This window comes from Drosophila teissieri, chromosome 3R (genome assembly GCF_016746235.2).
Source record: "Drosophila teissieri strain GT53w chromosome 3R, Prin_Dtei_1.1, whole genome shotgun sequence".
NCBI classification, from domain to species: domain Eukaryota; kingdom Metazoa; phylum Arthropoda; class Insecta; order Diptera; family Drosophilidae; genus Drosophila; species Drosophila teissieri.
The window spans coordinates 11589665-11841220 of NC_053032.1; the positions used below are offsets into that span (position 1 = coordinate 11589665).

Genomic DNA, 251556 nt, shown 5'->3' on the forward strand with positions numbered 1-251556 from the left:
CGCTGCAGGAGGAGGAGGAGGAGGAGGAGGAGGAGGAGGTGGTGCCACTGGCGGCACCCACTGTCAATCCCTGCTGGCCCTTCCCTCCGGCGGAGGAGGCGCCTCCATGGGTTGCGCCAAGAATGGGTGCTACGAACTCACACGACCCTCCTCGCTGAAGCGCGCTTCCACCGCCTCCACGACCATTACCACAATGACGAGTGGCATGGGGCCGGGCAGCAGTCTCCTGGACGCGCAGTGGCAGTCCCAGCCGCCGGCTCACACGGGACAGTCGCAGGCCCACTCCCTCTCGCAGCCACCGCGAACACACAGCTTTAGGCATTCGCATGGGGAGCGGGAGCGGGAGAGGGAGAGGGAGAGACTGAGGAGCCATCACCACCATCCGCATTATCATCACCAGGCGGGCGTGACCACCACATCGAGCAGCGGGAACACCAGCGGAAACACCAACAGTAAATCGCTGTCCAATCGCATTACGTCGCTGAAGAAGGAGAACAAGACCACCCAAACCCTGAGCATTGTGGTGGGCGGCTTCATCGCCTGCTGGCTGCCCTTCTTCATCAACTATCTGATCACCCCCTTCCTGGCCGAGCACCAGGCCAGCCAAATGCTGGCCAAGGCCCTCACCTGGCTGGGATGGTTCAACAGCGCCATCAATCCCTTCATCTACGCCTTCTACAGCGTCGACTTCCGGGCGGCCTTCTGGCGCCTCACCTGCAAACGCTTCTTCAGCGCCGGCCAGAAGCCGCAGTTCCCCACGAACACCATGTCCATCAGGCGATAGAGTTGGACTGGACTCGCCCGGAAGGACAGGACGGCAACCCTTCGAGCCCTGAACAAATTGCCCCGCATAACATATTATTAACATATTCATTAACTTTAGACGCGTCGGCGGCGAAGAAGGTGTGGTCCCTAATTGCACCCACAGTCCATGTGTAATTGTTCTCCAGTTTCTCGTATAGTTTATTTCATCGTCAGGGTTTGCTTCCGATTCTGGATCATTTTGCACTTAGGAGACGAGCCTCGCCCACCAGGAATTCCACTGGTTTCAGTTGACCTTTCAGAAATGCCAGGCCATTACAGCATTTTCAAGCAGTCTATAGGGAAACGTCTTACCGCAGACACTCAACTGATTTAACATAACAATCGGCATCTTTCTTGACTCAGAACACAAATAATATCTCTAATTTGTTTGTACGCATAAAAGGTTTTTATCATATTTACTTCCAAATTTTCCTAAGCTTCGAGATAAACACTTCCACTGTTGCGAAAATTTATGGAAATAATATAGATAAAAAGCTGAGCCACACTATCTACCTATCTCATAAACGAGTGCTATGAAAATCTTTTTATGATCGAAATCTGTTTCCTAGTCAGGGAAAATATAATTTTTATCGTCATAGTTAGGCACATTTTCCTGAAAACCTTTTAGAGAGTAACATAAAATGTCGAGTTCTAGAGACCTCAATTCCCTTAGCACAAAATTGACTTGACGATGTTCGACTTAATGAAGCTTGACTGTACAAGGATGGCAATACGCGACTGCAGGCGAAGATTCAAGGTATTTTTGCATGCGGAACCCAAGGAAAATCGGATGCGTATCGATTTAGTAATTTCCGCGCGACTTTTCCGCTCAGCGGGCGGCGCCTCGAAAATGGCAACATTTTCCTTGGATGTTGCTTTTGCCGGGCCGTCAAGACAACTTGGACTTGGCCAGTGGCACAGACAGTCTAGATGGATGGGAAAACTTGTTTATACGGCCCACCGAAATTACGGCCATTGCCTGTGCTCCGAAATTCAGCCGCGTGCTTGTGGGGAGGTAACCAGTTTGGTGGTGACCCAGAACCACTTCCGCATTCCCTTTGGCGATTTACGATGCAGCTAGCTAGTCCCTGTCGCACTTGCGTTAAGTGCAGGCATATATATCTGTAAATATCACAGTATATCATATCATCTGATATCAGGACATCATAAAGCATATAGCCCAGAGATACGGGTTGATTGATTTACATGGGGAGGGATTGAAATCAGTGGAAATCAGTGGCTAGTGGCTGGGATCGAGTTGAGAATTAGCTTTAATCAGCATTATCGGAATACCAGTTAAAAACAGTTACTGTGATTTAGTTTATAGTTGAAGTCGGCTGCGACCTCAAGAGTTTTCCTTTAGTCTTAACAGTACTCGTATAGAGTGAGTGCGTGCGTGATTTAATGAGTGAAAGTGAGTGTGTGAATGGGATGTAATCAATTGTACGAGTATAATCTAAGGCATAATTTATTCAGGCCATCAGCAGCTTAGCTAACCCTTAAGTAGGACTACATTTCGTGTTGTACCAAGCAATCTACTTTCCTAACTCCATCCATTGCCGGCGGCGGTGTGAAGTCATAAACGCAATCAAGCAATGCTACGCCTACGCCTACGACATAGAGATTAAGTCAGACGAAACTCTCATCAGCAACAGCATGCCATCCCTTTTCCTGGATCCCCCAGTATATCTGAATATCTGATTTCCGGAATATCAGCTCACATGTCAGGCCTAACAAGTCAAACAGATGCTCCGGGTGAGGAGATGGCTTCCGTCCCGTCGAAGGACGAGCAAACTCGGCGGATGGAGCTCATCGTCGCACGCCCACGTATCGCATCGTAGCGTATAGCATATATCTCATTTCGTCTCATTCCGGCTGATATCACAGACGTAATCCGCATAATCTGCATGCAAATATATGTAAATTTATTAATAGTTGTGTGTGTACGAACAGCAAGTTTTTGGAAACGAACAAATAAATAGACAATTCGAAAAGACAAAGCTCCAAAACAGCTACAGATTGGTTTTTCTGACATTTAAACTCTGTTTAAGCGCTGGCTCTCCGCTTAAAGGAGAGCTCTCCGGAATGGGAAGGACCCTCTAGTCCTGCGAACAATGGTTAGTGCGGGTAACGTGAATTATTGATCAGTCTCAAAATTGAATTCGCAACTGCAGATACACTGTACTACACACCCCCGCCCTTCATATGTGTGTGTACTGCTTGTCTGTATTTATATTTAACCAGGACGAATTCAAGGGAAAACCCCGGAAAAGGAAGCAGAGGGAACCGAGAGCAGAGTTGTGTTTGGTGCGCAAAATAACCATAAATACGAGCCCCGCCATCCCGTCATGAATATTTCATGGTAGCTACAGCCAGCCAGCAAATCCCCATTCCCATCCCACAAATCCGCATCCATTCCGCGGGGAGCAGCCCCAGTTGAGGAGCCTCCAAATGGAGTTTAAGACTCTAATCGAGCCCGAGCCCGAGCCCAAGTCTGAACTGTGCCAACATTAATTGATCGGCTGAGTCGAGGAGCCAAGTTGGCCCCCCAAAAAATCCAATTGGGTTGCAGAGTGGGCGGCACTTGAGGAGACTCATTGGAGCAGTCGGCCCAACTTGGCCAGAAAACAACTTGACGGCGCAAACAAAGGAAGCCGAAATAAAACGAAAGTTCATTCGAAAAACATTTGCGGGGCATTTGTCATGAGAGTTTCGCCAACTTTTCCTGTCCCAAGCACTTGTTAAATGCTCGAAAGTATCGATGTATTGTTTTTGTCCTCCGTTGTTCATAACCCACAAATGCTGCTGTGACATAACCGAAAATCTCGTGGAAGCAAAACAACATCAGCCCAAGGACCAAGGACCTGTCAACAGACGGCTGAAAATAGGATGTCGGCATGGCAGTCAACTCCATCCCAACCTCCACCTCCGCCTCCACCTCCGCTCTCTGCTCCACCTGAAGCAACGGCCATTTAATTTAACACATTACGCGATATCAGCCAACAAAGAGGTGCAAAATGGTGCGGGCTCCCTCCAAAAAAAGGTATAAAAACATATACTGGGAAACGGTGTTTTGCCCGAGGTATACCCTTTAATCAGCGGTACAAATGCGAGTTGTGTCTAGGAGGTTCATCAAGCAGGCAACTTGCTGTTGAGTCAAATTTAATTTATTTATCTCACTCATTTTTGCATTTAAAAGGCTTTCTTGTTAATAAAGCGGGGAAATTTCATTAGACTGCAGCCTCTAAAAAGCTATGATATTTTTTACAGTTAATTTCTATACAGAATAAAAGTACCCCGTCATTATGGCATTTGCAATTTGGAACAAGAGCCATTAAGATGTACACAGATCAAAATTTAAAAAATACGTAAGCATTATAAAGTGAAATTTTAAAATAAGAGCACCTATAACAAATCTCATTATTACGATAATTATGAATTATAATTGTATCAATGGTATAGTATTCCACATAAGTTTCGCATACCTCAGGAGTACCACATACCCCGTATTTGCGACAAGTACCGGCTATAAAAAGCCAAATTTACGGAACGGCGTACTGAGCACGGCGTTTCCAGGTTTCCAGGTTTTCAGGCCGTTGACAGGGGGCATTAAGGACGAGCGTTTCCGCTGAGCTCGACTCGAAAGTGAAATGTGACAGCGAAATGTGTTGCAATTCATTAGAGAGCGAGTGGGTGGGTGGGTGTCCCCTTGAATCCCTTCCCTGCTCCATCCCTTTCCCATTCCTGCCCCATCTCTGTCCCGTCTAGCCCGTCACGCTTTTATATTAGGCACATGTGTGGGCGGTCCTCCATTGTGAGTCCTGGGGGCCTGGGCATATGTAATTATGATGACCGCATATTTTTTCACGCCTTATTTCCAGCTAAATTAATGTACGCCACCGCACAGAAACAGCTGGAACCGGAGTCGCACAGCCGTATTCCGGAATACCGAAGCCATTTTCCGGGTCTCGCTGAATCAGCGTTTTTATTTTATATTTTTTTAGCTTCCGTCCTCTTTGCCGTAAACAACTTAGTGGCGGCCACCGGGTTACCATTTGCAATGATAAATCACAAAAAATGAAGTCAAGGCTGCGTTGGGAAGTGCGCTATGCAATGGAGTCTACTCCCCCAGCGTTTACCCCCGCATTTCCAATAAATTAAAACTTCTCTGCGGTTCAGCTAAGCTTTTCTCAACCGAAACTGGGGACTGCGAGGCGGACATTGAAATGTTTAAAGATACTTATCAGCGGAGTGAAATAAATGGAAATGGCAGTCTTACTCTTTTAATTTTCGAGATTATGTATGGTACATAAGTGTATGGTAAGAAAGTCAACCCAGTCAGTGCCCGTAATATACGAGTTACCCTATGTGGTTTAACTTGGCAAATCTTTCCTCGTGCTGCAGATAGCACGTACTACCGTCATTTTGAACGAGGAGACGTGTTCAGAAAATTGCACATAAAACTTTTGCGTGACAATTTATAGCCGAATGGCGAAAACCACCGCTGTGAGTTGTGCGTTGTGAGTTGTGAGCATATTTTATATGTTTGGCATATTACCATCGTTTACCTTACCCCACCCTCCACCACTCCCACTTTTCGGGTGTAATAAAACTGCCTCTGGGTTGAACTTAAAGTTTATTAGCTAGGAACTCTTTCGGCTGGCCGATAGGTTCCTTACAGAGATCCATTCCAGGTGAACATTTATCAAGTACACATAGTTACACAGAGTCACACACGGTTACAAGTACTATATAGTGGGTATGGCATATGTATAATACAACTATACAAATTAGTTGGGCTAAAATGCTTAACGAGTCTAGTGTGCGCACAAAGGGGTTTCCAGAGGCCATCTAAAGTCCCGGCAGGCTCAAGTGCAGCTTGAAATCCGGCCTAGTTTTAGTTACAGTTTCACTTTCGCCCGTCGAGGAGCACGGAGCACGGAGTGCCGTGTGCCGTGTGCGATTGCTTAAACATTAAATGGGTTGGCCGGATTGGACTGGACACTGGACTGTGGACAGTGGACAGTGAACAGTGGACACCAGAAACTGGACAGTGGACGCTGGACACACAGTGTACCGTGCCTGCGGGGTTAGGCCGGGCTTGACCGGACTTGGCCAACAAAGGATTCGCCAGACATGTCGTTGGCAGCTCACCACTACACAGACAAACTAGACGCACACAACAAAGGCATAAGGATGAGGACATCAACAGCATCACCATCATCATCCTACTCATCCCGATGGTCAACAGTTGCCGACGGGCAACAGAGACTCGCAAATACTATAATTTGTCTTTTGTTTCGATTCGCTTCGTTCCGCTCGTTCCGCTCGCCTCGCACAATCAACGCTCACTCTGGAAAATACTATATACTCGCATAGGATTCGGATCTGGTCTAGGCAAGAATCTCAACTTCCGGCCAAGTCCAGTGAGTCTTGCAACAAATGGCGCCCGTTAAGTGACCTTTAAGATACTGCTCGGAGTGCGGCTTTCACAGCTTGAAACGGCAGTCGATTTTTGGGTTTAACAAGGCAATCTTTGTTAAAATCAATATTGACCGTAAGTATCTAAGTTTTACTAGCTGCGTTTGGCATAAAGGATGGATAGAGTGCGGCAAACAGCTTAGTGCCTTGCAAATGAATACTCAGTTGGTGAGGTAGTTGCCAAGAGTTGGCCAAAAGGTCGCTGCATTGGCTTCGTTTCCTAAGATATTAGTTTCAATTTCTGGAGGGACATGCGTGGTAACTTTTGGTAATGTGCCTTAAACTATTTTCTAAATTTTCTGTTTTTATGGATATAAAACGTGAATTAAATTCAGCAGTTTCGTCACACTAATATTTCATTATCATCTTCAATTGATTTAATTATAAGTAACAATGAGTTCCTTTAACACGAAAAGTAATAATAAGGGATATAAATAGTTGTACTTCTAAAATTCAATTTTATGTACTATCTGCACTCTAGTCTAGAGTCAACTTGATGTCCTTGCATTGGCACTACTTGTTCTGCTTTTCAAAAAGATTAAAATGTGCGTAAATAGTTCCCCCACTAATAAGCACAAATCTGCTTTTGTAAGGTGAATACAATGAAGTCGGTGAGCCAGCACGGCGAAAAGCTAAGGATATGCCTGAGATATTTCCCCCACCACCCCAAGTGAGCGTCGATTGTGCGACTGGGGACTGCGACTGTGACACACACTCAAGTGTTCAGTGATTCGGAAAGCGTTCCGGATCCGTATCGGCATCTGAATATGCATCTGCATCTTCATCCGCATCCGGAAACTAGCCACGGAACATGGCCAGGTGGTTGGGAGGACGCTTCTGCTTGCAAATGGGGCGACAAGTGAGCCGCCAGAAGGCAGTGCGAAAGTCCGGATTGTAGAAGGCGTAGATGAACGGGTTGATGGCGCAGTTGACCCAGCCAATCCAGGTGAAGCCGAACATGAGGTCCTCGAGGACGGCGGGTCGCGGCAGGAAGGGAATCAGCAGATAATAGACGAAGAAGGGCAGCCAGCAAGCAATTAGGCCGCCCATCACAATAGTCAGGGTCTTGGCGGTCTTGCTATCACGTTTCGTGGTCGAAACTCGCATCGGCATGCGGTGGTGGTGGTTGTGATGGGTGTGATGGCTCTGGGAGCCATGGTGCTGTGGATGTGGGTGCGGGTGTGGGTGATGGTGGTCGAAGGAGGATCGCTTCCGCTTTTGCTGGGCCTCCGCCTCCAGTTTCTCGTTGGTGTCCAGTGCGGCGGTGTTGGAGGTGCTGGTGTTACTCGCATTGCCACCCAGGCAGGTGTCCGAGAAGGAGGCGTCCGTGCCCACGTAGTGCATGCCCGAGGGCGTGGAGTGCATGCAGGGTCCTCCATACTTGCAGCTAATTGCCGAGCAGTGAATGAGCGACGAGAGGCGCGACACCTCGACCAGCTCGTAGAAGGTGGGCTGGTGCTTGAACGTCAGCGTTTTGTCCGCCACTCCAGCTGCAGGTCCAGTTCCAGCTCCAGCTCCAGTTCCAGCTGCAGTTCCAGTGACAGAGGAGCACTTGGAGCACTTGACGGACGACTGGTGTCCCTTGGCTGCATTCGTGGTGGCGCCGGGTGGGTCGTGCAGGGAGTTGAACCTCCAGCGAGACCTCCTGCTCGGTAGCCACTTGGTTGGCGTACAATGATAGTGCTCCGACTCCGAGATGAAGTTGTCCCCATCCACATCGTAGTCCGCCGTGCGCTCCGAGTGCTGGTGGAGAGACATAATGGAGGGGAATATGTAAGCACAGCACTGGCACAAGCGTAAGGAATAATTTAGATTGCATGTCCGGGCATAGAGATTCCGGATTTGGGTTGCTGTAATTACTTAGTGCCACTTTACGTCGCCTAATTTCTGCAATTACTTCAGGGTCTTGGCAGCAAACTTGCTTCACTGTTTTGTTTTCATTAACTTGACATTAAACTGGAGAGGGTATTTACAATTTGTATTTTTAAACAAGTATGCACTTTTTCAATAATTCAGAAAGTGTGCTTATTGCATTTTCTTGTCATTATTGGCCATGGGAAACACAATTGTCTTGAAGTTCAGTGTGCATTGCAACAAACAAGAGATAAGTAATTCATTTTACAGCCAAGAATTCATAGCAAACACAATTTGTGATTACAAAATTAGTTAGGCTCTGTTATCAAAGCTCAGCACTTAAAATATCACCCACAGTACTGGGCGATAAGTGCCGGGTACTCAAGTGGAATGCCCAGTGGGTATCCCAACTTAATGAAGATCTGCATTTGAAGTGTTGAGCACTCCCGGATCTTTTTCCCCAGTGCCTAGCAACTTAGTCCATGGCTAGCTGGTTAGCTGGTGAGTTGGTGAGCTGGTGAGCTAGTTAGATGTGTTAGGTGTGACATGATAAATTTCCGGACACATTTCAGGGGACGCAGAGGGGTGGACACGTACTATACCCGTATATGCTTGGGAGATGGTGATGGAGATGGTGATGGTGCTTACCGCATCGCGCACAATGCGCTGTCGCCGCGACGTGAGGACATAACCAATCTTAACGTAGACGTACAGCATCACGGTGAGCGGGATGAAGAACGATCCCATTGCCGAGAAGACCACGTAGCCCTTGTTTTGGTTGTAGCGGCAGTCCACGAACTCCGCCTGGTGCCGCCCAGCCTCGTACCTGCGAATGTAGATGTGGATGTGAATGGCAAATTGAATTCCAGTTCGAATTGCATGTGGTTTGCGCGCTGGAAGGATGTGAGATGTGGGATGTGCGATGTGGGATGTGGGATGTAGGGCCCTGGTTTGGTGGCTCTTGCGGTTGTGATTGCGGCTGGGGAACTGGGACTTGGGGAATGACAACTGGCTGAGTTAAGCCGGTCGCAATTCGAATTCAAATCCTAAACCCACGCCAGTCGGAGTAGTCCCTTCTGGAATCCTTTTGCTTATGCACATCTCAGGTGATGGTCATTCAGCCAACACAAACCGGAGCTGACTTTAAATCAATATGCGGAAGAAACCGATTCCAAGACAACAGAGTAGTGCCTTGGCGTACTCCAAATGTGCCAACTGAAGGTACAATCGTGCACTATGGGGAATAGAGTAACAAATGGGTACAATTTCGCACACAACCACTGTTGCTGGCAAGCTTCGCGTCACTTCTGGCCTTTTATACACATTACTCGTGGAATTAAGCCCTTTAAAAGCGCTTGAAATTTTATTTCGGCCCACCAAAACCAGTTTCGTTTATTGTTGTTCCCTAAAATAATTCATTGCTGCATTGTCGTTACTGCGAATGGAATTTTCCGGTGTAGTAATACAACTGAATTATCTCCTTGTTACCCTAAATAAGAATTACTCACGCTAATTACAGGACCCGATACCAAAATATCCCAACAGTATAATTGTGCACATGCCACTTTGTTGGTATATGGGCATTTACAAGACCTAATTGGAAATAGGCCATTTTCCCAGAAAAACCCTATTTTATATTCATTTATATAGTGCGATAATCAGTCAGAAATCTAAGGGAAATTAATACAGTAGCTATTCATTTGTTTAAATACAAATAAAGTAAACAAACAATGCTTAAATCAACTAGCCGAAAGTCAATTCTAAATTATTCATTGGGCAATAACAAATAATAGATTGCAACTAAAACAAACAGTTGCACCGCTGCATTTGCAAACTTTTTTCATAAAACTATTCCGCTTAAGGAATGAAAATGTGCAAGTGGCGCCATCTGCTGCCGCGTATAATTGCGATTTTCCCCCAGCACAAATTTTCGAAATTTTCCAATGTCCTGCAGCTGTGGCTGTAATTCGGCCTCAGCCCGTTTTAATGTGCCCTTTAAGCCGTGCTCTTCGGTTTCTGCCAAGGGGGGCCAAACTAAGCCATGGCCAATGGCATTAAGGACATGCTGGCTTTGTGGTGTGTGTGAGTGAGTGTGAGTGAGTGCTGGTTAATTTGGGCGCCTGGAAGTATGCAACACACAAGTGTGCGGCTTGCGGCTGAGAGTGTGTGCGTAGGTGAGAACAAAGCAAATGCGCCGCGGCAAACAAAGTCATTAACAACTCATTAAAACTTCAATGTAATGGCTGCACGACCAACAGCAAGAACGCGGCGCAATTACGTAATGTTTTTTAGGCGCAGCCGAAGGCACAAATATAATATAAATAAGCGTATGTATTTCGAGACCCTTTTGTAACACATTATCTATGCTGGGCCACCACACAGCCATTAGCCCGGAATAGAAGAAAAGGAAACAGGACTCCCAGCCGCAAAAAGCCACGAAATACGGTCACGCCTCCGGAAGGACAAATTTGGTAAAAAAAAGAAAAAAACGGGAACCCAATAAAAATATTTCACATTTCAATTTACACGGGAAAGAGTCAAAATGATATTACAGCAATTATTTTAAAAACATGGCAAAATAAAAACACATGTATCTAGAAACTTGGAAAAGTATTTAAAATATTTCCCGTTCCCTCGCTCATATTTATAATAAAAAAATATTATAATATTTTTATAATATTGATCAGAATCATGTGTTGCCTGTACTTGCAACCATATTCAATGCGTTTAATTAAATGATTATAACATGAACGCTCTTCTTAACAGATGAATGGCCCATCCATCACGGGCTACGGATAATTTTGCCCTCCGCGCAGCTGGCGCTTACTTACCAGCCCAAATAGGGTGGACATGTGATTGACAGGGCCGTTATCCACACGACGAGAATCATGAGGAGGGCCAGTCGCTTGGAGCGGCGCTTCTTGGAGTACGTCAGTGGCTGTGTGACGGCGAGATACCTGCGGAATAAAGAGCAGAAAAGGGCGAAATATAAAAGCCGGGCCAATAAACGCAACGGAAATGGCCGGAGAAATGCTGAAAAAACAAAAGCCAAGCGGACATATTGTTCGCAAAGCCGCAGACGGCTTTCTGGCCAGGCCAAAAGGCACACAACGCCAGTGGGCGTCGGTTATGTCCTGGTCAGGTTCAGATCCATGGCTCCGGCTCCGGCTCCAGCTCAGCTGGATCAGCTCAACTCGGGAGCCACAACACAAAACTTGGAAATGCCATTAAAATGTAATTGAAACTTCCAACAAAAGCAAACGAAGGGATGGGAACACGGGGAATGGGAATGGCAACGGGAATGGGAATGGGAATCCAAGCCCAACCCAATCCTTGGTATTGTGGCGTCGCACACTCAAAGGATATGCACTGGGAATGGCCAGGACAACGGTCATGCGGCAATAAAAACGTCAACAAATAAATTATTTTGCACTGTTTTTGCACCTTGCCATGACTTTATCTAAGGACTAAGGACCAACGACCAAGCACCAAGGACCGTGGACTGCGAACGTGGACTGTGGCCATTGCTATGACATCAACGGCAAATTACGAAATTAGTTGGCCAACTCACCTATCCAGACTGATGGCGCACAGGCTGAGGATGGAGCCGGTGCAGAGCAGGATGTCCAGCGAGATCCAAATGTCGCACAGTATCCAGCCAAAGCGCCAGGTGCCTGCAAAGAATAAATATTTGCGCCATGCTTCAATCGGTTTGTGCACCTGGCCGGGATTGAGGAGGCATTACACTGGCCGATCCTTCCATCTAAACCACTTTAAATTCTTTCTGGTATTGTTATATAAAGAAACAATGGCGAGTGTTTATCTTTTTGTTTTCATTTGGCTTTGGAAACCTAAAACAGGTTTCCTTTCACAGAGATTTCTGGCTTGATTGCATTTTCATACTTTTAATAAGTCCTAAGTAATTAAAGACCACTACAATATACATATTCTTCCAAGCTTGCCTGTGGTTAAATTAACATAATTGGTACCACTTAAAAGGTTTAAAATAACTTCTGCTTCATTTCAAATTCTGATTTAAATTCAGAATTTCAGAATCAGAACTATCAAAGGTTTTCCATCGAAACCCATAAAACACTCGTACCACTCACAAGATGTTTTGCCATAAAAAATATGTATATTTGGGCAAAGTAGAAATTTTATAATTTTCGCTCTGGGACTATTTTGAATCGGAATCGACCAAATGTGCCCCCCCATCGATTTGGGTAAATGTTTACTACCCGAACTTCCACCGGTGAGCGCCAAATAGTAAACACTGGCCCCGATTCCTTCTTCCCGGGAAGTGTAATGCCCCACAGAGCCATAAATCTTCAGCCATCGATGGGCAGGGACAGGCCCTCCACTGCCACCACTCACCTGTTATGTAGAGAACCACCGATGGAGGCATCACGCAGGTCCCGACCAGCCAGTCGGTGATGGCCAAGTTCATCACGAAACAGTTGGTGACCGTGCGCAGGCGGCGAGTGGTCAGGACGGCGAGAATGACGAGTGTGTTGCCCACCACGGTGACCAGGATGATGACCAGGAAGACGGCCACCGCCAGCGACTTGGGCCACGCCATGCTCACCAGGTAGGAGTTCATCGAGGGCACACCCACCTTCTCGGCTCCGGTGGCCATCACTTCGCCAGCTGGTGCCGCCGTGGCCTGGATGGGCAGCAAAGTGCCATCCGAGGAGTTCGGGTTTCCACTGGCCACAGTCAGCGCTGTTGACAGCAGCTTGGAGTACGGCAGCATGGCATCCGGATGTTCCAGCGCCGTCATGCCGGCGGGTAACTCAGGCTCTTGGGGTGGACCTTATTCGCACCGAAGGCGACAGGAACAAATTGATTCTGTGTGGGCGAAACGTAGGTCACTTAATCAAGCGGCTGCAAAGGGAAAACTGGGCTAGGTACCGTCCGTACGGCAAACGCGCTGGCGTCATTAGAAAAATGCTAGAAAAATGCTTGAAAATGCCGGAGAAAGACCGGAGACCAGAGCGTCCAGAAGTGCATACAAATAATGGAATTGCCTGCGACCTTACACAATTTCCAATTACGGCCGGACTGTGGCCACATAAATTGCAATAAGTAAGCGTAATTGGCCTTGGACAGCACGCGAAATACACAAAATGGGGCGAAAGTAATTAGCGCCCATAAATTATGCCACCGAACATGCATAGACCGAACAAAACACAGAAAAAGGCATCGGAAAATTTAAATGATTTCCAATTAATATTGCCATTTACAATTCAATTTCAGCTCCGTACGACCACCGTACGACCAGCCGGCAAATAGTCTCGCCCGAAAATCATATATTCGCCTGTTCTCGCACTGCTCTGTTTATATCGCTCGAAAGACTGGAAATAAATAAATCAGGCACATGCTCCCCCAGAGGAATTCCTATGGTTAAGAATCGGAATCCAAATCGGAATCCAAATCGGAATCGGAATCTCTGTGCTGCCGGGGCGACCTTCGATCGGATGACACTACAGCCGGTCTCCGCCGGTGCCCCCGCTCCCGAAGTCTGCTCATCCACGTCCACACCCGAAAGGCAAACAACTTGAGCACACACTTTGCAAGTGAGAGTACAATACGGGTGAATCAAAATACGGGTACTCAAAACTGCATCTCTCCGAACGAGTATCTCGCACTCTATGCACGGTGCAAAACGGTGATGTCTATCTATTCGTACAAGATCAATAGGAACTGAAAAGTATTTGCTTTGGTTACCTACCCAACATCGGTGAGATATGCGCCTTCATGTGATTGAACTGATTTTATAAATAGATTGAACCGATAAGCCAGCGGGATTAGCACTTAATGGGAAATCGTTTATTAGGTGTGTTCATTCCATAAAACACATCATTTTGCGGTCAAAAATAACACTTTTATAGTTCACTGTGGATAGGAGGATTACTAATAGAACATCGCACACAAATAAATATATTTCACTCTTCACAAAAACCTTATCATACAAGAGTTCTCTTTGGTAGCAGCTAGCATTTCAACAGTTTGTGGTTTGGAACGCATGGTTTAAACGCATGAAGTTCAACTGAATTGGGCTTAGTATTGTCACTGAAATATTGGCCTTTCTGACCCAGTTGCTACACTTATCACTGATTCCATTTCCGAATGGCCAAATTCGAATCGATCTGTAGTGGAAGTTGCATGTGCGTTGTTTATAAATAGTTAAGTGATTAGTCTCCGGCTCTGCACAATGGGCTTTCGTGGGCAATGTAATGCCGCCATTTGTCAGCCAGCGATGGGTCATAGGTCACGACATCGAGCAGGATCACTGGGTGGGTATGGGTGTGGGTGGTTGGGTGACTAGGTCAAAGGGTGGGTGGGCGAAGAGGTCGATGGGTGGGCGGCCCGAAAGTTTCTTATCCACACGCACAGCTGCCGCTGCTGCTGCCGCTGCCGTTGGCACGCGTTGATTACAAACTGACAGTTGGCTGTCGGTTGTCGGTTGTCGGAGCGTCCAACCTGAGATGCCGACGATGCTTCTGCACCCAACCCCCTCTCCCTCTCCCTGCCCCTCCCCGACCAGCTGCTCCAGCATTCTCGTAGACCGGGCCCAGCCCCATTCCCCTCCCGCTCCACACGGAGCAGTCAACGTAGCGTATGCGCGATATTTTTTCTCATCTTTTGTTGTTGCGCTTCTTTTGTGTTGTCGACTAAAGTACACAAATGTCGGCAGGTCGAAAATTCTTCCAATGCTTTACATTTTTTATATCTTTCGGCTCATACTGTTCGGATTTATTATTTGCTGTACTCTGCCATTGTGAGCGTAGTGCAAATAGATGCGAAAAGGTGGGAGACATTTTTGGGTTTGAGGGTATAGTTCAACACCAGCTGAGTGTATATGCTAGCTATCTTAGTCCTACCAACTAGCTAACTTGTTTTATTAACTTGCTTTAAGTTTAAACTGTCAATATTGACATGATTACCAGATGTGAATCGATCTTTAAGATAAATCTGTACTATGACCCTTTTTATCGTATCTACGAGGGCATTCCCACTTCGGTCTACAAAACTCGCCGCTCTATCATAATTTTCGGTATTTATTTTGTTGCTGTTGTTTTATCACGCCGCACACACATTTGCTCGCATTTGTTTGGAAAATATTTAGAAAATCTGATACAAAATTAAAAATCCGTGTAGATGGGAGGGGACGGGGGCCCAAACTGACTAATCGAAGTGCTTAGCCCGCGGATTAAGTGCAAACGCAAACCCAATTGGCTACATTAGACTTTCGCACGACCAGAGTCATAGAGATGAATCACCAAGCCTTGGCAGTACCATGCAGACAACGGGCCCCAGAAGTAATGTGTCCATAAAAATTAACGCAGAAGGAAAGGTGTATTACGCAGAGGTAACAGCTGCCAGTGAACCCGGCGCTTGATGATGGCAGTTGGTTGGGTGGTGCGGTGGTGCGGTGGTTCAGTGGTTCAGTGGGTGGTGCTATGCTGTTGGGCAGGGAGCGTGGGCGCAGTTACTGCCAGAGTCTCATTAATATGCATTCCGCAATTAACCGGCGTATTCATTTGATTAGTTCGCGGCGGGTGAATCCGAGCAGACCAATCCGAGTGTCAGATCGCAGACTTGTTGCGCACAAACACAGTCACTGGTGCATAAACACAGAGTCACACGAAACGCGACAACCTCATTAGCTTGGCTTTTGGCCGCAGATAGCGGGCAGTTAATTGATAAATTTATCAGTTGATTGCGGCCAGATGTTTGGCCAAGATCAGCAAAGATACATATCCATATCCATATCCATATGTGTATGCACACATTAAAACACACTTTTCGCACATTTGGCGTTTCGAGCTCCTACATCACGTTTGCCACGGATTTCCCCGACCTTTTGGCTTTTGGCTTTTGGATTTCGACTTCTGGCCCTGGGCTCTTGGCTTTTTGGACTTTTTTCACTTTGGATTCTGCCTGGGTTTTTGCGGCCAAACGCCAGGACGTTCCGTGAGCGACTGAAACTGAAATGCTTGTGGGCCAAATAACGCATTTGGCTAATTTGCCAAACGCGCTGGCTTTCGTGCTCGCTTGTGTGGGTGTGCGTGCCGCGCTGCTGGCTGTTGCGTTGTGTACTCAGAGGGCTCACTGTACAAGTCGTTCGCGTTAATTTCGCTCCTCCCCACTTGTATTTCATTTTTTGTGTACTTCTCGTTGGAAAACGTATTAATTATGCATTTTCTTTGAGCTTGTCAGCAGGATTCGTTCTAAGGACCGTGCGACACTCGGGCGAATGAGCAGCCAGGAATTAGATGAGATGAACTGGGCTCAGTGCGGAATTAGGAGTGTTTCGCGGGGACATTGGTTCCACAAGCAGATGGTATACAAATGGGGCCTATTGAATTGATAACAGGAAAATAAGTTAACACCATCGCGGAGAACAAGTATCGGCTATTGAATAAACCTTTGTACATTATAAGTTATGAAAAAGATGGCAATGGTCATCTGCACCCAAATACTTCGAATATTTGTTTTATATTGGGTAAGGAATGTTTCCAATTAGTAGCTAAAACAATAAAAACAAAGAGATCCAGCAATCCGAATTTAAGCCTGTAAGGTCAGGCTTACTTTAATAATGTAGAAGAAGAGTGTTTTTCTGTGTTCTACCATAAGTATACTTGTAACCTATGAAATTTAGTTGCATGAACTCCTTGCAACTTTCTATCATAGTTTATAGATATTTAAAGTCATTAGAAAGTAGCAGAAACCCTTTTTAATAAACCATATAACTCAACTCATACAGTTTGGCAATCTATTCACAATTATGGCCCAATGGAGTCATTTCCGTGTGCGTGTGTGTTCCAGTGTGTGTGTTTCGGTGGACAATGACATTCAGTTGAAAGAGGGCGTAGCAGGAGGTGTTGACGCGCAGAAATCGATCGTGCCCATTTTGGAGCTGTCACTCAAATTAAGCACATTAAAAATCCATAGGGATTTCAACACCCACATGTCACAGTCGCCGTTTATGCCACTCCCCCCGCCCAACGCCCCCATTTGCCCCACAGCCCCCCCTGCCACGCCCCTTCCATGTGCAACTGTATTACACACGCACAGTGTCGAGTGACACGGCTGTGTGTGCTCGACAAACACACACTCGCTTAGACAATGCTAATAAATTTTCGTTTTATGAGCATTTGGCTTTTAATTACCGAACTAAACTTAAACGCGGCACTAGCACCAATATGCCTGCTTGTGTGCGTATCACAGTGTGTGTGTGTGTGTGGTGTGTGTGTGAGTAGTTTATTTGTACAACACGCTTGATTTGGCTTGATTGATCTACGCACACTGGCAGTTGATAGATATGGGTGACTTTGGAGGGACCTAATGCCAATTGTTGTCATAGGCGCACAAGTCGTAAAGTTCAATTGTATTTTCCTTCGAAATTGCGGCCATAACTGGTTGAACAGCACCATTTTCCTGCTCCACTTACTCCGCCGCGCACTTTGTGCAATGCAATGGAACCCATAGGCTTCCATTGAAACGCCCAGTTGGCCAAGGCTGCCTTGGCTGATATGACAGGAGCACTTATTGGTGGCGGAAAGACGGATGTAACCATTTGGTATTGTATTGCTTCTTTGTTGGTACCACAAATGATTATGATGATGTATACAAAAATAATTTAATACGCGGTGGAAACAGTTTTGGTAGTTCTTAGCAGGGTTTGTGCGGGGTCTGTGCTGCGGGGTGCGGGGTCCTGGTTGCGGGGTGCGGGACGCGAGTTGCGGAATGCGGTACAAGACGAACGAATATGTGAACAAATTTTTTCAAAAGTATAGGCGTGGCAGTTTAGTAGCCCCACTGATGTACAGCAAGATTATTTTTTATGATTAAGAACTGAAACCAAACTAGATCACTTCATGAACCAAAATAACTGCACTTTGATTTATTTTCTATTCATTTCAAATAATGTTCCAAATGTTCCTATGACAGCTATGTGATATAGTCGTCCAATTTAGATCAACTTAAAATCGAAATGATATATTAAAAAAAAACTGGTGTATGTACTTATATATATAGCTGTTGGTACTGATAAATGAAATATATATACTTTTTAACACTTCCAACTAGATCAGCATACCTGAGGTTATTATGACCTGAATACTAGATCTGGATAGCTTTGCAAAATCAAAATCTTCCCTGACTGAAGAGAAAGCAACAAAGTTCTTCATATCAAAGAGGAAGATTAACAGTCATAATAATAATAGTCTTTGCCACAACAACGTATTAGTCTTAGTCTTTTATATCAGTGAAAAAGTTTATTTCTAAATTTGGCCTTAAATCAAGGGGCAGTCGTCCCATTGCACAAGCGATGCAAAAGTTCAATTCATTCCACACGGGATGCCACAGAAGCCGCTTACATCCAAAACTCAAGCGGATCTCCTCTCGATCCGATGGGTATTCAATAGCAAGAGGCTGCTAGTGCTATCCTCGCAGTCAGGCACACAGCTCCACCAGCTGCAACGCGAGTCCTTGGAACAGATTGGCATTGGCTCCATTTAATAGGCGATGCCAGTGAGCTCCAGCCACCTGAAGATGAAGCACTCCTTGAACAACTGCGGTCGCTGCTACATGCGCTGGATGACGCATCCCTTGAAGGAGTTGAGCCTGGCGTCGATTTCGCCCTCCTCCAGCTCGTTGAAGGCGTAGATGTCCTGGTAGCAGGATGGCGAGATGCACTGCCGGATGCAGTTGATCTTGGCCACGCCCACGGGACTGAGGCTGATGCACTGGGCGTGCTGGTCGCAGGTCACCTCCAGCTCGTGGTAAGTTATTTCCTGTTCCATTTGGGCATTTATGGTTTGAAAATGGGTCAGTGGACAAGAAAAATCAATAGGCTCGGGAACTCACGTTCTTGCTGGTCTCCTTGTACGCGTACTCCGGGAAATTGAACGTCGCCGCCTTCGGAAACAGCTTTCCATTCAGCCCGTGCATCTCCTTGTAGCCATTGGCGAAATTAAACAGCGTTATTGAGCAGACAACGAGCAATATCGCAGGACGCGTCATTTTCCCTTCACTTGTTTGGTCCTTTTGGCAGCCAGCTGTTTGCCAGGGCTGAACAGCTGCAGTCTGTGCAAGACATAGATGGCGCCCCTGCTGGCGGTGTAGAATCGCGTGTAAGATATATGTAAGATGGTGTAGAGATACACGAAGCCTACATTTGTGATCTGCTAGTTGTACCCGTTACTTGTGGAGTCAGAGGGTAGGCTAGACTTGTGGAAAGTATGTAACAAGTAGAAGAAAGCGTTTCCCACCCTATAAAGTACGTACATTCGAACGTCGAAGCCTCGGAAGCTTTTCAGCTTTGAAAAGATTAGATATGCAGAATCTAGAGACGCCTTTTCATTTTAAATGTTTTTTTCTCATTTCTATCGATTTGTAAAAAAGTGTTAAAAATACTCATTCTGATAGTCAGGGCACTTGACTATGCGTTCTCCCTGGTTATACCCGTTACTCGTAGAGTAAAAGGGTATACTAGATTCGTTGAAAAGTATGTAACAGGCAGAAGGAAGCGTTTCCGACCATATAAAGTATATATATTCTTGATCAGGATCAGTAGCCGAGTCGATCTGGCCATGTCCGTCTGTCCGTCCGTCTGTCCGTCCGTCTGTCCGTCCGTCTGTCCTTCCGTATGAACGTCGAGATCTCAGGAACTACAAAAGGTAGAAAGTTGAGATTAAGAATACAGACTCCAGGGACATAGACGCAGCGCAAGTTTGTCGATTCATGTTGCCACGCCCACTCTAACGTCCACAAACCGCCAAAAACTGCCACGCCCACACTTTTGAAAAAGGTTTTGATATTTTTTCAGTTTTGTATTAGTCTTGTAAATTTCTATCGATTTGCCAAAAAACTTTTTGCCACGCCCACTCTAACGCCCACAGACCGCCAAAAACTGCCACGCCCACACTTTTGAAAAAAGTTTTAATATTTTTTCTTTTTTGTATTAGTCTTGTACATTTCTATCGATTTGCCAAACAACTTTTTGCCACGCCCACTCTAACGCCCACAAACCGCCCAAAACTGCCACGCCCACACTTTTGAAAAATGTTTTGATATTTTTTCATTTTTGTATTAGTCTTGTAAATTTCTAACGATTTGCCAAAAAACTTTTTGCCACGCCCACTCTTGCGCCCACAAACCGCCAAAAACTGTCAGTGCTGAAGACTCTCCTTCGCACTTCCACTAGCTGAGTAACGGGTATCAGATAGTCGGGGAACTCGACTATAGCATTCTCCCTGGTTTTAAATTGGGTTCTAGCGATAATAATGAAAACGAAACTACAAAGACACACCTTCAGTACTCTTCAACATCAATATACAGAATTTTAATCCATTTAAAACGGTTTTTACAATTATTTTCATACAACAAAACAGTATTCTTGAACATTTAGAGTTTTAAGTCCGTACATGCAAACATTTAATAACATGTAATGGGAAACCACTTAGGTGTTATCCGGGGACAAGCTCGATTCTGTAGGCAATACTTTTCTTAGCTAAAACTGCGTACCCTAGGAACAAGAACTTAACTATGACAAGATAACGTAAGCAAACTTATGGCTGTGAAATATCGAAATATCATTAATCGTGGGATGCTAACAATACTGCAACAGATAGCAAATCAAGGAGAGAGCATAAACTAATAGTACACGTATATATCATATATCACAACGGGGTGGGAAGAGGTGTGTTCACAATACCCAGGTTCGGTTCAAACATAATCCTCGCTGTTCTTCAGCATCTTCTGCGTCTCGGCGCCCATTACTGTCTGCATTTTGCAGGTGAGTGAATTATGCCTCTGGATGGAGCCGTGGATTGTGAATCTGGTGGTGGCTTGTCCGGAGAGGCTGTCCTTGTACTTCAAGGCGCTCTGCCGGCACAGGCCCAGTCTGCAAGGAACACAGCTTGTATGAAGTAAATTGCATCTACAGGATAAGCATTTTTCTCTTACTTTGACAGCAAGGTGAACAGATCCTGGCGATACTGGGACGTCAATATGGCATACAGGTAGGGATCCGCACAGGAGTTCAAGGGGTAGAAGAATACTAGCAGTATTTTCGACTTGGTAACGTTGATCAGTGGGTATCCGGCCAGCGCGGTGAGTCCGAAGAAAGCAATGGGCGACCAGCACGCAAAGTTGGTAAAGACCTAGCAGGAGTAATGCATCATTGTACCAGTTCATGCAGTTCACTTGATAGGCCACTTAAGCCCACTCACCAAAAGGGCCATCTTCTTGGCAACGCTCAACTCGCCCGGGTTGTTCTGGTGGGCCTGCCGAGTCTCGCGACCCAGGGAAAGATAGATCTGGGCATAGCACACGGCTATGATGGAGAAGGCCACTCCGTTGCAGCCCAGAATGGCAATCAGGTACACGGTGTCGTATACATCGCGGTTCTCCATCGGAAGGCAGATGCTGCAATGAGCAAGGCGCGCATTTGAGCCACAAATTTCGGGGGGGAGTGACATGTTTACTGGCTCACCTCGTCGACGAATAATTACTTATGCCAAACAGGGGCAGCGAGGACATCAGCATGGAGTAAATCCAGCCGCCCAGCATGATGAGCGCAGCAGGACGCAACTTGATGCGGTGGTTCAGGTACATGGCCTGCGTGATGGCCAGCCAGCGCTCGATGGTAATCACGGTCAGCGTGAACACCGACAAATGACTGGCGAACACGGTGAGAAAGCCGGCTACTTTGCAGCCAAGCCCTGCAGTGGGGGAAAACGGAGGAGACAGTGAAAACTAAATCCGCTAAACGCGCTGCAACCGCAAATCAGGGGCACCCACCGTACTGCCAGTCGTAGGCGAAATTGAAGTACTCCCCCATGGAATGCGCATCGATGCAGGCCACCAGCAGCAGATAGAGGCCCAGGCAGAGGTCGGCGAAGGCCAGGTGGCACATGAGGAACCGCGGCACAGGGGTCGACTCCGGCCTGGAAAAGTAGGAGATTATAACCACTTCAGCAAAAGAGGGAAATTTTAAGTATTTATAATACTGAAGCATTCTTAGGGTAAGCCTCAACTGGGAAGTATGCTTGAAATTGTGACTCAGCCTCAGTTTTTCCGAGTGCCTTTTGCCAATGGGAATTTAACGACTTACCTAATCGATAGTATTACTGTCAGCACAGCCACATTGCCCACCACGGCTAGGGCGACCACTATCCAGACGGAAATGCGAAGCCATTGATAGCCCATCACATCCTCGCAAGGGTTAAGATCATTGGGCATGGGATAGCATTCAATATTGGGTTTACTGCGGTGGATGCAATCTGGTTTTAGTACCGGGTAATGGTTATTTAAGAGGTGAGGTGACACTCACCGGAAAGTAAAATTGCCGCAGAGCTCGGCCGACGAGTCATCCTCTGGGTTCAGGACGATCTTCTCGTGAAAAGTGCCCTTGTTCATGGTGTCATCGGCCATGTAATCGAAGGAGGCGAACGTGATGGGGGCTATGTCTGTTGATGAGTCGTCGGAGCCGCCGAAAGTACCGAAATCCTCTGGCACATCGAAGGAACTATCCAAAGTTGACCTCTCCTTCCGGGATCCGGAGTCACTCTTGCACTGCTTCCGCCACTTCTCAATCTCCAGCATTCGCTGGGCATGTCGCTGCGGATCGTGCCGGGATGGGAACTGAAAGGCGCAGCAGTGGAAGGAGTGGGTGAGATAGGCCCTCTGCAGGTTCTATAAGAAAGCAGAACTTTGAGGATGTATTATTTGGGAGGAGGTGACTGTTACTCACCCGGAAATTGTAGATGGAGGGTATGGTCTTCAGGGTGTGGGTGTTCTGAATGTACAGTGCCTCGATGTTCTGGAGTCCAGTTGAAGGAAGGCCAACTAGCGAAGTGCTGGAGAGATCGCTGTGGAGATACAGATGCAAAAGGTTGGCTTATAGGTGCAATTAAAATAAAGTTCCTGGCTTACAGTTCAGCTATGTCTATGATGCCATCGAAAGCGTTGGGGTGCATCACTTGGAGCTTTTGGTTTTCCTTCAGCGACCTAAGAAGACACACATTTAATAACTATTGCCTATCATAAACCGACTTAAACTTGCAGTTTGGCTATCTTGGAGCCGAAGAATGCGGAGTCATCAACGTAGCTTATTTCATTGTTTGCCAAAATTCTGCAACGATTAGAGCTCTTCAGAGATTACTCGAATATGGAGGAATAAACCATTTATACGTACAATTGGGCAGTCTTTACTTTTATGGATTTACTGTCAATCCGAGTGATTTGATTGTTATCGAGATCTCTGCGGAAAGATAAGCACACAATTAGTAATGCCGAGGGAAAGGTGGGTGTTGCTGTTGCTACTCCAATGCGCTACTAACTACTCACATCATTTGCAGGATATTATGAGGTGGCAGGTGGCCCAAGTCGGGAACTCTGGTGAGCCCACTGTTTATGATGCGTCTGTGGGAGGAAAGTGCCAAACTATATTTGCTATACTTTACTATGCTATAGTTAGACTGCGTGAACAGCAGGAGCTCACCCACATCCTGGCTGAGCTCTTGCCCGCAGGATTATTAGGTTTGTGTGTCATACAAGCTGAGTGTAAATACTTCTGTGGCGTGAAAATGCTTTTGTATTCTGCAGTTCGCGTAGGGCAATTAGGGCGAATATTTATGTCCCACTGCATGATGGACAAGGGAATTCTCCGACCATGTTTATGCAATTCAGATGTATCTATGTATCTATTTTTTTGCCAAAATGTGTCGAGGAATGCTCGGCATTCGAGGCAATTAAAACATATTGCGAGGAAAGCGCACAATCCGGTTGGGTGGGTATTAAGTGCTATTTTTACCGATGACACAACATATTCCCCATCTTCCGGCCGAAATAAAACCACACAGCTGTGCGTGCTTATTGACTTGCGCGCCACCATGAGTCCCCAAGCCCTCGAATCCTCGAATCCCCAGATTCGCACAGATGGGGCATCTAATGCTGGATTTGGACTCACATTATTTCCACGGTGTCCGAAATGCCAAGGAACACGTCCTTCGAGAGGAAGGTCAGCTTGGGAGCGTTGGTGATGTAGCTGAAAGGACAGATACGCGCACATGTGGTAATAAGGTAATAAGGGAGTCCGGAGGCAGAATCAAGGCAGGCCGCCACTTAAAATCAAGCCTTACATTGTTCGCAATAGAGTTAAATTAGCAAAAGCGCCGTCCTGTATCAGTTCCAGCTGCAGGCAGTCGGTGAAGGCCCTGGCAAGCCAAAGGACAGTTAGTATACGTACGCATAGGACGAGGACAGAGGATCCCCATATCCCCATATAACTCACACGTCCAGCAATGTGGGCCCGTACACCTTCAGCCCCGTGTGGCGTAGGCGTGGCAGCCCCGCAGATGCAATAGTTAGGCGCTGGATGGGCAGCTTCAGGGTTTGCGGCACGCGGTTAAGTCCGTCGCCCTCGCAACGGCACTCCACCTCCTCCACCTGTGGAAATGGTGAAAATTGTGGAAATAGTGGTTTTAGTGCAGGTGCGTGGGAGTCTGTGCAGTTGCGAAAGTAATAAATACTGTGACATGCAGTGTTAACCTCTTTTTACCAGGTACTTCTAAAAATAAAAGCTCAGGCTTTTCACTTGCAACGAGCTCCCATCGATGGCGACCCCTTGCCATGCTGCGATCTTGAACTTTGGCTGTTAGCAGCTATTAATAAAGTTAGTGGGTAACCTAATTTCAGGGAAGTCAAAATCACTTCAATCAATCTAAAACTTAATGAACGCCGGCAAAATGATGGCTTTGACTCTTTCAATTAACGGCTACCCCCATATGCGATTCAGGACTTAATTGCCTTAAAGTTGCCACGGACACTCAACTAAAGCATCGGCCATCGATCCGCCCTCTACTTTCGCTGTTTGCCTAACCTTCAAGTGCTGCAGTTGACTTTGGAGGCCAGCACGCTGGTGGCCAGCTGGTAAACAAATAGAGTTAAGTAGAAAGTGCGCGTCTATCAGTCACTTACTTGATTACTTGCATTCCAGCAACAACACTTCCAGGCGGACGGGGGCACCGCCTCGGCCGGGGGCGTGTCCGTCGGCTGACCCAGCGACAGGGTCGTGGGATTGGGGTAGACATCGAATCCGTGGTGGATGTCGTGGCAGTTGCTGGCACTCAGCACCCCGCCGCCGCCGAGGGCACTCGTGGCGTATACGCAATGCCGGCCACTCAGCGACGTTAGCAGCAGATGATGGAGGAGCAGGCGGCACTGGAACTCGAATGACAGACACTTCAGGCCCCTCTTTGTGCGGCAAGTGGGCTCCCTCCGCTGGGACAGACTCGGGTGCTTTTCCATGGCTCTCTCTCTGGTTTCCGCCCAGCGATCCTAGGTACATAGTGTGCGGCTCATTTCCTCTGCAAATATCCGTAGCCGTTTTTCTGCAGTCTCACTTCTAATTAGTTTTCGATGCGCCTCTGCATCTTGGAGCCGTAGTCTGTAGGAAACGAAATGGAGCAGGAGCGGCAGCAGGTTTAATGGGTGAATAATGAAGCCATCAAGCTGCGCGTTCGCTGGGCAAATGATAAAGTTAAATAGCATCGAGCAAATAATCCACTGCTATCCCTGCTGATCGGCAGATATTTGGCGGGTCGCGAATTGGACGGTCACGTTGTGAGGCGCGGACGCGTGTTTGATTGATTTTCAAAACCGTACAAAAGCCAGAGACCAATCGAATAAACCGAAATCAGATGAGAGCACTGCTATCCCCCAGCAAATTTCTTGGGCAATCAGTGCGCGGCTAAAAGACCGCGCAGCTACAGTGAAGCCCATGGCAAGGAGACCAGTCGAGAGGACACTGACTTGCCTAAAAAAGGCAGGCGGTCAGGCAAACAGAAGTAAAGTAAAGCAAATATCGAGCGGAGTTTGTTAATTAACATATGCTACTGCAGGCATAAAGCTCATTTTTAACCCATGGCATTATTTTTAGACGCAGTGTCTGTAAACATTTCGTGTCACGTTTTCAGGGTCTATAAAATTTCATTTCGATCACCCCCACGAGCCATGGGGTCTGTGTATGGCTCTGTTTGCGCTTAATTTTAGTTCTCGCCAGCTAATTGAAACATTCAGTTTCGCTTAATTAGTGATACCATAAACCCAGATTGGCTGGCAGCTCAGTTTTCGGGACATATATCCCCCCATACGAGCCCAGACCCTCAACTATTGCTGTTTGAATTCCGCCCACTTATCAGAGACCTCAAAGAATGCCGACAGGTGTGCGCCATGTTTCAACCTCTTAATTAGCAAATATTTGTTCTGGCATGTGCCCCAGCTAGCTTTACGGCGGCGATCTTTCGCCGGAGTGCACAATCTGGCTTTATCTCCGGCCCTTTGAGGAGGGAGAACTCCGAGAGGTAATTAGCACCTACGGCTGGCAACTGGGCGACCTCCGCCGGAATGCGAAAGTTACCGTGAACCTCTGCCGGAATTCAGAATTCAATGGCAACTCGTTCAATTCGTTGGCCGTGAACCGGGCAACAGATTTTCCAATGAAATGAAAGTTATCGCTAAATTCCAAATATGTGACGCAAATGGTTTACAAAACATAATAAAAATCTTTTGAGTACACAAAATCCATCGTTGGGCTGCGTTAAATCAATTATTTACACAATATTCTGCTTGATTGGCAGCTCTGGCTGATTATTTGCATTCGAATCCACACCGAATAGTTAGCAGCACTCAATTGGATTAAATCTAGTTTGGCGACGCGTCGCACCAGCAATTTTGCATTCCATTTAACTAATTCCCCCTTCAATGGCGAACATCAAGTTGGAGTAATTAGGAAAGGCGGTCACGATTAAGTGGGAGGAAGGCAGAGGATTCTGGTCTCTGGTCCAGTGAGTGCGAACGGAGCCCTCATGTCCGCTCCCCAAAAAATAGTTATGGTGTCGTTTTTAACGAATTAATGTTAATTGCCGCATTAACAACTTGGTGGAACAAGTCGCCTCGAATTTATCAAGCGCAAAGCGCTATATTGTTCATATAGATCGAATTAGAATGTTCTAGCTCAGTGGCCACCAAAACATTCTGTCAGCAAATTGTATTTTTTTATGCCATTACCTTGATGTTCCCAGAAGTGGTTATGAATTTTTCAAGAGTAAGAGGAACATAGCGCCGCATTCGTTTTATAAATTAAGTTAGCTTTGGCTGGCCGCAAACACTCGTGTGTTTCTAAGCCAACAGAGTGCATTTTAATTGGTTTTAAATTGTATTTTGTGCGTTTAGAAAGCGCATTGTCTTGTTCATCGAGTCAAAGACACAATGACACTTCTCTGAATTTTGAGGTTTATTAGCACCGACTTACAAGCTGGTATGCGACGGCGAGTCACCACATCACAAAATCAGTCCGATTCAATAAAATCTCAGATCTCACATCTCACATCGCCTCACCAGCGAATAGGCAAGACTGCACATTCGCAGGTGAACTCTAGCAGCACCATTAGGGCGATTACTTTTCGGATTACGGAACACAATTGGTGATTTGTTTCGCACCCGTGAGTTTAATTAGCAATTGCCGTACACAATCAGCACACAGACACATAGATTAGCTGTCCATGTTTACGGCTAATCGTCGATTTTGGGCGGAATAAAAATGGGCGGAATAAAAATTGATAATTTTACGGCCAGGTTTTTCATCACTCACACACACACTCATTCCAGTTCGCTATCAAAGGATAGATCGTGGGATACATTTTTTCGACCATCACATGAGCGTATAAACTCTGAATTATAATGGGTTGTCCGAGAGTTGTTTGGCCAGGCAATTATTTCATTCAGCACATGCACACGCACACCCGCTTTCCCGACTTCCCGCTTTTCCTTTCCGTAAACAAATCGAGACGAAAGGGTCCGTTCTTGGCCAAGTTGCTCACCGGAACAGTCGATATCCAGGTTTTTTCCAGTTTTGTCTTCGGCCGAACTGGAGTGCACCTGTGCACCTGTTGCAAGGGATTACGCCCAGGCCACAACCGGAAACCAGCGGGGCACGAACTGCTCCAAAAATCGGAAGTGGGACGACGAACAGCCGAACAGCCGAGCAACCGAACAGTCGAGGCACCGAGCGCGAACAACCGAGCAGCTCCAGCAGCTATGGCGGAATGAGAGCTCCAGCGCTGTCCGAGCGACGAGCAGCCAGCTCGAACCATACACATCTGCTCCAGCTTTGCGTGTGTTGTTGCCGTTGCGCTGCGTAGCGTTGCGTTGCGGTCGGTTCAGGTGAAAGCTTTCGCATTTGGACGCCCAGCACACACACTTGTTGAGCTGCCTTGTGGTCAGCGCCTTTGGAGCCGCGGGGGCACGTCTTTGGGCCAATTGTCGCCTTGGGGCGCCCTGCACACAATCTTCACAGTGCGGGCCAACTGCAGTGATTTGTATAGTTTTCACGGTAATAGCTTAAAATATGTATATAAATAAATGAAAATATATGAGATAAATGCGCCCACGAAGCCGTGAATGGAAGTTTCAATGGCCCAAGAGTCCTGTACAGCACATTAGGGGCATCATTACAATTAGCAGTATTGCAGTAATGGAAGACACTTCAAATTAATTAGGTAGATAAATGAAAAGATACAAGTGAAAAGATACATGCATCATGGAAGCCCTGAGCGAAAATGGGCACTCATATGATTATACCAGCAGTAATTATTTAATTAAGAGGTTTTCTACTTCACACTGCATTTGTTCTTGATGTGCTGCAGGGATCCAATGACATTTCCATTTCCGACTCCATTCAGAGACGAGAAGGCACTGCCCTATCTGCCAAAGCCAGCTGTGCAGTAAAGGGGAGAAATCATAGTTCATAGTTCCCAGCAACTCAAGCCGACAAAAGCTAAAGCTACAGCAGATCTACCAAATCCAAAACGAAAACCCTTTTTTCGCTCCGCTCCGTTTCGACTCGCACTCCAGTCCGCCCAGATGGATATGCACTATCAGTACAAGAAGGACCACTCGTTCGACAAGCGCCGCAACGAAGGCGACAAGATCCGGCGCAAGTATCCGGACCGCGTGCCCGTGATCGTGGAGAAGGCGCCGAAGACCCGCTACGCGGAGCTGGACAAGAAGAAGTACCTGGTGCCGGCCGACCTGACGGTGGGCCAGTTCTACTTCCTCATCCGGAAGCGCATCAACCTGCGTCCCGACGACGCCCTCTTCTTCTTCGTGAACAATGTGATTCCTCCGACTTCGGCCACCATGGGAGCACTGTACCAGGAGCACTTCGACAAGGACTACTTCCTCTACATTTCCTATACCGATGAGAACGTCTACGGACGTCAGTAGACTCGGGCTTGCCCCGCGTAATTGCTTTGGCGGTCGGTTGAGTTTCAATTGTCACTTTTTGCCAATGGCACTCACTCACCCAATAAAGAATGACTGCTCCTAGCCAGCTAACCAGCAGTCAACCAGCAGCCAACGTCGTCATCATGGCTCACGCTGGGTTAACTAATAATTACCGCAGTATGTGCTTCCCCTGCCTCGGAAGTGGGTGCATAGCATTCGCTAATCCCTTGCCCCTGGTCTCGCCGCTGCCTGGAAAGAACCACCATTAATTGAAGCGCTCAAAAAGCATTTAGTGAATTCACTGCTTCGGCTTAATTATAATTCACAAATCGATAGCCGAGAAGGTTTGCCTAAGCTCACTAATTGGTGAAAATATGAGACATGAAACCAGTTTGAATCGGGCAAAAGTGTGCTCCAAAGGCATGCAATACAATAAAATTCGAAAGCACTTGGATCAACAAGTGGGTTTGCGTAGTGCTGAAAGGAAAAGCCATGTGGTTGCACAAACATGTGGACACCGTGTCCATGGATTAGCGTAGGAAATTTTTATATCATAATTAAAAATTGATTTCATTTCTGTTTTATTCCATCAGACTCCCACAACTTGCAAACCCTTTGATATACAGCTTTTGTTTAGCATACTAATCTACAGGTGCCGTGTGCTCCGAAAATCTTCCAGATGTTATATGGGACAAGTAAATATGAGTTAAATTCAAAATTGGAAAGTTCAATAATCAAATTGGCAGTATTCTGATAATGGTTCGAATGAAAAAGTTATTGAGTTATTGAGAGATTACGAACTGCGTATATTTTCCGCAACTGATTACTTCACATGACTTACGTAAAGATTGTAAAAATAGAAGCTCAAATAACGAATATCTAAGGTTAAACAAGACTTCACAGATACCTGTCGACACACAACTCACTGTGAAATGGAGCGGAATTGATATAGACATTTAATAATATTCTGTTATACATTTTAATTTGGCTTGAGATTTGCATATCATGTTATTTACAAATGCGAACAGCTACTAATTGACTAGATAATCCAAAGCGATTCTACGCCAGAAACAAACGTATCACTGTGCCCGGCAGTCCACGTAGTGACGAAACGTGTGAGTGTGCGAGGCGCACTAAGGATACGATCACAACGAAGGATACACCAATCGAAAGGAAACTCAATATCAAAGACGTTGCATTCAAAAATTATATGGTTTAGAAGACAAAGCGGTGAAAGTGTCAAAGTGAAAATGTGGCGAATTTTTATATTTTCATTTTAAATATGCATACCCCTTGAAATTCCCCAAATTTTAATATGCAACACATTTCCATAAAAATTAAAAAAAAAACGTTTAACAGTTATTAAGCAACAAAAAAAGCTTTATTTTAAATTCTGAACAACCCTTTTTGAAATGCTTTATTTACTTTTCAAGCGTAAAAAATCCTTGTGTCAAACCATGTGCATTTTATTTTTATTTGGGGATAAATTCTGTTCGAGATTGAGGTACACTTATATGAAATCTAAAAATCCGAACTAAACTAATAAATTAAATTGTATTTTCTCACAAAATCATGTTTCGCCACAAAAGTTAATACTGTTTTGTTGTATGTTAGAATGCGACCGTCACTAGCTTATAACTCGTTGATACGTGTATTTGCTTTACAAATATTCACATACATACATCATAACAGTAACAGAGGCGCAAAACAAATTAGTCTATTGAACTAACAAATTAGTGAGATGCCGAAAATAAATGAGAAAACCCAGAAGATTTTCTGGTATTTATATTTGTCACCCAATCTACAATATAACACAACAAAAGGACAAAAAGCCTTAAGGGCTGCGGGGAGAGAGCTGAAACATTCTTTGGAACAAAGAAATTTGCGCTTAATTAGCAATGAAAATGAGCTTAATCGATTGCAGTTTTATTTTGGTTTCTGTGTTAAGCCGCAGTTACATAAAACGGGGATATACAATTCGGCGAGACATTCGCATATATAAATACAGTTTAAAAAATCGATAAATAAATTAAAAGTGGATTAAAAAGTGGCTCAAGCACGCCATGCCTCCAAGTTAACAGAAGGCAGATTGGAATCATCACAGCCAATCATTTGGTTGCTATAAAGAAATAAGCAAGTCACTAAGGGAATCGCACAGCTCATTTCACACTGCACTTACCCCGGATGATCAGCACGTACGAATGCGGCCAATGGCACTGCTTGAAGCGTCAGGCGGTCGGAGTTGTCGCACAACAGGCGGGCCAACGTTACCTTGCGAATTTCCTGCAGCTGCAGAGGATTGAATGCACCAGGATTAATCCCATTGTCGTACTCATAGTAGTAGCGATCGCCCTGCTTGAAGCGTGCAAACTGATCGGCTATGATCTCAGCAAAGGTCACTCCCACTACACCACCCTCGACTGCCTTCTCCAGCAGGCCACCCACCCACAGGTCAATGTCGTCGGGAGTGCGGTAAACGCGCGACAACTTCTGGGCAATCTATAATATAAAAATAAGTTGACTTCTGTCGAGCTATTGTTTAATTACTCACTTCAATGGGAAACTGCTCGAAGCTATGCAGTTTGGGTGCTCCCATCAATTCCAAGTAATCGTTGTAGCTACGCAGACCCTGGTCGCGGCCTCGCTGAATGTTAATGGCGGCTAGATCCAGGCCAAACGGATTGTCCCCGCGGAACAGAAAGCGACTGAGCTGCTCAAGGTAGAAGCGATTAGCAAACCACGTGAATTTAGTTAATGAAGGTTAATCCCTACTCCCTGGCTGATTGAGCTGTCCACCTGCTGCATGGGTTGGCTGTATAAAGTGCGCAGCATGTCGTCGTAAAACTCGCGCTTGCGCATCCGCGACGGATTGAACATCACATCAGGAATATTGACCACTTCATCGATGCGACCATGCTCCTGGCGGATGTGGAACTTGCCATCGACACTAGGAGCAAAAATATTATTAAAACCGAATTTTTGTGTGCAATAATCAAAAATGTGTTACCTGGAGTGGCCCATGCGATAGGCAGCACCCGAGAATTCGTTTGTGATAGCTGGATTCACGTTAATGTTGTAGTCATGTGCATAGCCCTGGTGAAGAGGCACCAAACGGAAGCGCTTCATCTGCTGTGGTCCAATTATAATGGGCAAGAACTCGTTGTAGGTGACATGCTGCATCTCGGCAATGACGATGCGTCGTGCTTCCTGGAAGAGCGTTTCATCACTTGCTGAAGGATTTAGTTCGTGTAGTGCGCCTGCTACACGATTGTGCTCCCGGGCCAGCAGTATTTGAAGGGTGATCAAGGATATGATCTGATTAGTTCGGCCATCTCCTAAATGTGGAAGTATGTAGCATCAGCAATAATGGAGATAAAAGAGTCTAAATTGTATTAAAACTAAGCTATGTGATTAGAAAGTGATTAATGAAATTATTGGTTACTAATTTCCTAATTTGACTATTTATAAATGCATTGTTTTACTGTGATTTACCCGAATGAAAACAGGACTTTCCGGCTTCCTCACTGGGACATGCGTTCTTGTCATTTGTCAAGGGCAGCAGATCACGCCCAAAATCATTCATCATTCGCAGACGACCCCCTCGGAATGCTCTCAAACTACGAGATGCTTCATCACTCGACCCATAGACCGGCGAGGCATCCACAAAGTGTGTCACCTTGGTCAGCTGCTTGCCGTAACTGAGTTGGCAGTCGGGACTAGGCACCAGGGACAATCTAACAAAGTTCAAACAACGCACTCCAAATGCTGCAAAGAACTCATCATCCGGCTCCACGTGGATCGGCATGCAGGCAAAGTGGCTTTGCTGAGGAGTGAGAGCTACTTTTCCCTCGGGAGAGCAGCATTGAACCAGGCTGCCATCCTCGAGACGGATTGAAGAAGTTTGTGAAATATCATGTGCCTGAAAAATTAATGTTAAATTTCTTAGTTCACTGGTTTATTGTGTTTTCCGTATAAAATGTATAGATCCGTCTGATTTCTATAGTAAGCTTCGTCTACTGAAGGGACTTGTGTACTTGATTACTTACCAGGACCTGTCCGAACTGCATCACCATGAGATTGTACATAGGATGAGGACGATCAACGTCCGAGAGCAGAGTTCGTGAGATTTTACGAGCGCCCAAGAGCGGAGTACCGTCAGAAGAGTGAGCACGCGGTGTCCAGATACCATCTTCATAGGCGGGTGGCAGCATGCGCTCCATCGGTTGACCAGCAGCACCCCACAGCGATCTCTGTGGTTCCGGATTATTGCATGTGCCATCCATGCTGCGATAAACAGAACGAATATTGCCGCACACTGGAGGCGGCTGGCAATGGTGTGCCAACGGAGTCTCCGTGAACTTGATGGGTACATTGTTGGTAATGAAATCTTCTACGGGCACTTGCTCCTTCTTGCCAAACAATTGGGTGGTCATCACTTGTTCGATGGCACTGTTCGAAATGGCGAAATTGTGAAGGTCATCCTTGGCCGTCGAATGGAAAACCAGGCCATGGGCAAAGTCGGGAAAGCCACGGCGTACCGGAATCTGCGCAATTCCATGCATCAAATGCTCGAAATTGCGACGAGCTTCGTCCAAAACTGCGGGTGACAGAATGGTGGGAAATCCGGATCGGCGCTCCTTGGAAGAGATCTCCGGCTTGGGAGCTGTGTGATTCTGTCCAGTTTCGCAGCAATAACCGAATTTTCCCGCAGGCAGATCGCAAATCTGAGGCTTTTCATGGATTTCCATGCGAACGTGGGCGGGACACTGGATTTGGGGCACGCATTTTATACCATCGCTGCAGGGAAGACATTTTTTCAGCAGGCCACTGCTCGCTACACAGAAAAATAAAATGTGTACGATAGACGATGTAAAAGCAATTTGTTCGGTTAATATACATATCAAAATTGTTCTAAAAAAAATTTTAAATACTTTATAAAAACAAAAATGTTTATTTTATATTATATTTAAATATATATTTTATTTATTATTTAACTCAATAAATATGAACTGGTTTTAAGCAGTTTTTTTTTCAGTGTAGATCAATTAACCGTAACTTTTATTCACTGAGAGCGGACAAGTACCGTTTTACCCTTAACGCCATTTTTAAAATTGCCGAGATAGTCAAATTATATTACTAAACGTACATACATATTTACATATGTAAATAATATTCACCTTTTTCGGGTTTCTTAGAAGATTCAGTGGAAGTGGACTCTGGAGCAGGAGTCTGTAAATCAGGAACTTCATCAAAACGATTTTGGCGGATAGAAAATGCTGCCGCCTGCAACTCGCCGAGTTGTGTTACAAGTAGCAGCAACGAAATAAATAAAATGCGACTCATTATGCCTTTAATGAAACATTTGTTGCCTTATAATAAAAATAAAACTGGCAAGCTCAACCTAATCGTGTTAAATTGAACTTAAAATGCCGCCATTTTCAACTCGATACCAGGAATACTCGATATCAAAGCAAGCAGTGTACTGTAATTACCAGTACATTGTGCTGTAGATGTTACTAACATTTTACTGTTAAGCGCAACTTCTGCGCAAGTGCACTAAAAATATGTTTAAAATATATTATTTTCTTTATTATTTGTATCATTGTGGAAAAGAAGCAGAGCGAACAAACAGAAGAATAAAAACATTATATTACTCAAATTATAGAATTTGGCTTTTACTATTTGATCAGAATAGGCGGCTTTTCGAAATTTCCATCGATGTATCTTGTGGACTGCAAATAAAACTTACCTAGATCTAACTTCTTTTAACTACACAGTCTGGATACTTTGAATGAGATTCTGGGATTTCCTTTTTTGGTTGACATACTTGACCTATTAATTAAAGTATTTTAAAAACTTAAAAGTAGAAATCAGCGTGCATGTATAAGTAACAAGGGTAACTATTTCTGGATTAATTACGCTGATGTGTAAATGTAATATTTAATTTAAATTTGCAAATGTTTTGGTATCGATAACTTGGCAAAAAAAACTATCAATCTGAAATCTAGTGGTGGAAAAAACTATGGTATCAACTTTGAAAATTGTATTTTATTTTGAGAACATTATAATTTTTAATCTTAATAAACTATTGTCGTCGCCATTGAACAACACAGAAGTTTTAATCTTCTTTAACAACTTTTCATTGATGTATTTATAAGCCGGAAGAGCTGGCACCAAAAAAAACCTTCTAGTTTATATATTTTAATTCTTCACTTGCTTTTATTTGCAAAATTGACAAATATAGCATTTAAAGTTTCGTTTCCGTTAAAAGTGCCGCAAAAAAGATGGCGTCTCAGGGAACAAAAAATCGATACAAACTCATTTTTGCGTGGCACTCAACTATCGCTGATTTTGAAGCCATTGATTCCTAAAAAATTTAAGACTGAACCGGCGCCTTTGGTCAATGCTCAGAAAAATGATGTCCAATGCAATGAGGATAGTTAATAAAGAAAAATATTATAGAATATAGCTAAGGCGATTAAATTTCGCGCAAGAGCTATCGGGAGCTATCGAAACGAGTGTATCGCAGTGCCAATTACTCTACGTATCGATACTATCGTGCGTGCTACCCGCTCTAATCTTGTACAGGCTCGCTTCTTCGTCATGCTGCGAATTTGTTCGAAAAATAAGTGAAATACAGCGCATTAATAGTGAAAAGTATGTGCAGCCTGTGCAGGGCCCAACTGGCGATCAGCCGCGTGTGATAGTGGCCGCCGCAGCAGCGTTTTGGCAGCGCCCCAGCCTGGCGAAAAACCATCGAAAAAAAGAAGAGAAAAAGAACGCCAGGCGCAGACAGACAAGACTTGCATACACTACTACTTGAATCGTTTCATTTCGTTCCGTTCGTATACCGAGTTTGCTGCCCTGTCCCTGTCTTCTCACGCGAGTTCGTTTTTAGTATATATAGCCAGTCTGTGGACGGTCGTCAATGCGTGAATATTCTTCTATGTGTAAGTGGTGTGCGTGTATGTAGATTTCTGGTTAAGAAAAGTCCCAAAAAACCAAAGCGCCCCGCAAAATATATATTGAGTCTTCTTGGCCCAACAACAAATCTGCCGCCGGACTTTCGCCCGAGGGCGAGTGAAAAATTCAGTTTCTCTCCTCTCGACGATGCACTTTGGGGGCTGTGTGAGTGTGTGTGCGAGTGAGTGCGTGTGTGTATACATATGCAAATGATTGGATGTCGAATCCTTGCATCATCATCATCATCTTCATAAACACTTGGCGAAAAACCGCAGGAAAACGCAAGCAACCGAAAAAAAGAGAGCCTCTCAAGACAACGGCAGCGGCCAAAAGTGAACGCGCAACAAACGCGGCCAAACAGGCGCGGCAATTATTTATAAATCTTAAGCGCTGGTCCCCCTCTCTCCCACCCACAAAAAAATAAGTTAAACAATTGTGAGATGATGCCCCCTTGGCCATTCCATTCCAGTGCTGTGTAAACGCGAAAAATCGGCATAGAAAATAATTACGAAAAAATCATTACTGTGCTGCCCGTTTCATTCGTTTCACACAGAAACTAATAAAGCGAGAGAGATAGAGAGAGTGAGCGAGCGAGCGAGAGCGCCGTATGCCTTTAGCCTGACTGGCGAGCAAGTGCAAGTGAGACGGAAAGGGATACGGCGTGTGCGTGTATAGCCGCCAAATGTGAAAAGAGAGAGCGAGAGCGCCAACGAGAGTGGCTGCGCTCAAACTGCGAGAGCGGTTGCGGCAGGGTTGTCAACGCACTACGATTTGCCCACCGTACGCGGCGGAAAATAAATTGTTGTGGTATTGGTGCTGCCTGTTCGAGTGAGCATGTGTGTGCGTGTGTTAGTAGCGGACTTTTCAATACACAACAGCCCACGAACGAGTACAAATTATTTATGTTTAACCCGCTCGATTTAGGCCCAGTGATATAGGACTGCCCCCTTTAATAAGCCAGACCCCCTTTGCCAAATGCTAATTCCCCGTTTTCGATAACTTGCAGCTAACATAACCTCAAACTCGCCGCTGCAGTCGTCGTCATCATCAGCGTCAGCGTTGTTGTTGTTGGTGGTTACCGGTGCTCCATCAGTAGCCGCCACACATCTGGGAAAATCCGATCCGGAAAATCTGGGAGATCGGGAGCAGCGCAGCCAGAAGCCGATGAGCAGCCATGAATGAAAAAATAAAGTCGCCGCAAACACAGCAGCAGCAGCAAGGTGGCGCTCCTGCCCCTGCTGCCACGCCCCCATCGGCAGCTCCTGGTGGCGCTACACCGCCCACCTCGGGCCCGCCTACGCCCAACAACAACAGCAACAACGGAAGTGATCCCAGCATCCAACAGCAACAACAAAATGTTGCCCCACATCCATATGGCGCACCACCGCCCCCAGGATCTGGTCCCGGAGGACCACCAGGACCGGATCCAGCTGCAGTCATGCACTATCATCATCTGCACCAGCAGCAACAGCAGCATCCGCCACCACCCCATATGCAGCAACAACAGCAGCACCACGGCGGACCTGCACCACCACCGCCCGGAGGAGCACCTGAGCATGCGCCCGGTGTCAAGGAGGAGTACGCTCACTTGCCGCCGCCCCATCCTCATCCGGCGTACGGTCGCTACCACGCCGATCCCAACATGGATCCCTACCGCTATGGCCAGCCGCTGCCAGGCGGAAAGCCTCCACAGCAACAGCAGCAACAGCCACATCCTCAACAGCAACCGCCGCAGCAACCGGGGCCGGGTGGCTCACCCAATCGTCCGCCGCAGCAGCGCTACATACCCGGCCAGCCGCCGCAGGGACCCACGCCAACGTTGAACTCTCTGCTTCAGTCCTCGAATCCGCCGCCCCCGCCGCAGCACCGCTACGCCAACACCTACGATCCCCAGCAAGCGGCCGCTTCGGCGGCAGCGGCTGCGGCGGCCCAGCAACAGCAGGCCGGTGGACCCCCACCACCAGGACACGGACCGCCGCCACCACAGCACCAGCCATCGCCGTACGGAGGGCAACAGGGCGGCTGGGCACCGCCACCAAGGCCCTACAGTCCGCAACTAGGACCGTCGCAGCAGTACAGGACACCACCACCGGTAAGTGAAAGTCAAAAAGGGGATACATGGGGATAACAAGGATATGGAATAATTGGTTTCATGGGATAGAAAAGTCGTAAATTGCAAGGTATATATAAAGGCAATAATATCATTGGAAATCTTAAAAATAATGTAAACTTAGAAAATACATTACATACTGGAAGATACTTTTTAAAGTCATCAGGAAAAAAGCAGTTGATGCTATCTCCTAACCAAACATGTTAAAAAAAAAAACTTTGTTTCAAATTATTACTTTGTATATAAATGAGATTTTTTTGAATTAGTTCGGTATTTCAATCCCAAAAAAAGGAATTAACCTATAATGCAGTGTTTATAGAGGGACTTGTGGTCGTAAATGTTTTTAGTTAACAGCTTCTGAAAAATAAGAAGTACGCTAAAGTCTCAGAGGCTCTAAAGGAGCTTCAATGCCTTTCAGGATAGAAACATTATGTGAAGGACTCAAAAAATGAAGTTTCTTTAACACAAGAACCATTTCGCTAAAATAATAATATTGAATGCTGTGATCTAGTTGTTGCAATATGTTTACCAGAAACCAAAGACAACCTTTTAAAGACTGAATACCGGGAATCTTATCGCCAGGGGTTTCCTTATGAATCTTTTTATTTTAGAGCTGTCTTGACATTGACACTGATTTTATTCCATCGACCCCAAACCCACACACACACATACACTTACTTACTGGAGTATTTCCATGTGCAGGCCTCCACGGCATGTGTTTCATGATGTTGTTGTTGTTGCGGTTGTCGCTGGTGGCTTTGTGCTAGCTATCTCCCTTCCCCAACCTCCTACTCCACCCACCCACTGCCCACTCATTCCACGGAGAGGGGCTCGTCACGTTTTGTGCACATGTATTCGTTCGGGAGTGTGACTGTGTGTGCGTGGGAGGGAGGCTGCAATATTTACTGTTACTTTTTAGGGTTTCGTCTTGGTCGCACTTCATTCAGTTCACTGAAGATTTGCCAAGTCCCACTCGAAGGAAAGAATATAAAAAGGGGCAGAAGCGGCAGACACACTGACACACATAACGTAAAAACATTGTACTCAGATTCCGCGCCTTTTTCGCCCGCCCCTCCCACTTGGTTCCGTGCTCCTCCTTTTCCTGCAGATAGCCCCATCCCCTTGAAAATTCGCTGTTTAAGTGCCGGGTGTTGTTGCTTTAGTTGTTCTTGCTGGGTGAAGCCGGGTGAGAGTGAGGGAGACGGACAGCAAAGAACCGGCACTTGCCGCCGCAAAACAATAATAACAAAAGGCCGCACCGCAACGGTAAAATAAGAAGACAGCGAAGAAGAAGCAGCGGAATAACAAAAAAGAGTTTCGTACACAAAAATGTTGAGGCATTCATTCACATTCTTTAGGGTTTTTAGGGTTTCCTCTTCCCTTCATGTCAACATTGCCAACGGGCTGTTGGCCTCGTGTCTGATTGGAATAATTTAATAGCTTATCACTGCATTGTTAGTGTTAAATGTTTAGAGACAGAATAAGTGGGAACCACTATCCAAAACTGCAAAAAATAGAAGGAATAGTAAACATAGTAATGAGTCTGATAAATATCAGTTGATATAACTACATAGTATCAAAAGCGAATGTACACATGTTTTCGTTAAAAACATTGAGTATATCATATTGAATAACTGCTTTACGGAACTTAAATAATACATTTATTTCGCTCGTGTAAAAATTATAATCCTGAACCATTGAACTAAAGGAAACATCACTCTGCAGATTAATAGTTTTATTAGATAAAAATTAATCTACTCTCATTTAACCGGTTGGTAATGTTTATAACTAGTAGTTCCTCTAGTTTTTTTTTACTTGTACTTTTCATACTTCGTTTCTGGTTTTGGGTTAAAAAACTGAAAGAATTGTCAAAGAGAGTCTCATTCATTGTAATCCCTGATATCAAGAACTTGTTATCAGTTGTGTCAAGCGATAAGTTGAAGTTGGTTTTTGGTTTGGTTTTTTTTCGCCTGGTTTATTGGCCCCAATGGAGAAGCACGTGATGTGATTTCACGTTTTGAATTAAACGGAAACCGGTTAATTGTTTCATTAGTGGGGTAGTGTGGTAGTTAGGGGGCTTACCCACAACCCAACCTACTCATATTTGTGGCCCGATTCCGTGTCTATGTAGTCATCGGTCTGCTTTTGGCATATTTGATGTCACTGCAGTAGGATCGATTGTTTTTGTACTTCATGAATGGTTTGGTTTGATGTGGTGCGGATGTAGATGCGATGTCTCGAATGCGAGTCAACGAACTTTGATGTCGACGATTAGGCAGAGAAATATAAACAAATCTATGTGTGAGCACACAAATCAAAGCGATCCGCTAGGGTTAGACATGTGCGATGCGATGTGATGCGACCTTCGAGAGCTTTTGTTTGTGGCTCAGTGTTGGTGTGTTTGCATGTGTAGGTAGTGCGAAATAAAAAAAAAGAGTGAAAAAAGAGTCTAGAAGCGCTGCTATCCAATGTCATGTGTTTGTTTGATTGTTTGCCTCGCTCGGCGGGCTTGTGTGCATAAACAAAGAAATCAAATTGCCGGCAGAGTGTGACTTACGCGTGCATGCAATAAATACATACATATACTCGCTTACATATACATACTTACGTACCAAGCATAGGTACAACCGAAACGGCAGCGGCAGCAGCAGCAGCAGCAGCAACAACAACAATGGCAAAGTAGGCACCGTAATCAAAGGCAATAACAGAGAAACTTGTTGTTGTCACAGCTGATTCTCCCTCCCTCTCTCTGTTTTGGGGTAGGAGAATCAGACGAAGGGGGCGGAGAAGGAGGAGGGGTTAGCCGGCAAGCTGTGGAGGAAGCAGAAACCAAAACAAAATAAAAATGAAAATCAAGTGAAACCGCGCACAGTCAAAAGAGAGGAGGAGGTGTAGAAGAAGAAGGGGAAGGGGGAGGAGGGCTCGACTATGATGACATGCCTGGGCTCACTCACTCTACCCCTCTCTTTCTTCAAGTGCAAGTGTGCTAGATGCATCCCGTTATGCTCCCCATATATCCTTGACGTTCCGTTTGATTCTCCTTTGAGGTCAACAGGTGCAAGGCGAGCAACAACACTTTTGGGCATATATTAAAGAGCTTAAAGGCCTCTTTTCCGCCTTTTTTTTTTTTGGTGGTATTTCCCCTTCATGTTCGTTATTTTTGGGGAAAGGCAAAAGGCATTGCATTAACCGCTCTTCGTTTGTGTCTTTGTTGTTCCTGTTTGGCCTTCTTCCGACTCTACCTCCTCCTCCTTCGGCGCTTTGTGTTTATTTTTTTTTATTTCGAGAGAGTTGATGTCTGTGTGCCGGCTTGTTTATGCCGTTTCTTCGCATGTATGGGTTGGCCTGCTGGTATTGGAGAAGTGCCTTTAAAGTTTGACCTACAAAAAGTGGAGCACACGAAACCGTTGCCTTTGCCTTAACGGTTATTGTCCCTTCTTGTTGTGTATCCTTCTCTTCCTCATTCCTTTCTTTGCCTTTTCCTTAGCTCTCTTTTTTGGCCACCCCATTTCCCTTTTGTAAGATGCAACCTGATGAAAAATCTTCTAAATACAATGTACATTTTTCTAATGACTGAAAATGTACAAATTCCAAATCTAATAATTTAAGACTAGGTAAACCTCTATCAGAGGTTTGTTCATTCAAACTTAAGATACTTGTGCGGGTTAGATTTTAAATCAACGTTACGACAGTTAATCACTTAACATAAATACTATCAATAAAAAGGAACTGTTGAAACAAATTAAAAGTTGCAAACATCCCAAAAAACCATCATTATAATAGCCAGAGGACCACAAAATTTAATTAAACACACAGGGGCTGAGAGGTAATCGCTCAACATTTTTGAGTAATATTTTGCGACAGTTGTCGGGGGGATTGCATAGGTTTATTTCAGTTGCCCTGTTTATCTTTCTGCAACTGCTGCCACTGTGAATGGGCGCGTGGAGAGTGCGACATTGTATTAAAAATTACGCCTGTTCGAGAGCTGTGCACATAATTCCTTCCATTTGCCGGCAGCAACAGCGGGCGTAGCCTGCAGGGACGTCCTTCCTCCGGCCACCCCAATCCCCTTGGTTCTTACTTGCCATCCCCTTGCCACCCCCTCACAAATACATACAACCCTTGCAACTGCCATTGCCGGCTTTACCTTTTCTGCCACGAAATCGCATTTACCACGTTTTTCCCTTCGCACAATTTATATGCAATCGCCCTCCGCCCGTGGGTGTGTATGTATCTGTGTGTCTGTTGGTTATGAAATTATAAACCCAGGATCACGGAGACGAGGAGCGGAGCGAGGAGGACGGACAGAGGCAAACAGGACCACTCCCTTGGCTGCTGCGCTTTGTTTTTGTTCCCGCGATATTTTAATACATGTAGCCGGCTTTTAGCTGGAAAACCTACCACCATCCGAACGAGAACTCAGAGCCCTGAATTCAGAATTTCAGTTGTTCTCGTCCCATCCCCCCGATGCTATCCCGATTTCCCCGAACTTAATTCCGAGCGACGTTCGTTCCAACCGTCATTCGTTCGTTACAGTCATTGTATGAGTGTGTGTTCGTGTTTGTGTGTGGCTGTGTGTATCTCTGTGTGTTTGTGCCACCGTACGACCCTTGCTGCATTAATTCAAATTCCACTTCAGCTTCTACCCGCCGTTGCCGTTTCTGCTTTTGATTTTCATCCATGATGAGTTTTCCCTTTTTTCCTTTTTAACTTTATTTCTCGTTGCCTTGTTCGCTCGCTCCGCACACACAGATACACACGCACACAGCGGAGCACGAAAACCATCCATTCATGTTTCCTGTCACCCTGCAGTGGACCGACCCAACCGAACGAGGAACGACCAACCATCCTCGTCGACGTCGTAGCCGTTGTCGATTGTTGTTGGAGTTGCTGTTGATGTTCTCGTTGCCCGAACGACGGGATCTGACTTTGGCCCTTAGTTCTGGCTCTGGCTGAGAGGCTATGTGCCTGTTTCTGTTTCTGATTCTGGCTATATAACTCTGGCTTCCTTGCCTTGCTTTGCCTTTCCTTAGCATTGCTTACCTTTGGTCGGGCCAACAATGTTGAGAGCAGTGTTGACTTATTTGCAGAGGGAATTATAGCCAATGCCTGAAGAAGGGTTTATACACAATGTAGTGCGATGTCTCTAAAGTAATCATATTTGATTTATGATATATATTTGTTTAGAAAAGATTTAAGGTAATAAAAGTATACATTTTTCTTTAGATATCTTGTTCTGAGTGCCTGTAACCCAACCAAAATTATTAAGAACATTCACGTTATTTAAAAACCATTTCTCCAATCTCTTTAAACTAATCTAATTGCAAAAGTATAATGATGATAGGGTGTTTTGCGTTATAGATACATAGTTCGTACTCAAGGGCTATTCTCAATTAAATTGTAATTTGTAAATATATTTTAAATGTTTTAAGCCAGGGAGCAGGTGTAATTCTACAGCAAGACACTTGCACCCTAACATGCATATCATTTTTAATTTCCCGTCAAATGATACCATAAATTCAAGCAATGTGTGTAAAAGTTACCTAAGAATCTAGCCAGTTTTGGTACAAAAGTAGCTAAGACGCCAGCACTTTCCTGTCTTGCTTGGTTCCCTCGTTCGTTCCCTCATTGCTGTGAGTTTCCATTAGATTTATTGCCACATTTTACTCCGGGCTGTGGCATTCGGAGCGATGTTGTTGCCCGGCTACATTTGTGTGTACGCCGCTGTGGGGTTTTCTGTTTGCGAGGGCGAACCGTAAGTCTGTGCGAGCTTGGCAAGCGTCTCTCCACTTGCCATGTCAGACGGTCGCTGTGCTGTGCTGTGCTGCGACTTGGTCCGCCTTGTCGCACCACGTCAAGTTGAAAATCCTTTCATTAATGGCATCCAAAGCTCTTTCCCACACACACAGACAGACTTTGGCACATACAACGCCACATGGCACATGGCATGCCTGGTTTTTGCTCGTCCTGCTCCAGTTGTCTGCCGCACAGGCCAGGTTCCGCAGCGAGGTGTCCTCTCCGTCTCGGAGCTCCTTTTCCATGGCTTTGTTGCAACTTTGTCGTTGGCCTGGCCTGGCCTGGTCTGTTCGCCTTTGCACATGCACAACCTAATGTATGTGCGTCCGTAAGGTTCACTTTATATTCCACTCAAGTGGATTTCTTCTTCTGGCGCTGTGACGGGTCACGGAGTGGCAGAGGGAGCCAGGAGGAGAAGCAAGAGCCACGAGTGGCAGGCAATCGACTGCCCCCGTCCCAGCTAGAAGTTATGCGTCCTCCTTCAGGACGGTGCTCCGTAATTTGAACTGATTGGGAAGGACATGGACAACGCAGGTCGGCTTTCTAGCACTGTGGAATGTTGCCAAGATAATAAGACGGTTACTAAAATTTATTGAATATCTCTAGAATCTGAATTGCTAATTTTGCCCCGAAACACTTAACTAATTTGCTGTACTTTATCTAAAAATGAATGATGTTTTATTTTTATAATTTTGGTTTCTATAAATTTCTTCAGTTTATGATATTAATGTGAGTACTGAAAAGAGCTTTCTTTAGTTATCCTGCGTAACTACCATTCCGCCCTGCATTGTAAAAACAAATGTGTAGGTGCTCTGCCGTTATATTGGTGTATTTTAACTTTTTATTGCCAACATTTAGGATCCTTTGGCAGCATATTTTCTGAACTGTCTCCTTTTAATCTGCGCATTTGTGACTGTCAAGTGACAGCACACCCGAGGGTGCGTCGATGTCGCTCCCTTGCACCCCAACCCCCGCATGCGATGGATGTGCAGTGTACACACACGCTACAGTGGGCGCCAAATAATTAGGGGCACTTGTGCAGTCGGGGTCAATTCCAATTACTGTCTAGTTTTCCCTTGCAGCTGCACAATCGAATATTAATTGCTGGAAACTTCCAATGCAGAGAGTCCTAATCCGAGGACATCCACTGTAGAGCTGCCCGACACACATGACCAAGAGGGTGTGTATTTGGGCGCGAATTTACGGGAATCGGTTGTGGAATATCGATTAAAATGATATATACAATAAAATGGAATGTGCAGCTCTCGCACACAGACGAAGCATCGACGAAGCCAAACGCAAATAATTGATGAATTGCCGGGGAAAACAGAGTGTGGGAGGATATAAATAGAGTCGAGGAGAGACAGAGCGAGATGTCTGTAATTAAAAACCCATGTGCCGTCTCTATCGCTTCTCCAATTTAACCCTCTAAGGACCCACGTGACATATCCGTAGCTCGATAGAAAACTCGCCATTAACATTTCCTGTTAAGAGACTAAGAACTGAAGTGTTGTAGGTGTGGAGTGCTAATTGAATTTTCAATGAATTCAACGATTCAACAGCTTTATTCTTAGTATATTTCTACATATATGACCACTTAGAGGTAGTGGGTTAAACTTCGACATTCATTAGATATTTATTAGTCTGGTTTTGGCTTTTATTGATCCAAATGATTTTCCATCCACAGACAAACACTTCCAGGGGTCAGTCACCCTATCCGCCAGCTCACGGTCAAAATTCAGGTTCCTATCCTAGTTCGCCGCAGCAGCAACAGCAACAACAGCAGCAGCAGCAACAGCAGGCGGGTCAGCAGCCCGGCGGTCCTGTGCCGGGCGGACCACCTCCAGGTGCCGGACAGCAGCCGCCGCAGCAGAACACACCGCCAACATCTCAATATTCGCCGTACCCGCAACGCTATCCAACTCCGCCGGGTCTGCCGGCGGGTGGATCCAACCATCGAACTGCCTACTCGACGCACCAGGTGAGGACCACTAAGATTTCGGCGTCGCTTTCAGAATTAATCAATCAACCATTTTCATGCGCAGTATCCCGAACCGAATCGACCTTGGCCAGGTGGGTCCTCGCCCAGCCCCGGTTCCGGACATCCCTTGCCGCCCGCCTCACCGCACCACGTGCCGCCACTGCAGCAGCAGCCGCCACCACCGCCACACGTCAGCGCCGGCGGTCCACCTCCCAGCAGCAGTCCGGGCCATGCGCCCAGTCCATCGCCACAACCATCGCAGGCGTCGCCCTCGCCGCACCAGGTAAGCGATTGAATGTGATTTGATTGTTTTACTTCCTAGAGACAGATTGTTGGTAGAAAGATTATCTAGAAAGTTGAAGCATTATGATTTCTCCAACTCCTAGCAAACATTCAGATATAAAAAATGAGGTGTCTAACGTACCGTGTATATAAAAAGCACTGCCAAAACAGAAAATATCCCGTAATTTGGGTTCCTACTTGTATAACATATTCGAGGTTTGAACGGAACGGAATCCGGAGCTATTCAGCTCTTGACTGAGTTGCTCTTTAGTTACCAAAGAAAGACATCTTAGCAAACACAATAGGTATTACCATTGATAATCATATGGTTTATTATCTTTTCTGTAAAAGTTGTGAGGAAAGTAATCCACTAATGAGGAAACCACAATGAGTAAGCTGCAATCGAATGCGGTAATGCATTCAGCCGTAGTATGTTATGATACCATAACAGCTTTATATGGGCAAGCACATTTCCTATTTGCACATTCATTGGATGTTTGGCCGTGGGACCACCCAGTAGTCCCCCATTCACTACACTACTCGTGTTGGCAGCTTTTCTAGATAATACACATCGAAAGTGGGTCAATAAACTGTGCTGCGTGAACAGCACGTGAACTTGACTCGTGACGTCACACATACGTCTACATTGGCGTCGCACTCTTTACCTGCGATTCCCATTCCCCCACCCAGAAAACGTACCCCAATGCCTCCATCCCGCCGTCTCCCCAACCCCTCGTGCACCACCTAGCCCAACAAGAGGCAGGCAGCCAGTCTACAAAAGTTGTTCAGGTCAAATGTTTATGCCTGGCCATGGCACTCGTAGTTCGTACTCATGCCGACACTCATACCCCCACACGAGGGCACTAGTACTCATTTTTGGGCTGAGATTACTCTGCTCCGGCTGCTTTTCCTGCCCTCCACCCTACGCTCTTCAGATCTTAATATTTCTGTGGGCTTATGATGTTATTTTCTCTGTTTATACGCATATATATATATATATGTATATGCTTTTACCTAAACACCTCCCTCTGTCCCCTTGAACTTGAACCGCTATCGTATCCCATCCATGTGCCGCCTCCCTCCACCTTAACTTTAAAATTGCTTTTAACCTTATCGTTGTGTTTTCTTCTTGTTGTCGTCGACGACTGACTTGATTTGTTTTTATGAATTTTAATGATTTTTATTTTGTTTTGATTACTATTTCTTATGGCGGCGGCGATTTCCCCTTTGTCTTTTGGTTTATTTTTCGCAACGCTGGCAGTCTGGTTACCCCACCCTCCCGTCTTTTTTTGTTTGTTTAAATCGCATGTGCACGTGTTATCAGCATTTTTGGATTCATTTAATTGAAAAAGTTTAAAAGGGATATCGACACGATGCTTTTCCCTGGGACTCTCAAAAATTGTTGGCTGACTAGCGTCCATATACATTTTTCGTTTTATTTATCTATATCTTCGATATGCAAAGACTTATTTTGCGAATCATTTTCCATAGTATTCATAGTATTATTATAGTGGCCGCAGCTGTGGATGTGATGTGCCTGCGGATGTGTGCGTTTGCTTTGAACCCCATTTATTCATTCAGCATGTCCGCGGCCGTCGTGGCTGCCCCTGCTTCCCCTCCGCCACCTCCTCCTGGGATTGCCCTGTCCCTGCTCCACCCCCAAGCCCCATACCCCCGCACTTTGCTCTGCACGGTCGACAATCCTCCTGTGCCTCATACCATTTCTTTATTTCGTATTTTGGTTTTTTCCCCCTCATTCCCTTTATATTTGGTATGTGGCATGTATATGCAACCAACACACTCGCATGTCTACACTCAAGATCACACACAAAGCGTCTGTTACCATATATTTGGGTCAATGCCAAGGTCATTGTTGTTCTTGTTCTTGCTTTACCTCCATCTCCTTCGCGTCGTCGACGTTGTTCTTGTTGCTGTTGTTGTTTAGCGGGTTGTTTACATTTTATGTGTACTCTCATCAACTTAGGTCCTCTTCAGCCGTCATCGATCCATATCATTAGCGATTATTGAGGTGGTCATAAACTTCTTCATTTCACGACAATAACTATCCTATCATCCTTCCACCCTGAGACCCAAATTTCTGTATCTTAATATTTGGTTAGGAAATATTTCTGCGTCATACTCAAATGCATTCCATTTGCATATGTATATCCAAACCAATGAATGCTTCAATTTACAAAATCACTTTCATAACCAAAAGTTCCGCCCAAAAGTTGGCACCCAAAATGAAAAGCGAACGAATAGCAATTGTAAAATAGTTTTCTCAACCCAGTGCACTCAAATCACTTTACAAAATCAAACCAATCTCTGTTCCTTTGCGTTTTAATTGGCTGTTGCAAGGTTAAATCCGCGTTTCTGGCCAATTCAACACTGAAACCAGCTGAAAACGAGCCAAAACCGAACGAAAACTGTAATCAGCCGCAGCCAACGCTCGTTTTAAGCCGCTCCAAAGTTCCAAAGTCGGGGGAAGTCCCTTCCCGTCCACTGTTATTTAAGCTGGTCGATTTCGAATTGCATTTTGTAAGCCGCTTTAAATTCGCCGTGTGTTGCCGAACAAAAGCCAATTGCCAGCAATAATATTTAACTACTGATGGCTTTTGGCCGCTGCTTCCGTTTTCTGCTTCTGCGGCAGTTGAGACACCTTTTCCATATAGCGTGTTATTTAAGCTCCCAGTGTCTGGTGGCATTTCCATTGATTTTCAAGAGCACATAGCCAGCCTAGCCAGCCAGCCCCATCGACGTGTCCTAGTTTAGAAACTTATTTCAAGTCGACGGTTCTGCGTCATATTCTCTCTGCTCCGTGGGCAATTGGCATGACTATCTGTATGCCTATCAGCATCTGAAATTTGCGGGCCAGCCAGCACACAACTGCTGCATTCATTTAATGCCAGCCGAAATTGTCTGTGGTGCAGTGCACACGGTTGGGGCTTTGGGCCCGAACTCGAACCACCGGCATGCGAATGCCATTGCTATTGCGATTGCGATTGCGAACCCAAAAGCCCCAGAGCCACATGGCCCGGCCTTTCCGCAACCGGGTCCCCCATCGTCCCCTTCATTATAGTGCCTTCCAACTGCCAATGAACAATTTTGCCGGTTTTCCTCCGTCCGTTGTTACTGGGATTTTAGTGCTCCACTCATTGCTGTGCCTGCGACTCTGCTGCGTCGTTGTCGTTGTTGTTATTGTTGGCAGCAGCGGCGGCGGCATCATCATCGTTTTTCATTTTAACAGGCGGCGCAGCCAGTAAAAAAGCAAAAATAAAGTCTAAATAAAAAGAACGTTCATTTCAGTTGGCGCTGATGCACAGAAAAAAATTCGTTGAAAAGAATACACAAAAAATACTTTGTATTATGACTTCTCTGGGATTGGGATGCAATCTTTCATAAATGACTGGTCCAGAAACAATAATTTAAAGATATTCAAATATGAAAAGGTTATTGTTCTTCTTAACAATTTATCCAAAGGCCTCCTAACTTATGTTTCAGTGTACTGCCTCGTTTTGAACGCATACAAAATTTATATATATACAGAGAGTCGTGTGATTGTGCGCTTGTTTTTCAGTTCACTCGTTTGGATACACACCACGAACGAAACGAAACGTTGCGAACGAGTCGAGTCGGTTCGATTCGAGTCGGGTAGGGTCGGTCGGATTGGATCGCTCTGGTCTGGTCCGTGGCTCTGGCTTTTGCTATAGCTATTGCCCTGGCTCTGGCTCTGGCTCTGGCTCTGCCTGTGGCTCTGGCTCTGGCTGTTGCCGGTTCTGGCAGCTCTGGCGGCGCTGACTGCGACTCTGGGCCGTGTGTTTTCGTTTGGAGCCCAGTGTGCGATTCATGGGACATTTGTCTGAGCTCTCAAAGTGGTTGACTGCCAGCGTCGTTGGCTGTTGTTCGTTTTTTCGCTTTTACTGCTGCCAGTGGCTGTTGGTCTGCTGCTCTGTTGCTGCGTCAGATTGCCAGTCAGTCTGACAGTCTGTTAGTTTGCCATATTGTAAGTGGTCAGGGGGAGATGCGGGGCAAGGATTGGGCCACCGACTGACTGCTGCTCCGCTGGCAAGAGCAGCCAACGAGCAAACGAAACGGTACGAAACAAAACGAAGCGAACCAAACCAAACCCAAGCGAACCGAGCAGATCCAAAGCGACTTCTGCTGCTGGTATACGAATGTGCGAGTATCTGTTCTCTATATACAGTCGAGCTTCTATAACTCGAACCATTTATCATAAACGAAAAACCCCAACAATTCCCCGAGGACTTCAGACTTTATTTCTATAACTCTGTACATGTGTGATTTCCATAACATTCTGGCTAAAAATAGAATTGCTGATAAATGTATTTTTTGGTTTTAATACGCATAATGAGTAAAATTGAAAGGAACTTTATACTTTTCTATACTACTAGTATTGAAATCTTAAGCTTAATTCCAGGAATCTGTAATCATTCAGTTTGATTTGATTTGTAGATCAACACAGGCAAGTTGGACTGTATGTTCATCTGCGTTTTGCGGGACTGTCTGGGTTCCCTTGTGCAGTGTGCGCCATGCACACTCAACACAATTGCACAAACTTTCGATTCGCTCATAAAATTTCCAGCTAGCGCACACACAAATTGCATGAGCATGGATCCGAACGGGCTCGGACCCAGAATCGGATTCAGAATCAGAAACAGATCCAGATTCAGACCCACAACCAGACGCAGATGGAAACGGAGACCCTCTCCCACACTGGGAGGATGAGGATGGGGTTGAGGATGTCTAATGAGCGACAGTCCGACTGGCTGGCTGGCTGTCGCTCAGCTGTGCTGTGCTGTGCTGTGCTGTGTTCTTTATATATAGTATCTCGTTCCCTGGCTCTGAGGTTAAACCCCTCCGATCCGGCGTAGAAGCTGTGCAAAATGAAAACCATTGCACTTGAGGGGGTGGAGATTGCGGGAATGGAGACGTGGACTGGGACTGAGCTGAGACTGAGACTATGCGGGATGTGGTGAACTATTTGTTGTTTGTTTCGCATTCTCACTGCTTCAGTTTTTGAGGTTTTTACCCTTTGCAGTGGGGCATTATAATTTGTGCTACTTGAGTGGTATTCTTAGCTAAGGGTTTAGTTGGTTAAAATTACATGTTTTAACGCATCATTTGAATCCAGGAAGATAGAGTATAATCTTGCCAACGAATCATCCTCCTAACTTGAAACTTACTAATTGGCTTGGCAAAACCTTCCAGCTAGGGTATTTCAAAATACGTTGTGCATGCGTCGGCCCTTCCCTCTTGTTTTCATTTTTATGATATGCCCGAGTTTATTACTTTTTCTCTCCGACTGGCTGTGTTTATAAATTCCCGGCTGCCCCTTTCCTTTCCGCCGGTTTCGTGTGTGCCGCTCCTTTGTGCATTTAATTCTCTTATTTTTTATCTCTTCGCTGGCCGCAGAACAAGCACATGTATGCCAGTCCTTGTTTTTAGTTTTTTTTTTCGGTTCCTTCTTTTGCAACGCTCGCTTGCCACATTCGCTGCAAAAGGTTTTAAGGTGATAAGCCACAAAGGTCCCACCAGAGCCACCAGAGGCACCAGTACCGCCGGTACCAGCGGTTCCATCGGCAGCAGCTGACAGCCAGACATAAACATACCTACCCATGCAGCCAGCCAACATGTAGGCATGCATATTCTTTATTTAAATGAACGTCCACAGATGACACGGCATAAAATGCGGTGAAGTGCGCTTTCGAGGGCCAAAAGTCGAACTTGTGGCCAATGCTGCTACATCATCATCGCATCTTGAGAACGAAAGATGAAAGATGATGGGGTCTCTTCTTTTTGCTCTTTCGGTTTTCAAGTGGGGTCCAAGGGCGATTCCCCTTCTCTGAAATCGTGCCCAAAAATCGAACTCTCCACACTTTTGGCGCGCAAATCTTGGCTGAACTTTATTTGGCTGCTGAATTGCGATTGATGGCCAAGGGGCCAGAGGTGTGGGAGGTGTGTGTTCCCCCATATTTTTATCTATTTTTTATTTGTGTTTGCCTCGCTTTATTTTCGTTATAAATGATTTCATTGTTGTTGTATCCGCAACGCGCTTGTTTTTCTTTCCAAGTAATTTTTCTACGCGACCACAGGCTCACACAGACACGGATTCAGACTACAAACGTGGGCCGCTTGTTGTTTGTGCCCGTCCGTCGGTCCCCCTAAAATCTAACCCCACTACGCCCCCTTGGACAAAGCCCTCTATCCGGCCTGGCCTATAGCTTTGCTTTTGCCAGCTTGCTTACTTGCTGCTTGCTTGCTTGCTATTCTCGTCGTCGTCTCGCAACTCAAGTGGTGTAGCGTACCCGTACCCGTACCCGTGGTCTACCCCCCTCGAGAAAACCCCTCGCTAAAATGCGAATTCGAATTCGTACGAATGGCCTGGTCTTGCCTGGCAGTGCCGCCGTTGCCGTCGTTGCTTATTTCATTTTATTATATTCCAACATTTAGAGTGTACGTGCCTCGGTATGGGTGTGTATCTGTGTGTGCATGTTTCTGTTCCTTATCTACGTCTTTGTCATCGTTGCCGTTGCCGTTGCCTTTCGTTCGCTTCGAGCGCGCCATAACTACCACAGCCACTTGCCCGATCCCCGGGTAGTCGTAGCCTCCATCCGTCGCCAGAACCCCCGCCATCCCAACCTCTCAATCGCCCCTTGGAACGCTTCAAGTTGCAGCCGTCCGTCGCCTTTGCCTTTGCCTTTGCCGTTGTCGCTCGCCCGCTTGCTCGTTGGCTCGTTGGCTGGTTGGTTGCTCGGTTGCTCGGTTCGTTCCACATAGCTTTTATGCCCCGCTCAGCTACGTCTCCGCACCCCATCGTCATCGACATCGCCATCCCATACTATACCATACCATACCATCCCATCCCATCCCATGCCGCCGCCTTGTGCCGTCAGTTCGTCGTCGTACATTTCATTTCACTTCACTTAATTTCTCAGATACCAAAACGAACAACGTTCGCTCGTTCGTTCGTTCGTTCGTTGTATTTTTCTTTCTACTGCCGCTGTGGATTGTCAGGGGCTTAGTCTGATTATATTTTAGGGGAGAGCCTTATGGATGGAAATTCGAATACCTTGGAAACTAATTTACGTAAAGGGGCTTTTATATTATGGGCTTAGATGTACAGAATAAGCTAATATTTTTCTTATAAACAGATAAAAAAGATATCATAATATTGAATATGTATAGTTTATATTTAGTATGTGGATAGAGAGATATCAAAACTTCTTGCTCTTCGTGGTATCTTAACTCCCCTTTTTGAGGGCGCCCCTGCTCCGAATGAGCTCTCTCCGCTGGGGTTTTGCCATGGCCCCGTGTGTGAGTGTTTCGAATTGCTGTCGACTTAAGCTTTATGTGCACGTCTGCTGCTGCCTGTTGTTGTAGCTGCCATGTGTGCTAGTATGCGAGTGTGCGAGTGGGGCTGTTAGTGTGGAGCTTTTGCTTGATTTTCTTATAAGTTATAGGCGGCAAAAAGTTAAAGTCGTGTCGCATCGCACCGAGTTTCTGGTGCCTGCAGACTGTTTTAAGAGTTGTTATTGTTCGAGCAGCTTGGCGTTTATGAATTCGGATTCCTCCCCCCTGACCGGGTTATAATAATTGTGAGCACGGGTGAGTGGGTGTGGGAGCGGTGAAGGAGTCGCGAATTCCTGAGGCAATGTCAGGAAAGGTCGCGGGACGGGCGGGGAGGAGATGTCCCCCAACCCCCGGGATCGTTTGGCATCAACATTTGGCATCGGAATGGGTCGAAACACCCACCCAAAACATCTGATTGCCATGAATATGTTTACGCTGGCCTGCGACTGCCAACCCAAGCCGAAACTCAGTCATATGCTCGTGTTCCATATCTGTGTGCGTTGGCAGTTGCTTAATTGCGGTTGCCGCTTGGCTAATTCATAGTTGCTATCACTTTCGTTTAAATGAATAAATACTACAAAAAATGCCACCTGCCGGCCGGCATTTGATGCCATTGCACCTGATTGAATACACTCTAATAGCGGAACTGGTTCCGGTTGTCTTTTACCTTTCTAGGAGCTAATTGGACAGAACAGCAACGACAGCTCTAGCGGCGGGGCGCACAGTGGTATGGGCTCCGGTCCGCCAGGCACCCCCAATCCCCAACAGGTGATGCGACCCACACCCTCGCCCACAGGCTCCTCCGGTTCGCGTTCCATGTCCCCGGCTGTCGGTGAGTATTCAGCATTGATTCGATCTCGATCCGAATGAGGCCTAATTACCCGTTTCTATTGCAGCTCAAAACCATCCAATCTCGCGACCGGCGAGCAACCAATCCAGCAGCGGGGGCCCCATGCAACAGCCTCCGGTTGGTGCTGGAGGTCCGCCGTCGATGCCACCGCATCCGGGAATGCCAGGAGGTCCGCCCCAACAGCAATCTCAGCAGCAACAAGCATCGAATTCGGCCTCGTCGGCGAGCAATTCGCCGCAGCAAACGCCACCACCGGCTCCGCCGCCCAACCAGGGCATGAACAACATGGCTACGCCCCCACCACCCCCGCAGGGAGCGGCTGGTGGAGGTTACCCGATGCCACCGCACATGCACGGCGGCTACAAGATGGGCGGACCGGGCCAGAGTCCCGGGGCTCAAGGATATCCACCGCAGCAGCCACAGCAATATCCACCAGGTAAGATCGCTGTTATTTTAAATAGCGAGCTTATCCATTTTCCCTGGATTTTAAGTTTAGTTCCACATTGACATGATATGTTGACCCAGAAAAGATTCAGCTTTCTCTAACACAACTATTCTTTGGCTTGTTTTCAGGGAATTATGCGCCACGCCCGCAGTATCCGCCTGGCGCCTACGCCACCGGACCACCTCCGCCACCCACAAGCCAAGCAGGAGTTGGTGGTGCCAACAGCATGCCCTCTGGTGCCCAAGCTGGTGGGTATCCGGGCCGAGGAATGCCCAACCACACCGGCCAATATCCACCGTACCAGTGGGTACCGCCCTCGCCGCAGCAAACCGGGCCCGGTGGAGCTCCCGGTGGTGCGATGGTAGGCAATCACGTGCAGGGGAAGGGCACACCCCCGCCTCCAGTTGTGGGCGGGCCACCACCACCGCAGGGCAGTGGATCGCCTCGTCCACTTAACTATCTAAAGCAGCATTTACAGCACAAGGGCGGCTATGGTGGAAGTCCTACTCCGCCTCAGGGGCCTCAAGGCTACGGCAACGGGCCGACCGGAATGCATCCTGGTATGCCAATGGGGCCACCCCACCACATGGGACCCCCGCACGGACCCACCAACATGGGTCCACCTACTAGCACGCCGCCGCAATCGCAAATGCTCCAGGGCGGCCAGCCCCAGGGTCAGGGACAGGGCGCCAGTGGCGGACCGGAAAGCGGTGGACCGGAGCATATATCGCAGGACAACGGAATAAGCTCCTCGGGTCCTACCGGTGCTGCGGGAATGCATGCGGTCACAGCGGTGGTCACCACCGGTCCGGATGGAACGCCCATGGACGAAGTCAGTCAGCAGAGCACGCTTTCGAATGCATCAGCAGGTGAGTTGGGCTGGAATACACGTCTTTAAAAGAGTCCCGACTAACGTTTTTGATATTTTCTTGCAGCATCCGGCGAAGATCCACAATGCACCACACCAAAGTCGCGGAAAAATGATCCCTATAGCCAAAGTCACTTAGCCCCGCCGAGCACGTCGCCCCATCCAGTCGTGATGCACCCAGGTGGTGGCCCCGGTGAAGAGTACGACATGAGTTCGCCACCCAACTGGCCACGCCCGGCTGGTAGCCCTGTAAGTACAGATTGCCCTTAAATCCAAAGCACATTAGTGATGGTCCATACTTTTGGTTATACAGCAGGTGTTCAACCACGTTCCGGTGCCGCAGGAGCCGTTCCGCAGCACTATTACCACGACCAAGAAGTCGGACTCGTTGTGCAAACTGTACGAAATGGACGACAACCCGGACCGGCGGGGTTGGCTGGACAAGCTGCGTGCTTTCATGGAAGAGCGGCGCACTCCGATCACCGCCTGCCCCACCATCTCAAAACAGCCACTCGATTTATATAGGTTATATATTTATGTAAAAGAACGTGGCGGATTCGTCGAGGTATGCAAGGTGCCGTAGTAACTCCTTTTACTAACTTCTTTTTAGATTTACTACTAGCAAAACCAAATCAACCAAACCAAAACACCACCAACGTAGTTAACACGAACCAAAACCAAATCCAAATCAAAGAAATATCCACATATATAGAACAAAATCAATATTGTGATTCGGCTACAGTAAAAAGCAAACTAAAGTCAAGTCACCCAGCTAATTATGTACCTTTTGACCCAGCATCAGCCTCCGATCCATGTGTCCAAATTCTAGCTGCATCCTGAGTATAGCTTAGCTTGCCGTGGGCTAGCTTCCCTTGGGAAATGCCAAAGCACTTGAACAGTCTTGGTTTTTTCCCCTAGATTGCATGATCAAAGCCGAGTCTAAGCTGAACTTGGTCTTACCTTAACAATTTCGATCTCAAATACTTTTATATTTAAAAGGCATGTCCTCTCTTAGATTTGATTTTTAAACTTCAAAAAGGTTCTGACCATTATTTTTCCAATATCAATTAAAATTAAACTATTTACAATCAGTTTTTTCGTTTTTATGTTTTGATAACGTTTGTTAGTATCCCAAGCCTGAAATCCTTAGTCATCAAAAGCATCCACCTATGAGTCACTCGAATTATTGAGATTTTAAATTTTGGAATGTTCTTACATTATCAGCTTGTTCTTTTTCGATTATCTTTTCATTTGCAATCTTATACTTTTTTAAAGTTCGCTTAGTAAAACTGGATCTGAATTATGACACACACTTCATAATTTTATTATTTTTATTGATTGGTTTTATTTGGAAACTCAGTAACGAGCGTGTGCTACTCCCAAAATCTTTTGTAGTTCCCTTACCCTAATCCCATTTGACCAAATTGTATACGTAGTTTATCGTTTACCTTAGAATGTTGGCTCCTATCACTTGCTAAATGCATCCACACAAAATCTGTTTGTGCTCGCAATCTTTTGATACTCTTTTTTCGATCGACACTTGCGTCATGAACTTTTGAATCCCAAAATGGGCTCATAATTCAAATCGACTCGACTCTCTCGTTCCGTTAGGTGACCAAGAGCAAGACCTGGAAGGATATTGCCGGACTCCTGGGCATCGGGGCGAGTAGCAGTGCGGCATACACATTGCGAAAGCACTACACCAAGAACCTCTTGACCTTCGAGTGCCACTTTGATCGCGGTGACATCGATCCTCTGCCGATCATTCAGCAGGTGGAGGCGGGAAGCAAGAAGAAGACGGCCAAGGCTGCTTCGGTTCCTTCGCCAGGTAAGTGTTTATGCACAGTGCAAAGAATGCTTGCAGTCCTGCACCGTTTTCCCTTAACACCCGATGCTTAATTTAAATTTTCTTTTCGTTTTTTTCGTTTTGCTTTTGCGTTCCACCCGACACCTCGTTCACAACTATTTCACACTTTCTGCTCGCCCAATCTCCAAAACGTCAACGAAAAAACCTATGTACAAACAATTTGCAACCAATCGGTGGTGGACATTTGGATGCTGGAACTACGAACTCCACAGGCTCGTCGAACTCACAGGACTCGTTCCCGGCTCCGCCAGGTTCCGCTCCAAACGCAGCTATCGACGGCTATCCCGGCTACCCGGGCGGCAGTCCATATCCGGGAGCAAGTGGACCGCAGCCGGATTATGCGGCAGCGGGTCAGATGCAGCGTCCGCCCTCCCAAAACAACCCGCAGACTCCTCACCCCGGTAAGAATCAGTTTAGCAGTATCTTTGATTAGTTTAAGGTTTATGCAGTGGCTTCACATCATTGACATTTGTTTGAAAGAGTGTAAAAATCAATTAGCTTCCCAGTATTCGTTACTTAAAGTTATGCCCGTGGAAGTCAAAAGGTATTGACTTCACAATTTAAAATAATTTAGTATGTTAACCAACTAAAATTGGAGCTGTGTCCATTTGTACTTTTGTTACAAAATACTACCGATCTTGCCACTCGATACATACTATTAATTTAATTTTGTTGTAACCAATTTGTGTTCTGGTATTTTTGTTTTGGATACTTACTAAATTGTTTTCTGATAGATGATATGCTTATTCTTATACCTATTTCGCCTAATACCCTACTTTCTGTACATATATACGTGTAATTAGGTATACGATTTGAAATGTTTATGTTGATCAATCATTATTAATTTGATATGTGTATTTTGTTTATTCATTTTTATGTTTTTGTAACGTTTGTGTGGGCGCACTACTAAAATATATAACTCCACACCCACCACCAACCACCATCACAACAACGATGTTTCCATGTATCTCCACCACCAAAACAACAACTACCAAACAATTCATTTGTGTGATTCATTGACTCATTCATTTCGATTCATCCAAACTAAACCATCCAAATCGCCGCTTGCCGCCCCTCAGGCGCCGCCGCCGCTGTTGCCGCCGGCGATAATATAAGCGTAAGCAATCCCTTCGAGGATCCCATTGCTGCCGGTGGCCCGGGTTCGGGAACCGGTCCTGGCCCAGGTCAAGGTCCAGGTGCTGCATCCGGTGGTGCTGGAGCTGGAGCTGTTGGTGCTGTAGGCGGTGGCCCACAACCACATCCACCGCCCCCACACTCACCGCACACCGCAGCCCAACAGGCGGCCGGCCAACACCAACAGCAGCATCCACAGCACCAGCATCCTGGCCTGCCGGGGCCACCGCCGCCACAGCAGCAACAGCAGCAGGGGCAGCAGCCACCACCATCAGTGGGCGGTGGGCCACCACCAGCACCACAGCAACATGGGCCTGGTCAGGTGCCGCCGTCGCCTCAGCAGCATGTGCGCCCAGCCGCCGGAGCACCTTATCCGCCGGGTGGCTCCGGCTACCCAACGCCTGTGTCTAGAACGCCAGGTATACTCATGTTTTATTTTGCTCCCTCATCTCTTTCTTTATCCTATTTTCACATTCTTCCCTTCATCTGCCATCGATTTTGTTCGTCTTTTGTTGCTTTCTGTTTATACTGATTTGGCTAATGACTAACTTTAACTAGTTTATAATGATTGCATGGCCTGTGTACCCAACACTTCTAATCTAAGCTACTACATTTTAACATTTAAAGAATTTCCAGCCACTTTTTGTATCTTGTTTATTGTGTATTGTTTCTTGATTTTATGTGCAATAGAACGAGTCCAAATATGACCAACCTTTACTATTGTTTTCCTTTGATTGATTTACTATTGTTTTCCTTTGATTGATTATTTGACGTATATTTTATTTTACGTTATGTTACTGTTTCCAAATTTGTATGCCATTTTGATTAACTATTCCTCGGTTTCAGACGGATGTTTCACATGTTAATGGCCGTCTTTTCGTAATTGTTTTAATATTTCTCTTACACAAGCAATACTCAGTTTTCGAGGAACTCTTCTTATCATTATACCTTGTTTATGTATAATATTTGCAGGCTCACCTTATCCATCGCAGCCTGGGGCTTACGGCCAGTACGGCTCGAGCGATCAGTACAACGCCACTGGGCCACCCGGCCAGCCATTTGGACAGGGTCCAGGACAATATCCGCCGCAGAACCGAAACATGTACCCTCCCTACGGGCCGGAGGGGGAAGCGTGAGTGCACCCCAATTAACCCACTTCATACCCCACACACACACTCACACACCACGACATCACATCAACTTCACATCCAGACCCCACGTACACTCAACAGCCTCTGTACTGTAGCTGGCCGATATAATCTCACTGGACAGAGCTTGAAAGCTGTGATTTATCACTAAGAGAGGCATTACTAATTTCTGTTTTATGTTTTCTCCAACTCTCTCACAGTCCTCCAACTGGTGCCAATCAGTACGGCCCCTACGGCAGCCGACCCTACAGCCAGCCTCCACCGGGAGGACCTCAGCCGCCAGCGCAGACGGTTGCGGGTGGACCGCCGGCCGGCGGAGCTCCAGGAGCACCCCCGAGCAGCGCCTATCCTACGGGCAGGCCCTCCCAGCAGGACTACTATCAACCACCACCAGATCAAGTAAGTCGATAATCGAGGACTGGAGTTCTTAAGAAATAACCAAACGAATATATATACTAGTTCATCCGTATTTTGAATATGACTTTAATGAAGGCGTTTCTTTATTTACAGAGTCCACAACCACGAAGGCATCCCGATTTCATCAAAGACTCACAGCCCTATCCAGGCTACAATGCTAGGCCTCAAATTTATGGTAAGTCCTAAACATCATTGTGAGTGTAGCAATGACCAATAATTATTTTTTGTTAAACAGGTGCTTGGCAAGGTGGTACCCAGCAGTACCGGCCACAATACCCATCATCGCCTGCTCCGCAAAGCTGGGGAGGGGCACCGCCACGCGGTGCAGCGCCTCCGCCAGGCGCACCGCATGGACCGCCCATCCAGCAGCCTGCAGGAGTGGCTCAATGGGATCAGCACCGCTATCCGCCTCAGCAGGGTCCACCGCCGCCACCTCAGCAGCAACAGCAGCCTCAACAGCAACAGCAGCAACCGCCGTATCAGCAGGTGGCTGGACCTCCTGGGCAGCAGCCGCCTCAGGCGCCGCCGCAGTGGGCACAGATGAACCCTGGACAAACTGCGCAATCAGGAATAGCACCACCCGGCTCACCCCTTCGCCCGCCCTCGGGACCAGGCCAGCAGAATAGGATGCCTGGCATGCCGGCACAGCAGCAGCCATCGCAACAACAAGGAGGAGTTCAGCAACCACCGCCGCCACAGGCATCCCACGGCGTCGTTCCATCGCCAGGACTGCCACAAGTAGGACCCGGTGGAATGGTTAAACCACCTTACGCCATGCCACCGCCAACATCACAGGGTGTGGGTCAACAAGTGGGCCAGGGGCCTCCGGGCGGCATGATGTCCCAAAAGCCACCGCCGATGCCGGGACAGGCAATGCAGCAACAGCCCTTGCAGCAGCAGCCTCCCCAGCATCAACACCCACATCCCCATCAGCATCCGCAGCACCCGCATCCGCACCAGATGCCGCCTAACCAGACTGCCCCCGGTGGATACGGTCCCCCAGGAATGCCCGGAGGTGGAGCGCAACTGGTGAAGAAGGAGCTGATCTTTCCACATGACAGCGTGGAATCCACCACGCCTGTGTTGTACCGAAGAAAGCGGCTTACGAAAGCGGACGTATGCCCGGTGGATCCATGGCGTATATTCATGGCCATGCGATCTGGTCTGCTGACCGAGTGCACCTGGGCACTAGATGTGCTTAATGTGCTATTGTTCGATGATTCTACGGTCCAGTTCTTTGGCATTTCAAACCTGCCCGGCCTGTTGACTCTGCTGCTGGAACACTTTCAAAAGAATCTCGCCGAGATGTTCGACGAACGGGAAAACGAGGAGCAGTCCGCTCTGCTGGCGGAAGATGCGGATGACGACGCGGACAGCGGCACTGTGATGTGCGAAAAGCTGCAGACCAGCGGACGGCAACCTCGATGTGTGCGCAGCATCAGCAGTTACAACCGCAGGCGGCATTATGAGAATATGGATCGCAGTGGCAAGGACGGAGCCGGTAACGGCAGCGACTCTGAAGACGCCGACGAGGGAATTGATTTGGGTCAGGTGCGAGTGCAGCCCAATCCTGAGGAGCGCTCACTGCTGCTCTCCTTTACGCCCAACTATACGATGGTCACGCGGAAGGGTGTGCCAGTGCGCATCCAGCCCGCCGAGAACGACATATTTGTGGACGAGCGCCAGAAGGCGTGGGACATAGACACCAACCGCCTGTATGAACAGCTAGAACCCGTAGGCAGCGATGCCTGGACGTACGGATTCACAGAGCCAGATCCCTTGGACGGCATTATTGACGTCTTCAAGTCGGAGATAGTTAACATTCCATTTGCACGCTACATCCGCTCTGACAAGAAGGGAAAAAAGCGAACAGAGTTGGCTTCCTCGTCCAGAAAGCCAGAAATAAAGCAAGAGGTGAATAGTACCGAGGAGCAGACTTTTAACAAGAAGCGGCGATTGGTTAGCGGAGGAAGCAGCAGCAGCGGACCCCACGCTGAAGGCAAGAAGTCCAAGCTAACTAGTGAGGAATTTGCGCAACCAAATGCCGAAGTCAAAAAGGAGCCAGGTACGGCGGACAGCGACTGTCGCCCCATTGATATGGATATCGAAGCACCCCAGCAACGTCTGACCAATGGTGTGGCACCCTGCTCCTCCACTCCCGCCAGCTTCGATCCCAGGACGACTGCCAAAGATGTAGCGCAGGTGCTTCAGCGAAGGCGAGACTCCAGCTTTGAGGATGAGTGCTACACACGAGATGAGGCGTCGCTGCACCTGGTCAACGAGAGCCAAGACTCGTTAGCGCGACGCTGCATCGCTCTCTCCAACATCTTCCGCAACCTGACATTTGTGCCCGGCAACGAGACGGTGCTGGCCAAGTCTACCAGATTTCTGGCGGTACTCGGCCGACTGCTGCTCCTGAACCACGAGCACTTGCGGCGTACGCCGAAGACGCGAAACTACGATCGCGAGGAGGACACGGACTTCAGTGACTCGTGCAGTTCGCTGCAGGGCGAACGTGAATGGTGGTGGGACTACCTGATTACCATTCGGGAGAATATGCTGGTTGCCATGGCTAACATTGCTGGACACTTGGAGCTGTCGCGCTACGATGAGCTGATTGCCCGCCCCTTGATCGACGGCCTACTGCACTGGGCCGTATGTCCGAGTGCTCATGGACAGGATCCGTTTCCGTCGTGTGGACCCAACACTGCGCTCTCCCCACAACGACTGGCTCTCGAGGCGCTTTGCAAGCTGTGCGTGACGGATGCCAATGTAGACCTCGTCATTGCCACTCCACCATTCTCGCGACTGGAAAAGCTATGCGCCGTGCTCACCCGGCATCTGTGCCGCAACGAGGATCAGGTGCTGCGAGAGTTCTCTGTAAATCTGCTGCACTACCTTGCCGCTGCTGACAGTGCCATGGCTCGCACCGTGGCGCTTCAGTCTCCGTGCATCTCATACCTTGTGGCCTTCATCGAACAGGCCGAACAGACGGCGCTGGGCGTGGCGAACCAGCACGGAATCAACTACCTGCGCGAGAATCCCGACTCAATGGGAACCAGCCTGGACATGCTGCGGAGAGCAGCCGGCACCCTTCTCCATCTGGCCAAGCATCCGGACAACCGGTCACTGTTTATGCAACAAGAACAGCGGCTGCTTGGTCTGGTCATGTCGCACATCCTTGATCAACAGGTGGCTCTGATTATTTCGCGAGTTCTTTACCAAGTGTCGCGAGGAACAGGACCAATACACTCCGTGGAGTTCCGTTTGCTGCAGCAGCGGCAGCAACAACAGCTGCGTCCTGCTCCTGCAGAGAAGCAAGCTGCCAGTGCAGGAGGAAATGCGTCAGTGAAGACGGAGGCTGCATCGACGGAAACGAGTTCCACTGAGACGAAGCCTGCACCAGCAGCCACTACAGCAGTGGTAAACGATGAGAACAGCAACAGCAGCCAGCAGTTGCCGCCGGCAGCGACGTTCAACGACGTTAGCAACAGCAGCACCAACAGCAACAGCTGCGGCACGGTCAGCAGCAACCAGACGAACAACAGCACCACCAACAGCAGCCACAGTAGCAGTGCAATTAGCAGCCAATCGGCAATCACTGTAGCAGCCCCATCAACACCAGCAACAGGAGCCACATCAGCGACAGCAGCAGCAATAACCAGCGATCAGCAGCAGGTGAGCAAGGTGGCTGCAGCTGCGGCCGCTGCTGCGGCTTTGAGCAATGCTAGTGCAGCGGCAGCAGCAGCTGCGGCGGCGGCAGCTGCTTCCGTTGGTCCGCCCACATCGTCGAGCGTGTCCGCCGGAGCAGCGGTCACTCAACCAGCGGCACCTCCACCAACCAATGCAGGCACAACGACAGCAGTTGCGTAGTATACGACAATGATGCCAGCGTCCTACTACTGGCCACGAACCCCCCGAGGGGCAGTCGACTAAGCTGGAGTTCGATGGAAGAACAGCGGGCCCAGGAGCGACTCCGAAGTGCATGAGCAGAAGGGCATGTAAATTTACTTAAGTATGGCGCCAAGGAGAGAGTCACGATGTGCGAGAACACGTGTCCTGACTCCAAGGATACGTAAACGGGAACTCAGCAGGTGCAGCGTCTGCAATGTATCTGCGATGGAATGGCTCGCCTATCCATCACTGTAACAGTCAATACAATAACAACTGTATATTTTTTCACTCAAATCTAAAAATAGTAAATATGATAACTAAACCCTAAGCATTAAGAAATTGCAGCAGCAAAGTTATGATCATACGAAAAGGAAACTGTCGGGGCGAAAGCTGGAGCAGAACTACTGATACTAACTGATCGAGATATAAGATCGGGGATTATTATTGAGTCAAACGTGAAGATAACAAACGGAAGATAACAAAGTTAAGAGCGAAATTCAAGCACACAGCATACTTATTGTACTAAATTTAATAAAAATGAAGGGACGAGAGCGGAGGAATAACTAACACATACATATGCATACGCACGCTATGGTTTATCGTATATTAAATATATATATAAATAAATGCATAAATTAACATTAAATTACATGAGAATGAATTGTGTATGTAAAAGGGATGAATGCATACATACGTACATATAGACATTGATATATAAATACATAGAGGATAGTTTTTAAATTCTACCACTTACTTATACCTACATATTACCACAATGTGCAGCATAGGAACTCATAAACTGAACAAACTGAACAGCAAAAAACGCAAAAATATTTAAAAGCATCCAACCCACACTGTGTGCAAGACCCACATAAGGCAGTTTATTGGATTCAATGTGGACTAGGGTGATGCAGAAGGACTAATCCTTAGAGATGACTAAAAACCATTGTACATACTTAACTATTATGTAAATTTCACTGTATTTTTGTTTTTACGCAATGTTACAAGGCACATGTAAGTGGCAGCACTGCATTTCGTATTATGTTTATGTGTATGATGTTGTATGGATGGTCTGCGAAAATTCCAACTTCTTAGTTTTAATCGCATAACTCGGAGGCGAAACGAAACGAAATTAAGCGAAAGATACAAGCAAGCAAGCAAAAACCGACAAATGAAGGCAAGCAAACAATTTAAATTAAAATCAAATTAGGTGATATAATATATAAAAATACATAACATATACATACATACTTAATATAAACAAAACATGAAAAATCGAAAAAATGAAACCCTAATGCTGTAATTTTATGTTAACTGTATTATTTGCTGGAAGTGCTGCTGCTTCGTTTAATTTTATATCGAACTTACTTAAGGCGTAAATGACAAGATAAATAATTAGGTTTTTATCTTAATCTTAAATTAAAGTATAAAATAAATAAAACCAAGAAAACAACACAAAACAAAACGCAACCATAAAATGCTATAAAACACAAAGCGAAGCAAATCGAACTAAAGCTGTAGAGAAGCACGCAAAAACGACTAATAACACACATCCACACCCACGCCCATACCCAAATGCTTGGCGTTAGGAAACCAATAAACAATTAATGCAAATCCGTATATGGGTGGGTGCACCAATTTGTATACTAAACTTTCTCACACATAATTAACGTGCTGCATAAGAGAGAACGAACATGAACTGTCTCCATATTCTAGCTTCTTGCTCCAGAGATCCTTCCGGTTTCCGGTGGCGATCCTCTAGATCCAGAGGAACTGCAAGACACTGGGAGAAAATAGAAAAGTGCTGCTGTTGATACGTGTATTCGTGTAGTTGTTTGCAAACAAATATTATAACTCAGCATCTCGATATATAACGTGTAGTTATTAGTCTATAATTTGCTAGGATGTAAATGTATGTCCCTCAAACTTAATTTAATTATTTAATTAATATACATACATATATGATATACAACACAGCCTTTGTATTTGTCGTTTCTTATCGCGAATGGGTAAAGCAAAAACATTTTCAGGTATGGAAATACTTTCAGAGCAGAAAAATCGGTCGATGAAAACTATAGTATAACTAAAGATAACTATAACTATATTGCTTCTGTGGGACATTCACTGTTAAGCAGAGAATTATGATATATATTCGAGACAAATTGACTTGAAATATGAACTTCATCGCTTTAATACTAACCATGTCAGGGTTAAAAAAATGTAGGTACCAAAAATTCGTTTGCCTGTTTTTGCGGCAATGAAGTCCTATATCTCCGATTCCTTCATTTAGGGAATATGCTGTGACAAGATTAAAAATTCGTGCATCGTAATTACATTGTCAATTTGCTTAAATTCGCAACTTTCAAATAAGCGTTTTGGGATAAATTTGATCGGATTTTAAGAAAAAGCGTTTTCCATTTGTTTGTGCCAAACTTTTTACTGATTTCTTTAACTGATTTCAATTACCCTGGAATAATGAACAATAGGATTTTAATTTACATTTTGAGTAGGTCACTTTGAAATAAATTGCATTAAATATAACCAATTCGGCAATATAAGCTGGTGGATTAAAGCAATTTATGAAATATTTAAAGTTATTACAGCGGCATTAAATAACTAATTCAAAATAAGTTGTTAAGTACTGATAAAATCAAAGTAAATTAACACTTTAGGCAGTTCGTTTTCCACCAGCAAAGTTTTTGCTACAAAAATTATATATTGCTACATTTTTGAGATAAAAGCATTTCGGAATTTCAAGAGCTATACCACAGCAAGTTGGCAGTCCAAAATCTTCAACCGATAGTTCCTCTCTGAATGTTCCATCCCTTAAATCTGGGCGAGAAGAAGAAGCACAGCCGGCTGTGCAATTCCTTGTAAGTTTGCGGAGCGAATCGATTTTGTATTGCAATCCATTGGAAGGACAGCATGCTCAAGCTGAAACTCGAGGCCCTGGGTCATCCCACTCCCAGCGATGTGGCGTTGAGTGGTAAGTGCCATAGTTTGCTGCTTGAAGGGGCTGTCAGTCATCCCTTCCCTTCCCGTTCTACAGACCGCAAGGAATTCGCCAGCACAGTCCTCTGGGTGGAGGACCAGAAAATCAGGCTGTACACCGTGGAGGATCGCGAAAAGCTGCGCAATATCGACAACTCCGCGATCTGGGAGGAGGGCTACTTGAAGTACTGTGCGGATCTGAACATGCCGCCTCTGGAGTCCCAGCAGGAGCAGCTGGCCTGGATTCTCAGCCATGCCGTGCGCCTGGAGTTCCTTGATGATCCTGCCCAGTACGCCTCGATTAGCAGCAAACAGGGGCCACCCCAATGCAACGGCAAGCAGGGCCAACAGAGGGTCCAGTCCATTTTCGACGGAAAAATTAATAGTATGCTTTGATTTTAACTCCATTCACCATTTAACGAAATTTAACTTTAAATGTCAATGATTTATTAAGAGGTTCCCTTTATATTGTATCGTTTCTTATTGTAGTTTTTATACTATTTAAAATTGTTGTAAGGATTATCACATTCAATTAACATATGAATTTACAATGTAATTTTCAATATTAAGGAATAATTCAGACCCATATTAGTGAAAAGTATTGCTTTTTGTGATTTCAATGGACCGGATTTATGTCTTTATCTTACATTTAGAGTTAAAATGCATAATTAGTAGATAAGCATGTCAAGTACTCAAACTATTAATTCTATCTTCTCCCCCCCAGCTCAGGAAAAGGCGTTTGTCGATGCTGTGCGGCTGCTGGCCAGCAAACTTGATGTGCCGCACCACCCAAATCACCTGTTGCAGCTGGAGGCAGTTGCTCGCGTTGTGCACCATCGACTGTCGCCCGCCGCCCAGGGTCGCAAGCCGGTAGTGGGCAAACCCTTCCCTTTCGACAAGGGAAACGACGTGGTCTCGTCCAACGATCCTGCCCTGGACTTGCCCATGCGCATCCTGCGCCTTCTCCAGATCCAGAGCCTGCGCGAGCTGCAGACACACATCAATGAGACAATTGTGGCGGTGCAAAACATCACGGCCAATCCAAAGACTGATACCAAGCTGGGGAAAGTGGGACGCTAGGGTTATAAATAGTAAAGAAACAAATCGACACAATTACAGAGGCCTATATATACATTTGTAAATTTCTAGCTTCTTATGAAAAAGAAACGTTCTGAAATTGCATCTATAAAATATTCTTTTAAGCCAAACAACAACATTTAGTAAAAAGCAATAGATATACAAGAGCCAAGCTATGAACAAGCAAATACCTGTTTTTCATGTCATAGAATAATAATTCTTTAGATATTTTATACAAATATATATTTATTTATGATCCTATGTTTTAAAAAGATGCAATGTTATGTAGGCCTATGTAATTTATCGTTTTTAAATAAACCTAGATGTTTTTATTTCTCATTAATTATTTGTGAACATTTACCCAAGCCAATAGTTACAAATCAGTAGGTTTAATAAATTCAACAAAATAAACAAGCCTTTGTTGAAGTATATGCTTTTGAACAAAAGCAGAGACACATAACAGCGATTCTACAATAAGAACTATATTATTTAATTGCCATATGTGCACGTACAAACGAAAACAGAAATCTTTATACAGTTAGAAATTCTATATATAATTAAAATCTATTTGAATTAACGTCTAGAAAAAAACTGATGATCAGTGCCAGTCTTTAAAGCCTTTGTTTCCTGTTCCGTCGGCTCCTCGACGGTTGCCTTCAGGAAATTCGCGTCTGCCAGGCGGGCCACGCCCAGAACTCCAACGGCTGGGGGCGGTGGAGGAGAAAGGAGTTACCATAAAACCGGATTTAGGTTGCCAAGTGGCTCACCTGCCGCCAAGCCCTTCATAGTGTAATTCTCCAGGGGTTTCGAACGCCTCTTTTTCGACTGCGCCAAGAGGAAGGCACCGATGCCCAGGAGTCCAAAGCCACTAACCAGACGGCAGGCCAAGCAGTCCACCTCGTTGGAAACGTTGTCCTTGTACCAAAAAGAAAGTCTGCCGATCATTTTCTAAGTTATTTCAAGATTATTAATTTGGGTATAAAGCTGAAAAGCAATGCGACACTATCGATATATAAGTTTTGACGCAGGGATGCCAACTTGGTTTATTTACTAAACTATATTTGTTTAGTTTGTTAAGACAAGACCAGCAATTGGCTTATTTTAATAGAACTAGATTCCTTTTAATATTATTTATGTTGACCATACATTTAAAGTTAAAAAATATATCTAGCTTTTTTATAGCTAATACATTTTTAAATGTGTTGTTATCGATAGACGTACGCAACAGATGTTAAGTTGAAGCCGGTCTAAAGTTGTTTAGATTCATAAAAAATGGAATTTCAGCGAAACGATGCTATGCTAATGGAAATTCTCCAGGATCGGAAAACTATTACCGGATTTCTGGACTCAATTTTTGGCTTTCTGCGACGCAAGTAAACGATTTTATACCAAGATTCTTTACAAAAATGTAGTCCAACTTTTCCTTTTCAGTACCGACTTTTATCACACAAAACTTGATGAAACGGATAAAGTAGGCTTTCCCAAAGGCGTCAGGGATCAGATTCTATATGGCGCCATGCAGCGCTACGATCCGGATTGCTTGCTCCAAGCCCTGACCGCGCAAGGCGGAGCAGATGATGGGGAAACGGCTCCGCCTGCCGCCAAAGAAGTGGTCCTGGAAAGCGAAAATGTTTCTCAGGACGAGGAAATGAATCCCATAAGTAGCCTTCCGCCACCAAAAGGGAAAGAGCAGTCAAAGTTCTCCCCCAGCGACTACAAAAACGGAGATGTGTTTGACACTCACTGCTGGTCACAATCCCTCAAGGACGTGGAGGTGCAGGTTCTGCTTCCCAAGGATCATCAAGCGGCAAAGAAGCTAAGCATTTTAATTCAGGCCCAGCACATCAAAGTGAGCAGCAAGCCTAACCCAGAGACGGTAATCCTCGAGGGAAACCTGAGCCAGCGTATTAAACACAACGAGGCGGTGTGGACAATTGACCAGAACCGATTAATCATCAGTTGCGGTGGGCATTTGCCTAAAACATCTCCATAAACCATCAATAATATATTTTCCAACTCTAGATAAAGCAAAGGAGCTCTGGTGGGAGAGGCTCTTCGACGACGATCGAGAAATCGATGCCAAGAAGATAGAGTGCGAGCGCTATATCGACGATTTGCCGGAGGAAACCCAAGCCACCATAGAAAAGCTTAGGGTCCAGCAGTTGGCAGCAGACAAGCAACAAAAGGAAAATCACACCTCAAACCACGAACAAGCTAAAACCTTGGATCGCTTAAAAGCTGCCTGGGATGCCGAAGGTTCGCCGTTTAAAGGACAGCCCTTTGATCCTTCTGTTGTAAGAATGAGTTAGATTTTATAATAAGTGGCTAAGCTAGCAATAATAGTAGTAATAGCAAAACAACTGAACCATTAAAAGGTTACTTAATGTAAAATGATATGTCTATGTTTCGTTTCCATTGGGAAACGGAATCAAATTGATAGAAAAGTATCGTTTAATACAAGCTCATGTCAACTTACAACTAAATCTTAGTGAGAACCTTTCGCAGTTTAAGTTCACTTGGCCTTCAGTTCGAGTTTCTTGCGCTGCAGTTGAATCTTCTGGTAGGCCACATCTTTTTGATCAGTAGACCAGGCCACGTACATGTAGGTGGTCAGGAGCACGGCCATGACTAGTCGATCCATGCTCATCACGTTCGTGGCAAATAGGATGATCGACAGACCCACAAACGAAGGATGTCTTACATGGGCGTACAGATTGCGCAATTCCCCGGATTTGTAGTTGATAGGTGGACCATAGGCCTTTAGATCATAGTAGGCTTGCTTGACGCCCAGCAGCTCAGGCAGATCCATCACCAAACTGCCGCCAAAGATGACCATCCAGCAGATGCCATGGGTGATAACGAAGGTCCACCAAAGAGGAGCACTCTGCTCCACGTCGATTTGCCATAAAACAATCGACTGTGCGGGCAGCCAGTTGAGGATCAAATACTGAAATGTCAAAAGATGCAGTTGGGAGCTATTTCTGTCCAAATTGTGGGTATACAAACATGTAAACAAAGCGATGACGTCAGGCTATAAATAGTGCGCTCCGCTCCCGACAAGCTCAATTTGGCCAGCAGTTTCTTGACCAAGCCTGACTTAAGGAAGCTGTGCTGGAAGATAAATCCGGTCAGGTAGAGCGTATCGAACACCACGGGTCCATAGGCGGTCTGCAATCGCGACTTGTTGTCCAGTAAGTTGAAAATCCAGGTGTGTGCCTTGGAAACCGAACGGGGCGTCGAGAGGAACATCATCAGGCTGCCCACCACGTACAGGGAGTACGCGAATGTGGCCAAGGATGCCAAAAGCACTATGGACTTGGCAATCGATGCCATTTTTGTCAGGAATATTGAGAATATAGCTATTTATTACGAGAAAAACAAAACAAATTCCTTTAACGTTTGGATGAGCTAATCAGTGTGACCATGGCGCAGTCGCGGTATAATCTCGGGTCTCTAGTTTACATTTGGTTTGTTTCTACGCTATAAACTTTTCTCTACCAATGAATTGTATCTCGGCTACATAAACATCGCACGGCTTGCAGGCTGTTTAAGTCATCGCTAAGCTTCCATATTTAGGATATTTTATGACAGCCGAGATTATTTGAGTGTGTGACAACGGTCACTCTGTTTGTAAATGTTTCAATTTTCCCACTAACGAAAAAGTGTAAGTTCGCAGCCGAAAGGTATAAGAAAGTTGAGAATAAGTTTAAAAGTTGCAAGTAAGAATTAGTTTGATAGAGCGTATCTAAGTCCAAGCAAAGTGATGAAAAAAACTGTCGACGCGACAACCCCACACACACATTCACAAACAGGCGCAGCGCTCCGGCACACACATACACAAGTGGCTTGCAAATGGCGGATGCGTTTCCAACCAAAGAAAAGAAGAAGGAAAAAGAAAGACTGCATTGTAAATGTGAAATGTTGTGAAAATTGTTGACGTTGCAAGTTGCTTAAAATCGGCAAAAAAAACCCCGTTAGAAATAGGTAGGGAGGTGAAAAGAAAGGGAGAGCGGTGTACGTGTGTGTGTAAGTGCAGTGCGACGCCCTTTTGTCTTGAGAGGAAAAAGGAAGCCACTTTTATTTATCGGTGTGCAATTATTCAAGCTGCCAATTAGCAGGCGACACACTTTCACTGCTCCCCATTGCTTAATTATGAGCAAAAGGGACAGCTGACTGCTTCGATTTGCCAAAAATCTCGGGCGCCGCCGTCTGGCCGGGCCCTAACCCCCCACCCTCCCCTATTTGTTGTTCGCCGATTTTATCAAAGAAAAATACAAGAAATGAGCATAATTGATGCGCTGACCTCACCACACACACATATATAAACATATGCGGGCTTATCAAAGGAGCGAGAGCGGAGCAGAGCTTAAAAGAGAGAGCGGGGAGAGCAAAGGAGAGCGGCTGCAGTCGTCCAATAAATCATGGACTCTAAAATCGTTCGTCATCGGGGAAAACCAATTGACAATCAACAAATGCTATCGACGTCTACGTCAGCAATCAATAACCATTAACCGTCAGCTTTAGACAATATCAATTTGCCTATTTTTAGTCTTTATGAGTCACTCCAAATTTTAGACCAACCTTCCATCTGTGGACCAAAAGAAAAAATTAGGGAAACGAACTTGGAACCTGACGCTCCCACGCAGGAATAACAAGAACACAAGACACACCGCAAAAAAACATGCCACGCTCTCTTTCCCACAGAGAAAAATAAAACAGCATTGCATGTTGCATAAATATTACAGGAGAAAGAGAAGAAAAGTAGGGAGCAGTGCTTTCTAAAATTAAAACTCTTGAGCCGCTGAAAATAGCAGGGGCAAAAATGCATTTATGAATAAATAGATGAAAAATAATGAATGACTGCGAGTACGCTCTCGCTGTCAGCGGCGACAAAGAGAGCGAGAAAAGCACTTGCACCGCTATCAGTGATGCTGCTGCGAAAACACGCCATTAAAAGTGTAATTTCAAGTTTCCCTGTGAAAGTTATAGCAAATATCATACGTATTGGGAGTCCAGTCAAAGTTCCAATAGATCGAAAGATTTTAGCTTCAAAATGTGGTACTTAGAATATGTTGATCATGAATATGCTATGTTATATTATTTTTTTCTAAGAATCGAAACTAAATGGTTATAACTTTTAAAAATAGATAATAAATAGACAATAATTTCACTTACCTTGGGGGAATAATTAACTTACATGTATTTTTGTTTTCCACTTCAAGAGATGTAGTCATATGTAACGAATACTTGACCCACTTTAAACACGCTGCCTCCAAAAGGCCAAAAAATGGTCAACTTGGCATTTCTGTCCGGTGCTCACCGACAGGGGAGAAATTCCATGTGCCAGCAAGTGCGAGTGTGTGTGTGAGCAGGCAGCTAATTGAACACTGGGGCGCCGCAAAAGAAAAGGGGGAGGGAGGCAGGGAAACAACGGCACAGAAAGATAGAAGGAAAAACGGGAAAATTAGGCCAACTGTGCAGTTCGATGTCAGTTTGCCAGTTTGTCGGTTTGTCCGCTTGCCATTTTGTCAGTTGGCTGTAACGAGGCCGAGCAACCAGCGTGTTTTGCATGCTGTTCGACCATAATACATAATTATTTATAGATGGTCATAATGATAATTGGCAGCAAGATTTCGACTTTCACACACTCGTGTACACACACAAACACACTGAAGCGCTGGCAAGTCACACACACGCACACTTGGGCGCTTTTCTTCCGGTTGATGACCTTTACCGGCGTTTTTATTGTGCTTTTTATTCTCTTTTGGCTTTGGCTCTCTTCTGCCGCCGCCGCTTCTGCTGCTTCTTCCTCCCCCGGCGCGATACGCCCGGAATCCGAATCCGCAGTCCGGACTTTACTTACTTTCCGTTAGATGCCATCGATTTGTTTGACGGAAACCCGTTCCCATTGTGTCATTAAATATTAATTTAGCTTTGTGGAGCGCAGTTACACGATGCTATTGAGCAGTCCACCCATCCGCAGAATTGAATGTCGGCTTCATAGGCCTAGATAATTGATAATTAGTGTTGTAAAACCTCCAATAGGTTGTAGTGAAGATGATATGAACCATCTAAAGTTTCACTATGAGCAGTATGACAGTTGGAAGCACTAAGCATGGTTGCATTATGTTGTAAAGGAAGTCGTGAAATGAAACTAAGAGTTAACAACTTTACCAGTTTATAGATGGAGTAAACCTGAAAAGATTGCTGTATAAGGACTATGCTTTTCCACAGTATCACGTAACCCAACATTTTTTAGAGCCCCCTAGAAATGTTTGTTGCGGATAAGAAACCGAAACACAGTCAGAATCTTTTAGCCAGAAACATGACGCGAGCCAACAAAGCAGCAGAAATAAGAAGCCAGAACTTGACAAACCAACAGAAGAAAATAAATACCCAACCTGCCAGTTATCGCAGCCGCAGAGAGCAACAACCTTGAATTGAAATTTTTGCAATTTGTGAATTCTTCCACTGAGCTCGCGGAGCCAGCGAAATTTCAAGTTTTGTTCTAACTGTTTGTGGTGGGAGCGGAGCGGAGAGAGAAAAGTGCCACGGAGCGTAAGCACACTGAGAACAAAATTTTAGGTTTTATTTAATTGGGTGTAAAACTACCGTACACTTGTGTTTCTCCTTTAGTAGACCAACGAATTGTAAATGTACAAGCAAATATATTTTATTTAACGGCTTTGAAGAGAACGGAGAGAAGTAAACATATAATTCGACATAAATTCAATTTTTAAAGTACATGTATGAAAACCATTTATTTTGAACAGAAGATTTTTTTTATTTCGTAAATTCAAAGTAATTAGGGATTTTTGTTTGCTAATTCTTGAAATAATATTATAAATACACGTTAAAAGCAGGAATTTAAAAAATGTATTTATTTAATCCTGAGAATTCAAATTTAAAATTCCAGTGTAGCGAGCTAAAGAGAGATCTCGAATTGTGAACTAAGCTCTGCTGCGAATCTTTTCACTAGCCTTTTGCCATTCGCGTCGTGTCCATCGGAAGAGACTCGTGGAGTTTTACGAAAATAGATTAAACAGCGCAGATTTTTTTCCAGTGAACGGATCTGCAAATTTGCATACGTGTGCGTCAGAATCTAGACTTTGAGTAATTTTAAATTGTTATTCTTTTTTTGGTTTGTCTTGTGAGTTCCTTTCAATCTGCGTCAACACCTCTGGCTGCTAAAAATGTCTACCAACTTTCGTTCAAGGCTGCTCAGCAGCTGCTTCATAAGCTAATTTTATTCTTTGTGACTTTGCTAGCTTCCCTCCTCCGCCCGGAATAATTTTTCCGTCTGAATCGCTGGGTTCTTTGAGCAATCGATAATTCCAGCTGGGATTTCTTATCGCTCTTCCTGCGCCAAATCAAATTCAAATGACCTTTTTGCCTAAATTTGAAATTCATGGGAATTTATTGGCGAGTTGGGCGGGCGGACTTCCACTGTAAACTCCGGAATGCCAAGAATATTGAGCCATTCAGCAGTGCATTTGTTTATCTCAGCAGAGCAAACAACAATGAAATTATCAACCGCTGCGCGTTTTATTAATATAACGTCCAGCAAGCTCAGTCAACTGCAATAACCACTTATTCATACAAAAGGAGAACTTGTGTTGGATTTTGAACCATTCTCCGGCCGGTAAACCGATAAGCACGTTCAACTCAAACAATCTGCCTTTATACAGTGCACAGTGTAATTGCCATTGAAGGTAGTGTCGTTGATCTGCCGTTTTTAGGGGACATTTCTTTGGCGTTTTTCGATTTTTGAGCCCCACGTCATCAGTTTGTACTACATTGTAGCACTTCCCAAGCTGAAAATAGCTGATAATGCTACAAAATGAGTTTGATAGCAGAAGTGACCCTAAAAAGCATTTCTAACATTTCCACACTTGAGATTATTTTTCGCTTTGCTGGTTGCTTTCTCCAGGAACCAGACAGAGAAAACGTGTCCGTAATTCCGGACTTCCCCTTTTTTGAATTCGAACGTTATTGTTTATTTTTAACATGTATTAACAGCTATAAATGTAAATACCTAGAATCTTAAACAACTTTTAGTAAGCTTAAATTGCACTAAATACTAACGAGTATCTCCCTGTTTATTCAACAGCATTCGCAAAGGAGATTCCTGAGAAAAATCCACGGCTCAACCGGAAAGATATGCAAATATGGACTTCCACATACTGATCGTCATCGGTTGTGTGGTCAGCGCCTCGCTGCTCTCGTTCCTGTTCATCAATAAGATCTTCCGGCGCAAGACTTTCGAGGAGGTGGTGGCCGAAAAACGTGCCCTTAGCGCCAATCTCTACAAGGCGGCCGGTGGCGCCGCTACTAAGAAGCCCAAGAAGAAGGAACTTAAGCGCGAAAAGAAGCAACGTCAGCGGGAACAGCAGCGGGATGCGAACAACGAGCCGGAACCAGAGGAAGCCGAAGACTACTCCGATGGTCAGTCAGAGGGTCAGGGCTCGGTGGCTGACGAGGAACCCGGTCTGTCCAAGCAGCATGTTGAGTTTGAACCCGATGCAGAGGTGCTCACTGAGCAGCGACGACCCAGTAGCGTGGCTGAGAAGGAGAACCAACCATCTGCGGCTGGCAAAAAGGGGAAGAAGGATAAGCGTAACGGAGCAAACAACAAGACAGCCGGAATCCTGGTCAACAAAAACGAAACTGTGGCTGTTAAGCCTCCAGTTAACTCCGAGGAGACACCATCTTTGAATAACTTCGAGACCAAGGTCCCCAAGGATGTGGTGGAGCTAAAGAAGCAGGAGCAGAAGGAACGCAAAGAGGACAACAACAACAAACAGCAAAGTCAAAAGAAGATTGCCGGAGGCAATGTGTCCAAAAAGGAGAAGGCTGCAGCTGTCGAAGCAGAGGCACCCGTTGTGACCAAGCAGATCATCAAGCAACAGCAGCAGCAGCAGAATGGCTCACCCAAAACGCAGCACAACCAGGCTAACAACAAGACCAAGCAGCAGCAGCAAAACAAAAAACAGAATCAAAAGGAAACCCTAACGGCTAAGGATTTGGCTCATGCTTTGGATAAACTGGCCGATCACCAGAACCAGACCATTGGCGTTAACGCTCTGATGAACGTATTTTCCCGTGCCGAGCTGAATCGCTCAGAGATTCAGATACTCATCGACTATCTGCTAAACAAGCAACAGGATATGCCTTCTTCGCACTCTGAGTGGTCGGATGACATTTGCCAGAAGCTCAAGCGCCAGCTGGAGGAGAAGGAAAAATTGCTGGCCGAGGAACAGGAGGCCTCCATCGGAATTCAGGCTAAGCTGCGCGAGCTGCGCCAAGAGGTTAACACAGAACGCGCTCAGATGCACGCCCGCAACCAGGCCTATATCGATAAGTTGCAAGGCAAGGAGCAGGAGCTATCAGCCCTTAACCAGGAGCTGTCCAGTCTGAATGACAAGTTGACGATTGAGCGGCAGCAGCTTACGGTGAGAGCAAGTTCTTCTAAAGTTTTTGTTTTCAAACAAAGTTTATATTCTAATATAATTACAATAATTTATATCTCTTCGTTTTAGACCCTTCGGAGGGAAAAGCAAGCTAATTCGCAGGATCTGGTTCAGTTGCAACGCTTGCAACAGGATCTCGCCCACAAGGAAAAGTGCCTGGCGGAAATGACCGCATTCGTTAATGCAGAGACCCAGCAGAAGAACGAGGTGATTCAGCAGCAGGCTCAGCAGGTGCAGGCCCTGGAGCTGCAACGCGACGAGCTGGAAGCGCGCCAGAACAACAGCATCTTCGAGCTGGAGCAGCGTAAGCAGCTGGAGGCGGAGAACGCCGACCTGAAGCAGGAGCTGTGCGCTGTAACACAGGCTCAGTCGGAACTGCAGCGCGTCCACGCCGCCGAGTTGCAGGAACTGCGACAGGAGTTGTCCGTCCTGGAGGCCCGCAACGTGGCGCTCAGCCAACAGCTCACCCAAGCCGCCAACAGCGCGGTTCAGGCCACCGCTGCCCAGTCGGAGCAGGCCCAGGTTCAAACCGAAGCTTTGGCCCAGAAGCAGCAGGAGCTGAGCGCTCTTCGCTCGCAGGTTGGCTCGCTGACGGATGCCCAGGCCCAGCAGCAGAAGCAAGCCAACGCTCTGCAGTCGCAGCTCCAGGAGGCGCAGCAGCGTGCCGAGCAGCTGCAAGCCAAGGAGAAAAATCTGCAACAGGAGCTCCAGGAGCAGCGAGAGAAAAATAATGTGAGTAGAGATGAATAAGATGACTAGAAATATATTGGAAACTTCATTTTGTGTTGCATTCTCATGACCTTCTCTATTTAACAACTATTTTTTAATGAAGACTACTCAAATTTATTCATTGTAACAAACTTTATTTGTAACTAGGAACAAGTAAATGATTTTTAAATTTTATTGCACCTTACTTTGTAATCCCTGAAATTGATATATATATATCAACCCTTTAACAAGAAGTCCAATAATGAATATAGATGATTGAAAGGGCTTTCAAAAACAATTAAAGCCCTACTAAATGTAATCGCGTTGCAGCCGCGTTGTTATGCCGTTCGTCCAGCCTTTTGCATCCGCATCCCTTCTTCTTTTCCTGTTTTCTTTACTAATTGCACGTATTCGTGTTTCGTCAGGACGTGCGTTTGAAAAATTGGAAGTTGATTGAAGCGTTGCAAAATGCCGAAGCATTAACAGCGAAGACGAAAACAAATTCAGCGCAGTCCGTAGGCGTAAGTGCATGATCTTTGTCAGCTTCTTCTGCTTGCCTTTATGATTTCATCTGAAATTCGTTAAGTCTTAATCATTTTAAACTAATTGTATCCAATAATATTTGCAGCAACAACACAAAGAGCTGCAGCTGCAGCAACAGAAGGCAGTGGCCGCCAATGGAGGCGGCAGTGCCAATTCAGCCAAGAGCGAGCAACAGAGGATCCGGGATCTCTACCAGCGCCTTTATCCCGACGCAGTAAAAGCGCAGTCGGGAAATGCCCTGCAAGCATCCTTTGACCAATGGCTGGAACAGGTCCTGTCCACCCATGTCAAGCAGCAGCAGGATAAGCTGCGGCAGAAGCTCGATGCGGAGCAGTCCGAGAAGCAGAGCAGCAGTAGTCATAAGTCCACACAATCAAACAACAGTAGCAGTAGCAACCACAATAGCACCCACAACAATATTAGTAGCAATAATAGTAGTTCGAATAGCCAATCCTCCTCCGCCGTTGAGCAACAGGAGCTGCACAAACAGAACCTGCAGCTGCGGGAGTGCAACGACAAGCTCACCCAGCTGGTCACCAAGACTGTAAGTGCTTTTACCTTATTAAAATTTGTAAACGGGCAAGTAACAATAAAATTTTATGATCAGAGCAACACATTGATGGACTTGGAAGAGCGTGCTCGTGAGCAGGACGAGCACTGGCGTGGTATCGTAGACCAGAAGGAGCAGCTGATCCTTACTCTGCAGCAGCATGCCTCTAACGGAGAATAGGTAAGGATTATTGTTGTAAGTCAATATTTACTAGATTTAAAATTCTATTCCGAATATCCTTTTGCAGGACATTTAATGTCGAGACAAATGCGGAAAAGGAAGAAGGAGGCCAACAACGACGATAAACTGACAAGCAACCGCAGAGTTTGTCCAACTTCCATAACAACAGCAACAGTAAAAAAGAAACAACAACAACTCTAACAATCTATTAAGTTTAAAGTTAATGTAAAAAAAAGAAGGCGAGGAAAAAGTAAACTTACAGCATGCCCCACAACAGCAACATTTAACATTTTATAGTAGCGAGAACCAACAATTATGAGAATGAAGAACTATGGAACGCTTTAAGAAATTATATACACTTAACTAAAGCATGATAATGATAACAAACGAAACTTGTGCAATGTTAAACGAGAAGAGAAGCAATGCTAGCAAAGGAAAAGTCAGACTCTGATTACAGAAACAGGCAATTTCCACCCAAGCCCTCCCAAGAAAAACAAAACAACCCGAAAAAACCGCAAAAAATCCATTGCTGCTGCTACTTTCTTATTATTATTTCACCCATACTTCGCATGCTATTATTTTTTGTGTTACACTTGCATTTAAACAATTGTATATGTGTCTTATGTTAAGCAAATGAATTTAAAACCCAGCTACTTAAAATGCAAATCCACGAAAAATAAACAATCTAATAGTATGAATGTATGCACTTGTACTTGGGTCACTCTGAATTCTGTATGTTTTCCATTAATGTTATCTGTTTTTCTGTAAACTTTTCATTTTCCGCCGAAAGGCAGCGCAAAGTATTTAAACCCAGGAAGAGCAAATGGCAGCAGCAACATTTAATTAAGCGTATATAAACAAGAAAATAACTATTTTTATATAAAACTGAATGAGAACCTATCTTATAAGTAAACGCAAATTAAACACGAATGCTAACTAGCAATTTATTGTCGGAACCTGTTGCATGCGACATATTGAAAAATTAGGCAAACCAACAAATTCAAGCCCATCAGCAACCACAACAAACAAAAGAACGAGCTATAGCAGCATTATAAGGATTTATGATGTTTAATTTACGATAAATGAGAATTAAATATATACACACACATATGAGAAAGACATTTGACCTTTTACATTTCACTAATAAATAGCTGAGCTTTCGTGCTTAATTGCTGGTGGCGGTTCTGCTGGGAATCTGCAGGTTCTGTAGCGGAATGATCATATGGAATGGGTACTGCAGTAGTTCAGTGCACGACGGCCGCTTTTTGGGATTCAGCTGCAGGCAGTTCTTGGCCATCTGCAAATAGAGCCGAGATATTCGTAAACTTGGATTCATAATATTCCCAATGATTTGTACTATCAGTTAAAAAAAAATTCTAAACATTATTTCCCAGGCTATGGAGTGTAGCCTAATCCCGCCCAACTCACATGAACCAGCATGATGGGATAGTAGGGAGGAATGGCGGGATACTCGATGCTGGTGCCTGGAGTGGCGATAGCACTCATCTTGGCATAGATGTTTCGGATGTGGCCGAAAGGTGTCTTTTGGTAAAGCAGCAGGTAAAGAATGCAGCCAAGCGACCACACGTCCGACTTGGTCGAGATCTTGATCTTGGGTTGGTTGGCTCCGCGCATTGGGCTATTCCCCGTAGAGGTGTCCGTTAACGCTTCCGGACTAATGTAGTTAAAGGTGCCCGCCTGCGAGAATTTGATGATGCTCGTCGAGTCCAAAGAGATATTGCTGGCTATGCCAAAATCAATCAGCTTCAGTCTGCCGCTAACCATTAGGAAATTTGCCGGCTTGAGATCCGAATGGATGACACCGTTTTGGTGGATGTAGTTGACCGCTTGCAGCATTTGGTAGAGGATGTTCATCAGGCTATAGAGAGGAAGGTTGGTGGTGTAGCTCTGAAGGATCTTGTTCAGATCGCAGTCGCCTTTCTCCATCACCATGTACAGCTTGGACTCTTCGCGCACAAGTTGACTAAATAAAAAGGAACTTTGTCAGAGACGTTAGCAAGAAGTTAGAGGGTAAGAATATTTACTAATCGTATAGTGCCACAACACAAACGTTTCCTTGCAGCTTTGCCAGGAGTTTGGTTTCGTTTAGATATCCCTGCACCACTTGTGGATCGGCCTGCAGATCCACCACCTTTAGGGCGAACTCATCTCCGGAATCTGATCGACGTGCCAAATAAACAGAGCTGGAGCCACCACAGCCCAGTTTCTTATCAATCGTATATTCAAGATTCTTGATTTTTAAAATATTTGAAATCTTGGAGGAGTGTGAAGGCGGATCTGGAGGGACAGTAACTGCGGGAATTGACACCAACTCCTTTGATTCCACAATATCCACTTTGGGTGGCACGTTGTCTTTTTCCGACTCCCGGAAAACGTTATCTAGGGACTTTTTGGAGGGGTGCTGACTCATTGGTGGTTCAGCCTTTTTCGGAGGCTCTGGGATGTCGGGACTTTCCGTGATGGTGTCGCACAGGGAGAAGCTTATGCTAGCGGAGGCCACTGGAGCAGCACGACTTACGGTCATGGGTGTTTGGAAGAGGACTTTCTGCGCACGGAAGTCGTTGGACACCGCACTCCGACTTTTTCCAGCATGTGTGGAACCAATGGTTCGCACTTGGGGGGTGATGAAGTCTGCATCCGGCTTCGTCTTTGAGGAGGAGGCTATTTCATTGCGCAGTGGCGTCTCTGTCTCTTGGAGTGGGCGTCTTTCTGTGGCATTTGATACAGCTTGAAGCGTTGGCGCTGTCTTTTTGGCCAACTGTTTTTCCGAATTCGCACCAGGTGACCCTTGGCTGCTGCAATTAATGCCCATGTTGTTGAATCGTCCCAGGAACGAGAGATTGGAGTCGGATTGCTGGAGGGGGGCGGCATTGGATGATTTACGAGTGGTTATGTTGCTGTTGCTGTTTGTTAACTCTTGGGATGGGCTCAGTACAAAAGAATCGTTTAGGATGGCGCAGTTAAGGTTGTGATTGCTCTTAATGTCCTCCTCGTCACTGTCCAAATCCATCATAGTCAACTCGGATACTCGGCGAGGTCTAGAATCGATAGAATTAATTATTTCCTATTTCTAGGCCTCTTTGCGTATTATTCATCTCTCAGCTCTAAGAGCGGCAAACTGAGGTAGGCTTGACTTTCAAGCCTAGAAGATGAAGGTTTGAATCGGGGGAAAGACTAACAGGGATCGAGGATGAATGAATCCATGCAAAATGGAAGCCCTTCAAGTGATATGAGATCCTTACAGGTTCAGGGGGACTTATACGGAGCAGGGAATAGTAGTATGCAAAACAGGACATTGGAATCGTAGTCCTTACAGCATGTTTGTGGGCAGGGGATGCGGCTCATTCTCCTTGCCCCTTGTTTGGACTTGGAAAGACGCCACCGGCTGCTGTTTTCGTTCTCCCGCCGTCGCTTGCCGTGGTCGGTATGGCGTGTTAAAGTCGTCCTCCGAATCGGAATCCAGTCCCAATGCCATCATGTCCTTGGTGCGGCGAGGCACAGGCGTGGTCATCTTGCAATCCGGTTTATTCTGCCCGACAAACAGTTGAATATCCAATTGCAATCCGAATTCGGGGTTTAAATTTGTTTTTTATTCAAGTGTGACCGAAGTTCAAAATTTAAAACATCCGAAGCGCGCTGAATGGAGTCATTAATATTTGTTAAAACTTAAACTAAAATATAATTAAGTGTTGACAACAAGCAAGCATACAAATTTTAGCATAATTTTAGCAAATTTTAGTATAATATTTAACCATCTGTTAAAAAAATAAACAACATTTTCAAATTATAACTGCAAGCTTATTGTTTACATTTTAGGGTTGTCTTGCTTTTCACCGCATCTGAGAGCTGCCACCCTGAAAAAGTCATATTTTGGTAGTGCTGCCATATCCGAGGAAAATAAGTGTTGTTTTTCTGCCGACTAATAAACAAAGCAGCAATAATTCGAAAACTACGGACTCTAGAGCAGAGCAAATGGAGCAACCAGCAACAGGAGGCGCCGCTGTCCAACCGGGCGTGTCCCCAGCGCACATCCACGACACGGACCAGCTCCTGGACCCCGTACTCTTCTCCAACGACAATGGAAGCTACAAGCTGAATACAGTACCCGCATTTAGGTGAGATTATATGTGGAGTACGGGGGAAAGGGCAAGCCATGTACTCATCGGCCGCCGGCAGTGAATCATCCATGGCGTTTTCAAACGACCGATAATGCACATAACATAATCCATTCCCTGTCCTCCCGTAGCCTTCATCTGGTTATCTCCACTGTTATCTCTATTGTGGGGATCGTACTGGCGGCCTCCTTTCCAACGGACCGGCGTTGCGATGCTTACTTTATAATGCTCTACCTACGGGCCACCTTTTGGGTCATCACATATGTAAGTATATCAATCAGCAGTCCGTCAATCCCGACCTGCCTCAATGTCAACGGTTTTTACAGCTCTTCGATCACTTTGTAAAGAAGCAACACGACAACCTACGCATGCAGGGCTATCACGATTTTCACCGCGAGACTAACATGCAGAAGGGGATTCCCCTCCAGCTGGTATCCCTGTGGAACTCCATGCTGCTTGCTGTCCAGGCTCTGATCCACCACTTCTATGCGGAGAACTTCTGGGAACACTGCGCCGCCGGCTGGTTGTCGCCGGTCAGCTATGTGACCGCCTTCACCGTGGCCGAGAATCTGGTGCTGGCCGTCTCCCACAGCTTATATATTGGTAAGGAAAGAGCATAGTCTAGTCAGTGAGAGTGGGGAAATCTACAAAGTGTCATGTTATGACATTTATTTTGCATGTCAAGAGCTATCACCTTGCATTGTTCTTCTTCCTTTTCACATCTATATATTTCAATGGACTGATGATGAGCAACCTTTTACTCATAATGTTTTAAAGGCTGACAGCTTAGGGAAATGAGCATTTTATATGTATATATAGTGGTTGCGTAGGGTAGGTAAATATTTAAAACTGATTAAGAACTGGCCAGTAATTGTTTCTCTAAGTGATTTGGCTAATTTGCAATAAATGAGTCAGAATCGTTTAGATAAAACAGGTAGGTGAAATTCTAGTGTTTCAATACAACTACTAATTAAGTTCGGACTTGTTTGTGGTCCCAAAACAAGAAATTATTGATCAAAATTCTGGTACAATAAATTTCATAGGAATGACTAATACCAATTCTATACCAATTCCAGACAAGGTGCGTAAGTTCAACAGCGCCAAGCTAGCCCCGGATGTTTTGCGCGGTGCGGACCGTGCTGGAGGCTCCCTGGGCCTTATGCAGCCAGGAGGAGACACAGAAGAGCTTCTGGAGAAGCAGGCCGATCTTATCGCCTATCTGCGTGACCACACACACAAGCTCAACCAGAAACTGCACCAAATGCAGACCAACGTGCGACCAGTGAGGGCCCCTCAAATTCCTTAAAGACAAATCAAATCACTACATAATTTTACGTATTATCATAATTTTACTGGATGTTCTCTTTTTATTCGTTTATACTTTGTTCATGGCGAAGAAATATTCTTCAAGTAGATCAATTGCAAAAATGCAATTGGGCGCTAACAGAAAAATGTAATATTCAATTGTAAATACAGAGAACGAATTATAAGTCCGCGATCAAGGACTAAGACCATTAAATTGTATTATACAAACAAGATTGTGTGTAAAAATTATTAAATTAAATCCGATTTATACCAATTATGATACGCGTCTTAATAGCCATTTACCAATGCTGAGGGCACCTCCAGAATCTCCAGCGAGTTATCTTTAGAAGATGTGACGATCTGTAAGATTGCAGTAAAACATTTGAATATTAAACTTGAAAGAATTATAAATGAACTTACCTTATCGCCAGCAACCGAAAGGGCTAAGACCATGCGACCAGCGCCCTCGAAACGACCCACTTGAGTTCCAGTTATCTTGTTCAGGACGTAAATAAAGCCATCGTAGCAGCCGACTAGCAAATAACGCTCTCCATAGGACGCAATAGCAACAGCGCCATTTCCACAGCTAAACTTGGTGACCAAGTTTCCAGTCTAAAACGGAAATATCATCGGAATCAATATTTGGCAACTTAATGTCATATTCTACCACTTACATAAAACTCCAACTGATGTATCTCATTTTTCTGCGTTCCGCAATACATGTGCTTTTCATCTAGAAGCAGACTGTAGATATTTAGGCCCTCTGCAATAAATACGCGACGCAGCAGCAGTCCGTTGCCCGCATCATGCATTTGGACAAAATTTCCTTTGCATCCCAGCACAAGGATCCTCCGAACACCTTGGTTGGTGGCCTTAATGGCAATGATGGATTGGCCGGTTGATACCAAGGGCTGTTCCATCACCTTGTTTGTCTGAAAATAGTGAATTTAGTTTAGTTTAGTTTAATTTTCTGGATCCGTATTTCAATATTGTAGTTAATAGCTAATTCATAATTACATAATATTATAATCTAATCTAATTATCAATTTGGTGATTTATTCGAATTAGAATGTATAATATTAAAAGGGAAGTTATGCTATATAAATTAATTGTTCTTTTAAAGATGTTCTTCTCCTCAATGTTCCAAAAATATTTTATTACGGTTAAAAAAAACCCTTTGGAGATGCGGGGCATCGATCCCCGTACCTCTCACATGCTAAGCGAGCGCTCTACCATCTGAGCTACATCCCCGTCGTGAATACGCCTCTTTTGGTGGCCCTTACAAGGTTTGGTAACATTTACCGACTTTATTTTGCACCTACTGTAGTTACCTACTCATTGAAATGCAAGAAGTGCATTGTCATGACATTAAAAAGAGTCTCGTTAGCAATACGAAGTGGGCAAATGAAACCAATGCGCACTGAATAATTTTTGATCGTATTAATAGACATTGCGTTAGTGGGATGTATGTATGTATTTTTAAACATTTATATATAAGCCTAAATGCGTATGTGAATATACATATATGATTAGATAAGCTACTTATCTATAACTTTTATTGGATGGAGAAAATTATATTGTACCTTCTGTGGGAAAAACATAACTCAAGAAACAATCGAAATATCTTTGTTGCAAATTTAAATGTGTATATTTATTATTTTCAAATTACTAAATTTTAAAAACGTTTCTGTTTGGTCTTTCTGTTTTATTTTTCATTTCAGCGGGGTTATATTGCTTATTTGCCAACCAACTCAGCATTTCCTGTTTATTTTTCACATGCATTAAGTGCCTTAGGCATAGGGATTCGAAGACGGTCTGCTACGAGTATTATAATCGCCTGGTCGTTGACCTTTCAACTCCTCGTGATTTTTGCAGGCAGTACAAATAACGAGAGCTAACATCACAACAACTGTTAGAAACCTCATCTTGGATGACTGATAGATGAAAGTAAAATGCACCCATTTAAATAAGACTTGCATTTAGCGATAATGGCACTAATAGGATTTCCCTCAGGGGAAATTACCTGACCTGTGTGACTTCGGTAATAAGTCTGTGGGAATCACAATGAACCCAATGATAAGATAAGAGAATTCAAAGCTTTAAAGACTAATATAAATAATTTAAATTACAAATGACAATTTAATAGAAATCACTACAAAAAATTTTTTTTAAAAGAATAACTAGACAAGGACTTACATTTTAAAATGTTAAGCTCAAAATGCAAAAGGACTTCATTTTTTATTGTGTTTAAATGCCAATAGCCAACCTTTTTGGTAATTCGGTAGAGACACAAGAAAATCGGGAAATTTTAAGTGGAGACCAAATTTTAATATAAGCAGATCTATACAATCTTAAAAACTACATCTAAGAGGTTGAGAAAAATTCGTTATCTTGTGAATATCTACTTCATGCTATAACTCAATATAATGTGTCTGTAAAAAAAAGAAGAAAATGGGAAGAGTTAAGTGTTATAGACTTCCGAACTAACTAAGAAAACGGGATGGGGCGATGTAGTGCACTTATATCTAATGTTATGTCTTCAGCTATTCGGCAAGATGGCGGCCAGGCGCAGAGTGCAAGACAAGAAAATACAAATCAATTGCTTCTGGGGGGAATACCAGATACACTGAAGTGTGGGGGGAGTTTATTTAGTGGTTGCAGCCTGCAGGAGCTATTCCACTCGCCACACCTACACCAATGGCTATGTGTGCAATTTGCCACGGCGAACAACAATAGGAAAGCTCACATAAACACGTAAAAAGAGTTACAGTCACTGGGGGCACACATAACGGTACAAACAACCAACCCGGGTTGGCCATATCGGCCAATGGGAGAGCGGTACGAGCACACCAACACGCTGACAACAACAAGCCATAGACAGGGCGTCAGTTTCCAGAAACACAACACAACAAAACAGGAGCCAACCAGCAAGAAAAGCCCACGCCACAACAACAACAAAAACAGGAGCTACGAGGACGAAAGAGAAAGAGAGAGCAAAGAGAGGAAAGGAAGCAAGCAACAGGCACGAAGACAATTCCAGTTGCAGCGCCTTGGAAGGCTCTCTCACACTTGCAGCGGAGAGAGAACTTGAGCGAGCGCCGTACCGTTACTCGCCCGAGTCCTGGATAGAAAGAGAGCCAGAAGCTCGTCGGCTTGTATTTTATTTAAAATTGTTTTGAGTAAATAGCATAAAAACATTTTATTTGCTGCTGCCAAAAAACTAACGAATGGCAATAACTATATGCAACTAACAGTGAAGTGCAGCGCAGAAGACATGCGCAGAAAAAAACCAGTGGGAGAGAGAGCGAGCGAGGGAGAATGAATGCCGGCAAAATATACCGTTAACTAAACAGGCACACATAAAAACTTAAATAAACAACAACAGAGAGCACTGGGAAAAAGTAAGAAGGCAAAACTATATGCAACTAACAGTGAAGTGATCAGCATGGAAGAGAGCGCGAGCAAGAAAGCTACATCTTTCTTCCCAATGAGTGTGGGAGCAAGACAGCTTGCTAGTGCTGCAGTTTGCTGTTGTTTGTTGCAACTAACCCCTAGCCCTAGTTCTACATACATACCTATGTACCCAGTCGCTGCAAGGAGGCTATATACTCCCAGGACCCCTAGTCCTCGGCCAAACAACGTGCAGCAAACACGACACAATAAAACACAAAATACCAGGCAAAGCTAAATATCGAGCAATAGCAGCAAGGCTGGCAAAAACTGCAATAGCAGCAACGCCCCCTATATGCTTCCTGCCACATGGGGCGTGGCGTCTTCGCATATTTACCAAATAACCAAAGCTTTGGACTGCACCTACCAAAGACTCGAGGACAGGGCACAACCACTCTTACTACAGACGGTAGTACAGTTGCCTCCATCTGCAATACAATGGCAGGTACAGTTGTCTCTTGCTTAATAAAAAAGTAGTTGTGCTGCACCTCCCCAATGAATAGAAAGTCCCTGGCCTCCACCGCACTATGTGTCAAGTATATTAAAGCACTTACCACACTATAAAGGATTATATTTGAGTTTGGTTATAATTTAGTACAGTTGCCTCTGCCTCAATTATAATTACCCCACTTCCATACATATTAGTTATAAACTTAAAAATAATTTAATAGTAATTAAAAATAGTACCCCTACCAGTTATCTCAGCTACGATGACTTTTTTTCGGTTGTTCCTTCCCTAATCAAGTACAGTTGTGCACAGAACCAATAAACGCAGAATACATTCATGAGTTATCAGCACGTCGCAGCCATAAATCGAATTTCTGCCAGAATTAAGACTTATAGCCTTGCTCTACCCCCAATGTAAAATAATATAATCAAGTACCAACTCAGTCCAAGCGCCCTTTCTACGCGACTTTTCTCCATACTATCCAATTTGTTAAATCCGCGAGAGTACAAAAAATGAAAAATAAATTCGATTTGATTTCCATTGTCTAGACTTTCGTTTTGGCTTTCCTCATTGCCAATTCGTTAACTCCTGGTGTTATTGTTGGCGCGCGAGCAAGGTGTGGACTCATCCTGTGTGTGGTGGCTGTCCTTTTGGCAGGATTCACGAGACGGAGCTCAATATTTTAATTAAAATTGTTCAAGTGTTTGTTGGACAGATAAATATTTAATGAGTCAAATTAAGCGGCGAAAATTTATTGAGAGGCGATTGATTGACTTTCACATTGTCCAATCAGTTATTTGTTGGTCTAAGCAATGTTTTAAGAAAGGGAAACTATATATGTATGTATATTCTAATTAAGAAATTCCTATCTCACTTCTTAACAATACGTCAGTAGATATAAAAACTCATTCCATTTTCTACACGATTTGTACTATAATTAAGTTTAGAAACCTTTTGCACTCACCACTACGTTGAAGGTAGAGATTTGACCCCATCGGCTGCCAATAAAGGCAAATCCCCAGGCGACGTCTAGCGATTGCAAGGGCTCTTTGAGGTACACCGTTTCTATGACCCGCTCCAGATTCTGTATGTGTGTACACGTTTATAACTTATAAAATAACTTATAATCCTATAGAGAATCTTAGTAACTTACCAGGAGCGATGACTTCTTAAAAAAGCCATCCGCTGAGGTGGTGTAGAGAATGGAATCCTCTTCGCTGAGGCACATATTCGTGATAGCCTCGCTGTGCTTGGTGATCTTTCGCTCCAGCTTGTGAGTGACCAGGTGGAACATGTAGATATCCCCATCCTCGGCTGCAGCTATCACGTACTTCCTGTAGATCTTTATTTGGGTAATGGGGCTGCCGACATTTTGCAATTTTCCCTTCGGCACAAAACCTACAGAGCACTTCCCTTCGGAATTCAGATCTGACCACTGGTGACCAGGCTCGTGCAGTGGTTCCTTAAGGAAGGAGCTGCGCGCTTCGTAGGACATGTGGCAGATTGGTTCGGGAGGCGGTGGTGGGGGTGGTAGTGGTGGTATTATAGCCAGTGGCTGGTGGGTCGGATTGACTGTAACACTTGGCTTGCTGAGGCGCGATTGTGCATGTTTGGCGGTGGACGAGGACGAGGAGTCAGCTACTTGGTCACCAGCTGACACATCCAACCGCTCTTCCTTGAAATTTGATTGAATGCTCGTTTCAGAATCCATTTTATTGGTATCTTGTTCAGCAATCTCTTCATGGGATTTCTCCACTAATTCGCCTAATTTACGTTTTTTGGAAACTCGTTTTTGTACCCTGACTTGACGCTTGGGTGCCAGGACCAAGACAGCTCTTCTTAATCTACTTCTAGTTCGCCTGGCTATCCCTCCTTTGCTAAAACTGTCCTCGTGCGTTGATTCCGGAGCAGTTTCAGCCGCAGGTGCTTTGCTTTTGGAGTTAGTGACTTGAGCAGAAGAAGCCTGATTTCTAGAAATCATGGAGTTAATCAGTAGAAGCCTGCTACTCTGTAGTTCTAGATTCACCATCTCGAGTTCAGATTTCTCCTTCTGAAACTTTATTATCATATCATCCAGAATGCTGCGACGATTTTGATTTTCCATCAAACGACGATCGATTTCAACCAAATTCTGCGCCATCATGTCGCCCAAATGTTCAAAAGGTTCGTTTATTTTTGATTCACAAGCTAGGCGCGTATAATTGCATAGTGCGGGATCCATGGCGAGAAATGGAAACCCAACGGGAACGGATTCCAGTTTCGCCGAAGAGGAAGGATTTTCCAGACTAGGAGCAGGGCTTTCAGAAACATCTTCGACTGGTGTCGTTTGGCAGGCAGGTGACGACCGAGTTTTCTGACGAGTTGAACCCTGCTGTGCAGGTGAGTCTTTAGGATCCTCAAGGATGGGCGTTAAAGATTGGCGGGTTGGAGGAGATGGAGTTTTTTGACGGGCTGACATTATTGGGGAGCTCTGCTGAGCAGTGGCGGAAATAGGACTGTGCTGAGTTGGCGGTGGGGACTGACGGACTGGAGAAGAGTGATGTTTCTGAAAGGGAGATACAACTGGCGGAGTTGATTGGCGGACAGGAGAGGATGGATGTGATATAGCTGGAGAACTATCCTGAGCCGTTGGTGGAATAGAACACTGCTGGATTGGACGTAATGTGGACGCCTTAGGGGTTTCCTCAATTATGGATGCTGTTTTTTTGGGGCTTAATAAATTTGTAAGCTTTTGCTCCTCATCCTGCTCCCGACGACGTTGTTTCTGCAGACTCACCACGTTGACAATTTCTTTTAGAAGAAATTCGATAGCTTGGCGATTGTCGGCTGCTTTGAGATTCATTTGCATCTTGGCTACCTCAATTTTGCTAAAGGTTTGTGAATTGTGCTCGGAGCTTGTCACTACGCAGGAGATGAAGTGCAATCGACTCTGCAGGCTACTAGAATGCTGGCGACGATAGCGATCAGTGAGAGCCTCTCGAAGATGAGGAAGGATCAGCTTTTCAAAGCTGTCCACCACATTTTCTGCATCATTTTGAAGCTTTAGCCTGCGTCGCCTTTTCGTGGATTTACTGCTGCTTTGGGAGTTGGTGGAGTTGTCACTATCAACATTTTCCACAGTTGAGGGTTCGGATTGCGTCAAAGCTTCTTTTCGATTTACAATATCACCTTCAAGTTCATCAACGTCCATATGCACCACGCCATGCTCTTCCTGCTCTCCGTCAGATGAGCTTAGCAGATCAATAACTTCCTTGGAAGGCAAAGGACTTACTGATATGGGTGAGCTGCTGGATTCCCTTTTAATTTCCATTTTATTGTGTGTACCGATCCCAGAAAGGGAATCCACTGGAGCAGTTTCCTGATTACTACTTTGGTTAGTTCTATTTAATGCGGATTGACTTGGATTGGAGTGGTTACTCTTTGAATTAGTCCATAAAATCCTTTCACATGGAGGGGTCGGTAGCAAGGGCGGACGATTCTTAGATTGGTGTGTTTGCCCGAAACTGTTGACGTCATCGGCTGTTTTCGGACTTGTCACATGATCTTCGGACCCTTTTAATGATTCACAGTGTTGCAGAGTTGCTATTAGTGCTTCTTGTCTCGGATTCTTTGGCTTATTCCCATTTACTTTAATGGCTTGTTTGCTGCTCTGTTTACTACACTTCTTCTTATTGTTTTCTTGCAAGACCTTTTTACTGACCCCATTCGATGTTACAGAGCCATCATCGCTATCTTGAGGCAATTCACGAAGGGGTTTGCTAAGCTCGTCGGCTTCTGATTGATGATTGTTATCATTACTAGCAATTTCACTTTGAAGCTTTCTAATATTAGTGCTCTGACTCCTATCGTCAACAGTTGCTTTAGTCTTTTTAACTGTGATATCTTTTAAACTTTCTGCGCTGTTACAAGTTCCCTTTGTTTCTTTGGGTTGTTGGACTGGGCTTTCAGCGCCCACGTTGCCCCTTGTTGTACCTTGATGATCTGCTTCAGAATCTTTGGCCGTCTGACCCTGTGATATGTCTATGCCAAAACACTTTTCGATCTCCTCGAGCAGAAATGCGGGCAATTTGATGGAATCGACAATTTCGTCCTCGACTAATTCCTTTACCAGACAATCCTTAGGCTTATCCAACTCAATTGTCTTTAGCTGTCGGCGAATCTCGTCGCGTATACGCCTCCTGGCCTGGAGTTGTAAGTGTGGTTCAAATATAGTGTCGCCATTGTTGATTATGTACTTCAGACTCTCCTTGTCCATGCTAGCGATGCGATCATTGAAAACGGCCTCGCTCTCTGCGGCCTGACCAAGACTTCCAGCATTGTAAATGCAGTTGCTTACGGTTCGGCGACGATTTCTGAGGTTGGGCCTAATGGCCAGACGGCTGGGGTTGGCGGGGAATGCGGATGGAGGGGGACTTAGGAGAGATGTCCTGCACAGATTTTCCTGGGTGACTGCGAAGAGCTCCTGCCTCAGTAGCTCGGTAAGGGGGCGCACTTGGATACGTGGTATCGATTGACTAGCCTGTACACCAGAAGGGTGGTTCTCACTTAACTTGGACACGTTTAATTTTTCCTCCGACGACTGTGCCTCTGATCTTCGATCTGGAAACTGCGATGCCTTAGAGGCGTCGTTTAATTCCTTGCTCGGCTTGTTAGGACACGAGCTCTCTTTCAACCCATTCGTATTTGTATTCTGGTCGTCTTCTGATGCAATTCGATCAGGTTGTTGAGAGATATTAGAACTTTGCTCGTTGGAGCTGGTTCTGTTAGCTTCTTGATCCTTAGTTAGCCCCAACTCAATTTTATTTTCTTCGGTTTGATAGTGATTTACACAACTTTGGTTACCCTCCGTATGTTCAGGTTTACAAGCATCGCTTTTCGGTTCACAGTTGTGTCCGCTACTTCGCTTGATGTCAGATGTGGCTCTGATTAGACTGGAACCACTTTCTTCATTATGATAAGGAGACTTTGGGGAATCTCTGGCACCTTCGTCCCTGTGATAGGATCGCCCCTCACTTCCCCTAGGCTTGTATCTGTGGTAATGGTTCCTACTGTGGTAATCACTATATCTGCCAGAGTGTCTCTCATCGGAGTACCTAGGGTTTCGATCACGAAAATCAGTTCTCTTAGTATAATCTCTCTCCTGTCGTTCCTGGATTGAACCACGGGTGTCAGAATGGTCGCGATTTCCGTAGTTTGCTTGCGGGTAAGGCGTTTGCCTTTGATTATGATTAGACCACTACAACATTTTTGTTGATTATAAAAACCAAGTATTCAATGTTCTTCTTAACTTACCACTCTATTGTTAACGTGACCACTGTAAAAAAAGAAAGAACATGCATTGTAAGTAAAATCTTTTCTAATTAATTACATTTAGACGAATTGCGAAAACATAACTACAAAGACGCCGAGAAAGGTGAAAACTTTTGCAAACAATAAAGGAATAATTAATGTAATCAAGCGACGTGCCCTGAGTTTACTCGTAACTTTCTGGCACGTAAGAAAACGGACTGAGAAACGAAAGAAAGCTGCTGCATTAATTTAACAGATTTAAAATTTATAACCACAGCACCCCTGACCCCATTCGCATTCTCTGGCACTTTTCATCCGCCAAAACTTTGCTCTCGCTATTTGTGTATGCAAAGGTGCGAATTCCGTTGTTCTTTTGGTTTTTTCCTTTCCGAAAAATCTCGTTAAGAAATGCTAAATTATACGACCACAAATCCTTGCCGTTGCCTTTTCGTTAATGTCACTTGTAACATGAACTAATTAAAAAGAAAGGGAGCTTAAGTCCTGTATATCTATACAGAATCGGAATCTGATTTTATTTGGATTGCTAAAGGGAGCTTCAGCCGCTTGCGATTAAATTTTAAAAGTTGTATACAAATTAAAAGCTACATGACATTATACATAACTTTATCCCAACAAAAATCAGGATGCTTACGTTTACAAGGCCAATTAAGGCTTATTTTAAGAAGCAAAATTATATTGAATAAATTAATAAATAATTAAAGAATGTTGAATTTGCAATATTCCATATCTCAAGAAAACCTTAATTGCCACAAATACATACATCTCTCTAAATTGTGTCCTTAAACAGGAATGAGTTTTCCTTCAAAGGTACATTTCAACTTGATATGTTTTGGGCTTTAATTAAAACCAAACAAACAACACGCTTCTTGTCAACGCCAAAACAAAGAGTAAAAGTTGAAAATTACCTCAAGCTGTTGCGCACGAGAAATCGAGGCAAACCCTTCAAGTTTCCCCACTAATTGTTACAGCTCCTGCCCCAAAATCGCGACCTCCCCTTGTTTATCGGGGAAACATTGTGAAAACATGTGGGAAGCGTGGCTGCGCTTAAAAACACATTACAAGTACAAGACAATTAGTTTGTCTCATATAAAACGCGACAAGAGAGTTTTTGGGGATTCCCCCGCGCCGAATTTCGTTTTCAGCCAGCAAGAGTTAAACGTTTTCATATTTATGAGCCTCGTAAAACTCAATGATATACAAAATTAATGACAAAAACGTAGCAAGTGGCGCATCTTCTTAGCTGGTTCCACTCTCTGGCGAATCGTAAAAGAAATGCTACCTCAAAAACTTTTGTCAGCATTTACCTGCCAGCGGAACGCAAGTGGGGTGGAAGTACGACGAAAGTTATTCAAGCGTCGTGTAATTTTAATTTCAAGACAGTCTGCGACTTTTTAGTTCGAGCATTTCAGTTAAAGGACTCTCGTTCCATTCCCACTTCCTTCCATGCCTTTTTCGACTGTCTATCTCCGGGTGTCACGTACAATTTTTGTTCCTTTTTTTAATTGACTTTGGACCTGGGCGAAGTTTATTAGTTGAGGGCGACTTTTTGGCTTGATTTGAGCAGTAGGTTCCCTCCAGTCTACGTGCATTCTTCCTGCTCATTAGAAAGGACTTGTCACACACGCCACCGTGACTTTGAGGACTCTTTCAGGACCTCTTTCTTGGGAACCGTTTCCGGTTCCGATAAGGAGACGTGTTATTGTTGATCCTGCAGGGGTTGAGTTGAGTTGAGTTGGGGACCAAACAAATCAAGTGGCATCCTTTTTCACTCATCACTGCATACATTTTCCCAAGTTTATTTTTTCTTTCCGCTATGCGTTATGCATATTAATTTTTTGCCAAAAGCCAGCATGAAGCACGAAAAGTCTGATTTTTTCCTTCCAGAAGTACATATAAAAACCATTATACGTTTTGATGGTGAGATATATATGTATAATGGTATGCAATAAGGTGATAATAGTAAATAAGAACCAATGGTGTCTGGTTATTTCGAATTTCGATTGAAAACAATTTTTATTATTCTGTAAATACAGTATCAACGCCTGTTTATAAAGCACCTCTTGAACTACGCCACTGTCTTTAATTGAAGCGTGGTCATGTCTTTCGAACGCCACACCCAAAAACCGTTAAGCTGCAAACCAGTTCATAGTTGGCCTATGAAACTGTAACCAGGTCGATTGTCGACTTGCATGCCAATTGAATTAAACTGCGGGTAATTGTCCAGTTTTAGTGGATAAAGCAGTGAATATTGAACCTTTTTTCAGGAATTCACAACACGGGGATGTAGCTCAGATGGTAGAGCGCTCGCTTAGCATGTGAGAGGTACGGGGATCGATGCCCCGCATCTCCAAACTACGTTTTATTTTTGGTATATTTAAAAAAACAACTACAAACTCTTGGCAGTAAAACACTTAAAACAATTAAAATCCTGAAAGTAAATACATAAATTTTACTAACGACACGAAAACAGCAATGGCTTAACTAGCTTACGCTGAAAACTTTGTCCTATGAAGAATTGTGAAAAACAATGCCAAGGTAGGGAAAAAATTAAAACAAAAGCTTTTTCTCATAAATAGCACATCATGTATCATTTACAACACCAAACCCGTCTGACTGAGACTTTAGAGGAGTCCCCAGCAAGTTGCCCGCGGAGTCCTGGGACTGTGTTTTGGCCCATTGACAACTCCAACTCCTGTGCAGATTCAGTTTCACATCCAGATTCCGACTGTGCTGACTGTTCTGACTGCTGCGGCCGTCTGGTTAATTGCTGGCAAAGTTCTCTGCGATGCAGGGAAGTAAACAAACATTGGCATATTGTGCTGATTTATGTGCGACAATGTGTTCTCTCAGCCATTTCCCTCAGCTACACTACACTTGGAAAATTAAAATTATACTTTCTATAAAAGCAATCGAAGATGAACTGTCAAATAAACAATATTGCTCGAATTACTTTTAGCTCATGGAACACAAATTCATTTGGAATTTAGATCAAAAACACATACATACATATTTATACCCATTTCTCCTTCACTAGAAAATAACTTAAAAGGTTAGTAAAAGGTAGCGTTTCCGACTCTAAAAGTATATGTATTGAATCTTGATTAGGAACGCTGTCCTTATAAACGTCTAGATCTCGGGAACTTAAAGAACTTGAATTTTTATATAAAGCCTTATATTTTCGAAAAGTCAATTTTTTACAAGTTTGTTTCTAAAGATTGCCACTATAACGCCACTAAGCCGCAAAAAGCTGGCACGTGCAACATTTTCAAAAATATTTTATTTTTTCTTCGAATTTTTCTTGCTAATTTCTATTGATATGCCAAACCACTTTTATGATTTCTCTTGCATTACCACTAGCTGAGTAAGGGGAGGAACACTACTGTAGCGGACGGACAGACAGATGAACGGACAGACAGATATGGCTAAATCAATTCGGCTAGTGAACCTGTGACATACCTTTCAACGCATCTTCTACATAATTTTACTTTACGAGTAACGGGTATAAATATCAAGTATTTATTATATTTATATTGAAGCTTTTAAGCAAAATTAATAAGTGAAGTAGAACACCTTCTTTTCTGAGTGTAATAATGTGATGAGGGCGCAAATCAAATTACGCGTCTTGATTGTCGAAATGGGGGCGGTTCTAAGGGATGCAGATATGAGACTCCACGAATAATGCTCGCTTGGCAGCTACACAGCAACCTTTGAATATTCATTAGTGGCAACTTCTTACCCCCCAACATATACATAAGTCCCGGAATGCAAAAGACAAAACTGCCGACGTCTGCGTGTTTCACTTGGCAAAAAAGGGAAATAATCCAATTGGAGATGCGGGGCATCGATCCCCGTACCTCTCACATGCTAAGCGAGCGCTCTACCATCTGAGCTACATCCCCCTTGCATTGTGGGCGGCCGAAAGTGTCCGAAAAAGGTGTTTCACTAAAGTGCAAGCCAAGCCAAATTAACATTTGGCCAAGAGAAAGGCCAGTTGTGGTCAGCTTCTGCTCGTTTGGTACCTATTTTCGGCTTGGATTTGTGTTGAAGTTGTGTGGAAGTTATGCCAAGACAAGAGGTTTGTTTCAAAACAAATGCATTTGCTTCACTGGGAATTTGTGAACAAAAGTTGTATTGTAACGCTTAATGAAGCAAATAAAAAAAAACATTTTTTCCCTAAAGTGGAACAAAACAACTTTCACCAATGTTTGCTTACACGATAGCAAATTCAAAATTCATTGTTAACATTCATTCATTGAAAATGGTAGACGTTTGGCGGACAGATGCAGTTATATGTATGTATATCACTTTGGTTTAGGATTATCAAACTAATATCCCACTTCGAAGAGTTGCAAAAAAATCCTTATGACTGATGAATTCATAAGCACAGATTCCTAGATTTTCTATAAAAAAAAAGGTACTTATGTTAAAAGATTATTTACATTCATAATGTTAATTAAAACGGTGCTTGCCTAAAGAAAGAGTTTTTATATATTGAAAAATCATCCTTAGCTAATCAATAACATCAATTGTAGCAGATCTAGTAGGTAAACTCCTTAATCTTTGTTGCCTCCTTAAGTAAGCTTTGTCTTCAACTCAGATATTTACTGTTCACTTACCCTTAACCAAAAAAAAAACAAAACCATTTAAAAATTGCAGCATGCCGAAAAGTTTTTGAAGCTTCCCGCATAATCAACTCTGTGCCTTGGACTTCTTGCAAGGATAAAGACTCCATGAAACAGCAAAAGTACGAAATAACAAACAAACAATAAAATATTGAGCACATTAATGTTTAGTCAGACGTAAAATTACTTTTAAGTCTACTTCCAGCTAAAGGGCCAAGGGAATTTTCTTCTGCTCCTTGGCAAAAACAGAGACAATGCCAGGGGGATTGGGATATAAAGACGTTAGATAAACGTTAGATGCATATTTATGATTTGACACTCCAGCAGTTTGTCGGCAAGCAGCGAAAGAAAATTCTCAATTTGGGGGGCACTTGGTCTTACTGTCGTTTCCTATCGTGCTCGATAATGAAAAATTGTTTACTTTTGCCGCTTTGACAAATGCTCGATAAGGCACAGAAGGAAAGCTGGAGCTCAAGATGATGGGCAACAATAATAAAAGTTTATGCCAGCACTTTGGATTTAATTAAGAATAAGAAAAACGCACAACTTCCAAACTTTTCAATTGCCAGATGCGCCGGCAAGCGTCTCAGCTAATCGGATTTTCACAGAATATTTTTTATGATTATTTCCAAGCGGTGGAAAAGCTTTTGGTTAATTAGAATCGAGCTGTAGGGGATGACGAAATAAGAAAAAATTAAATCGTTGAATTATCTGCTTTTTAATCTGAATACATTATAAATAAAATGAGACTTATCAAATACATATAACACATAATAATATGAGAATTGTGCAGGTAAATTTTGCGAAATTATTGAGGATTGTTTTTGCTTAATCACTAACGTAATATTTCAACGATATGACTTAAAAAGTCTGATAAATTTAAAATAAATATAGGCAATTTCAACAATTTGAGCTTTTAAATAAAATTATATTTTCTACATCATACGGACAGATATTACCCACTCATTATCACCGTTATAAAAATACTTGGACAATATAGTCACCAACTAAACTGCTACGAATCAAATCATTGCGTGATTAACTCGGTCTGCAAAAACAACTCGATTGACCACACACACAAAAAGACTTTCAGAAGTCCGGCAAAGTTTACTCAATCACATTAATTGCATTGGCGTTAAATGGCCTCCTGTTGCGATACATTCACACGCCACTCAAACTCAAAGTGTCACTTAATTGTTTATGAATTGCTCTCTCTGTTTGCCGGCGTGTGCGGGGAAATGTGAATGTGTGGGTGAGCGGTTGTGTGAGTGAAATATAAATCAGCCTGCGTGTTAGGCTATGAATTTTGTTGTTGTCAACATGGTGCGGTCGACCGACCGGAAACGGAAGTTGGTGTGTTGGTCCCCTGCGACTGTTGACGTTTTTCTCCGTTTGACTTTCCCGCGTTTATTACATGTTTGTTTTGAAGTTTTGATTTAAGGCAAGGCTCAATGGTTATTTAATATAATAAACTGAATTCATGGAGACTGAGGATTAAGTTTGATATTGAATTTGAGAACTATTGATTGAAGCGAGCTTCTGAATAATATTTAAAGCGGAGCTTTCTATAAAATTAATTATGAAGACAAACATTTTTATTTTGTTTAACTTCTTTTGTAGCTTGGATTCTAAGGAAATTTGCTTAAAAAAAATCGCAAAACTACTGTTTAACCCTATTATTTTTTAATGGTTTATAATTTTTTTAGTACGGGTTAGTCCTGCATCGAAAACCATTAATTTTTGGTTTGAAATTCAAAAAGATTTTATGGAAATGCAACAAAATTCCATTTATAATGGTTATTTTTTGGAAAAGCGCCACGCAATGGATTTATTTAGCTAAACTTTCTTAATACGTTTTGAAAATATTTTATCAATTCACTTAAATTCACTTCACAAAATTAATGGGGCTTTAAACAGTTTAGAAATTTACCGTTAGGCCAACAACAGCACAATACACAACACTACACAACACAATACTGGGCAGTTCGTTTTGGGGGAAGTGCCGTTAGTAGCTTCGGATACGATTTCGTTGTTTTCCTTTTTCAATTGGGGGCGGGCGAAGCTTAGAGAGCACAAAACACAGCAATGGCAATATAGCTGCAGCGGCAACAACAACAGCAAGTACATAACCAACTATACAACAGGACAACAGCATTCGGGCACACACACACACACACTTACAGAATCGCATGCAGCGAACGAGCGACGAGCCGACGATCATAACGGTACATAACACGAAGTCACGGCCCGAGAGCTGCAGCAAAACAAAACACAGCACAAAACAATGCAAAGTACAGCAACAATAACAAAATGTAACTAAATAGGATGCAGCAGTGGAAGTGGGAGGGGGGAATTAACCCACCCCCAACCATTATTTTCCATCTGCCCCCCTCCCTCCATTCTCTTGCAGTGCTGGCAGAGCGAAGGACGAACGAGCGAGCTGGAAAGACCGAGTGCGACTAACGGTAAACAGGCCAAGAAGGAGCAGAGAAATCCTCGTCGCATCAGCTTCGCCACATCGCCTCTCACGAAGCAGAACCGAGAGAGCGAGAGAGAGTGAGTGAGCAGTGATGGGGGATATAAAATAAAATACAAGCAAAACAACATAAAACCCAACAACAGCAATAATAACAGCAACTGCAGCACGTGCAATTAATAGATGCTCTCCATCTCTCTCTCTCTCTCCGCCATTTGATTTCTCTCTCGCTTCTGCAATGTACCGTTGTACCGTTGCAATCCGAGATGCCTCTCTGGTTGGCTGTTGCATACTTCTCGGCGCCAGGAAGAAGTCTGAGTGTGTGTGTTGGCATTTTTGTTTGGTAAACTGCATATACAACAATACAATAAGCAAGACACCGACTGAGGAATGGGGATCTGGGGTCCTTTACATACCGCTCTATGTAGCATGAATGAAATTTCGGCGCATGCCATTTGATGGCCTCGCTATAAAAGTCAGATAGGCCATGTGCACGGGCTCAGTTGAGTCCCAACTACCAGAGTCCCGACTTCGAGTTTAACTCCATCTCCCAAGAAGTCAGCGAAGCCGCCAAAAAGGAAACAAAAAAACTACGGAAAAATATAGCTGAAGAGTATTTCTACCGCAGCAAGTCGAAATTCCTTGCGTTCCAAAGCGACGGCAATTGGCTGAGCATAAAATTTGGACGCGAGTGTGAGCCCCGCGCTCATCAAGGTAAGTTGCGAAAAAGGTGGATATACAGTGAGTGTGGTGAATACAGTGGTGAAATTCGACCTGGGATCGTTTATAAGAACTGATTAAAGTATCCAATCAAAGCATGGGAAGAGGGTTCCCTTTTAAATACACCTGAATAGTAATATGAACTGTCGAAATAGCTAGCGTACCAATTTAAAAGGTTTTGTGCTAGATTCGGATATAAAATGCATTAGTTATAATTACACAACAAATGGAATAACATTCCTTTTAAAGGTTTTTAAGAATTTTTAATCAATGCCCTTGATGCCATAGCTGATTAGTAACCTTAACCTGAAAATAAAACAAACATTCTTTCAGGAACATCATCCTACCAGAATTCTGAGTTCTAAGCTTCAATATCAAAGCCACTACAACCATTTCATCGCACCATCAGTCAGTTCGCTTGGGTCGAACCTACTGTAAGTAAGACACCATGAGTTCGCCGATGAAAATACAGGTCGCACGATCTCAAACGCAAGGATACAAAAATGATCTCTTAAAGCGGTACAAATCAACGAAATCAAGCCCGAATAGGGCCAAATATCAAATGATAGAAAAATAATGTCATAACCAGCAATAAATCGATATGTAACCAATTGTAGGGCCACTAAGTATGCCGATAGTCAATGTATTAGCCATATCTTCTAGCATTTAGTAAACCATACTTAAACCATCACAAACCAGGGACAATGCATCTAAATAGGCAATTTAGCTCTTAAGATCAATTACAATTAAATAACATTCACTGTAAGACTCCGAATCCGAACAGTTAGGGCTCAAAGAAAGACAACCAATTGATATCGCTCGCACTTAACTTTTTATAAATCCCGCTGCAAGAGCTAAACATTGGCACGATCCGCTTGATCCGGGGCTTGTGATCCGCTCTAAACGCTTCGATTCCACCAAAATTATCCGGGCAATCTATGAGATATGGGTGTCCGAACTTGCTGATCGCGTACGCGGAAAAACTCCCATGAAATGGAGGCCAGGGTCCGGACCCTTGCCGTAGTCGGGTTCTACGAGCCGTGCGTCAAGCGGCAGTCGCCCCTCGCGTCGGTTGGGCGGGTGGTGGGTAACGATTTACCGTTACACGTTGGGAATGCGTTCGCAAAAAATCGTGATTTCAATGAGGCTTACAAATGAGAATTATTTGAATTGTATCTTTCTATAAATTCATTTCTTCCTATTAAGCATTCTGCATGTTACTTATAGATTGAGAGTGCAAACTTTGAAATATACAAAATTTATATTTTCTATTTTATAGAAAAGAATATCTTTTAGTAAAATGTGTCAATATGCATGTCGAATTTACGTAATTTACTCATTTGACATACTTTTATTATAGTAGGATTGGAGATCAGTTTTTTAGTTACGATCGATATTTGTAAGAGTGTAAAAGGATAATTCCTATATGGTGTATATAGTCCTGATCAGATTTACTCAAAGAGACAGTCGTCTATCTCGCATTTTTGGCTTGTCAGGTTTACGTAATGTGGGTTGATTAGATATTTTCTTAAAAACAACTACACAGTTCTGGAGAGTATTCAACAGACTTTCTGGGACGACTGTTGACATTGCCAATCCTTCCCTTTCCCAGATGCAAACCTTGTTAACGCTTCTGGCGACGTCAACGGCGTCCACCCAAGAAATGCATATTTAGTCAAGTGTTAATAATGTGGCTGCCACCGAGGGATCGTCCCTTCGGCAGGATGAGTTTTTCAGCCCGACTTTTGGGTTTGGGTTTGGGTTTTGGTTGGGCGGGAAAGGTGCAAGCGTGCGTTAAGCCAAGGAGCTCACGCAAGGCAAACAAATACGGGGAGACACAAACAAATGGCACAAAGGGATACAAAAATGCAAAACAAAGGAAAAGTGCGGAAAAATAAAAGGGAAAACTTGCCTGTCCAAACGGCCTCGGTGCCAGGGTCGCGAATTATATTTCATTGAGTTGTTCTGTCGCCTGTGGATGTGGGAGAAAACATAAATAAAAAATTAAAATCAAAAGAATGCAGAAAAAAGCAAAAGAAATGCATAACTAAACGAGAGAATAGAGGTTGCAAGTTGGGGCTGGTTAATTTTTTTATTCTAAATGTGCCCTTCTCGGGACTTCAAGAAAGTTGCGACGTTTATTTATTTCCGCACTGCCGAGGTCCTTTCTTTACTTTTCCCTCGACTGTCTTGGGATTCTTTTGTTATCAGTTTTTCGAGGAGTGGCAATGTTGATTTTTATGCTTACGGCCTGCATTTGAGTTGATAATGAAGGCAGACATTATAAACACACCCCTGCCCATTTTCCGCACGGATTTTAATTTAGTGGTCTATAATTAAAAGCATTGCGTTGGGGGCGATGTCAGGTGGCCAATTTGCACACAATAAAAAACGAGAAAAGGAAAGTCACTGTCATTGGAAATCCCGCAGATACAATTTACCTTTCTACGTCACGTAGTTTCAACGTCAATTGCCCAGTTCGCGGCGGCTATTTTGTGGAATGGATGATGGGTCCTGAACATTGAACGCACTCACACGGAAATTACAATGACAGGCAGTCCACAGTCAGGGGCGTAGGCACAAAAAGGGGATTTTTCTACAGGGTAAGAAAACTTTACAAAACCTAAATTACCGGAGTATTATTGTGTATTATCTTCATATTATGAATTATTCGTTTAAGCCGATTAATATACAATCCACTTTATCCTACGCCCTTGTTATACAAAAACTGGCAGTACTAAAAGAATCTCGTGGATAGCCAGCCGCAGGCAATTGGCCACCCACTTGAAAATTTATGTGTTAATTTTAAGGTGCCCGACGCGAGGAGATGGGGAACTTCAGGAGGTATTTTCTCCTTTATACATTTCTTTTTTTCCGCCTTTTTGTATTGGGCAGCATTTTTCAGAAAGTTTTTGCAGGTGCTGCCAGGGTCAGGCGCCTTTTGGTGTGTAATAAATGAGCTAATAATAAGTGAAATGTGCTTTTGAGTGACCCTAAACAATTGCCCCAAAGAGAAAATGGTCGAGGAAGCAAAATTGAGGAGAAAAGGAAAATCCCGTAAAAATTGCTGTGAAATTTCGCTTGGGCAGCGAAAAAATGCGGCAAAGTGTCGGAAATTCCATTGGTGACATGAAAAGATTTGTTTATAATTAATTTTCACCTCGCCAACATTTTCGGCTTTTTCCATTTGTTTTAAGCTTGAAAAGTTGGTTATCGCCAAAGTTCAAGCATGTGTCGCTGAAGCTTATTAATTACATGAATTCCTTTGGCCGGTATTTTTTTGTGGAATATTGGGAAAAAGCTATTTGCAAAAAATTTTTATATAGCATACCTACATATTAGGGTAACAGGAAAAAATTCTCAGTACAGAGGACGTTAAAACTCGAACTTAACATACGCTATCAACCTAAATTAATAGATATTCTATTTTCAATATTTCCTATTTAATCTGAACCATTAGTCTGAACATTTATTTATCTAGCTTTTTCTTGGACTTGGCTATAAAGTTCGTTATATGCACCTCACTTTCGACATTTATGAGTGGTTCAATTCGTTGACTGATATTGAGGAATGTATGGAGAACACCATGAGCAAAATAACAAAAGCCACAAAAGACAAGTGTTGATGTGTCGAAGAGGAAAAAATGCCAAAAAAAAATGATCAGGGAAGTAAAAAAGAGTAGCAGAAATCGAAAAAAACGAGGTGGAGAAAAAATTTGTATCCGCTTGTTGCCAAATTCCAATCAATTTTTGTTGTTCTTACGGGAGAGATGAGGGCGACTCATTTGCCGGAAAATTGAGTAGACATGCATATCCGCAGACGAACGGAAATGGTCAAGATGCAGGCTCGAACAGGGCCATCAATTAGACTTTTTTCGGACTCTGCTGCTCCGCTGTGGGTCCTTTGTCTTGGGCGGTGGAGCTCGGCCTGTTTGGTTAACAAGATGGAGATGACAGAGCCGCAGGTTATGGCTAAGGACCAACGTCATTGAGACAAGCTGGTTGGCCCAGCAAACAAACAAACAAACCGAGTCCCTTTCTCCTCAAAATCTCCTTGTTTGGCAACTTTTGCGGCCAAAATGGAATTTTGCGTTTGCCTAACTGGCAAAAAATTGGCCAAGTAGTTGGGTGGTGGTGGTAAGGATGTCCCGGTGTACTGTTCCTTCTCCATATGCAATGTTTTGATGTGTGGCAAAGTCTGCTGTGAATTGAAAATCGAAGTTAATATGCTCCGCAGACTGTGAAACAAATCATTTTCAAGTTGTTAAAGGAAATCGACACGTTTTTGCCATTTTATATTTATTATGGGCGCTTTTTTCTCGTTTGCCAGCAGATGTTGCCAAAAGTGTCAGGGTGCGAGATGGGTGCTAAATGGCAATAAACCTAATATTTTTGATGATATCTCTGAGGATAATGTCGAAGTGGTGTGGTCTTTCTTTTAAGAAATAAACAAATATAAGTTTATCTAAATCTACACTCTTAGAATACTCGTTTCTTTTTAGAGCACATACCAAATTCTCTTTTGTTTAATAACCTACCCCAATTCGTGTCTAGGGTAATCACCATAACATAGGACCAATATTTTTCCGATTTTACAAAGCATTTACTTCCTTAAGGATCTGTCACATATTCCTTGATGGCAACTTCAAAGCTGCAGAATACACCTACTTGAATATGCAAAACAGGACGAAAAAATTCGTTTAGGTTAGCTATTTAACACGGCTTTAGGGCGGCTGAAAAAATCACGAACTCAACACATTATATGTATTTATGCAATTTGTAAGAAGTGGGGCGTCATAAAATTAGTAAGCACATAAGTGGCCTTGGCTTCATTATCATAATAAAAAATCATGCAAAATTCAGGGATTCCGCGAACGTTGGCAGATTTCTGTGGGGTTTCAACCCCAAACTTACAATTTATGGTGAAGGAATGAAGAACTCTACAGCATATCCCTTTGTTCAAATTATATTAATACAGATTCGAATGCCAGCAATTCAACCTAGGATGTTCAAACTATTATAATATATTATGGTCAAGGTCACAAAAATCGCATAGAATCGAGGTACTTGGAAACTCTAAAGCGGCCGTATGGGATTTTTATATTTGTTGTGAAACTCTAATGATTCAACAATTATAGAGTTTTGGGCATACCCAGATTAACAACTAATTATTCCACGTGGAACAGATTTTGAAATATTTATAGATGTGGGTCAGGCTTAGATGACATCGTATTCTGCATGTCATTTGCGTTAACACGCTTTGCAACCCTAATACACTAAACTTGACAAATCCTGTCATCAATGCAAAGAAAATTTTATTAGAGTTGATGATTATTCGGAGGACTAACTCACCAGTTGTTGGGACTCAGACCACGAGAACCGGTGCTCGAGTGTCCAGATCTTCCGGCGGTGGAGCTCCTTGCCGGCTGATTTGCCGAATCCCTGCCGGTGACTGGCGGAGCTCCTCCTCCCCTGTCTCCCGGTTGCTGCTGTGGTGCACTCATCACGTGGAATGCTTAGCAATCTAATGACATTTCTATTCCGGTAGGAAATGTTTACAACAATTAAGGCATATGCGAATCACAATTGGCCAGTGGACCGCGTTTGTACTGTTAAGGTGCATGAAATCGTACGATTTTGAATCGACAAGTTCCCTGAGAACATCAGTGCGTTCTGGTTTTGATTTTTGGCCACGATATTTCACAGCAAACAAATGAATTCCGAAATAAATAAAATAAAATCCAGAACGTTTATAAAATTTACGAGAGAGCGACACGAACAGCTGACTTGTTATCGATTGCAATTCGAATAAGGAATCGGGTGTCGGTGCTGCCACCCCGTTCCAGAATCTGGCGGTAATTCAAATTGACTGAAGTGACTGCTGGAAAGTGGAGTATTGCAAAACGATACCCTACAATTAATACGGAACGTTTATGCTGAAGGGTCTTAAAAAATGCTGGGATAAATAATGTGCTCAGATTGCGAACTTATTTATTATTCTACCTTACTTAGTTGACCAAATATACATATACCTTTATCCTTATGATTGTACCTACGTAAGATATATAGAATGTACCGCAAACCAAATTTAAAAATGTACACCTAAACGAGAGGAAAAGGGTCTTTAATAATGTTTCCGTTAAGATCTTAAGAAAACTTTAAAATAATCAATATGCATGATGATTTTGCTTGTTCGTTTGTATTGTCTCGAATTTATGCTAATGTGTTGACGCTCAAATTCGTAAAAATGTTCATTTGCTCAGCATCTTGTGTTTACTTTGCGCGTCGATTTTTCATTTTGTTTTATTTGTGCTTGCTCGTGGGTTCTCTTCGAGCCCTCTTTAAAATTTCCATAATTATATGCATCAGCTGGCAGGTGACTGAATGGAGAAGCAAAAGGACGAATCGCAAGAAAGAATGAATCCTGAAAAACAATAAAAAGAAGGACTGGCGAGAACATTTGGGTGGAGTCTGTACATTCGTTATTTTTATGGCAAAATAAACCCAACGTCAAAGTGTAAATATTGACATTTTTAAATTATAATCAAAGTGAATAAATAATAAAGCGAAACAAGAAATAAAGAAAGCAGCTTGTAAAAATTAATTGGGTGGCTGTCATTGCGGACAAGGCATCTCTGGTAGTCAATCCCAAATCGTTCCAGGCATTGATTTCGTTTCAATGCCGAAGAATCAGAAGTGTTTTCGGCGAATCGCGATCACTCGGGGATGTAGCTCAGATGGTAGAGCGCTCGCTTAGCATGTGAGAGGTACGGGGATCGATGCCCCGCATCTCCAAGTCTTTAAAGTCGTGATTTTTTTTTAGGTTAGGAGCATTACAAGTAATTAGAAAAATTATATTTCTTAGCGTGTGGTTATTTTTTGCAGTTAATGATAAAATAACATTTAATTGAATGACAATATAGAATAACAAAATAGTCGACTTCAATTCAACAGCGCTTATTTGGTAACATAAAAAACTTGTCATAGAGTATAAAGTTATTTAAAATATTAGATACCATAAAAAAGGAAACATCCTTGGAGATGCGGGGCATCGATCCCCGTACCTCTCACATGCTAAGCGAGCGCTCTACCATCTGAGCTACATCCCCATATAACGGTACCTGATTATAGGTTTTCGAACAAATGAAGGTTGGTAACTAAGGCTAAGTGCAAGAGATATAATATAAATAGATTAGCTGCTTACTATTCATGACCATGATCACAGGTTTTCGTTTACATATCACGTATAAAGCATTCAATGCAATGACATAGCTTGATTCGAAATCAATTCGACTTCGATGTTTATCTTATATGAAAGTTGCTTCGTATATTTATGCAACTGATCAGGGCAGTTTCTGGGGCGACGTGATATTCTGAAACGTAAGTAACGAAAACTGGTTGAAGAAACTGATTCAAACAAGATTTGATAATATCATCGGCTTATTATATCTGGTAGTCTACGAATAATAGGGTACATAGGGTAGGGTTGAAAAGTATCTAACATGTAGAAGGCAACGATTACGACTCTGTAAAGTAGACACATATATTCTTGATCACTATCACTAGCCGAGTCGAATTTGCCATGTATGTACATCTACAGTAAAGCTAGAAAGTAAAAATTAACCATGTCGATTCTTGAGATTCTCACTTTAACGCTTACAAGCCGTTCAACACTGTAAGGGCACACTTTTTAAAATATTACAATCAATATTATGTAATTCTATAAAAAACAGAATTAACTTAACGAAAAAGCAACTGAAGAATAAGATAATCAAGTCAAGAATAAAAGTTATTTTCTGTGGAAATAAAGTAAATTGAGAATTAAGAAGCAAAAGAAATAAATCGGGCTCAACCGGGATTTGAACCCGGGACCTCTCGCACCCAAAGCGAGAATCATACCCCTAGACCATTGAGCCTCTTAATTTTAGGAGCGCCAAATAGCCCAAACGAAGGAAAATCGATGGCTATAGCTATAAATAGACACGATGAAGTGAATTTTAATTTCCAATGCAGATAACTTGTTTAAATGTCTTTCGTTATCTTCGTGGCCGCTTTTTAAACAAGCTGCCCAGCATAATTAACAAGTGTATCTATGACTACGAGAGCGGTGGGCAATTTTTCACATACCTCTCCGCGGAGGGTGGACTAAGAGGGGATGTAGCTCAGATGGTAGAGCGCTCGCTTAGCATGTGAGAGGTACGGGGATCGATGCCCCGCATCTCCAAGACCACTGTCTTTTTTTTGATTGGATGATTATTTTTTAAAAGGAAACCATTGCTTGATAGCAAATTATGGAATTAAAATGCATTTGTTTTTGTATACCGATTTATTTGATTGGGTTTGTTTTAAGAACTGACTTTTTCCGCTTTGTAACAAATTTTAATAGAAAACGGACATACAAATGCGATATTTTAAAGTTTTATTTCAAACATTTAACGTAATTTTTCATAAATGGTCAGCGGAATTTTCTGCAAGTAAAAAAATTAATACTATTGTGTTATTGTTATCTACGAGGGTCGTTTGATAAGTCCGTGACTTTTTGAATAAAATATATTTTTTTCGTCAAAGAAGCGTTTTATTTCTCAACATAATCTCCTTTTAGCTCTATACATTTAGTCCAGCGTTTTTCCAATTTTTTTATTCCTTCCAAATAATAGGTTTTCTCAAGGCCCTCAAAATAGTCGTTTGTTTCTGTGATGACCTCTTCATTTGACCCGAATCTCTTACCGCCGAGCCATTTCTTCATGTTTGGAAACAAAAAATAGTCACAGGGGGCTAAATCTGGAGAATATGCTGGATGGGGTAGCAGTTCGTAGCCCAATTTATGAAATTTTGCCATGCTGACTACACACGTGTGCACCCGTGCATTGTCCTGATGGACAAAAAAAATTCACGAGATCGTCTGCTTTCAATGCCTATAAAACGCAAACCAAAAAACGCAGCTTTCTCAAAATTTTACAGTCAGCTGTTAATCGATAACTGCTGACAGGAGCAGTGTTGTATTTAGAGCAGGTGCGGCAATACAAAAGTCACGACTTATCAACGACCTCGTATTAACTTACCTCACAAGGTGGGCTGCACATAAAGTTTTTCGGGCAATCTGAGAAAGTCTTGTATTGGAAAGTTGTTAGGGACGGGTCTTGAGGGATGCATTGGTGTGTCCCATCTGGTCCACAAGGCAGATTGAGCTGGATAGTAAAAGTAAATTAAAATTGAAACAAAATTGAACATGTTTAATATCACTTACGTTTTTAACATCGCAGCAAACAAGAGATTCTGAGCATCCCATATACCGGAACGTGCGATTAATGAACGGAACCACCTTGCAATTATTCGGAAGTACGCAATGAGCTCCTCCGTCCGCACTGCAAGAGGAATAAGCTTGGCTTAGTCCCATCAGAGCAGAAGCCACCAAAAATACAGCAAGGGTCCAGTGCTTCATTCTTAAGACACAAGTTGAAACTGATAACACTTCCAAGGCGACGGGCTTTAAATAGGTTTACGAAACATGTGTGTGAGCACATAGATAAGCATCTAGCAGTAAAGGGAGTCTTCCAGCATAAAAAGACTTTTTATTAAATATTTCAGTATTTCCTAAAACTTGTACTTAATTCGGGAACTCATTTATGACATATGGCAAACATGATAAGACCATCACCGACTGATCAAGTATATTTGTTGAAATTTTAGAGCTATCCTTCCCAGCAGGTCCATCGCATCCATCAGCCTAATGGACAAAGCCCGCTGAACAAAGTTCGAGGGTTGCCAACTCCCACAACTCTGTAACCTGCACAAATATTTAATTATTCATAACTTTAAACAATCACGGCGACGTCGGCATCATCCGTGTAACCCCAGGGTCTAGCCCCTTCGCTATCCCCCATTCTGATTTTAACTCAACAAACACAATACAAACACATACAAAATCCGGAGGAAGGTTGCCGCGGGGATTCCCCGACTGCTGCGAACGCTTAGCTGCTGTTCAGACTGCCACCGCTGATGGTAATAACATTGTCGTAAAATCATGTTTGGCTTATCGTGGGACTCCCGGGACGATGATCCTGGGTTTCTGGATTTCTGGTTTTGTGGAGGAAGGTTCCGCGCACGCTGCATTTTAATGCCGGCAACGTCGAGGAACGGCGTGAATTATAGTGGCGTAGGTTAAATGCCGTTAGACAGCCACATAAACTGCGAACCCTTTCTGTTCACCGAGCTGGGCCCACACCAAAAAAAACAATTGATTACTAAATATTGTAAGTAAATATTTTTTTCTGTGGAATGAAATATGAAAAACCCACATATTTTGCACCAATAGGTTATCAACTTCAGTTGATTTGAAAGCAGCGTATTTTTTTTACAGCTTTTTTTAATGGTGTCAAGCTATTTAACAACTGGACCTATTATTTTTTTAGAAAATAAATGTACTCACATAAATGAATATTGTGGCATATATGTATGTATTTTTCAGTGTATATATATCAATTATAAATAAGACAGCTGTGTGCAAGTCAAAAAGTGGTTGGCTTCTGCTTTTAATTTTTGTAAAATTATTTGCATTCGTTCGCACACAAAACCAATGCAAAGAAAGTTCCGACAGCAAGTTGTCCTGGCCTGGCATCCAGAGCCCAACTCCAGCCAATCCTCCTGGCCTCGGCTTGTTTTCTTGTAATTATCGCTTTTGTTTGTTGGCTGAACTTTTGCCAGGTTTTGGCCGCCGGCTAACATACAAAATTAGCGCTTCGCTCACCAAAATGACTATACAATATTTACTATTCCAGGATGCGGGCGATGGTTTTGGTTCCATTTCAGCATCTCGGCCGACGTCTCAAGACGCTGCCAAAGTGGGCAACATATTGTCCTTGTTCGCAGAACAACATAATTTTCTAATTGGCCAAAGTTGCTGCCAAGTTTTCACCCCGGCCAAAACCAGGCAGACCGAGAAAACATTTGTTCTCAGTTTCGGTTTGCTAATTCAATTTTAATGCTTGATTTCATATTAATTGAAAACTGCGTTTTCAAGAAATGTTGAAGAAGTACATATGTATGTATATTGATATGTACGTATAATCAAGATTGCCTGCCCAAACGTATTTATAGGAGCTGTGCTATAAAAACGTCCGAAAACCAAAAACTGATAAGGAACAACTTAGTGAACATTCCATTGCACCGATGCTGGGCAATTCCTAAAAAGGTTCAACTTTCGCCGGGAAACTCCACCCGAGTTGGCATCTTTAGTCGAACCCGAGATGTATTTGCCCAAGGGCTTCTCAAGTCAGTCGAAGGCGTTCATAACAGATGACCTCATATTTGTGGCACCCACACCCCGAGTCCTGGCCAGAAGACGCTTTCTCCTGTCGCCGCTTTTTATGGCATGCACAAAAGCCAAAAGGCAAACACACTCGAGTCATAAAAAGATGCCTGCAGACAAACAAAGCGACACACGAGCATCCAGCAGGGCCAACATAAAGATCAAATGTCAATACAGGGAATCGGGGGTCGAGGATTCGGCTAAATGTGGCCAAAAGGCGGCAGTGGAAAGACAAACAGCAGCGACGGGAAAATGTACAACAAATTTCTAAACGTTGTCATAAAAATGAAATGAAAACAAGCAGAAGGCGGTCAACAAACGGAAAAGCTAAACTTAAGACATTCAATAAGTTCCCTTACGTCGAGCTGAACAGAAGTTAGAAGAATGGGCAGAGGAAGGGGGTTCTGACCTTTTTATCGCTCTAAATATGTTTATGACCAGGTTTTTGGGTGCAAAAGGCCCACCAGCCTGCTTATAAATCTCCAAGCTTTAATGTTTATGAGCACGAAATTGTTTTTAACGACAATGTGTGTCCATGTAAATTATTAGTTTAATAACGTCCCCACGCAGGGCAATTATTATGGCTCTTTGGGGATCATGCTTTATGGGGCTTGACAAATATCAGTAGAATGGATTTTCTCTGGGGAGAAACTCACGGTTGAAATAGATTAGAGGCCAGGACTTCAAGAATGCATGCCCATCGAATACATAATAAAAGATATTTTGGAAACGTCAACTCTCATCCAGCTAAATAGAGTCATTCTGACTAAGGCTATAGCTGAACTCTTACCGCCGAATCAAGTCAATCTCCGGCCAGGACATTACCTTCACTCCAGCAGAGCCAACACTCAACGCCTTAATCAAATCACGGCCCTAAGGATACCCTCATAAATATGTCAATTAATGGCCAGCCCCATGCCGCCCACTATCCGTCTGCAGTGTTATCTCAATGAAGACGTAAACGGTCTGATATCAATTTATGTCAATGTAAATGTTTCTTTGTCGCTCGCCGAGATTGGGTATAATGTATGCGAACCTCTGCCATTCCATGGGACATGTGTCGGCGAATCTTAAACGGAGCTTATGAAACTATTAAAAGGCGAGCAGACAAGGCACACATGTCTCGAACAAGCAAACAAACAAACACACGGGATGGTGTCCTTCCAGGGAAGGGGGCGAAATATCCTTGGGTTGGGGGTAATTAGTTTGCTACACGCCCGAGGCGTGCCTTCGTGTCCTGATCCTGTTGGTCCTGGGCCGCCATGAATAATTCTAGGCGGTGGCAAAAACTTTGACCAGCTGCTCGAAAAGGTTGACAAAACCTCAAGCCAGGCTAACCGCAAGACCAAGACGGTGGCTATGCCAGTGATGATGGTGATGATTATGGCGGGGATAATGGGGAGTTCCAAAGAGGAGACCAAGTCACTGAGTAGATTACTCATACGCACGGTTTCCCAGGAACAGTCATTATTTAGTCGGTCTTCTTCATTTCTCTTTTCCGGCTAATGTTAATTGCCTTTGTCTTCGCCACATTTGCATAATTCCGCTCTAAACAATAAAAATCTAATTTGGCCTTGCCTGCATTATAATTTCTTGTTAAATTCATAATTGTTAATTCTGTTGTGCGTCGCCAACACTTGCCGGCATTTTCTTTGGGGCTTAACTTTAATTAAGAGCCAAGTGCCAGGGTGGCTTCAACCGAATGTCCTGCTGCGCTGCGATGTCCTGTTCATAAGGGTGGAAAGATTGAGGAGAATCGTGCATGTGAATGGTCAGTCTGGTCACTGAAGATGCCTTCACAAAGGCTGAAAGTATTGTGGGTGATTTTAATGAACTTGGCACAGAGATTTCATGGCTGGAAAGTAATACTTTTAATTGAGAGTTCTTGTTGCGAATGGCTTAATATTACAAAATTGTATAAAAATTCACTTTTTGAGACCAAATGGCAAATACGAAAGTCTAGAACCAGAATCTCGTTTGAGAATTTGGTAGCAGAATCCTAGTTCAGACCAAAGAATTGTTTTACCATTAATATAGTTGTAATATCAAAACATTCCCTTTATCTTTAATACCTTACATATTTGCAGTTTGCCAGGGTGACGCTGCTAAACGATTGTGTTGTTCCTGCCACAATTAGCTGCCCTTCTCCAATAACAACCACAAAATGTGGACCATTAAGAAGGGGAAACTTTAAGCGGCTCTCCCAGTGAGCTTCCCGTTCCCTTTCTGGGTATTGCCAAGAAACAAAAACCATTAAAACAATTTAATCGCACTCGAGGAAATCTTCGCGGGCCACAAAGTCGAGCATGAAATGCAAAAGTTTTTATTTTGACGCTTGGCGCCTTCACTGCTGGCTCCTGATTGTAAATCGTTATCCTCGCGGGACTCGAGTTCGGAGGTGTTTGCTCCCCGGCCATCCTTACAAGTTAATTTTCACATTGGGACATGACTGACACCCGTTTTCCCGTTTTCCCGTCTTCCCGTTTCCACCACCTCGACTCAACTGAAGTCGCGGTAATTTCCTCGGCACTTTTGTTTAGTTTTTGATTTGACTTTTACTTTTTGCCCGCTGGTTTTTCGGTTTTGCCGGCTAATTATCATCATTTTGGCCAAATGCCTGAAGCGATTTGCCTTGGCCGGTGATTTTAATGCTCCGAAGTTTCGACGGCATCAAGGGGATGTCTTTGGGGAGTTCGGGCCATTATGTAGCCATCAAAATAACTTGTTGTTGCGCGCGAAACTTTTTGCGTTTTGCTGTGATTTTCATAGCCGAAAAACAATCAAAATTTAATGTGCGGCGCCGCATTTTGATTGAAAAATAAAACACTCGGCATAATCAAATAAATGCCCAAGCAACAACAGCCCTTTAAAAAAAACAAAAAACAAAAAACAGCGTGCCAAATAAACTGCTCATCATTTTCCAGGCCTGCAGCTCCAGGTCCCTTAGCAATCCCCAAAACGAGCCCACTCCGAAATGCGATTCCGATTCCACCCGCATTTGCACGATTCGTTAAACAAAGCACACGTTAACAGGAGCGAGCCGAAGGACGTTGGGTGGGCGTTGGGTGGCGTTTCCGTGGGCGGGGCAAGGACAAACAGACATTTCGGGCGGTCAGTTTCACCAGTTGCCCGCCGGCCATCAGGGGGCTAATGTGGGGAACTGGGGGCTCCCAATATCTGGCAGCACATTTGCTTGCGAAGAACTGGGCAATAATGGAGGTACTTCGAATATTTGGGTAGCGATTTCCAAATTTATACATTATGATCAGTAATTAGCTTACTTCAAATAACTTAGTTTTGTATTTACTTTTAGCTTACTACACTTCATTATATTGTATAATTTTGTATTATAGTTGGATATTCAAAGTATTTATAGGGTGGACTATTATCAATATTAAATATGAGGAGAATTATAAGCCAGACTTGAAGTACAAATGTAAGGATTTAAGTCCTAGGACCGTAAAGAGAATACGCGTATTTAGGGAATTTCAACTTCTTCAATCCCGAAAACCTTCTGTGAATCTTTTGTGTGTGGTCCATCAAATGCTTTTAACTTTTATTTGTTTAATACATTTTTCGTTCCTGGCTGCGACAGAGCTGTTGTTCTTCCCGCTTTTGTTAGCTACAACTGTCGTTTTGGGACAAGGTCCAAAAAACAGGAGGTAAAGTCGGAAAAAGTGTACAAAAAACAAGAAGAAACGTTGCAAAATTGTTGGCAAATATTGAACATGCAACATATTCGACTCATATGTCACACCGAAGCGGTGGAAGCTGTCGCGAGTGGCTAACAAAAGGTTTCTGTTTACCAACATTTGCATTTTGTTGGGCAAAAGGGCGGCAGTGCTTACCTTTTTTTTATATTTTGAGTTGCCAAAAAGAGTGTTGACCAGCAGGATGACGAATGACGGTGGCTGTGCGAGAAAAATAGCAAATGCTGCACAGCTGCTGTGCAAATAGTGGGACATTAATATTAATTGTTTCGTCAGAAGGGGAATTTTTGAGTTTTAATTATACTGTGCTATACTTTTGAGGCTCAACTTAGTATACATACTATTTATAAAAACAGTTGGAAATTTAAATAAGATACAAATAATTTAACATCTCATAGTCTCAAACTGTGTCTACTTGTCAGCAAATTGTATGCATTCAAATTGTGTGATAACTACTATTTGCTACCATATAACTTTCCCTTTCTCTTCGTTTCACCTCGAATCCCACACTTCCTCGACAGTTTTAACCCTTTTTGAAAGTGCCCCTTGGGGAAACAATAAAAATGAATATGTATTTAAATAACAGTTGCTATCAACACCGTTGCACGCTGCTCCCAGCATTTGCAACTCACTCACATAACCACTTAAGCACCTCAGTCCGGTCAAAATGTTACGGTCCAAGTAACTATAACATTTAAGCGGCTTTGCGAAAAGTTGTGGGCCACTTGATAGCCTCTGGCTTTAAGGCACTCCATCCTCTGCATTCTATAAAATTGTTTTTCATATGTTGGTCCACAAATAAAATGTATGAGCTTTTTATTTTTATGGCTGACAACCGGCAAGGTTGAGACCAGGACGTCTAAATCATGTAAAGGATTTGCGTTTTATCGTGTCTCGGGCGAGGCTTTTGGGTCTTTCCATCGCCTTTTGGTAGCGACTAACCAGAAGTTGACAGGAAATTGAAAATTTCCCCAATGCCTCATGTGTGCGTTTGCTGGGCCTGAAGTGTCAGCGATCCGATTCCCAAAGAGGCCAATAACATTTACGCTAATTTGATAATCTGTTCACGCACAAGGACCAGACATTTGCATGGAGCCAAAGGATCCTGACCGCCCCTAATTGGCTGCAATGGGACCCCTGGGAGCCCAGAAACTGTTGATGCCCCGTTTCTCTATCTGTATCTTTGTACGGTCAGCGGATGGACCCTTTTGCGTGCTATCAGCGCGTTATCATCGCATTTCCTTTCACTCTTGAGCGAACCGAAACACTTTTGGTCCGTGGTCAGCGAGTTTATTATTTTGTCCTTTATTTTTATGCCCGCTTATCGCTTTGTTGCTGGCCAGAAAGCTGTTTCAACCAGCAAAAAAGTCCGTTTTGGTAATCGCTTTTACACGCTTGACTTCAGATGAAATTAGCTGCGGGTTCGGGATTTGTTTCGGGCTGGTCTAGGGTCAGAGGTTAGCTAAATAAATTAGCAGAATTTGATGTACCAGAATATAATTTTTATTTGGGCGGAAAAGGTACTGCGTAAGCAAAAATATTTATTTGGGGGATACGCTTGAAGCCCATAATAACAGCAGTTCATATTAGGATTAAACCGAATTTGGCTTAACTTAATTTTAAATCAAAGGCTTCTGAGGCCATTAGACCATTTACATCCAAACGCAAGTCTGTCTGCTCTACATCTCGTTCTCATTAGCTGGCGGCTCCCCGCTTAAATTGCCTGGCATCAACGGAAATGTTGGGCCAGCCCACACGGCGTATGAGCAATCTGCTACCCTTCGACACACACAAAAACATACGCCCCGTGGGCATTTCTGGGTGGCATGTGTAGGCATGTGGGTTGATGTCCTGGTGTGCGACAAGATTTATGTGTGTTTTCTTTTTCTGTCGGCGAACATTTTAACGCCTGCAAATTTGCTAATTAATTAGTTTAAATGCTTAATGTAGCGCTTGTGGCAAGACGAATCGGGCGGCAGGCCAGAAAGGCGGTGGCTCCATCTACATGTCGTTCCCGCGTCGAAACAAGGGGCAGACGAAGAAAGTCGGGGGAGGGCTTTAGCATAGGAAGAGGCAACATAGGCAGCTGTCAAATTTCGGCAAATACCGTAGGTTTGGCTGGAGAGAGCGGAGATAGCTTCCCAGCTAGATCAACTCGACGCCAGCTTTCTTTTCCAATTTGGCTGTCCACAAGGTTAGTTCAAAGTTAAACGGAACCAGGAGCAGGCATATACGGGAAAACTGGCGAAAGAATCTTATAAAGGAATACATCTACAGGCAGCGCTGAATCCAGTTTCAGGGTAAGCAAGGCCGTGGAAAAAGCGTGGAGTTTGCGATTGTGCAAGGTGCATTTTTTTTTTTATCTAGGTTTGGCGCTAAATATATAGCGCAAGTGCGAGCCAAACGGACGGCTTAACATCGAGCCAGGTGGCAGACATTTTCCTCGGAGAACGACGGATCGCTCAGCCCAGGGAGAAACGAAACGGCGGCTCGAAACTCCCGTAGCGAGGAGCTGCATTTAGCTGATTACTAATTAATAACCTTTGAGTTAGGCCTCTGAATGGCAGAAAAGGGTTGCAAGCAGGCATAGATACGTCCCAATTAGGAATCGCGGCAGCACACAATTTCTTTTCCATTTCGGCGGACTCTTATTTTTGGTTAATTACTCTTAGAGAGCCATCGATGACGTAGAAAGCTCCACGTTCCATTTTGTCGCCATGTTCCCCGTGCGCACTTAAAGAAGGGAACGAGAAGAGGAGGAACGAAAAGGAGAGGGGAGAATAACCAAGTCCAGCAGTTGCAATCGCGGTTTCTTGTTCGGCGGGCGAGCAAAAGTTTTGTCGCGCGTTCTGGCCGTAATTTGGTGAATCCGACCAGAGGAAAATCCGCTGATCGACGGCGCGGGAAAAACCCCCTTAGTGAGCGAGAAGGCCGGAAAATAGTGGAGAGATTTTTTTTGTATAGTGGAATAAGTTATTATGTAAGTGAAAAGTGGCAGTGCGAAGGAGAGAGGGAAAAAATAAGGAAAAGAGTCCATCATTTTTTTTAGTGTCCCTTATGTGCTCCGTCTTCTTCTTCCTTTTTTTTTGTTTCTTTTGTTCAGTTTTAGCAAGCCTATGATTAAGCAATAAGGCACAGTGGGTCAAAGACCAATACAGAGAGTGAAAAAATATTTAAGTTTCCCACAGGTGCGGCAGACTCCAACGGAAGCGCTTTCGTCGGTGGAACTCCGGATTGTTGGTGAGTGATTAAATCACGTAATTGCAATGGCAATGATCAATGAGGTATACATAATTTGGTGAAAAAGAAAGAAAGTAATTACGTCTGAATTGTCGATTCCTTGTCCCACTGTCCGCCGCGAGCGAAATTAGGTCGAAGTTTTAGAGCCTCTGAAGAAAAGGAAGAGGAGGTATGCGAATTCAAGGCCAAGGCCAAGAGTGGAATGTCGGAATTAGAATCTGATTTTTTTCTGTTTGTCCGTCTCTCTTTAACTCTCGCACATATGTATGTTGTTTTTGCCACCAGAGCAGCAATCGCTCTCTTTATTTGATTTGTTTAATTTTAATATTCTTAAGTTCCATTTGGGTGCCTATGGCACACTCGAAATTAGTGGAGGTCTAAATATCGAAATTTTCTCTATTATTCGACTCGCATACAATTCTGATAGTTATTTAAGGTCCCACATTTTTTCTCGCATGCGATTTTTACTCATTTTTGTTTACGTTTTGTTACTGGCGCATGCACTTGTTGCTAGCCTCCATGCTGAATTACCCATTTGTTAGCTGTAAGAAAATTCTCTTAGTGTGTTAAGAATAAAATTTATAATGTGCTAGAAAGCTTTTCGTTTGCCTATGGCTAGGATAACTCCCGTGTGAATATGTGTTAGTGATCTTAAAAGGGGCCGTCCGAGTATATTGTGCAATGCAGATTTTTGGAGAAAGGCGGCCGAGGCAGGGCGGGCATTAGCGACCTCGAGGCCATCAGAGGATCGCAAGGAAGATGGGGAAAAGTAGTTGTCGTCCGATTTTCTGTTTTATGTTGAACTCTTTCAGCCCTCAACCAATTCTTGTCGCTGCACGCGAAGTTATTTGAATATTTAGAGGAAGATCAGGCTGAGGTATAGGGACAAGACCACCACCCCAAATAGCCGACAAGGAGCAGCTGGACCATTGCGCGTGCGTCCCAAATACCTCCCATCACCACCCAAGCCGAGTAGCAATCCGTTACAGTAATAATTATCTTTCTAAATAATCTGGCGCCCAACAATGGAGCTTGAAAGTCGTTTTCACTAGTCGAAAAACATTGGTATCAACACCAAAACACCAACACATGCAGAAAATTCGTCTATTCATCATTTTCTTAAATTTTTGGGAGGACAGTAGGATCACGGTGGGCTGAAACTGGTGTTGACTCCAATTTGTTTACGGTCGAACGGCGTCGCGTTTGTGAGGTGAATAGGAGTCACAGTTGGTTTTTCTTTTAAAAGAAAGCTACTGGCCACGCTTCACAACGAAAACGATGTACCGATTCGCCAAAGTAGGGTATATTTCTGCTAATTGAATCTGAGTTTGGCTGGCAATATATTTGTTGTCGTTATCGCAGTTTAGCAAAACATAGCCAATTAACTCTGCATAAGCAGCAAATTTCTAATCTCTTTTCAGCTATCTTTTACCCAATCTTCCGAAAGTTGCTAACATTATTTTTGCGGGGAGCAAACCTATGCCAAAAGGCAAATTTTATTTATGATATATCAAATCTCGTTTTATCGCTCAAAAATCTTTTAAATACTTTATATCTGTTTAATCTTTTAATATTATTAGGGATAAAATATCCAAGTTAAAAGCAATCGTTATCTTAGTCTTTATTATAATATTTCTTAAGCCCAAACTAAAGTATTTTTTTTTACTGGAAGCAATGGCCGATTCCGAGGGAGCAGCCGCAACAAGGTGTCCCCTATGTGAAGTTAGTTTAGAAGGTGGGAAAATTTACCGAACCAAATGTGGACACGAGTTCCATCAGTCTTGCATAGAAGCACATTCAAAAAATAAAACTACCTGTCCCACGTGCAACACGGTGTGTTTTGAAAAAGCGGCCACACCATCTCAGAACACCAGAGGTCAGAAAACACAAGTTTTAGTAGCAAGCGAGCAGACTCGGAGTGGCTCTTCAAACTCAGCAGGGTTGGGAAAGGCTCAAACAGAGTTGATCCAAAGCGCGGTGGTCAACGCTGTCCAGTCCATGCAAAACGATTTGCTCGTGCAGTTATCGGAAAAAATGTCCGAATTAATTCAGGCAAATCTATCTGCCCAATTTCAGGCCACTGCGGGCGAGAGTCAAGAAAGGGATTTGAGAAATAATTCTTTTGGGGATATAGTATTGGACCAGTTGGGTGGCCAAGCAGGCTCGAGACGCGAAACGCCAAGGAGCAACCATTCGGACCTCAGCCAAAGGCCAGATAAGGTTGGCCATATCGTAAACAGTTGGAAGCTTCGGTTTAGTGGGAATCCGGAAGGAATTAGTGTCGACAATTTTATTTATCGGGTAGAGGCGCTGACTGGCCAAACTTTGGATGGTAATTTCTCAGTACTAAGCAGCAACGCTAGCCTTTTGTTCGAAGGGAAAGCGCGAGATTTCTACTGGAGATGCCACAAACAAACCCAGAATCTCAGATGGGAATCTTTGTGTATGGCGTTGCGGAAGCAATTCAGAGATGCACGCACTGATCTGGATATCCGTGAAGCTATTCGTGATCGGAAGCAGCGGGATAAGGAAGGCTTCGATTCTTTTTGCAGTGCTATAGAGGATATGGGTGATAGCTTGGATATGCCGTTAACCGAGATGGAAATGGTTGAGATATTAAAAAGAAATTTAAGGCCAGAAATTCGACATGAACTTCTTAATCTCCCCATCCGCACAGTGGAAAAACTGAGGGAAGTATGCCGGCGTAGGGAAAGCTTTTTAGAAGACGTACGGAAATCCCAAGGGTATCAGAAGGCTGTTCCATACCGAAAACAAGTTTGTGAGCTGTTGGAAGAGCAATTGTCCGACAATGCGTCCGAGTTTTCCGAGGCGGAGGGCGAAGCAGAAATTGGAGCTATGGCTTTGCTCTGCTGGAATTGCCACAAGGAGGGTCATCGCTACCACGACTGTGAAGCGAAGCGCAAAATATTTTGTTATGGTTGTGGGAAACCAAATACGTACAAACCTTCGTGCCCTAAATGTCAAAAAAACTCGAAAGGGAACACACAACCGAGGCCATCGTTGTGTGTTCAACGCCAACGCTCGTCGAGCCCAAAATCAAACCCATAGATTGTTCCAATGCAGCTGCACAATCCAGTTCAACGATGGTGTGGCCAAGTTTAGTAGATTTAAGTTCAAATTCCCCAAATATGCAGCCGTATCTAGAGCGTCAAAAGTCTCATTCAAGGAATGCTCAGCGCATGAGAAATTACTGGGCAGCCCTCAAATCAATTAATGCAATCAGGTTCAAAGATAAGGATAAACGCCCATATGCCGAGGTGCGAGTTTTAGATCGCATCGTCTTGGGTTTATTGGATACAGGAGCAGCAGTAAGCGTAATAGGTGGTAGTTTAGCACAGCAGATAATTAGTAATCGAGTATCTTTTAAGCGCGGATTATTTTCGATAAGTACTGCAGATGGGAAAAAGCAGGAAGTGTTAGGACGAATAAATACTCCGGTCCGATATAAAACTCAGGAAAGAAATCTTGAGCTTCACCTAGCACCATCTCTTAGCCAAGATTTAATTTTAGGCATTGACTTTTGGTCTAAATTCGATTTACTGCCGCCAGAGATGCAAGTTTCTGAAATAGAATCTACAACACATGATCTTACTGTTTTTCAGCGCGAGAGTTTACAAAAAGTCATAGGCAAGTTTCCATCTTTTGCTGAAGTCGGTTTAGGTAGAACTTCTATTCTCTCGCATTCAATTGATGTGGGGGATGCCAAGCCGGTAAAGCAACGGCATTTTCCGGTCTCACCGGCTGTAGAAAAACTCCTGTACGCAGAGGTGGATCGCATGCTAAAGCTCGGGGTCATTGAGGAGTCCGACAGTGCTTGGTCCTCCCCAGTAGTTTTAGTGCAAAAGCCCGGAAAGGTTCGGCTTTGCCTGGACAGTAGAAAGGTCAATGCGGTGACCAAAAAGGATGCTTATCCGCTCCCGCAGATAGATGGAATTTTGGGTCGACTTCCAAAGGCTATGTACATATCCAGCCTAGACCTTAAAGATGCCTATTGGCAAGTACCGCTCGACCCAGATTCTCGCGAAAAGACGGCATTTACAATACCTGGAAAGCCACTTTATCAATACAAAGTTATGCCCTTCGGACTGACCAATGCTTCGCAAACAATGACGCGACTAATGGACAAAGTCATTCCAGCGGAATTGCGAAATGAGGTTTTGGTCTATTTGGACGATTTATTGATCGTGTCGGACAGCTTTGAATCGCATTTGAAGGTATTAGAGGTTGTTGCAGGGCATGTAAAGGCGGCTGGACTCACGTTGAACGTAGAAAAGAGTAAATTCTGCATGCGCTCCGTGAGGTATCTTGGACATATTGTCGGAGAAGGGGTCATAAAAACCGATCCCGACAAAGTATCAGCCATGACCGATTTCCCTCTGCCAAACTCTCTTAAAAGTCTCCGGAGATTCTTGGGCATGGTCGGCTGGTACAGAAAATTTATCCAGAATTTTGCGTCAGTAGCTTCGCCTCTGACCGATTTGTTGAAGCCAAGACAGAAATTCGTTATGACCGCGGAAGGAAGGCAGGCATTCGAGCAGTTAAAAACAATGTTATGTTCAGCTCCGGTTCTGCGCAGTCCGGATTTCGAAAAACCTTTCTTTGTGCAGTGTGACGCAAGTAAGACTGGTGTCGGCGGAGTCTTGGTGCAGAAAACTTCCGATGGCGACGAATATCCGATAGCGTTCGTATCCAAGAAGCTAAATAAAGCTCAACGCAATTACTCTGTGACAGAGCAGGAGTGTTTGGCGGCGATAGTCTGTATTAACAGGTTCAGGGCTTATGTGGAAGGCCACGAGTTTACGGTCATTACAGACCATGCCTCCCTCAAATGGCTGATGTCTCAGCCGGACTTACACTCGCGGTTGGCTCGTTGGGCTCTGAAGTTGCAGCGGTTTAACTTTAAAATCGAGCATCGCAGTGGCAAACTAAATGTCGTGCCAGATGCACTTTCCAGAGTAAATGAGGAGGTCGAGGCATTGGAAGGTAATAGTGGTTCTCTGGTCGATTTGGACTCAGAGGTGTTTAAGTCAGCAGAATATGTGCATTTTGTAGATCGGCTCAAAGCGAATTTGGATAAATTACCCGATATAAAAGTAGTCGATGGCTTGGCGTATAAGAAAACAGAGCATGCTACGGGGGATTCCCTGAACGATCAGTTCATCTGGAAGTTGTGGATTCCGAAGGATTTGGTCCAGGATGTTTTAAAGAATGCCCACGATCATCCTATGGCTTCACACGGGGGAATTCACAAAACGCTAGAGCGAGTTCGGAGGCATTGTTATTGGCCTGGGTTAATAAAAGACGTAAAATCATATGTTCTAGCTTGTGATACCTGCAAGATGACAAAAGCTCCTAACACAGTTCAGAGACCGCCAATAGGGGTTCCTCCAGAGTCGGAAAGATTCTTCCAAAGATTATATATAGATTTCTTGGGCCCGTATCCCCGCTCTAGAAGCGGGAATATTGGAATTTTCATCGTTTTAGACCATTACTCAAAGTTCGTTTTTCTCAAGGCAGTCAAAAAGCTGTCAGCCGAGGTGGTTATAAAATACCTGCAACAGGAACTATTTCACACGTATGGGGTGCCGGAGACGATTATTTCAGACAACGGTTCACAGTTTAAGTCAGACCTATTCCAGAAGTTTATGCGTGAGTACAGAGTCAGTCATATTCGCACAGCAGTGTATTCCCCGCAATCAAATGCGTCTGAAAGGGTAAACAGATCGGTGATAGCGGCCATAAGATCCTATGTTCGGCCTGATCAAAAAAACTGGGACGAAGAGCTAAGTAGTATTTGTTGTGCTCTACGATCGGCGATTCATTCCAGCTTGGGTACTACGCCCTATTACATGGTGTTCGGCCAGCATTTTGTCGGATCTGGGTCCACCTATAAGTTGTTGAAAGCCTTGGGTTTGCTGCAAGACCATTCGGCAGTGTTCTCAAGGGAAGATTCCTTAGAGTTAGTGCGCAGCAAAGCTATCGAGGTGATGAAGAAGCAGAACGAAAAGAACGAACGAAATTACAATCTTCGGTCCAGAGAAGTTTCCTACAAAGTTGGCCAGGAAGTGTTCTACAAGAACCACAAGCAGAGTAATTTCCAGGCAGGATATAATGCCAAGTTAGGCCCCAGCTACCTCAAAGCCAGGGTGCGGAAAAAGCTAGGTAATGCCTATTACGATATAGAGGATCTGCAGGGACATTTGGTTGGACGATACCATGCCAAGGATCTGAGGCAATAATTAATTGCCCCAAGCTTGGTGTGATCAGCCTTGGGAGTGTCACCCCCAAGTCCGATCTTGTGGAGGGGGCAATTTGTAGCGCTTGTGGCAAGACGAATCGGGCGGCAGGCCAGAAAGGCGGTGGCTCCATCTACATGTCGTTCCCGCGTCGAAACAAGGGGCAGACGAAGAAAGTCGGGGGAGAGCTTTAGCATAGGAAGAGGCAACATAGGCAGCTGTCAAATTTCGGCAAATACCGTAGGTTTGGCTGGAGAGAGCGGAGATAGCTTCCCAGCTAGATCAACTCGACGCCAGCTTTCTTTTCCAATTTGGCTGTCCACAAGGTTAGTTCAAAGTTAAACGGAACCAGGAGCAGGCATATACGGGAAAACTGGCGAAAGAATCTTATAAAGGAATACATCTACAGGCAGCGCTGAATCCAGTTTCAGGGTAAGCAAGGCCGTGGAAAAAGCGTGGAGTTTGCGATTGTGCAAGGTGCATTTTTTTTTTTATCTAGGTTTGGCGCTAAATATATAGCGCAAGTGCGAGCCAAACGGACGGCTTAACATCGAGCCAGGTGGCAGACATTTTCCTCGGAGAACGACGGATCGCTCAGCCCAGGGAGAAACGAAACGGCGGCTCGAAACTCCCGTAGCGAGGAGCTGCATTTAGCTGATTACTAATTAATAACCTTTGAGTTAGGCCTCTGAATGGCAGAAAAGGGTTGCAAGCAGGCATAGATACGTCCCAATTAGGAATCGCGGCAGCACACAATTTCTTTTCCATTTCGGCGGACTCTTATTTTTGGTTAATTACTCTTAGAGAGCCATCGATGACGTAGAAAGCTCCACGTTCCATTTTGTCGCCATGTTCCCCGTGCGCACTTAAAGAAGGGAACGAGAAGAGGAGGAACGAAAAGGAGAGGGGAGAATAACCAAGTCCAGCAGTTGCAATCGCGGTTTCTTGTTCGGCGGGCGAGCAAAAGTTTTGTCGCGCGTTCTGGCCGTAATTTGGTGAATCCGACCAGAGGAAAATCCGCTGATCGACGGCGCGGGAAAAACCCCCTTAGTGAGCGAGAAGGCCGGAAAATAGTGGAGAGATTTTTTTTTGTATAGTGGAATAAGTTATTATGTAAGTGAAAAGTGGCAGTGCGAAGGAGAGAGGGAAAAAATAAGGAAAAGAGTCCATCATTTTTTTTAGTGTCCCTTATGTGCTCCGTCTTCTTCTTCCTTTTTTTTTGTTTCTTTTGTTCAGTTTTAGCAAGCCTATGATTAAGCAATAAGGCACAGTGGGTCAAAGACCAATACAGAGAGTGAAAAAATATTTAAGTTTCCCACAGGTGCGGCAGACTCCAACGGAAGCGCTTTCGTCGGTGGAACTCCGGATTGTTGGTGAGTGATTAAATCACGTAATTGCAATGGCAATGATCAATGAGGTATACATAATTTGGTGAAAAAGAAAGAAAGTAATTACGTCTGAATTGTCGATTCCTTGTCCCACTGTCCGCCGCGAGCGAAATTAGGTCGAAGTTTTAGAGCCTCTGAAGAAAAGGAAGAGGAGGTATGCGAATTCAAGGCCAAGGCCAAGAGTGGAATGTCGGAATTAGAATCTGATTTTTTTCTGTTTGTCCGTCTCTCTTTAACTCTCGCACATATGTATGTTGTTTTTGCCACCAGAGCAGCAATCGCTCTCTTTATTTGATTTGTTTAATTTTAATATTCTTAAGTTCCATTTGGGTGCCTATGGCACACTCGAAATTAGTGGAGGTCTAAATATCGAAATTTTCTCTATTATTCGACTCGCATACAATTCTGATAGTTATTTAAGGTCCCACATTTTTTCTCGCATGCGATTTTTACTCATTTTTGTTTACGTTTTGTTACTGGCGCATGCACTTGTTGCTAGCCTCCATGCTGAATTACCCATTTGTTAGCTGTAAGAAAATTCTCTTAGTGTGTTAAGAATAAAATTTATAATGTGCTAGAAAGCTTTTCGTTTGCCTATGGCTAGGATAACTCCCGTGTGAATATGTGTTAGTGATCTTAAAAGGGGCCGTCCGAGTATATTGTGCAATGCAGATTTTTGGAGAAAGGCGGCCGAGGCAGGGCGGGCATTAGCGACCTCGAGGCCATCAGAGGATCGCAAGGAAGATGGGGAAAAGTAGTTGTCGTCCGATTTTCTGTTTTATGTTGAACTCTTTCAGCCCTCAACCAATTCTTGTCGCTGCACGCGAAGTTATTTGAATATTTAGAGGAAGATCAGGCTGAGGTATAGGGACAAGACCACCACCCCAAATAGCCGACAAGGAGCAGCTGGACCATTGCGCGTGCGTCCCAAATACCTCCCATCACCACCCAAGCCGAGTAGCAATCCGTTACATTAAGGAGAGACGACCAAAGATGTAATTATAATGGAAATCGAGTTTGGTGCCGCACATATATCAGTTTCAGTTCCTTCACCAGGGATATATAGTACCTTGTAACATCCCCAACATAAAGCGTTTATGAGTGACTCACACAGCGGCGGCTAAAAATGCCAAAAAAACTGACGAGGGAAAACACGCGCGCGTTTTTACACGCATGTAATTTGTGGGAAATTTGTTCAACCCTTTTCTGCACTTTTCGCATACTTTTGCGGCAAATAAAGGGAAAATTAATTTAACGCGTGTTTTTGCTTGGTCCCTGCATAATGGAATTGATTTAAGGTTATTAATATGAGCACTCTGGGCACCCACAAAACGAAAAAATAGAGTAACACGGGAAAAGCAAGAATTCCGGGAGATGCCTAAGTAAATGTTTTTAGCTGCTGTTGCTACTGCGGCTGTTTGGTAACCTTTAACGTCAATTTTATGCAAATTATGTTGTTTCGGTTGGAGATTTCCTCTGGGGAGGAAATGGTAGGATGGCAGGATGGATGTCTCGCTGAGTGCGAGGGGGCGTGGCACTTTCGAAACGACGGGGCGTCGCTCGAAAGTTTTGGAGTGCTGGGGAGTGTTGTTATTGAAGTTTCCCGAGGTGGCGTCTGTCGACTGCTCACTGCTGACTTATTCAATAAGCCAAGTTGAAGTATGCTCCATTATATATTTGTTGGTGGCTGTGGCCGGAGCTGCTTAAGCAAATACCGTGTGCTCGTGTATGCAAAAAGTGCAAATAATAATAATAAAGAGTACTTATTGTTTGATTTATGTGTCTGTGTATGCACAATCCTGGTCGAGGCGAAGGATGAGCTAGGTTTGGGTTCAGGTTGAAAGGGCGATCCTTTCTCAGCGCCGATAGTGGATCCATGCTTGGCTTAATTAAGTTGGAAAGATGGTATATTTTCATCTAATTGATATTTAAGAGTGCTACAGAATCGGTAAATTGGCTAAATTACATCTACCTTAAAAGTATAATAGTTCTCCACTTGCTGTACTACTTAATTAACACGTAGTTACTTAGAGAATTTCACTACAACCTGCTAAATCTTTTTGTAATCTATGTTCTATATTCAAAATTGACATTATTTAAGAAATTATTTATAACTTTAAATAAAATATATATAGACTTTTTTCAGTATATGTCCAATAACTCATCTTTAGACCGCCGCCCGTTTTGAGTCCCGTTTTTGCCCCTGCTTAATTTGGCAACCTTCCTCAGGCTCCACAACTTTCCCTGGCTAATCCGCCACCATCAGTTTTCCCCGCTAAGCAACAACAGGCAGCAATGAAAATCCCCCGATAAAGTCACCTTTATTTGTCAGTCTTAGGCTCCCCCGAGTCAACTGTCAAGTCCTGCTATACCGGGCACGTTCCTCTGCCTTTCACGCAATCCTGAAGCGTTAAACCGCACACACCTATCACGATGATGATGATGTTCCCTTTCTAGTACCTTTTCGATTTTTTCTTTTTGAGCTGTTTTTGTTGTCCCACCGTGCGAATGGCTAAGTGAGCCATTTATCTTCGCTGGAACCTCAAGCGCGACATAGCAGCAATAGCAACAACGTGGGGCTACAACAATCACTTCCTACAGGCGTCATCCAATCCTCAATAATACCGCTTTGGAAATAAAACGATTTATATGGCGCCCAACAGCAAGAATCCAATAGAGGTGCACACAAAGTTCAGAGATCGAAGAGGCATGCAGAAAAATTCCCTTAAAAAACCTGTAACAATTCTTAATAGGAACAAATTTCTTAAAAGAGTGTTTAAAACAAAGGGATTTATTGGAAAGCATTTTTATTCACTTTAAAAATACGTATATAACCAAATATATTTGAAACTTATTTTAATTTCAGTGTAGTCATCACTATAAGGCGAGTCCTGTCGCATTTTCGTTTTATGCGGCCTTATCCAGACCAACATCAATCGCACAGCCGCAACAGCAAGAACAAGTAGTAAATGAAACCCCTGTATAAAAAAATCGAAACCAAAAAGAAAACCGAAGTAAAATCGAAGATTGCTATCTTTGACGGCTTGTTTTCCTGCCCATCCTGCCTGGGCGTGGGCACGGTGTGGGGGGCGTGGCAGCTATTATGTATTGGCGTTGAAACAATTTGAACAACAGTAGTCGGCGTCTCCGAAGGAGGGAGGAAAAAAAACAAATGAAAGGAAGTCGTTTAAAAGTACAAACGGACATTATTTATCGCTCAAACCATTTAGCCGCAGAAACTACCCGAAGACGAGCCAAATAAAAAAGGCCAGGAGGAGCGGAAAGAGCAAATCCGAGTGCGAGTCCCAATCCGAGTCCTTAAGACACCCACCCCACCCACGTGTCCACCTCGTGTTGTTGTGTCTACTTAGTTGTAATAAATGGAAAAACGCAAAGGACCACGAGAGTCCTGGCCACAATGCCTTGCATATAATTTCTATGCGGATTTCGGATTTCGGGGGCTTGGATGGAGGATGGTGGAGTAGCCGGTCTAGCAATTGGATTTTAGGATAGCTACTAAGGGAAATCGATTGATTTCTGCTTGCTCAAGCAGTTTACCCAATAAGTAATTTACAGTTGTCATTAAGTGGGAAAACTTCGGGGTTGTGGATGGGAAGTGCGTGCGAGGAGTTATTCGAAATGAGTTTTGTGTTTTCGAGTGGTAGTACTTGGAAAACATGTGCTTCCTTACATGAAGTTTGGAAACACTTCTTTTAAAAATAGTTTATATATATTATATAGAGCTGTGATTCCTTGAAAGATATTACTGCATAACTCAGACACTTCAGGAAAAAAGTACTCTTGGTATGCAAAACAGAATATTTGAACTCGTCTGCACAAACACCTTTCTATTAGCACATCCATCCTGGTGGCAAACTCCCCGTCCATTCCCTTCGAACTTGTCATATGGAGCAGCGCGGCGGAATCCTCGTCCAGATCCGTAGCTTACCCCCAAACTCAGAGTTCTGCTGACGGCCAGAGAAGTGGGGATCCAGTGGCAGAAGATTGAGCAGCAGGAGATGGGAGCAGTCAGCTAGCCACGGGCATCTTATCGCCCTAAACCACTTTAGTGTCAGTCCCGCTGACAGCGGTCCAGCTCCATTGCCTCGACTCGTGGACATTGTCGCCTTTTTGTTTGGTTGCCCGGGAGGATTGGGATTGGGGACTGGGGATGGAGGAGTAGTCAGGGACTGGAGTCCACTGTTGTCTCTTAACATGGCCAGTGGTCTTGTCGACATTGCGATAACAAAACACACACACACACAAAAAAGATGGGCGGGAAAAAAAGGAATTTTACGCTCTTGGCCATAATGAGGGTGATTTTCGTATTTGTGGTAGATTTGTCCACTTAGCAGGAATGACCAGGCCGAGGACCAAAGCTGTTGCAATTTGCTGGCAAATCATTTGTACATTTCCACAGTGGATTACGGTTTTGGCCGACTTCAGCGCCCTGACCACCGACTTGATTCCTGATGATAATGCTCATAATTTGCGAGGCCTGCATATATTTTGAGCCACTTTTTTCCATTTTAGGCCATGATATATGCGCCAGCATGCTTCAGCAATGATTTGTGCTAATGAGTTAAAGTCTGTGGGGTGGTTTCTACGTCTAGGATTTCATGGGAAAAATTCGAAACCAAAGCTGGACAGATTCTTGCATTTAATTGGCATTTTTACGCCCGGGGTGTGGGTGAAAGTTTTTTAATAAAGACCCAGTCGACATACAACCGAACCTCTCTTCATTCCAACTCAGTTGATTTTCATTTTCATTTTCGTTTTCATTTGCCATTTAGTCAGCGACCTCAAGTGCGGGTTTCGACCGGCATTTCGGCATTCCGGCATTTTGTCTCCCTCGGTGTGCACACAATTGTCTACGGATTTTCAATATTATTTGCTGCGGTCTTCCGATATACAAAAATCCCCCGTCCGACTACCATCTGCTGCCATCATCATCTTGGGGTTCCATTGTGGGTGTGAAATCGTGGACACTGCGGACGCTGACTGACTGCCACTGTCAACGGAGCCGAACTCATTGTAGCCGCTTTCAATTGGGCATTTTATTTTATATTTGAATTTTAAAATTCCTTCCGCTCCGGCAAAGGACGACGGGACACGGGCCACGGGCCACGAGCCACAGGAAAATGGACAATTTGTGTTTGTGGCAATTGATTGGCAAATATTGTCCGGCCAAATGGTTAAGGCGAAAAGGTTTGCTGATTAATACGCAGTGACAGCAAGTCAGGTTGCTCGTAAAAGAAAAAAGGGACCTTCCACAAGTGCAAAACAGAAATCACTGAATGGATCTTAGAAGAAATGCTTTCAAGTAAATTTAAGGTTGAAATAAAGTGGAGGATTATCGAGTAACTATAGTTTGATCGGTAAAATAAAACAATGCATTTATTCAGATACACATATGAATGTAAGGAGATATAGCACCGCTTAGGTTGAATCATCCCTGGCGATCGAACTTTGTACTTAGCATTCCTCAACTCCTTGCGGCAATTCATCCATAGCTGCACGCTCCATTTGAGCGTCTTAAAGTCGGCGATAAAAGGAAAAAACTTAGTCAATGCCAACTTGCATGCAAATTACAAGCAATAAAACGTGGCACATTCGAATGCTTAGGCAAACTTCTGCTACAAGACTCCAGAGCCCGAGGAGATTATTCTTTATTGTTTGGAGAATGGCGAATGGCAAATGGCAAAAGCAACGAGCAGGACGAGAGTCCTTGTGGCAATTCGCACATCATGCGATTGGCATTGAGATTGCGACTTGGTATCGGGCAATTCCCAGGACTGTCATATGCGGGGACAACAAACACACGAGACTCGAGGGATATGCAAATTTGTCATCCAGTAAACCAAACAGAAAACACATATAAGGGAGTGAAATAATCATAAAAACGTCAGGCTCCGATGTTGGCGGGGGTGAAACAATCCTGAATTGAATTTTTATCTATTGTATTGGCAATAAAGTCACATTGTCACAGCATGTATAAAATGATTATTGTTTACTCTTACTCCCCCTCCATCACGGCCTATATATTCTCCTTAGAATCCTTGGGGAGAAAAAAAGAGAGCAAAAATGTGAAACTGGGCTCAACCGGGATTTGAACCCGGGACCTCTCGCACCCAAAGCGAGAATCATACCCCTAGACCATTGAGCCGCCTATGATAACGGGTTAAATTTTTGGTTTCTTAAGCTTAAAGCGATGATGAATTTACGTCTGCTTTTGCACGTCTAAAGATATATTTCCGACATGCATATTAAGTTAATTCGTGGCACTAAAATCGGGGTCAACCAGTTTCACTCGTTTTCTTTACACGAGCTGCATGCCATGCATATTTTGGTTCGATAATATTTAACCCATTCGAATAGATTTGGAAACCTAAACAAGGGCTAAACCATTTTTATCTCACCCAATCTTTGGTAGTATCATAATCATTGTCTATTTTAGCATGGAACACTTGCAAGTTGTTACAATTGATAAATTAAATTCAAAAATATTTTTATAAACTTATTTACATATTGTTCAATTGTTGAATACTTTGTTAGTGCAGTCTTATATTTTTACATAAAAATTAAAAAATGATGAACAAATTCTAGCAATGTAAGCATTTTATACTTGCTTTACGATAAGTAACCTATCAAAACCTAAAATTAACCATTTTTAGTCAATATAACTATTTTAGCATTCAAAGGGTTAAACAACATACAACTATTTAACTGCGAAGTTTTTCACTTCAAGCCCTCGAAAACGCCAAAAATCACCGAGGGGATGTAGCTCAGATGGTAGAGCGCTCGCTTAGCATGTGAGAGGTACGGGGATCGATGCCCCGCATCTCCAGTTGGTTTTTTCTTTCATCAGATAGCCATTTTATTTTTATTTAATTAGAGTTGAAGAAGCGATTGTACGGCAACTTACCCTCATCACTGGATCGCTGATTTATTGACTTTTAAACACTGCAGTTGGCTCTTATTATTTTTCGTAGCACGGCAGCTGACTCATCAAAATTTGTTTTGTCTCCGGCGCGTTCGGCATGCTTTTAATTTAATTTGAAAAGTTTTGCATGCCCATTTGGTACATTTAACCCCTTGCCTTGGGCCAAGCACAAAAAATAGAGAAAAAATGGAAAGGAATATCATAAATAATGATGATAGCTGTCTAAAGTTTTCGGGGCATGCTATGGTACAAATAGCCACACCCGGCGCCCACACCAAATGCAATTAACTGGACAGAGGGCTAAAACCGAGAAGAAAAATATGACAATTAGGGGAAGAACTAATTGATGTTGGCAGGGGCCAATTTAAGGGATTAGAAAGGAAAAGAAATAATAAGATTTAAATTGGATATTTGCAGGCGTCAGAGATTTTTCCACGATGACTTAAGATTAACTAAATAAAGTATGTTCCTTTAGCAAAGTCTTTAAAACCAAATTTATATCAAATTTAAATTCTACATTAGTTTATATTGAAGTAGTTCAAATTCAAGTGCAGATGCGTTTTTAAATTTTTTTTTTATCTTAAAGCCCACTTCTATCTTCATCCCACAAGCTATTTCTTTCCAAGAGACTTTTCATTGTTCGGCTGGCTCAAGTTTTTGGCTCGTTATAAATCACTGGACTGAATCCATTGAAGATTTATGAGCTGCTAAATATGCTGGCGAAACACAGGCGACTTTGGTGGCCTGGACATTTTAGCCAAAAAACTTTATCCACATATCAAACTTTAAAACGCAATTATCATATATGTATGGTAGATGGATGTATCCTGCCGCACAGTCTGAATTGCTCTTCTGTGTTGTTTTTTACTTGCGCAGATAAACAAAACAAGGTCCTAAATAAACAAAATGAGAAAAAGAATAAGCACAAAATGAGTAAAAAGTTGCACGAGACAAAAGTACAATTTGGTTTTAATTGAAAAATAGCAACAACAGCATAAACAAGCCCGAAAATTGAAACCAAAGGTGCAGGTTGGAATACGGGGTTGGATATGTTAGAAAATAGAAAGGTGGAATACTCGATTAATTAGAATTGTTTTTAAGTTTTGTTACCACCATTTTTAAGTGTCACCTTTTACTTCCGAGCTATTGGGAAATAATCTTATTAATGGCAAAATTCATCTATAAAGCCTTAACTCCTTTTCACACCTTTGAATCCTTAACCCAACCGCACTTAAAATGCCATTAACAAAAGCACAAGCAATTTTTACACTTTGCGTGCCAACAAGAGCAACCGAACCAATAACAAACAACAAACTAGCTGGCAAAAACAAGAGCAAGCCAAATAACAACAACACCCACTAAAATAGCATCAAACTGAGTTTTCTTTTTATTTATTTTCTCAACAACTTTTAACCTTTTTTCCAACTCATTTTCAAGTGTTTCCACTTAGTTGGTTGTTGTTCTTGTCATTGCTGCTGGCCAGGCCATTAGAAAAGGACAGATGGGTTCGGAGAGTTGGGTCCTTGGCAATCTTGATGGGGTTACCATTGTTTTTGTTGGCTTAAGTCAACAAGGTCGAGGGTTAATGAAAGTTGGCTTGAAAGCTCCGAGGTAGGTGGCTTCACGGTTTGCTGCTTAAGTTGTTGCAATACCTTCGGGAGGAGAGAGGGTTGGAGGCATAACAGTGTACACTTTTTAAATTATTTCCTATAATTAATTTTAAAAGTTGGTGCTCTTATATCTAATATAGTTCACTACCTTATCTTAAATTGTCTAGGAGGAAAGCGTTCGTCATCTGAGTTTCCGTGGTGTAGTGGTTATCACATCCGCCTAACACGCGGAAGGCCCCCGGTTCAATCCCGGGCGGAAACAGTTGGAATTTCTTTTGATTTCTACATATTTAAGAAATATTTTATTTATAATACCCATTAATTATAATATATATAGACTTTCGACTGATATTTAATAGTATTTATAGCTGCATCATGGCCTTAAACTTATCTCGTTGCTTCTGCTTCAAGGCCTCGTGCTTTTTGCGATCCACATTTTTAACCATGAAATCTTGAAATTTCCTGCGCATATCTAGCGATAGACCTGTATTCCGAAGGTCCAACCTCTCAAGAACCTTGTTGCAGCCAATTATCTTGATCAAGTGTTTGCCAAAGTCCTCTCCCAAAGAATTATTCGACAGATCTATTTCCAGCAGGGTTGTGTGTTGGCAGATCAGCATCATGAACAGTTTGGTAATCGTTTCTGTAATACCACAAGTTCCCAGGTCCAGCTCCTTGATGGGCATGACCTGAAGGGTGTTGAAGATGGCGGCAGCTCCGTCACTTTGGATGGGATTTAGCCGAAGCACCAGTTTCTTGAGTGGAACGTGCCGCAGGGTGCGACTAAGAATGTAAGCCCCTTCCTCAGCTGGATGAGAAATATTGTATTGAGCAAGAAATGAAACGAAAATTATTTATATACCTACTGATCTTGTTGTTGGTCAGATCGAGGACGGTAAGAGTGCCGAAGGACTCCTTGCCGCACGTCTCCAAGAAGCAGCGGATTCCCGCATCCCCCACTGCACAGTGCAGCAAGGACATCTCGGTCAGATGGTGACATCCTTTATCCAAGCTGTGAGCCAGGAATCGTAACTGATATGGCATTAACTTCGTGTTGTGCAGGCTGAAACTCAAAAGAATTGCAGGGGGGACTTTTGCGGGGAAGCCGGTCCTCACCAGAACTTCCGCAACTCGTGGCACTGACTGAGTCCCTTGGTCAAGTGTAGAATATCCCTGACAGTCAGTTGGTTGCAGCCCATTTGGTAATTGCAACCCACCGTCTTGGTGCTGTAACTCAGTCGCAGTTGGCGTAAATCCGGCAGATTGCTCAGTAGGTAATCAAGCGGAATGTGATCTGTAGATGGGTGGGAAACAGCGAAGTTTTCATACCCTCGGATATTTGATAAAAACTCCCAAATAAACTTTAAGAAAGTTGAGAAAATGCAATCAATGCTTAATGCTGGAAGTATAAATGCCATGCGTCCAAGTAGCATCCTAGTTCTAAGTAATCCCAGGGTACTTCCCATTCGTGACTCACCATTCGCGTCGGTTGTGGGCGGGGCGGGCTGAAGGAAACTTATATCCAACTGATTTATGTACGCCGCACAGATGTCCAGGACGACCTGAACGTTGCCCTCCTGCTCGTAGTCGCCCGTCGGCATGTTTTCAATAAACTCCTGCACATGTCGCTCCATGTAGATGTTGATCCAGGGCCGCTCCCTGCCCCGCGCCTGAAGTGGGGCGCTCCTCCAGCGCTGGCCGTAGCAGCGCTGCCAGAAGAAGTCCTCGCGGATGTGGGCGCTGAGCAGCTGCAGCGGCAGCTGCGTGTCCAGATGGCTAAGGAGGTAGTTGCGGTCCTCGCGACGACCCAGCTGCCGGTACAGCGGCAACTCTGCGGATGAGCAATGTCTGGATCTTATCAGCTCGGTAAGGACTGCCGGACTGGCTACTTTCTGGGTAAACTTATCTAAGCACTAGCTCATGGGAAATACAAAAATAATATTTGACACACACAAAATCAAACATATCCATGCAACCTACAAAAAAACCAATCTTAAAGCTATTGGTCTTCAAAGGTTCTAAAATCGAATGGCCAATTTCGGAGTTTTTCTGTCAAGTTTATAGTCAAATGCTCACCACTCCAATTCTCGACGATGGCATCGAGTACAAGATGTCGCAGACTTTTCGCTTGATTGGTCTGGTCCTCCTGGTCTTCGCTGGGGATCTGGATGGTGTCCACTGATTTATCGCCGACTTTGGGCAACTTGACATCGGTGAGATTGAAGTAGGCCTTGAAGGTGTCAATGGAAACGGTGCTGGGGAACTCGCAGTACGTGAAATCCATTTTAACAAATGTCGTTTCTCGAAATATGCAAACTCCAGTTACTGATATAGTTTATTAGTTCGGCTTTTTGGCTGCCAGGAAACGGTTGTCAACGAAGGCGCTTTATTGATATTCCACTATTACAAAAGGTTGCAATGGGGAGTGGACTCTTTCCGAATAATATTGTGAGTATAAATGGTGTTTAAAGTTAAAATCAAAAGAAGACCAAATTATTAGGTTACCCAAAAAACATCACAATTAAAGATGACTTAAAGTCAGGGCAATTTCCGTCTTATTTTCCTAGACTATCTTTGCTTTTCCAACTGAAATATTAGCATAACAAAGTCGTTTTGGGCTGCGGGATAAAACCTCAAGTGGCAAGCCGATTATGACCCTAATTACATGACATTACAAGTCAGCGTTTATCCCACTCAACACTCACCACTCACCACTCACCACCGCCCACGAGCCCCACAGGACCCTTGGGAGTATCAAAAGTATTGACTTGGCATCTTTCATTGCGGCCAATCAAGGCGGATATCTACCTGGGGATTAGGCCAGCTGACATGACTTGCCTTGGTCCTTCGCGGAAGTCAAAGTCAGGGCTTCTTGGCTGGCTGGTGTAATTTTTACGGCTTAACTAGGACTCCGCCGTGTCTGCGAAAAATGCAAAGTATATTCACGCATAAAACGCGTTATTTATGTCTCGGCCTCGACAACGCGTCGACCGAGAATTAATAACCAACCCCGCGATGGATGCTGCCATGATGCGCATTATTATGGCCAAATTATACACCTTATAAAACAGTTGGGCGCGCTTCTCTGCCGAAACCAAATTTTTATGTAAAGCAATTTATTTTGAATTATTTTTATGGCACTTAGCGGTTGCGGTGCTTGCACACATTGCTGGAAAAAAACACATTGGCCAAAAGGCTGACTAGTCAAAAATTTGTTTCTCATGGCCTACGTTTGTCTGTAGATGGGTCTTCGAACCCCAAAGGATTTCCCAAGTGGTTCGGTTATTGTGTAAATTTCGCTCAATGAAATATGGGAAATCGATGGGCACTTTGACAGGAGGATGAGCAGTTGAATGATTTTGCGTGTTACTAAGTAGAAACCGATTTTAATAATTCAAGCTTCGACATTTCACATTTCTAGACTATATTTTAGTCTTTTATTATGCAAGTACTAAAAGTACATATGAGTAGTAAGACTGATAAAGAATCAAAAATTATATCTCAAGTTAACTCCGGTGCCGAAATCGGACTTTCCGCGCATCGGTCCCCTCAAGTGATGATTGGCACTTCCGGTGGCGTTGAGATTGAGGTTTCCACTTGGAGAGGTATACAGATTCGCAGTGCCAGAAGCCTGGACGGCGGTCATACCAAACTGCGGCACCCTAGTAACCCCCACTGCCGCCTGGTGACCCGCTCCAGTTTGCAAATTGAGTCCACCACCAAACTGATCGTGTGATCGACTATGACTGTGGAAGGCAGTGGCATTCAGGGCGGCGTTGTTGCTCTGGAAGAGATTGGCTTGGGCTGCGGCAGTGGTGGTGCTGCCCATGCCCTCGATGTGGCCATGCTGCAGCGATAGAGCATGGCCATTGCTGTGGGGTGAGAAAATAGGTTATAACATTATTATATTTAGGTATATGGACATTCTTAACAACCTTTCGGGAGTTAATTAAGAAACATTTGTTCTAGGCATAAAGTGGACTTACGCGTTGACCGCTCCATAAACTCCCTTGGTGACTGGACCACCAGCGCCTGGAGTGGAGGCGAATACTCCGGCCCGAGCGCTGGCAAGATCATCCCCGACCCTCAATCCGCACTGGGCGGTTGCCTCTCCGGTTTTCGGGTTTCCTGTAGCTTGGCACTCCATTTAAAAGGATTCCTTGATTTCGTCTTTCTGCTTGGGCTATATTTCGTAGTTTGAATGACTGCATATTCCCGACGGTCGCTTTTATAGTCCGATGTCTTTTGTCGGAAAAGTTCCCCCATGCTTCTTTGGTGACTTCCCCGTGACTTTTCTCTTGTCTGTTAATCATTCTATAATACACAGCTATATGCAATTGTTTTTCCCCTTTAGATATTGTGAATAATCTCAGTGGGACTCCCAAATGCCGCAAATTTAAACATCAGAAGATAAAAACAAACCAAAAATTTAAAATGGTTCTTCCCAATCAAAAAACACGAAAATAAGTTCACATAAATTGTTTTCTTTTGATTGAGTTCCCCCTTAAGATCTTCTATTTGAAGAGCATATAATTTAGGCTACCCTATTTTAAATTAGAATTGGGCGAGGCAATTATGAGAAATTTGTCAGTCTTATGTCGCATGGCGCCGTGGCTTAGTTGGTTAAAGCGCCTGTCTAGTAAACAGGAGATCGTGAGTTCGAATCTCGCCGGGGCCTACACAAGAAGTTTGTGTCACTACTTTTTGTTTTTGATATCTTTTTAATCAAGTATTTTATCTGTATTGTACATTTTAAAATCAATACTTGACCTTGAACTTATTTTTAATGATCCATGATACCTTCAACCACCCACCAGTGAAGTTTCCAAATTTTCAAACTCAGTGCAAGTGGCGCCGTGGCTTAGTTGGTTAAAGCGCCTGTCTAGTAAACAGGAGATCGTGAGTTCGAATCTCGCCGGGGCCTTCTCAAACGCGAATTGTGTTGTGGATGTTTTTTTTCCTGCGGGGTATTCAGCGCAGTACGTTGCAGCTGTCAGTCTTTTGGAATCAGAATAAAGGGAAAGCCCTGGTTTTTCTTTTGCACGTCTGCCCCGATGACAGCTGACAAAAAGTTTGGTCGGCGTAAACAGTGGCCACGCACTCAGAATCACCACCACCTCGCACATCCTTCTCGACATCAACCTGTTGTTGTCCTTGCAGTGGCGTTGCATAACGGAAGCCGTCCGGCGGAAATGTTCGACAGCATGTTGCGATGTTGTCCACCGCAAGGTGAAAAAAAAGACCGGAGGTCCGGGGCCTCGTATATTTGCCTTGCAAATGGAACGAACGGCTTTTCAATTTCACCCGCTTTTTGCGATAAAGGGGACTCCCAGCAATTAGCCGGCAGTCCGCAGCCAGCTTATTTGTTTCAATTTATTTACATGCACTCGCTACTGGCTTATCTTGCTTTTTTTATACACAAGCGCACTCAAGCCCACCGATAACTCCGGGCCATATAATTATGTAACAATGAAGGGAAAACAAACTTCTGACAAGCCGAACAATGCTATTTTATATTTATAAATTTCATTTACAGCGTCCTTTCTGCTTGTAAATCGGATACAGCAATGTCCTCTTCTAATTTCCCCCCGAGAATTAATATCTCGGTGTCTGCTGCGGGATTTCACTTATCGGATACAAAAGTTAGGTGAACGATTCCCTTTTGATGATCTCAAAGTTTGGCCATCTCCACTGAAATATCCCCCAATATTTGCCCAGACCGCATAAGCCCAGTTGCTGGCCCCCAACAACATGTGTTCAAACATATATCATTCGCAATGCTCTAACGCCCACCCCAAAAAAGCTGATCCAAGCCTCATCGTCACCAGAGATTTTTAGCAATTGTCAGCAATTTTCTCAATGGAAGGACAGCCCAGAAACTATCGCACAAAACCACTAAGCAAATGTCCCTCGTCCAGGACGATGTGTGCTGTGTATTTTTCTGATTATCCTGGACGGTCAGTCCGGCCGAAGTCGCACACAGTGGGCGTGTACATAGCTAAGGCATTAACATAATTTATGTGGTTCCGCCGGATTTGGCATTGTCGTAAAAAAGGACACTCCATTGTCCGTTTCGAGCTTCTAGCTTTGAGCTTCGATAACAAAGGCAAAGCCCGGCCGAGGATTGTGGTTTTTATTGTTTTGATGGCAACAAAGTTTGTGGAAAGTTTCCCTAGACTCTAATTTCGTTTGTAGTTTTTCTGTTGACTTTGCGTATTTTTTTAATTAAATGAATTTCGGGTTGGAGAAATCAAATAGTTGCCAGCTAATCTATGCAGCCATAACTCAAATTTTCGAAGGATATTTGGCGGGGTGTATGAAGTTCATGGTCCGTAAAAACGTGCGAAATTTTCATGGGCGCGTGAATTTTCACAGCCTTTGGTGGTTTTTGTTTTTGTTTTTCCAGACACGGACGTGCGCCACCTCCTTTTTTACCTCTTACTGATTGTTGTCACCTGTTTTTTGCACATTTTATTCGCAGGCCACCTGCTAAAAGTTGGGTATGCATGGCTTACAAGTTGGTGTTTTTCTTGATTCAATGAGTAGTGTGTCCAGAGCTGCACAGCATTACAGGGTGTTTATGCGACGCATTATCTTCAATTGCCTAAAATGTTAGTACACCTGGCACGCAGAACTCATAACTCAAAACGTTTTTGTTGCCCTACACAAAAAGCTTGTAATGCGGAAAAATAAAATCAAGCAGCAAAAGTCAAAAACTTCAAGTTTTTCTTAACATTTAATAATGAAAGATTGCTCGTACGTGCGGTTTGCGAGTATTTACGTGGGAAAGGATAAAATGTGTATACACTGCAACTGCTATATACAAATATTTGTTATACTTAAATGTTTTTTAACATATAGTATGTACATTTGATTCGAATAATAAAAAAGTAATCCTTCTGGAGATGCGGGGCATCGATCCCCGTACCTCTCACATGCTAAGCGAGCGCTCTACCATCTGAGCTACATCCCCGATGTGGGCGGCAATAACTTCTTTTGACCGTATGTATGAAGAATAAGTGGTATAGAGTTTTATTTAAATTGATTTTGTATTATTTGCTTTAGTTTTAATTTTATCAAAAGTTATTTTTGGATTTCATATAAATGTTTCCAATTTTAGGTTATATACATATAACATCAGCAAGAAATAATGCCTAAACAAAGAAATCGTTTTAAATTATTTTCATTCGAATACTGATATCTGTTTAATTTAAGAAATAAATGCATTTTAGTACTTGTAGAGATTTCCGTGGGTAACTAGGGCAGCCTTGAAAGCTATTGTATTAATAAAATTTCACGGTTTGTTCGCTCTGACGAAGTTACAGCACTTGAATATTCATTACAAGGCCCATTAGGCAGCCTGTCTTCGTGGGACTCCATGAGTTGGAGTTGAGATCCGACGCAGCAGTTCACCCAGAGATTTCAGTAGATGCAGTTGGGAAAATGTCTGTGCTTCAGATTGTATTTTTGCTGATCCTGGTCAATAGCAACGGATCTCAGAAAACCGAAATGGACGTGGATGAGGATGGAGACCCAGATCAGTTAGGACCAGAACCCATCGACGGACGATCGTTTTTCTTTCTGGGCACCTTGTTTCGGCGCTGGCGTAACCGTTGGATGGCCTATCACAATCCGGACCCCATTTTCGCCGGCCCCGCTTATCCCATATCTGGGTATTACAATTGCCCCGTATATGGCTGCAACCCGGCGGCTATTGGTCCACAACCAGGTTACTACGCTACACCCGCCGGATTTTACACCATGCCCCTGAATCAGCAGCAGGCTCAGGGGAACAGCAATGTCTATATCTATCAGAGTGATCAAAATTCTGCATCGGCTGGAACTCCCATTGGATATGGGTATCTCAGTGGGACATCGCCCATAAGACCAGCTCCGCCTTTTCCTCCACCACCAACTGGTATGCCACCGCCTTCATCCGTTGGTACGGTAACGGCGACCGCAGGTGTGTATTCTGGACCAGGAGCAGGACCTGGACAACGGCCAGGACCGTTTCCAATACCCCTACCTCAGCTGGGGTGAATGGGAATAACAAGTAGCTGGAGGAAGCGCTCGCCCAAGTAAACAGAGCAGACAAAGTAAAAGAAAACAATACAATTTTAATTGAAATGTGTGTGTCAAAAAAAGTTAAGTAAGAAGAGATAAAATTAAGTTTTCGAATCCAAAAACGCAACCTATAGCTTCAACTCAGACATGAAAACTCCAATATCCTACAAACTTAAGTATTTCAGTGCTTAACAATAATGAACTATAAGAGAAGGGTATTTAACTATTTAATTACAAAACCCTTAAAATGAAATGTTCCCATTGCCTGGTATCAATAAATTTAAATGAAAAGCGTTCATCTGTGCAATTAAAATCATTTTGTTTACATTACCAACTAGATTGCGAAAGTGGCGCAGCTCCCCGGAAAAATCCTCAAAAAGGGTTACCCACGCACACACTCACACGTCCATTTATCCATTAACGCCAAAGGAAAAACTCCACAAGCAATCTGCATAAACAAACTCATCATCATCCTCACCAACTGAAGGATGAGCTCGAAGTTCCGAACGAGCCAAGCTGAGCTCCGATGCTCTGGCATTTGTTTTGATTCCATCATAAACCATAAGATAGCTGCAGACGAGGATGGCTGATGAAGTGGTTGCAAGCTGCCCAAGGAGCTGGGGAGAGATTCAATTGTTTGGCAAATAAATGCCCGGCAGCATAATGGATGGCCATCCATTGGCCCGGTCAGCTCCGTGTCCGCTCCTGTTATTATTTTTATATAACTTGCGAAAATAATAATAGAGCTTGCCCATGCCCAAGGGCGTGGCAGAGCAAACAACCAAGCGACAGTTGAATAAACAGAAGTGTGAAAGTGCAGATAGTGAAGGGATCTGACCACCGGAATCTGTTTTTCCACATATTGAGGCGTTGCTTGACTCCTGTCCAATTCTCTGCTTCTTCATATGCATTCGTCCTGGAGTTTATTTATGTTTGTTCTAGGACAACGAGAAAAAGCAAGTGGGAGCTCTCCTTCCAGACTTAATTGACAGGTGTTTGTGCTTTCTTTCAAACAACTTTCACTGACCGGAAACGGAAATGAAATGCATAAGTTTGCTTCAAAGAGTCCGCATTGCTCAATTCTTATCTATTTCCAAGCATTCAAGGCTAAAACGAGATATCACGACCAAGAAACAAGTTATGTGGGCAATCACCAAATGAATTGTCCAAAATATATGAATTTAAACAGCAGCGCTGCCTAGTTAGACATTTAGACACAACTATTCGCAACGGGGATGTAGCTCAGATGGTAGAGCGCTCGCTTAGCATGTGAGAGGTACGGGGATCGATGCCCCGCATCTCCAGTCGGTAAATCGATTTTTTATCAAAATTATATATTAAAAAAATTTATTTTTTTTATGTATAAATTATAAATTTAATTAACATAAAAATATATTACCTTTCAAAAAGTTCAGACGGGCTCAACCGGGATTTGAACCCGGGACCTCTCGCACCCAAAGCGAGAATCATACCCCTAGACCATTGAGCCGCTTGTCCGCAGGGCTCCTAACTACGCATTTTAGTTTATATCGCTATGCAAACGAGTAAATACTTTGTGACAACAAAAATACGGTTGCAAAGAAACAAGCAAAACCACTTTAATTAAGAAAAAGATAAAATAACATTCGATTGGGAAAAAAGAAACTATCAGTTGGAGATGCGGGGCATCGATCCCCGTACCTCTCACATGCTAAGCGAGCGCTCTACCATCTGAGCTACATCCCCTTGTGTTGATTAGGCAGCCAATATAATAACATGGCCGGCTTGTGTTTTTCTCGTGAATTTTTATTTAATACTCAATGTCAACAACTTATAAATCAAATAATACTTTTGGAGGTACAAAAATTGTGGTCTTAGCCATAATATCCACCGTACGGATTGCCGTAGCCGCCTCCGAAGCCTCCGCCAAAGCCACCTGGATAACCACCAGGAAGACCGCCCGTATATCCGCCTCCTCCAATTGGGTATCCACCGCCGAATCCGCCCCCATATGCGGGAACTGGCACTGGGTAGGGCTGGGGTTGCGGACGATTGCCACCCAAAAGGCCGCCTAACAAATTACCGAATAGTCCTCCACCGCCACCGCCACCGCCTCCTCCAAGGAGTCCTCCTCCTCCACCGAGGAGATTTCCAAGGATGCGATTGTCTACTTGGCCACCTGTAGGCTGAGCTCCAGTTCCAGGCGAAGGCCGCTGCTGTGGATATTCATATTGAGCGTATGAACAAGCGCAAAGCGAAAGGAGCACCACCAGCTTTTAAAAAGGGAAAATATTCCATTAGAAAATGTTTGATCTTCTGTATAATAAGACGCTACTCACCGAACAGCTAATCTTGACCATGTTTCTAGTTCGTCTTAAATGTGACTGACTTGCTTAGCCACCGATTGTTTCAGTTTTTATAGCAATGTTCTAAAAAACTTACGCCCACATTACTCCGGAACACGACCAATAGGCGACCTTCAACCCATCTAAACTTAACCGACTTCAATGTTTTTCACACGGTTTCTTATACATTGCTGTTAGATGCTGCGACTAAGTTTTGGCACAATAAAAATTGATGGGTTCGATAAACTGGTTATGAATCAAGTTTTTGCAAGTTCTTTGAACTACGCACGAAAAGGAAGTTCAGGAAGTGCTGGGCATTGCTATAAATACAGCGGTTCCAAACTTGGCAACGCTTAGATCCAATAGAGAACATGAGGCAAAACAAGGTGAGTGTGTAACTTCTATACCTTCACTTTAGATGACATGATTTCCCTTTCGCAGATAACGATTTTGGGTCTGGCCCTGCTGCTTTGCTTAGGGCTTGCACACTCACATGGTTTTGGTGGAAAGTTCGGAGGAGGTTACGCCCCTGTCTACAACAACTTTGTCCCATATCCAGTTGCCCAACCGATTCCAGTGGCCCAGCCTGTTCCAGTTCCAGTGGCTATTCCTCAACCAATTCCAGTCCCAGTCCCGCAACCAGTAGTTATTCCTATCAAACACGGATGGAAGGGCGGTCTAGGTCTAGGTGGATTTGGCGGAGGTTATGGCGGCGGTTTCGGAGGCTACCAGAACTTTGCCTCTGCCTCCTCATTTAGCTCTGCCAGTTCATTTGGCGGTGGCTATGGCGGCTTAGGCGGTGGCATCTTTAGAAGGCGCTAGGAGTATTGTTCTATGTTTACTAAATATATATTTTAGATTGTTACATCAGAGAATGTATTTATATTTGTCTCTAAACGCAGATGGTGTATTTCCATTCACCTTAAAATGCATTCATAAAAATGCATTGCTCAGCTCAGCTTGAAATAAGCAAACAGCCGCATACCTGGCATGAGGCTCAATGGTCTAGGGGTATGATTCTCGCTTTGGGTGCGAGAGGTCCCGGGTTCAAATCCCGGTTGAGCCCAGCTGTATTATTTTTGTCGTTCAACAAAATTTAATAATTTTTGTTCCCAAATGTTCTGGGAAATTAAGAAAATATTTAATTAAAAAAAAATATGGCTAAAGCGAAAGAACCATATTTACGGATTTCAACCCCAATGGCTCATTACTGTTTTCAAATTATTACCTAAGGGTACTATAATATTTATTTATGGTGGCGCTTTTAGCCCTAAAATTCACCTTAAAAAATATAAAAATAAATTAAAAAAAAGGCGATCTGTTTTCGCCCGGGTTCGAACCGGGGACCTTGTGCGTGTGAAGCACACGTGATAACCACTACACTACGAAAACGTCATGAAATGCAACGTTTAAGCCAACAATATATATGCTATATTGTTTACAGGACACAATAAGGACTAGCCAGCAAGACTTAGCTTCCCACTTTTTACAATTGGAGACAAACAATCCTCTGTCCTTCCTAAAGTTTCAGCTAGGATTTATTTTATGACTTTGAATAAAAAAGAAGATAGATTTGGAAAGCCGAAGTTTTTATGCACTTGCAGTATTTATATATTCGAAAAACGTGGTTATACCGAATAAAACACGTTACAATCAGAAACAACGAAACTTTGAATTATTTTCTTATATTTTTGACTGTTCCTATTGTAATTATATGTTGTAGTCGCCCGATTTTGATCATAATAAATTATCATTATTATCAAAAACTGTTGTGTATACATGTATAAATCAGAACGGTTTGAAATCAAAGTCGAGGAAGGTACAATGATATAATGTTATAGTAACCTATTTCAGATAGTCAAATATATCATTTACTCCGTTGCAAACATCTAAAAATCAATATAAATAGGATTCACTAATACAAAAACTAACCCTCAATGATTAAAAATATAATAATCGGTGGCGCCATCTATGTTTCAATTATTGGTTTCGTTTCCTCTATGGTTGGCAGTCTCCAACAATTTTCGTTAGATGGTGCCAAAATGTAAAATGTACACAAAGATGTCTGTAAGAGGCTCGAACCAAAGCCACTAGAATTATAGAAGGATAACAGCACTTTGAGTGTTTGTTAACACTTCGCATACGGAACGAACTGGAAGTGGCAAATATTGGGAAAGTGTCGTTTATTTCTTCGCCAAACTCGAAAGTCGAAGCTATTATAATTATATGTAGCTCCAAAGAAAGTAGTCTAGCTGGTCCAAAGTGTCAAATTAGGCGGTCACCAAACAAGTCTTTCTTTCAATAAGCTGTATAACATGTTTCCGGCTTGTTGGAACCACCGCTCCTACATTCATACCGTCCTAACCGTCCTAAAAACATTGAGAAAAACGCCCTAAAATAGGAACCATTACCAACTTGCCCTGAATCTTAGAAAAGTTAAGCCTAAAAATTGTCCATAATTTTTTTACCTTGAGTTTTCTTGAGTTAAGTATAGGGCGAGTCTTTCTTAATTCTAGGGTCCTTTTTTCCTTGTTTTAGGGTAGGTGGACTTTGAATTCCTCCGATCACCATTGACTGTAACTTTCTGGAAAACATTATTTTTGAAGAAGTACGGACCAACGATTCCACCAGACCGTAAAGCGCAGCAAACATTCATTTTTTCTGGATGTAACGGTGTTTAGACATACACTTGGGGATTACCTGCACTCTATATGCGGCAGTTTTGTTTGTTGACGTCGCTATTCAACGATGCACTTCATCGCTAAACGATAAAATAAATGTAGTGCATACATATTCCGCACAAAACCATTATTTTCGCAATAAAATTCACTATTTGCAAGCGATGTTAAGGCGTGAGTCTGTTCAAGTGAATTGCCACACCAAACTGATAAAAAATCACTTAACAGCTGTTAAATCGGTCGTCATCTTTAACAGTAATGCCTACTTACAGTTCTACACTTCGAAAAAAACACCCCTATAACAATATTGTGTAAAAACTCTAGCTTCTAAAGGGGCAAAAAAAATATAAAAAGTCGTACAATTATAAGTGCGATAATAATGCGATAATTAATAGTGCAGCACAAGCTCTACGAACAGTACTTTCGTCATGATGACGAGACTGTGCATTCAATTGCATTCGTGTACTTTGCAGCTGTGACTCATTTTCAATATCCATGGGCTGGATTGGCGGATCATCATAAGCGTCATCGACATCCATTGGTTCTACAAGTTCGACTTTTCTAGAAAATCGCTTAAATCGTTTCTTTGACAGTAAGCTTTGGAGCTTCTTTGAGCTTATTCGCATAGTAGATGATGATTTAGCCTCAAGCTCATAAGCGTCATCGACATCCATGGGCTCTACAAGTGCAACTTGTCTAGAAGATCGCTTGGATCGTTTCTTTGACAGTAAGCTTGGGAGCTTCTTTGAGCTTTTCCGCGTAGCAGATGATTTAGCCCTCATATTGTTTTTAAGCTTTCTTTGTACTATATTTTTTTACAATTCAAACAAATTACTCTGAATCTTTCTTCGTACTATCTATACAGTTTGTATAAAATTCTGGTTTGGGTCTCTGGGTCTGGCTCCCGGGGGGCATAGCAAATTTTTGCTTCCAATCTATACAGTTTGTATAAAATTCTGGTCGTCGTCTGGGGGTCTCTGGCTGGATCCCGGGGCTCTCGGCTCTGTCTCGCTCAAGCAAATTTTTGCTTCCAATGTTTCTTGGAACTATCTATACCGTTTGTATAAAATTCTGGTCTGGGTGTCTCTGGGTCTGGGTCTGGCTCCCGGGGGGCTCAGCAAATTTTTGCTTCCAATCTTATTTTGTACTATCTATACAGTTTGTATAAAAACCTGGTCTGGGTCTAGGGTGTCTGGGTTCTTGGCTCCCCCGGCGGGCTCAACAAATTTTTGCTATCAATCTTTTTTCGTACTATATATAGTTCAATATAAAAAATCGAATCGTCTGCTTCGGCGGCAACAGCCGGAGCCCGTAGGCTCTGGCCGGGTATGATAGCGCGGGAGGGGATCTCTAAGAGTGCCTACTTAAGCGTCCGGCCGCAGAACAAGCACTTGAGAATTGTAGTCATTTGTAATTTGTAGACTGCATACTTGCAGTATGCATACTGCATACTTAACTGGGGAACTTTAAGCTCACATAAGAAAAGCTTTTCTTCTTTATATTCAACCATCAGGTTATTTATCTTCACTCTGTTTTTATATTTTAAATAGTATTACCTAAATTTGAATTGTACAATCTAGTTAATAATTAACATTTAGCCCATAATAGTACACAATGATACGCGGGTACATATTTGCTTATTACTTTATGCTTCTAGTTCCGCTGGGTTTCTGAGTTTTTGGGCATTCTGTTATAATTTGTATTTCTCTTTTGACTATCGACAAAAAAAAAATTCAATTACAATTGGACCTTTTATTAAATATTATCAATAATTTATTATTAAATAATTGTGCTAATTTCTTTTGTTTTCGTATTCTGTTGCCATTTTTTATACCCCTTACTCGCAGAGTAAACGGGTATGCTAGGTTCGTTAAAAAGTATGTAACCGGCATAAGAAAGCTTTTCCGACCATATAAAGTATTTATATTCTTGATCAGAGCATCAATAGCCGAGTCGATCTGGCCATGTCCGTCTGTCCGTCCGTTTGTCTGTCTGTCCGTCTGTCTGTCCGTCTGAACGTCGAGTTCTCAGGAACTACAAAAGCTAGAAAGTTGAGATTCAGCATGCAGTCTCCAGAGTCATAGGCACAGCGAAAGTTTGTTGACTAATGTTGCCACGCCTACCCTAACGTCCACAAACCACCCAAAACTGCCACGCCCACACTTTTGAAAAATATTTTAAGTTTCGATTGCCAAAATTATTTTTGCCACGCCCATTCTAACGACCACAAACCACCAAAAACTGCCGCTGTGAAAATTTGCACTAGGTGAGTAACGCGAATCAGATAGTCGGAGAACTCGACTATAGCGTTCTCTCTTGTTTGTTTTAATTTTCCTCGATGGGTGCTGGTTATCAAATATTTTATCATTTAGTTAACGATCTTTAAGTTTATGTTTTACGCTTCTTCTTCTTGCTTATTATCAGTAGAAGTATTATTATTTGTGGTTTTCATTACGACAATACATGTATGTATATACAGTTGCGAAAAAAATAATAGCAGCACCCTAACGTATTTTATTCTCGATTTTTCGTATTAAGCTAGATATTTTTTCTATCCAAAAATGAAAAAAAAAAATTTGAATTATCCATACCTTTATTTTTTATCATTGCCAAATTACACAGTAGAAGCAATTAAACACGGAGGATCCAGTATAATGGTATGGGCTTGTTTCTCGTACTATGTAGTTGGGGCTATTCCATAATATACCACGGTTAAAAACCATCATGGATCAACATGTGTTTGTGGATATTTTGGTGACGATGATGCTACCCTTTTCCGAATACAATTAACAAGACTATGTTAAGTACACCAGCAGGAAAGAGAAGGATTCGTTCTAAAATAAATATGTTCCTGTTTTGGATTGGCCTGCACAGTCCCCAGGCCGCAAACCCATCAAAAATTCTTGGTCAGATATGAGAAAAGCAGTTGTAGCTTCAAAGCCAACTAACAATGAATAACTGTTAGTATAATTAAGGAGTCCTGGAGCAAAATATCCCTAAAACGGTGCCAGGACCTAGTTGATCCATGCCAAAACATTGCGCTCCTGTTTTTGGTAATAAGGGATACACTACCAAATATTAAATTAGTGGGATGGGTGTAGTTTTAGCACGCAAACATTTGTTAATAGTGAATTTTTTACTTTTTTATTTTTACTTTAAAATTTAAGCATTTTTCATGAAGTGCTGCTATTTTATTTTTCGCCTAATTTCGTCGTTTTTAACAAAGTTCCTTATTTAAGATAAGAAAAAATAAAACAATTGTAATTATTTTTTATTTCCTAAAAAGTGAATTGTTTTACCTTTTTAAAAAGGTATTTCAGCTCCTTTTAAACACTAAATTGTAGGTAGGAGACTTATTCAAAGTTTTACTGGGCAAGTGCTGATATTTTATTTTTCGCAGCTGTATATACATAGATATATACCCATATTTATGTAGATGTATTAAATATATGTGGAACTTTGAGTTTATTACTTAACGCTTATTTATAATGTAGCTTAAGGAATTACAAAATATAGGAAATGAGTTTTTAATGAATTGGAATCGCGTCTTTTGACCAACGTCTTAGGACGCATTTGTCAAAGCGTTGAACTCAACTCCTTTCTTGTTGATCGTCGTTATTCTTCCACTTTATGAAACCCAATATGCGTTATTTGCAGAAAAGGATCATGTCTAATTTAAACTGAAAGGAAAACTTACACTTCGCAAGCACTCTTCACATTCGACTATACTTATATGCTTATCATGTGTCGACCAGCGTTGATGAGATATTGGGACCATCAAAACTTTCGATCTTCTGGACATCATATGCGTTTTTTCCTTTCAACTTAACAATTTTGTACGGCTCAATTTTTTATGGCTTATAATAAAACGTTTATTATTTATTTTCGAAACTCTGTAGTGTATACCAAATCAGAACGTTTTTAAATCATAATCAACAAAGGTACAATGTTATAGTGTTACATATGTAAGAGACTTTATATGGCTGCAAATGCATCCTTTACTGCAAACATCTAAAATTTGCCCCATAATGTATTACTCGCTGGCACCATCTATGTTTTGTTTACTGGTTGGCAGTCTCTATTGTCTTCTATTGTATTTTGCCGATAAGAGTAGTTAGCCGAAGAAGACACAAAAAACACAATTGCGAACGGGTTATAACAACATGTTTATTACTTACGTAAATGGACAAATGAATTATATCTAAATAACATTAATTTTTGATTCTGATGGCTAGTACATGAATAATCACTAATAACAAATCTGTACACTATTTTTTCCACAGGCCGCCTCCACCACCGTAACTGGATCCTTCACTGTGATGGCTTTCGTGGTACTCATGGTGTTCGTAGCCGCTGCTCCTTCCGTATCCTCCGCCATATCCTCCGCCGTAACCTCCGCCGTATCCTCCGCCATATCCTCCGCCGTAACCTCCGCCGTGTCCTCCGCCGTATCCTCCGCCATATCCTCCTCCAAGACCACCTCCTAGACCCCCACCATGGCTTCCTAATCCAGCTAATCCAGCGCCCAACTTAGCGCCCACAGCCGCACCGAGTCCAAATCCAGCTGCTCCACCCACCAATCCGCTTTTTAGGCCCAGCAGCTTGGGAGTGCGAACCTTGAGACCCACAAAGCCGGCACGAGGTCCCTTAAAGGCTAGTAACTTAACTTTTCCACCAGCAGTTTCATCAAGGTTGATGAGGAAACAAACTCCCAGTAAAAGTAATAAAGGTGTAGGCTGCAATTTAAATAATGAAAATGAAAACTAAATCAGATGTCAAAAATACCTATTACTAAATATTTTTGTTGAATTGAACGGTATTTTTAATGTACTATTAATCTTTTTTAAGCAATAACTTTATTGACTACTATTAGAATAATTTGCAAAAATAATATTCATAGATTTGTACGAAGTTTTATATCAATTGGACTCTTGAGTTTGGGAAATAAATTATTACTTTTTCCAGTACTTTTTGCAGTTTTTTATTTTGTAAAAGCTTTTTTATTTTTTATAATCACTTCTTAACAACACTTGTTCTTCTATAATTAAAATCCATCACAATCCATCACTTACAATTATTCGCATTTCGTCGTTTTAACGCGGCTTAAACGCAACTTTAATTGACTAAATCTGTTTTGGAAACAACACAGGTCTTCTTATGTTTTAAAACGATTATATCTTGTTGTAAAAACTTCAAGTTCAACTGTGTGGGCCGATGACGAAGCTGGTATTTCGGCTTGGACTTGGACAACGACGCGTGATCAATTGAAGCGGCTGCGCGTCAGTCGACGCGTTTTTATCTCGCAGACGCTTTTTCCTTTTCTGAGCGGTTCGAATCGCCCTTATGCAATCAGCCGTTGAAGAGGTCTTGTTTGCTTGGGCTTTTGTTGTTGTCGCCGATGTGAACTTCAGGCAATGGCTTATATTTGCCTTATGCATGCGATTTGCCCCTGAAAATTTCAGGTTTTTTGAGAGCAACAAGAGTGAAGTTGGGCATGAGAAAAGAAATGTACAAAAAAAATGAGCAGAAAACATACATATGAATGTCAATGGGAAACGTGACATAAATTTGGCTAGCTTAGAAGCGAAAGAGAACTTAGATAAAGATTTGAGAAATATCTAATATTACCAAATGTATGATCAGCATTTAAATGAAATGTGATAGCAAACATGCAAATAGTAAACTTAATGCACACTTCGGTGAATCACTTTGGGTATTTTCGTTTTATTGACCTCCATCACATTAAAAGCCAAATAATGAAATCAAACAAAACAGGGGCAGAAATTTCCAGCAGCTACGACTTGTTTTTTCCCAGCTCATCTGCCGAATGGGTAACCGCCGTAGTAGCCAGAAGATCCGTAGTTGTTGTAGTTGCTGAACTGGTTGTACTGCTGCTGATAGCCTCCACCGTATCCTCCGCCAAATCCTCAGTATCCCCCGTATCCTGGGTATCCGAATCCTTGATATCCTCCCCCACTGCTGCTCGCTGCGGCACTGGCTGAGGCATAGCTTCCTCCATATCCCCCATATCCTCCGTATCCTCCATATGGTGCGAATCCATATCCAAACTGGGGGGCACTCAAAGCTCCGGCTACCAGGCAGCACAACAGGAAAGACAATGAGAGGAACTGCAAAGTAAGTATTTCGAAAGATTCCAAATTAACGATTTAGTCCGAGCAGCTACAATTTATGGCACTCCCACCTTCATGGCTGGCAAAATACTCAATGGCAACTGATTAAAATTTGCCATTCTTATAGTCGCCGAAAAACGGAAGTAAAGTTCGCAGTAATTACAATAATGAGATTTGTCATAATTACAGAACAAATGCGAGACTATAATCATTAGTACAGAGCCACTTAGACAACTTTGAATATTGAAGTTCCTATTGGGGTTCATTAACCTTAGTCAAGCGCAACAGACTAAATTTCTTCGGTAAAAAATAACTATACATAAGTATAAATTTGTATAACAAATCTACAAATAGATGTTTCCATGCTGGCCTTGCTGTTTCATCTTCTATTTTCCTAAGATCCTCATGCAAATTTATAGAATATAAGCGAAATTCTTTTGTACTTGCTAACTAAAATAAAGTATACTTATGCTTTAGTAGTCGCTGTCATCGCATCTAAATTCCCTGATTAGTGAAGGGGGTTGGTCTCACTTTGGAATCTCCGCTGACGTCAACTTGAGGTGAATAAACTGAAAACGAAAGTGAGGGCGTAGCAATTGACCAGAATAAACAAAACAAGTTGGGCACATAAATACGTAGTCATTAGTCATATACATAGTTAGATCTGCCGGAATAGCAGAAGTAACAAGTGCTAATGAGCCAGACGAATGCGGGCCAGCCATATCTCTCATCCCGACCTGCTTCGTTGCACGTTCATCGCTGAAGTTTGTTGTCTAAGTCATTTGTTTTGCATGCTAGTGGATTGCGATGGTGTTTAATACCCTTACAATAAGCAGTTTGGTTTAACCTTGCTATTGTAGCCCACTAAGAGAAACACTTTTCAAAATTAATGTTACTATAATATTATTCTATTATATAAAACAGTTGATTCTGATTTAAAGTTATAAATATTTTAAGTTTAAATTATTAGTGTTTAAAATGCAGAGTCATCTATCGGTTACAGTGGAATTTTACATTCGTATTTCAGCATTTTCTGGTTGGTCTTGAAAACGCCGGGTGATTGTAGTATGCGATCGCTTCAGTGATTATTTTTATTGGGTTTTCCACGATCTTGATCGGACCGCAACTAAAGACAGCCCTCAAAAAAATGATAATTTAGTTTTGGGGCTGTGACTTCGAAAAATTAACGAGTTCTGAGGCCCAGTGAAGCAGTGCCAGGCAAAGTGTCTCTTGGGGATTCCAAAATTACGTCACAAACTGGTTTCGCTTTCGCCGTGTTTGTTCTGCAATTTGCGTAGAATCACTTGGCAATGCGTAGCGCGTACTTGAGCTTCTTGGCCAGATTGAAGTGGCGGTATAAAAGCGGTGGGCACTCCACAATTGCAATTTAGTTTCGTCCAAGAAGCGCTCGTTATCGCAATGGCTCTGGTTCGTGTGAGTTGTGTAAGTCCGGCTGCTATTTCCGCTCCGATTGGAATGCACTGACTCGATTTGGTTACCTTGCAGATGCTGGCCCTTTTGCTGATTGCCGGTCAAGGTCAGGCGGCGCCCGTCAAGGCCGAAGGTCGCACCTTGGGCCTTCTGGGCGGTGGATTTGGCGGCAGTGTGGGCCTTAGTGCCGGCATCGGAGTGGGTGGTGGCCTGTATAGCGGATTCGGAGGCGGTGGCTATCCCAGTGGCTATGCCAGTGGCTACCCAGGCGGCTATGGTGGTGGCTACTCAGGCTACCCCGGATACGGAGGCGGTGGCTTCGGAGGCGGCTACTATCCAGGAGGAGGTTACTCCGGTTTCGGACACAGGCCTCACCACCACGGAGGATACTACCCGGGCGGTGGATCCTACTACAATCAGGGCGGATCCTATGGCGGCCATTACAGTCAGTCGCAGTACTCCAACGGATATTACGGCGGCGGTGGTTATGGAGGCGGTGGCTATGGAGGCAATGGCTTCTTTGGAAAGTAAAGATGCCAAGTCTTACCACCGGAATAGTACAGTACCTGTGATGGACACTTTGTAGTTTGTAAATAAACGAAGACACATAACCAGATTTAGTAAGCTCAATTCAAGACACTCAAAATCCGGTTTTCCTGTTGGAAATATTGTCCTTGGCGCTGCCTTTGTGGTTATTCTCTCACTTATTTTTATGAAGCAGACGCGACGTGCATAAATTTAATGGCCAAAGATCCGAGATTTATGCGCAAGCCTGACTAATCCATTGCCCCGCAATTATCTGGGAATTCCTAGAGTTTATCTTGCTGGAAGGTTAAATATACGACTCCCATACGCTGCTTGGCACTTATTTTAATGGAAAAGTGAACTTGACCGCTACCCTAAACGCCCATATATATATTTTTACAAGCTGTCCTTTTATTTGAAAGGAATCTTCGTTAAATAATGGTAAACGTATGTCGTACATAAAATCGCTACTATTATTACATAAAAACTATTTACACTAAAAATGTACATATCGCTGCATACAAATTCTATTTGTAGCTCCTTATCCGTAGCTGCTTCGCTGATCCCTCGAGCGATAGCTTCCAGTTTGGTAAACTGGCTGCACCTGACCCGTCAACTGCTGAATGATTCCGTTTACTGTGGTGGCCACGCCTCCAACTAGTTGCGCAGGTGTCACAGGAGGCTGGAATAAATATTATTTAATATATGATTATCAAGAAAATTATGTATATTTAATATAGTAAGCTTACCGCTCCCGCAGAATCGTAGTACACACGGTTCGGAACAGGTCGCCTCACTGGCGGAGGTGCCGCATAGTTGGGATCCACTTCAGGATCGCTCTGCGCATCTCCAGCAGGTCGAATTGGATCTCTCAGGGGATCCCTGACTGGAACACCTGGCACCACTGCAGAGTTCAGAATTCCCGGAGCAAAGAGCGACAGCCAGGTGGCAAATGGAGCGTACGGGCGCACTGGTACAGGAATGGGTTGCACAGGGGGCAGAGGATCTGACAGAAGACCTCCGCCCAATCCACCTCCTCCGTAGCCGCGACATCCGCCGGGATAGACTTTGACCACATTGACGTCGAAAAGAAAGCGACCCTGTTCATCGGGATCCTTCTGACCCTGACCACCTTTAGCATCGCGACCAAACGGGGAGCAGGGACCACCGCCGTATCCTCCATATCCGCCGTATCCCCCATATCCTCCGTATCCACCATATCCGCCATATCCTCCCAGGTAGGGCCTGGCCAACCTCTTGAGCTTCTTCTTAAGCAGCAGTGTGCGTTCGTCACCGGATTCATCCAACTCCTGATTGGAAGCACCGGCAAACTTGGCATTCTCCTTGTCCGATTTGTTGGTGGTACTGTCGTCCCTGGCCTTCCGACTGGCCAAGGAGCTATACGAATTCCCGGAATACGATGTGGAGTAGGCCCTCCGGCGGGGATACTCGTAACTATAGGTGCGCGGATAGGCCAACGAATAGCCCAAGGCTCCCAGAAGGAGTAGAAGGAACAGTTTCATGTTGGAAAAGAGATTCTGTTGCTGAAACACTTCTGCACGCTCGGCGGGATGGGCACAAACTATTCCTCTATTGCGGAGTACGCCCCAACTTATCACCTTGCCTGTGCGCGAAAAAACCAACTCGAATTTGGCAAATTGGTGGCTATTCCCTTAGAAGGCAGGCAGACACCGGCGATATTGCATAATGCCCTTTTTTATTGGCTCAATTTTTCCAGGGCATTGTTTTGATATGGTAATTCAGGCCGCCCACCCGAGCCACCGGCATCATCAACCTCATCATCATCAGTATAATCGCCCACATAGCACAATAGCCTGGTAAAAACATGTTACACTCGGCGACTCATGTGCATTGACCTGAACCGAGCGATGGAAGCTCTTACCCATCGCTGTTTTGGCCAAAACCACGTTTCTGCCAAAAATGTAACCCGAAAGTGGGTCAATGTCGAGTTTACCGACTGCACCAAGTATTGCTAATATGGGAGCCAAGCTAATTAGGTTTTGGGGGATGCACGGATGCTCCTCACATTAATCAATTTTTTTCTCGAACGGCAACACAACTTTTGACGCTCTGCACTGCTATTAATGCCTGATAAAAATTGCCAGCAAATAAGCCTTATTTACAAGTATTAGTCCGTTTAGTGAAGCCGTTTTTGGATAAGGAATTTACCAAACACGGAAAATAGAAATCGAATTCTCAGAAATACCTTTTAGACAAAGATTACATTCAAAATAGTGGGACTTAATGTTAATCGGTTTTCAAATGAAAAGCAGAAAAAACAATATTCAATTTCTTTTGAAAACTGTAATCATTGCAGTACACATAAAAATGTTTACTTAAGCACACGAATCACTCGTTAGTCGTCTACGCTTACGATTAAGATACAAGTATACATTCAACTTAGAACTATGAAAACAAAACTATACATCTTTTGGAGAGTCCGAGCAGCCTCTGTTTGGGCTTTGGAAGTTGGATCTTCCATGGGCTATCATGAGCACAATAAAAAGGCTGAGCCTGGAAGTCTGTGCGTTGTATTCGAGGGGATCCCACATCCCTAGTTAGACAGCCATTTTGGGTTTGTTAGCCTCGGCCCGTTTCCGAATCGCCCTCAATCGCTGGGTGCAGTAGACCCTTAGGAAGATGGCCACGAAGACGATCAGAACCCCGAAGATGCCCAACAGCGAAATGCTGTGCTGGTAGATGAAGCAGGAGAGCATGATGGCCACCGCCTATGGGAAGCAGAATTAAATTTTTCATAAGCACGCAGTTGAATAAACAAACCCCCTTTCCACTTTTTCCAAACAACTCACCTGACGCAGTGTCATTATTATGGTAAACACAACTGGGCCGAAGACATCAATTGTGTGATAGATAAACAATTGGCCGACCGCTGAGCAAACAGAAAGCACAACCATATCAAACACGAACTTAGGATGCTGGAAAAATACAAAAGAACGTGGGGTAGTACCATCTGGTGTCTTACATATATCTGCTTGAAAAACCTTTTTTTTTAAATTCATTTGCTATTTCTAACAAAAATTATGCTTCTTTGAAAGTACATAAACCAAGTAATGGTTTATATACTTAAAAGTGTAGGAATTTGGGTTATGCTAACAACAGAAAATAAACAAATCAAATATTCTTCAGAAAAGCTACGCTATTTTTGTAGTGATAGCACTTGAGTATTGATATTGAGTCGAAATGTCTGTCGATGTATCTTATTATATATTTACCTCTGTGGCAAATGCCAAGGAATCCATGAATCCTCCCTGCATGGACAGCGAGGCTCCAGTGAAGATGGAGGAAAACAAGTTGACCCCGCACATCATTTGCAACGGAGTCATGGCGTAGCTCTTGAAAAGCGATCCCTGCCAATTGGCAGTGAAGCTGTCGAATACCATGTACATGGAGAGCAGGAAGATGCCAGTGAGCGTGGTCACTCCGCTGGCCTTGCTGCTGTCCGAGGAGCCGCTCATGAAGAAGATCATTCCCAGCGAGATAAGCAGGGCCGTCACATACTCGTAACTCTCGTACTTCGCCTTGGACATAATTTTGCCCATCAGCATCACGGGAATAATCTTGCACGACTTGGCCAGCACCTGGGTGGGAAAGTTGACAAACTTCAGGGCCTCGTACTGGAACCATGCGCTCATTATGTTCGAGAAGGAGGCATAGGAGTATTTGTACAGAGGTGCACGGTGTCGCACAGGAGACGGCTGCCATTGTAGATAGGCCAGCGCCACGAGAAAAGCCAGCAGACGATTAGAAAACACTAGGAACTGAGAATCCTTAAACTTGGCACTTTCTCCAGTAAAATTGAAATAGTTTTGCGTCATTATCTTCTCCTGTAACACACCCCAGGTAAGATAGGAGATCATCAGGCCACCAAAGCACCATAACAGTTGCACGGCCTCCTGGGAACTCGTTCGCTTAGCTGCCGCAGAGGCCGCCGGTCGATCCTTATCCGCAGCGCTGCTTCCTGCATCCAATTGATCGTATCCAGAGTTACCCGTGATACACATATTGATAGCCCTGTGCAGGAATGTCTTGTTGCCCCTTTCCAGGTAGTTAATCCTGCCGACATATTTGTAGATCAAGTACCCCGGCACAAAGACGCAGCTATAGCCAAAGCAATTGACCAGCAACTTAAGGAACCAAGCGTAGTCCGAGCTCTGCGACTCCACCAGCTGGGAAAGGGTAACATCCTGGTTGTAGTAGCCTCCTAGGGAGGCTCTCAGCAGATCCGAGAAGAAGTGTATGACCAGCAGGCTGACCACGATGAAAGAGCTGTCCAGAGTTTAAGGGCGGAATTAGTCTATTTTTATTGGCAATTTCGTTGTACTCTCACCATATAACCAGCTCTGGAACCCGACCCATCTTATAGGTGTACATGTGGCGCGTTTCGTTGGATCTCTCGGATTGAATGCCGTGCTGCTGACTCGATCGATTTAGCGATTCCTATTGAACCCGCGGGCGATAATCTATTCCCAGTCAAGTGTCAAGAGTTCAACAACCGGCGCGGCTCTGAAACTAGTTTTCGCATGATTTGCACACTCCATATCGGCATCTTCTAATTACCATATCCCGTGTTTGTTTACAGTCGGTTGCCAGATGTGCGTGCGGTGCGTTTGGAGCTTCAGAGTGTTCTGTTCTGGACGTCCGACGGAGTGGGTTTCTCGGGGTACTGGGCTCGGGCAGCCGGCACTAGCTCTCAGGCCAGCTGCTCAAACATTCTGCAGTTATTTGGCCGCCAGCACGTATTGAGAAATTGCCAAATGTTTTACGATGGCAACCAATACGTTACCAGTATGACCGCGCTGATAGCGATAAAAAATACCATGCGGTCTAAAAATAAATACCATTCGGGGTATTCCCTAATATTTTCAACTGCTTATCGTTGAGTTTCAACCTGTTTTAAGTTCGCTGTTTTTTGTTTTGCAACCTTGTTAAAAAACCTTCAGGAAATTGTACTTTTCAGGTATATTTTCTATTTCACTTTCGCATACTCAAACTCTTGGCACATCCATACAATCTTTGAATTATCCCAGGAAATAAATAATAATGAAAGCGGAAGGGATGGTGCTTATCAATTATCCAATTGGATAATGGACGGTTATCGTTGATAAGAACTATCGATTTTTTCTTTATTATCGCTGTTTTCTGGCATTGCCGTTACTTTAAATTGTTTGGATCGTAAGCAAGTAACTAAATAATAAAATAATCAATAATTAATAATAATAAATTAACAAATTTGTCCTACTTATAAAAATTTTAAATTAACAAAATTATAATTTTAAAAAATGAATCTTAAGATATTGTAACAATTATAACAAAAATCTTAAGTATTATATTTATATATTTATATTGTAATAATTAAAATTCAGCACGCATGCTGTTGCGCGTTCCCACAACTTACAATCAAACGAAAGGAAATTCCGCTTGAGGTCTAATACCAGGCGCACAGCAATTTCAGGAGGAGTGTGGAATGTGTGATTCAGAGGACACCCCTTATATAGCGAATATAATGAAATCGAAAGGACTCGATGGTGCCCATGTGTGTGTATGAGTGTGCGTGCGCGAGGGGTGTGTCGCTTGACATTGCCATTCCTTACTTTAGGGGTGGGTTTCGATGGCAGTGGCATGTTCTCGGCTCTGCAACCCCTAGTGATGATATTTTGGCTATTTAAAAACTGTACAAAATTAATAGCCAGAACTTTTAGGTCGAGCTTTAAGTTATTAATAATAAATGAATACAAATAAGTCGAATAATAACACGATTTTAAAAAGTATGAAGGTTATAAACAGCAGATAAACGTTTCAAGTGTATATAAAATCAAAGCGATTTTACATGAATAATTATTTTGAGTGTTCTCAATAAAAAATTTGGAAATATTTAAATATTGCTGTTGGAGAATATGAACATATGTACATATGTATAACTAAAAAAAAAGTTAGAAAAAGCCAGAACAACACTGACAACCACTGGAACAGGAACCCGATGGCAGGGACGACGCCCCTGTGGATGGCAGGTCGCGTTCTGCCCGCCTAAGTGGGTGGGTCACAGGCACCGGCAACCTCCGAGTCCCGCGGAGCGTTTCAATTAGCGAGTACGGGCACTGGGTGGCGCCCAAAACGAGTGCCGCACCGCCGGACTGGCTCTTTGTGATTTTTGCCAAGAACGCGGCCAAGAACCTCTGCAGGAGCAGCAGCAACAGCAGCGGCAGCACATTCAAATAGACAGACACGTGTCCATCAGCGGTTTAACCCTTCTTAAGGTAACGCCCAAGGATTACCAGGCGACCAGCAACCGCAGTGGGCAACCCACCGCATTTCGCTGCCATTGCGCATGTCGCCCACTAGGGCGTGATCTACGGGGCGGAGTAAAGCGTGCGTACGGCCTGCCCCGCTGGCCCACCCCCCGAGTGGGCTGGGTTCTTTCACGTTACCATTGTCGAGGCCATTACATAACGGTAACATGCGGCAGCAGCGCTGCCGACGGGCCAAACCGGTTAACAGTTACGTCGTAACTAGGAGCAACCTTAGTGCACCAGGCGAACAGAACCGCCAGCCGGAGCGGCATTACTACGTCTTTACATTGATGCACCCCCCCCGGTGGGTTTCCGCCACAACTGCGGTTAGAAATGTAGCACAAGTTATTAATTTTTGCATTTAAATTCGACTCGCGGTGTTATAATCATGTAATACATACAATGCATACAATTGAGAACCAGCTCATTTCATAGTATACTTTGCTACGCTTTAGGAAACCAAGGGAATCATAGCTGACTGCTTGTTCAGTTCGTAGTATTTATGATTTTCAAAAGTAATTGAAAGGACATTTTCTTTTCATTTATTTTACTGAAAAAATTTAGTGCATTGCTGTGGCTGTATTATTTTGAACGCAACTGTTTAGTGGCTGCTGGCAATTTAGGGGTGGCTCTTGCGGCTGCATTAAGTGCGCGACTCCTGCTCAAGGTCGCGTCTCACACACACGTACACCCGCTCTCATACAGAGAACGAATGCGCGGTCCTGTGTCTTTGTTTTCGCCCTTGTGAGTGTGGCAGCTTCTCTCACACTTGACAGATTTCAGTGTGTGTGCTCAGGCGACACGTGTATACGTCCGTCACATACTCGTACACATTCTTTCGTGGTAGATTTCGTACCAGGAGAGCATAATCCTGTGGAACGCATCAACATGTCAGCATAATTTCGACTGTTCAACGCACAGCCGCCCATGTGTGCGGCTAATGGAATCAGTGTGCGTGCGCCGAACGCACACACATGCGGGTAAACATGCCTGTATGCAAGGGGTGGTGTTTCCTGCCTCACAAGGGAGACTGCTACCCTTCAGCCCTCATCGCGTATACGCAATGGCTGCAAAGGCTCGAAAAGCTCAGCGAAGCTTACAACCGGGTTCTGGAATAGGATAATGACCATCAGAGAAGTTAAAATAAATAATTTAATCAACTTATTGTAACTAAGCCTTTTTAAATGTCCATAACCTATTTTGGGTAAAAGGACAGTAACCAACAAAATATAATTTTTATTTAATCAAGCTAAACTATAAATATATTTATCTCTACTTAAAATGGTTCTGGGTTCATTTTTGTAATTCTTAGTAATCATTTTGGTAAATATGCACTTAACATTATTTGTTGGCAAACGGCTTTATCAGACTACTTTCTTGGACTGAAAATATGGAATGGAAAGCAATTCCCTAGCATTTAAAAATATCTGAGTTTATTTTCGTACAACTATATCGTTGGTTCGATTGGGCCAATAATGTTACTCGACCCCGATTCTTTTTTATCCAGCTCAATAATATTAGCCAATAATTTGAGCCATTTGTTAAATTGTTTGCGCGATAAGCGCCGCAAAGCAACAGCAAGGCGACTTTCCAATGCCATCAACAAGGACAGGACAATGGTGCGCCGGCCAACACTTTAAACAAAGCACGAGAAGGACGAAATGGACGAAAATAGAGGGACTAGAAAGGACGAGGGGCCAAGAAGGCGATGCCTGGACAATGACACTGACAATAATGACGAGGACGATGGCACTTGCCATTGTGTGTGCCGCTCGAAATTGCCTTTGAACAAATACACACGACTGGACGGGTGTGGATGTGGCTGTGGCTGTATCTCCGGCTTGAAAGTCGGACCAAACAGGGGAGGAACTACTTCATAGGTACGAGTAGCTCTGGAAAGTTGTCATTGCGTGTTGTCAGCAAACTGGCGACAAAGCTTATCGCAGATGGACACACACAAAGCCGCACAGTCGGAGTCAGATTCAGATGCTTCACTTGGATACGATTGCGAACGGGTTTGGGTGATGATGATGATAAGGATGAGGATAATGAAGATGCGATCTCGCACTCGGCCAGCTGTCCTGCTCTAGTTGAAAGCTACAAGATTACCAAACTTGCGAGCTGAGGCTTTTGCGTAAGTGCTGCAGCATGGTAATTAAACTCGACAAGTGGCGCTTAAGTCCCATCTTCAACTGCAGGTCATAAATTTGATTGTCCTTGTTTTGTCCCTATCACGGCATGCTTGGGGCCCAGCCCAACTGAAAACCGGACGCACAGTCGACTTTTCGCTTATCTAAAGTCAAAACAATTTTCATATATTTCCCAGCCATAACGGGAGCTTTTTTTCATTGCCGAAGGACATGCCATTTCGCAATTAGCATTGGCGTACACAACTAATTTGCGCTGCGGGATAAGGACGACTCCGCCCCCACATTTCGGATGTCCTGCCTGCACCCACATGTTAATTAACAGCGCCGGCCATCATTTGTACTTAAGTTGAATTTTATTTTGTGAACAATTATGCTAATTTGTTAAATAAATAGGCACGCACTTCAATGCGATGCGATGCGATGCGATGCGATGCGATGCGATGCGAAGTTGGGTAATGCCCGCAAAATGGTCGCCGTTCAAGTTAAGTTTTATGGGGTCCTTTTTTATTTTACTGCCGACTCCCTCGCACTCCGACAGAGACAGTCGTTCCAATTAAGTTTGCGTTTGCCATTTAATTACTCTAATATGCCAGTCAGACAGTCCCACAGTCAGCTAGTCAGCCAGTCAACCAACCAAGTGAATCAACCACCTCCTGGTATTTGTGCGCGTGCCGAGCACGAAAATTAGCTTGTACAATTTTCCCCGACTTTCCCCGACTTTTCCTCGGGCTGAAGGGCCACGCCAACTCCGGACAGGCCACACCTCGAAATTGATGGCGCCATTTGTTTAGAGCAGCCATTGCCGGCAACTTATCAAAGCTCTTTGACACCCACATCCATTTGTCAAGCCGTCGCCCCAATCTGAATCTGTGCCACTGCGAAATGGAATGAAAAATACAGTCCAAGCGACTGAGCAACAAGAACAAGTCGCCTACTTGGCACATTTAATTAGTTTTAACCTTGCACATTTATATGCAAAGCAGCCGCCGCAGCTCGAGATGGAAAACTTGCTGGAATACTTAAGAAGTTGTCCTTCGAGAAGTCATAACAAGGACACCGAGAGATTGAGTTGTTATGCTGAATAATAAAATAATTCTAAATTAATACAAATAATCAATACAGAAAGCATTAATTTATTTGAAATATGAAATAAAATAATCTTTCTGGACTTTTCTGCCTTTTGTCAGTCTGCCATATATATTTCATAAATTAATCGTTACCATTTAAAAGATTTAAGAGTAAAACATAAGCACTGTAGTGGTTATGCTTTAAAACAAAAATGTTAATTACTTGGACAATTCTTCCTATTCTTCTTCACCAAACGTATAACCAAATATTTCCCGGAGTCGTTATTATGAGAATATAATTGACGTACCTGTAAGGCAGCTTTATTTTTCCCTCTGTAGGTCTATGATAATTTGCTTGCCAAAGCCGAGCGCCAATCACAGAGTTTTTATCAACTGGAATCTGCAGATTCCAAATTGACTGACAAACCGAGAGAAATGGAAAAGTGTCCATGTCCTCGACCCGTCCTGAAATCAAAAGCGGCGCTGCCGAAGACAAAAAAGTTTAAATGAAAAGGAGCACACTGCGGTCAGGACGATGCTGACAGGACAGGGAAATGTGAAAAGTAGCAAACAGCATCAAAAGTTTTCCGGCTTTTACTTGATAGCCCGCTCCCATCTAGTCCTTCATTTCGCCTTTCATCTTTTTCGAGAGGGCCACGAGATGAGGAGGGTCGCCGGCCAATTTTTGATTGCAACATTTCGCACCAAAGGCAAAATGTGAGCCACTGCACACAGACGAAGACATGTTAAAGCTAATTTTAATATTTTCCGTGACATGGCGTTCACTTTGAGTGTCCCACCGCCTTTGTTGTTGTTTGTCCAATTTGAGCGTCCGCCCCCCCCATCCACATGTTTTGCCATATAGCTCGACTGGCATGCATACCCTGTCCCGTAAGTGCACTGGTTACCCGGATACCCATGCCCCGTTGCGAGTATATCATTCCCTCCAGGCGACAAGTAATTTTACTTGGCAAAATGAATTGCACAAAGTCCTTTTTTGCGCTTTCTCGTGCCATCTCCTTTGCTGTCTGCTCCGGCTTTGTGGTGTTTGCCATGTGTGTTCTCCTTCGATGGGTGTGTGTTCACGGGTCCTTTTTGTACAGATTGGTCAGCATTTAATTTTTATTTCTTGAAATTCACTAGCTGCGGCGAAACTATGACAAAAGATTCTGCGCAGACCCTGTACTGATTAGGAAGATATTTATGCTAACTGTAATGGTTTTATAGGGATTTCAATAGTTGAAATAAATGGAGGAAAATAAATAAATTAGGTGACCATTAAGTGTGCGTCTAAAAGTGCCGTAAAAGGGACAATCTCTATACATACATCTGTATCAAAACAATACCCAAAATTACTTTTTTATGTCCGTGACATATTTATTAGGATTGGTATGATGAAATGAAAATGAGAAGTATTTGAAAATATTCAATATAATATACTTATATTTTATTATATTAATACATATTGACTCGAGGTTAGGCAAAAATATAAATACAAATACCGATGTTTTTTTTTTACAGGAAATGCTAATTATTATTTGCTTTCTGTACTAGATGCGTTCGGAATGACACATTTTAATTTTTTCAGCAAAGTGCTGCTTTGCATTTCAAATGAGCTGCGCTGCGAAGACGGGCACCTCAAAATGGGAGCATAATTCTAGGGAAAGCCCTGAGCTTATTTTCCAAGCCATCAACTGGTCTCCAGGCTGCGTGCAGCGACTGACAAAACAAATAAACTTGCTGCCGCTTCAGATGCTCTTCTAGAGGGGGGCGGTGGGCGTGGCAGCAGGGGAAGGGGGCGGGGGTGGTGCCCTGGCCGTCACACACATTTGGTATGCATAAGCAGCAGTCGCATACCTTACCGCACAGCATTATGCGGCGCGGAGACATTTTTCCATATTTTACACAACAAAAGCAATGCCAGACGCAACTTTTACCTCAACTTGCTGTGACATTTTCCTTCTCCCTCTCTGTGGGCATCCCCGCTCCCTGGCAGCCCCTCCTTCCACCAACAGCCCAGCGCAATTTCAAATTTAATTCGCCATTTTCAGCCACCCATTTTCGCAACCACCCCCAACTTGCCGAAACAGCCACCCACCCAGGCACCCATCCCACCAACGAGCCCCGCTTCCGCCCACTCAACGCCATCTTGTGGCTTTCCTCGCCGCATTTGTTGCCCGTTTCCTTTGGCTTTTTTATTACGTATACGGAAAATGTGGAATTCCTGAAGACATTTTACTTTGCAATTTCCTTACGAGTCGTTAAACATTTCCAGGCTCTGGCACAACAACGAGCACCAGCAACAGCACCAGCAGCAGAAGCAGAACAGCAACAACCACAACCACAATGGCCAAAGTTAACAAAACTAATTTAAAAATTCAAATTTGCTTTCCGCTTTTTATATGCATCACAAACTGTGCATTTATATGGCTGGGTAAGTGAGTATGTCTATATTTGTGTATATTCAGGCTTTCGAGTTCAGGATCCAGGATCCAGGATGTGGGCGGTGATGTCTGGCTTTCCGTGGGTTGGTAATTTGTATTCCTGTGGCTTTCTTGTTGATCTTCTTGTTACATTTGAGTTTTTCTTTTCCCTTCGACTGCCTTCGATATTTTGGCGGATGCTTTTCGCCAGCGAATGTGTGTTTGGTATAATTTATTTGCCTGCCAGCCGGGGTAATGAAATCTGATTGCAAAATACATATCCAATTGAATTGAATTTTGCCACTGCTAATGGAAAATCGTGCTCGGTAAATTTAATTAGGCACGAAATATGTATGTATATTCAAACATTTGGCAAACACTCGCTTGCAGAAGTCAGCAACGACTAAAACATGTGATCCTCATCGGAATAATGCAAATTTCAGCTCATTAATATCAATCAGATGATTGATAGCACTTAGAGCCACCACCACAGTGGCTCCGCACCCCTGGATTTCACCCCCCTCTCTCGCAGGACTGTTAATAAATCCTTTGACAATTGCTACATTAATGTCAATACATTTACATTCGTGACCGACCCCTTTCCTGTCACAATATTTGTACGACTCGTGCCAAAAGGACTCGTGATAAGGATCCGCACAGCGCTGCAGAGACTGAATCCCCGCATCCTGGCAGTTATCTCCGCCCGGAGATCCTGTGTCAAAGTTTCAGCTCGATTCTGCGGCTGTCTCATCAATCAATTTCGTTTAGCCACTTGTCACTCAGCCATTTTATTTGGCTTACCGAGTTTTGGGTGCGACTAATTTCCGGCAAAGGGATTGTGTGCCAAACTCTTTGGCTAATGCAAATCACATTTAAAACACTGCTGCTCAACCACAATATTTCATGGAGACCCAGTACAGCTGTAAATGTAATTCGAACATTGTGTTGGACACTACATATATTGGGTATTGGGCGGCCATTACTGGCCCCGCGGTAAATTTGCAACAAATTAAAGGCCAATTAACCCATCAGACGGGCTTATGAGCCGCCGACCGCCAATGCACACACACGCAATTGCAATTATCAAATTAGTGCGGGGCGTGGCGGGGCAAGCAATTGGAGAAACAAATAATAAATTGGACGCTGAAATGCAAAACACACACTGAGCACTATAATTAAGTTGTTGACCCGACCCGAGTTGACCCGCGCTGCATCGGTTTAGGCCAAGATGCGCTGCCCCAGCAACAAACAACTGGCAACTGACAACTGACAGGCGCATAGGCCTCGAATTAATTAACATGTTTGCATTGCACAAGATGCAGCAATTATGAACTGGCACGGGTGTGTCCTGCCAGTCCCCCCCGTTCCAATTTTCCAATTTTTAAGTCCTCGAAATGCACTTCATTTTCCACTGATATGGATCCTCCCTTTCGCGTTCTAATGTCCGTTGTGGCCTATTAAACACACCCCTTGGTTCTTTGGCCGTGGCCCACCTTGCCCGAGTCAAACGGCACGCGCCGCTGGAAATTTTTGGAGAACATTTTCAACATACCTCTGCGGTTTTCCGGACGTTTTTATAGTTCTTCTCAAATTGCTCTAATTCGTTAAGTTATAAAACCGGCCGCCAAGTTTTCAGATCCATTTGCTTTTATTGCCACTGCGGCGGTCAATGAACCAAATGTCAAAAGGACTGCCCAAAAAGGACGACACATGCGTGTTAATCTCTAATTTGCTAGGTGATCATGTGTATATATACAAATGTATATATATATATATTTATATAGACACAAGGCATACATATTCAACATCACAGCGGGTAGTTGATAGGAGCTTGTTCCATTCGTATCCTTTTAATTGCCAGACGTCGCCGTGTTTCGAATTTCGGTATCTAAAGTTGTTTTTCACATTTTAATGGCGCTATTTTCATTAGGCAAATGTATGTTCGACTTATTCCTTTCATTTTACTCCCCAAAAATGCGACTCCTTTATTTTTGTGTGCCGCTCATTAGCATATAAAATGTATGAGTTGTCCTTTATTTCAGCAGCAGTGGTTGTGCTCGCCAGCGAGTCTGTCTGTATACACAATCCACGTTTATTGCATATTCATCACTTTAATTGCTTGTTTTCATACTAAATGACTCGATAAGGCTTTTACGGCTATTAGGCGAAGGCATCCTGCCGCTCACCAGGTGGGTCATCTGTATCCCTACATGAAGGATACTAGGAGGAGCATGCACAGGTACGCCAATTGGAACCATTGGGTGTGCTATATTTAAGAAATACTGTACCAAGGTTAAATAAAACCGCTTTCTCTGTACTTCTCCTTCTTGAAGACAGAGCTTCAAATGAAATTAAATACTGCAGGTCTCCAGCTAGAAGGCTAGAAGGACAAAGGAACCAATTCACGTAGAAAAGTGCAAACGAGATGTATCCGAGGGAAAAGGGCAAAGGGAGGGGTCCCGATATGATTACTTTTCCTTTTGTTTTCCCATTTCGGAACTGGGGAAATCAGGAAAGCGAGGTGGAAAGAACAAAGGAATTACTTTGCCAACGAGTGAACGAATATGAATAAAAAAGTGATCAATGCAATGAAAATGATTGTCTGCTCATTGTACCGCTCCCTTCACAATTGAGCGCACAAAGTGCGAAAAGATGAAAGTTTGCAAAATGTAACAGTACTTTAATGAAAAGGTAAACCCAACAATTTGAAAAACAAAGATTTTCTGAGGGTAAAGTCCCGTGGAGGATTGGAGCAAGGAGTCCTGGAATTCGGGTATATTAATGAAATATGCTTCACCTCTTTCGTGTTAGACCTACCTGGAGTCCTGGATTAATCCTTGCAGCCACACCCACAAGAGGAAGCACATCGACAGGGATTGCATCCACATCCGCAGGACCTGGATCCGCAGGACCTTGATCCACAGGATGCGCACTGGGGCTTGCCACATCCACACTGCACCTCTTCCGGCTCCTCAATGGAACAGCTCTGCACCATGGCGATGGTCAGGGCAACCAGGATGATTAACTTTATATTGAACATTGCAACCGGCTGTAGAAATTGGAGTCCACTCGAAACTGTGTCAAGGTAGAATGATGATCTACTCTTTATAGGTCCAACCTAGGGGTATTGCATTATTTGAACAGTTGATCTTTTGATCTATTTTAGGCTATAACTGCTGATTAAGTAAACAGTGGTTCTTTACCAATAATATATGTTTGCTTTAAATTTATAGGCGATTTAAGGTTGATAACACTTTGTACTGCTTTTTATTTCCTTTGTGGGTATTTCTTTTAAATATTTGTAACTTGTTCAAATACAAAACATACTTTTTACTGCTTATATAGCGTAAAATATGAACTTGTTTCTTTAACTTGAAGTTCGAAACCAAAACAGAAATATAAAAATTAATTGAAGTGTTGAAAATATGGTGCACCGTCTTTAGGAAGCAATTAATTATACCCGTTACTCGTAGTGTAAAAGGTATACTAGATTCGTTGAAAAGAATGTAACAGGCAGAAGGAAGCGTTTCCAACCATATAAAGTAAATATACTCTTGATCAGGATCAATAGCCGAGTCGATCTGGCCATATCCGTCTGTCTGTCCGTCCGTCCGTCTGTCCGTCCGTCTGTCCGTCCGTCTGTCTGTCTGTCCGTCCGTATGAACGTCGAGATCTCAGGAACTACAAAAGCTAGAAAGTTAAGATTAAGCATGCAGACTCCAGAGACATAGAGGCAGCGCTAGTTTGTTGACCCGTGTTGCCCACAAATCGCCCAAAACTGAAACTGTGGAAATTTCTCCCTCGCACTTCCACTAGCTGAGTCACGGGTATCAGATAGTCGGGGAACTCGACTATAGCGTTCTCTCTTGTTTGTATTTGGTTAGTGGGATATCTATTGCCTCGGGCTTTACATAGTTTTTTAATGGGGTTTATTGTCAAGCCTGAGTTAGCGCAGAGTTTTATACTTTGAAAGTATAGTGCACTGTCATTGAGAAGCAAGTAATGCTCAAACGAGTTATTAGCACTAAAATAAATTTTGATTTAATCAACTGGAAAGTGGTTTAATGTTCAAGTGCCGAATTGTCTTCTGTGAATATCATTAGTACTTTTTATTAAAAAAATGTATTGCACAATTGTTAACATAATCATATTGAAACACTTGTTGCCTTTGAATATGTATTTTATTAGGAAATAACAATAATAAACGCCTTATTTAGCATATACCATCTCCCTTTAAATGAATAAATAACAAAACAATAAAAGAAACAATGAAGTTCGAAACGTCATCCAGCTGAATCCGTTTCAATTAGAACGGCCAACAATAAGAATAAGCCAGGAATGCTGTAAAGATACAAAGTGTATATATAACTGAGGATTTCAGTCAACCCTTCGAACTTACGCTTTGAGTTCTCGGATGAGAATTTCAGCAGGTGGCACAAGCTGTAGAATCGCTCGGTGGCAATGGATCCTTTCTTTCCGTTGCATCCACAGGAAGCTGGAATGGGGAACTCGGCAACCACGGGGAAGCCCACGCTACACTTTTTGCTGATGAAAGAGCGACAGAGATCCTTCGAAACAGGCACAAGTGCTGCATATACATAAATAAATATGCATAAATAAAATATGTTTTCCTTAACTGGTTCATTTACTTACGGGTTTTGCAATCTCTGCGGCGCTGTTCGTTCTCGATTTCCATAAGACACTCGTTTTGGAAACAACGGCAGACACAATCTTGAAGAGCATATTGGTAGTTCCTGTAGTAAATATTGCACATCCTTGAGACGCATGTTGAGTTGCGCTCTACTCTGGATTTGGACTCAGCTTCAAGCTTGAGTGTAGGTTCAGCTTCAGCTTCAGTTTCAGTTTCAACTTCAGTTTCAACTTTAGTTTCAGATTCTGCTACTGTTTCTTCTTCGGTTTTAGCATTCTGGACAGCTAGTCCAGGATGGAACCTCGAAACGGCCAACAACAAAAGAAGCAATTTAAAATTGAACATGTCTTAAGAGGTACTACGAATATAACTGGTTCTTAACAATTCATTAGCCTATTTATATTAAATACACTCCCTGTTTTAGCAGTTGTGGAAAAGTACTTTATTGACATAATGCATCTGAAAGTAAAGTGTTTGCAGAACGTGGTCTTTTATCTCTACGCGAATAACCTTGACTGGCCAAAATACACAGCCGGAAATTTTCCACTCAAAATAAAGCTCTTCACGCATGTTCCTAAAAACAGACTCTAAAAAAACTTAAGCAATGACTCCTTATAAAATCAAGAAGAAATGCAACGTTTTAGGCGCTCAGTCAATCGACGCTTAAGACTAAAATAGCAAAAAGGTTTGCTGCTTTTGATTGTTTATTTATTTGCTTTAACAAGAGGTGTTTGAGGTAGTAAGATTCTTCAAGTCAATTTTTAACACCTTGAGTAGCTGATGTAGGCTAAAAGATATCAATTGGAAAATGTTTAAGACTTCTTTTACACTAAAATAAAAATTAACTTACGTTTGTTGCATTCAGCTGCGTACTTCTGCAATTCGCACAGACTTTTAAACTTCTTGATCTCCAGACTGCCCTCCTTGCCATTGCAGTCGCATGGAGAAGGATTGGGGAACTTGGCCACCACAGGCCATCCAAGGAGGCACTTTCGCTTGATGAACTTCTGGCACACACCTTTCTCGACCGGAATCAGCGCTGAAAAATAAAGAGTAAGCTTTAACTAAATATAAGTGATTAAATATCTAAATATCCTACGGGTCTTTCCAGCATTTTCCCGCCGATCACTCTCCTCGGCCAGAAGACAACCGTTCTGGAAGACCCGGCACACACAATCTTCGAGAGCCCAGGCGTGTTCCCGCCAGTAGATCTGGCACTTGGTGGTCTGCTCCACCGGATTTTGGGGCTTAAGGATGATTGTGGCTTGCGCCACGCCCACTAGGATTGCTGCCACAAGGATAGTGTTGATCATCTTAGAGGATTAATGGGGCAATTACTAAAACTGCTTGAGGCTGTGGCTGTTGTGGCTGCTGTGCAGCTTTTTATACTGCTCAAAAGAAGAAGTTCCACTGTTTGCCCAGATGTATGTTGGGTACGAATTTATTGATAGGCGCGTAAACAATATGGCGATAAAATATTTATTCAATACGTAGGAAAATTCTGTTCAATTCGTTGGGGGAACTAAATTTAGCCAGCATGACAGCTTTCTTTAATGATCCCTAATAGGTCAGTAACCAGTTTAACCCGCTTTCAAACCCCTAAACGGCAGCCCCATAAAAAAAGCCGAAAAAACCAACAAAAACCCACTTAAAATGTTGTGGTATAAATACGTGTACACCTTTCCGGTTTTCTCTTGGTTAATAATTACACACTGTTGTCATTAGCTCATTAGAGGAGTCGTAAAGGCAAAGTGCCGGAAAAGCAGATAAAACAATGGCAAACAACTCAATTAACCCTTTTCCGCCCAAACCCCAAACGGCTAGATTATGATGATGCTGCTTAGTACCAACACATATATACATATATATATGATAATATAATAAAATAATAAGTGAAAAGTGTCAGTGGAGGGGCAAATCCTGACGGGTCTCGTATGTAATTACTTCAATTAAACCATCTGTGACAATTGCCGCAGCCGAACATGAAATTCAACTTTACTTTTGAAATTCCCAATTGAGTTGAGGCGCATTATCCTGGCAAGCAACCGCATTTATCTCCCTCCCTCTTCCAGGACCACCAGGACAACCAGGGCAACGAGGACAACAACAACAACCCCCAGGAGCGTCGCGTATATTTACCTTTGACTTACCTTTACCTTTTACCTTTGCCTCGACTGCTCCCCGCTTTTAATGGGGTGACATTTATGGCACTTTATCAACTCAAAAGTCAATAATACCAGCCAAGTATCTTAAATGTGGCTTAAAACGCACACGAACTGCCATACGAAGAGGAAAATCTTGAGAGCAAATGAAAAGCGGCCCGGATGAAAATTGCAATGCGATAAAAATAAAATTTTAAATTTATGCCGCTTATTGTCAATTCTCGGCAACAGTAATTCAAGACTTTAGGGGGAGCTAATGCCTTTCAGCTTTGTTCAAAGGAATAAAATGGCAAAAATGTAAAAAGTACATTGAAAAAAATATTTTTTCAATCTCAAATGCTTAGCAAATTAGCTTAAATATTATTGATCATTTTTATTTTATCTGTAAGTCTTTCTAACATATTTATATGTTGATTTTTTTTGTATCATTACAGAATCATACAGCTATCATAAATAATCTTTGTCAACTATCCCATATTTTAAAGAATTATAAATAGTTTTCTTTAGATTTCCCTAATGTCTAGTCAATATTGGTTGTAACTGGAACCCATTCATAACTCGAAAATGATTGCTGGTGAACTTATTTCTCCCTGTACAACTCTATAGCGAAGTGCCTGATGGAAGTCCCAAGTTTGTTATGACAACTGAGAGACATTTGAATCGAGCACTTGGAGGGGGAAACTGCGGCAGGGCATTAGTCGAATGGATCCCCCAGGATTAGCCAATGAGAGTGGATTTTCCCCGTCGAAGCCACCCGCTTTTCGCCACTTTTGGCCGCTTTTCGCCACTTTTGGCCGCTTTTCGCCACTTTTGGCCGCTTTTCGGTATTGTCTTTAGACTGCTGACAGCTTGTGGCCCAGGGAATTTCCGCGCTGAGAAAAGTTTCGCGTAATTAGGAGTATAATTTGCGAGCCAAGTCGGCTTTTTGCCGCTGACAACTTGATTACGTTTCAACAACATTGTAAAAGTTAATTGCCAGCGCAGCCTTAAAGCTGATGAGCATTTATCACCCCGCCGAGCAAATATCCATCCGTCCCACCAAAAACCTGACACACTCCTCGCGTGTTATGCAAAAACAGGGCAAAAGCCAAAAGACACGGAAAAAGTGAGGCATTCATTAGGCCTGACACGGTGGTGGCTCAGGTGGTGCGGCGGTGTGGTGGTGCGATGGTGCGATGGTGGAGCGTCTTGTTACCACATTTTTCAATTATAGCACATTTCCTGCCCTCGGTTTACGTGAGTGTGTACGTATTTGTGTTTTTTTTGGCGAGGGGACCTGGCGCGGCCCCTGATGAAGAGTTATTTCGTTTTAATTTGCCAACCGCTGCGAAATGTGTAAAAAGTACAAGAATAAAATAGCTCTGTTTGCTGTAATGCGCAGGTGGAGAGGCAATCTCTTATCGGCATTTCTTATCGCGGCCATGCGAGAAAATACAAAGCGCCGAATTCCTGCTCTAATGAAGCCAGCGGTTCAGAGGTCACAGCCGATGCAGCTAATTAGCTGCCGCTTCATTAAAATAAGTGTCCAACTAAAAAATACATGGCTGTAGTTTCCACTGAAAAAATGTGTCACTAATTATGTATCCAAACTATGCATGTGGCTCATATCCTCATGCATACAGGATTTAATCTGATTGTATGATATATCTCTAGTTGATTTAAAATATTTCCTAAAAATACATTTAGCTAACTATCTCAAAAGTGTAACTTTTAAATGATTTCATCTCATAATTTTTCTCCGTGCATAGATGAGGAGCTGGCCGGAAAGGTCATTTAGCGTGGCCAGCAAAAATGTATTGTTAAAAGCCGCTAATGAATTATTTACTGCCCATTCGGCTGTCCTCTGCCAGTCGGGGGAAACATGGGGGTTCTGGAAGTCCACGCATAACTCAACCAGTTCACACCCTTAATTAACTACCTGCGTGTTGGTCGAAAATTGCGTGTGGCTTTGCGGCGGAAGGAACTGCTTAAACGGAACGGAGTTATGTTTGTGAAGCATTTAAAAAGAAGCGTGTCTCTGGCGAAATATCACCACATTTCAATTACCATGCCCGCCGATCCGATCCCATCCGATTCGGGCGCAAATCTGTCGATTACAATAATAATAACACCCTCGCATCCATCAATCAAGTGCATATGAATAACCATTTTAATCACTCCGAATTACGCAGCCGAGCGCACATGATGAATTGCATATTACGGCCAGGAGGGGATACCAACCGCAATATCCATCGCTATATATAGCTCTGTATATGTGTTGTGGGAGTACAAACGCATTCACTTAACAATCACTTTTGTTTTATTGCGATTTGCCAGCCCAGACACCAACAACAACGGCTGGCAAAGCGAGCAATTTCCACTTGGGATAACTTGTGAGCAATTGCAATTGCCGCCGGAGCCAGGAGCCAGGAGCAGGCCATATAGACATGGCCATATACATGCTGGTGTACCAGGGAACACCCGAAGAAGACAATGAGCTGTGCCAACCGAATTGTTGTGGTGCAAAAATGCGGCATATGTGAGGCGGGCAGAGGCAATCGAGGACCAAGGGAAGGATATTGCAGCACCACGATTCAGGGCTTCAGGATTCAGGACTCGGGACTCAGGACTCAGGATCCAGGACATAGGAATCAACTACGGAACGATTTACCAAGAAAATGAAAATTTATTGTCGGTAAATGAAAGAAAGCTCTCCCACAAGTTCGCATCGCTTCGTTTCAGTTGAGCCCAGTTGAGTAGTGTTCGTTGGCAATCAAGGTGCTCTTTGTTGGCCAAAAGGCAACTATTCGCAGTGCGTCTTCTTACCACGCTGCAGAAACAGAAACAAAAACAAAAACACAAGAGTGCCACAATTGCAGTTGTCTATCGCCCACTGCCATTGTTTCTCGAATGGACCCAAATTTGCGGCTCAGGCGGTTTATAGCAACTTGCAGCTACACAAAAAATAAGGATTCTTTTTAACAGAACTTAAAGCCAATTTTCTATGCTTAAATTAACTTTAATTGTTTTATTTTTTACTTATGCGGTAGTCATATATCAAGCAGTGGAGTGCAGACATATGAGAACAATTAACATTTTGAATTTATTAAAAATATTGTATCTATCGTGAATTATGGACTAAACTTTTGTGTGGCCTTCAAACCGTTTAATTGCTTCTCTTCTTATAAATCACTGCTAGAAACTTATTTTACCCGTTACTCGTAGAGTAAAAGGGTATACTAGATTCGTTGAAAAGTATGTAACAGGCAAAAGGAAGCGTTTCCGACCATATAAAGTATATATATTCTTGATCAGGATCAATAGCCGAGTCGATCTGGCCATGTCCGTCTGTCCGTCCGTCTGTCCGTCCGTCTGTCCGTCCGTCTGTCCGTCCGTCTGTCTGTCCGTCTGTCCGTCTGTCCGTATGAACGTCGAGATCTCAGGAACTACAAAAGGTAGAAAGTTGAGATTAAGAATACAGACTCCAGGGACATAGACGCAGCGCAAGTTTGTCGATTCATGTTGCCACGCCCACTCTAACGCCCACAAACCGCGCAAAACTGCCACGCCCACACTTTTAAAAAATGTTTTGATATTTTTTCATTTTTGTATTAGTCTTATAAATTTCTAACGATTTGCCAAACAACTTTTTGCCACGCCCACTCGAACGCCCACAAACCGCCCAAAGCTGCTACGCCCACACTTTTGAAAAATGTTTTGATATTTTTTCATTTTTGTATTAGTCTTCTAAATTTCTATCGATTTGCCAAAAAACTTTTTGCCACGCCCACTCTAGCGCCCACAAACCGCCAAAAACTGTCAGTGCTGAAGACTCCTTCGCACTTTCACTAGCTGAGTAACGGGTATCAGATAGTCGGGGAACTCGACTATAGCGTTCTCTCTTGTTTTTTAATGTTATCATATAGTTCATATAGTTATACCACGTTTTTAACTACCTTTTTATTTTCAATAAACGAGAAGTACATATTTAACTTACACTTGTTTTCTGTACCAATCGAACCAAATTGATGAAGATCCCTGACAAATTCAAATTCGATCTTACAACCATTTGCCCCACAGACTGAGTGAGCACATAGGAGGCTAGCCCTGCTGGCCTTCGCTAATGGAGATGTTGGCCAGAAATGATAATGGGCAAAACATTTAATGCACGTTATTGCCGAACCAAAAAAGCAATTTGAGGCTGCGCGCTGCCCGGATTTGGCCAAGCCCTCAGAACGGGGCTAATGCAGTGAAATATTTATTGAAATTGTGTGCTCCCCGGGGGCCAATGCGGCACTGCCTGCTATTAGGCGGGAATCGGGGTGGCATGGCGGCTGGTCCTTATCCGAAATCCGACATTTTGGGGAGGGGACTTGGCCACTGAGATGGGGGTTATCTTGGCCGGGGTTGGGTTGGGACTTGTGGGAGGCGCTATTTACGAGTCTCTGCTTGGCACTTTCGGCATTATTGCCTGGCCAAATGTTTGCGCCCGATCCATAAATATCCCAGATCCGAGAGTAGGGCGAAAACTTTTCGCACGCCACTCACTTCCATATAAATTACGCACATTAGTGCAATTAGTGGCAACAAGAGCCAAAAGGACCGAAAAGGTCTCGGTTATTCACCTGAAAGAGGCTGCGAGCTCTTGAACTCCCAGGGACTCTAGCGCTCTCACGGCGCGTGCACTGAGAAAAATACCACCCAAAAGATAAACTTGAGGCATATATTTACGGGGTGAGTTTCACTTACATCTATGGATGATTTTCCTTGTATCAGCTCAGTTTTATTCCAAGTGCACCGCATTCGAGTGGCACTTGAAGCGGCAAGAAGCATATTTACCCTCTTGTTGCAGCCAAATCTGGGTAAATATTTGTAGCAATTATGCAAGCGGAAGTCGATACGGATATGGATACTTGTGGCCGTAGCACCGAACCCTCTATACATATAAAATATACTTTTGGTTCCCAGCCCAACACGTGCCGCAAATGCATGACAACATAATTATCGCACGCTCGTGGGCGCGTGCTTGAGGGGAAAATGAGAGGGGGCGGTACGGATTGGGTATTTTCCACTTGAGTTTTTCCGCTCCGCAACTCTCGGCAGCCCTACAAATTCTGGATTGTTTCAATATAATAAGTGGGCGTGTCCGCAAAGCCCGATGACAGCAAACAACATCGGTAATGGCAACAACATCGCCACGCGTCTGAAGCGTCAAAAAGCCGTTGATTATATAGCAGCAGACCTGCTGGCTCCTAATGGCTATGGCCGCCCTTGTCGGGTTTTAAGCCCTTAATGGCCACTTGATGGTTAAGGTAACCAACTAGCGGGCGCTGGAGTGGGTGGGGGCATGGTCTGATGCCTGCTGTCTGATGCCTGATGGCTGATGCCTGAGCGCATCCTTTCATCCAACTGGCGTGTCCTTCGAGGGCAGACTGTCCGATTGGATTAGCACACTAAGCGTAATTAGTGGGAAAATATTAGAAGATGGTGCATCAAATCATTGGTATGGAAAGCCCGCGGATCAGTTTCGGGATGTCCTCGTTAATTAAAATAGACCAGAAACTAAAACACATCAAACGAAATTGGTAATCAAAAACCGCAGAAAAAACAAAGTGTGGCATCCGGAAAATGCCATTAAAATTGCATGACATAAGCCCGTGCACCAGGACATTCGTCCTACACGGATAAAAATTACACCGAGCAATCTTAAAAACAGAATCCAAAATTTAAATTTTTATATATGCAGATTCGGAGTCAAATGTCTTTAATCCGTTATAGTAAACATGTTGCACGAAAATTACAAGAAACTAAACCTAACCTCGTGGGTTTTAAAAAAAGTATTAATTATAAAATAAAAAAGCTGAGGTGCTAAATATATTTTATGAGCCAAACTATATTTACTAAAGCTGTACAACTAATTTTTCCAAGTGACCCCGTTGGGATCGAACTGTTAGCATAGAAATGACTAAAAGCCGTGCGATACAAATTATTATTGGTTCGTCAAGCATACAAAAAATGTTTCAAATTTGAGAACGTCCAACCAGATATCTCCATGGACAGAGGCACATTTTTTTGGGGCGTGGCTGGGGGAAACGGGATAAAAAATACTGTGGAAAAAATGTTTTTATCTGGCCAGGCATGTCAACGAACCAGCAGCCAAATGAATATGGAATGCTCTGTATGAGTGGCAGATTTCCTAAATAATTTGTGGGCGCACTCGGATGGCTAGATTCGGATGGGGGGCGTGGATGAGGTGGAGGGCAGGTGGAGAGCAGGTGGAGGGCAGGTGGAGGGGCTTCATCCGTACCTGGAGCTGCTGCTTTATCATCTTGTAACGTGTATCCATTTCGAGTCTATCAAAAAAGCATTCACCTGGCGTCCGTCCCCAGGACCACGCCCACACCCACACCCGGCGCCTCTTGATCCGGCAGCTACATAAATCAAATCCATTTCCCGAGCACCAGTTTTGGCCAATTCTTTTGCCATGGCCGCCGGCACATATTACGGCATTTGTTGCCCGTTTTTCCACCTCTCTCCAACGTCTGTTCTGCGATTTCCTTTTCCCTTTTTTTTGGGCCAAGCTGTCAGCGAAAATGCTGAAAAATGGCAATATACCATTGATGAAAGTAAGCTGCCTGCTTGTTCCGCATAAAAAACGACCGAACATGGAAGCCCAACCATGACGCATTGCAGTGCACCGCCGAAATCTAAGCAAGGCAAGGCCGGTGGAAAAAAGAGCACAAATCAGATACGAGTTATACCGGCTAAAAAAAGGGGGAACATTAACCAACTGGTAGGGGCGTGTCACCTCACAATATGCCAAAGTGAAAAGCTGTGTTAGCCGTGTTTTCCGCCGCTCGCATCTTTTTCTGGGTGCCTTCTGCTGATTAATTGAGGAATGTGCCCCCCAGCCAGATGACAGTCAAAAGCCAGCCGGTCCACGAGAAACCCATTCAAGTCATTCGGAACATGGGTAATACGCGGGGAACTACCTGCGAGCCGTGTGCTAATTAAAGCTAATACACGCGGCGTATGCGTAATTTTTCTGGTAATATTTCTGGTAATATTTCTGGTAAAGCAAGCAATAACAATACCGTATTGTTAACAGAATGGACCATAATTTTAAATAGCCAAGGCCTCGAAGGCGATCTATAGGAAAATGATGGGGCTGGATACACTTCATTCAGTGGGTTTATTTAATAATTGTAATCAAACTTGCCTAACCTTAACAAAATAATACAATCATATATCAATAGTTAGACTTCCTTATAAAGTGGGTGAGTTACCAATAAGCCGTAGGACCAAAGGAAGTGGGACTACAAGAATGGGCGTTGTTAGTTTAATCTTGTCCCCTAACGATCTGATCTATATGTGGAATAGCGATAGCGTAATGCTCTTAGATAGAGCAGCCATAACAAGCATAAAACAATTGCCCAGGCCGCAGTCACATGGCGTCCGTGGAAAAATGAATTACAAGAGCGCAGGGCAAGAAATGACAACAAAAGTGGATCCAGAGCCAAAGGCAATGGGGCTGTTCTTTTCCTGTATTTCCAAGTATTTTTTTCACATTTTGTGCCGGTGCTTTTTGCGGGGCTTGTTGTGCGGCATTATGCGGCAACTGCATTGTTTATAGAGACAGCCTCCGGGCTACCTGACTACCCGACTTTGTGCATTTTTTAATGGATTTCAGGGCAAACAAAAAGCCAGAACATGGCGCATTGAAGTGAAGAATTCGCACTCGCGGTCTTAAACGCATGCGGGAGTCGCTGGCGAGATGTGGGTGGTCCTCGTCTGTCAAGGCTGCTATTTGTTGGGCGAAATGCTGTTAGCAGCAGGCAGGACTTCCGCCTACAACCCCTGTTGTCAATTTGGCCAAAGTGGTTTTTCAGTTGCTTTAGCGTGAAAAAAGGCGAACAATTGAGGGCTGCGGGGGCGGCTGGGGTAGCTGAGGTAGCAGGGGCAGATGGAGCTGCCTCCGGGTTATTCCAGCGGATCCTTTGACAAATTGCACTTGTGCGGCGTTTTAATCACTTAGGCCAGAACGCCTACATTGGCCCTATCTAGGCGTCTCATTCTATTTACTTAATGACAGCGAAAAGTGGCAGCCGGCGACGCCTTGAGATTCCCATACGCCTCAGCGCCAAACAGCAAGTGCTCCGCGGATTTGTCATTCCACCCGCGGTGCAGATTCTGCACTATCCAAATTGCACTAAACGAAATTATTCGAAATCAAGACACATTCCCAGAAACAGTTTGCTTCTATCAACCACTCACAAATACACAGCTTACTATTGTTAATTATGTATTGCTACATTAAAAATGTAACTATTCCTAACTATATGGATCCTCAATATACCAATTTATGTATAACATAGACAGAATGCCTTTTGTTTTGTAAATAGTTTTATAAAGAAATTCTTAATTTAAATAAGTTTAATGAGTTTCAATGCCAAGTCAGTTATTTATAGTGTTTACAAGAACACAGTGATCTTTGACTGAAAATGGCGCCCTCCAAGAAAAATCGTAGAGAACACACACGAAGAAGCTCAAAATAACTTCAGATACTCCCAGGATCCTTGCGGTACTTTTATCGCTGTGCACATCCTTCGTCCTGCGTCGCTGGCCTTGCGCCCATTGAAGGAACTCGTAGTTTCATTAGACTAAAACGCCCGGTGCGTGCGAGAGTGTGAGTGTGCCGAGCTTTTGTTTAAGGGATTTGCCTTTTCAGTGAAATTTGCATTTGCCAGCGCCATTGAAGCGCGAACAATTGAACGGCTACGGCCAGAAAAAACAAGAAAAATGAAATGTATGTCCTGGCCCAGCTGTTCTCTTTTGCTCTCGTGCCATTGTCCCTTTGTCTAAGCCGTGCGCCAAAAGGCGCGCAAATATCTTTTGATTTCTTTGCCCATTCAATGGAAAAAAAGACGCACACTTTTGATAGCTTTCATTTATGACTACGCGAGGGCGGGGTATGGAAGATGGGCGTGGCACTGCCAGTCATCAATCAAAAAGTGCGCAAAATCAAAATGCCACGGAGTGGGATACGGACTCGGATTCAGATTCCTTTGACAGAATTCGTATTCGAAATGGTCTAGTAGCAGCTGACGTCACTGTTTAAATAATGCTATGAGTATATCTTACATTTGGGCATAAAAAATCAATCAGTTGTTCTATTTTAATGTCATTGCATTAAAGTTCTAACAGTCACTACTCAAAATGCATCTAATTAGCCTGTTTTAGCCAAATGCACTCCCACCTCCGCTCGCTAGCCAAACGTGTGGCTATTAATCATTGAGAGACAATCATTGACAAATACAAGTTAATTACTTTCCATTTTAGAGTGGAAAGCCGAGCAGGAAGTGTCTCGGATTTATCACAGAGCAAATTAATTGAAAGCAACCTACCCTTAGTGGGAAAGTGGGGAGCAGGACACACAGGATAAGACAGGAGCAGTGCACTTCGAACGAAATACACTACCGGTGCAACTGACAGAGGGCAGAGGAACCCAGAGACATTGGCAACCACAGGAATTATACCAACTTTACACGTTATAGCGACATAAGTCAGCCGGCGGATGTGGCAACATATGTCGCTAACTGCCGATTGGGGTGGCGCATCCCGATCCTGATCCTTCAGGAATCATCACCCTTCACCCATCGGCCATCACCCATCACCATCACCCATCCGGGCACACCCAATCTCCAACCACCAACAGACCGCCCACGCAATCAAATAATTCTGAATCATTAGGTTTTTTACGGACGAAGGGGTGGCAGACGTTCTCTATTGAGACATTTAGCTCAACTGGATGTTCATTATAATCCACTCGGGGCTTACTCGAGGAATTACACAGGCAGAAAAATTGGATCTGCTACTCCAGCGACTTACTAGCTTATCCTTTAGCCAAAAGCGTTTCACAGTTCATAATGAAAAGTTTGACATCCGTTATCCTTTCTTATATTAGTACTAACAGTTTCACTTTTATACTAAGTGGCCGTAAGTCGATTTTTCCCAGTGTAAAACCCATTGGCCGTTGCACGTTGGCCGCGTTTTCCCCAAGGCCACCTGCCCCCGCACTACCCGCTGCTCTATTATTAAATGCACTTTTAATCTTGGCTGCCCCCTTCGTCCTGCGTCCTGCGTCCTGTGTCCTTCATCCTTTCCCAACTGATGTTCGCTTTCAATGATTTTTCCATTTTGCACCCTCAAATGGCGAACGATTATCACCCTTAAATGGTACTTTACACACACAAAGAATGCCAGGCATTGAATAGAATTGAACCGGTGCCCGTTTGTCCTTCCCCCCGGAGTCTCAAATCAGTTGAACTGCTTGGAACTGCAGGACTCGGAATCGGAGAGACTGGTCCTGCACTGGAAACAAAGTAGTCGTGACCAAGGAGAGAGGGGTGTGCGAGTGTGTGTGTGAGTGTGCTTTTATAGTCCTGCTGATATCATATGAAAACATTGGTTTGGGACCTCAAGTCGAGTGTGTATATCCCCGGGATTAGTATGCGATGTTTGCTTAACTTTTCGCCGTGATTTCCCATTCCCATTCCGGGGAGCGGTGATGAGTTGGTCAGGCAATAAGCGGGGAATTAGGAAAACGGGTGCGGGAAATGGCTTATTGTAATGAAAATTCAGAGCTCTGCTTGGATTGCAGATAAATGTGCACCCATTTGTCAATCAATTTGAGGGTTATGCCTTAAAAATACTAATCTGAATTAAGGAGGTGTTTCCATTTCGGAAATAAACCTCTATATGTAGTTTGGAAGTACGGTGGAACCACAGACTTATTTTCTAAGATGTAAAACTTTTTCGATATTTCGGAATGTAGTTTCAATGGCAATTAGACCCCGGTTAGTAAGTTAAGACCTAATTGGGACCCTGCTTTAGTGGCTTTCCATGGATGATCAGCCTTGTCATCCTGCATTCATCCAGATAGGACCAACTTTTGTCAAGCCATTAAATGGCAAATTACTCACTCGTTGTCTGGTGTCGATTAAATGAACTCAACCCACCACGACAACTCCGAATAAAAACAAAGAACTCCCTTCGGCCTCCTCTGCAATTCATGAGCTCACAACTCACTATACATCGCATCCCTGCCGAGCAGCAGTCACAATTACACGCCGCAGACCCTAAAAACACAACTTGCCATATAAAAATCCTGCCTGATGGCCGTACATAGATGGATGGGTGGTTGGGTGGTGGGGTGGTTGGGTTGAAAGCACTCCCTGCTGTCATATGGATACTGTGGGGTAAGGCACTCTTAAAGAGCACATAATTGGTCTGTAATCTATTTTTGACAGATTGAATTTCGCTTTTATCTTGATTTTGTTTTGACTGACTCGGTTGCTGCTGCCTCTGTTGCTGCTGCTGCTTTTTCGGGTACTTCTAATTGGGTTGTATACCCATGCCCAGGCCGAGCCACCCCAGACAATCCCCTCCAAGCCAAGCCAAGTCAAGCCATCCCATCCCATCAGATCCCAATCCATTCCGACCCATTTGCAGGTGCCGGGGGTGGCTTGTTGGCCTGGACGTGAAGATTTGCTAAATGGTTCCCGGCTTCTGTCCATAGTTTAATATGATAAGTGGGTTGCTTGTCTTGGGCTCGAGTATTCCAGGGAATATTCCTGCGCTTGGGGAATCGGCCTGGTTTTGGGTTCGCATTCGGACTCAGGTTCGAATTTTGGGTTTTGGGTTCTGATTTGGTTTTCGGCTCGAGTCCAATTGGTTAAATGCCAATTTATGCGCTTGAAAATTGGTAATTTAAAACCGCAAAGATTCCAACGGTCCGATAAGCAGCGGAGTGTTGGAATTATTTATGGCACAGATCAAGTGTTTTGCATTTCCGATAATAAATTACATAAAGTTGTCAGTATCCCCAGAGACTTAGAAGACAACTTTTCATAATTTGCCTGTCAGACAAGGCAGAAAAAATGAAAACAGCTAAGCAGATAGAATTGATTTGGCAACGGCAATCTTCAATTTCGCACTTGGACGCGCACAGCTCGGAATTATCCATTCAAGTAAGGTTCAGTATTTGCCTGTAAGAAATACACTGATATTTATAAAAAATGTTAGTCTATGTGAAATATGTGTAATTCCGTCAACGTAATTTAAATTGTTATCTAAAAACTATTTCTAATACCGCCTAAAAATGTTTAAAAATGTTTAAGGTATAAACTGAGTATAGAGCATTTGTCTTAAAAGAATAGGGGATACTCGAAAGCATCACTACAAACTTTTATAAATGTTAGACAATAAGTCTACAAAGATGCCGACTTTCGTATTTTTCAGAGCGGCGATACAAATAATTGTAGAACTAAACAAATACCTATTATCTGCCTTTTAAGACTGTTTTCCTTACTCATGAACATTTCTTAGTGCGCGTGTTACCCACAATATGCTCGATTTTTGGTAATGCCAAGAAAACTGATTGAGTTATTCTTCAAGGACATTTGAAGCGTTTATCGGAACATGTATCCTGAATCGAACTAAAAAAGCAGTGGTGTGAGTCTGTTGTTGTGTAATTACACTCCGCATGCAACCCATTTGCCGGACCGCCCCTCAACCCTTGCCAAAGTCAATTCACCGAAATTGTTGAACATGTCGCGTAACCAGTAATTTTCACACCATTTTCCCCCTCTTCTCTGCGCTTTCCATACGCTTTTGATGTCATTTATTCATTTACAATTTTGCAATTCGGTTTATTCAATGCTCGACGGCAATGGGCGGTGTCCGAACGTGTGCTTGCGGCGGTTTTGAATAAATATGAAATTCTTTACCCGATTTTCCGGGGGAGGGGATCGCTGTGGGGTAGCCATTACAGACGCACTGCCATGATACCCACTTGCCGGCGACCAGAAGCGTCAACAAACAGTTGCAACACGCGGACCAAACGAGCCAACGCAAAACTTTGTTCAATTTTTTGCAATTAAAATGTTTCAGCGAAGAGAGATTGCGTACAAAGAAAGGGTGTCTGGTTGTAATGAACCCGGTAACAAATGGGCTCTGTTGAGCTACAGAACCAAGCAGAGATTTAAGGACTTCACAACTTATGAGATAGACAAAGTATAGAAATGAAACTTGTGTTGTTAGCTTCTTAAACTATGAATTCAATTATGAAAAATATTATTTAAAGTGAGAATAAAATAAATATACATACCTCGATGGCAGTTATCCATTCCTTCAGTTTAATGTGGGATGTGTAGCCAAGTGTCAATATGTGTTTCCATTAAGTCCTTATAATATATATTTTACATACATTTTTTACAGTGCAGTGGAATGGGTTGGGGCGGGATCTGCTGAGCGCTGATTTGGCCGCAGGCTAAATGGCGTTAAATAGCACGTCGATCCAGCGACAATAACAACAGCAGGGGCCAAATCAGCGGGTCAGGAGGTGAGATTTGAAAAGCGTTTTACAACCATTTTACACTCTGTATCCAGGATGCACTGCCACCGCGCCTGCTCCTGCTCCTGCTCCTGCTACGTCATTGTTGACTTCCTGTTACGCAACGCAGGACTCGCAATCGTCACGGCCTACATAATTTGTAGGTACACTCTGCATTCAGCAGCAAAACGCATTCACAATGCCGGGGCATCGAATAACCAAACAGCGGAGCACAAATTTTTATTGTTATTCAATTGGATTCGAATTTGGCTGAGAGCGGTTCGTCCTGCGATTCGTCCTGCGAGTGCGAGCGAGTGTTTGCCAGTGTGTGACAGTTGACGCCTCACAAAAACAGGACGCTTCCGGTGCGGATCGCAGTGGCTCCGTGGATAGGAGCCGTGTGTAATCCGAGCGGCAAAGTGCACGTAATTAGCCAGCGACTTGCCCCGTTTGCACTTTTCTACTCGATTTGGCCGGGAGTCGGTTGAAATCCGAGCGAGAGACCGGGACCGGGTCGGGCGACCGGGACGCCGCCATGCGAGACATTGTTTGTGTTATTGCATTAATTTACAACAATATGTCGCGTAATGAGATGGAATTTGATTATGCCATTGTGAGTGCGATTCGGCGGCGCTGCAATTGGAAACTAATGCCATTCGCAGGGCCGTAAGTGCCTGTGCGCCGTAATTACTAGTTAAACGGCTTAGGCTCATCTTGCACCGCTGAATTTTCCGGAGGTGCTGGGAAATGTTGTCGGTTGCTGCACTACGAGAAATCGTTTCGTGCTTTTGGCCGGAATATGCCAGTCGAACAAAGAAAATACGTCGTGATTTTCGCAATCAGAAAAGAATCCTCTGAAATATTTAATATTTTTGGTACTAAACAAAACAACATCGGTAAAGTAATTAATATTTACAAGGCTCTATCTGCCAATTCAATAATTGTTCAATTTGTACAGGATAAAATACCCCTTTAGCGTGTGTATTTGAATTTTTTTATTTTAATAATTTAGTTAGTAGCATTTATAGTTTCTCTTTGAAGAATTGCCGCATATTGATGGGCATTCAATAGTGAAACACTGATGTACAAAAATAATAATGACAACTTGCGACTGATGTTCTTATTTATAGTATCCCGCCTGGCACTTAGGGCCATAAAACACTCGCAGCTACACAACTGTCGGTTGATTAAATCACCTCAATCGCAAATAAAAGCGGCACTACAATAAAAAAGACGCAACTCTGATGAGCCCATTATGGTGATAGAAATTGCAGGCAGGGAAGTTGCCATCACCCCCTCGAAAACTACGCACTCACAACTGGTAAAAAATAAAGTCCATAAAAAAGGTACTTCGCGATGAGCAAAAATTGCCCACATTTGCGGGCTGACCAGCGGCCGTAACGACAGAAACAGAAACAGGAACAGGATATAGGGAACAAGGGAACAAGGATAATGCGAGGACACTGGCAGCAACCACAACAGCAGGCGCCGAATGGGAAATAAAAATAAATGTGCTAAATGGATAATAAAGTACAAAGAGCGACAGGCATAATGTCCAAACTGACACTCCACAGCAAACGGCAAAAAGCGAGCCACAAAAAGGACATCCTTGTGTGTGCGAGTCCTTTTTTTAAGCGTAATTTAACTGTTGTGGCCATTGTACTTAATTGAACTGTCAACAAAAATAGATAAACATAATGGCTAGTGAGGCAGAAAACATGTCGAGGCAAACCCATTGGCCAATTCCATTTATGCGAGTCCTTGGAGCTGTCACAACGTCCTGCTACCAATTCCCGGACAATCTATGCTTTTTGGTGGTAGTCGTACAATAAAAAACTGGAGATACTAAAGTACCAAAAATATTGAAAAAATTTGAACACAATACAGCCGTCTTATAGGAATAAATGGAACAAAGGTTATATTTAGATGTTTTAATAAGTTAAGTTAGTTTTCAAAAACGTGTTATTATAATATATTTAGAACCAAATCCATACAAATACTTGTATAGTTCATATTTCACTTCTATATATTATTATATATTTGTTATCCCTAAAGGTCCTTACACAAATATATATATTTAGATGTTATAATAAGTTAAGTTAGTTTTCAAAAACGTGTTATTATAATATATTTAGAACCAAATCCATACAAATACTTGTATAGTTCATATTTCACTTCTATATATTTTTATATATTTGTCCTTACACAAATATATATATATACATATGTATATATGAACCAAATCGGATAGCGTGGAAGCTGTGCGCCAAGTTGCGCCACTTCATGCCCCAAAAGGCTGCAATTAAAATAAGTACCCAGCCGCTTGGCTTTGGCAAATGGTGCCCCACCACACCCACATCCTTACCCTTTCCAACGTCCACATCCTCGCCCAGGACCCAAAAACTGTGAGATATATGTACAAAGACCATACTATATGGTATATAAGCACATTGTGTTCGCAAGCTAATTAAGAAATTACTGCAGGCAAAAAAGCGTCTGCCAAAAGCGCCAGTACCCGCCCTCGAAACTGGCCCCCTTTCTCGTTTTTGGGCGGCTGCTATTTGCAAAAAATCACTTCACATATGAGAACGAAAAATAAAATGTACAAAAATCCCATAAAAAGCTGAATAAGTGGGGGAAGTATAAAATGAATCGAATTTCACTTAGCCTGCAATAATGATATACAAGTCATGACAGTTAATTCACTCGGTTTTTAGAAAGAGCAAACAAGTGGAATAGGACTTTAGCAAAATAAAAGAATATATATATAAGAGCTGTGTAAAAACTATTTTGTAAATTATATATTTTCCACTTTAAACAAAGGAATTAGATCTCAAAGATCTGGATGTGATATCCATCTTAGTGGTTCCTCCTCATGACATATGCTCATTTCACTACCCTGCAAAAAAGCGATCTCATAATCCAGCCAGCCAGCCACTCCCAAATCCGCCCAAACAATTCACTTTACATATGAGCAAACGTGGCCCAAAAGGACGAAAAAGGACGAAAAGCCAAGCTGCATTCATGGAGAGCAGCCAAAAAGCAGCCAACCAAAGTGCTCGTTGTCTGGGGGCAGGCAATTTTTATAATTTCGCTACAATTTCGAGGCATTTTATGAGATGAATTGAAATATTTTTTCTCCGCTCTACTCCTTTTTCGGGGCACATTTCGCATTCAGCCAAGGAAAGCCAAATCCATTCATGCGCTTAAATAAAATGCTCAAGCACTTGACTGCATCCATACAAAAATGTTGCGAGTAGCATCCGATGGCAGGAGTTTGGCCGAATAAAAGGTTGCCTAATTTGTTCAGTTGGCTTGCACAGAGAAAAAAAACCCCAGCTGAAATAGCAAGGCAGAACCCCTTTTTCGGGCTTTTAACTGAAAGCCAAATGGACAATGCCACGATGGTCCCATTGTGGCGAAATTCATTTTGAGGACGAAAATGGAAAGCCTAATCCCCGAGAGCAGCTTTATACGATCTCGGATTGCCCGCAACCTTTGATTACACAATTCTCGAAAATGACAGAGCATAGTCAATCCTTAAAGTGCTGGCCAAATCCGAAAGCTGAAATCCGAAATCAGAAATGAGAAATCCGAAACACGGCCTTCAGCGGTTTACCGACCGGATGAAATACAAGCCAATAAACAAACGATTGGCAGCAAATTAAGCGCATCAAACAGTCATACGTACATTTATTCGTACAATAAAAACATTTTAACGCCCTCCATTTATGCGCAGTCGTGTGAAATGCAACACTCCACACAATCGCCTATAATTATGCATCCAGATATACAGATACAATATACTCGTATGTGCAACATATATATACTACTGAATCACAGTTATGGCGGCGTTTGGTAATTCAAACTCGCCGCCGCCGTTTGTTAGGCATAGCGAAAAAAGGCATTTTATGCATTTTTATTGCCATTTATTTGCGGCGCACAATTCGCAATTTATTTTTGCAATTTAACACGCGATGCGAAAGCGAACGAAACTGGTAACTGCCAGCTGGTAGCTGGTAGCTGAAAGCTGGTATCTGGTATCTGGTAACTGGTAACTGGAAACTGAAAACGGCCCAAAGGACCCAGAGGGCCAGGAAATGGGGGCTCGACGCGACTAAATTGCAACAAACTGCACAATAAATGGCAACTTAAAACGCCTGCAATGCGAGCAAAAACAAACAAAAAGCGCCAACATGCATTGCAGCAATTGTGGCAAAAGCTGTTCTCCTCTGTTTCCCGGCATTGTTGTAGCAGGATTTACAAACTCACAAACACACGTACGAGTATCTACATGAGTGTGTCTGAACCGTATGTTGTATATATACGGGTTTATTTGAGTTGGCAATTAAACGCAAATAAGCGCTTGCCGTCGCTTTCAGGCAAACGTCGCAGTGGGCGGGATAAATCCATGGAAAAACATTTGTATCAACAGCCAGCAAATTGCCACACATCGCATAGATACGAGAACGAGTCCTGGGCACAAGATGCGAGCAAGGACAATAAATGTGGACAGATGCGCGCAAAGGTCGACTGCATCCGCACAAAGGGATTGGGATCAGTTTAGAACAGGGAGTGTATAAGCTTCTATTTCCAAAGAAATTTGAAATATATACCCAACTATTTCTATGAATCTGCTGTTTAATACATCTATCTTTCTTTAAAGAAAGTCAGCAATAAAGCAATAAAAAGGCAGTTCGGTGTTATATATTTATATAATTTATTAATATGTTTATATGTAGCTTGGTATTTGTATATTTATACGCATTCCACGTCATGCGAATGTGTGTGCACGTTAATGAGTTTGGTTTGGTTTCAGCTGAAGTTTGGATTACGTTAGCGTTCGATTAAAAGTATAAATAATTTAACTAATTATTTGGTAATTGCTTGACACACAGCTTACGAATAGCGCTAGACTAACAATTATTGCCCAAATCGCCCAACGGGGAGCAAATCGGCTTAGCATATCGAACTTAGCCTACACTTGACCAGCAATTTAAGATTCAAAGCCAAAACAAAACGACACAATGAACCAAGCGCCCCACACAATCCGCTTGTGATCGGTACATACATATATACACATGGAGTGGGGTTTACTTTTTAAAGCCTAAAGCCTAAACTTATTGAGCAAGAGACATTTACATGTACAAGGAGCTTGAGTTGTCGTATTTACAGGGGATTTAGGAACAAACTATCGTAAAAACTTGAAACCAATCGGCGTGGTCCGGCACGGAGTGGAGAAACACTATCTAAATGGGACTTCTAGCCTGGTACTCGTAGTTCCTTCATCCTGGAATGCTGATGCGTTTTGAAAAGTACGATGTTGGAATTCTGTGGAACGGAGTTTCCTTTACATGACCCCCATCGCTATAGCTCAACATATATTCCGCATCTTTTCAATATGTGAAAACAGAATATACGAGTATAACTTTGGAACACATCCACCTCCGTGCAGCCACTTGGCTGGAGGGGCTCAGTAGGCCTCCTGGTTGCCGGTCTTGTCCACAGCCGGAGCAGCGAGCTCCTTGTGCTGGCCAGCACTCTCCTTGCTTTCCAGGCAAAGGCCGCTTTTGGGGGGCGTGGCCGATGGGACGGGCGACCCGGACTCCTGCTCCTCGTCCGCCTCCACATCGATGGCGGCATCCTCGTCGTCCATCATGTGGCTGCGCTCATGCTCCGAGTCGGAGTCCATGTCCGCCTCCGCCAGCGGCTCGCAGCCCAGGAAGGGGCGTTGTTGCATGTGGAGCGGCGGTGGTGGCGGTGGCTGCGGATGGGGCGGATGGGCCATGGAATTGGGCGGCTTCAGCAGCGACATGGGCGCCGTCGCCAGGCACCCCACTCCCTATACCAGCGACGAGAGCGGGGGTCGCGGGGGGCTGGTGTTGCGTGCCGCCGCGTAGTACTGCATGGGGTGGTGGTGCGGCGGTGGCGGCGGCACAAACCCGGCCGTGGTGCCATCGTGGTAGAGCACCGGCACCCGCACCAGTCTCTGTGCCGCATGCGCCATGTTGGCCATATTGGCGGCCTCCAGTTCGGCTGCCAGCTGGCGCTTCCACTTATTGCGGCGGTTCTGGAACCAGATCTTCACCTGCGTCTCGGTCAGCCGCAGGGAGGCGGCCAGGCCCGCCCGCTCCGAGGAGCTGAGGTAGCGCTTCAGATCGAAGGTGGACTCCAGCTGGAAGACCTGGGCACGCGAGAACACAGTCCTGGTTTTCTTCTTCCTCTTCGAGTTGCCATCGCCGTGGGGCGAGGAGCTGTCGGAGGGTCCATCGGTGCCGTCATCCTCCTCGATGATCTCCTCGCCCTCATCGTCGGACTCGTTGGAGCTGCTGGGCAGCAAGTAGCCGCCATGTGAGCCGGTCAGGTGCGGATGCGGATGTGGATGGTGGGCCAGACTGCTGCCGCCTCCGCTGCTGCTGCTGCTGGTGGGCGTGGTGGGCTGGTGAGGATGCTGCTGCTGTTGCTGCTGCTGCTGCTGTGGATGCTGTTGCTGCTGTGGATGCTGTTGCTGCTGCTGCTGCTGTTGCGAGCCGAGGGGGTGGTACAGGGGGTGGAGAGGGTGGTGCGAGGGCGACTTGCTGGCCTGGTTCGAGCTGGCAGTGGTGTTGCTGTTGTTATTGTTGTTGTTCGGGCTCATGGAAGTGGGCGATGGCGGATTCTCGGTCGTGTTCGTCGAGGAGCTGTCTGCAAGTAGAGAGAGAGAGAGAGCGTGAGAGAGAGCGTGAGAGAGAGTGTGAGTGAGAAGCGTGAGAGGAAGACCGCTAGAAGAGAGCGAGCGTGGCGGAGAGCGGCTCAAATTGTGTTAGTTGATTTGTCAGTCGCAGTGGGTGGTGGCGTGTCGGGTGGTTTTGGGGTGGTTCCTCCTAAGGGTTGCTGCTACTCCAAGATACCGTATCTGTGTATCTGTGCATCTGTGTATCTGTGTGCAGAGATTTAAGCTGCAACACTTAACCTCACACTTGTCGCCCCAGCGTTTTTATTTCTTGTGTCATTCGTGATTGCTGTGGGTTCCTAAAGCGCAGACGCCAAGATGTATGTATATGTAAATGTATGTGCAATTATATCTATACGAACGTGTGTATATATGGTATACCTATGCTCGAACTGATGGTGGTATAATATAGCATAGCATAGCAATCCCTGCTCTGTCTGCGCATTAAATTACCATTTAAAATGGCTGTCAGTCAGCTTGGCCGATTTTCTTTTTATCGAAGCTTTTAGTTTTGATCTCATTTGAAAAGTTTAAATTGCCGTAATTTGCCTTGAATGGATTTCGAGCAGAAGAAAAAATTAAATCTCTTAATAGCACGCCGCCAGCCAAGTTTAGCCCGGAAAACTCAACTAGCCATGAGGAAAGTCGGATAGCTGATAGCTGGATGGATGGTTGGATGGATGGATGGTTGGATGGTTGGATGGTTGGATAGTCGGAGTGGCCGCACAAGGTGATGAACTTAAGGCCAATTTACATGAACAAATGCAATTGCAACGACTCTTAATGCCAAAGGGGCCAATTAAATGTGCTTAAGCAGCGCTCGCTGATGTTGCCACTGAAATTGCCACTGAAATTGCAGTTGCACTTTCAGTTGCAGTTGCAATTACGCTCTGCTGCTCTGGAGTTTGCTGCGAAACATGTCAAACGCTTTGTCCGTAACTCGATACTCGATTACAAATTGCAATTAATTGCAAGTGACGATTAAGGCAGTCGTCTCGCTTGGCTTCCATGTCAAGCCATTTCGTGTGTGGGTGAGCTTACGACATTTGCCTAGTCTGCTTCTGGGCGAAATTCTTTGAGGCATTAGGCGCTGCCAGCGAAACTAAACAACTTAACTTTAAGTCGAATGCATCGGCATTCCGCAGCACTCACAGAAATCCCTTTAAAGCGAGCTAATATTATGCGAAATACCTAGGGGTTATGGTTAAGAACTAAATTGGTTCATCTGTATATGAAATAATATCAAAATAAATAAAAGAATTTTATTTCATTTCTTGATAACTCTCTCTTGAAAAACCCATCACTTGCCCCATATTCGTTTTTAAGTGTACTGCGAGGAATGCCTGACACATCGCATTCCTGGCGAAATAAGAAGGCGGATGCAACGGGTGCTAAGCCGCTGTGGCATGTGCCCCGTGCAGTCGGTTCTGTTCTGTTCTGTTCTGCTCAGTTCGATTCGATTCGAGTCGGTTGTCTTAATTTGCGATGGGAAAAGGCGGTAACTCCGCTGGCCGATTTTAATCAACTTACCATGAGTGGGACTGTGGAAGGGCAGTCGCTGGGGGGCCCAGGGCCATCCGGGCGGACACAGGGCTGCGTAGCGACCGGCCAACGCTCCCCACTGCGAAATGAAACCCAATCTGCAAGGAGGAGAAGCGAAAATATTGGTTAATAACGCCATCAATTATGCATTCTGACGATTGCCCAAAAATCAAGACGTGAAAAGGCCCCCTTCCGTAATGCGGGCCGAACTTAAGAGGCCATTAGGCATTTACCAGTTACCATTTACCATTTTTGCCGACGGCCAAAAGTTGTTCGCTCAGCCTAAGAAAGTTGAAGCATCAAAGTTCGCCGAAGGGAAAGCGAGGTAAAATCACGGAGGCTGGCGACCCTTAACAACCCCATAACTGACAACAGCTGTTAAGAATTTGGCCCACTCAACCCTGCCCGTGGTGTATACATATAGATACACACTGGAAAAACATGTACTTACATTTCAGAAGTATCTTAAATGTACAAACATTTTTTAAACAATTTTTATACAGACGATATCAATAATTAAGTATGGTACTAAGTTGTGTATACTTTTTTATTTACACATTTCTGACGAGCCACATGCACTGGGTTTTTCTCTCTGTGCAGCTGTGTATGTAACCTCCTTAACTTACTGGCTTAAAAGCATCTTTATAAATACATTTTATTTATTTATGCTGCCAAGGCGAAACACTTTTCCTTATAATGTGTTCTATATTCGCATTTAGTAGCGTAATGCTGGTGGGATTTTCCAGCTCTTTTTGGCGACTGGTGAAATCAGGGCGAATGGAATTGGCCAAAGTTGCTCATGTACACCGATTGTGATTGATTGATTTTATGTACGGACTCTTAAGCTTCCCACGCACCCACTGAACTTTGGTGTTAAATGTAAGCCGCACGAAATGCATTCTCACCGTTCTAAAATGCCAATTTGCAACATATGGTGTGGCGCAATGGAATGGTATTCTATAGTGGCTACCCCTTGAGCTCGTTTTCCTTTCGTATTTCGCTTTTACCGGGCGGTTGGACTAAGCTTTCCCCCACAAACTTTGACCCCTTGGGCAGGTGACCCGTGCTCGGACTGTGATTTCTTTTTTCGAGGGTGCAACTGCAACCCAACCTCAGACAGAACAGGCAGAATGTGTTTGTGTGTGTGACATTAACATTCAGTTGACCTCTTTCGCTGCGGCCAAGGGTGCATCAGGTGTGGAAATCAATAGCCAGGTGGGCCGTAGCCACAGTCGCTCTTTTTGCAGCGATGCCCACTTCCATTTTCACTTGCCAGCCAGCAGTAATGATTTTCAATTAAGTTTACTTTCAGCCCGGGCCGGCGAATTATGAGGAGAACGCTTCAGGGGCTTCACCAAGTCGCCAGCTCAAATCACTTCTAATGGGCTTCATGTTTACAGCGGCAATTGAGAGAAAGCCGCTTTGGCTTTCGGCTAGTTTCGACCCTCCCAGAAGCCAGACCCCAAACAGAAGTAGAAGACGAAAATAGGAGGAAGTCCTCTCAAGTTACGAGCACGTCGAGAAAAATCCGAGTTAAGTACGTCCAAAAACCACAGGCCAACTGGGTACAGTACAGAAGATCAACCTATCTAGGTCTAAAATCTGCGATTATAAAAGTAACATGCTTAACATTGAAATAATTGATGTAAAGATAAATGGAAAATTATCAGAGTTTTATAAATCCGTTGTAAATATTATGGTACATGCTAAACTGAGGAATACCCTAATCTCCTCCCATTTTCTCGGACAAGACAACCCAGAGAGGCAAGAAAAGGACAAATGAAATTACCTCAATTACTGGGGCTAATTTGCGCGATGTCGGTCGCCATGAAGAATCAAAACAAAAGCTTGTAGCTATTTGCTCGACTAATTACGCAAATCAAGAGCTCGACGAGCGGGTAATGAAATAAGTACTGAATAAATTCGCCCACGGCGAACCGCGGACAGCTGGGTATTCATTTCGACGACCACGACCACGACCATTTGCATTGGTGTCATGCTGCGGCGGAAGCGGACGGCCATGTTCTGAAAGTGGGTGCGGTGGTCCGGGTCACTCCTGCTCCATTTTGGACCCTCGTAGACCTCCAATCAGCCCCGGGCTGTCAAATGTGGGGGAATTCGGGTGAAATTCGGGGGTGGATGCATTTGTTATTTAGCTTTTAATGAATTGTTTGCGGTTCTCGCTTTGGGCTCCTTTCGGCCCCGGTCCCTGCTCACTCATCATAATTCCGCGTCTTGGGATCCCTTTGTCCTTGCCACGGAATGGGCCGTGCAATTGAGTTGTTTAACATGGCGTCGTACATCGGTTTCTGGTTGGCTATGAGTTTCGGCTTTGATGTCCCCGAGCTATCTGTGGGGCTTTCTTTGTGCCGAGATCCAAGCAAAGTTCAAAGTGATGTGAGCCGAGTGGCTGGGGTTAAGTTAGGCAGCAATGACTCGAGCATTAAGCAATTCAAATGTTATTACCCGCACTTTTCATGCGATTGCCGCATTAGCGGAATTGATTTAAATAAATCTATTTAAATGCGTTGCCAACCGATCTGTGAGCCCTAAAACCGCTTAGGAATCGCTCATGCATGAAAGATTTGCACACGCTAATTGGTCCATCCCGTGCGGGATCTGCCCCTTCCAAATTCCGAACTCCCCTCCCGAAAGCAGGAGTTTATGCTACGTGGTTGACATTTAACGGTGCGGGTTTTCGAGGGGTTTTCGAGGGAATCTCGAGGGGTTTTCGAGGGATTCTCGACCTGGCCGCAAAAGTAGGCAAAATATTAAACACTCGAATGGGCAGCGAACTTTGCTTTTGTCATTAAACGGGATTATTAGCAATAGTCTAGTGCCTGGGGAGCGGCTTAGCATACATCCCACTGATCCGAGACTGCCAAACAAAGTAACCGAAAATGGTGACATTTGTGAAGAGCATGATATTAGTTTTTCGCTTTTATTTCATCTTTTGGCGATTTGCCACCATGGGAAGCCCCGCCAAATGACACGTGACCGGAATCCCGAATCGGAGAGGAGTGGGAAAGTCAAGCCGCAGACTCAGATTGGATGCATCTGATGGTCTGCGGAATATGTTTTGATTAAATTGCGACCATAGAAATTCCCACCACACCATCGCGATAAGGAATCAAAGGCATTTCACCACTAAACACTAATCCCTCAGCGCCGAAAATCAGTTGCAGATGAGGAGATATATTATGGGATTGGTTAGGACCTCAATTGCGATTGCGATTGCAATTGGATTGTAATTACTTCATATATACCTCGCTGTGTGTGTGAGTGATTATAATGTCATCGTCTGCTTTTTGCGTCATCCTGGGAGAAAAGGACAATGCAGGAGCACCCCTTCCGTTCGCCGTCGCCCATTGTTTCCAGTCCACTCACAAGCATATCGGGTTACACCTCTTGAATGGTTTTTACTGCTTTCTGGCTCTGCAACTTTTTCGACTGAATCGCGTCCGACTGAATCGTCGTAATTAAGTACAGACTGCAGAGAAAGCCCAGCGACTAATTAAAAACGTAAGCGCAACTGTCAAAATAAGCCGGGCTAGGGGAGAAAGTCGGCTCAAACTATTAAACGATCACTCAGCAAAATTGCCGCTTATGGTATGAGTATGAGTATATCCCCCGGCATTAATCATTCCGGCTGATGATCAACTGATAAGCCAGTCACATAGGCAGCCACACGTCAGCTGGGCAAGCGCCAAGCTGCAGGAGGCGACACTTCGTCCAGGACGAGGTCCTTAATTGGGGTAACCACGCACGGGCCACAGTCCAGGGGACTGGGACAGTAGCGACCCTCGGCCGCAGAACCTGACCATCCCGACTTCCCTTATCGAGGCGATCAGCGACGCGGGCACGCGTAAATGAAATGAAAATGATCATTATTAAAAAAGTCCGGGGACTAAGTCGGCTGGGGGAGTCCCCTCTCGTAAAACAAAAGTGCAACTTTTAAATTCTCTTGGTTGTTTTCAAATTCAACACATGCGTTAATCGAGCTGCCTGGAAATTCGATCGCTCACTCGAAAAGCCGGCTAAGTGGGGTTAATATGCCAGCGCTTATGATATGAATAAAAAACCCATGTGCACTGAGACAAATCTAATTGATTCAATGAAATGTGTGTCAAGAGAAACGAGCTAATACTTATCTAATACTTATAATTAATCAACTCTATATGCATCTCCTATACAAACTTAGCCAGTCACTTGCAAACCTATGTATGCCACTATATTTTCTCACCAATAAACTTTTGCTATAAAATGCTGATAATATTACCACAGTCTTATTTACTTTCCAGTGCATATTGTGTATCAATAAGTTGCACTCGCACAACAAACAGCTGTAGGAACGTACCAGTTTTTATGGGTCAGTTTGGAGGGACTGAGGGTTCATTCATTCAAAAGAACCACGTTTTGCATACGATACTGGAGCATTGTCAGTCCGTCAATCAGCCGGACAGTCGGTTACATTCCGAATTTCACTCCCGAAGCGGTGCATTGAATTTCATCTGACAAATGTTATGTAACTCGATAGTCTGGCCAAATTGCAGGGCAAAAATGGTTTAGCCCGACGATTTGGGCCTTTTTCTGCATACATTCGAGGTCAGCTAGTGTCCAGTGCAACTGAAAACTGTTCCATTGGATTTGCCTTATCTGTCTGGCATCTGGAATCTGGAATCGTTAGATCCTTCTGAGCACAATGGCTTGGTACTTTAGCCATTTGCATCTTCACCCACTTAATGTCTCGTGTAACGTTCGCCCAACAATTTTCGGTCTTATCGACCATCTCCCGGCTACTGAGTCCATCTCCGTCTCCGTCTACGTCTCCGTCCCATTTCTGCTTTTTGTGCACTTCCTGCGAAGAGATTTGTGTCACCTTGCCTCGTCTTCCCCTAGGACGATTATACAAAATTGGCCCAACCCGAGGGCGAACAAGTGGAATGGCAGCCTCTGTGGGCTTCACTCATTGAGGGAAGGCTTGACTTTTTGGTTTCAGTTCGCCGGCGAACGTCCTAATCTGGGTCGCCTACACTGAGCAATAAATGGGTTCGTTTTGTGCTTAAGACGAATGGTTTTTATTACTACAAAAAAGGGTAGTAACAGGAGAGCCTCGAGCATCTAAATGCCATGCAATTTGATGTTTATTACATTTAAATGGTTATGGGATTAAAGTTTGTGTAAAATTATCAACAAGGTTCTTACGAAGTTATATTTTCAGTAAACAAATTTGGAGCTTGGAATTTTCAAACATTTTGTAGACCAAAATGTAGGCGGAATAGCTTAAATGGCCAGAAGCAACGCATATATGAGAGATGGGCTACATTTTTGCAGATTAAAGAGTTAAACTGAGTTGGATAACCAACCAAAAGGGCGATTTTATATATAAAATATTAACATGATTTTAAATGAAGTAACCCTCAGTCTTGATTAGAGCACAATCACTCTTGCCGAAGGCAAAGTGTTTTGGAGTGTTTTGATTACCTGGACAGCATGGCTGCATCCTGTGGCCCGCCGGCTCCTGGCTGTGGCAGCTGCGGGATCGGAGTGATGAGTCCGGCGGCGCCGTTCTTCTTGGCCGGCTCGCTGCGACTCAGGATGCTGGAGATGGAGAAGCTGGTGAATCCGTTGGAGCCGGTGGTGCCCTTGCCGCCGCCACCCCCGCTGCTCCCGTTGCTGTCGTTGCTGTTGTTGCTCAGGTTGGCCGCTGCCACCGCTGCTGCTGCCGCCGCTGCGGCCGCCGAGGCGCAAGTGTTGTTGTGATTGAGGGCCTTGCTGTTGTTGTTGTTGAGGCTGTGTCCCTGCACCTCATCGCCGCCGTTCCGCTCCGGACTCTTCATCGGCGGACTAAGCCGCTCGGCATGCGACTGCTGCTGCTGGTGCACCTGCAACTGTTGCTGCTGCTGCTGGCTGGTGGGCGTGAGGGCGTGCTGCAGCAGGGCGGGATGTGTGGCCCCGTGGGCGGGATGCAAGTGGCCAAAGGTGTGGAGCGCGTGATGGAGCGCCACCGGATGGCCGCCCAGACTGCTCAGGTGGTGCTGCAGATGGTGGTGCAACACCGCCGGCGGTACAGCGCCTCCGCTGGGACTGTGGTGGAAGTGATTGCCGCCCGAGGCGGACGTTGTGGGCGTGCCGGCGGCCGTGTTGGGCGTATTGGAGCGATGGGTGGGCGTGGCCGGGGGCGAGCTGCCGTCGGCGGAGCGGGCCGGCGAGCGGGCCAGCAGTGGACTGTCGCGAACGGCGGCGCCCAGAGGACTCGGCTCCGGGCTGGAGACCACACTGATGTCAACTTCGGCTTCGGAGGAAGACATGGCTTTGGCTTTGCTTAGTTTTGCAGTTCAAATGATTATTTTAGCACTTTGTTCTTTAACTTGCACTTGTGTGTGTTTTTTTCTCTTTTATATATTTGTTGGGAAAATAGAGAACTTTCCAAGCTTATACACTTTACTCGTGGCACGAAAAACTCGTTAAGGGAAAACGCCGAGCGCTACCGTTGGGAGAAACACGTCTGCACCGTTTGATCAACGTTTCGCATTTGAATTTAAATGCGGCTGTTAACAGACGCACAAGTCCTGAGTTCTGAGTTCCGAGTCCTTCGTCCTTTCTGTCTCTGTATGTATGCGAGTGTTTGTGTGTGTCTGTGTGTGTGTGGCAAAGCGATCGTTTAGTGTTTTTATTGTTTCAGTCTCTGGATTTTTAACCCCCGGTCTCGTGTCCGGAGAGCGTGGAACTGAAACTGAGACTGAGGTGGTTGGCTGGCAGCCCTGCAAATTCTTTTGGTCTTTGCGCTAAATGGTTTTCCGCACTCACACACACACTTGCGTATTTGCTACCCCTCCTGGGAGGGTGTGTCCCACTCTCTCTCTATCGCTCTCGCTGTCCCTCTCTTTCGCCGCCTGGTGGCCCACCCCTTTGGTCGCTCTTTTCCATTCCATTTGCAGTTCGGAATTTCTTTTCGTTTATTTCGACAATTGCACTGCAACCGCATCGACAGACACTTTTCGCATTTTCCTCTTTTACTATTTTTTCTCTGTGGTGCTGGTGGGGTGGTTTTCCTCCCCCCGAATGGGAAACACTTGGCATTTGGAACGCGTCTAAAGTGGGGGCGCACTCGGCTCGACTCGAATCGCTTCGCTCGGCTGGTGTCTATTGAAATGCCGATATAAAATCAATCAATTGCCACCTAACAGGGGTCAAGTGTTGCTCTGTGGCGCCATTGAAATTTCCCAGCCAGCCAGATGCAAACTTTTTCGACCAGAAAAGTGTTGCCGAAAATGTACCAGTCGATTGCAACTTTGCGGTTAGCAGATTGAGCGGTGAAAGGTCCAGCTAATTGGGTTCGGTGAGAGGGTTTAATCATTGAATTGCTATAATATTGCCTAAAATATTCATGACAACTTATAAATTATGCAAAGGTAAAAGTAAAAGGGGTTTGGTCGGTGTTATCAAACGTAGAAAATAACAAATGTAAGTAATTTGCTAGGTAAACAACAACGTTTTTCGAAAACGATATGCATTATCCCTTAAAAATACATGGAGATGCCGTATCGCTAGACAATTAAATCAAACATTTTCATGTGGTAATTACATTTCATTTTGATAGTTATAAATAAATAAGTATCTTCCCATCTGATTAAGTTTCAGTATCCTTCGTGGCACTAAATGCATTCCCGTTTCTCATTTTTTCTGAATTCTCAGAGCTTTGTACCTTATAGCGTGTTCCATTCCACGGCGTTCCGTCCCCAAAGAGAAAACCTCCCCCAAAAAGCGTACGGGCGGCCATTTTTGCGAAGGAGCTCTGCAAACTTTGCAGAAAAAGAGCAGGCGAGCGCAAGAGAGAGGGAGAGAGAGCGAAAGAGAGAGAGGGCAAATTGAATTTTTAAATGCTTTCGCTTTTTATGAGACAACCACGAGGCATTCAAAGAGTGTTGCAAACGATTTGCTCAAAACAAAACAAACATTATGCGAGTCAATTACCCGTCGAAAGAGAGAGATGGCGCGACCGGAGAGAGCGCTCTCTCTTTGGGGGCGTGTCCAGCGGAGGGCCAATGGGGTGACAGCTCCTCGAAACGCCGGAGAACGCTTTTCAGCGACGGGGAAAACGAGCATAAAAAACACAACCCAACAAATGGGTAACAAACATTTGCAGCTCAGACAGCGACGCCGAAATATGCGTAGAAATTCATGCGCAATTACATTTATCCTGTTTAGAAGATTGCTTTTGCCAAAGTGCGTCTCCACGTGCTGAGGGCAAGACACCACCCTCTGCCCTGCACCCCCACTTGCCACCCACCACCCCCATTCTCCCTCGGAGGAGCTGTGCATGTGTGTGTGTGTGTGTGTGTGTGTGTTGGTGTTGGTGGAGCCATCACCTGCGTCCGTAACACATTTTTCCGTAATTTCCCTCTGTGCATTGCTTGTTTTTGATTCGTTTTCGTGTAAGACTTTAGAGTGGGATTGGGCGGTATAATAAAAAAAATCCAAGGGGGTTGGGGCTTTTGGGGGGAACAATGGAGTGGGGAATTGGAAGAATTCCAACCACCTCGACGGTTTCAGAAGTAGTGACACTTAGGCGCTGGCCCATTTCCATTTCAATCTCAATTCGCAAATGGAAATTGCGTTCACTCAGCACCTCCAGATGATTTCATTTGTGTTTCGCTCTGTTGTCGAGAAATTTCAACTCGGATTTGATTGCACTCATTTGGGGAAATGGGAAATGCCGTCAAAGAAGTTAACTTAAAAACTACACTGAAATATAAGTTATATATTTTTAGGGATTTTAAAGCTTAAATGATAATTTATTTTCTGTTAAAAGCTGTTGCGCATTACATCGAATTTTTCGAAAAATAAAGAGACACTTGTGAAATTACATATAAATGAAAAACAGAATTATGGCACATCAATAATAAATAATGTAAAAAGTATCTACAAGAACTCAAATAGGAAATAAGAAACTCACGTAGGAAATCCTTTTGCCTGTGCAGCAAACTCGCATTAATCTCAATGCCTGACCGCTGGCCAAGGAAAGCCACGAAAATTCGGAAAAGCTCCTTTGCTTGGGAACATTTAAAAGAAATAACAAACTGTTCAACTGTCGGACAAAACGATTTCTACAACAAATTGCACTGCAATAAAAGAGCTAAAGCTGCAATGGAAAGAGATGGGTGGACCGAGAGAAAGGGAGAGAGAGAAAAAGAGAGAGAAGGAGAAAGACAGGAGCCTCTGTCACATACTTCCTGTGTGTATGTGTGTGTGTGTGAGTGAAAGGAGAAGGAGGTCTAATTGACGTACGAGCAAAGTGGGAGTTGCAATTTTCATTGACTCCACTTTAGGATGCACACACACACAGGCACAGACACAGACACAGACACAGACAGACACTCAGCAAAGTTTGAAACGAGAAAGAGAGGGGAATAGGGGCAGTGAAAGAGAGGGCAAGCAAGCTGGGCTTAGCTTGCTCGACTTAACTGCAATTAATTTGGCAATTGAAGGTAGTCGAACAAAAACTAACATTATTCCTGCTAAATTCCCGAGACACACTCCATTTCAAATTCGGAATTTTCCGAATTTCTATTTCCCAACTCACACACAAACACATTAGGCAAATGGAGAAGGCTTTTGTCCCTCTGTCCGTCTGTCTGTTGCTGCATTTTGTATAATAGGCAGAAAGCATGGCAAAACAATAAACGTGCAGAACGTGAAATGGAATGGTTAAAAGCAAATGGAGTTGTAGTTCCCGGCCGTGGGCAAAAACCCCCATATACATATATTTACATGCATACATATATATGTATGTATGTTCGTATCATGGCATAGCAAAGATGGGCTGACCAGACCCGACCAGACCAGACCACCCATCACATCATTATCATCGTTTCGGCTATTTGCGGCTATTAGTCAGCCAAATTTGTGTGACGCGCTTTCCTTCGCTTTTGGGGGCTTGGCTTTTGTCTTCTTTCAGAATGCAAACAATGGCGGGAATGAATGTATAAAGGAGCACACGCAAACCCCAAAACCCACCCACCCGATCCACCCTCGCACTCCCGATTTGCGCTGAAAAGCAACCCATCCAACCCCACAGTGCTCGTAAATAACGCTTTAGACTTTGATTTAAATAAATTGTATTGCGAAAGGTAATATTTTATGATTTCAACAGTTGAACAGTTTCAGTTTTCGTTTTCGTTTCCGCTTATGTTCCGATTTCCTTGTGCGTTACTTATGTGTGCTACCAAACTTCCCACTTCCTTCTCCCATTCTATATATCCTTTTTGGCCCTGCAGATTGAGTGCCTTTCTGGAGAGTATAAATATGAGAATGTTGTACCGAGAGGGTTAGGAATTCACATTAAATTTGTCGGCTTAACAAAATAAATGTACTCGACAAAAATCCAGCGCAATACTTTCTTTTTGGTTTCTTGTAAATGTACTGCCAACAATATCAAATAGCTGGCCATAAAAGCATTTAACTCCTTCAATTACTTTAATTATAGTATAGATCTTTTGGCTACCCAAAATGATAGAATCAGTTTATAATAATGTTATCAATTTATTTGATTAGCTATCCAGTTAATATGAAACTAAGTACCACATAAAATGAAAATGTATTACGAAATTTCCCGCTGGCTCTGCCTCAAATTACTAATTAAACCGGCAAGTGCGGTCCACAATGGCTGAAAGCATTTACGTTTTAATTTTAAACAATTATTTTGTATTATTCACAATCAAGCAAACGCCATCGAGAAGGACGAACAGAGCGCACACAGGCACCGCCAACCGTATAAAATTACCAATTTGCAGCAGCAATCGGACCGAAGGGATGGGAGCGGGGGAATTTGCAGTTAGCATCCCCACAGATGCGAAATGCCGGCCAAATATGGATGTGGATGTGTATGTGGATGAGGATGAGGAAGATACAGTTGGAGTGGCCGAGGGAAGGATACAACGAGCCGGCTACGATTGTCGGGTAAACTGAGTCCTTTCGCCGGCTCTATTCGCAATCCCCTGAAATCAATGGCCAAGGAGCGGTTTTAGCCCGTGAATTTGATACGTCTATGTGGCCAGCGCAGCGTTGTAAATTTGACAGCTAAATTATTGGTTTAATTTGTTCAGCGTGAGGGGGGCAATAAAAGAACAAAGCGAGTACTTCCGAGATACAGCCGAGGTATTTGGTGCAATCAAACAGGACAGTGCAGAAAGTCGTGGACCTTAATGAGTGATATGAGTATTTCCTAAAAGGATTATTGAGAACTATGGAAATGGTATGAAATGACCACCTCCCCTTGAAATATCACGCATACGCAGCGTACTCCCCTTAAATTAGCATAAAAACAAGATGGCTTGACAGCTCACCCTATCAGATTCTGACAGTAGGTGATCACTGTGAATGGAAGAACCCCTATTTCTAGCGATCAGCACCCTTTGTGATTTCCCAACTGAATAATTTGCCGGCAAAAGGATCGCAGAGGACCCCGATCCACTTGAAAGACGATCGCGGATTAATGCGATTAACTTACAGTTGATTTCAGCGCAAGAACAAACAGAATAATGCCAAACCCTCTGAATGGGCAGATCGTGAATGAAAAGTAAAAAGTAAAAGTTTCACGTTTAACGGTAGCCTGCCTGTGTCGGCGGCCGACACAAAGGCGTCGGCAAACATACGTGGAAATCGCGCTAAAGTCCTTAATTTCGCTAGGATGCGCACGCACAACAGACACTCGAACAACAGACAAACCGCCGACGGACAAAAGGGACAAATGGAGGCCGAGTCTTAATTATTTTATAAGACGCGGCCAACTCAGCGGGCGGTGGACCGCCCAGAGTGTGCGATTCCACATGTCCTGGCTAAAACAAGCAGTCCCCGCCCCTCTGCGGTTGCCGCCTTGCAGCTCAATTGGCCCGCAAAGGCGGGCCGCCACTCCACACACAACCACAGCGAATCCTCTGCCACTCACTCCAGCTGTGGTCTCTGGTCAAAGCGAAATATCAATTTGTCGCCACATCATAAAAAGCAGTGCAATAAAATTACCTCCCCCACGCAAAAGCACCACAGCGCAGGGGATGCCGGGGATGTCTATCTCTCTGCCAAATCCCACATTCAATTTCGCACTGCTTTGTGCGCAAAATCCCCAAAGGAATCAGCATGGAGTCCTGGTGCACTGAGGGAAAGGAGCACTTAAAATCGTATTTGAAAAAGTACTTGCACATCTGTGAAAACAATTTAAATACATTTAACGAATACACGATACTGACTAGGTACTAGGTTTTTCAGAAACAATTCGTAATATTTGTATTACTATCACAATATGCGAATGCTAATTCATTGACAGTTTCTCTCAGTGCACCAGACAAAGCCCCAACCAAGGAGCAAAACAACAAAGAAGAGCAAACACAAGACGGCAGCAGCACACACAAAAAAGAACAAAGATAAAACGAGAATCACATCGTAAATGGCAAATGCAATTCGCGTATTTTATGACGCGCAGTTTTGATGGCGCAAAAGTGCTACCCATCTAGAGCCACCTCCATGGCCAAGTCCACATCCACAATCCCCCCGATCCCCGCTCTTTGCTACCCTCTCTTTCGAAGCAGAAACAATGGCTGGTGGAGCCGGTGTAGCTGGTGGAGCTGGCCGAGGGTGATAGTGATGTCGGTGGCTTTGTGCGCGTATGGTTGGCCAAAGTGGGCAGAACAATAATGAGAGACAAGCAAAATAATAAAATAAATAACGAAGAACAATTCAATTATTTTCGGGGCGATGTTAAAAGCCACCGCAATCGCGGCACAAAGGGCGGTGGCTCAAACAGTGCTCCGTCTTGGCTAACGATGATGCATTATGGCTGGATTTGTGGCGGGTTATTGCCACAATGCCACTCTCGAAGCCAAAAAGCTGGTTAGCTACTAGCTTTCCAGCCCATTGAATTAGACAAGCATCTACGGGCTTATAATAATACAGCTGATAGACAAGAGGCCACTAAACTAGAATTCAATTTCAGGCGAAATCTCATTCCCCCAAGGAATCCAGCTAAACTTTCGGTTCAACCGCGGATGTAAACTAATGAAATACCGAAATACAGGCTCAATTGGGAAGACTTATTATGTAGATTACTTTGGACCATTCAAAAAACAAATTTTTAAAATCCGGTTATTTTAATGACAGTCCAGCAATAATATATTTTAAAAACAAGATAGAACCAAAGACATTTGTAAAACAAGATGCGTTTCGGCCATAAATTGGTTTTGTAAAAATAATTGTCGGCATACCGATAGAAATTGACAAGACAAGCAATAAAAGGAAAAAAAAACAAAATATTTATCAAAAGTGTGGGCATGGCATTTTTGGGCCGTTTTGGAAACAAACTTATATACTTTTCAACGAATCTAGCTTACCCTCTAACTATACGAGTATGCGAATCTCTAGCTATAAATTTAAAATTTAAGTTTCTGCAACGTACATAAGTAGATATGTTATGATTAATAATGTGATCTGTACAAAAACCGGTATCATTCTTTGTAATCCATTAAATAACTATCACAAGATATGATAACCAATTCAACCCCTAACACTTCTAAACACCAAATATTGACATCGACTCTTTATTGCGAATTTATTGTTGAGTACACCAAGGCCCTAATGATACTGTTTCCCATATAAATACAGTTCCACCAAATCCCGATGGCCACCCTGCACCAATTATCTGGCGAATCTCGACCCAGGCGCAGCTGGAGGTCTCCGGGTTTCCATATCAAATATAGAAAATATGGCTAGGTTTTAATTGAGATCGGATCGGTCCAAACAAAGGCGGTGCGCTGCATGTAAATGCAATTTAATTGTAATCCAATTTGTTGCCAACGCAACGGGCAGCCAAACGAAAAACAGTAGCGGTGATATACCTGGGATAACGGCGTTAGATCGGCTTAAGATATGCGCGATTGCTACTGCCGCTGCACCCTTCCCTTTCCGCTTTTCCGTACCGATTTTCCCTGGGCTTCCCGGAGTTTCCCTACTCTCCCCTGGCCCAACCGCATTTGCATCGCAGGCACTTACCCAAAAGAATTATTACTGCAATTAAAATGGTCAAGAAATGGGACTCGACTTCGAGTTCCTGAGTCGCCCGGCGCCAGTCTGAGCCCAATTCGCCCAGATTCCAGCAATTATGTGCTCAACTTTAGTTAGCTGCAGATGGATATAGCCAGATATAGTCAGATATGGCCAGATATAGTCCGAGATAGCCGCAAATAGTCGGTCTCCCCTGCGAAAAGTACAATTAGGGGCGTGCTGCCTGTTGGCCAAATAAATGCTGTTCACTTCAGGGCTGCGAGGATCGAGAAAATGAAATCAAATGAATATGTTTATGAAAATGCGATGCGGCAGGCCGAATACTCCGAACCCTAGTAGCCCCGACCCGTGAGATTTTTATCAATCATCTATCGTCCTCCACGACTTGTAATCAGGCGTAAAATTAAGGGCAAACAGGAGCAAATCAAAGTGGTTGAAAGCCTCACGTCACGTGCGCGCACTGTGAATGCAAAGGATACAGGACACACTCAAAAGAATTACGTATACCCAGAGAATGAAAATAAAACTTGAAAGAATTACCAAAAGAATTCTGAATAAATTCGTACATTTCCTTCGATAAAAATATGTAACCTGGGCAACTCACTTTTAATAAACTAGCCTGTTTTTTTATAAGTCCAAAATGATATAGTGTCTGATGATATAATTCTGTAAAATTCGGAAAGTGAGTTGGGCATTGTCAAACTTATAATCGTAATAAAATTTTGAAAATAAATACATTCGCTATGTTATGAAAATAAAGTTTAATTCAGAATTGATCTCAGTGCAGCCGGGGTAAATAAATAGTTGTAACAAGGCATTTACTCACTTTATGGTTTCTGACAGGCCGTGATTCCAGCTATTTGCCCCACATGCAAATAGTCGCATGTATGCTAGCTGTGCTGCCATTAAAACGAGCACCCCGATCCGGAAGCTAGTTTCAGTGGGCTCACGCTCACCCCTTGCCAGGACCTTCTTTGTCCTTGTCCTCGACCTGGTCCTGCTCCTCGAGTCCTCGAGTCCTCCACATCCTCGCGCGTTAATAAAGTTGCTCAAGTGTAGTCGAGTGGCATATGCTCGGGCGGGAAGTCGAAGGGTTTTTGGGCGAAGCTTGAGAGTGCGTGCGTGTCTGGCTTTTGTTACGTCACACAGGATTAGGCATAATGAAGTGTTTTAATGCGTTTAGGCACACAAACATGGCATACAAACACAGACACAGGAGCAGGAACACGGCGAGTGACTGAAATAGCCGAGGTGTAATTAAATTGTAAACATTTTACAGCTTGATATGCTTCAATTATAATAGCCGATTTTTTCCACGGGAGTGGTGATGAATGTTATATCGGTTTATTTTCAGATATATATAATTACTTAATCAAATACTTACGGATATTATCTTTAAATACAGAGAACAATTCAGCCCATAGCATTAATTCAATGAACACAGGTAGACTACAATGATTAAAATATGCAGATAAAATAATGGAAAACAGATCAATTAAATTTAAATTAAAATCTTCAATAATGCCATTAAGGGCACTCAAGGGGCAAGGAAATGTAATTTAAATAAAGAGCTTTCATTTGTTTATCATGTTAATATCAAACTGTTATATTACCATATTATTCGTTAAGAAAGATTTTCCAAAACTGCTAGCTCACTGGTACTTACTTTTGGGAACTTTGTCCTTTTTTCTTGTGAGTTTTCGAATTGTTTTCCTGTGTGTTATTCTTTTTTACACCTTAATGCATTTGAAACTTGATTTCATTTATTTTCGGACACACTCGTTTGAATTGTGGCCCGTTGAGGGAAGGGGGGTTAGGGGAACGGGGTTGAGGGAAAAACCATTAAAGAAATTACATGTTGTTGCCGGCAGCTCCTGTCCGCAGGATGGATGGTTGGAAGGTTTGGAAGGATGGTTGGATGGATGAGTGCCGAGGGTGTTGGGATCGAAGCAGAAGGATGTGCCGCTGGAGCGCAGGGCAGGGGGGTAAATGCAATCGCATTGATGTTTAAAAAGCGACGACTATGGCGCTTAAATGTCTGGAAATGGGCGTTTACATACGGTCGCTTCTCTGTGGGGGCGGTGGGAGGTGGGCGTGGCTGGGCAGGCGCTCGTTTTGTGGGCTAAAAACATCAAACATCAAAGTGATTGAATTGTTGCTATTGCTTTGAAAATCAAAAAAGGCGTCAAGGGGATGGGACGATTACTTGCGACGAGAGGGTCAAACAATTTTCACATGTAAATTAAATTAAAACTGCCAGCGTTTGTAGCTGAAAATGGTGGAAATGAGTGGAGTTGTAGTGCTTTGATTACGCCCCTCCTAAAATATAGAAAATTTCGTAGGATGTAGGTATCAATAATTTAAATGTACCTCTATTTTAAAGTCCTTAAAGATAAACAACTATTTTTTTAAATATTAAAAATAATTTTTTTCGATGTAATCATCGTTGAAAAGTATATAAGAGGTAGAAGGAAGCCTTTAAAGTATATAAATCAATAGTTGAGTCAATCGCTTGTCAGTCCGTATGATCGTCGAAATCTCTAGAACTATCTATCTATCTATCTAATCTAGAAAGTTAAGATCTATTTATTTTTAAAATGCCTATCGATATGCCAAAATCATTTTGGCCACGCCAAATCCAACGCCCACAAATATAACGTTCATGCCCACTATTTTAAAAAATTGTTGTTCTCGAATGTCAACATTTTTTCGGATATACATACATATGTATATAGCAATATCTTTTGTCATTAAGTTTTAAATTCTTTAAATCTGATGCTATTCAAATGCTTGTCTTGTCGTGTATAATATATTTTTGCAATTACCGCCCGACTTAAGTGGCAAATGCATTTTAGCTGTTTGCAACCGACACTTCGATTGCACATAACTCTCCATTGCAATAAATACAAATTAACCGGGTCGAGAGAAGCTTTATTGGCAGCGGAGTGCAGCCCACTTTTCTGTTTGTTTACCAACAATTGCCATTAAAATTTAAACCACAGCAATTATTATTAATGGTCGAGCCAGATATTTTTATAAATGTGTTCAAATTGGCGCAATAATAAGAGAATGGATTCTGCGGCAGTTGTTGCGGCTGTAATGGCAAAAGTCAATGGCAGTAATTTGAATGCCATTTTAATGGATAAAGTTATAGAAGTCATTATGCAAATTCCGGAAATGCTTGCGATTAAGATAGATTAACAAGGAGTTAAATGGGAGTTAAAATGGTAAATACCAGTATTTATAATAATTTGTATGTATTATTACAAGCGCTGATTATTAAGTCTATCAATCAAATGTAGGAACGCAACTCAAGACACTCAATAGAAAAATCTATTATCCTTTTTCCGGAAGGGGCTGGTGTGATGAAGATTCTTCCAACGGAACCGAGTTCTCACGCCTTTTGTGTGATTTTTTGTCCCTGCCACTTTCTTAATTAGCTGGCGAACATCTCGAATTTCCAAAATCACAAAAGTGTTAAAAAAGAACATCAGCACAAGGCGGGGAATTGCAAGGCGATGGAGATGGCGTAGGATATGAAGTGGTGATGCGACTGATATGAATCACATTATCCAGATTTGCATCAGGATTACGCGTTGCCCCGAACAGGAGCACTCGGCACCTCGGCACCTCGGCACCTAGGCACCTCGTCGCATCCTAAGCCCCGGCATTGTGACAATTGTCACAAATCAAGATCCTGCCAATCTGGGCCAGCAGCACTCGAGATGGTTACAAAGACCTAAGCAGATTTGTGCTAATATGACGGCATCTGTTTGACAATGAGAGTGCGAGGGACGAGATAAGACATATTCCCTAAAGCAAATGAAAAGGGACGGCGAGGTGCGTGTGAATGTCGGCAACGCCTTCAGAGAATCCCCCGAATCTCCGCATCCTGGCGAGATCCTTCGCGAGCGGCACACGAGCACTGGGCCTCAAGTGCTCAAGTGTTTGTTTAAATTATGCAAATCTGCGCAAATCCTGCGGGCGGGCTACCATCGGGCAAGTAGCGATACGAATCCCGGATCCGAAACGGTCTGGACCCTCGCAGACAAAGCGACGTGCACTTTTAATTGGTAAAAGTAGTCCAACTGTCTGGGAATTAGTGCACGGCCATGGATTTGCTAAGCGTGCTCGGGGAGTTCCTGGAAATCCCTGCTATACACACACTTTTCGGAACCCCTTGCCAATCTGCCCGTAATTACTTAGCGCTGCCTTTTAACGGAGCCCACGACGCCTGTGCCGAGGCCCCAACTCATAAACAAGTTAACGACCAAGTACACTGAAAGAAACCGAGGTAAGAAAGTGCCAAGATAAGTTCATATCTATCTATAACATAAAACGTTATATTTCGAATGAAGAAATATGAATCTTTCCGAAAAAACTACTTAAAATATGTTTGTTCCTCACAAACAAAGTTTTTTTAAATTTATTTTGTGCGTCTGATATAGAAAAGGTTTTATGTACAATTTTATTATTATTATCTAGACTATCCAGGCCAAAAATATATAAATATCTCACGCAACAAAAATTTAATTAATACACTTTTTTCCCGCGTGTTTTGGGGGAATGGTAAAAGGGGATGAGTGGTAGCCACTTGGAGCGCGTAATTTGCGCCAAATTACAGATGAAAAGCAGCGAAAATTGTAAAAAGCTGGAAAGCGAGGTGGAGAGTTGGGGCGGGGCGCCACCCCTGCCAGGGGATGCGAAATGGGGGAGGCGAGCGTAATTGCAAACATGGGAATTGACTAATTGCGGGAAAGCAAGAGAGTCGAGCGCCATTGGTGGATATGGACTTGGATATGGACTTGGATTTGGGAATGGAAACGGACAGGGAACGAGGTGCGTGGGCGTTTTTGCATCCGTCAGATGTTTTGCCAACTTCAGGCAAGATATGCAAAAATCTTTGAGCACACGCATGTATCTGGCTTTATTGTTTCGACATCCTTATGCGAACGCGCGGCATCTAGCTGGATACAAAAGTATCTAGATCGGGCATTGTAGCCGGGAAAAGACAAAACCAAACCCTCCTCGAGGAGGGAGAGAATCCAAAGCCTGGCAACTGAGCCGCTTTCGGGCATTTAGTGGATTAACGAGCGGCGAACAAAACGCATGAGTGCAAATAGTTGGTTGGTTCGACGGGTAAGAGGCTCATTACCATTGTGCGGCGTGTGCAGTACGTGGTAAATATTTTGCTACACTTTCCATTATCCATGGCCGGCCTTATTCCACCGTGGACAATGCACAAAGGACACGGCAGAACAACAAGATGGACTTCTGAGGGGTATGCGGCTTCTGAGGGATATGGGGCGGTGGTTTCTAATACAACCAGTGCAGCACATGTGAGGAGATGATCAGAAGAGGTATCTCTGTTTATCTCTGATCTCAAGGCAGTTTTTTAGCATGGATTTAGCATGGACATGCAGCTAGATGGCGAAGTATATAACATACTTTTTGATGTAAAACTAATAAAGAGAGAAAAGAATAGAAATAAAAATTGTTTATGTTCAAACATCTTTGATCCTATATAAAGGCTGATAATAATACTGACTGATAATAAATATTAAAATGATTTGAATATCGCGCCACAAAATTATCGATAGGCCAAATCGATTAATGTCTGGCCAGTTTCCTGCGTATTCTGAGCTTCAAACGAAGCTGGTTACACCCTGCTGTCAAGTTTGTTTTCACTTTTTTAGGAAAAGTTCTGCCGGCTCCTCGTCGAATTCTGACTTAACATAAGACTTATAAAAACGTGATCTATTAGAACAAGATGTCTTTCGTAGGACGCTCACTGATCCGCAACGTAAGTATACCGAACAACCGAGAGTTTTTCGAAAACATGCCACAGCGATTACGTAATTGGCTGAACCCGCGTTCCAATGCGCAATCTAATAAATCATGCATTTCAGGTGCCGCTGATGGGCAAGGCCTTCCTAAGTCAGCAGAAACAGATTGCCGCCCGCCTCCTGCATCAGAGTGAGTTGAGATCCCCAACATTTAAGCCCTATAAACAGACGGACAGTTTGCACGTAGTATTCTAGTTCATTGACATCCGGCAGAATGTCACTGAGCTAATTGCTCTGTTTTGTATAACATTTACTTTAAACAGGTTCCTTATATTAACCCAAATTTAATACCTTTTCAGCCGCTCCTCTGGCTGCAGTCCGCGTCCAGCATCCCGCTCCCGATTTCAAGGGTCTGGCTGTGGTGGACAACAGCTTCCAGGAGGTGAAGCTGGAAGACTACAGGGGAAAGTACCTGGTACTGTTCTTCTACCCACTGGATTTGTGAGTACACTGAACTTACCATTGGACAGTTTTCCCTAATCCGCGATCCCATTTGCAGCACATTCGTTTGCCCGACTGAAATCGTTGCATTTAGCGAGAGGATCAAGGAGTTCCATGACATCAATACCGAGGTTCTGGGCGTTTCCGTGGACTCCCACTTCAGCCATCTCACCTGGTGCAATGTCGACCGCAAGAACGGCGGGGTGGGACAACTGAAGTACCCGCTCCTCTCCGATTTGACTAAGAAGATCTCTGCCGACTACGATGTGTTGCTGGACAAGGAGGGCATCTCGCTGCGCGGCACCTTCATCATCGACCCCAACGGCATCCTCCGCCAGTACTCGATCAATGATCTGCCCGTGGGCCGATCCGTCGACGAGGTTCTGCGTCTGATCAAAGCCTTCCAGTTCGTCGAGCAGCACGGAGAAGTCTGCCCGGCCAACTGGAACCCTAAGTCGAATCCGGCTACCATTAAGCCCGATGTAGAGGAGTCGAAAAAGTACTTCAGCAAGCACGGCTAGAGGATCATTTGATTATTTCTTAAACACCCAAAACATTCACTACACCAAAAGACTCGAAGAATAAAGAGGATAAAGATTTGAATTTCCGGCATTACAATTTATAAACATAAAACCCTAGGCATCGCACTAATTTAGTATCGCACTAATTTAGTAGATGTCTATAAAGGATCTAATAAATCTATCTCATTTTTATATTTCAGACATATTGGGGACTGTATTGGGAATGTAAAAATGCCGATTTAGTCGTTTAATAGAATTAAAAACTATTTAATTCCGTCCTTTATTTGAAGCATCGTAAATACAAATTAGTTTTGTAGGTTTGTCTCGATTATCATTAATGGTGAAAGCGAATATTATGGTTGGGGATTAAAATTACGTTCATAATTGATTGCAGGGACAGTCTCACAGGGTCGAGCACTATCGTAGGACCATCTGACTGTCCTCGTGATCGATCTTACAAGATGCGAAAGCTCAAGCGGATGGCGGTGGAGGTGGCGGCGGCTGCGACAGGCTCAAGGCTGGTGGCGGCGGGGCGCAGGGCGGAGGGGGAGGCGGCGCATAGCCGCCGCCCCAGCCACTGTAAGCGCCTCCACCCCACGGCGGCATGGGCGGGGCACTGGTGCCGGGTGGCGGCGGGATAAGCGGTGGCAAGGTGCCCGGTATAGGTGGATTCAGCGGTTCTGTAGCCGGCGGCGGAGGCTGCGGTGCGCTCATCCACGGCATCAGCGGCGGTGGCATCGGAGGCGGGGCTTGGGCGCCCGGCGGGGCCGGCACATAGGCCGCCATAGCGTGCTCCATGCCAAGGCTCATGCCGTGATCCATCGCTGCCAAACCGTGACCGTGCTGGTCCAATCCCATACCGTGCTCCATACCCATGCCGTGATCGTGCGCCGCCGCTCCCCATCCGCCCAGGTCGCGCTGGTGATCTCGCGACGAGGAGCTCGGTGGCGACTGGATGGCCTGCATCTGGGAGGGTTTCTTGTCAAAAATGCTGTAGCTGGCCCGGTGCAACTGGGGTCCATTACTGGCCGGTGGATCGGGCTTAGCAGAAGCGGATGGCGGCGGTGGTCCTTCTCCCAATTCGGCCATCAAACTCATATACTCCTCGTCAATCTTAGCCTGGGAATCCTCGCAGGCCATGCCAGGTGCTCCGGATCCTGGGCGTTTGTTGCGGCAATCCTTCGTCAAATGACCGGTACCCCCACATGAGGTGCACACTATAGTATTCGTGATGATCGGCTTATCCGGACATTGCCAGGACTTGTGGTCCGTTGAACCGCACGTGCAGCGTTGGATATCGTTCTCTCGAAGGGTTCCATTCAGTTGAGCCAGTTCTCGCAACTGCATTCTGCGGAGATCGTTGTGGCCCTCGGGCACTTCGATACCCTGACGAATGACGTCTTTGATTTTGTCCACTGCCTTGCGCACCGCCTCCGGATTGGGCGCGGTAATAAAGGCATGCAGTGGCTCATCCTCGCCCGGCAATGGTTGGCCATCCTTTCGCCCCACTTTGCCCTCCTTCACCGATCCCTTGCCGCGAATTATGATCTTGGCGCCCGTATCCTTCTCCATAGCCTTGAGCGTGTTGCCTCGCGGCCCGATGAGCAGGCCCACAAAATTGATGTCAGGGTGCTGCTCTTGCGGAATCAGCACTTTGTCGCTTACGCGAGTGACTGGCGGTCTAAAGAACACCAAAATTCAATTACAGATGGTCCAAAACATAGCCATCTAGCGAACTATAACCAACACTTACTTGTAATCCGCTGGGGGCTTAAACTCGGGGTTCACCGTCTGCATTTTGACGATCAGTTGATGACGCTGTTCTTCCAGTCGCTTTCTGTAGCGGAACTCACGGGTGTTCAACCGCTTGCCATCAGAGCTATAAATGGGCTCCGGCGAGGGCGATCTGTGGACGAGAAGAATAGAGGGAAGAGGCGACTTTGGTGAGACTGATCTTGAGCTTAAAGGCGGCAGGATGCTATTGGCGCTAGACTTATTGATCTTAACGTACGTACTAACTAGTAACTTTTATCGAATATGCTGTAAGTTGCAAATCAAATTCATTAATCAAGTTCATTCATTAGCATTAGCAGAAAAAAATTATTTGCTGGGGAATTAAGAAAAGAAGAATTTTGATTAATTCGTTCGATTCGGTAGCTGTATCTATTTCGTTTCTGTTTCTGTCGCACCCTGAGTTTCTTTGCGAGAAACCCGAACTACCGGGACGCTTAGTGGAAGAAAAGAAGAGTTGACATTAATGAAGATGTAGAATCTATTCCGGTTATCTTCAGGCTCTTACTTATTTGTGGCCCCTTTGGATGGTATCATTCAATCGATCACTGATATGATCGCTGTCTCTAGAAACCCTTGAAGAGTATTATTAGTTAAAATAATTATTTTTATAAACAAATTAACTACGAAACCCAGCTCATACAGTTAGTCTCCAGACAGCCTTTTCCCCTTTTTTCGACTCCAATCAGGAGTTTTACTTCGGTTTACTAGTTAGGACTAAATTCATATAGTGTTCAATACAGTAAATATCGGTTACTACGTAATATTCATTGGTAAGCTACTATATAGACCATATTTACTTTGACCAAAACGTATAATTAATTGCTTTTGGAAGAAGTATTAACCGACTTTTACTGTACCAACAACAGAATGGAGAGTGATACAACACTCAACGGATCTTAAACGGTATAGAGATACATGTGAAACCGGAGTCAATGGCATGCCGCAATGAAACCTGCTGGACTCATGTGCTCATCCTTCCGGACCGGAATCCGTCATTTTGGGGGTAGATATTGCTGCAGTGAGTGGCTGGAAACGTTCACTGGCCTCACACGGACGAGACCTTTGATTGAGAGACTCAGTAGGGGAGAGAGAACTGTATCAAACCTTTCTTCCGGATTCTGCGTGATGCCCAGGTCGCCGGTTCGCAGCTTGCGGCTTATCTCCTCGATTTGAAATTGAACTGCAATTAGAAGGCGTTAGAAAAGAAGGAAGAAAATCGAGCGCAACCTCGACATTAGTAAACGTCACATGTTGTTTTTCTAGAAAATTGGAGAGATATCAATTAAATGGGGGTCAAGTGATATTGTGGCTATTGAGACTTGAATCGCTTAGTGTGTCCGCTCCTAAACTAACTGAAAATGCTGTGAGCGTTACAATTGAGTTAATTAATTAATTAATTAAGTGGGGGTTTAATTTGATTAGTTTCAATGCGCTTTAACCGCTGCAAAAATAAATAAAAGCTTAACAGCCATATAAATGCTCTGTATGCGAATTGGATTTGGAATGCAACTCATGTCGTATCGTATCGTAACGTTTGTGTGCCACGCCGGAATCCCTTCAAAAAGAGAACGAGAGATTATTATATGATGCTCAATGCCGTTTGTTGTTGATTTCAGATTTAAGTTTGGTTTACGATATCTGCGGCAGCTGCACGTCCCCAGCGTCTGACTCTGAAGTGTGGCTTTCTCTCTGTATTCATCCTTAATAGTTGGTCATTAAACTTAGAAGTAGTTGTAGTTCTTAAAAGCTAACTTAGTTGCGGGATCAGCTGCGATCAACAGAAATTTGGTGCATTGTATTACCTAGATAGGCCTCCTGCTGAGCTGGGTCCAGGGTGGAGGGCAGAATTGTGGGCATTCCAGGAATAAAGGTCTTGTCGTTTTCACTGCCACCCCAGCGAGACTTGCGCTTCCTCTTCCGCTCGGCAGCGCTGTCCGCTGAAAAAGTAATATCAATTAATAAATAAACATAACTTTAAGGCCGAAGGAAATACATTTTGCCTCTATTTTAGTACCAACCTGAGTTATCAAATGCCCCATTGCTGGTGGAGTCGTTGCTGTTCTGGTTGTTGAAGAACGAAGCGAATCCTTTGTTGCCTGCGGCATTCCCCATTAGCTCCTGGATGGTCTGGGTTAGGTCAAACCGCTGCTCACGTCCCTCCTCCCTGATGGTTTCCAATCCTTGCTGTCGGTCGAAGAGTGACGGGATTCTGGGTTGATCGTGATCCTGATTTAGCGAGTTTCGACTGTTGGTTGTGTCGAAGGGGTTCACGTGCGTGCGTTCCCGGCTGCTCCTTTGCGAAGGCTGGTCTCGTTGATCTCTCTGACCGCCTCGATCATTGCGCCGGCGCTCATAGCTGCGACTGCGTGAGCGGCGTCGACGACTCCGGTCATAATCATCGCGTCCACCCCGCGAGCTACTGCGCCTGGAGCGGGAGTCACGATCTCTGTCCCGCTTGCGGTCACGATCACGATCCCTGCTGCGCGATCGCTTCCTTCGTCTGTCCCCGTCGTCGTAATTGCGCGACTTGCTGCGGTGCGAGCGGGAATCCCGGTCGCGTTCTCGGTCTCGGTCACGATCACGATCACGATCACGTTCGCCGCGATCGTCCCGACGGCGACTGTCGCGGTCCCTGCTGTCTTTATCCCTGCAAAGTTAAGAGGAGGTTATTATATGCCACTGATAAGATTTCTATGATGCGATGAACCAAAGACATAAAGCAATAATAGCAGCATTGCTTTGATCCTGAAATCCAATTTGTTTTATAAAAGAACAAAGTAGGAAAATGTGTACACCGGAAGAGGGGGTGAAATGGATAAACGCTAAGTAGGCGAGGTATCAAAATAGTTCTTGCAACGCACGCACCTTTTCTTCCTGTCCTTGTCCCGATCCTTGTCCTTGTCCCGATCCTTGTCCTTGTCCCTCCCACGATCCCTGGAACGGGAGCGCTCCTTATCAGCGCTTCTGCCGCTGCCTCCGTTGGCAGAGGCGGCGACTGCGACTGCGGCCGAGACTTCTCGGGACGCCGCCAACGAAAGTAGGTCCGGCGGCGTGGCGCTCATGCTTTCTTCACCACCTGCACACTAACAACTTACAGACTGTAGCCACGCGAACTTTAATAGTTTCAAACACGCTTTAAAATGTAAAAACCCTTTTTTTTCGTATGCGGCGTTGCGTGTGAAAATTTTTGTGGCAAGGAACGAAACGAAAATGGCGACGTGGTTCAGTGTTGGAAAGCACATGTCATTAGTTATGAGCGGCGGTAACCGTTATATGTCACGGCAAACGGTATCAAAGAGTTGCGCGTTATATAAAATTTATATTTTTGATGTACGTATATAATGAATATGTATAATGTTTATCATAAGCAATTTAATTGCTTTGATTAGAACATTAATACATTAAAGTATCGTTTCTTTTAACTAACCTTTAAATTGTTTTAAAACATATGAGTAAACAACACGTATCTATCTGCGTTTGCCTGAAACGTTTTGTTGTAATTAAATATAGTTTTTTATTATGTTCAAATAAATGTTATTTAAGTTATATTCTTATTCTGATAATTATGGTTTTTTTTTTGTTTATTTACAGCACGACTTAAAACTGATCCCATTACCATTAGCCGTGACTGTTCCCAGGACTAGTCAACACTGGTTTCGGCATTTCGTGAACGCGCTAGTACGTTATTGGGTTGCACGTGTGAGGTGTTTTGTTTTGCTCCATGAACTCGGTTTAATTTATCCGTAAAACGCGATAAAAAACAATGGTGGCCAAGGGAAAGAAGGCCAGCGCCGATGCTGTTTACGCCAAAAAGACGATTAAGTCGTCAAATCCATTCGACAACTCGACGGCACAGTCGAGCAAGCGAGGCAATCCCTTCGATGTGCACGTGAACAAGGAGAAGTTCAAGATCCTGGGGAGGATCTGCAAGCATGACAGGGGAATGCCAGGAGTGTCGCGAGCCAAGGCCCTCCAAAAAAGAGCTCAAACCTTAGGTCAACAGTTCGCCGTGAAGCACAAGACCAATCGCTTCAAGGATAACCGAATTGGCAAGCACTTGAGTGGCGATCAGCTAACCGAGTCAGTGATGAATGCCCGCTACCTGGCCGAAAAGATGTCCCAGGTGCGATCCAACCAGAAAGCGGAGAAGTTCAACCTCAACGACGACGAACTACTGACGCACAGAGGACAAACTCTGGAAGAGATCGAGCAGTACAGAGATGAGCGGTCTGACGACGAGGAGCTAGACGACGAGGCATTGGACGGTATACCCCAACGTTTTTACCTTAAAACCATCAACTAACTAACATATCCTTTCAGCGGACTTTACTGCTGCTGCTCATTTCGGCGGAGAGGGAGACTCTGCCCAAGACCGCCAGGCGGCCATCGATGAGATGATCGTTGAGCAAAAGCGCCGAAAGAATGAGATCGCCAAAGAGAAGGACGAAGTGTATGATCTCACCGAGAAACTTGATGCCAACTATAAGCTTCTGCTTCCGCTAGTGGCCAAAGCCACGAAGGATGAGCAGGACGCCAAGCCACCACCAGATGCCTACGACAAACTGCTCAAGGAGATGATCTTCGAGCCGCGTGGCAGTGTTGCGGATAAACTAATCAATCCCGACGAGCTGGCCAAACAGGAGGCCGCTCGTCTGGAGAAGCTCGAGAACGAGCGGCTCCGTCGAATGCGAGCCGATGGCGAGGAGGATGAGGAGGCCTCCATTGCCAAACCCAAGCACCGATCTGCAGATGACCTGGACGATGGCTATTTCTTGGCTGGCGAAGATGACGAGGGAGATGATACACTCGCTTACGATTTGGACGGCAATCTTGGAACACATCTTAATGGAAAGAAGGAACTGAAGGCGGAAGGAAACGAAAATGAGGACGATGAAGAGGAAGGGGAAGAGGAGGAAGATGAGGACTCGGATGAGGAGAGCGATTCAGAGGTCGACAATCTGAGCGATCTCAAGGAATCTGAAAGTGAATCCGAGCAAGAAGAAGCTCCTAAGGCTAGTAAAAAGAAAGCGAAAAAGTCAGAGAATACAATTCCCGCCTCCTTGGACACCAGCATTCCGTTTACCATCAAGATGCCCAAGACCTACGAGGACTTCACAGAGCTCCTCTCCAAGCATGCTACGGCACAGAAGGCGACCATTATCGAAAGAATCATAAAATGCAATCATCCCAAACTGGAAGGTGTTAATCGTGAGAATGTAGTTAAGTTGTACTCATTTCTGCTGCAATATCTAAAGGATTTGTTTGAGGATGCCAACGAGCAAGACATTCGCGAACACTTCCAATTGCTCTCAAAGCTTATGCCTCACTTATATGAATTAACGCAACTGAATCCCGAACGCATGTCCAATACATTACTGGAGGTGATCAAAGAGAAGTACGGAGAGTTTAGAAAAAATCACAAGATGTATGCTTCACTAGAGACTTTGGTGTACTTCAAACTAGTAGCCAACTTGTACTCGACTTCCGATTTCCGCCACCCGGTGGTCACTCCTTGCTTTATTTTCATGCAACACGTCTTGTCCAGATCACGAGTGCGGACGCGACAGGAAATATCCATGGGCCTGTTCCTGGTCACCGTAGTCTTGGAGTTTGTGTCCCAATCCAAGAGACTGGTTCCAGCCGTATTCAATTTCCTGCAGGGTATTGTACACATGTCCATACCCAAAAGGGATGTGGAACAGTTGGAGATCACGCCGCCCTTTGAGCGCGATGGTCCATTGAGCAAGCTCCTGGCACTCCCAGCTAACTCGGAATGCACGAAGTTGGAGTCCCAGCAGCTCCAGCCTGCGGACTTGGTCACCCAGACGATCACTCCAGATTTCAAAGTGCGAGCACTGGATACATCTCTCCTGCTAATCAAGGAAGCTCTTCAGCTGGTGGAAGAGCATGCTGGTGCCTGCTACCTGGCCCAACCCTTCCTGAGATTACTCTCCCGCCTTCCACTGGAGTCCTACCCCGAGCATGTGCATCTGCACCACAAGGAAGCCACCGAACTGGCGGAGAAGCTGGCTGCGCAGAAAATGAAACCTCTGGCTCCGGCGGCAAAAAAACCTAAGGCTCTTAGGCTGCTGGAACCTCGATTCGAGGCGGTGTACGATGACAAACGGCGCCCCAAGATGTCCAAGGCCAAGGAGGAGCGTGCCAAGTTGCTGCATAAGATCAAGCGCGAAAAGAAGGGTGCCATTCGAGAAATCCGCAGAGATACCGCCTTCGTCCAGGAGCTTAAGCTCAAACAGACCCTGCAAAGGTTTGTGTTTCATTTAGTGGGCAACCGCTCTATTCTAATCTATTGTTCTTATTTTTACAGCGACAAGGAGCGCCACGAGAAGGTTAAGCGTATTTACCAGGAGGCCTCCGTACAACAGGGCGAGCTTAATGAGCTGGCCCGGGCCAAAAAGAAGAAGAAGTTCTAGGCTTGACTTTGAATTAGTTATTTTTAGCTAGACTATAAACAAAGCTGAGAGTAAAGAATATAGCAGTGTTGCCTATGTTAGTATCACATAATCAACCTTCACAATTTTTATAGTCATGCAAATCTACTAACCCACATTATGCACAAGGGTGGGTCGATTAGAATGAAATATTTCATAGTTTTTAGTAATCATGTTAGGATGTATCCTGTACTTTGGAAGGATTAGAAAAAATACATTACCAATATTTAAACAGGCTTCTGCATAAAGAAAATATATTTTCATTTAGAGACCTATAGCTATTGGTTTACTAACAAAATTGACCCACCCCAACGTACGTATATGTATATGAAATCCTATGTGCCTAAGTCGTCTTTCCCGAGATTTGCCGGCATCGCAGCGTCGCCTGTTCCACCGCTCCAGACACAGCTGCCCGAAAACCTGCAATCGACACCAAAGGTTGAATTGGCGGCGATAAGCGAGTGCGTCATCGTCGTCATCATCACAGCTTACCTGACAGCTCCAGTTGTCTGAGCGCCGCCGCTGTCGATCCCGCCGGGCTTGTGACCCCATCCTTGAGTTGTCCGGGATGCATACCACTATCCCGCACCATGTGACCTGCGCCCAGGACTGTTTGGGATGCCAGACGATAGGCCAGATCCCTGGGCATTCCCATGTGAACGGCTCCATCCGCCAAGGCCTCAATCATCACGAACACATAGGCCGGTCCACTTCCGCTCAGAGCAGTAACCACATCCAACTGAGACTCATCCACCGGCTCACAAGTGCCCACGGACTGCAGCAGTTTCTGGGTGATCTCCGCATCTCTATCGGTGGCATTGGCTCCACGAACAAATACTGAACAACCGGAACACACCACAGCTGGCAGATTCGGCATCACACGGATCACACGAGCCTGTGGAGATAAGCTGCATTCGATGGTGGACAAAGTGATGCCCATGGCCACGGAAAGGAATAGTTTTCCGGAGCTTAGTGGCTGGATCTCCGACAAAACCGAGGGAACCACTTGGGGTTTCACGGACACGAAGACCACATCCGATTGCTGCACAACGGGTGCATTCTTGACCACTGTTTCCACTCCTAGGGATTGGAAGGACTGCAGCGAGAGCTTATCTGCCGGATGCACGCTAGCTATCAGGGTGTTGGGTTTGGCCAGGCCTAGGAATTAAAATAGGAAATTTGCCGATTCAATTATGAAATCCTAAACGTCGTATCCATTTATATTTAATTCTAAGATGATGTTTGTACATCCAAAGGTGTCTTATCTATTGTCTTGCAGAAACTATATTACGACTACAAAGGTATTTGTGGATTTATTAACTTTCTCACCTGCTGCTAGGAAACCCCTAGCCAATGCCTTGGCCATGTTCCCGCCTCCCAGGAACCCGATCTTTCCGATTGGCGACATTATTTAATGGGGTAATGACGCGGACTGCGAGTACTGCACTTTCTGCTGGTGGAGCGGCAACTGAGTGCTCGCCGCCGGCGATGACCAAAACCAGACGCGAGGATTGATAAGAAATCTGGCTCGACCAACCCCCCTCCGAATCCCCAGCGATGTGCGAACAACAAACCCAGCTATTTGGGCTTATCAGGGAGGTTCCTATGTGTGAGTTTAGCAATCGAGAGCGGGTCAGAATAATAATAAATACTGAGAACTTTTAACACATTGTTATTATAGAAACCATTAAGCCATTAAAAGTGGTGTTTTACAACCGAATTATATTGGAATGAAAATAGAAACCTTAGTTCACCTTAGATACGGACAAGTTTTTGAAAAATCATAAATTACAACCCATTTTTTGAAATTTGACCCGAGGTTATATAAAATGGTATTTATTATGTTTGTTTAAATATAGTTTAAGTGCCGCTATTGCTAATATTTTAGCCGCCGTTGTATGCTCTTATCAGTTAGAACAACTGCCATTCACAACTCATTCACCCATTAATCGGCGTGACGAAGTCCAAATTAGTGCGAGATGCCGATGCCCTGTAATCCCAGTAATCGTCCGTTGATCCACTTTCGTATTTTGGTTTCCATTCCCATAAAACAAGCTTTACTGTTTGGCAATGCTTGCTTACCAAGTTTCAAAAACATTCCGCACTTTAAAAGATAACGATCGTTATCACTGTGAGTGTGATAACAGCAGAGGTGAAAATGTTTAATTGTAAAGGGCTACAATAGAGAGTTAAAACTACTACACAAATTATTGTAGCTTCCATTTAATCCGACAACCAGTTAGTAACTTTTTATTTCACAAAATATTATTATATAGAGTGAAAGGGTATACTAGATTTGATAAAAGTATGTAACAGAGGGAAGAAAGCGTTTTTGACCCCATAAAGTACATATGTTTAAATAAAATAGAATATATTCTTGATCAGGATCACTAGCCGAGTTCACTGTCCACCTGTCCGTCCCTCTGTCCGTATGATCGTCGAGATATCGGAAATGCTTAAGACGCCTACGCTGTGCAAGTATGTTTCAGAAGGCTGCCACGCCCACATACCGCCTAAGGCTGTATGTTTTTTTTGTTTTATTTTATCAGTTCATTTTATCTCCATCGCACTGGCACTAGCTGAGTAAAGGGTACCTGATAGTCGGGGAACTCTATATCGTTTTCTAAAATTCTTCAGTTTCTTTGGCTGCAGTAACGCCGCATCCCAGGGTCCGTGATCTAGGGGTGGTATCCGGTCTACAGGATTTGAGATCTGAAACTTTTCCCTTTTTCAAAGAATCGTATAAATTTGAAAAGTTGTTATTTAGCGGATGCAGCCACCACGGCTATCTAATTTTTCACCTTCAGTAGCTAAGTTTCCGTTTTTCACCACGTGGTGAGGAAGACAACATACCAGAGAGGTAACACTAAATTGGAGATAAAACTAGTTTCAACATATGGTACCACTAACTTCTTCATGTCAAAATACAAGAGCAAATTGAGATATTTCCAGCACCAGAATCCGAATAAATAAGCTCACAAGTGATTAATACGGATTAGGGGCTTCCACTGCAACGGAGTAAGCCCGTGGCAATATTAAATACACCAAAGTCCAGCCCTAGTTGTCCACCGCACGTGTGTGTGTGCGGGTGTCGGGTCGTGTGCGCCTGTGTGTGTGCGTTGTTTTCTCACACAATTTCACTGCAATTTAAAAAAATCAACAAAAGCGCAGTAACAGCAGCAACAACAATTAGGAAACGCACTTGTTACCGAGGTTGGGTGCCTGTACTAGAAAAGCAAACAATAAACATTCGAGCTGGCGAAACTGGAATCCATCGCATGATAAACAAACCGAACAAGAACCTTCGACAGCTACGAAATTCTAGAGAAGGACGGTACGTATTGATATTTATGCGGCCAGATACGAGCCTAATTGATTTGCAAATTATTCCACAGGGCCACGTCGCTATCTTATCTGCTACACTGAGAGAAAAGCTAGTAGGCCAGTGCCGTTCGATCGTCGCCCGAAGCTCAGACTCCTCGTTTCGATTTTCCATCTCGGGCGGTAGTACTTTAGTTCGTTAAAAATTAGCCAAACCAAAACAACACCATGGCCTCGTCGTCGGCGTCCGGCGGCCGGAAGCAGCCCACTGCCGTTTCGCGCATGAAGCAGGACTATATGCGCCTCAAGCGGGATCCTCTGCCGTACATCACCGCCGAGCCGCTGCCCAACAACATCCTCGAGTGGCACTACTGCGTCAAGGGACCGGAGGACTCGCCTTACTACGGCGGCTACTACCACGGCACCCTGCTCTTTCCGCGCGAGTTTCCCTTCAAACCGCCATCCATCTACATGTTGACGCCGAACGGACGCTTTAAGACCAACACCAGACTGTGCTTGAGCATATCAGGTATGTGGAGAGTCCCGGCATTTATATTTCAGTAGGAAACTGAATCCGTATTAAGAAAATTAGAAGTAACCACTGCTAGAAATAAAGCAGACTGGTAAGGGTAATCTCACCTTAAAAGTAGATACAGTTCGTTATGTTTAACTAAGCCGATAAACTCTTAGAACAATGATCTTTTCTGCTTAGGCAAACATAGGCGGAACGGCTAAGCTGGGCAATGAGGCACTTGATAGCTCCATGCAGTGTCCTCCGAACCACAGTAGGGAGAATCTCTTTCCAAATGTATTTTTAACTTGAGCTGGTATCTGGTTCTTCTCGGGTAGTCGGTAGTTTTTTTGAATAATTTCAAAAGGTTTAACTTTATAATTTATTTATAAATCGAGTGACAACATTTGTAGAAAAATTGTTAAGAATACCAAATTGTCTATTTTACATTACATTTATTGCCACGAAATAAGAAATATTATAAAAAATGTAAGGCTTGCAAACGAAAACATTCCACTTATTCTCACTATTTTGCCTTTCAGATTTTCATCCCGACACTTGGAACCCCACTTGGTGTGTGGGCACCATTCTTACTGGTCTGCTGAGCTTCATGGTGAGTTGTTGCGTATACATGATCGTGCGTTTGAGTAAACCAATCTTAAATACTCTACAGCTTGAGAGCACACCCACACTCGGATCCATCGAATCATCGAACTATGACAAGCAAATGTTTGCTCAAAAATCGCTAGCATTTAACCTGCGCAACACCAATTTCTGCGAGCTGTTTCCGGAGATCGTCGATGAGATCAAACAGCGGCTGCAGGGAACTCAGGCGGCGGCTGCATTGGGCGGAACCGCTGCAAACGGAGTGAAGCGTTCCAACGGACTGGCCAACGGAGCGACCCTGGCATCTGCGGATGGCAATCTGGCGGCGGGAGGTTTGGCCAATCCACAGAATGCAGCGGACGCAGTTGATGGCGGGGCGGCGGGTCAGGCGGATTTGGCCAGCGGCGGGGGAGCGGCGCTGCAGAATAGTGCACGAAACTCCTATCTAAACTGGCAGTCCGTCTATTCAAACCTGGTGATCATTATCTGCTTTGCAATTTTTGCCCTCATTGTTAATTACGTGATCAAGAACCTAAATCAGGAATAGAATTACCGACACAGCCTCTATATTTATATACAAATATAGTTACACATCCGTATGCGTGTGCATATTTAATCTAGTTTACTCTTAAATAGTCTTCGTGGATTCTATACCGCAAGAGAAGTATTTACAGACCCCGCTTTATCCAAAAACTACCGCCCCAGACCCCTGGCATTCATTCCCACGATTCCCACGATTGCTGACTTAGTTTGAAATTATCGGCAGCAAATATTAGAAACACAAGAACACACATTTCTGAACTCGATTTGTGAAATTTATAAATTGTTTTGTTATGTATTCATTACTATTAACGCCTAGTTTAATGCAACGTGAATAAAGCCAGAAATATGTTTGTAAATGAATAAAGGAGAACAGCAACATTTGAGCTCGTGTACAAATTAGCCAACTTATATGTGCGTTTCCTGCTTTTAAAATGGATCTTCATTTTCAGCCGCCACAAATTGCCTGCTGTTGATTCCACTCGTATAATAAGTTGTAATTTGTAGTTGGCTTTTCGCTGGCTAAGCGGCTTAAGTGTGAAGCAAAGTCCGCTGGCAGTCGGCTATAATTTTTCCTCACACTTGGTGAGTATGGCCAAATCCAATAAACTGATGCCTGGGTGACCAACAATGTTTCACATTTAAACCGCTTACATTGTTGGCCATCTTAAGCCGAAATTACACACATGACGCTTATTACTGGTGGTGGTGGTGGGCGTTGCGGACCAAGTTCGTTGGTTTCACTGAATTATTGTTACGACAATCTATGTCCTGGAAGTAAAAGCTACAGAGAGAAATAATACCTCTATTTATTTAAAACAAAATACAAATTTGACTTCCAGTGTTTATTTTTGTAGGATGTATCCGTCTTGAAGCTTTATTTTGTAGGTTCAAATAAAAATTGAACTTTTATTTCCGAACAATAATAATAATTTTTAGAGTTCACTCTAGAATTGTAGAAACTTCATGAAAAGAAAATCCGATTATTCAGCAGCCGCGCCAACTCCTTTAAAATAAAAGGACACGACGACGACTTTGTTTTGCACAGAAAGTTTTTTTGGCCAGACGCTGAAGTTGATAATTTAACTAACGTAAATTTCAAGTTCAGGCAGCACGGCAAAGTTTTCGACTGCGGCTGGCACTCGCAACTTTTCAAATTCGCTTGTTTGTTTTATGAACTTGCAACAGTTTAAGCCAATTTCGGCTGCACAGAGGGAGAAAACCACCAAAAGACACACAACATTAAATGATATCCCGGATGGCCAGGGAATCCAAGACACACAGACCCCATAACCGAGACATTTCTGGTTCTGTCATCGAGTATTTTTATGCGGGGTGCGATGGGCGGGGATTTCGAAATCGCTTGTGCTTTTTGCTTGAAATTTATTTTGAGTACCCACCAGGATGGCGACTGGAGTCCAAGTCCAAACTGTCTCCTGCACTTCCGCTTTATCCTTTCGATGCTCGGGCGGATGTGCAATTTTTGCTCATTTGTTCTTGGCATTTATAAGCTTCAGCAGCTCAAAAAGAGGTCACTGGCGTCGGAGCTCCAAGGAGTTCATTGTTCGCCGCCGAGCGCAAATCCCCAAAAATGTGCCAGGCTTAAATGTCCAACAAATAGCTGCAGGACATTAGTTGACGGCAATGAATGTCGATGCTCCCGGGCTAAGCGGCTTATCCACAGCAAATATAAATATGCGCGGGTAAGCTTCCGAAAACAAAACATGAGTGGTCAACGGCTATTCGATGCGATGGCCACAAGGGAAGTCGGACCACTGGGCTATAAAAATAATGGCCAAAACAAAAGCGAGTGCCCACGGCCAAGACGGCCGGCCAGATAAATAAATGTAAATAAATAAAAACAACAAATGCCATAATCATTAAGTACGCCTCATTGGCGGACATGTGCCCCCAAGTTTCCTGACCATCTGGAACTGCCTTTATGCGTTCGGTTCTGCACCAAAAAGAAATATATAAACGCAAAAAAATATATAAGCAAACCTTACATAATTCTAAACCAAATTGTATTTAAATAATATGGATTGTGTTTAGGAATATTTGTAAACAGCTAACCATTCATGAAATGTATTTGGGCCAATTAAAATGTAGATTTGTAGTCCTTGAAACGTGTTATGTGGTATGCGATTTGAGATTATGTCAATTAATTTATGTTAATTAAAACAGGTATGGTCTATTAGATTCTTGCTACAAAAAAACCAAAGCATCAAACTCAAGGAGTATGAAAAGTTCATATGTTAAACATTAAATTATTAAAGTATATCTTACTCTTACTCTTACTCTTACTTATTTTGCTCAGTGTGATGTGACTTGACCACCCAGGGGTCGTAAATGTTACACATCCGCACACAGAAAACCCACACAAACGCAGGCCGATCCGCATATAAATGAAATGTTTGTTAAATTATGTGGGCAATATACGTTTATGCCTGTGTCAGTGTGCGCAATAAACGATAAAGCATAAACTTAATATGCAAAGGCCACGCGAAAATAGCAACAGCCGAAATGTATGCTATGTTTTCCTTTCGCGTGTGTGCGAGTGTGTGTGCCAGTGTGTGGGTGTGCGCAGGCATGTGAGCATTCTCTTTATCAATGCATAAACAAATGGACATCAGCTGCGAGTTATGGTAGGATTGGCTGGCCGAAAGGGTAAGTGGCGTTAGCCTGAGAAAAGCCTCAAAAGCCTGGCGAAATTTAAAAAAATGGTGTAAGGATAGAGAGAAAATTAAGCTGGATTTGGAAGTAGTCTGTGTAGTGACTTGTGTAAATAACTTTTTTAACCAAATCACAAACTTCCTCAGCTGTAGTACCTTTTAATAGTACCTTTTAATATACTATTATGATTATTAATTATTGACTAATTTTACTAACTGAGGATTTGTTTATATTAAATACAAATCTGTTAGTACAAATGGAAAAACCAATTCGTAAAAGCCTGATTTCCATAATTACATTTTATGGGTTGCAGTTGGGCTTACAATAAATTCAAATTATTTAGGTGCTCGTTAGCCATTGAGCACATAATCATATTATTGCAATATTTGTAGAGCTTTTGCTAATCTAAAAAATGTACATTCAAACATACGTTTATATCTAGACGTACAGTTCAATCAGCTATAAAAGAAGATATCCTGCTTGATTATTCTGCCTTACCATTTGCATAAATCGATAAATGATTATGGGCATGGGCATTCCAAGTGGTCACATGTGTACTCATGTGCCCCGAAAGGATGGGCAGTGGTGGGGATGGTCAATTGGAGGGCTGGACAAGCGTTAATTCATCCTGTCAACGGTCTGGAGCTCGTTAACTGGCGGAAGGAGTGCACTTGGTCGCTAATCTATGGCCCCTCGATGAGCTTTATGGACTGCATGTGTCCTGCTCCATCATCATCAGGTCGAGTATCATTGCTGGGGCGCATTGTGCTGCAAATTGTAAATTGCGAAATTCGCAGGACGATTCTAATGCGACCTGATGCGTAGAGGGCTGTGGAAAAAGTTTACTCACCACTCACCACTCACCACTCAACCGCTGCACCATAAATTTCAATTAGTGCGGATGCATTTGGGCATTTGCATGTGCCAATTTTGAATTATGAACTCGGGATTTGGCCAACTGACTAATTGCTGATTGAGTTGCGCTTGGGACTGGATTGGGTTTGGCACTGGTCTTTTGCCAGTTTAGTGGATCTACCAATCAATGTCTAATTGTTGACGGGGACGAGAGGCAATTAGGTCATTCTGTTGGCTGAAGTTCTGGGGAACAAGCAGCAAACTGCCAAAATTTGCAAGTCAAGGGTGTGTGCACAGGGATTGGAGTTATAGGAGTCCATGGGATTCAGTTATGGTGCCTTAAATAAGAGATTGAGTTATGCCTACTGTTTTCATTTTGCAAGTGGTCGGTGGAACTTGGAAAATGTATGAGTAATCGAGGAAAGGAAAGGAATGTTCAGCGTTATTGATATCAAAAGTAATCTGATTATTGAATTATTTAATTATGTTATAAATTGTATATTACCCAAAAGCGCTTTAACATAATTAGCTTCCAGTTTTGGAATACTTTCCTTTCTTTAGCTAGTGCCACATTTAATCTAAATCTTATTTGAAATTAAAAAAAAATAAATTCAAATTTACATATTAATAGAAAAAAGTTATTTTCCATGCACAGAATCCCCCCATTCCAAATCTATAATAATTTCTCGCTGTGTGCTGCTGCCCATCGCCTGCTGTCAGTGTCGAGTTGCTGCTGTCCTAACTCCAACAAATTATGAGCACAATAAAAGTGGCAAGAGGAACAAGAACTAGTGCGACTACATGAGCGGCCACAACAGAAGCAGCACGCGACACTTACACAAGTGGCAGCCACTTCCGACCAGCAGATGCTCCACATCCATATCCACAACCACTTCCAGTCCTAGTTACTACAGGGCAGTTCCAGCTCCTTCTGCTGTTCCAGCTCCTGTTCCTCAACTGCTCCCACTTCTGCCGTGGGGGGACTTTAAGGCTCGAGTGCTGGTGCTTACTTGTTGTTTTTATGGCCATGTGTGAGGCTTTCGCATTGAATTAACTTGAGTGGAGGGCGAACTGGGGCGTTCGTGTGGTCAGTGGCTGGCATTTATGGATCAGCCTGTCAGAGGTAGCACATTTGTCAAGTGTTTTCATTTACTGATGGATCAAGCTGGCTGAGCAACTTCTACTGAAGTTTCAGACAACTGGGAGCTGGAACTCACTGCAGAGGAACAGAGCACAAATTATGAACTACTTTTTCGTTATTAAGGAATCAGCTTGGTAGATAATCCGAACTACACAATTTCAATTTTCATACCCGTTTGTTTAAATTTGAAATCTAGAATACGCACTTGGGTTTCACTTTAAAATAACTGCCTAATTTAATTGTATAGTTCTTTTAGAGGCAAAAACCATTTTGTTTTGTGCGAAAACTCTTCTCCTAATTCCCAGCCTAAACTGAGTTTTGCATGTTGACTCTTATCATTTCCATTGCAGTTCACCCAGACGAAAAGTTTCCTTCTCGTTATGCGGCATTCAAGGACATTCCCGGCTTTAGAACTCATCAAAGAGAGAAACGCGTAAAAAGAAATTGCCCTACTAGAGTATGCAAAAACAAGGAAACGGAAGTTGGGTTAAAAGCAAAACATGCGCATATATATGAATGCCAACTTGTTGCTCCGTTTTTGCAGCATGAGCACGAGTTGTTGAAAAGTAAAATTATTAAAACTTTTTGAATTAACAAAGCGCCAACAACGAGCTAAATGACGTCGACGATGTCCGCGCAAAAAGTGAATTAAAACGGAGAATAAAAAGCGACAAAGTAATTTATGCACAACTAGATACAAACAAGGATGTAGCACGAAAAGGGACAGGACGAAACGGAATAGTTGAAACTGTCGCCGAACCGTGGAAACGGAAAACTGAACGCCATATTAGATTCAAATGCATTTCCCTGTTGGTCGACACCTCCCGTTTCCGGTTCTGCCGGGTTCCCTCCCATTTTGCACCCCCACCTTTCCTCTGTTTCCCGCCCCTTGGCTTCCGCTCTCGCAACCGGAAATGAACAGCAAACTTTTCAATTGAGTTTTCCGCCTCTGCAGAGTAAGGCCACGATAAAGTTTCGGCATTATTTTTGTTTATTTTCTTGTTGATCCATAAAGTTCAGTAGCATCCAGCGGCGTATGGCAAGTTTTTACCAGGGGTTCCGAGTATTGCGCAATTAGGTGCATTGATTCGTTATCGTCCAAGCTGTTCACTTTACTATTTCAAAGAAAGATTAAAACAATTAAATTGCACTGAATACCATTCACCGAATATATACTTACCAATTCATGGAACACCAATTTCAGGGATATCTGCGAACAAGTTGCCTAATTGAGCTTAGCATTTGGGGTTGTTAGCATAAATTGACAACGAGCCGAAACTGAAACAAGAATAGGAGCGATCGTTAATTAATTTGCGGACAAATCCTTTGTAGTAGAGCCTGCTAACAATCAAAGCTCATAAATTCGGAACAAATTAAGCAGTCGCAACTTGGTCCCTAATCCAAGTCTCAGCTGGTGTCCAGTAGATGGTAATGATGGTATTTACCCGGCAACCGGAAACACGAAAAGCAGCAGCAAAACAACCAACCAACCAGCCCCCACACATCAATGGCAATCATGGAAATTGGACAGCTAAGTTGGGGCCCACAACAAAGAAGAAATAGTGGAAGAAGTGAAGAGCGGGCTGGGATGGGTGGTAAACGGAAAAAAGAAAACCAGGAAAACAGGAAAACATATATACATACGTTTTTAGGGCCTAAGGAAAGGGCCGTCAAAGCGCACAGAAAATCAACAGAGCCAAGCAGGCAATAAACTGCCTGACAAATGAAAATAAAAGCCTGACCCGCAATGAGCCGAAGAGTAGAAAAGATACAAAATACGAGCAACATCCTGCGAGATACAAGCTACATCCTCCAAGGCGGCAAGGCGGCCAAAAGGCGAACTGAACGAACAGCAGTTGATGCCCTTCCGCTGGGCGAAAGCTCCGCTCCGGGCACATCCGCCGCTGGTCATTTCAATCAATTTACCCGAACACACTCACATGAGCAGCTACAGACGGATGGTTCCATATATGCATGGCGGTAGGTGCACTGCGGGAAATTACCCAATCCAAATCGTACCATTTATTCACACTTTCTGAGTTTTATATAATATTATTTATACTATTTCTTTATTATTGATATTTAAGATAGAGATTCGATTTATTCACAGTTTATGTTGTTTGATGCTTAAGTTTGGTGTTCAGATACTTGTATCGCTGTCATTTCTTTCAGTGTGCAGGCTGGATTCAACTTTTTTTAATAAAGGTTTGGTGGTGTAGCGCTGCTGAAATTCGCTAGCCGGAAATGGCAGCCATGACGGAAACGAAGACACATTGTTGCTGCGGCCCCAAAAGCGACGAATCAGCGTATCTGTGTGTGTGCGAATGGTTAGACTTGTGCATGTGTGTGTGTGTGTGTGTGCGTGCGTGTGAGAGAGGTGGGAAAGACACACATAAGCAGTTATTTGTCGTGTAGAAAACTCTCAAAATACTTTATTCACACACACTGTGCCGAGCCATACAAAGAAATGTTTGCAGCTCAGCAAAACACCGGAAGTCGTAAAAAGTATTTCAATTTAGTGCAAAACGTCCTTGCCACCCCCTCCATCACTCCGCCGCCCACTCCCCCATCTCCTCCAGCTGCTCCGTTGATTGAAGACATGGCCAGCACCAACTAGCACACTGTTTCCCCTTTTCCGGTGCTGCTTTTATGGGGCACGTTTTTTCTCCTGCATATCCAGCGATTCCGAAAAATGCGAAGCGGCGTCTATGTGGTGGCGCTCAGCATTATTGCATTAAAGCCGTACTATGGCGCTTAAGGTAAGGCAGGCTGCTGCCACTTTCTGTGAAAGATATATATTTTGGGTGATCGTGAATTGAAGTATCTTTAAAATTTAAGTTTAGAAAAATTGAGCTTGGAAATAAATTGGGTAATATCGAGGCTAAGGTCCCTACCTACTCCTTTTAATTTGATATTATTTTCCTAAAAGTAATACCTTTTGTATTGTGCTTAAACTTTTTGCGTCAAACTAATGGTTTGATTTGTAACTAAAATCTCTTATAATTTATTGGTGTGAATACCTCGAACTCTAGAAAGGGTGACGGGGTGCGGGTGTGTAATTGTAGCGGCGCCTGAAGAGTACATAACTAATAAGCAGCGAATTTCTGTAACAAGAGCATCTGGAAGTAGGCAGTACTTTTAAAGTAGCTTGTGTGGATCGTAGGCTTGACTTCGGATAAAAAGTTCGAAGATCGAATAATGTCCGAAGCTTAGCTTTAAGATAAGGCCATAAAACTGCACTTTGGTGCATTATCTGACGGAAAAAAGCACACCCAGCGAGGTTTAGCCGTATCTTTTTTTTCTTAGAGCGATCTTTTCTATTCTGATCGTCAAAGCGAAAATACGTCTTTCGTTAAGAAAGTTAGAAAAAGAAAATTTTTTTATATACACGTGGTTGGAAAAATTCCTAACCCAAAGTGCAAAATCCAATTTTTACCAGTGAGAAGTTTAAAGAAAACCAAAAGCCTTTGTCGCCCACGTAAGTGAGAATTTGTTTTAAGCAAAACCTATGGAAAAGGCTAAATACCAATTTTTCAAAAAAAAAACTCTAGAGCCTTGGCAGTCTGTGGAGCAGCAGGTAGCAGCGAATATAGCTGTGCAACAATTTAACTCGACGCTGGAAATTGTTCTCCACTCCTACCTAAAAGTAGGCAAACAAGCCCATTCCGCGATTGTCCATCGGAGCACCTTTACACCTCTGGTCCATCGAAGCACCTTAACACCTCTGGTCCATCTGGTCCATTTTCTTCGGCACACGTGGCGATGGCCACCTAAGCATTCGCGGGACCAGTCCAGCACTTATTAATCCATTCCTATTAATTTAACTCAATTCAACAAAATCAAATGCGACGAGAAAACTAAAGCGAACCAACAACAAAGAGAAAAAAAAATTTAATTTATCGAGCCGCACCTAAAAGTCTACCTTGATGTTCCTGCATATGCAGAAGGGAATCTAAATCTAACGCTATCATAGTAATGAGCTTTTAGGGTCAAGCAAGAGTAGTTAAATTTCAATATAAAACGAATAAATGCTAAATCATTTTTAGTTAGGGAAATTATGCTCAGCTCATGTTATAAAAATTGTTAATATGAAATCTTAAAATTGGAGGCAGCAAAAAACACAAAAAATTCAACTATTTCCCCGGAGCCGGAAGATCGATCTTTCGTCGATGGAATTTTAGGGCGGTGAGTCCATTCCTTTTATGAACTTATTCTTTTTTCTTTATATTTTGTGCATGCATATTATTTCAAAAAAATAATTTTTTTACATGAGCTGCAAAGCTAATCATTCCCTCCACAATTAATACAAACTAAAAAAAAAATGAATACAATGAATTCCATTTACACAAGAAAGTACAAATTACAAAAAAAAAAACCAATTGATAATGAAGCGTTTAGTTAGCCAAAATATGATAAATTAATTTAATCTTTAAACAAGCATTGAAATGAAATAATAATATAATATAATATTAATATAATTTGCTCTATCGTTCCCATACTCGATATACTCTAAATTTAAACTTTTATAACTATACTTAATACACACTCAACATTTATAAAACACATACTTAAAACATTCGTCATAGAAATGAAGTAGTTCAAGCTACCCCCTCATTCAAAATTATTGATGGTATTTTTAGTAGAGTTCCCTAGGCTTGTCCGATTTTCTTTTTTCGCAGATATTACCGTGATGGATGACGCCCGATGCTCCTCTGCGCCGTTCGGAATCTATGATGAGATGACGTTCTGCTAAGTTATTAGTTTGAACTCATGCTGATGATTCCGCGGTCGTAGGGCACACAGGGGTCACCAGAGCCATGCTCTCAGGTGGGTGACCGTAGGTCGCACTTGCGACCACAATAACACCCGTGGCTTTTCTTTCACAAATTTCTCTTCTCCTTTTGTCGATGTCTTCTATTACTACTTTTACTTTTGAATCCTTTTATAAGCTCTTCCGGTTCTCTAAACTAGCTTGTTTATGTCGCAGACGTTCATTCTGATCTTAGTTATGATAATTTAGTGTAGCCGGTATGAGATCTGTGCCAGCAAGAACTCCACCCCAAAGCCGCCGTGCTAGAGCAGAAAAATAAAACCGTCCCCCGCCAGTACAGATGGTCCGTAAAACACATACCGTTGCACGTTACATAATATCGAGTCCTTTTAATTTGATATTATTGTCCTAAATGTAATACCTTTTGTATTATGTTTAAACTTTTTGCGTAACTAAAATCTCTTATAATAAATTTTATGATTACCTCGAACTCTAGAAAGCGTGATGGAACTTTTTTCTTTCGAAGCGACTTTAATCACGGATGACTAAAATTCTCTCGAGATGAAACGACGTGCATTTTTGCCGCGCAGCGGGATCTTTATCGAAGTTGGAACCTTGGCTCTTCCAAATTTGAAAGCATCTGGTTTATAATCCGAACGGCCTAAATAACTTCTTGAGTGGGGCGTGTGCGGTGTGGAATGGAGATGGTCCCCAAAAAGTACTTTTCTCTTCAACTACTATATTGCCATTACCAGACCACCATTTTCACATGCAAACTCTCGTTACGATCAATTATAGGTGAGTCAGTGCTAAAGTCCACCAAAGGACACGCAGTAATATATGTAGGAGCATCTTTTCCTTTGCCGTGAAGAATCCAACATCCCCTGTCACCCCCGACTGATTCTGCCTGCTTCTGTTGAACTGCTGAGCCAATCCTATGTGAGTTTCAATACGATACGCTCCGAACGCTAGCCTATCTTTCTCAAAAAATATGAGTTTGCTTAAAGAAAGTCCCATTTTATACATATTCAGTGATAATAAGGGTAAAGTGCTTTGCTCACAATAAGCAATGCATGCTGTAGAATCATTATTTCAGCCATGCTAATCCGTGCCTTAACGTCCGTGGCTGTTTTCAATATGGTTGTCAATCTCATCTGGATATCTTCCTTTTTCCAGTTTCATCTTGGTGGCAGCTAGTTCTGCTCCGGCAATTTCTCCTTGTTTCGCCTCCATTTCAGCCTTGGCAATATATTTCACAGACACGTCGCCTTGTACCGCCGGATCCCTTTCCATTCCGCCTTCGCCTTCCGTTTCAGCTTGCTGCTCCGTGACTTTTCGCGTCTGGCGATTCACACGTTTCGGCCGGAATGCTGGGGCCAATTTCTGGCTTTTCCTCGGGCTAACACCGGGATACGGCAACATTTTTATTTGGATGCTTTGTTGTCATTGGTTTTCGGTGCGGTGCCGAGGCAACGTGACTATTAGTGCGATATTTAACGCCTTTAATGTGTCTCTGAGCTGTTCTCTTTGGCCCCGGGCACGTAGTTAGCATTCTGCAGCTGAAATCCGTAACGCAAATTAATGATTCCGAAGCATCGACGATGCCAAGATAAACAGAAATGAGAGCTGGTCAACAAACAAGCTGCCATATGTATCATATTATACGCCAACTAAGCCAAAGATGCTGATGCATGCTTGCATCTTCGGGCGTCTTCTACTGGCCGGCCAAAATGAATTTAGTAGTAAGTCAACAAGGTGCACACAGAAAAATTCTTAACTAAGAGGACGATACACAAACTTACTACTGAGCAAAGAAAAAGATTCTCTCTCTTCGAAAAATTATTTACAATATTGCACTCACCAAAAAAAGGTATGGATTTAGTCTTTCTTCTAAATGCGACATATACCATTTATTTTTTCTGTGTACCCTTGTCTCTATGCCAACTAGCAAATACGCCTGACACGCTAAGTAATTTTCCATTGTGATTTATCTGCCCACACCGCTGGCTTCAGAATTTCTGTCTCCAATTCTGATTTTGACCACACGACCATGGTTTTAATTAATGCGCAGGATAATATCAATTTGCAATATGACCGACGGAGCAACTTGCCACAAGCCCCAAATGAATGTCTGTGCTTACACTGCCAGCAAGAATTTTAGCTCATTGGGCAATAAATAAGCCAGGCGGCCAACGGTGCGTATGTGCGATCCGCAGCATCTCGCGTGGAATGAGCGACACGTGCGGCTCGTTCGTCACGTGCGAAGTCAGTAAATTGCAATAAGCGCCGCGCCGAGTTGAAATGAGTGCGAAAGAAGAAAGTGGTTTATTTTTCACGCCAATACCAAATAAGAGTGGATGCACGAGAGTAGTCCCATCAATTTCTGGCACTTATTTGCGTGCAAAAAACAAGGCGGTGTTTGTTCTATGTTTGAAGTTAACTTTTTGGAATAAGTAGTGATAAGCGATGCTAACAAATATAAATTAAGATTCATGAAAAAGTAAGTTATAAATGTATTTAAAAGAAACTTTTGGTTAGCCAAACATGTAGATTTCAGTAAAAGTTCAAAACAAACATAACTAAATAAGTATACATAATATGAACTGTTTAAAGGAAAATGTATATAAAAATAAAACATTTTGAAATAGGAATTTCACTATTTTCCTTTAAGGAGCTGAGCATCTCTTCATGTATAATCTTAATCCTCGCCATTTCCTTCCCGTTGCGAAAAATAAAAACTTTCTTCTCAGCTCTCGTTTATCATTTTGCCGGGACGACATTTATTTTGGCTGCTTGACTGTTTGCACGTTTTTTCATTTGTATCTTTGTAGGTGTCGCTGGCTTACATAGATTTAAGTGCTCTCCCTGCTTTGAGGGATGGACGCGGAAATAAAATTGAATTAATTTGCTATCAGAACGATTCAATTTAATTATAACCAGATACGTGATATCGGTGACTTTCTCCTAGGGAAAGTTAGTCGCTTGTAAGCATTCAGCATCGATTTATTTAGTTCGCTTTTAATCGCAAATCGCGTATAATTGCTATTGAACCCCATTAGCGCTGCCCACGCAAAATGTTTTAAGCCATGCTAGTATGTGTATTGTTTGCGATCACCGCCGTTCGAATGGCAACAAAAATAGCAAAAATCCAATTATGCCCAAGCACGTATTTTCCATTAAGCAAACAGCAAATGGCGGCCAGCCGATAGCAGTCAGATAGCCACAAGCACATTATGGGCACAAGGTAGTACACTGCCACGTTCCTGATTCGAATTCAGATGAGTTTTGCATGAGAGCCAGCTTCACAATGGGCGAATTGAAGTGCACTTATCCATTACTAATAAAGCCATCGTTCCAAGAACTGATATAAAAAGTGTATAGTCGTTGCTTAAGGGCCAAGAAGCTTTAGCTGCAAGCATAAGGTTTGAAATAACGTCAGAAAAAGTAAATAAATAAATATAAATAAATTTCGACTGAGGCATAGTAAAATAGTAAAAAACATAAAGTGTCATTGCATGATAAGTTGGTTTGCATCTTATATAAATATTTAAGAAACTTACATAACTGCCGTTTTTAGTTTTTGTGACTCGAAAAATCGCCAAGATAAAAGCAATTCGGAATGGCTAGCCGCCCTTCCTTTCAAAAAGTAGTTGCAAATGGGAGCCGAGCTGATAGTCTCAGGCTTTTAATGAATCAGATCCTGTTGCCACGTCCCTGGATCTTCGTTTATTTCCAACAATTAAACCCATCAATGGCAGCATCAGCTGATGCGCTTAAGCCAGCCCGAGACCATTAAGCCCAGTTTGAATGCCACGTCACGTGGGGTAGGGAAAACCTGGGAAAGCCAGAGGAAAGCCAAGGGAAAACGATGGGAAGCCAGGAAAGCCAGGAGAGTGGAGTGGGAGTGCCTCAGCACACATGCCACTGCACACTTGACATTTCAATTTCCGCATGCACCCCGAGAACTCACAACAAAGCAGAGAAACAGGAGCACTAGCAGTAGCAGTAGCAGTAGCAGTCTGAAACAAAAAAATACTGTAGCCAATTCCATGCGGGCAACGTCGCAAAGTTGCTTTCAATTACCCAGTCAGGACACGCTTGCTGCCTTTTGTTTTTTGCATGCCCGGCACGCCTCCTCGCCCCACCCACTGCCCAACGCCCACTTCTTACGCCCACTCAGCCCACTCAGCCGCCCCCGGCGACAGTTGCACAGTTCTTCAGTCTATTCACCGTTTGCGCTCTGTTGTTGGCCCGAAACCATCGGCGAATGTCTGCCACTGCCACTGCTGCTGCAGCACTTTATTAAAGCGGCTGAAGTTTCGGTAGTATCACAATCAGTCTTAATAAAAAGGTATCCTTTCAGTCCCTTCAGGGATACCACTAAAGTTAAGATACACCCAACGAACCGGAATGTTCAAAAGTATAACTCAACTGGTTTTCCAAATTCTATGATAGTGCTATACAGAAAACTAGAGATTCTGATTTTCCCTTTTGTTAATAAGTTTATTAAATTAAATATAATTCATTGAAATAATTATATATTAAAATTAAGATAAATATATCGACGAATACCAAATCTTATGAAATACACTGACAACGAATATGAGGTAATAAGGATCTTGATATTTGTTGATATTCTGATATTCTTGATATTCTGTTAAAAAATGACATGTTCAAAGCCCAATTACCAAATTTCGTTTCTTTTAAAGTCAGCTTTAAAAGGGCTAAAGTGCCATCACAACTGCAGGATATGATGCCATCTTCGGATCGCAAAAGTGAGAGAAGAAAGGATGCGGCAAGGAGCCCACGGTGGGGGAGGTGGGGGAAATGCAGGTGACCCGGCCACTTGAGTTCCTTGAAGTGGACAGGGCGAAAAGCTGTCAAGTGGCATTAATAACAAAAGCCATCTCAGAGATACGGGATAAGCACCTGAAAGTATGCGCTTTCTGTCTCTTCACTCTACTACATTTTTTTACTTTTCGCTACGCTTTCAATTCGATTGGAGGGGACGGACGACTTTGAATTATGCTAATTTTCTTTTATCGCTTCGCCGGCAAAGTCAATTTAATTGTAATTTTCCAACGCGCAACGCATTTTATTTTTATTTCCGTTTGCGCTCTTTTCAATTTCTGCCCGGCGCGTCTTGCATTTTCATGAGAAATAATTTAATTTGCCTTTTCCACTTCGACGTCCACTTTTCAAACTTTGCTTTTGCCACTTCCTTTGGCTGCTTAGTTGTCCGCCCCGTTTTTATATACATATGTATATATAGCAAAATGTATATATACATCTGTCTGCGGCTCTAGTCCTCCGCCGTGTATCATTTGGAAATTCAGGGCTCGTACTATTTTTCCTCCATTATTAAAAAGGCGGGAAAGGAAAAAGTTGGGGCTGGCGCATTAAAGGGCCATGGAAAGTAGCTGCCGGGTGGGCTCCTTTGGAATAATGCGATTGGGGCGCGAACTGCCACGCTTTGCCGGATTCCGGTCCGCTCTTTCCGTCGCCCTCCGCCTCCTTCAGATCCGCTCCAGTCCGGTCCAGTTTGGTCTGGACACACTCGCATCCGCCCACGCCGCCGCTGTCTAAGTGGAAAAAAGGTTTTGTCACGGCTAAGCACTTTTCAAATTCACAAGGGTCGCCCCCAAACGACGACGGCAGATGCTGTCCGGACTCCGGAGGTCCACTGTCCGTTTTTCGTAGTCCGGAGACCAAAGGCCACAGGCCAGAAACCGCGAAGAGGCTCTCGTCTCGCCTCCCTTGGTACCCCTTATCAGCAGCTTACTAGGGTATAATGGGCGTTGGGAAATACCTACTATCTAAGTTACTATCTAATTGCTTTTATATATAATATAAGTCTATTTTAAAAGCTGACTTTAGAGCTTGTGTCTATTAACTTATTTACTTATAAATTTAAATTTAATTAATTTCTTCACAATAGAAAATGTTTATTTATTTTTATTGGATTTTTGGATTTATATTACTGATTTGTACATTTATAATATTTCCCCATTTTTGTAAACTGCTACAGACGCAGGAATAATGTCAGTTCATGTAAACGAACCAAATAAAGCTGGTTTATAGCTTTATTCCCTTACAAGTTAATCCAAGGTATTTTACAGTCTAGCCACATAGACCTTTATTTTGATTTCAATGGCCTAAACACAATTTTATGGCCGAGAGGGAAGCCGGCGGCTGAGCTGAAAAGTTTTATCATTATAATTGCAACAAACTGACGACTCCAAGGCTATTGAAACATCTGGTCAAGAGCTAATGATAAAAGAATCTGGTGAGATGATGTAGATAGAACTCGGCTGTAAGTGTTTATGTTTATGGTAAAACAATAATGCTGACTAAGTCAAAACCAGCTTTGTAAGAACTTAGTGTAAAGATTTCCAATATTATACTTGTTGAGCGGTACATCTAATTTTCTTTCTTGCCACTTTTGGTGGGAAAATTATTCTTTCTTAATATATATAAAAACCATTCACAGTAATATTTAGTACGAAGTTCTACTTTTGTTGTAGTGTAATGAAATCAAAAAAGAATCGGAGCCAGGAATCCACAAAAATGTGAACGTAAATCGATTTGTATGTAGTTATGTTTGTGTAGGCAAAAAGCTAATCAATTTTGCTTTTGCAAATTTGGGAGGCGCACTGCCGATTCCGGTCACATAGAGCACTTCGTCTTTATTGATTGAGTTACTAGATTTCGACTTATCGTGACCTTCCGAGATCATCGTTTGACTCCAAATTTGTCACAATGATTCCTGAGTTGCGAACCACCCACTTCCACTCCCACTTCCACGCCCACGACACTGACACCGCAAGGAGTTGCCGAGGAGGAGTGGCCGCTCCCTTAACCCCATCTGTCCCGCTTAGCGTCCTGAAGCATCCTTATCTGACGCAGAACTCGACAAATGAAAGGGTCGCAATGACAACTCAATGAAAAAGTTTGGCATGCAAACTAAGGACCGGGATGTGGATGGCAGTGAAAGCAGGAACATGAAGTTTGATATCATTAAAGGCCACTTATGTGTCAAATGCAACACAGCAGTGGCTGCGGCAGGACTCGCAGGATTCTCAGGATTCGCAGGGAGACGGAACCATACCGAGAAGTAGACGGCACACTTAAATGTCATTGAAATTGAAGCTCACTTGACAAGTAATGCTGGCGCAACACAACCAGCCCCCACTCAACTATACGTATGCATGTACAGCCCCCTGGCAAGGGGGTTAACTTAAGTCAACTACACAAAAGCCATGTCAGCAGACGCTGACAGAACCGCCCCAAAGCCCGTCTCGCCTTTATAAAACTCCCTGTGTGTGCGGCAAAATGTTCTAGCTTTTTCCCTGGCTGAGCCCAGGAAGATTGACATTATCTGTGGGCCTGAGTGATTTGCCAGCGATTGGAGAGGAGTACCGCAAAGACGGGGTAGCTTGAGAAAGCGAAGCCGTTAATACCCTGATTAATCCTTGGTGTGCTGATCCATGGTGCAGCATAAACATTTTGCCCTTACAGTCGCACAGGTTACTTACAATGAGCCCTATAGGTTCAAAAATCATTTCTTTAAATAGGTTTTCTTATATATTGAATTTCATTTAAAGATTCAGTTGTACGCCTGCTGGCCATTGGTACAATAAAGATACAATAAAAATGAATGCAATAGATGCGGCTAGAACTGCGCTCCATTTATAGGGTAGAAAATGTCCTTTTAAGTAGGGCTTCCTTTTAACGACAACATTATAATTCCTCGTAAAGAACATAAAACGAGAGAATAATCGACGCCGTAGAGTTGACTGTCGCATAATTTTCATAATTGCATTGCCACGCATCAACGGAAATTGTGCGGCGCCAACAAGTCGATGTCAATAATTGCCTGGCAGTCGATGTCCTTCGCCCGATGCTCCTCCCCCAATCTCGACCCGTCATCCGTTCGCTACTCGAGCTCCGCCCTCCGCGCTCCGCCATCCAGCAACTCCACCCAGCCAACGTGTCGTATGCGTAACCACGCTGCATTCATGCTGTGGTCGGGCAATTTAAAAGCCACAAAAATGCATTAAAATCGCAGTATGCCGATAAATTATTGCAGTTTCATTAACAAACATTCTCGCAGCGCTCTATGCCGGCAAATGGCCTGAGCTCAACTCTCTACTCTTAATTAATCCCATGCCCAAGTACTCATATTAAATGTGGGCTTAAATGATTTATGGTTTAAACAATTTGCCACCTATCAATGGGCACAGGTAAGGGGAATGACTGGCCAGTGGCCACTATATTTCTAGAGTCCCAATAAAAGTCAATGAAGTGTGCTAAATTAAGTCTGGCTGCCTCGATTTCACAGGACCAAATTGTTCGCATAGTTTTTGCCGAGGCGAGTCAAAATTTACCAGTTGAACGGGTCCAGAAAGTCTGCCAAAAACGATTAATTTCGCCCGAGGAGGGAGGTAAACATTAGCCATCATCTGACCTACGCAGGAAAGTTATCGCAAACTATATCGACCGTTTGCGACTTTTTAATCGGTAAGCTGCTAACCCTTTGAAACTTCCACAATTAACACATTTGACTTGCCAACGTTGGAGGCAGCAACAAGTGCTGCTCCTTTGGTTTCGGCAACGAACTTCGCCCGCTGACTCTCTGCCCAAGAGCACTGGCAGAAATAATAGATCTAAAGTCCCAGCAATTATTGAGAAAGTAACAAGAAATTGACACTCGCAAGTACTGGCACAATCTATCCCAAGAGAGATCCTAGCCTTAATAAAATGCTCAAGTGCTTAGAATGACCATTCAGTGCATAAACTAATAACCAGAGGACCGAGAATTCTCCGAGTGTGGGTGATTTTCCTGGACTGTTGCTGCTCCTGTGGTTGTTGTTCCTGCTGTAATATAATAAAACGCTTATTAAATTTTGCCGCTGTTATAACAAGCTGAGCAAGCACAGCCCACAAAATTGCTGCCCTGGGTCGCCGCAGCGCCACGCTTCCGATTCGTCCTCCATCTGGCAGTTGGTTCCTTACTCTTACTCCTGGCTCTCGGATACTCGGATACTGGGAGCTGGGAACTGGCATACTGGGATGCCGGCTGCCGGGTGCTGGATGTTGGATGCTGGATGCTGAATGCTGCTCTATTTCTTGGCTTCATGATAATGATGCGGTTTTGTTATGGCTTTTTGTTGGCACGGGCACGAGAACGAGCACCGGGAAACGGCAATGCCATCATCATCGGCACCACCGCCCCTCAGTTGCGGTCTGCACCACTCAACAAGGAAAGCAGACCTTACACCCACATCCGCACCCACACTCAGTACCGCATCATCCACAGCCCAGTACCAGTCCCAACCCTCTGGAAAAAGTTTTCGTGTACTGGCAAACACTTTTTCCCTACACAACCCCTGACTGCTGTTGTTATTCTTGTTGCATTTGTGGCGACCGGGAAAAGTTCAGGGTATCCATTGCTGGGGAAAA

At 43.7% G+C, this 251556-nt stretch overlaps 36 protein-coding genes and 18 non-coding genes across 70 annotated transcripts in view; 22 read left to right on the forward strand and 32 right to left on the reverse strand.

The window, feature by feature from the left end:
- Positions 1–1284, forward strand: part of LOC122619774 (D(2) dopamine receptor) — an 11312-nt gene extending 10028 nt beyond the window's left edge. For both annotated transcript variants that reach the window (XM_043796891.1, XM_043796892.1), the window contains exon 6: positions 1–1284. This exon is cut by the window's left edge and continues 194 nt beyond it. In XM_043796891.1, the coding sequence (XP_043652826.1) occupies positions 1–784 (784 nt within the window). In that variant the 3' untranslated portion in view covers positions 785–1284.
- A 5000-nt stretch (positions 1285–6284) lies between these two features.
- On the reverse strand, positions 6285–14007 carry LOC122620975 (probable G-protein coupled receptor No18). The gene is made up of 6 exons (XM_043798678.1): positions 13871–14007; positions 12514–12987; positions 11711–11813; positions 10971–11096; positions 8788–8965; positions 6285–8028 (listed from the first exon to the last, which is right to left on the reverse strand). The coding sequence occupies exons 2-6, from the start codon at positions 12917–12919 to the stop codon at positions 7084–7086; spliced, it is 1758 nt and encodes a 585-aa protein (XP_043654613.1). The 5' UTR covers positions 12920–12987; positions 13871–14007; the 3' UTR covers positions 6285–7083.
- A 4359-nt stretch (positions 14008–18366) lies between these two features.
- Positions 18367–19221, reverse strand: LOC122621407. Its single transcript, XM_043799257.1, has 2 exons — positions 19015–19221; positions 18367–18941 (listed from the first exon to the last, which is right to left on the reverse strand). The coding sequence occupies exons 1-2, from the start codon at positions 19168–19170 to the stop codon at positions 18732–18734; spliced, it is 366 nt and encodes a 121-aa protein (XP_043655192.1). The 5' UTR covers positions 19171–19221; the 3' UTR covers positions 18367–18731.
- Positions 19222–20474: 1253 nt separating this feature from the next.
- Positions 20475–28270, reverse strand: LOC122618988 (lutropin-choriogonadotropic hormone receptor). 3 transcript variants are annotated; one of them, XM_043795617.1, is made up of 17 exons: positions 28035–28270; positions 25132–25600; positions 24446–24600; positions 24294–24368; positions 24122–24199; positions 23500–23574; positions 23348–23413; positions 23216–23284; positions 23086–23160; positions 22904–23021; positions 22484–22845; positions 22265–22417; positions 21952–22097; positions 21644–21872; positions 21381–21576; positions 21115–21311; positions 20475–21052 (listed from the first exon to the last, which is right to left on the reverse strand). In XM_043795617.1, the coding sequence occupies exons 2-17, from the start codon at positions 25459–25461 to the stop codon at positions 20875–20877; spliced, it is 2502 nt and encodes an 833-aa protein (XP_043651552.1). In that variant the 5' UTR covers positions 25462–25600; positions 28035–28270; the 3' UTR covers positions 20475–20874. The 3 variants fall into 3 exon arrangements, with proteins under 3 accessions (XP_043651552.1, XP_043651553.1, XP_043651554.1); XM_043795618.1 differs by having other exon boundaries at positions 25132–25676; XM_043795619.1 differs by lacking the exon at positions 28035–28270 and adding an exon at positions 27467–27882.
- A 653-nt stretch (positions 28271–28923) lies between these two features.
- On the forward strand, positions 28924–29608 carry LOC122620486 (gamma-aminobutyric acid receptor-associated protein). Its single transcript, XM_043797970.1, has one exon. The coding sequence runs from the start codon at positions 29077–29079 to the stop codon at positions 29437–29439; it is 363 nt and encodes a 120-aa protein (XP_043653905.1). The 5' UTR covers positions 28924–29076; the 3' UTR covers positions 29440–29608.
- A 1723-nt stretch (positions 29609–31331) lies between these two features.
- On the reverse strand, positions 31332–34878 carry LOC122619969 (chorion peroxidase). The gene is made up of 8 exons (XM_043797209.1): positions 34617–34878; positions 33486–34273; positions 32932–33358; positions 32447–32774; positions 32212–32386; positions 31991–32149; positions 31619–31938; positions 31332–31558 (listed from the first exon to the last, which is right to left on the reverse strand). The coding sequence occupies exons 1-8, from the start codon at positions 34780–34782 to the stop codon at positions 31492–31494; spliced, it is 2430 nt and encodes an 809-aa protein (XP_043653144.1). The 5' UTR covers positions 34783–34878; the 3' UTR covers positions 31332–31491.
- A 1114-nt stretch (positions 34879–35992) lies between these two features.
- On the forward strand, positions 35993–65211 carry LOC122622007 (trithorax group protein osa). 3 transcript variants are annotated; one of them, XM_043800096.1, is made up of 16 exons: positions 35993–36389; positions 37409–38494; positions 45996–46289; positions 46354–46572; positions 54618–54774; positions 54839–55228; positions 55366–56106; positions 56173–56354; positions 56419–56679; positions 57717–57933; positions 58185–58373; positions 59052–59525; positions 60079–60238; positions 60455–60653; positions 60765–60846; positions 60907–65211. In XM_043800096.1, exons 2-16 carry the CDS (start codon positions 37577–37579, stop codon positions 64542–64544), a joined length of 8121 nt encoding a protein of 2706 aa, XP_043656031.1. In that variant the 5' UTR covers positions 35993–36389; positions 37409–37576; the 3' UTR covers positions 64545–65211. The 3 variants fall into 3 exon arrangements, with proteins under 3 accessions (XP_043656031.1, XP_043656030.1, XP_043656032.1); XM_043800095.1 differs by having other exon boundaries at positions 57717–57932; positions 58145–58373; XM_043800097.1 differs by having other exon boundaries at positions 56419–56670.
- A 2118-nt stretch (positions 65212–67329) lies between these two features.
- On the forward strand, positions 67330–68999 carry LOC122620672 (RNA transcription, translation and transport factor protein). The gene is made up of 3 exons (XM_043798259.1): positions 67330–67551; positions 67615–67941; positions 68281–68999. Exons 1-3 carry the CDS (start codon positions 67491–67493, stop codon positions 68634–68636), a joined length of 744 nt encoding a protein of 247 aa, XP_043654194.1. The 5' UTR covers positions 67330–67490; the 3' UTR covers positions 68637–68999.
- Positions 69000–69102: 103 nt separating this feature from the next.
- Positions 69103–69657, reverse strand: LOC122620673. Its single transcript, XM_043798260.1, has 2 exons — positions 69401–69657; positions 69103–69337 (listed from the first exon to the last, which is right to left on the reverse strand). The coding sequence occupies exons 1-2, from the start codon at positions 69576–69578 to the stop codon at positions 69207–69209; spliced, it is 309 nt and encodes a 102-aa protein (XP_043654195.1). The 5' UTR covers positions 69579–69657; the 3' UTR covers positions 69103–69206.
- A 205-nt stretch (positions 69658–69862) lies between these two features.
- LOC122619053 (nudC domain-containing protein 3) lies at positions 69863–71024 on the forward strand. Its single transcript, XM_043795742.1, has 3 exons — positions 69863–70006; positions 70065–70597; positions 70656–71024. Exons 1-3 carry the CDS (start codon positions 69906–69908, stop codon positions 70940–70942), a joined length of 921 nt encoding a protein of 306 aa, XP_043651677.1. The 5' UTR covers positions 69863–69905; the 3' UTR covers positions 70943–71024.
- LOC122619056 (nurim homolog) lies at positions 71014–72060 on the reverse strand. The gene is made up of 2 exons (XM_043795743.1): positions 71640–72060; positions 71014–71580 (listed from the first exon to the last, which is right to left on the reverse strand). Exons 1-2 carry the CDS (start codon positions 71964–71966, stop codon positions 71146–71148), a joined length of 762 nt encoding a protein of 253 aa, XP_043651678.1. The 5' UTR covers positions 71967–72060; the 3' UTR covers positions 71014–71145.
- Positions 72061–72216: 156 nt separating this feature from the next.
- Positions 72217–80796, forward strand: LOC122619057 (putative uncharacterized protein DDB_G0271606). Of its 4 annotated transcripts, none has more exons than XM_043795744.1 (7): positions 72217–72297; positions 76744–78085; positions 78173–78835; positions 79237–79332; positions 79440–79898; positions 79962–80084; positions 80152–80796. In XM_043795744.1, exons 2-6 carry the CDS (start codon positions 76802–76804, stop codon positions 80082–80084), a joined length of 2625 nt encoding a protein of 874 aa, XP_043651679.1. In that variant the 5' UTR covers positions 72217–72297; positions 76744–76801; the 3' UTR covers positions 80152–80796. The 4 variants fall into 4 exon arrangements, with proteins under 4 accessions (XP_043651679.1, XP_043651683.1, XP_043651682.1 ...); XM_043795747.1 differs by lacking the exon at positions 72217–72297 and adding an exon at positions 72298–72316; XM_043795745.1 differs by lacking the exon at positions 72217–72297 and adding an exon at positions 75619–75723.
- A 340-nt stretch (positions 80797–81136) lies between these two features.
- On the reverse strand, positions 81137–83713 carry LOC122619058 (dual specificity protein kinase TTK). The gene is made up of 4 exons (XM_043795749.1): positions 83420–83713; positions 82130–83143; positions 81513–82068; positions 81137–81381 (listed from the first exon to the last, which is right to left on the reverse strand). The coding sequence occupies exons 1-4, from the start codon at positions 83614–83616 to the stop codon at positions 81250–81252; spliced, it is 1899 nt and encodes a 632-aa protein (XP_043651684.1). The 5' UTR covers positions 83617–83713; the 3' UTR covers positions 81137–81249.
- A 277-nt stretch (positions 83714–83990) lies between these two features.
- Positions 83991–85758, forward strand: LOC122619811 (transmembrane protein 192). The gene is made up of 4 exons (XM_043796991.1): positions 83991–84220; positions 84352–84484; positions 84547–84823; positions 85297–85758. Exons 1-4 carry the CDS (start codon positions 84078–84080, stop codon positions 85524–85526), a joined length of 783 nt encoding a protein of 260 aa, XP_043652926.1. The 5' UTR covers positions 83991–84077; the 3' UTR covers positions 85527–85758.
- LOC122619810 lies at positions 85746–108340 on the reverse strand. 2 transcript variants are annotated; one of them, XM_043796988.1, is made up of 8 exons: positions 107903–108340; positions 104464–104523; positions 94716–94737; positions 90577–94659; positions 90388–90507; positions 86200–86457; positions 85946–86137; positions 85746–85885 (listed from the first exon to the last, which is right to left on the reverse strand). In XM_043796988.1, the coding sequence occupies exons 1-8, from the start codon at positions 108052–108054 to the stop codon at positions 85814–85816; spliced, it is 4959 nt and encodes a 1652-aa protein (XP_043652923.1). In that variant the 5' UTR covers positions 108055–108340; the 3' UTR covers positions 85746–85813. The 2 variants fall into 2 exon arrangements, with proteins under 2 accessions (XP_043652923.1, XP_043652924.1); XM_043796989.1 differs by lacking the exon at positions 104464–104523.
- Positions 86704–86776, reverse strand: Trnaa-agc. Its single transcript has one exon. It is a non-coding gene; the product is annotated as a tRNA-Ala (tRNA).
- On the reverse strand, positions 87151–87453 carry LOC122619812. The gene has a single exon (XM_043796992.1). The coding sequence runs from the start codon at positions 87448–87450 to the stop codon at positions 87316–87318; it is 135 nt and encodes a 44-aa protein (XP_043652927.1). The 5' UTR covers positions 87451–87453; the 3' UTR covers positions 87151–87315.
- Trnaa-agc lies at positions 97011–97083 on the forward strand. Its single transcript has one exon. It is a non-coding gene; the product is annotated as a tRNA-Ala (tRNA).
- Trnaa-agc lies at positions 98560–98632 on the reverse strand. Its single transcript has one exon. It is a non-coding gene; the product is annotated as a tRNA-Ala (tRNA).
- A 932-nt stretch (positions 108341–109272) lies between the features above and the next one.
- Trnaa-agc lies at positions 109273–109345 on the forward strand. Its single transcript has one exon. It is a non-coding gene; the product is annotated as a tRNA-Ala (tRNA).
- A 241-nt stretch (positions 109346–109586) lies between these two features.
- Positions 109587–109659, reverse strand: Trnaa-agc. Its single transcript has one exon. It is a non-coding gene; the product is annotated as a tRNA-Ala (tRNA).
- A 735-nt stretch (positions 109660–110394) lies between these two features.
- Trnap-ugg lies at positions 110395–110466 on the reverse strand. The gene has a single exon. It is a non-coding gene; the product is annotated as a tRNA-Pro (tRNA).
- Positions 110467–110701: 235 nt separating this feature from the next.
- On the forward strand, positions 110702–110774 carry Trnaa-agc. Its single transcript has one exon. It is a non-coding gene; the product is annotated as a tRNA-Ala (tRNA).
- A 178-nt stretch (positions 110775–110952) lies between these two features.
- Positions 110953–135600, reverse strand: LOC122621176. Of its 2 annotated transcripts, none has more exons than XM_043798950.1 (4): positions 135379–135600; positions 111798–111993; positions 111613–111738; positions 110953–111018 (listed from the first exon to the last, which is right to left on the reverse strand). In XM_043798950.1, the coding sequence occupies exons 2-4, from the start codon at positions 111990–111992 to the stop codon at positions 110983–110985; spliced, it is 357 nt and encodes a 118-aa protein (XP_043654885.1). In that variant the 5' UTR covers position 111993; positions 135379–135600; the 3' UTR covers positions 110953–110982. The 2 variants fall into 2 exon arrangements, with proteins under 2 accessions (XP_043654885.1, XP_043654884.1); XM_043798949.1 differs by having other exon boundaries at positions 111798–112037.
- On the reverse strand, positions 134548–134619 carry Trnap-ugg. Its single transcript has one exon. It is a non-coding gene; the product is annotated as a tRNA-Pro (tRNA).
- Positions 135228–135300, forward strand: Trnaa-agc. Its single transcript has one exon. It is a non-coding gene; the product is annotated as a tRNA-Ala (tRNA).
- Positions 135601–137195: 1595 nt separating the features above from the next.
- Positions 137196–137268, forward strand: Trnav-aac. Its single transcript has one exon. It is a non-coding gene; the product is annotated as a tRNA-Val (tRNA).
- Positions 137269–137327: 59 nt separating this feature from the next.
- LOC122620322 lies at positions 137328–139305 on the reverse strand. The gene is made up of 5 exons (XM_043797731.1): positions 139083–139305; positions 138484–138837; positions 138123–138300; positions 137873–138069; positions 137328–137814 (listed from the first exon to the last, which is right to left on the reverse strand). The coding sequence occupies exons 1-5, from the start codon at positions 139288–139290 to the stop codon at positions 137369–137371; spliced, it is 1383 nt and encodes a 460-aa protein (XP_043653666.1). The 5' UTR covers positions 139291–139305; the 3' UTR covers positions 137328–137368.
- Positions 139306–139317: 12 nt separating this feature from the next.
- On the forward strand, positions 139318–148216 carry LOC122620321 (protein FAM98B). The gene is made up of 3 exons (XM_043797730.1): positions 139318–139454; positions 147593–147780; positions 147836–148216. The coding sequence occupies exons 2-3, from the start codon at positions 147766–147768 to the stop codon at positions 148214–148216; spliced, it is 396 nt and encodes a 131-aa protein (XP_043653665.1). The 5' UTR covers positions 139318–139454; positions 147593–147765.
- On the forward strand, positions 139340–145154 carry LOC122620317. Of its 3 annotated transcripts, none has more exons than XM_043797725.1 (2): positions 139340–139454; positions 144332–145154. In XM_043797725.1, the coding sequence occupies exon 2, from the start codon at positions 144450–144452 to the stop codon at positions 145044–145046; it is 597 nt and encodes a 198-aa protein (XP_043653660.1). In that variant the 5' UTR covers positions 139340–139454; positions 144332–144449; the 3' UTR covers positions 145047–145154. The 3 variants fall into 3 exon arrangements, with proteins under 3 accessions (XP_043653660.1, XP_043653659.1, XP_043653661.1); XM_043797724.1 differs by having other exon boundaries at positions 139354–139454; positions 144326–145154; XM_043797726.1 differs by having other exon boundaries at positions 139445–139454; positions 144353–145154.
- On the reverse strand, positions 140492–141188 carry LOC122620318 (attacin-A). The gene is made up of 2 exons (XM_043797727.1): positions 140993–141188; positions 140492–140878 (listed from the first exon to the last, which is right to left on the reverse strand). The coding sequence occupies exons 1-2, from the start codon at positions 141151–141153 to the stop codon at positions 140494–140496; spliced, it is 546 nt and encodes a 181-aa protein (XP_043653662.1). The 5' UTR covers positions 141154–141188; the 3' UTR covers positions 140492–140493.
- Trnat-agu lies at positions 141611–141684 on the forward strand. The gene has a single exon. It is a non-coding gene; the product is annotated as a tRNA-Thr (tRNA).
- Trnat-agu lies at positions 141857–141930 on the forward strand. The gene has a single exon. It is a non-coding gene; the product is annotated as a tRNA-Thr (tRNA).
- Trnaa-agc lies at positions 143907–143979 on the reverse strand. Its single transcript has one exon. It is a non-coding gene; the product is annotated as a tRNA-Ala (tRNA).
- Positions 146302–146374, forward strand: Trnaa-agc. Its single transcript has one exon. It is a non-coding gene; the product is annotated as a tRNA-Ala (tRNA).
- Trnap-ugg lies at positions 146488–146559 on the reverse strand. The gene has a single exon. It is a non-coding gene; the product is annotated as a tRNA-Pro (tRNA).
- Trnaa-agc lies at positions 146723–146795 on the reverse strand. The gene has a single exon. It is a non-coding gene; the product is annotated as a tRNA-Ala (tRNA).
- On the reverse strand, positions 146924–147409 carry LOC122620319 (glycine-rich cell wall structural protein). Its single transcript, XM_043797728.1, has 2 exons — positions 147389–147409; positions 146924–147322 (listed from the first exon to the last, which is right to left on the reverse strand). The coding sequence occupies exons 1-2, from the start codon at positions 147407–147409 to the stop codon at positions 146924–146926; spliced, it is 420 nt and encodes a 139-aa protein (XP_043653663.1).
- Positions 148217–148388: 172 nt separating the features above from the next.
- Positions 148389–148460, forward strand: Trnap-ugg. The gene has a single exon. It is a non-coding gene; the product is annotated as a tRNA-Pro (tRNA).
- A 253-nt stretch (positions 148461–148713) lies between these two features.
- Trnav-cac lies at positions 148714–148786 on the reverse strand. Its single transcript has one exon. It is a non-coding gene; the product is annotated as a tRNA-Val (tRNA).
- A 5554-nt stretch (positions 148787–154340) lies between these two features.
- LOC122622441 (glycine-rich cell wall structural protein) lies at positions 154341–155156 on the reverse strand. The gene is made up of 2 exons (XM_043800871.1): positions 155145–155156; positions 154341–154835 (listed from the first exon to the last, which is right to left on the reverse strand). The coding sequence occupies exons 1-2, from the start codon at positions 155154–155156 to the stop codon at positions 154341–154343; spliced, it is 507 nt and encodes a 168-aa protein (XP_043656806.1).
- Positions 155157–155888: 732 nt separating this feature from the next.
- On the reverse strand, positions 155889–156322 carry LOC122622444 (neuropeptide-like protein 31). Its single transcript, XM_043800874.1, is given in 2 exon segments — positions 155889–156200; positions 156275–156322. Coding segments are annotated over 2 exon segments (360 nt in total).
- Positions 156323–157609: 1287 nt separating this feature from the next.
- On the forward strand, positions 157610–158165 carry LOC122621783 (pupal cuticle protein Edg-91). Its single transcript, XM_043799758.1, has 2 exons — positions 157610–157646; positions 157710–158165. Exons 1-2 carry the CDS (start codon positions 157623–157625, stop codon positions 158163–158165), a joined length of 480 nt encoding a protein of 159 aa, XP_043655693.1. The 5' UTR covers positions 157610–157622.
- Positions 158166–158700: 535 nt separating this feature from the next.
- Positions 158701–159682, reverse strand: LOC122621820. Its single transcript, XM_043799811.1, has 2 exons — positions 158909–159682; positions 158701–158841 (listed from the first exon to the last, which is right to left on the reverse strand). The coding sequence occupies exons 1-2, from the start codon at positions 159680–159682 to the stop codon at positions 158701–158703; spliced, it is 915 nt and encodes a 304-aa protein (XP_043655746.1).
- A 787-nt stretch (positions 159683–160469) lies between these two features.
- On the reverse strand, positions 160470–162992 carry LOC122620350 (adenosine 3'-phospho 5'-phosphosulfate transporter 1). Of its 2 annotated transcripts, none has more exons than XM_043797771.1 (5): positions 162759–162992; positions 162529–162704; positions 161414–162467; positions 160991–161116; positions 160470–160909 (listed from the first exon to the last, which is right to left on the reverse strand). In XM_043797771.1, exons 2-5 carry the CDS (start codon positions 162570–162572, stop codon positions 160739–160741), a joined length of 1395 nt encoding a protein of 464 aa, XP_043653706.1. In that variant the 5' UTR covers positions 162573–162704; positions 162759–162992; the 3' UTR covers positions 160470–160738. The 2 variants fall into 2 exon arrangements, with proteins under 2 accessions (XP_043653706.1, XP_043653705.1); XM_043797770.1 differs by having other exon boundaries at positions 162529–162710.
- A 9966-nt stretch (positions 162993–172958) lies between these two features.
- On the reverse strand, positions 172959–173168 carry LOC122621940 (keratin-associated protein 5-9). The gene has a single exon (XM_043799960.1). The coding sequence runs from the start codon at positions 173166–173168 to the stop codon at positions 172959–172961; it is 210 nt and encodes a 69-aa protein (XP_043655895.1).
- Positions 173169–174434: 1266 nt separating this feature from the next.
- LOC122621878 (salivary glue protein Sgs-5) lies at positions 174435–175124 on the reverse strand. The gene is made up of 4 exons (XM_043799886.1): positions 174999–175124; positions 174782–174926; positions 174528–174716; positions 174435–174469 (listed from the first exon to the last, which is right to left on the reverse strand). The coding sequence occupies exons 1-4, from the start codon at positions 175122–175124 to the stop codon at positions 174435–174437; spliced, it is 495 nt and encodes a 164-aa protein (XP_043655821.1).
- A 416-nt stretch (positions 175125–175540) lies between these two features.
- On the reverse strand, positions 175541–176092 carry LOC122621897 (salivary glue protein Sgs-5). Its single transcript, XM_043799913.1, has 3 exons — positions 175879–176092; positions 175630–175818; positions 175541–175566 (listed from the first exon to the last, which is right to left on the reverse strand). The coding sequence occupies exons 1-3, from the start codon at positions 176090–176092 to the stop codon at positions 175541–175543; spliced, it is 429 nt and encodes a 142-aa protein (XP_043655848.1).
- Positions 176093–196136: 20044 nt separating this feature from the next.
- LOC122621068 (homeobox protein Hmx) lies at positions 196137–204878 on the reverse strand. Of its 2 annotated transcripts, none has more exons than XM_043798805.1 (3): positions 204052–204878; positions 198556–198665; positions 196137–196997 (listed from the first exon to the last, which is right to left on the reverse strand). In XM_043798805.1, exons 1-3 carry the CDS (start codon positions 204876–204878, stop codon positions 196156–196158), a joined length of 1779 nt encoding a protein of 592 aa, XP_043654740.1. In that variant the 3' UTR covers positions 196137–196155. The 2 variants fall into 2 exon arrangements, with proteins under 2 accessions (XP_043654740.1, XP_043654741.1); XM_043798806.1 differs by lacking the exon at positions 204052–204878 and adding an exon at positions 199734–199857.
- A 13389-nt stretch (positions 204879–218267) lies between these two features.
- LOC122619625 (peroxiredoxin-2) lies at positions 218268–219512 on the forward strand. Its single transcript, XM_043796668.1, has 4 exons — positions 218268–218425; positions 218532–218598; positions 218768–218909; positions 218968–219512. Exons 1-4 carry the CDS (start codon positions 218393–218395, stop codon positions 219428–219430), a joined length of 705 nt encoding a protein of 234 aa, XP_043652603.1. The 5' UTR covers positions 218268–218392; the 3' UTR covers positions 219431–219512.
- Positions 219513–219668: 156 nt separating this feature from the next.
- LOC122619624 (splicing factor 1) lies at positions 219669–224446 on the reverse strand. Of its 3 annotated transcripts, XM_043796665.1 has the most exons (6): positions 224090–224446; positions 223243–223871; positions 223027–223161; positions 222329–222404; positions 221184–221336; positions 219669–221111 (listed from the first exon to the last, which is right to left on the reverse strand). In XM_043796665.1, exons 1-6 carry the CDS (start codon positions 224284–224286, stop codon positions 219902–219904), a joined length of 2400 nt encoding a protein of 799 aa, XP_043652600.1. In that variant the 5' UTR covers positions 224287–224446; the 3' UTR covers positions 219669–219901. The 3 variants fall into 3 exon arrangements, 2 of the variants coding, with proteins under 2 accessions (XP_043652600.1, XP_043652602.1); XR_006326087.1 differs by lacking the exon at positions 222329–222404 and having other exon boundaries at positions 220971–221111; XM_043796667.1 differs by lacking the exons at positions 222329–222404; positions 223243–223871; positions 224090–224446 and having other exon boundaries at positions 223027–223155.
- A 459-nt stretch (positions 224447–224905) lies between these two features.
- Positions 224906–227829, forward strand: LOC122619037 (nucleolar protein 14 homolog). Its single transcript, XM_043795716.1, has 3 exons — positions 224906–225489; positions 225545–227492; positions 227553–227829. Exons 1-3 carry the CDS (start codon positions 224988–224990, stop codon positions 227656–227658), a joined length of 2556 nt encoding a protein of 851 aa, XP_043651651.1. The 5' UTR covers positions 224906–224987; the 3' UTR covers positions 227659–227829.
- Positions 227830–227902: 73 nt separating this feature from the next.
- LOC122619038 (pyrroline-5-carboxylate reductase 3) lies at positions 227903–229281 on the reverse strand. The gene is made up of 3 exons (XM_043795717.1): positions 229006–229281; positions 228169–228834; positions 227903–228096 (listed from the first exon to the last, which is right to left on the reverse strand). Exons 1-3 carry the CDS (start codon positions 229082–229084, stop codon positions 228020–228022), a joined length of 822 nt encoding a protein of 273 aa, XP_043651652.1. The 5' UTR covers positions 229085–229281; the 3' UTR covers positions 227903–228019.
- A 1528-nt stretch (positions 229282–230809) lies between these two features.
- Positions 230810–233035, forward strand: LOC122620086 (ubiquitin-conjugating enzyme E2 J2). Its single transcript, XM_043797382.1, has 4 exons — positions 230810–231010; positions 231072–231526; positions 232051–232121; positions 232182–233035. Exons 2-4 carry the CDS (start codon positions 231226–231228, stop codon positions 232659–232661), a joined length of 852 nt encoding a protein of 283 aa, XP_043653317.1. The 5' UTR covers positions 230810–231010; positions 231072–231225; the 3' UTR covers positions 232662–233035.
- The last annotated feature ends 18521 nt before the right edge of the window (positions 233036–251556 follow it).

Bases quoted from the DNA above. Each gene is read 5' to 3' on its own strand.
- LOC122620975 (XM_043798678.1), bottom strand. From the start codon at position 12,919: ATGACGGCGCTGGAACATCCGGATGCCATGCTGCCGTACTCCAAGCTG. The intron at 11,814-12,513 runs GTGAGTGGTGGC...TATTCTTTGCAG, and splicing joins GGTGGTTCTCTACATAACAG to GCACCTGGCGCTTTGGCTGG. The intron at 11,097-11,710 runs GTGAGTTGGCCA...TTTATTCCGCAG, and splicing joins TGCGCCATCAGTCTGGATAG to GTATCTCGCCGTCACACAGC.
- LOC122621407 (XM_043799257.1), bottom strand. From the start codon at position 19,170: ATGACGCGTCCTGCGATATTGCTCGTTGTCTGCTCAATAACGCTGTTT. The intron at 18,942-19,014 runs GTGAGTTCCCGA...CAAATGGAACAG, and splicing joins ACAAGGAGACCAGCAAGAAC to GAAATAACTTACCACGAGCT.
- LOC122618988 (XM_043795617.1), bottom strand. From the start codon at position 25,461: ATGGAAAAGCACCCGAGTCTGTCCCAGCGGAGGGAGCCCACTTGCCGC. The intron at 24,369-24,445 runs GTGAGTTATATG...TTGGCTTGCCAG, and splicing joins GGGCCCACATTGCTGGACGT to GGCCTTCACCGACTGCCTGC. The intron at 21,053-21,114 runs GTAAGAGAAAAA...TGTTCCTTGCAG, and splicing joins CTGTTCACCTTGCTGTCAAA to ACTGGGCCTGTGCCGGCAGA.
- LOC122620486 (XM_043797970.1), top strand. From the start codon at position 29,077: ATGGATATGCACTATCAGTACAAGAAGGACCACTCGTTCGACAAGCGC.
- LOC122619969 (XM_043797209.1), bottom strand. From the start codon at position 34,782: ATGAGTCGCATTTTATTTATTTCGTTGCTGCTACTTGTAACACAACTC. The intron at 33,359-33,485 runs GTAAGTAATCAA...TTAATTTTTCAG, and splicing joins TGCAGTTCGGACAGGTCCTG to GCACATGATATTTCACAAAC. The intron at 32,150-32,211 runs GTAGGGATTAAC...TACCTTGAGCAG, and splicing joins ACAGCTCAATCAGCCAGGGA to CTCAGTCGCTTTCTGTTCCG.
- LOC122622007 (XM_043800095.1), top strand. From the start codon at position 37,577: ATGAATGAAAAAATAAAGTCGCCGCAAACACAGCAGCAGCAGCAAGGT. The intron at 38,495-45,995 runs GTAAGTGAAAGT...TTCCATCCACAG, and splicing joins AGTACAGGACACCACCACCG to ACAAACACTTCCAGGGGTCA. The intron at 55,229-55,365 runs GTAAGATCGCTG...GCTTGTTTTCAG, and splicing joins GCCACAGCAATATCCACCAG to GGAATTATGCGCCACGCCCG.
- LOC122620672 (XM_043798259.1), top strand. From the start codon at position 67,491: ATGCTCAAGCTGAAACTCGAGGCCCTGGGTCATCCCACTCCCAGCGAT. The intron at 67,552-67,614 runs GTAAGTGCCATA...CCCGTTCTACAG, and splicing joins CAGCGATGTGGCGTTGAGTG to ACCGCAAGGAATTCGCCAGC. The intron at 67,942-68,280 runs GTATGCTTTGAT...TCTCCCCCCCAG, and splicing joins TTTCGACGGAAAAATTAATA to CTCAGGAAAAGGCGTTTGTC.
- LOC122620673 (XM_043798260.1), bottom strand. From the start codon at position 69,578: ATGATCGGCAGACTTTCTTTTTGGTACAAGGACAACGTTTCCAACGAG. The intron at 69,338-69,400 runs GTGAGCCACTTG...CACCGCCCCCAG, and splicing joins TATGAAGGGCTTGGCGGCAG to CCGTTGGAGTTCTGGGCGTG.
- LOC122619053 (XM_043795742.1), top strand. From the start codon at position 69,906: ATGGAATTTCAGCGAAACGATGCTATGCTAATGGAAATTCTCCAGGAT. The intron at 70,007-70,064 runs GTAAACGATTTT...TTTCCTTTTCAG, and splicing joins TTTGGCTTTCTGCGACGCAA to TACCGACTTTTATCACACAA. The intron at 70,598-70,655 runs GTGGGCATTTGC...TTCCAACTCTAG, and splicing joins CCGATTAATCATCAGTTGCG to ATAAAGCAAAGGAGCTCTGG.
- LOC122619056 (XM_043795743.1), bottom strand. From the start codon at position 71,966: ATGGCATCGATTGCCAAGTCCATAGTGCTTTTGGCATCCTTGGCCACA. The intron at 71,581-71,639 runs GTTTGTATACCC...TTGACATTTCAG, and splicing joins CGTCATCGCTTTGTTTACAT to TATTTGATCCTCAACTGGCT.
- LOC122619057 (XM_043795744.1), top strand. From the start codon at position 76,802: ATGGACTTCCACATACTGATCGTCATCGGTTGTGTGGTCAGCGCCTCG. The intron at 79,333-79,439 runs GTAAGTGCATGA...TAATATTTGCAG, and splicing joins ATTCAGCGCAGTCCGTAGGC to CAACAACACAAAGAGCTGCA. The intron at 79,899-79,961 runs GTAAGTGCTTTT...TTTTATGATCAG, and splicing joins CCCAGCTGGTCACCAAGACT to AGCAACACATTGATGGACTT.
- LOC122619058 (XM_043795749.1), bottom strand. From the start codon at position 83,616: ATGACCACGCCTGTGCCTCGCCGCACCAAGGACATGATGGCATTGGGA. The intron at 82,069-82,129 runs GTAAATATTCTT...CTTTTTATTTAG, and splicing joins GTTGTGGCACTATACGATTA to TCAACTTGTGCGCGAAGAGT. The intron at 81,382-81,512 runs GTGAGTTGGGCG...CTCTATTTGCAG, and splicing joins ATCCCATCATGCTGGTTCAT to ATGGCCAAGAACTGCCTGCA.
- LOC122619811 (XM_043796991.1), top strand. From the start codon at position 84,078: ATGGAGCAACCAGCAACAGGAGGCGCCGCTGTCCAACCGGGCGTGTCC. The intron at 84,221-84,351 runs GTGAGATTATAT...GTCCTCCCGTAG, and splicing joins AATACAGTACCCGCATTTAG to CCTTCATCTGGTTATCTCCA. The intron at 84,824-85,296 runs GTAAGGAAAGAG...TACCAATTCCAG, and splicing joins CTCCCACAGCTTATATATTG to ACAAGGTGCGTAAGTTCAAC.
- LOC122619812 (XM_043796992.1), bottom strand. From the start codon at position 87,450: ATGAGGTTTCTAACAGTTGTTGTGATGTTAGCTCTCGTTATTTGTACT.
- LOC122619810 (XM_043796988.1), bottom strand. From the start codon at position 108,054: ATGAGTGCACCACAGCAGCAACCGGGAGACAGGGGAGGAGGAGCTCCG. The intron at 104,524-107,902 runs GTGAGTTAGTCC...CCACATCCACAG, and splicing joins GGTCTGAGTCCCAACAACTG to GCGACAGAACAACTCAATGA. The intron at 90,508-90,576 runs GTAAGTTACTAA...ACACACATACAG, and splicing joins TTAAGAAGTCATCGCTCCTG to AATCTGGAGCGGGTCATAGA.
- LOC122621176 (XM_043798949.1), bottom strand. The intron at 111,739-111,797 runs GTAAGTGATATT...TTTACTATCCAG, and splicing joins TTTGCTGCGATGTTAAAAAC to CTCAATCTGCCTTGTGGACC. The intron at 111,019-111,612 runs GTAAGTTAATAC...TTTTACTTGCAG, and splicing joins TGTGCAGCCCACCTTGTGAG to AAAATTCCGCTGACCATTTA.
- LOC122620322 (XM_043797731.1), bottom strand. From the start codon at position 139,290: ATGGATTTCACGTACTGCGAGTTCCCCAGCACCGTTTCCATTGACACC. The intron at 138,838-139,082 runs GTGAGCATTTGA...GCTCATCCGCAG, and splicing joins CATCGTCGAGAATTGGAGTG to AGTTGCCGCTGTACCGGCAG. The intron at 138,070-138,122 runs GTGAGGACCGGC...TTTGAGTTTCAG, and splicing joins CACGAGTTGCGGAAGTTCTG to CCTGCACAACACGAAGTTAA.
- LOC122620318 (XM_043797727.1), bottom strand. From the start codon at position 141,153: ATGGAGTGCCAAGCTACAGGAAACCCGAAAACCGGAGAGGCAACCGCC. The intron at 140,879-140,992 runs GTAAGTCCACTT...CTCACCCCACAG, and splicing joins GTTTATGGAGCGGTCAACGC to CAATGGCCATGCTCTATCGC.
- LOC122620317 (XM_043797725.1), top strand. From the start codon at position 144,450: ATGTCTGTGCTTCAGATTGTATTTTTGCTGATCCTGGTCAATAGCAAC.
- LOC122620319 (XM_043797728.1), bottom strand. From the start codon at position 147,409: ATGGTCAAGATTAGCTGTTCG. The intron at 147,323-147,388 runs GTGAGTAGCGTC...CCTTTTTAAAAG, and splicing joins TGGTCAAGATTAGCTGTTCG to CTGGTGGTGCTCCTTTCGCT.
- LOC122621783 (XM_043799758.1), top strand. From the start codon at position 157,623: ATGGCTCTGGTTCGTGTGAGTTGT. The intron at 157,647-157,709 runs GTAAGTCCGGCT...GTTACCTTGCAG, and splicing joins CTCTGGTTCGTGTGAGTTGT to ATGCTGGCCCTTTTGCTGAT.
- LOC122621820 (XM_043799811.1), bottom strand. From the start codon at position 159,682: ATGAAACTGTTCCTTCTACTCCTTCTGGGAGCCTTGGGCTATTCGTTG. The intron at 158,842-158,908 runs GTAAGCTTACTA...TATTTATTCCAG, and splicing joins ACTACGATTCTGCGGGAGCG to CCTCCTGTGACACCTGCGCA.
- LOC122620350 (XM_043797771.1), bottom strand. From the start codon at position 162,572: ATGTACACCTATAAGATGGGTCGGGTTCCAGAGCTGGTTATATG. The intron at 161,117-161,413 runs GTAAATATATAA...GTATTTTTCCAG, and splicing joins CCTTGGCATTTGCCACAGAG to CATCCTAAGTTCGTGTTTGA. The intron at 160,910-160,990 runs GTGAGTTGTTTG...TGCTTCCCATAG, and splicing joins TAATAATGACACTGCGTCAG to GCGGTGGCCATCATGCTCTC.
- LOC122621940 (XM_043799960.1), bottom strand. From the start codon at position 173,168: ATGTTCAATATAAAGTTAATCATCCTGGTTGCCCTGACCATCGCCATG.
- LOC122621878 (XM_043799886.1), bottom strand. From the start codon at position 175,124: ATGTTCAATTTTAAATTGCTTCTTTTGTTGTTGGCCGTTTCGAGGTTC. The intron at 174,927-174,998 runs GTTGAAACTGAA...TCCAGAGTAGAG, and splicing joins AAACTAAAGTTGAAACTGAA to CGCAACTCAACATGCGTCTC. The intron at 174,470-174,527 runs GTAAGTTCGAAG...GTATCTTTACAG, and splicing joins CTCATCCGAGAACTCAAAGC to CATTCCTGGCTTATTCTTAT.
- LOC122621897 (XM_043799913.1), bottom strand. From the start codon at position 176,092: ATGATCAACACTATCCTTGTGGCAGCAATCCTAGTGGGCGTGGCGCAA. The intron at 175,819-175,878 runs GTAGGATATTTA...TTTATTTTTCAG, and splicing joins GGAAAATGCTGGAAAGACCC to CGCTGATTCCGGTCGAGAAA. The intron at 175,567-175,629 runs GTAAGTTAATTT...GATATCTTTTAG, and splicing joins CGCAGCTGAATGCAACAAAC to CCTACATCAGCTACTCAAGG.
- LOC122621068 (XM_043798805.1), bottom strand. From the start codon at position 204,878: ATGTCTTCCTCCGAAGCCGAAGTTGACATCAGTGTGGTCTCCAGCCCG. The intron at 198,666-204,051 runs GTAATCAAAACA...TCCTCCTTGCAG, and splicing joins GATGCAGCCATGCTGTCCAG to ATTGGGTTTCATTTCGCAGT. The intron at 196,998-198,555 runs GTAAGTTGATTA...CTCTACTTGCAG, and splicing joins CTTCCACAGTCCCACTCATG to ACAGCTCCTCGACGAACACG.
- LOC122619625 (XM_043796668.1), top strand. From the start codon at position 218,393: ATGTCTTTCGTAGGACGCTCACTGATCCGCAAC. The intron at 218,426-218,531 runs GTAAGTATACCG...CATGCATTTCAG, and splicing joins GACGCTCACTGATCCGCAAC to GTGCCGCTGATGGGCAAGGC. The intron at 218,599-218,767 runs GTGAGTTGAGAT...ATACCTTTTCAG, and splicing joins CGCCCGCCTCCTGCATCAGA to CCGCTCCTCTGGCTGCAGTC.
- LOC122619624 (XM_043796665.1), bottom strand. From the start codon at position 224,286: ATGAGCGCCACGCCGCCGGACCTACTTTCGTTGGCGGCGTCCCGAGAA. The intron at 221,337-222,328 runs GTTTGATACAGT...TCTCGTCCACAG, and splicing joins ACGCAGAATCCGGAAGAAAG to ATCGCCCTCGCCGGAGCCCA. The intron at 221,112-221,183 runs GTAAGTGTTGGT...GGTGTTCTTTAG, and splicing joins AAGCCCCCAGCGGATTACAA to ACCGCCAGTCACTCGCGTAA.
- LOC122619037 (XM_043795716.1), top strand. From the start codon at position 224,988: ATGGTGGCCAAGGGAAAGAAGGCCAGCGCCGATGCTGTTTACGCCAAA. The intron at 225,490-225,544 runs GTATACCCCAAC...ATATCCTTTCAG, and splicing joins AGACGACGAGGCATTGGACG to CGGACTTTACTGCTGCTGCT. The intron at 227,493-227,552 runs GTTTGTGTTTCA...TTATTTTTACAG, and splicing joins CTCAAACAGACCCTGCAAAG to CGACAAGGAGCGCCACGAGA.
- LOC122619038 (XM_043795717.1), bottom strand. From the start codon at position 229,084: ATGTCGCCAATCGGAAAGATCGGGTTCCTGGGAGGCGGGAACATGGCC. The intron at 228,835-229,005 runs GTGAGAAAGTTA...TTTAATTCCTAG, and splicing joins TAGGGGTTTCCTAGCAGCAG to GCCTGGCCAAACCCAACACC. The intron at 228,097-228,168 runs GTAAGCTGTGAT...TGTCGATTGCAG, and splicing joins CAGACAACTGGAGCTGTCAG to GTTTTCGGGCAGCTGTGTCT.
- LOC122620086 (XM_043797382.1), top strand. From the start codon at position 231,226: ATGGCCTCGTCGTCGGCGTCCGGCGGCCGGAAGCAGCCCACTGCCGTT. The intron at 231,527-232,050 runs GTATGTGGAGAG...TTTGCCTTTCAG, and splicing joins ACTGTGCTTGAGCATATCAG to ATTTTCATCCCGACACTTGG. The intron at 232,122-232,181 runs GTGAGTTGTTGC...AATACTCTACAG, and splicing joins CTGGTCTGCTGAGCTTCATG to CTTGAGAGCACACCCACACT.